At 44.0% G+C, this 288,358-nt stretch overlaps 1 protein-coding gene across 2 annotated transcripts; it reads left to right on the top strand.

The window, feature by feature from the left end:
- Nucleotides 1–147,349: 147,349 nt before the first annotated feature.
- LOC147672917 (fucolectin-4-like) lies at nt 147,350–273,551 on the top strand. 2 transcript variants are annotated; one of them, XM_086947923.1, is made up of 4 exons: nt 147,350–147,426; nt 149,367–149,434; nt 232,871–233,174; nt 273,069–273,551. In XM_086947923.1, the coding sequence occupies exons 2-4, from the start codon at nt 149,368–149,370 to the stop codon at nt 273,205–273,207; spliced, it is 510 nt and encodes a 169-aa protein (XP_086804049.1). In that variant the 5' UTR covers nt 147,350–147,426; nt 149,367; the 3' UTR covers nt 273,208–273,551. The 2 variants fall into 2 exon arrangements, with proteins under 2 accessions (XP_086804049.1, XP_086804050.1); XM_086947924.1 differs by having other exon boundaries at nt 147,378–147,426; nt 149,364–149,434.
- The last annotated feature ends 14,807 nt before the right edge of the window (nt 273,552–288,358 follow it).

Here is a 288,358-nt window from a genome sequence, read left to right as displayed (position 1 = left end):
AGGGGCAGGAATACCAGGTTGTCCAGCAACCGGTAATTGAACATTTGGTACAAGTGGAGCCGTAGCACCTTGTGCATACGGTGGAGGTGACCGTAACAGATAAGACAACAGAGGATCGTTTTCGGGGTCCTCTAGTATCTTAGCTGTTTTCGATGGCAAGGCAGGATAGCACTTGTCGATTGCTAAATTATGCTCTCTAATGGCCACCTCTATGGCCTTCTCACACTCGTTATCTTGCAGCTGCTTAGTTGCTTGTTCTAGAGTCAACTCTTCTTTCTCTTTCTGTTCTTTCTTTAATCTCTTCATTTCTCTCTGTTTGGATTCTTTTCGCCAGTAACGGAAAGAATCAAACATTGCCGGCCGGGCTTTCTTCCTAAACAATTTCGCTTCTAAATTATCAAGAATTTCGGGTTCAAAACTACCATGCAGTGGCCAACTAAGGACACCATCTTTCTCGGTGTAGCGGACCCACACCTCATTATAAGATATAGGACCCACACCATGTTTACAATATAAATCATATAGGGGAGTCCCAATCGGAGGAACCAGACATGAGTCCTCCAATCGTGAGTCACTGTTGCAACCAAAACAAGACAACATACAGTTTCTCCGACTTACAATTTTTCAGTCCGGAACACAAAACAAACAAAACACTAAACAGATATGTGCACCTGAACCAAGAACTTTTAGGCCTACCAAAACGAACTGATGTATCGATACCCAAACTGAACAAAATAGATTATCGTAACCAGAACAACCAATGATAATCTTACGGAACTAAACCAAACCAAGAACCAAAAAGGATTTTAACAACCCTCACGAAGTAACCAACTAGCAACCACTAAATACTTAACTGAGGCACTGAAGACGTCACCAAGGAGAAACCCGTCACGTTTCGCTGTACTAAGGACTGCACCTCGGGTCCAAGACAGGGCGACGGTCAAGGCAACGGCCCACTGCAGCCGTCCTGAACGGGAACCCTCGTGGAAGAGAACTTCGGGCCACTTTTGCGATATGCCGGGATCGATGAAGTGGGGCGCCTCCCTCAGGAATCTTCACACGAAGCTTCTCGAACTCTTCAGGCTTTTGGACCGGTACCGAATGACGTCGCCCCACGTTGGGCGCCAATTGGAGTTCTGGACTTTTTGGTTCCGTCCAGAGGTGTCAGGGAACAACACCCAAAGACCCCGGAGTTCCACCTGCCTTGGTGCACAAATGAACAGAAACACGGGCTTCTCGATGGTGGCGTCAAAGACCAAAGGTTTATTACTGCAGGGACACAGAAGTCACAGAAACTACGCATGGGCAGTAACTAGGAGCCTGTTCAAATTGTACAAAGAGGGTTGCTCCTTATATACAAAATTTTGGCCTTCAGGCGAATTCTTCACATGTTGGTACATTCCCAAAACCTTTGTGTCATAAACAATAAATATTTGGCGTACACAGGAACCGTTGATAAAATCTGATACAAAACATCTACGGAGAGGGGTTCCCACTAGTTCATCACAATCCCTTGTCAATATTGCATTCAAGAGCCGGACCGCCTCATCGTAAATTTCGTTACTTCCCCCTAATAAAGATTCAGAAAGAAAGGAACGGAGCCAGGTGTGGAAGATAGAAAAGCGGGATAAGAGATGTTTGTGGGTCGTAAATAGGCAAGGCTACCGGCTTCCGCCACCTAATCGTGATCAGGACAATGGACACGAAGACCAGTTTATCAGGACTGGCCTCGGGCAGGGCAGCCTTTGTCGAGTCATGCAGCTACAGCGTGATCTGGTTTAAGGTGTACGTGTCATGAAAGAGGTGAATTTCCGGCTAAGGCTACGTGTCCTTAATCGAAATGAAGTGATCAGAGGTTATTGCGTATGTGACACAAAATGGCGGCCATGATCTAAAATGGATGCCGTGGGTAGATCAGAAATGTGTTTATAAAAGGAGTGCTCTTGCTCGTAGCGTAGCGAAAACACCAGGATATGCTAAATGGATCATTTGCGGTTCGCTGATACCAATATTATGTATTTCCGACAATATTGAAAACACGGGTTCAAATCGTCACGGAACCTCAATTAGATGATGGATGCGGTGCTGAAAGGGACTGTGATTTCCCAAAAAAGTTGTGCTTGCATTAGACATGCAGACCCGGTGAGAGGTAATATTCGGAGAAGCTGTGACTGGGCAGTGGTTAGTAGGTAGACATTGTTAATAGTAATAATATGGTTCTTGTAACCGAAATAGAGAAACTTGATGATGATGACTAAACGTAGACTGCTTAATCTCACAACACTCTGCGAGTTGGAGGTCACCAGGCGGTTCTGATCATCTAGGGAGCTGCAGAGCACTAAACCGCATCCTAGTGTTCGAGCAGTATGATGGTCCTGTGCCTTTAAGTCCCTTGGGATATGGAAAGTAAGTTGGACAAGCTACGTGAGATGACAATGGAAGTTGCGGAGCAAAAAACCTATGGGGAGAAAAGGCTAAATCCAGCTGAAAGTGAGCTGCACGATGTTGAAAGCTAGAATATAAATTGCATTTATTAAACTGACTTTTGGGGGTTGGAAACCTTTGCCCACTAAACAACAGATTATCCCCATTAGTTACTGTTTAATTGTAAAAGCAGACGTGGTGTAGACGGGTCTTTCCTGCTGCCTTTTCATCTCGCATCTTCTTCCCAGTGCTGATAAAGTTGAGGAGCACATACATACACAGGCTGTGCACTGTGAACTGAATAGAAATACTTTGGGGAAATGTTTTTCACCCTTTCTTATTGGAGCCTTATAAGTAGAGATCACAGACCTTGAATTCTATTTCTATCTGCTTCGGAAACAAGTTTTGGTTTTAGGTTCTGCTGCCTTGCATCTGTTAACCTCCACTGTGGTCTTTGGGTTGTGCCAGAAAACCAGTAAGAAGCTCTTTTTGGTCGGGTGTTGGCCTGTGCATGGCTCTCATTCTGGCAGGGGCAGAGCTCTGGAGTGTCCATCACCTGCACAGTATGAGAAAAGTGCTCACTCCCAATTAAAGGAATGCATACCCTCCTAAATTAGAATGCAGGTTATAGCCGAATTACAACCTATGCTCTTCTCTCTCTTCCTACAGATTTTGGGGAAGCAGGGTATTTGTCTTAAATACATGCCTATCAGGATGAGAATGTCTCTTTTGTAAGACGTTTTAACTATCTTTACAGTTTGTCTGCCCAATGGTAGATGGTGAACTTGGATCCCACCAGTAAAGAGATAAGGGGTATATGTTAAATAATGTTGGAGCCAATAGATATCTTTGGGGAACACCAAAAGTAAATAATGAGTTGATCAAGGTGGTGTTGCTGGTCTTCAATAGTTGGTCATTATGAGAAAAAAAGAGAACCAGTTCAGTATTTCATAGTGATGACTCATTACATGATCAAGCACATTTAGCAATGTTATTTTTTCAATATTTCTATTTTGGTTGCTCTTTGGCAATCATTTTCTGTATCCAGCCATTTATTTGATTGCCAATATGATATCCATTGATTTATTTAGAATATTGATATGTGTTTCTTGTTTGTACCTCTTGCAATATTAAGAGCAGCTGTTTTGCTTTATATTCTCATAACAGTTACGCTGTTATATGTAGTATCTAGTAGCAAATGGATTGCCTATTTGATATATATAAGCACAGCCACTGCTTTTGTTCTTCATCTGTTTGGTTTTTATTTTGTCTCCATTTTTCTGTCATCACAGATGATCAATGCCCCCCTTCGGATAGCGTGGATGTGGTCAAGCTCTGGAGGCTGTTTAGTCTAAGTAATCAGCTTGTTAAGCATCCAATTATGGCTTTGAGTAAGGAATTATGGGTCCAATATAGTGCTTGGTGGGCAGGGTATTCTGCCACAAATGCCTGTCAAACTCCCAGTCTTCCTGCTCTACTATGAGTCGGGTGTACGACACGTTTCTAACGGCGGTACCCGCACTGGCTCTGACTTCGGGCACCTGCACCAGTGGCCGTACGAAGTAGGAACATTCTTGATAATAGAATATGACAGATACAGACATAATATTTTTATACACAACATTTGATTACCCTTGTGAGGTCACTGACATGCTGGCAGGAGAATGCAGTCTTGATTGATAGTCAGTGAGTAAGCTGTTATCAATGAAGTATATGATTAGTTATTTTGAGACCCATCATTTAATAGCTTTTCCCAGCCAGGTAAGTTGAAGATGGGTCTGAATTTAGAGAAATGACTAGGGCCAAGGGTTTACTATTTGAAGACGGGGGTGATCTCACCCATTTTAAATAACTGGGTAAAAACAAAGGCCCTGCGCAGTGAGGGTTGGGTGAAGAGTCTGACCACAGACCATCCGTCACTTCTCAGTTTACCCACACTTTAAATGTAGTTCTGGTTCAGTGAATAAAAAAGCAAAACATCTCTAACATTTGCCCATGATGGGATTCTCAGCTTTATGTGATTTGGTGTAAATCTGTGAAGCTGGTGTTCCGAAATGAGCGTTTAAAGAAGGGCTCGGGTTGGGCTAAAATGTAGGTCTATCTGCACTGTTGGTCTTCAGATAAACTCTGATTGGCCATTTTAAAGGAGACTAGTCAATCCTGATCGCCTGACCACAACATGGCCACATAGTAAGGCAGCAATGACAGGAGTCTGGGACATGGTTCTCAATTAAATGCATTGTAGTGAGTGCTATGTTGTGAGTTTCACAGAAATAACCACATGTCAAGAATTTAGTCACAATATAAATCTTTTGTTGATGTTATACTTATTTCAGGAATTCACATGAGTTCTCAAGTAGGTTTACCCTGTGCAGAATTGTGACCCTCAGCTGGGATTGGATGAACAAGGTTTGAGAGAAAACAGTTTTCCCAAAGAGGCTGGGGAAAGTGTTGCCAGAAGCTTAAAAGAGAGAATATTTTCAATATGTTTATGCGGCTGGAGGTACTGACTCCAGAGCGTGGAGATCCGGGTTCGATCCCAGGGGCCCGTGGCAGCTCAGCTCAGCATCATGTGACTCAGGGCAATAGCTCACTAAATCTCCTGGACGGCCCCCAGCGCCTTGAACACTCTAGGGGTTATATGTTCGCACTTTGCAAATATGGATAATAATAATATCCATGAGGAAAAATTCCGATATTTTGAGTAAAACGTACTTCAAACAGCAACAGCAGCAGTATGTCAGTTGACTCTCCAGTGTTGTACTTTAGCTTCCCACAGTGTTGTTGAGAAAAACTGAGAGCTGACATTCAGCAATTATGACAAAAGTGTGGCATACCTGAATGTCATCCTGATAATTTCAAAGCTGTAAAATGTAATTAATTTCATTTACAAATAAACAAAATTATGGAATTCATTTTGTCATGGAGGTGATGGTTAGTGCTGTAGCAGCTAAAATAAGGGGGCATTTCCTGTAGGTTCTAAAATATCTCCCTCTTGCATGTGACACATTCACACATGCTGACTGAAATATGTACTTCAACACCAGGAGCAGCCTGCCCTTTAACTCTGCAGTGGTCAGCTGCAGCTTCCCCATATAGTTCCAATGACCAACTACAGAGCTAACATTCGGTATTTATGAATAAAGTGTGACACGATTGGACAGCACCTCGAAAGAATCAAAGCTGTGAAAATGAATGGTTTTCAGAGAATACCCCCCAAAAACCTATATCACTAACATTTTATATTCAACCTTAAATTGAGTCACTCCTGAAAGACATTTTGTTGAAACAGGATCTATTGAATTTAAAGCCTTTCCTGAGGAGCAGGCTGAAGTAAATATGCACTGAAATTCTAATGCAGGCATGAAACTAAGGGGTTAAAACATGAAGGGAGGTATGGGTTTTTAGTAATGTGAAGCATAATGTATTTATAAAGAGGCTAAACATAATTAAAAGGGGAGATGCCGCATAAGAACAGCATCCCCATTCCACATCTGTTTTGCTTGTCTGGGATTCTAACCGGAAAGAACATATTTGCCCGGAATTGACTGGAGATTAGGAAAAGCTGACTCAGCAATTTAGGCAAATTGTAATATAAACATTGAATTTCAGGTACAATTAGAAAAAAAATCTATATTTTCAGACACAGATGTGAACTTGTAAATGATGTCCACATTACCAGAGTAGTCAGAGGCACAGATAACCAGCATCAGGAAGGTGAGGGTGGCCTGGAGTACGGCTTTCATCCTACCGACAGAAATACAACATGTTTGATAACCGCTATGACATGAAATAGTTAGACACGGAGCAGTATTTTGTTTTTGGGGAACCTGTGAAATATTGTCAAAACACAAAGCACCCATTGATCAAAAGAAACTAACAATATATTATGTTTGTCTTCATTTGACAAGGCTCACTGATGAAAATACCGCTAGTTTTTTTAAGGTCACTTCTTATACAGGCATTGGTTTAAAATACTGTGTCAAAGATAGCAAAAAAATCCAGAAAGACAAACAAAGACAGTCCTCCTTTATCTGAGGTGCTCACTTTGCCTTTCATCCGAGTCAGGGCTGATGCAGCGTCACCTGTTTTTCCTGAGCTTGAACTTATTTGCCAGAGCTAAGTTTGTTTGCCAGTCCGGCAGGGATGGCTGGGAGCAGCCCTTTTTGACAATTGTCTAGTCCCCTTCCTCCAGAAAGTCCTTTAAGTCCTCTAATGTCTGTTGGCCAGTTCTTTGGCGTTCCCATGGCGGTGCCTATGAAAAAGGACCCTCAATGGGAATGTCAAAATCAGAGGCTGCACGGCATGGACTGCTGCTCTCCATGCTGAGCAGGTACTGGGGTGCAAGCACACAGGGGGGCCCAACATGTGCCCCCTGCATGCACCCCATAGTGCAGGGACACCCCTTTCTTTCCTCACCACCACAATTTTAATGGTGTTTTACCCCCATGAAAAGTGTGGTGTGAGGAAACTCGAAATATGCTTGGTGGGCCGCAGCAGCCCGGCCAAGCATATTGCGGCCTTAAGACCACCGTGCCACTGCCATGTATCTCAGATCCCTGGCATTTGCTGTGGTCCCCAGGTGACCTGACTGCTCTGGTTCTAAAGGGGCTGTCTGGGTGTTGATTACCGCAGGGCCCTGAGGCTCCTGTAGCAGCGCTTGGGCCATACATATGTGTGTGAACCTGCAGCAGATACTGGGGATGCTGTCTATCGTGCTGAGCATGCACTGGGAGGGGAAGTTTATTGACGTGATACTGAAGGAGGTACATTTGCAGCTATGGTGGTTCATGTTGGAGAGTTTGGTGAGCCTCAGCCAGGGGTCGGCAGGGGACATACAGAAATAATGGCAAGGAGGAGGAATCTCTTCTGCTGAGGCTAACAGGTTGCATGACGGCAGCCCTTTGACGCTGTAGGTGATGTGATTGAAATCAGAGTGATGCTGGAGGGATGGAGTGCCTGCTGCAGATGCCTACATAGTGAGTTCTTTCTTTCCACCTCAGGGGGCACCTGGTCTGCACTGTGGGCCATTGAACTGTGGCACGTGCTGCAGTTGTGATAAGTGCTGTTTTAGAGCAATGTCAGTGTTTTGGGGCCTGCTGAAATATCACTCCAAAGCATGTGGGGATCAGGTACAAGTCCAGAAGCTGAACCCTGAACAGGAACAAGAGAGATTTGCTGATATATTGCATTGCATTTTATTTGTTTTGTTCCACGTGATTGAGGAGTCAGGTGTTGGGGTGCCAAATACACGTTTCAATATTGATACAGCAGGGCACCTTCATATGTTACTGAAAACAATCCAATAAAGCAAATGAGCCCTCTCGTTTCCCTACAAAAACCAAAGAAATCCACCATTGCGGTAATGCTTATAGTGGCATAAGGTTGGTAATTATACACATAGTGCCAGTGCTTGTTTTCATTCTTTACATGTACATTTCTAGTCTTTACACATATTTATTGTACCCTCATAGGTCAATTCATGTAAAGTGGTTCAGCATAAAGTGCTACAGAATTCTATAGTGAATAGAAATGTATAGCAATACAGAACATAAGTGGCATTTAAGACCCATCACATTTCTACTTCTGCATGCACAACCTCTTGTGAAGCAGGAATGATGTTACCTTTCCTTGCATGTCTTCTCCCCATTTAATGAGGTGTCTGGCTCTTGGGGTTTCTTGAATCAAACTTTGCTGTCACCCGACAGAGAGTGCGTGTCTACGTACCCTCAATTAGCCAATTAGCTGTCAGCTCCTATCCTATCAGCTCCTATACTCATATGCTTGTTATTTGGAAATTAATAAGGAAATGGTTGTCCTTATGTTCTTATCAACAGCCGGTTAAATGTTATAAAAACATGAGCTCCTTGTTAAGAACATAAGGATAACCATTTCCTTGTTAATTTCCAAATATTACTCGGTGAAAGACAGCATTTGGTGTGATCCCAACTTCCGCCGACAGCTATCTAATGTCATCAGTTGTGCTCTAGGAAATCTATAACTGCTCCCTTTATTGAAGCCAGATGATAAGGAAATCCTTTAAATGCTACTGAGAAGGAAATGTGCCCTGACCACAAAGAGAGTGCCAAGGCCGCAATAAGATAGCTGCCAAAATCCCACTTGGTTTCTGTGTGACATTTCCTTCTTTTCAGTGTGCTTTTGCGTGAGGAATCAATGCTGAAGTGTGGCCCACTAAAGTGACAAGTAAGAGATTCCCTAAACTGTTTTTTTATTAGATGTCAGTGCTGTGACTTAGTTCATTTAATTTAACTGAAGTGCACACCAAGGAAAATATGCAACTTTTATAAACAAAGGTACGACCCGAAAAAGACTGGTGTATTGCTTATTAAAGTGCTGCAAATGTTTCTTTTAATGAAAAACAAGTGATTAAGCAAACAGGTCTCTCAAGCTTCGCAGGGCATGATTTGTATAGTGCAGTGTTAGAATTAGGGGCCCTAGTTGGCAAAGGTAGGTACTTGTGACAAAGAGGGACCCTCTCCTCTAGTCAGAGTAAGGGGGATTACACTCCTAAAATAACCCCTGCTCACCCTCTAGGTAGTGTGGAGTGAGCAATCAAGCCTTATTTCTGAGGCGGTGTGAGTTAAGCATTTGTGACCACATACAGTAACCCAGTGACAACACTACGAATGGACACAACACAAGGTTTCATGTAAAAAATAAGTATAATTTATATAGAGTTACCACAAGACCCATAAACGACAAAAATAATGCACAGTACTATTAGATTTCAAGAGTTCTGTTAAAAAGGCTTAAATCAAGGTTCTGGGCGAGTCGGTAGCCTGGTTCGGCTACAGAGTTGTTGAAAATAACACAGAGTCTAGCAAATCTAGCGGCCCCCGTCGGTAAGGGCCCACTCAAATGCCGACAGACTCAGTCACAGTACCTTTTACTTGGGTGGCCGCCACGGATGTGCGAGCCTGTTCTGGTGATTGTCGCGGTGCAGAAAGAAAGCATTGCAGGACGTGCTGTCCATCGATGCAGTGCAGGCAGCGGCCCATTGACAGAGTGGGTGAATCCAAGGCTTGCGTTGCAGAGCGAGACTGTGCTTCGATGCGGTGCTTGCAGCTTGCGGTGGGGCAAACGTGCCGGTGTTTTTGGAGATGGCGTCGATTAGTCTGGACAGAGATGCAAGTTGGGCGGTACATCGCAAAGCGTGCGTGGTGGTGCCCAACTCCGGTGCGGTCACGGGACTCGAAGTCAGAGAGTGACCGCGTTGGTCGGACCAGTTCAATTTGGTGTAGCGAGGCATTGCACGTCGCAGTGTACTTCCAGTCGTGGTGCAGGCTAACACTCGGTGACAGCGTCAGGACGGAGTCAGTGAGCGCAGAGCTTGCATTGTTCTAGGTGGACGTTGCTAGATACGGTGCCTACAGGACACTGGGCTGGTCACACCTTCCTGCTGCAATTCACAAAGGCGATTCAGAAGAGGGGGTGGTGATGAACAGAGTGTCTGAATTAAGCAGACCACTCTAACCCAGTCCAAAGATCAGCGCTTGATCCATCACCGTTATTTATCTCACTGCACCATCCCAGCTCAGAACCTGGCTATATGCAAATCAGTCTGTCCCTGGCCCAGTGCATCATGGGAACAGGGCAGAGTAAACTACCAAGCCAATTCTTCACCAGAAAGGAGACAAGCTACCGGGGACCGGTTTCTGGCATTTCAGCCGTCTTCGGCCCGGCTTGCTTGAATCCTGATGGTGCAGTGAGAAAGGGACTCATGTCTGAGTATACCCTGCCACACCTATAGTGGCCAAAAACGATTCAGAAGAGGGGGTGGTGATGAACAGAGTGTCTGAATTAAGCAGACCACTCTAACCCAGTCCAAAGATCAGGGCTTGATCCATCCCCGTTATTTATCTCACTGCACCATCCCAGCTCAGAACCTGGCTATATGCAAATCAGTCTGTCCCTGGCCCAGTGCATCATGGGAACAGGGCAGAGTAAACTACCAAGCCAATTCTTCACCAGAAAGGAGACAAGCTACCGGGGACCGGTTTCTGGCATTTCAGCCGTCTTCGGCCCGGCTTGCTTGAATCCTGATGGTGCAGTGAGAAAGGGACTCATGTCTGAGTATACCCTGCCACACCTATAGTGGCCAAAAACGATTCAGAAGAGGGGGTGGTGATGAACAGAGTGTCTGAATTAAGCAGACCACTCTAACCCAGTCCAAAGATCAGGGCTTGATCCATCACCGTTATTTATCTCACTGCACCATCCCAGCTCAGAACCTGGCTATATGCAAATCAGTCTGTCCCTGGCCCAGTGCATCATGGGAACAGGGCAGAGTAAACTACCAAGCCAATTCTTCACCAGAAAGGAGACAAGCTACCGGGGACCGGTTTCTGGCATTTCAGCCGTCTTCGGCCCGGCTTGCTTGAATCCTGATGGTGCAGTGAGAAAGGGACTCATGTCTGAGTATACCCTGCCACACCTATAGTGGCCAAAAACGATTCAGAAGAGGGGGTGGTGATGAACAGAGTGTCTGAATTAAGCAGACCACTCTAACCCAGTCCAAAGATCAGGGCTTGATCCATCACCGTTATTTATCTCACTGCACCATCCCAGCTCAGAACCTGGCTATATGCAAATCAGTCTGTCCCTGGCCCAGTGCATCATGGGAACAGGGCAGAGTAAACTACCAAGCCAATTCTTCACCAGAAAGGAGACAAGCTACCGGGGACCGGTTTCTGGCATTTCAGCCGTCTTCGGCCCGGCTTGCTTGAATCCTGATGGCAATTCACAAAGGCTGGTTAAGTCCACTGGTCCCGGGACTTCGGTCAGGGGGCAAGCTTTCTTCCAAGCCCTTGAAGATCTTTCCACAAGTTGAAAGTAAAGTCCGCACAGTCCTTTCTCCTCTCTTTGGCAGTATTGAAACCACTGCAGGCCAATCCCCCAAGCAGAACTTCAGCTTGGGAATAGTTTCTCGTCAGTTTCTTCAGGTTCCTCTCCTCAGCAGAGGTTTCGTCTTGTAAGTCTTGAAGTGATCTAATTTCTTGGGATCAGGGACCCGATACTGATCCCCCAAAATCCTTTGTTCTCTGAGGGAAGAGGGGCCAGTTCTGAAGCACTCCGTTTCCCAGACTTCTCCTTTCCTATCACAGCGCAGGGCAGTCACATCAGACGCCCCACAGGAGGTGGAGCCAGCATTTGGAATAGTATATCAAAATATGATTACACAATTATATGATATTATAAGTAATGTATTTAAAATATGAAATTACAAAATATTAAAATCAATAAAAATAAAAAGCTTAAGTAACTAATGCAAATATATTTACACATATTATTTAAACACATAAAAAAATAGTTAAAGAATAGTCAAAATACATTAAATTAAACATATTAACAATAACTTAAAAGTAAAAATTAACAAAAATATATAAAACTGAATGAAATAATATCATTCAGATATAAAAAATAATGTAAAATAGTTGTGATTGATACAGAGCAGTTTACTCTGGGCAGTTCCCAAGTTTCTTTATCTTGTATAATTATATTTCCACCTTTGTTTACTAATTTACTACCTGGATAAGGAGTGTTTTGGGAATTATTATCGGAGGGGCTCTGCCGAATTCGTTACGCACCACCAAAGAGCGGCCAAAGACCGGAAAGCGGAGCCGTCTTTTGGATATATATATATATACATATATATATATATATATATATATATATATATATATATATATATATATATATATATATATATATATATATATATTACCTACTGGCGGTCGCCAGTAGGTAGTTATAGTTAGGATTTTTTTCAATGTTAAATCTCAAAATTCTATTTGGAATTACTTTGGCACCGGTTGACGAATCTGCCTGAAAGTTTCCTGAAAATGGCCTCGTCAAGCTCCGGTCCTTCCTTGAAAGTTTGGGGGGGATACGTCAAGCGGGGGCCGAGATAAAAGGGGGGTCCCAAAACACGTTTTCCCCATGTTAATTTCCATAGGGCGGTCGATTTCACTTTTAGCCCGAACGGCTGAATGGATTTCCAGCAAACTTGGCAAAATTGAAGGGACTGGTAGCCCGATGTGCCTTTGCTATGTCTCAAGATGTGTGCTGCAGTGGATTTTGAGTAATTTACGTTCAAAAAAATATATATATCTATAGGCGCTCTCCGGTGCGCGCACCGGAGTGCGCTCCTGGCGCGACACGCGACTTGTGCGCAGAAAGCTGATTGGCTCTTGGGTGTCTGTAAACATTCTAAACAGTCTGGAGAAGCCGCCATCTTGTGTCTCGGTAAAATCGAGACACAAGGGGTTTGAAAAAAAAAGGGGCAAATGACCATAAGGGGGAAGAGTAGACCCCCTCTGACCCCCTAGGTTTGATGTGGGGGCTAAAATAGGGTCCTGCGGGGCATTACATTTTTTATTTTTTTTTCGTTTTGCGCGGGGGAAGCGCATGGTACGCGCACCGGCGAAGCACGGGGAAAATCCAGGACCATATTTATGAAGGCCTTGCGCTGCCAGTTTTGCGCCGCCTGTGCGTCAATTTTTGTGACGCACCAGCGGTGTAAAAAAATGTGCATTGTTACGCAATATTTAAAAAGTGACGCATCTATCTAGATGCGTCACTTTTTAAATATAGTGCAACGAGGCACATTTTTTTACACTGCTGGTGCGATGCGTCACTTTTCTGTGCGCACTCCTTATGACATTCCAGATATGTCATATTTAATGTATGACGAATCATGTTGCAAGGAGTTACAGATACATCAGTATTTCTGACATATCTGTAAACATAAAAGTGACGCGAGGCAGGCGCAAGATTTTGACGCAACAGCATCCTAAAAGTGACGCAGAGAAATCTCATAGATTTCAGTACGTCGTTATTACCAAGCTTTTTGCGGGGGAATGCCCCCTCTGCATACATTATACCTGACGCAGATATAATGTGGGGCAGAGTTTTAAAAAGTGACCCATGTACCTAGATGCGTCACTTTTTAAAAATAGCGTCAGGTATAATGCATGCAGAGGGGGTGTTCTCCCGCAAAAAGCTTTGTAATAGCGACGCAGTGAAATCTTTGAGATTTCACTGCGTCACTTTTAGGATGCTGTTGCGTCAAAATCTTGCGCCTGCTTTACAGCAGGTGTTAGACTGACGCAAGACCTTTCACATGGTGCTTTTTCCATGTGAAAGGACACATTACTGGAGTTGCGTCACTGTTGTGACGCACTCCAGCAATGCGTTACTTGGAATGTCATAAGGAGTGCGCACAGAAAAGTGACGCATTGCACCAGTGGTGTAAAAAAATGCGCCTCGTTGCGTTATATTTAAAAAGTGACGTATCTAGGTAGATGGGTCACTTTTTAAAATCAAGCGCCACATTATATCTGCGTGAGGTATAATGCATGCAGAGGGGGTGTTCCCCCGCAAAAAGCTTTGTAATAGCGACGCAGTGAAATCTTTGAGATTTCACTGCGTCACTTTTAGGATGCTGTTGCGTCCTTTAAATATAGTGCAACGAGGCACATTTTTTTACACTGCTGGTGCGATGCGTCACTTTTCTGTGCGCACTCCTTATGACATTCCAGATGTGTCATATTTAATGTATGACGAATCATGTTGCAAGGAGTTACAGATACGTCAGTGACGCGAGGCAGGCGCAAGATTTTGACGCAACAGCATCCTAAATGTGACGCAGAGAAATCTCATAGATTTCAGTACGTCGTTATTACCAAGCTTTTTGCGAGGGATTGCCCCCTCTGCATACATTATACCTGATGCAGATATAATGTGGCGCAGAGTTTTAAAAAGTGACCCATGTACCTAGATGCGTCACTTTTTAAAAATAGCGTCAGGTATAATGCATGCAGAGGGGGTGTTCCCCCGCAAAAAGCTTGGTAATAACGACGCAGTGCGTCACTTTTAGGATGCTGTTGCGTCAAAATCTTGCGCCTGCTTCACAGCAGACCTTTCACATGGTGCTTTTTCCATGTGAAAGGACACATTACTGGAATTGCGTCACTTTTGTGACGCACTCCAGCAATGCGTTACTTTTGTGTTTACAGATACGTCAGAAATACTGACATATCTGTAACTCCTTGCGAATTGATTAGTCATATATTAAATATGACATATCTGGAATGTCATAAGGAGTGCGTCCAGAAAAGTGACGCATCGCTGTTTTCACGTAGCGATGCACACTTTTCAGAAATGAGGCCTCCAGTTTATTCACTGTGTCATAACTTTCTTTTCTAACACTCACCTTCTTTCATTCCTCCTACTTCACTTCCTTTCACCTCTCATACCTTTCTGTTCTTTCTTACTCATTCTCCTTTCAATTATCAATGCACTATATTTCACTTACTCTTCATTTTTTTAAGAATATAGCTCTTTGATGAGAATTGGAGGTAGTTCTGAAAAGAACTTTTGGTTTTCTTCTTTTAACTGAACAGGAACAAAAACAGGGAATGGAAACTGCTCAACAGGAGCAAAAAGAAAACAAAAAAATTAGGGGTGGGAAGGGCAGCGATGGTTCTCCAATGCTCAAACCATGAGCAGGACACTTTGCTCCCCATAGGTGAGGAGTTGATTGCAGTATCTGCATCTGACGACCCCATGGTTAAATGCAGGTTGTATGTTTGGCACCTGCTCCTGCGATTGCTCTCCCACCAGAAGAAGTTGCTCCTCCGGTTGATGTAGAGGCCCCATCTCTGGGAACCTCTTGTGCCAGAGCCCTGACACTTTCCCGGGCAAAACTCTGGGGGTGCCTCCTCTCCACATGTCGGATCATGGTAAAGTTCCCAAAAGAGTACTTTTTTGGGGGGTTACCCCGTGACAGGACCTGTTTGCAGATCCTGCACTCCACTTTTGGTGCATTCACCTTCTTCTGGTCTGCTGGAAACTTAAAAAATTTCCATATGAAATGTTCTTTCACCTTTGGGGTAGGAGGCTCTTCATTGATGAACTCAGGTTCATCCTCACTGCTGGATTCTCTGGCAGCCATGGTAATTCACAAAAGATCCAGGTGCAAAAACAGGTCTTTCAGTCACAAAAGTGAAAGAAGAAGTGAAGGAAATGGGTGGGGATTTCATTCATTGTAAAAAAAACTGTTAGCAACCAATGAAAAGTGTTATTTTAGGGTCACATGACCCGACGCGTTTACGCTGCGCGCTCCGGAGCACTTCCGGGTGCGTTTACGCAGCGCGATCGTAGGCGCTTCCGGGGCGCAAACGTGGCGTGATCGTAGGCGCTTTTGTTTGCGTTTACGCGGCGCGAACGTAGGCGCTTCCGAGGGCACTTACGTTGCGCGCCGAAGTGACGTCATCAAACTTTTACAGAAATGCATAATCATTTTCCTTATTAAAAAAAACTAATTTTATTTGTATGGTACGAAATGTTTTGCATTATTATTAACTTTTCATTCATATTTTTTTCACGAACGACAGTAGCGCTCTGGGTGCGCTTTCAGGTGAGCTCACGGAAAAGCTTACCGGAGAGCTTAGCTGAAAGCTTCCCGGAGCGCGCACCCAGAGCGCAAAAGAAAAAAATTATATAAAAAAATGAATACTTAAAAAAAAACAGCAAATTGTAAAAAAAAAAAAGGTTAGAAACTCGATATACAAAGGAATTAGCATTTAAAAAACCTATGAAATTCACTGAAAAAACCATAGGTTTCACACCAGTTATAGTTAGGAATTAGCATTTAAAAAACCTATCCAATTCACTGAAAAAACCATAGGTTTAACACCAGTTATAGTTAGCTGGAAATTTTACTGATATAAAACCATTGAAATTCCCACGTTATAGTTAGTTGGACTCACTATAACTTGCACGTGTAATGCACTGCTGATGACATCACTGTAGAACTGGGGGTCTCTAGTTGGCAGAGGTAGGTACCACTGTCCAAATAGGGACCCTTGCTTCTAGTCAGGACAAGGAGATAACCCTCTCAGATAACCCCTGCTCGCCCTCAAGGTAGCTTGGCCTGAGCAGTCTAGGCTAACCAGAGGCAATGCGTTAAGTGTTTGTACCAACACTCACAGTAACACAGTGAAAACACCACAAACTGATTCTACAACAGTTTAGGAAAATAAAGATATTTATTCTAAACTACACAAGACCAAAAACATCAAAAATCCAACATACACAATGCAAGGTTACGGTTTCAAATGAGTTCTTCAGGTTGTAATCAAAGTTCTTTAAGGTGTGATCAAATGATCCACAGATGAGTGAAAAGTTCACAGTTGCGTCACGTTTACTCACAGTACCTTTTGGATGCAACAAAGTTCCACAAGCAGGAAGCTGGTGCAGTGGAAACAAGCGATGCGTTACTCCTGAGACCCTGGGGAGGCGATGCGACAGCCCCGCTGCAGCAGCGGGCGTGCGGCGACGAATCCGGTCTGTAAGGGGAGGAAGGCAGCTTGCGTAGATTCCGGTGTGTAGGTTCCGTGGGAAGTCTGTTCTCGCAAAGGCACGATGCGCTGATCTCGTAGGGCTGCGACGATCTCCGGGGCGACGATGCGCAGGCCAGCGGAGACCCTCTCTCTCGCAGCTCCTCGATGTGATGTTTTCTGCGACGATGTTCGCAGCGACGTGATGCGGTCCGCAAGCAAGCGGGGCGGCGATCTCACCCAAGCGACAGGCTCTGCGACGACACTCGCAGCGATGGTCGATTCTCCCGCACCGGTCTGGTGCGTCCCGCAAACGAAGGGTGCGACGGATCCGGCAGCGATGTTAGGCGCTGCGCCGATCTCGACCTTCGTAGCGGCGGGAAACTTCTCGCACTGTCGGGGATGCGCTCCGCAAGCGAGCGATGCGACACTTCTCAGCTTCACAAGTTTCTCAGCTTAGTCTCAAGCTTCCCAGCTCAGGTTCAACTTCTAGAGGCCCCACAACTGGATCAAGCACTCTACGAAGGACAGAACTCTCTCAGCAGAGTTCAGGGAGACTGGGGGTGAAGTCCTTTTGTTCCTGGGACTTCGGAAACAGGGAGCCAGCTCTTCTCAGGCCCTTGGAGACTCCTTCAAGACAGGGGACACAGCTCACAGCAAAGTCCTTCCCCTCTCCTTGGCAGCAAAGCGACAGCAGGTCAGTCCAGCAGAGCAACAGCAGGACAGTCTTCCTTCTTCAACGACAGCTTTCTCCTTGGCAGAGGTTCCTTCTTGATTTCCAGGATGATCTAATTTTCTGTTGTCAGGGGTCCTGTACTTATACCCCTAAAGTCTTTGTTCTCTCAGTGCATGTGGGCCCTGAGCCCGGTCTGAACCAGTTCTGGGTGGATCCTGAGCACCTTGACGTGCTGGCTGCATCTTTCCTTTCAGAGTGAGGGGCAGAGTCCTCCGCCGCCCAGCAGGAGGTGGAGCCAGCATTGTGGCAGGCAGGCACAGCCCTATTCAGCCCAGGTGCTAACTCCTCCCACCACTCAGGTAGCAATTGCTCCACTCAGCCTAGTGCTGACTCATCCAGCCTCTGGGGGGATTCCCCAGCCCCTGTCACTCACAAACCAGACAGTCAATACACAAACCTTTCCAGGCACGCAGAAGGGTCAGACAGGAGAACAGCAACTTTCTAAAAGTGCTGTCCTCAAACACAGGATCTAAAAACCACCTTTCCTAAAAGATGCGTTATTAAATTCTGAGTTCAGGGATACTAAATACTTATGTCCTATCTTGCTCCTATGGGAAGAAATGCCGTTAACCACTGTAGCCAGCATCCCCCATGTTAACCTATGGAGCAAGATAGCCTTACAATAGTGAAAAACGAAAATGGCTGTAATTCACTACCAGAGCATGGCACCTGCATCAGTACATGCTCTACCTTTCATATACACGGCACCCTGCCCAGGGGGGTACCTTGGGCCTTCCATAGGGGTGACTGATGTGCACGAAAAGGGAAGGGTTAGGCCTGGTCAGCGGGGACGCGGACCAGGAGGACATGGCAGTTCTAAACTGCCCGTAGGCGCTGCAGTGGCAGGCCCGAGACACCATTTTAGAGCTACTCCTGTGGGTGGCACAATCAGTGCTGCAGGCCCACTAGTAGCATTTGTCATCACCGGCCCTGGCACACCACGTGCACTTTACTAGGGACTTCATGGTGATACAAATATGCCAAACATGTATATCCAATCAGAATAACAATTTACATAGAGAGCATATGCACTTTAGCACTGATCAGCAGTGGTAAAGTGCGCAGAGTCCTATTGCCAACAGCCACGGGTCAGGAAAAATAAGGGAGGATGAAGCAAAAAGTTTGGGGATGACCCTGCAAAAAGGGCCAGTTCCAACACAACTCCCTTCCAGCCTAAAGCCAGGGTAGACCAAACGATACCTCGATGGGATTCCCTGCTTAAGGCGATAGAACACGGAACCTGGCCCAAAAAGCAGGGCAGTCCTGTTCTACGCCGTCCTAAACCCAGTTGTATCACTCTATCCATACTCTCGGGGTCCACCATGCCAATCCATGTGGAACCTTTCACCTCACCTGTGGACACCACCTGTGCAGCACCTAACCTTAATTTCCACACAGGTGTGTCCCAACAGACCAACAGCAAGCCACAGTGACCACCAACAGTGATCAGGGATGAGACCCAGGCCTCATGCCTCTCATGGCTCTCAAACCCCTGTGGCATCGGAGGGTGGGGGGCAGTAGCCCCAGGTGCTTGGCACCCTTTGTCCACTCTCTCTCTTGGCAGTTCACGTCTGACACTCTGGCACTGACTCACCAGTCCCGGACCTTTATCCGGCGGCTGGACAGGAGGCTGAGGTGGGTTTCCCCACACCTGGTCCTCCTCTTCCTTGGGGCTCTGTACCCTCCCACCTGGAGCGGTACCCCCTTCTAGAATAGTCAGGGCACCTGTGGCAGGTACCCTGCACCATCCACCCACCAGTTCAGGGGTTCTATCCTGCAACTGGTATTCCAGGTCAGGTGGGACACCCCGGACCTGGCCCTCAAACCTAGGCTCCAACGCCCCCAGGTCAGACAACACCTGAACCTGGCTTCCCCACCCAGGGACCAGCCCCTGCGGTGGAACACTCGCCTGGTATGCCAGGACTTCTGTCTGGGGACTCACATAGTACCCCCTTGAGGGTGACACACAACTCATGTGTCCTGTGACAGTCTGCCTGGCGCAGATCTCCCGGCCCCTGTCCTCTTGACAGTGCGGGAAGATCCCCCAGGACAGAAGTGGTGTCACCATGGTCACTCCTGGGAGACTCAGCCCTTCTGACTGGTCCCTGACCCACTGGTTCTCCCACTGGGGACTCCTTCCCCCTCTCACCCCTCAGTCTGGACTTCTGCACCCTCCCAAATGGAGCGGCACTGCCAAACACCAGATCTGATGGAGGCCTGGTTACAGGCACTCCCCGTTCACCAGACACTAGGAGATCCTCCTCAAATGGCCTACAAGTACAGTCTAGGTCCCCATCCTGGTGTTCCCTTAAGGAACCCTCCAGGCCCTGAGACTGGGTTTCGGGCACCGTGGGACACACCGTCCCACACTCATTCCTTCTCCACTGAGACCGGACATGAGCCCCTACACCCCTCCCACTACACTGGGACCTAACCGGGCTACACGGAACCTCTTCCACCTCACAGGTCTGGAAGATATCTAAGCCACTCCTTTTGGGATCACTCCCCAATGCCTCCTCAGACTCTCTGGAATTTACCAAGAGGTCTGCCTCCAACGCAAGCTCTCTGGGGTCAGAGAACTCACACTCCACCTGGTGTTGGCATAGCTCTGGAAAACAGGGACTTAAAATATGCTCTCCATCAAATGAATCACACAGCCCCCCACAGTTGTTAACCACGCTACCCTTTGCCTCACCCTCCAGTGCCTCACACAAGTACCCCACACCACTCTCCTGAGACTGGCAAGACAGTATCTGACTGTCTCTGTCACACAACCCACACTCTTCTGGCTGGTCTTCACACTCACACACCAAGGTTTCTACCATTGGGGAACCCCTCTCCCTGTACCTCTCATCTAGAGTTAGTAGAGTGTCCCTCCCACCACTGGGAATATGGTCCCCTGTGCCAGTCCCCCAATCTGCTTCAGGGACACTGCACTCCACTGGAACTACATCATAAACCTGAACCCTCAGGTGTATGTCGACCCCCTCCCTCAAGTCAGGCGCCACATCTCTGGGTGCTTGTACCTTTCTTTCCACACTAGATATCAAAATCATGCTGCCACCATCTGAGCTGGACTCCACCTCCAACTCAGCAAAGCTCACCTCTTGAGCTACCCATGTTTCTTCTTCAGCTGAGGCCCTCATGGCCTCACGCCTCTTGAGCTCCAACTCAAGCTTCCTCATTCTTAATTCATGGGCTAAGTTCAATTTCAATTCCTCTAGGGCACGGGCATGTTTGCTCTCCTCCGCCGCCCTTTCCATTTGCTTCATCTTCATTTCGAGCCTCAACATTTCTAATTTATGATCTCTAGCCCTTTGGTTTTCCTCCAACTCCTCTGGGGAAACACTTTCAGCTGAATGGTTGCTGTCAGCCCTTGAGGCTGCTCTGGACACAGGCAGATCCTGTGGCCTGAAACCATCCCTTTTTGCATCCTCATCCACTTCGGCATCATCTGTCTCCCCAGCCTTTTTGGTCTCCCATCAGGCCCTTAAGGCCTCCTGTAGCTCCTCCTTCTTGGAGCGGCGCTTCATGGGGCATCCAAAGTTCCTGCAGTACTGCCTGAGTTGACCTACTTTGTAATCACTTAACATTTCAATATCAAACTCCCGTTCTGCAACATCACTTGCTGGTTTACCATTCTGAGGCATGATGCTTGGATTCTTTTCAGGGTTACGATCAAAAATAGAACAAAAAAAGCTTAATCGTAGTATGCGTGGCGTAGTGGTCTGCACTCACTAGTGATGTACACCAATTACTGTGGGTCGAGTACAAATACAAGTTCAAATCCCACCGCCTGACCACCAATGTTAGAACTGGGGGTCTCTAGTTGGCAGAGGTAGGTACCACTGTCCAAATAGGGACCCTTGCTTCTAGTCAGGACAAGGAGATAACCCTCTCAGATAACCCCTGCTCGCCCTCAAGGTAGCTTGGCCTGAGCAGTCTAGGCTAACCAGAGGCAATGCGTTAAGTGTTTGTACCAACACTCACAGTAACACAGTGAAAACACCACAAACTGATTCTACAACAGTTTAGGAAAATAAAGATATTTATTCTAAACTACACAAGACCAAAAACGTCAAAAATCCAACATACACAATGCAAGGTTACGGTTTCAAATGAGTTCTTCAGGTTGTAATCAAAGTTCTTTAAGGTGTGATCAAATGATCCACAGATGCGTGAAAAGTTCACAGTTGCGTCACGTTTACTCACAGTACCTTTTGGATGCAACAAAGTTCCACAAGCAGGAAGCTGGTGCGGTGGAAACAAGCGATGCGTTACTCCTGAGACCCTGGGGAGGCGATGCGACAGCCCCGCTGCAGCAGCGGGCGTGCGGCGACGAATCCGGTCTGTAAGGGGAGGAAGGCAGCTTGCGTAGATTCCGGTGCGTAGGTTCCGTGGGAAGTCTGTTCTCGCAAAGGCATGATGCGCTGATCTCGTAGGGCTGCGACGATCTCCGGGGCGACGATGCGCAGGCCAGCGGAGACCCTCTCTCTCGCAGCTCCTCGATGTGATGTTTTCTGCGACGATGTTCGCAGCGACGTGATGCGGTCCGCAAGCAAGCGGGGCGGCGATCTCACCCAAGCGACAGGCTCTGCGACGACACTCGCAGCGATGGTCGATTCTCCCGCACCGGTCTGGTGCGTCCCGCAAACGAAGGGTGCGACGGATCCGGCAGCGATGTTAGGCGCTGCGCCGATCTCGACCTTCGTAGCGGCGGGAAACTTCTCGCACTGTCGGGGATGCGCTCCGCAAGCGAGCGATGCGACACTTCTCAGCTTCACAAGTTTCTCAGCTTAGTCTCAAGCTTCCCAGCTCAGGTTCAACTTCTAGAGGCCCCACAACTGGATCAAGCACTCTACGAAGGACAGAACTCTCTCAGCAGAGTTCAGGGAGACTGAGGGTGAAGTCCTTTTGTTCCTGGGACTTCGGAAACAGGGAGCCAGCTCTTCTCAGGCCCTTGGAGACTCCTTCAAGACAGGGGACACAGCTCACAGCAAAGTCCTTCCCCTCTCCTTGGCAGCAAAGCGACAGCAGGTCAGTCCAGCAGAGCAACAGCAGGACAGTCTTCCTTCTTCAACGACAGCTTTCTCCTTGGCAGAGGTTCCTTCTTGATTTCCAGGATGATCTAATTTTCTGTTGTCAGGGGTCCTGTACTTATACCCCTAAAGTCTTTGTTCTCTCAGTGCATGTGGGCCCTGAGCCCGGTCTGAAACAGTTCTGGGTGGATCCTGAGCACCTTGAGGTGCTGGCTGCATCTTTCCTTTCAGAGTGAGGGGCAGAGTCCTCCGCTGCCCAGCAGGAGGTGGAGCCAGCATTGTGGCAGGCAGGCACAGCCCTATTCAGCCCAGGTGCTAACTCCTCCCACCACTCAGGTAGCAATTGCTCCACTCAGCCTAGTGCTGACTCATCCAGCCTCTGGGGGGATTCCCCAGCCCCTGTCACTCACAAACCAGACAGTCAATACACAAACCTTTCCAGGCACGCAGAAGGGTCAGACAGGAGAACAGCAACTTTCTAAAAGTGCTGTCCTCAAACACAGGATCTAAAAACCACCTTTCCTAAAAGATGCGTTATTAAATTCTGAGTTCAGGGATACTAAATACTTATGTCCTATCTTGCTCCTATGGGAAGAAATGCCGTTAACCACTGTAGCCAGCATCCCCCATGTTAACCTATGGAGCAAGATAGCCTTACAATAGTGAAAAACGAAAATGGCTGTAATTCACTACCAGAGCATGGCACCTGCATCAGTACATGCTCTACCTTTCATATACACGGCACCCTGCCCAGGGGGGTACCTTGGGCCTTCCATAGGGGTGACTGATGTGCACGAAAAGGGAAGGGTTAGGCCTGGTCAGCGGGGACGCGGACCAGGAGGACATGGCAGTTCTAAACTGCCCGTAGGCGCTGCAGTGGCAGGCCCGAGACACCATTTTAGAGCTACTCCTGTGGGTGGCACAATCAGTGCTGCAGGCCCACTAGTAGCATTTGTCATCACCGGCCCTGGCACACCACGTGCACTTTACTAGGGACTTCATGGTGATACAAATATGCCAAACATGTATATCCAATCAGAATAACAATTTACATAGAGAGCATATGCACTTTAGCACTGATCAGCAGTGGTAAAGTGCGCAGAGTCCTATTGCCAACAGCCACGGGTCAGGAAAAATAAGGGAGGATGAAGCAAAAAGTTTGGGGATGACCCTGCAAAAAGGGCCAGTTCCAACAATCACATATTACATCACTCATGACATGGTCAGTGACATCACTCATGACATCACTGATGACAGAGAGACTGACCTACTTTCACTCGCTAATATATGTATTTACTAAGATACACTTAATAAGGCAGATATCCAATTATTTTTTTTAAAAAAACATCCATTAAGACAATAATTTAAACAAATATTCTTCCATCGACCTTAACATACATATATAAAACATATTTATTTATCTGAAAGACACACATTCACTGGATGGTGTCATCAGTGCGTTACACGTGCAAGTTATAGTGAGTCCAACTAACTATAACGTGGGAATTTCAATAGTTTTATATCAGTAAAATTTCCAGCTAACTATAACTGGTGTTAAACCTATGGTTCTTTCAGTGAATATATATATATATATATATTACCTACTGGCGGTCGCCAGTAGGTATATATAGTTAGGATTTTTTCTCTATGGGAAAATTCTATGTCTAATAACTTTGGCGTTTGCGGACGGAATCGGCTGAAATGTTCAGGAAAATGGCACATTTTGTTTCTGAGCAGCCCCTGAAAATTTGGGGGGGTTTCGTTAAGGGGCGGCTGAGAAAAAAGGGGGGTCCCAAAACGCGTTTTTCCCGTTCATTTTTCCATAGGGCGTTTGGCCTCACTTTTAGCTGGAACGGCTGAATGGATTTGCACGAAACTTGGCAAAATTGTAGGAACTGTTAGCCCAATGTGCCTTTGCTGGGTCTCAATATATGTGCTCCAGTGGATTTTGAGAAATTAACGTTTTAAAAAACAGATATATCTGTGACAGCGTCCCGGGTAGCGATCCGGTTCGCGTACTTTTCGCGTTACGGAACTTTGCGAACCTGATTGGCTCTCCGGTGTCTGTCAACATTCTAAACAGTCTGGAACGGCCGCCGTCTTGTCTCTCGGTAGGATCAAGAGACAAGAGGAGGATAAAACCGAAGGAGGAATTTAATGAAAGGGGGCAAGGTAGACCCCTCTTGACCCCCTAGGAATGATGTTGGAGTTATTAAAGGGTCCCGTGGGGCAAATAAAAAAAATTAGATTTTTCGCGGTAGAAGCGCTTTCCGGTTTGCGAACCGGTAGCGAAACGGGAATTCGCCATTTTGTGTTTCGTTTTAATTAAATTACAAGATGGAGGAAAAACAATGTGAGAAATGGGTATAAGGGGGTACGGGAGACGTATCCTGACCCCCTATGTTTTCTGAGGGTGGCTGAGGATGCTCATATATGTTGATACATGTCTTCCAGCGGCTGCGCGTGAGCGGAATTTTTTTTTTGCTGCGTGACGTCTGTTAACGTTTGATTCGAAGGAAATCAGGAAGTGTTGACCGCCATTTTGTCACTGCGAGTAAATATATTGTTAAAAATAATTGTTATAAATTAATCCGGATTGATAAACATTGTTTGCGCCATTTTGCCTTTTTTCCAATGCCACACTTTTGTCGTGCACGGCAGCCATTTTAGATGCTTTGACCCGACCCACTCTCTGCACGCCGCCGATCCTCAGCATGGCTCCCCACCCTTGCAAGCATCTCCCCCATGCACTGGTCACCCCCGTTCTCTCTCTCATGCATGGGCCATAAACCTCCCCTCATCTGCGCTGCTATTCCCTATATGTATATATGTATGTATAGGCATTTATATAGCGCACTACTTACCCGTAGGGTCCCAAGGCGCTTCGACCGCTGCAAAACCCTTCCTGGCTTCCCTGAGAGATGGTCCCTTAATGGGTATCTCCAGGGTGAGACCAGGCATCCCCGGCGGTCTGGTGGGGCCGTTAGTGAAGATGAGGCAAGCTAATGCCCAGAGTTGCCGAGTGTGATCGCTGATCAGAGTGGGCACCGAGGCGAGAGAATTATCGAGTCCGCTGACCCTGGTCCAGAAACCTGCCACGCCGGGAATCGAACCCTGGTCCCGGGCCGTCCTCTACTCTCGGGTCTGCAGCCTCTAACCAGTGAATCACACCCTGTGCCCGCCCGACACCTCCCTTTCACCCTATTCACTACCGCACCCTCTGACACTCCTCTTCCTCTGTGTCTGATTGTCCAGGCCAGTCCCAGGCTATCACCTAGCCCTGCGGATGTAGTTTATGGCCCCAACTGTAAAGAATCACCCCTCTTCAAAGGAGTTACAGTAGATCAAGGCCCCCACCCCATGAGATCCGTCACACCACACGCTTTCCTACTATCTGATAACGATCCTGTATTGTGATTGGGGAGGGGATTCTCACTGTGAGGGTGTGTGGGATCGAGCCTGAAGTGGAAGATTCCAGGGATGCCTTTTTGTACATTAACGTCTTCACAATTATGTGTCACATTAAAAATATATAGCACTCCAACAAAGTAGTAGGATTATAACACTTTAATAACTTATAAATATATACAACGCTCCAACAAAGTAAACACGTTAAAAAAAAACATTTTAAACAAAGCAACAATGGGCTGCTGTGAGGTGGCGTCAGTAGCGGTCCTTTGTGCGAATAGGACGAAGGCAGCACAACCTGCCGAGATTCGGACGGCACCCAGGTGATGTCCAGTAAGTTGTCGCACTGGTCTTGGCATCCTACAATGCTGCGCCGAAAAACGGCATGGGGTGCCCCGGGGGGAGGGGGGGAGGCGGAACGAACGGGCCTCCCCAGCTGGAGGCTCCTCTGCTGCAGTGGGGGGCCCCTTTACCGTTTCAGTCGCCATTCAGCTGTTTACCGCCCGATTTTGCTGCACTGTGCCTCATCTGCCATTCAGCTGAGTTGCGCCCGCTTTTGCGGCTACAGCGTCTCGCCCACCATCCAGTTGAGTTGCGCCCGCTCTTGCGGCTACAGCGTCTCGCCCACCATCCAGTTGAATTGTGCCCACTCTTGCGGTGCAGCGATAGGCGGCTGCCACAGGACTCTTAAAATGGCGGCCGGCTCTTCGGATTTGGGCCTGGTCCACTAAAATGGCCCTGGGACACATTTGAACTCGGACATTTGCCTGCTAGGGCTTGGGCCCCATTCTCGAAAGCGTCCCCTCAGCCTTGAAGATTCTACAAAAGTCATCGGGGCCCCCGACTCCCGCAGGCTTCCGCTGGGGAGCGGCTGCCATGATTGCTTGCGGAATGGCCACGACGGAGCCACGAGATGGTGGTGCTCTCATGCTGACGCCAGCTTCAGTCTGAAACATCCAGAAACACTGTAGACTACCAATTCGATGACTTCCGGTGGAGCCCCAACGTGACCCGGTAGGGAAGAACTTGCCCTCCCCTCTTTTGACTGATGGTTCTTGTTGCCTGTCCCCTCTGTTGTTATCTAACGGAACCTTTTTGGATTGCCGAGTGAGAAAAAAAAAGGTGGGGCTTTCATCATTTGGGAAAAAAAAATGTTTCAATCCAATAAAAAGTGTTATTTTTAGATCATATGATCAAGCCTTCCATCATTAGGAAACCAAAAGTAAAATGAACCAATGAAAAGTTTTATAAACAAGTCACATGACCTGTTATGCGGCTTTGGGCTATAAAAAGCCTACAAAATCCGTTGGCCTCTGAGGCGGCGTCAGTAGCGGACCGATGCGCGAATAGGCCAAAGGCAGCACAACGCGCCGAGATCCGGATGGCACCGAGGTGGTGTCCAGCAAGTTGCACTGGTGTGGCCATCCTACAATGCTGCGCCGAAAGTCGGCGTGGGGTGCCCGGGGGGGGGGGGCGGGAGGCAGTGCGAACTGGCCTCTCCCGCCTCCCCAGGTGGAGGCACCTCATCTGCAGTGCGGCGCCTCTTACCGTTTCACTCGCCGTCCAGTTGAGTTGCGCCCGCACTTGCTGCTACAGTAGGCCGAAGGTAGCACAACGCGCCGAGATCCGGATGGCACCGAGGTGGTGTCCAGCAAGTTTCACTGGTGTGGCCATCCTACAATGCTGCAACAGGACTCTCAAAATGGCGGCCGGCTCTTTGGATTTGGGCCTGGTCCACTAAAATGGCCCTGGGACACCTTGGAACTCAGACGCTTGCCTGCTAGGGCATGGGCCCCATTCACGAAAGCGTCCCCTCTTTTGACTGATGGTTCTTGTTGCCTATCTCTTCTGTTGTCATTTAACAGAACCTTTTTGGACTGCTGAAAGGGGTTCTGGTCCGACCGCTGGTTGGTGGAGACATTTTGACTATATCCTGGACCTGCCCGGCCTCGCCCAAAATGGCGCCGGTATAAATGGGACTCGTAACTCCTTGTTGTGTACTGGTTGCCCAACCTTGATATCACGAGATACGTATGCAGTTTTGAAGCACATGGCGGGCGGGGACGAGTACTGATTGAACATTTGGACATCCCTATTGATATTAAGTTCTGATGTGTTATTGTTTGCTGTACTATTGAAAGTTCAAATTAACATCACCTATGGTACTTGCCCGCAAATGTATATCTAGATAATTTTATTGTAACTGGCCCTGTCGTATTTTAATTATAAAATGTACGTCCACCGATTCCGCAACTGTTAGACACCTTAGTTCTTGCAACCTAATGGCTCGCCCGTTAAGTTGTTCTACAGTGTAAATGTTCCCTCATCATTTACGATTCCAGTTTGCTCCGTGGCCGGCCCACGTGGTTATAGGCCCGTATTTGTATACTGACATTTTCACAATAAAAGTTTTTAAAACAAAACATGGTAGTAGTACCTAGATTGGTAAAGTTTTGAATAATAGCCACTGTTTTCGAATCAGTAAAAGGCAAGTGAAAAAAGACAGCCCGATTACATGACGGTTAAAAGGTATAATACGCAGGAACGCAGTAAAGATAAATGGTCAAGGGCTGTTGTGTTTTCTACTCCTGCAACATAAAGTGATCAATAAGAATTTGATATTCATGCCTATCAGCGACTAAGACAGCAGGCCGAGCCTCTTTTGTTCAACGGCTCTCTCATGGGACGAAGAAACGCCCTTTTTCTCGAAATAGGAATATTTTACTTGCAGGACAGTTGTAAATTTCCCGGGAAAATACATTAGCCTGGAACATTGTTAGTGGTAAGCTGTAGCTGGCATCAGCATGAGAGCAACACCATCTCGTGGCTCCGTCGTGGCCATTCCGCGAGCAATCATGGTAGCCGCTCCCCACCGGAAGCCTGCGGGAGTCGGGGGTCCCGGTGACTGTTGTAGAATCTTCAAGGCTGAGGGGACTCTTTTGGGAATGGGGCCCATGCCCTAGCAGTAAGCATGGGCGAATTTTGCGAATCTCGCGTTCGCGAATTTTGCGGATTTGCGAACTCGCAATCCGCAAAATCCGCGAATTCTCGCGAATTTGCGGATTTTTTTTTTTTTGTGTTTGCGCGGGTTTCTGCCAGTTCGCGAGGGTTTTTTACAATGTCGCAAATTGCGAACTTACCTGTCGGGTCGCAAGTTTCGCGAACTTGTTGTTTCTACGTGTCCAGCCTGTTTGGGACACTCTTCTTCATCACTGCCACTCTCTGTCACCACTGCCACTCTCTGACTACTCATGCCACCCTCTGGCCCACCCATGCCACCCTCTGTTTCATCACAGCACCCTCTGGTTGTCCAGTCAGTGTACATTATTGTGGCAACGCAAGCACACCTTCTCTGCCTCAAGTGACCTGAATTAATTTGGGGCTGATTAATGTGTCACAGAATATTTTTTTAGCTGGCACCTGCTTCCTTAGTGCTTCCTGATTAGTGATCTTTTGCACTTGCTAAGTGCTTTCATTGTTGCAAAATTAGTTACAACACCTGCCCTGCCCCAACTGACAATAATGCATTAGGGGCTGATTAATGGATTTGAACTTCCAGCCTGGCTCCTGCTTGTCTCCCTTAGCTGTAATTCAGGACCTTTGTGGCATATGTGTAACTATTCTGAGGTTCAGAGCAGGGTCACATAACAGTTTCAACTGGCAACTGAACTCTGGAGGGGCCCCTCAGGAAGCACTACAGGAAATGGCTACTAATGATGAGCCTGAACTTTTGAACCTGGTAAGTAGTTACTTTCAGTTTTGCTAAGATCGTATTTCTGCAATTTTGCACTTATTCGCGGGGGCGCGAACTCACGCGAACAGTGCGAACAGTGCGAGCAAAATCCGCCGCTCGCGGATTTGCGGATTTTGCGGGAGATTCGCGAATCTCGCGGATTGCGAATTTACCAAAAATCCGCAAAATCCGCGAGCGAAACGGATTTTCCGCCCATGGTTACCTAGCAGTCAAGCGTCCGAGTTCCACGGTTGCCCAGAGCCATCTTTGCAGGCCAGGCCAAAGTCTGTGGAGCCGACCGCCATTTCGTGAGCTCGGTAGCAGCCGCCTGTCGCTGTACCGCAAGATTGGGTGCAATTCCGTTGGATGGCGGGTGAGACATTGTAATAGCAAGAGCAGGCGCAATTCAGCTGGCCGAGTGAGGCACTGTGTCGCAAGAGCGGGCGCAAGTCAGCTGGTCGAGTGAAGCGCTGGGGTGTAGCTGAGAAACTTCCACCTGGGGAGGTGGGGGAGGCTCGTTCGCGCCGCCTCTCCCTTCTAGTGCACCCCACGCCGTTTCCTGACAAAGGTATATGTGATGGTCGGACTAGGGCACCGCAGGACGTGTCTTCAGGTCAAACGGATTGTGGGACAAGGTGTGGAGCAGGCGCAATTATCTCGGGGGCCTCCGTCAAGCGGTTCAGGGAGGCACTGCATCACATTGTTTTCGCATGCAGTCAGGTCCACAAACAGCCCCCACTTACTTTGAGAATAGTGAAGCTGCAGCAGGTGCAAATAAGCTTCAGACAGTGTTACAAGCGCTGCTCGGAACCCTCAACTATGGCACCCAACATCCAGGACTTATGCAATTTGTGCAAGGCAGCGACATCGAAGCATCTCAGGGACCAAGCAACATACCATATCCAGAGTCCTTCAAAAGTCTTGGGGGCCCCCGACTCCCGCAGGCTTCCGGTGGGGAGCGGCTGCCATGATTGCTCGCGGAATGACCATGATGGAGCCACGAGATGGTGGTGCTTTCATGCTGACGCCAGCTTCAGTCTGAAACATCCAGAAAGAAGGTGGGGCTTTCATCGTTTGGGAAAAAAAAATGTTTTAATCCAATAAAAAGTGTTATTTTTAGGTCATATGATCAAGCCTTCCATCTTTAGGAAACCAAAAGTAAAATGAACCAATGAAAAGTTTTAAAAACAAGTCACATGACCTGGTATGCGGCATAGGGCTATAAAAAGCGTAGAAAATCCGTTGGCACGTGAGGCGGCGTCAGTAGCGGACCGATGTGCGAATAGGCCGAAGGCAGCACAACGCGGCAAGATCCGGATGGCACCGAGGTGGTGTCCAGCAAGTTGCTGCACTGGTGTGGCCATCCTACAATGCTGCGCCGAAAATCGGTGTGGGGCGCCCCGTTGGCCTGTGAGGTTGCGTCAGTCAGTGGGGGCTGTTTGAGAATCTGACTGCATTGGAAAGCAATGTGATGCTGTGCGTCGCCCCCAAGATGGAGGCTCCTCGGCTGCAGTGGGGCGCCCCTTGGTGTTTCACTCGCTATCCAGTTGAGTTGCGTCCGCACTTGCGGCTACAGTAGGCCGAAGGCAGCACAACGCGCCGAGATCTGGATGGCACCGAGGTGGTGTCCAGCAAGTTGCTGGTCTGGTGTGGCCATCCTACAACGCTGCGCCGAAAGTCAGCGTGGGGTGCCCCGTTGGCCTGTGAGGTGGTGTCAGTAGCGGACCGATGTGTGAATAGGCCGGAACCAGCACAAGGCGCCAAGATCCGGATGGCACCGAGGTGGTGTCATAGTTGAGAGTTCTGAGCAGTGCTTGTAACACTGTCTGAAGCTTATTTGCACCTGCTGCAGCTTCACTATCGCCCTGGTGTGGCCAAAGATCGCCCATGACATAGGCGGCCGGCTCCCGGGGTCTGGCGGAACTTTTTTCCTTTTCCTTTCTGCATCTTGTCCCACAATCCGTTTGACCTGAAGACACGACCAGGTCCCTGAATGTGTGCAGGGGGACGCTATTGATTGAATCAAAATGGCGGCTTCACACAAAGCTGACTCAAGCGTTGCTGCTGATGCTATACAGACAAAAATTGGTTTTCAGTTTGTACATTCTTCAGGATTTTTCCATCCAAGGCTGGTTGAGAGTTTGTAGAACAATGGCTTCAGATTTTCAACATACTACTCTTCAACATTCTTCCTAAATGTAACAATGTGAGACTCACTAGGAGAACGGCTGTTTATCTTTCCTTTCAAAATGCTGCCAACAATATTTTCTGAATGGAAGACACCATCTTGTAGCATAAAGGGCTGCGTCAAGGGTGGTATTGCCCAAAATGGCGCCGGTATAAATGGGACTCGTAACTTCTTGTTGTGTACTGGTTGCACAACCTTGATATCACGAGATACGTATGCAGTTTTGAAGCACATGGCGGGCGGGGACGAGAATTGATTGAATATTTCGACATCCCTATTGATATTAAGTTCTGATGTGTTATTGACTACTGTACTATTGAAAGTTCGAATTAACGTCACCCATGGTACTTGCCCGCAAATGTATATCTAGATAATTTTATTGAAAGTGGCCCTGTCGTATTTTAATTACAAAATGTACGTCCACCGATTCCGCAACTGTTAGACACCTTAGTTCTTGCAACCTAATGGCCCGCTCGTTACGTTCCTCTACAATGTAAATGTCTCCTCATCATATACGATTCCAGTTTGCACCGTGGCCGGCCCACGTGGTTATAGGCCCGTATTTGTATACTGACATTTTCACAATAAAGGTTTTTAAAACAAAACATGGTAGTAGTATTTACATTGGTAAAGTTTTTAATTTTAGTCACTGTTTTCGAATCAGTAAAAGGCAAGTGAAATAAAGCAGTCCAATTACATGACGGATAAAAGTTAAAATACGCAGGAACGCAGTAAAGATAAATGGTCAAGGGCAGTTGTGTTTTACACTCCTGCAACATAAAGTGATCGATAAGAATCTGATATTCAGGCGTATCGGCGACTAAGACAGCAGGCCGAGCCTCTTTTACTCAAAGGGACAAAGAAACAGCCTTTTTCTCGAAAAAGGAATATATTTTACTTGCAGGACAGTTGTAAATTTTCCGGGAAAGTACATTAGCTTGAAACATTATAACATATATGTTTAAGAAAAAATAATGTTCGAAACCAATAAAAAGCGTAATTTTTAGGTCATATGACCAAGCCTTTCATCATTAAAATAACAAAAGTAAAATGAACCAATGAAAAGTTTTATTAACAAGTCACATGACCTGTTATGCTTACGTTACGCGCTGCGCGCCGCGCCCCGGATCGCTTCCGGGAAGCTGCGCTTCGCGCACCGGAGCACTTCCGGGTGCGCTAATGCGGCGTGTCATATAACGCATTACGCGACAACGTAGGTCCAGAATATAGTCAAAATGTCTCCACCAACCAGCGTTCGGAACACAACCCCTTTCAGCAGTCTAAAAAGTTCTGTTAAATGACAACAGAAGGGACAGGCAACAAGAACCATCAGTCAAAGAGGGGAGGGCAAGTTCTTCTCTACCGGGTCACGTTGGGGCGCTACCGGAACTGATCGAATTCGTAGTCTACAGTGTTTCTGGATGTTTCAGACTGAAGCTGGCGTCAGCATGAGAGCACCACCATCTCGTAGCTCAGTCGTGGCCATTCCACGAGCAATCATGGCAGCCGCTCCCCACCAGAAGCCTGCGGGAGTCGGGGGCCCCCAAGACTTTTGTAGAATCTTCAAGGCTGAGGGGACGCTTTTGAGAATGGGACCCAAGCCCTAGCAGACAAGCGTCCGAGTTCCAAGGTGTGCCAGGGCCATTTTAGTGGACCACACCCAAATCTGAAGAGCCGGCCGCCATTTTGAGAGTTCTGTGGCAGCCGCCTATCGCTGCATCGCAAGAGCGGGAGCAACTCAACTACATGGTGAGCGAGACGCTGTAGTCGCAAGAGCGGGCGGTAAACAGCTGAATGACGGAAGAGGCACAGTGTAGCAAAAGCGGGCGGAATGGCAACTGAAACGGTAAAGGGGCGCCCCACTACAGCGTGTCTTCAGGTCAAACGGATTGTGGGACAAGGTCATCAAAAGGCAAAAAGTTCCGCCGGACCCCGGGAGCCGGCCGCCTATGTTGGGGGCGATCTCAGGCCACACCAGGGCAACACGACTTGGGGAGGGGGCAGGAGCCAAGCGCCCCCTCCCAGTCCGCGCCATCTCACCGCCCCTCGGGGGCCTCCGTCAAGCGGTTTAGGGAGGCACCGCATCACATTGTTTTCCAATGTAGTCAGGTCCACAAACGGCCCTCACTTACTTTGAGAATAGTGAAGCTGCAGCAGGTGCAAATAAGCTTCAGACAGTGTTACAAGCGCTGCTCAGAACTCTGAACTATGGCACCCAACATCCAGGACTTATGCCATTTGAGCATGGCAGTGACATCGAAGCAACTCAGGGACCAAAACCATGAACGTACACTCACGTATGAAAATCTTACTTGGGGAGGGGGCAGGAGCCAAGCGCCCCCTCCCAGTCTGCGCCACCACACCGTATGTTGAAAATCTGAAGGACTCCTTGATCCAGGAAATGAACACGCACTCGTAAGGATCTCACTTCCCAATTTCTTTTATTTATCCAAAGTTCTCAAGATCGATTTAATTACCAACGCGTTTCGCCGCCAACTGACGGCTTGATCACGGTCAATGTTAGATCAATTCACTAACTTCCTTTAAGGAGTGGTTAAACAAAGCCACATGATGGTTACGTGACTTCCTGTCATTACAACTTTGAATTATGGGCATCGTAGTTCCTTTCATATGTAGACGCATTGTATTTACAAACACATTGTTTACTACTCATGCAAGCATTTTTAAACATCATTTTAACACAATATTGTTGAAGTCATTAGAGTGTTTTTACAGATCCTGGTTCTTTTTACCCTGATACATGTCCCAAATGCTCATACATTTGTTCATTCATTGCCCGAATACCGGGTTTACTATTGTAATTTATGTCGGGTAACGCCCTCTAGTGGGCCTATTTACCGGTAATCTTGATTTCTCCAAAATAACGCACTCCAGTGGGCATGAAGTACTACCATTCTAATCACAATCTTCAACTGTGTTAGCACGAATTTGAGTAGTTCTCATTTTACTAATAGTTCTATTGTGTTTGTCTGTTACCCATATGTTTGTGTGTCATATTACGGAAGAAAATACTTTTTTTATATATACAATTTATGAGTCCTTATTTCCTATATAATGGTTTCACAGTTAGGTATTTAGTCTGTTCATCTTAATATTTACAATTGTTTACAGGTGTACATAGAGTTCTTCGCTCTGATTCAGACCGTCCGGATGTAAAGTTCTGAAGTTCAATATTTGCCGTGACTCTCTGCATCGTAATTTCCGCTCTCTGTCCCCCCCTCTCTCATGCGGGACAATGGTTTCCAACACATAGAATTTCAGAAGTTTCCAGTCCCCATTATGTGCAGCCTCCATATGTTTTGCAATGGCGTTTCCTCTGTCTTTATTCGTCGTTGCCCCTATATGTTCTAGAATTCGCAATTTTAGTTCTTTCTTTGTGCTGCCAATATATTTTAATGCACAGGAACATTCTATTACGTAAACTACATATTCAGTTTTGCAGTTTATCAGTTGTTTAATTATCCACTATTTTTTGTTGGGCAGTGCTACTTCTGTTTTATTCACGGCTATTTGACATACTTTGCACTGTTGACATTTTATGAAGCCTTTACTTTTCAACCATTGAATTCCTTTTTTCTTTTTGTCCGGGTCTTGATGGAAACTATGTATCAACTTATCTTTCAGGCTTGTCGCCCGTCTGAATGTTATTTCAGGATGTTTACCCATTATTTTCCCGGCAATAGCATCTAGATGTAGAATTTTCCAATTCTTTCTTAAGATGTTTGCGATTTGTTTGGATTCTCTTGAATGATCCATGATCAGTCTCACCTTTTGATTTTCCGGTTCATCTTTCTTTTTTGGGGTGATTTGTAGGATTTCTTCCCTCTTTTTCTCATTTGCTCTTATCCAGCCTTTTGTGATGACTCCTTGTTTATACCCTCGTCTTTTGAATCTTTTTGCCATGTCGCAACTGTTAGTTAACCATTCTTTGTCTTGAGAACATATGCGACGTAACCTTAAGAATTCACCGTACGGTATGTTGTTTTTCACTGAGGCTTGATGGAAACTATTTGCATGAAGTGTGGCATTCGTTGATGTTTCTTTCCTGTATAGTGTGGTCTCCGCTTTGTTGTTATGAATGTATATTGTGGTGTCCAGAAAGGTTGCTTGATCACGACTGATGTTATATGTGAATCTGAGATTTGTATCCGTTGAGTTCAATACATTGAAATAGGTTTCGAATTCCTGAGCAGTTCCATCCCACACTATTAAGAGATCATCTATGTATCTCAGCCAATTCGCTATCTTGTTTACATGATAATCATTGTCCGGATGCAAAGCCACTTGTTGTTCCCACCATCCCATGGTGAGGCACGCAAAGGCTGGGCTGAAGGAGAAGCCCATTGCGCAGCCTTAGATTTGCTGGTAAATTTCTTCCCCAAAGAGGAAGATGTTTTGGGTGAGACACAGTTCAATCATATCCAGAAGCATCTGGTTATGTTTGTTGAATTGGATATTTCTTTCTTTTAAAAAAAACGCACAAGCTTTTGTGCCAATGCTGTGGTCAATGTTTGTGTATAAGGCAATTACATCCATTGTGATTAGCATGTAGTTAGGTTGCCATGGAAGTTCTTTTAGATTTTTTAACAAATCGGTTGTGTCACGCAAATATGAACTCAAGTTTAACACGAAGGGCATAAGAAAATAATCAATGTAATTGGCCACCGGTTCTATAAGTGAACCCTTTGCAGTAACAATTGGTCTCCATGGTGGTTTTAGTGGGTTCTTATGTACTTTCGGTAAGAAATAAATGGTGGCGGTTATCGGATGTTCCGTTGTCAAGAACTTGCATTCATCATTGTCGATCAAATTTTCATTGTGCCATTCCTTGATTTTTTTTGTCTAAGTTGGTTTTGAAAATTTTAGTTGGATTTTGATCCAATTTCCGGTAGTATTGTTTGTTCCTCAGTTGTGAATGGGCTTCAGTTACATAGTCTTTTTTGTCCACAATAACAATATTTCCGCCCTTATCGGCCATTTTGATTGTTATTGTTTGATCTTCCATGAGATTTTTTAAAGCTGATCTTTCTTCTGTCTTCAAGTTATCGCGATATTTGGTACCTTTGATTTTGTAGATATCCTGAATTACTGCCTCCTGAAATAAATCGATTTTGTTCCCTTGTGGTAATTGAGGGTAGAACTTGGATGGAGGTTTTTTACCGCTTAAGCCAGCTCCCTTTTGAGGGCAGGCCACTTCTTCTGTGATTGTGTCGCAATCTTCCATGACGTCTAGGTTTACAAGTGTCATTAGTGCTGGTAAGTTGGTTGTTGTTAATCCTTGTACTTCCGTATTCGATTCCATTAATTTTTTCTTTTTATTCTTTGTATAATTTGACATATCTTGATTCTCCTGAAATATTTTTGCCAATTTGATTTTCCGGATATATTTGTATATATCTATGCGTATTTGTGCCATATCCATTGATTCTGTTGGACAGAAGTTAATTCCATGTTTCAATAGGGAATTCTCATGAGGGTTCAGAGGACGTGATGATAGGTTCATAATTACCAATTCATCTGTTATTTCATCTTCTTGCCAGTTCATTTGGAGTTTTTCAGACGCATGCTCCTGGTTTTGGTTCCAATTTGTTCTGAGGAGCCACTTCCTCCTGCTGCCTCTTCTGATTTTTTTGATGCTCCGGGGCACCTGTTCTGGGTACCCATTTGCGACCTCTTCCTCTCGCTCTTCCTCCCTGGTTTTGATTTTGTTCCCAATTTCTTTGGCTGAGAACCAACCTCATGTCCCCTAAAAAATCCCGAGTTGTTTGATCCATAGTCTCTTCTGACCCATCTTCGCTGGTTCCTGTTGATGTTAATGATGTGCCACTCAGGGAACTTTGAGAATTGTTTTTGTTTGATTTATAATCTTGAAAAATGTCAAATTTCTTAGCATACGTGAATATGCGGCCTTGCCCATTATCGTCTTTGTCTCTTTGATATTTCATTTGTTTGCGATTCCTCACAATGTCCTCATGCTTTTCTACATATTTTTCCAAGTCCGTTTTTAATTTGGTCATTTCCTGATTCATTTCGGTTGCTGCCAGTTCTTTTTCCAATTCCAGTAGTTCCTCTTTCATTTTTGTCAGTGATATCTCTAGATGTTTTGCCAAGATGATCATTAATCCGAGTGAGGAGTCTAGTATGTGTTGGCCCCATTCCTTTAGCAGGTCATTTGACGCGTCCTGCTGGCTCGGCATTAGTGAAATTCGCAAGCCTCTTGGTACCGTTTTCACTTCCAGATATGTTTTTTAAAGTGATCAGCTCCCACAACTTATTTATTTCTTTTTTATTTAACTTTTCCCATAGTTTTAGTTTGCTTCTCGCGTCTGATTTCTGTGCACTTTGTTTACTTATTTCTTTATCTTGTACCACTGTGTTTTCATCAAAAAGGGAATTTAAGTGCTCACTCCGCTTTGCTTCTCTTTGTTCCATTTTATACAATTCAGGTTCTTAAATCATAAAGAACTTGTTTCGTTTCCGTGGCTGGATAAGGTATTGTAGTCCGTACTTATTTTTTGCCTGGACTTGTTTGAGATCCTCCCCGAGAGGCTGGGTAACTATGTTGCTACTGTTTGCAATTGCCGCCACATTCAATCGTCTCGGATTGTTTGTCAATTATGGCCACAATCCAGTGCAACTGATCCACCCCTTTCAACTCAGAATAAACCAAATGTCAGCGTTATAGCTTGTCTCGTGGGCGCTAGTGTTCGGTAGGATAACCCGAACTGCGACTGTGCTTACCTTCACCCTTCGATGCCGGTCCGCCGGTCCGTTCGTTTCTCCGCCCCGTTCACCTCTGCGCCTCTTCTGGCTTTGATTTGGCGTGCACCGGGTCCGCCTCGTATTTCACAACAACTTGGCTCGTATCTGGTTGACCCCTGGCGCGTCTCCTATCGGTGCGAGTTCCTCGGCAGAGCCCCGCCGAATTCAATCGTCCACTCCTCCTTGATCCAGGAAATGAACACACTCTCGTAAGGATCTCACTTCCCAATTTCTTTTATTTATCCAAAGTTCTCAAGATCGATTTAATTACCAACGCGTTTCGCCGCCAACTGACGGCTTGATCACGGTCAATGTTAGATCAATCCACTAACTTCCGTTAAGGAGTGGTTAAACAAAGCCACATGATTTTTACGTGACTTCCTGTCATTACAACTTTGAATTATGGGCATCGTAGTTCCTTTCATATGTTGGCGCATTGTATTTACAAACAGATTGTTTACTACTCATGCAAGCATTTTTAAACATCATTTTAACACAATATTGTTGAAGTCATTAGAGTGTTTTTACAGATCCTGGTTCTTTTTACCCTGATACATGTCCCAAATGCTCATACATTTGTTCATTCATTGCCGAATTCCGGGTTTACCATTGTAATTTATGTCGGGTTTTGTATGAGTGAAATGTCCAGCTAACTATAACATGTGTGAAACCTATGTTTCTTTCAATGAATTTGCAAGGTTTTTTAATTGCTAATTCCTTACTACAACGTGTGTGAAACCTATGGTTTTTGTCAGTACATATATATATATATATATATATATATATATATATTCCTGTTGCATGTTAATCCATTTCATCTTTACTATTTTGAACTATATGTATTTTTAAAAACAATATTTTTTACAAATGTTTAGATATTTGTGGTTTTAGCTACTTTCATCATTTCAATTAGAAGTATAGGACAACAATATTGTTGTGCTCGATATTTTTGACTCAATATTTCTTTCTGCGATAATTTGAGTGTTGATATTTTGTCAGGGAACCCCTGAAATGCTCCTCTGAGTCAAATGGCATACAACATTCATAAAGTGCTGACTACAGTCCATAGGTTCCATCCCAGAACATACAAATCAAGAATCTGATTTGAAATCACACTCATGGTAAAGAAAAATGAAGGCACAATTTGTTGCATGTCCTGGAACTCTAGTACAGGTCTTCAAGGTTTCTGTGACATGCCTACCCACAGGCTCCTGGACTGAATTCAGTGCACCATTGCTTAAGCAGGGGAGTCTAGGTTATTGAAGCCCCACACAACCCCCTGAGCATACTTGCTGGTTTTGTGGCTTTACTTTTTGTTTTACTAACAGTCCTGTAAAGGGTTCAAACCACATTTCTCTTTTTTAGAATAGCACACTAAATCACTGCACTGCAAAAATACACTGGTAAGTTCAAAGGCGTTTTATTTCTTCAGTCTTGTCCTTTTTCAAAGTACATGAGTAATAACCACACACAGTATATTTAAAACAGCACCTATGCATGTTGATAGCAGCAAGAATAAAATTAAAAGTTCTACTGTAATTAGAATATTATTAGAAGCCTATCACCCTATAACAACATCTATGCCCTACTCTATGAAACCATGGAGTAGGTAACTCACCTCTAGATTTTCTTGAGGATGAGAGCACTGCATACCTGTTCACAGCGGATCAGCTGTGAATATCTGACTTCAGCCGGGAGAGAGTGTTCCTTTGGAAGGAAAACACATGATAATCTAGACACAGCTCCTCTCCTTGCTGTATCAACTCTCAGCATAAAAGTGAAGGCTGCAGCACCCTGGTAAGACCTCTTGTGATAAGCTGTTGTGAAGGCCTCTTATATTCAGTGGTCAATTCATAGGAGTTAATGGAGGGTTGATCACTGAATTTTAGCCTACACTGAGGGACTTTCCAATAATCCGAGACATAATTAGACTAAACTAGCATGATAAAAATACATAAACTTTAGTAATAATAATAATAATAATAATAATAATAATAATAATAATAAGAGACATTTATAGAGCATGTAGCTACCTCAACTGAGGTGTCCTGGCGCTAACATGGATAATATCGTAGCCATGCCAGCCGAGAACAAGTGTCTGCAGGTAAACAGGCAGGTCTTCAAGGCCTTTCTAAACTTCTGCTCAGAGTGCACCATATGAAGTTGGAGGGGCAGGTCATTCCACCATATAGAGGTTCCAACCTCAAAAGTTCTGCCCTCCATTATCGCTTTGTCAAAACTGGGGACGAATAGGTAGCATTTCAAGTTGGACCACAGTGATCTGCCCTGATGGTAAGGGCGAAGTCTCAACCTAAGATACGTAGGGCCTCTTCCCTGGTAAGCCCGGAAGGCAAAGGTGAGGGCCTTGAATTCAACTCATTTGGCAATAGGGAGCCAATGAAGTTGCCTGAGGTGAGGGTACATATGATGCCGGAGAGGGACCTTTTGGACTGGCCTAGCAGCGCATTTTGTAATATCTGCAGCCTACAGATCAAGCCACAGGGCAGACCCAGCTAGAGTTCATTGTTGTGGTCAATATGGAAGGTGACTAACTCATGCACCACAGTCTTACGCACTCTGGCAAGAAGTTGATCAATTTCCTAATCATTTTCCTCTTACCAAAGCGGACTGCAGAAACATGCTGGATCTTCTTGGAAAGGGATAGGATGCTGTCCCAACAGACTCCGAGATTCTTGACCGAATCCTTTGGGGTGGGGGCTGTTCCCAATTCAACCGGCCATCACAAGGCCGTTGGAGGAGGGACTGCTTTGTTGAAAAACAGAACCTCCGTCTTGTCTGCACTGAGCTTTAAAAAATTGCTTTAAAAAAATACTGATATTGAAATAGTACTGTAGTCATCATTTTTTAAGCATTTACGGGGTGTAATAAGTGAGTCTATCACAGCAGACACAGCAGTTAACAAAAAACGAGTTACCATAATTAACATCTAACGGTACACAGGGGTACTGAGACATCTAGAATTCCCCAGATCATAGAACTAGCTAGAATCTACCCACAATGTTGTAATTAATACTGTCTCCTAATATAGCGATAACACGATGGTCTCCATTGGGACTCCTCATATGAATTCTCTTTTTTGTGTGCATAAAATATGCACCCTTTTCTTTGTTTTGTGTCTCAAATTGAGATTTACTGAGAGTGCTGAAGGTGTACCCCCATACGTGTTTGTGTGTTTCTTTCATTACAGGTATACATCACCTATCTAGAAACAGAGTGGTAATACAAAAAAAACACGTAGTACTTCACAAATTGTGTGAGTAAAGCATTTATATTGTGTATTGTTTGTCCTGATGAATGCCCCTTAGACCCGGCTGGCGAGACGAGGGCAGAAACATGTTGACTCTTGTTTTAAATAAAACAGCGATAATGTTAAGCATTCGCTGAAGACATACTATCATGTCTTCATCCTAGTTTTAACGCTCATACTTGAATGTACGGCCGCACTCCATCTTGTTTTCCGGCGTCCATCTTGTAGGCTACACTCCGTCATGTGCTTGCCACGAGGCAAGTCCTACTTCACTGACCATCACCCCTGGAGTTTGCCCAGCAACAGGCTATAAATAGTTCCAGCTCGCTTTGCGCATGCCCAGTACGTGTAACATCTGTTTCTGCTTTGAGGGGATTGGAATGTGCATTCGAGGGGCTTCATGAACCGTTAACTCCACCCATGTATCGATCATGTTTTAGAAATGTCCTTATATGGTCGCAAATCATGCTTTTGAGCTGTAACCGCCCATTTGTGAGCCCCTTCTTTTGTGGATAAAAGGGGACCGCATGTTCGAGTTCTTTGTGCTACCTTGTACAATACTGTAGAGTGTTGTGTGGGTTGCAATACCACCTTTAAAGGTTTATTAAACTATGTTTTTGTATTTCCAGTTTCCGTGCCAATTTCTTATGTAGTCGGAGGACTTTGTGTACAGAAGGGCGAACCCTTTCGCACTCACGGGCCTTGCTGAGGCCTGTACTCATCGATTGGCGCCTGTCACGTGGGGCTCATCGACGACTCGGATGCTCGAAGGACTGGTCGTGACGAAGGATGTGATCACTGCCAGTGGCGCCTTTTAGTCCTGGCATCCCGAGGTATTCTTCCTTCCCTTCCGATCTGACCATCTGGGTGGCGCCGGTCATCGACTGAGACCTCTTCTGTCGGTTTGCCGCATAGTGGCCGTTTGGGCGAATTCGGAACTTGGCAGTTGGAATCTGGACGCTCTTGATTGGTAAGAATCGTTGTACGATCCTTGCTCTGAGCCATTGATAGTCTTGTTTGGCAAGGCAGTTTTATACGCTTGCCCCAACTGAATTATTTGATTGTTTGGTAGTGACTAGTCATATTATTGATCCAGTGAATGTATATATGAGTTGCAACCCATATAGGCGGGCAATGTGGGGATATTTCTCCTGACCTGTGAATTTGGGCGGCGCATCGTTTTAAGTGCCATTTAATTATAATATTGTATATTCTGCATTATTTCTAGACATGCCTGTTTTTAGCGCACTTCGTAAGTGATGCTGCTGTTTTGGAAATGACCGGTTGGTACTTGAAGAATCACAGCCGGCTCCACCAGAGGGGACGCCGAATAGAGGTATGTACATCAAATTTGGTCTTTCCCTCATAGTGTACAGCACGTTGTGGAGGAAATATACAAAGAAGGATCCTGAATTCAAATGGCCTATGTATGGATCGTTTGATTTGAAGAAAATTGAGTATGTGGAGCAGTGTATGTGTAAGTGCGAGTGAGGCAAGATATGTTTGAATGTATACGAATGTGGGTGAAAGAAGTGAGAGAGAGTGAGAAGCGTGAGCAAGCACTGATTGAGAAAGAGCAGCGAAAGAGTGAGTGTGAGAAGGCGCATGAGGCGAAAAAACGCGAAGCGAAGGAATTAGAAGAGAAACAGGAGAAAGAGCGTTGGTTGCAAATATCTGGCCAGTACCCTGTTCATCAGCCTCTGTATCCTGTCCTTAATAAATCGGATGATGATTTTTTGTTATTAGATCGCTCACCGCCCCCGTATGCTGGTCCGTCCGCCCCGAGTGAAGGAGATCAAGATTCCAAACCGCCCGGACATAAAGTGGATACGCGGTCTATGTTGTCGACCAACCATATGACTGAGCTTCGTAAGATTGCTCATCGGGTTAACAAAGATTCTATTATTCTCACTGACTTGTTGACAGAACAAGAGTTATGGGAAGATAGGGAGAAGTTATATTTTACTGATTATCTTTCTAATGAAGTAGTGTCCGTTTTTCGAAAATACTCCGATGTTCTTGAACCAGATGATGTGATAGCTAATGCAAAAGGATTGCGTAAAGGTCTTTTTTCTCCTTCCCAGGTTCCTGCTGCGATTCGACTGCTATTTGCGTCACGGGATGACATGTTTCGGCTATGGGACGAAGTACGGAAACGGAAAGCCGGCGAGGAACAATTGAATCCAACTGGCGGCGGGAAGCATTCATTCATCTTTTATTCAGATAAGATCGATGCAGTGCATGCTAAACCAATGCGGGAGGCGGCGCCTTTGTATGTTCCTCCTAAAGGAGCGGGTACTAGTTCAGATAGAGGGTCAGCGGATGCTCAAGGGTATTTTTTCTATAATTGGGTTTATACTCCTTGGAATAGGGCAGACGTTATAGCATTGAAGGCAGCATTACCCGATCCGCGAAAGAATCCCGCAGCCTTTTATGAGGAAGTTGAGGGGGCTTTGAATTCTTGTACCATGACTCTGGCCGATATTGACTTATTTTTTGGGCTTCTATTACCCCCAGATATGTGGAGATCAATACGATAGGTTGATGATCTTCAGGCATTTAAAGCTCGATGGGCGGATCTTGAGGATGAGGACAGGGAGAGAAAACCAGCACAAAAGCCGCCCCAGTCGATCTTAGACCTTCCTGCTGCTATTGTAACTAAATTAAAAACACATATCCCCCCTAAAAACATTGATTGGACTATGTTAGCATCATGTAAACAGAAAGTAGATGAAACGGTTTCAGATTTCTTTACTCGATTTGAGGAAACTTTCCCTGATTTTAGTGGCCAGTCGCTTACGGATGACACGGGTCGACACCTTTTTGTTGATAAATATGTCTCAAATTTATTACCAAGTATAGCAGCTCGAATAAAAGCGAGCTGAAGTTCTTGGACGACTTCGACACCAGCATCCCTCCTGACGATGGCTCAGTATTAAGAGCGTCAGGAATTAGAAGCAAAGGGTAGTGAGGAAAAGAATTCTAAAGATTTGAAAACGAAGGTTATGTTAGTGCAAGTCTTTGAGCTGCCTCGTAGAGGTAATGATCGGGCGGCAGGAATTTTTCTAACTCTCCTTCGGGCCATACTGATTTGGCCCAGGATCAATGTGCGTATTGAAGGCAGAAAGGTCATTGGGCGAACGAGTGCCCGGTGTTGCATGCATAGCGCCAGGAGCGGGGGCAGGGGTCTATGAGGGGTAGAGGACATTTTTCAGGCCCTAGAAACAATACGAATGACCGAGCTAGATTTGAATCTAATGTGCGACCCTGAGATGGGTCCAATGTTTTTGATCGACGGAATCAGTACCAAATGTCTGACTATGCACCTCCCGAACAGCATGATTCACAGTATGCAGAGGATTGCGTAGGATGGGGTAAGGAACCAGTTGAAGTACCAGTAGATTAGAGGGGTCCTTATGTTACAGCACATGTTTTGGGCTCTACTGATAAGTTCCTGGTTGACACAGGAGCTACTCGTAGCGCTTTGTCCAAAAAATTGGTTCCGAGGGCTCCCCTGTCTGGCTCAACAATTACGTCAATAGGGTTCGATGGAACGCCTTCTGTTAGCCCACTGTCACAACCTCTTGCACTTTATGTAGATCAGTTTGCTGCACCATGCCCATTCCTACTCTCCCCAAAAACTCCTAATAATATCGTGGGCCTGGACATGCTCAAATATTTTCGGGCCACGATACGGTGCTCCCCTGATGGTGTACGTGTTATTCTGAATGATAATTATCCACCAATGGAGAGGGTGTACATGATAACCGTAGAGGCTGCACTGGCCTCTTTGCCTGAGTCTTTGTGGGCCACGTCCGATACCGACGTGGGACAGATGATTATCCCTCCGGTGCACATCAGTGTAAAGGAGGGAGCTGTGCTGCCACGCCTGCCTCAGTATCGGATTTCACAAGAGGGGGAGGAGGCGCTCATACAGATAGTGCAGGACTTGATTAAAGTAGGGGTGGTTGAAGAAGTTCCATTCAATGTGTGTAACAGTCCTATATTACCGATTTTGAAGAAAGACACTAACACCAGGATTTATCGATTTATTATCGATTTGAGGGAGGTCAATAAGATAGTGATACCTCAGTGGTTTCTGATATCACGACACTCCTTCGTTTAATCCGCCAACAGCAACGACGTTCTCTGGTATAGACTTGAAAAATCCTTTTTTTCGATCCCTATTCATCCTGACAGCCGATATCTTTTGGCCTTCACGTTGAATAAAAGGTCGTACAGATTCTGTAGAGTTCCTCAAGGCTATACTGAGAGCCCCAGCATTTACAGTCAGGCATTGAAAAGACAATTGGATTCTTTTGTGTGGCGCTTATACAATATGTCGATGACATCTTGTTGGCTGCCGACACCCCTGAGTAATGTGGAGAGTGCACTTTGTCCTTACTTACCTTTTTGGCATCCCACAATCACAAAGTATCGAAAAAGAAACTACAATATTGTAGACCAAAGGTAACCTACTTAGGTCACCTTTTGTCTAAGGAGGGACGTGCACTTACACCAGATCATATTCAAGCCATTTTAGACACACCAGAACCCTCCACGCAGAAAGAAGTTCGAGCCTTTTTGGGTCTTACCTCCTTTTGTAGTCAGTGGATATTAGGGTTTTCATACATAGTTAAACCACTGTTAGGCCTGTTGACAAAGGATACCCCAGTTCCCCTTCCGTGGACGGATGAATGTTTAAATGCTTTTCACCAACTACGTCAGGCCCTTTGTTCAGCACCAGTATTAGGCACCCCTGATTACATAAAGCCCTTTACATTGTATGTGCATGAGAGAGATGGATGCGCGTTATCAGTGTTAGTGCAGATTCACGGCAATAAGCAGCGCCCTTATGCATTCTTCTCAGCAGTACTTGATCCTGTTGCTCGAGCGTTGCCTGGGTGTTTTCGCTCAGTTGCGGTGACAGCTGTGTCAATATGTCAGAGGGAAGGGACAGTCTTATCTCATAAGCTGTTGGTGTTGGTCCCCCATGCTGTTGATGCCCTTTTGAATCAGACAAAGACGCAGCATTTAACTAGTGTTCGTCTGACAGGATACGAGCTGACATTGTTTGCTCCTCATATAACTTTGAAGAGATGTGCAACGTTGAATCCAGCTACGTTGTTGCCCTTCCCAGCGACTCAGCCTGATGTGCAAGAGACGCATGACTGTGTCTTTGTGACCGAGGAACAGACAAAGGGTCGTATTGATTTACAAGATACACCCTTTACAGATGTGGATGGAGAGCTGTGGGTGGATGGGTCCTGTTTAAAGTTACCAGATGGAACCACTTCCGCAGCATATGCAATTACCTCATTACACACAATAGTGGAGACAGCACGCATACCACAGAAATAAGCTCAGGCCGCAGAACTGATAGCGTTGATACGAGCTTGTGAGCTTAGTGCAGGATTATGTGTGAATGTCTACACAGACAGCCGCTATGCTTTCGGAGTAGCGCACAACTTTGGTCTGCTCTGGAAGGAAAGGGACTTTTTGACATCACATGGAACTCAGATAATGTATGTAGAATTAGTACAACAACTTTTGACTGCACTGACGCTCCCTAAGAGGATAGCTATAGTGAAATGTAGTGCACACAAGACAGTGACAGATAAAGTGGGACAAGGAAATGCGTTTGTAGATCGAGTGGCACGTGAAACTGCGATGCAGCCTGGCTCTACTTCAATGTATGTCATGAAGTCACAAGCTGAGCGGTGGCATGATGCTGGGGAAAAGGTACTAGAAATGCAAAAGACTGCTACTAAGAAAGAACGAGAGTCATGGTCCAAAGATGGAGAGTTGGACGATGAGGGTTGTTGGAGGCATAAGCAGATGGATAGGTGGAAGTTACCCACAGCCTTCGTACAACCTATGGTTCAGATGGCACATGGGCTAGCACATGTTGGAGCTTCAGCAATTGTGAAATTGCTTACGCAAGTTTGGGAGCATCTAGAAATTGCTAGGACAGCTAAGAGAGTAGCACAGACCTGCATGATTTGCCTTAAATATAATCAAGGAAAAGGGACACGAACTCCAGCAGGAGGATTTGCAACACCCACTGCACCTTTTGAAGTACTAAAAATGGATTATATTCAGCAGGAACGCTGCAATATTCTGAAGTACGTCCTGGTTGTGGTTTATGCATTCAGTAAATGGATTGAAGCTTACCCTACTAAGGACAATACTGCCATGACTACTGCTAAGGTGCTTCTGAAGGAATTCTTTCCTCGCATTCGGTGTTTGTAGATTGTTGTGGAGTGATAACGGGCCCCATTTTGTGGTGGACGTTATTAAGTATGTCCTGAAGGGATTAGGCATCGTGCAGAAGTTCCACGCAGTATTACACCCACAATCAGCAGGATTGGTGGAAAAATACAATGGCACCCTGAAATTAAAAATTGCGAAATTACAGGCTTCCACTTCTCTGACTTGGCCAGATGCTCTGCCTTTGGCGTTGTTGTCTATCAGATCGGTACCACACTCTCGGACGGGCTAAACGCCCTATGAGATAGTTTTCGGGCGCCCCATGAATATAATGGGGGTGCCCAAACCAAGTTCAGTGTATGATGTACCTTGTGTTTTAATGAATGACTATTTGGCACAATTAACTGATAGCTTGGTTTCCATTCATCAACAGGTTCAAGAAGCACTCCCTGATCGGTCCACAGGAGAAGGTCACAATCTCCGGCCTGGAGATTTCGTCCTTGTGAAGTCTTTTGAGAGGTCGAACAGTCTGGAGCCGAGATGGTGTGGCCCTGAACAAGTTCTCCTAGCCACAAGAACAGCAGTACGAGTGACGAATCGCAGGAACTGGATCCAATCTATCCATTGAAAGTGCAACCTGATCTGGTGGAAACTGCTGTGCTGACTAATCATCGATATATCTTGACTACGGAGGAAGGCCGTGCTGTGGTACCTGACGATTCTGAGGAGTTCTTCCCAGACCAGACAACGCCTGCATCGAGAAGATACAATCTACGACCAAGAAAAGAATCTGCAATTGTATGAGAAGTTGTCAGAACGGTCCCTAGGTTTGTGAAACGGAGAGCCAATGAGGCAAGGGGGGATCAGCCTTGCATTAGAGTAGTGCCACCCGTCTTGGCCCGATGGTGAAGAAAACAACGGCTACCTACGGGGTAAGAGTTCTGACAACACTTTAGTTTCAGGAAGATACTGTGTACATTTGCTCGAGATGGATAAAAGAAAGATTTTCGGTTCTGTAGGGTTCATTTTTGTTATAGCAGTCATTGCTACAGTTATGTGGTTTGTTGAGGAGAAAGCTCCTGCACGTGAACTGTATGCTGTTTCTACTCCAGTCCCTGATGAGCACTTTTTCTATACACTCCCATATCAAGAGTTGAAGCATCGACAGTCATATCTGAACAACACTTTCATTCAGATGTTGCATCACACCCACGTTGCTACCAATGCCACAGATTGCTGGATATGTGGGATGATGCCAGCACATCAAAAAAAAGGGGGAACACCGTTCATACCGCTTCCTTTTTCCCACAATGGCTCTTGCAGAGCATGGTACACTTTGCTTTTTGCTACAAGAAAGCCTACAGTTGGACGATTGATTTTCAAACTGAACAAAGAATGTCATCAAGATAAAGACGGCTATCCACAAGCTAACAGAACTATATGGGAGTGGGAAGAGTATCGATTGGACAATGAATCGACCTCTTATATTTTCACAAACACTAGAGACACTGTTGGACAAGAGAAGTTTGTGATTTCAGTGGCCCAAGCACAAGCTGATTTATGTGTACAGAGTGTAGGCCATATTCCCGTAGGTGTTAGTGACTGTATTGTTGTATTGAAAATTGATGGCCTGAATAACAGTACTTTCCTTGCTTCACATAACATCTATTTTGTATGTGGGAATAAGGGCTATTATCGATTACCAGCCAGATGGTCTGGAGTATGTTATGTGTTGTTTTTATTGCCACCTGTATTCTTGGCACCTGCATCCTATCATAAAGACTTGAAATTGTTGAATAATGTAACTGTGAACAGATTCAAACGGACCTTATCTATAGATGATGTTGATCAGACAGACACTAGTCTGCAACAGTATATAGACTTCAATTTAGGACTGTTTTTCTTTGTGGGAGCTGCTCTGAATAGCAGAAAGATAAGGCGATTAACAAGAGTAGTGGAAGCTGTTACCAATCAAACTGCTGCAGCTCTTGGAAACCTTACTGAAGAGCTACAAATTACTAGGATTGTTGCGTTGCAGAACCGAATGGTTCTCGACGTTATGTTAGCAGATAGAGGTGGAGCTTGTAGAATTATCGGAAGTAGCTGCTGTGTGTGGACAAGAATTCCTCCTCCCTACTTGGTGATTATTACTACTAAGCAGCGCACAATTGCGGGAGAACACTTTGACCACAATGGTGAGTGGCAAAGATATTGATCACAGTTCACAAGGAGTAGAAAGTATGGAAGATAATCGTGGATTAAGCTATACAGAGAACGATATTGAGGAGATCCTAGCAGCACAACCGCTACTACAAAATACTGACTTGACGCAAGTCCTTGCACAAACAGACGACTGGGAAACCCTGTCAGAAAAAAAGAGGGAACAAATCAGAAAAGCCATTCATGGAATAGTCATGACTGAATATCTTAGATCTAAGTCAGCCCCAAGAGGCCTATGGGTTAACAATGCCCCACAGATCTTTCTACATGATGTGGCTTTCCGACGAGACTGGTCGTCAATTTCCTGGAAATGTACACTGGGTCACCTAATATTAATAGTAAAAACAGCAAAGAAATTGTCTGAAGCACTGCTAGTGCAAGTTCAAGCATGTGAAAATGAACTAAAGAAAGGAATAAATCCTTCTATATATAAGAAAAAGTTAGAAGAGATTAATAAGGAGATGAATGAAACACAGGAATACATAATGCAGAACAAACTACAGAAACTAGGCAAAGACCTGAAGAGATTCAGTCAAGTGAAAATGCTCCCTTACTCTAAGGAGGAATACACAGCACCAGATCCAAGCTCCGACAATGAATCTGGAGGATGGAACTCTTCAGATACTTCAGAAGGAAGTTTAGAAGACCTGACCCTTAAGAGAGGGAGGAACAACTATCGCCATCAACACCCCAGAGAGCCAATAGATGGCAAAGACCAAATCACATAGGACAACAAATGCAGTTTTTCCAACCATACATGCCACAATATGCAGGCTGGTTGAATCCTTATATGCCTTAAATGCCCCAGATGATGAATCAGCACATGCCGGTAACATAAAATTTGCAACAACAGCCGCCTTTTTTAGGGAGAGGCCAGAACCAACAAAGAGGACGTCGAAAAAACCTGATGTGGCAAGATCAGCAACGGAACATGATGACCCGGAGCATGTCCTCAGAAAAACCAAGCACCAGCAAGACCAATCACTAATTGTGAATCTCACAGGCACTGTCCTGTCTGAAGACCAAACTAAAGTTCTAAATAGAGGACTTGGATTCGTTCCAACTCCCTCATTGGACCCATTCAAACTTAAGTGCGAGTTAGCTGAATTTTGTAGAACTTTAAAATTGAAAGCATACTTTGCAGGCACAGCATCCCAGGAAAATGACGGGGACACAAATTTGATAAGAAAGTCCACTTTTAACCCCCAAACAGCATGATTCCAATAGAAATTCAAACCTTTGAGCAAGCACTCCTAAAAGGAGTAGATGAATTGAGTCACAACACCAAACAACCCTTTCAAATTTAACCAAGAATGAACGGCGAGCCTTGGAGGAATTACAAAAAATGACAAAATATTCATAAAGCCAGCCGATAAGGGGAGGGCATAGTGATCCTAGAGAAAGAGGGATACAACCAACAATGCCTTGCCCTCCTCTCTGACACAAAATTCTACAAAAGAATTATGATTGACCCAACACCTAGACTACAAAAATCGATTGCCATGATGATTCATGAAGCTGAAACCAATGCCTGGATTTCTAAAAAAGAAGCTGATTATTTAACCGCAAGAGAACAGATCCCCACCTCCGGGACGCCCGATAGTCTCGAGAATTGGTTCAGTGTTAGAACCTTTGTCCAAATTCGCAGACCAGTTTCTAAAACCATTGGTACAAAAGACATCTACATATTTAAAGGACACTCGTGATCTTCTGAACAAATTGTCTGGAATGTGCTTTGACCCAAAGACCATGTTACTCATAGGTCTAGACGTTCAGTCTCTTTACACCAGTCTCCCCCAAGAGGAAACTCTACAAATGCTACAAAACATACTATTTATGGAAGATTGGAGTCATCGTACTCCTCTGCATTTTGTCCTACAATGTTGCCGACTAGCCCTGACGGAAAACTTTTTCGAATATGATGGGACCTTGTTTTTGCAAAGCAATGGCACTTCCATGGGGAGTGCTTTTGCTCCATCAGTAGCAGGTCTATATGTCAGTGAATTTGAAACTCGTTTTGTACTCACTGGCACAAATCCATTTGTATCCAGTATACTCGATTAGAAACGATATATAGATGACATTCTAATGATTTGGAAAATTGAAAAGGACCTAAACTTATTTATTGAATGGCTTAATGAGAGAGACAAATGGTTGAAATTCACCTTTACAGCTGATAATACCAACATAGATTTCTTGGACCTGACAATTTTCATTGAAAAGGGACGGATTGAAACAAAGACATACCATAAACCGACAGCTTAAAACAGTCTCCTGTCATACAACAGTTTCCATCCCAAACCACTGCGGGATAATCTACCGTAAAGCCAATTCCTGAGGCTCAAAAGGAATTGCAGCAAGGCAATTGACTACAAGATACAGGCACAAGAATTAAGTCAAAAATTGATAAACAGGGACTACACACCGATGACAATAGCGAAATGCCAGAAAAGAGCCAAATACCCACCAAAAGAATGTCTCTTACAAACAAATGTGAAAGAACCTTTCCCTGATCTTATGAAATGTGTCACAACGTACTGCCCAGCGACACATGCGGTGCAAAAAATAGTCAATAAAAACTGGTGACTCCTATCAACAGGTAAATTCAACTGGCCCAAGCCTAGATTCGCTAACAAAAGGACGCGATATCTGAAAGATATACTTGTGCATACACGACCTGTAAAATGCCGAAAAACAACACAAGTAAGAAACATTGAGATGGCCCCAGTCAAGGCCATTATCCATGTGGCACCTGTCTGGTGTGCAAATTAACAACAATGACAAAATCCTTACCACTTACGGGTTCACTGCACTGGATACAGAGACAGCACACCAACTGTAACTCTACGCATGTAATTTACATGATATGGTGCCCATGTGAAAAGAAATATATTGGCATGACCTGCAGGAAAATAAAAACAAGGATTGGGGAACATGAAAGTAACATTAAGCTAAAGAAAAACACAACTAAGCTGTGCTCTCATTTTATTGAATATGGTCACAAAGCAGAAGAACTAAGATGGACAGTGATAGAAATGCTCCATGACAAAACCTTGAATGCAGAAAACATTCTGTTCGAAAAGGAGCAAAGATGGGTAATTCGGCTTAAAACACACCTAGACGGACTGAATGACAATATACCTTGGCACCAATTTGCATAAAGTAGAAGAAACTACACAGAACAGTTTCCTTTGTCAAAATAATACTATATAGCACTACATTTGAAATTGATGTTGGATTTGTATAGTCCATCTTTAGTGTCCATGAAATGGGCACTATGAGACTGTGTTACAACTCATAGATACTCACTGAGTAGCTCTATAACAGTCCAGTAAAATTACGGACTATTTAAGACATTTGGAATTGACCTGAAGAATTGTGAAATCGTTATCCATTCTTGTAAAATTACACTGATCACTCTTCTAAAAATACACGTGTCCCTTTCCCCAAAAAATTATCACTAAAAACATCGATAATTGTAGAGATACTATTTTTTGCATCTCGATCTCGTAAATAAAATAGATAATTTTTTACGAACGAAACGCCTAAAAAAGCACTCATAGTCCCCTTTCTATTTCAAATACAGTAGAAGGAAGCAGGAAACGAGACCTCCGCATCCAGGGGCAGAGCCAGCACTAGACGCGGAGTAGTATCCACATGCGGGGGAGAATGGCGGCAACACCAAACTAACAGCGGTCTTGGCCACGAGTCCGGTAATGTAAACACCCGTATATTTCTTTTTTCAGCCTGGGACCAATGGGTCCGTCCCTCCTGTAGAAATACGACGGTAACCTTATCAAGGTAAAAATTCATATGATCGGTGTTACCATGTATGAAAGTGACTAAAAAAGAGTGAATAAGAGTAAAAAGGGCAACTAAAAACAACCCGCAAGCCTACTTTTAATATCGAGCGGATACAATAATGAACATACCGATATTGAAATAGTACTGTAGTCATCATTTGTTAAGCATTTACGGGGTGTAATGAGTGAGTCTATCAGCAGACACAGCAATGAACAAAAACCGAGTTACCATAATTAACATCTAACGGTACACAGGGGTACTGAGACATCTAGAATTCCCCAGATCATAGAACTAGCTAGAATCTACCCACAATGTTGTAATTAATACTGTCTCCTAATATAGCGATAACACGATGGTCTCCATAGGGAATGCTCTTATGAATTCTTTTTTTTGTGTGCATAAAATATGCACCCTTTTCTTCGTTTTGTGTCTCAAATTGAGATTTACTGAGAGTGCTGAAGGTTTACCCCCATACTTGTTTGTGTGTTTCTTTCATTACAGGTATACCTCACCTATTTAGAAACAGAGTGGTAATACAAAAAAAACACGTAGTACACTGTCACTGACCATGTCATGAATGATGTAATATGTGACATCATTAGCAGTGGATTGCGGGTGCGCGATATATAGTTAGTGCAACTAACTATATATGCGAATTTCAATGGTTTTGTGCGAGTAAAATAAGGTTTTGTAAATGCTAATCCCTAACTATATATGGTCTATAACCTATGGTTTTTTCAGTGAATTTTCAAGGTTTTGTAAATGCTAATTCCTAACTATATATGGTCTATAACCTATGGTTTTTTCAGTGAATTTCAATGGTTTTTTAATAGCAAATATCAAAAGCTGTAAAATGTATTCTTCTTTTAAATGACACTTTTTCCCCAAACTGCCTTGGTATATTCCAATATATGTCAAAGACAAAAATGTAAGTGGTCAAATCAATTTTTTCCACAATTTGAGAAAGCACAGAAACATGTGAATAAATCTGTTTCTGCTTACATGAGAGACTATGGAATGGGTTTTATTTACAACAATAACTTGCGTTCCAACATTCAACACATCTACAGAAGAGATGGTGTGCACTTCTCCGATGAAGGGAATAGAATATTCGTCCTTTATTTAAAAGTGTGCATTGGAACCTACTTGTAGGTACCTAAATTAGCCACAGAACACAATAGCTCTTTTCAGATCTACCCTACCTCTGATCATTCAAAACGTTTTTCTTTTTCTATTTTTTTTTTCTTCACCAAAGTACGCTCCCCAGTTCGCTTACCGGTGCGCGTACCGGGCGTCCCCCCCCCCCGAAATTTACAAAAAATTTTTATTTTTATTTTTGCATATATCAGCGTCCTAATCCCCCCTCAGAAAACCTAGAGGGTCACAAAGTGTCTACCGTGCCCCCTTCTACCCATTCCGTACATTGTTTGTCCTCCATCTTATGTCTCAATTCTATGATACACAAAATGGAGGACTCCCGTAACGCTGCCGGTTCGCGTACCGGGGAGCGCACTGGTAAGCGCTCGATAAAAAAAGGTGGGAAAGTAATTTACAGAAAAACTATTACAGACACTTTCATCAAATATAAAATAGGGCCTACTACATAGCAGTCCCTACCATTTACCCAAATTTGATGGAATTCCATTGAGAAAATTATGCTGTAAGCCTGACTAAATATCCTGAGGTAAATTACCTAACAAAAACACTTATGAAGTGTTAGAATTGACAACCAATCAAAATGCTACTTTCAATATTTTCTATTATTTCATGAAATTTGATTGGTTATGTACCTGAATGTATATAAAGAAAGAGAGAGAACCACAGCCATTTTGACTACTACTTCCTGAAGTACATATCAAGTGCATTTCAACTGAGAACTTAAACTTCTTTTTGATTGGTAAGATGATATATTAAAAACTAAAGTATGTTCTGCACTTTAAGTTAATTATGAAAAAAATTCTGATAGTTATATACTATCCCTCTGTAATAGTTATAGAATAAGATAGACTTCTCTGTTTTAGTTATGGATGGAGTTAGGCTTGTCTTGTATAATTAAGAATTAACTTAGGCTTTATCACATAAATTTTTTTAAATTTCTACTTCCAGTCTGATACCATACACTGCCCAAAGATAAAATCACTGTTTAAAAAAAAAAACTACCTGTCTGTACTTAAACCCAACAGTGCCCTATCTGTACTGATATATATTTTTAAAATTCGTTTTACAGCACAAAAATGGAAGGAGAGAACAAAACTAACTTGGAAATTGTTGCAGGAAGCAACACAGATACAGAAATTGACTCTGAATTCTATGATGAATCACAGGACTTTGAACTTCTGCAATGTGTGGAATCAGTAGATTTCCTAATTGAAAATGAAAAAAAATCTGACAATGAATTATTAGAAGTTCTTTTTAATTTTGAAAACGAATCAGAAAAATAAATTTTTATTTAATAATTCAAAAATTGTTTGAGACATTATTCATTTTTATATGTATTTTGTAAACTAGTAGCAAATTGATTATAATGTAAAATCAGACTTTAAATATACTGTGCAACTTTTTTGTGTTACATAGTAAGTTTGCTCATATTTACTTCCTTTCTTCCACTATATTATCTCCAAAGTGTATTTAACATCTCTTTATCATCTCCTGCCTCCATGGTGTTTCTGCTTTCCTGACAGACTACGCTATGAATTCCATATACCACAATAACTTCAGAAACAACATGCAAGATATTTACAAAGAAAACAGTGTATTTTTATTTTTAGACTCTGCATTGGTACCTACATCTTAGTACTTAAATAAAAACAAAAAACAAAAACAAAAAGAACAATCAAAAAACATACAATATTTGAACATTCTTTCATCCCATTTTCCCAATATTACGCTTCCCGCACCGCTTCCCGGTGCGCGTACCGATCGCTCCCCCCGAAAAAAAACAATAATACATTTTTTTTTTTTGGACCCACGGGGCCCTTTTAAAGCCCCCTCATCAAACCTAGGGGGTTAGGGAGGATGTACTCTGCCCCCTTATGCTCATTTCCCACTTTGTTTTTTCCACCTCTTGTATCTCGATCCTACCGAGACACAAGATGACAGACGCTCCGGACTGTTTAGAATGTTGACAGTCACCGGGGAGCTAATCCGCTTCTTCTCGCGAAGTTCCGTTACGCGTCAGGTACGCGAACCGGGTCGCTAGCCGGGACACTGTCACAGATATATCTGTTTTTTAAAATGTTAATTTCTCAAAATCCACTGGACCACATATATTGAGACATAGCAAAGGCACGTCGGGCAAACCAAATCTACAATTTTGCCAAGTTTCGTGTAAATCCATTACCCCTTTTTCTCACCCCCCTTGACGAAACCCCCCCAAATTTTCAGGGACTGCTCAAAAACAAAATGTGCCATTTTCCTGAAAATTTCAGCTAATTCCGTCCACAAACGCCAAAGTTATTAGACATAGAATTTTCAGAAATCCCATAGGAAAAAAATCCTAACTATATATACCTACTGGCGACCGCCAGTAGGTAATATATATATATATATATATAAACAATACGTATATATATTTTGTATATTATTACATTTAAAAATACATGTGTGCATTATAATATTAATTACAATTAATAATAACATATATCTGATATCTGTAAATCAACATACACACATGTTTGTTTTTAAAATAAGTATATATTTATGTATATTTTTATATTATTAAATAAATTAAATTTACATTATATTCCTGTTGCATGTTAATCCATTTCATGTTTACTATTTTGAACTATACGTGTTTTTAAAAACAATATTTTTGTACAAATGTTTAGATATTTGTGGTTTTAGCTACTTTTATCATTTCAATTATAAGTATAGGACAACAATATTGTTGTGCTCGATATTTTTGACTCAATATTTCTTTCTGCTATAATTTGAGTGTTGATATTTTGTCAGAGAACCCCTGAAATGCTCCTTTGAGTCAAAAGGCATAAAACATTCATAAAGTGCTGACTACAGTGCATAGGTTCCATCCCAGAACATACAAATCAAGAATCTGATTTGAAATCACACTCATAGTAAAGAAAATTGAAGGCACAATTTGTTGCATGTCCTGGAACTCTAGTACAGGTCTAGAAGATTTCTGTGGCATGCCTACCCACAGGCTCCTGGACTGAATTCAGTGCACCATTGCTTAAGCAGGGGAGTTTAGGTTATTGAAGCCCCACACAACCCCCTGAGCATACTTGCTCGTTTTGTGTCTTTACTTTTTGTGTTACTAACAGTCCTGTAAAGGGTTCAAACCACATTTCTCTTTTTTAGAATAGCACACTAAATCAATGCACTGCAAAAATACACTAGGTAAGTTCAAAGGCGTTTTATTTCATCAGTCTTGTCCTTTTTCTTAGTACATGAGTAATAACCACACACAGTATATTTAAAACAGCACCTATGCATGTTGATAGCAGCAAGAATAAAATGAAAAGTTTGACTGTAATTAGAATATTATTAGAAGCATATCACCCTATAACAACATCTATGCCCTACTCTATGAAAGCATGGAGTAGGTAACTCACCTCTGGATTTTCTTGAGGATGAGAGCACTGCATACCTGTTCACAGCGGATCAGCTGTGATTATCTGACTTCAGCCGGGAGAGAGTGTTCCTTTGGAAGGAAAACACATGATAATCTAGACTCAGCTCCTCTCCTAGCTGTATCAACTCTCAGCATAAAAGTGAAGGCTGCAGCACTCTGGTAGGACCTCTTGTGATAAGCTGTTTTGAAGGGCTCTTATATTCAGTGGTCAATTCATAGGAGTTTATGGAGGGTTGATCACTGACTTTTAGCCTACACTGACTTTTAGCCTACACTGGGGGACTTTCCAATAATCCCAGACATAATTATACTAAACTAGCATAAACTTTAGTAATAATAATAATAATAATGAAAAGAGACATTTATAGAGCATGTAGCTACCTCAACTGAGGTGTCCTTGCGCTAACATGGATAACATTGTAGCCATGCCGGCCGAGAACTAGTGTCTGCAGGTAAACAGACAGAAATTCAAGGAGTTTCTAAACTTCTGCTCGGAGTGCATCATATGAAGTTGGAGGGGTAGGTCATTACAGCATATAGAGGTTCCCACCTCAAAAGTTCTGCCCTCTATTCTCGCTTTGTCAAAACTGGGGACGAATAGGTAGCGTTTCAAGTTGGACCGCAGTGATCTGCCCTGATGGTAAGGGCGAAGTCTCAACCTAAGGTACGTAGGGCCTCTTCCCTGGTAAGCCCAGAAGGCAAAGGGGGGGGCCTTGAATTCATCTCTCTTGGCCATAGGGAGCCAATGAAGTTGACTGAGTTGAGGGGACATATAATGCCGGAGACAGACCTTTTGGACCGGCCTAGCAGCCGCATTTTGTAATATCTGCAGCCTACAGATCAAGCCACAGGGCAGACCCAGCTAGAGTCCATTGTTGTGGTCAAGATGGAAGGTGACTAACTCATGCACCACACTCTTATGCACTCTGGCAAGAAGTTGATCAATTTCCTAATCATTTTCCTCTTACCAAAGCAGACTGCAAAAACATGCTGGATCTTCTTGGAAAGGGATAGGATGCTGTCCCAACAGACACCGAGATTCTTGACTGAATCGTTTGGGGTGGGGGCTGTTCCCAATTCAACGGGCCATCACAAGGCCGCTGGGGGAGGTGATGAGTACAGGCCTCAGCAAGACCTGTGAATGCAAAGGGGTTCGCACTTCTGTGCACGGAGTCCTCAGACTACACAAAGAAATTGGCACGGAAACTGGAAATACAAATACATAGTTTAATAAACCTTTAAAGGTGGTACTACAGCCCACACAACACTCTACAGTATTGTACAAGGTAGCACAAAGAACTCAGACATGCGGTCCCCTTTTATACATAAAGAAGGGGCTCATAAGTAGGCGGTTACAGCTCAAAACATGATTTACAACCATATATGGACATTTCTTGAACATGATCGATACATGGGTGGAGTTAACGGTTCTTGAGACCCGCCGAAATGCACATTCCAATCTACGCTAATCAGAGACAGATGTGACTCCTACTGAGCATGCGCTAGACGCACAAGGAACTATTTATAGCTTGTTGCTGGGCAAACTCCAGGGGTGATAATCAGTGAGGTAGGACTCACCTCGTGGCGAGCACATGGCAATGTATAACACACAAGATGGACGCCAGAAAACAATAACTACACAAAGTCCAGTGAGAACTTTCCCACCCCGTTTAGAGATCAAGGTCCAGAACCAGGCTGCGAAGGTCCAGGACCCATTTTCAGCATGTATATCAGCTGCAATTTTATGTAATTTGTCAATGGCTTTATACACAGAAGGAGTATGGTCAGGGATAAAGACACAACAACTGCTTTCAATAATTCTACAGGCGCCGCCTCTATCCGCTAACATCACATCCAAAACCATTTGGTTCTGTAATGCAACAATCCTAGTAATTTGCAGCTCTTCAGTAAGATTTCCAAGGGCTGCAGCAGTTTGATTAGTAACAGCTTCCACTACACTCGTCAATCGTCGTATCTTTCTACTATTCAGAGCAGCTCCCACAAAGAAAAATAATCCTAGGTTGAAATCTATATACTGCTGCAGACCAGTATCAGTCTGGTCAACGTCATCTACAGACAAAGTTCGCTTATATCTATTTACAGTCACATTGTTCAGTAATTTCAAATCTTTATGATATGATGCAGGTGCCAAGAATACAGGTGGCAGTAAAAATGATACATAACATACTCCGGACCATCCGGCCGGTAATCGATAATAACCTTTGTTTCCACATACAAAATAAGTATTATGAGAGGCGAGAAATGTGCTATTGTTAAGGCCATCAATATTCAATACAACAATACAATCACTAACACCTACAGGAATATGGAATACACTTTTTACACATACATCTGCTTGAGCTTGGGCCACTGAAATCACAAACTTCTCTTTTCCAACAGTGTCTCTAGTGTTCGTAAAGATATAAGGCGTTGATTCATTGTCCGGTCGATATTCTTCCCACTCCCATATAGTTCCATTGGCTTGTGGATAGCCTTCCTTATCTTGATGGCATTCTTTATTCAGTCTGAAAATCAGTCTACCCACTGTGGGTTTTCTTGTAGCAAAAAGCAAAGTGTACCATGCTCTACAAGAGCCATTATGAGAGAAAGAGGGAGGTATGAACGGTGTTCCCCCTTTCTTTTGATGCACCGGCATCATCCCACATATCCAACAGTTCGTGGCATTCGTAGCAACGTGGGCGTGATGCAACATTTGGATGAAAGTGTTATTCAAATACGACTGTCGATGTTTCAACTCTTGATATGGAAGTATATAGAAGAAGTGCTAATCTGGGACTGGAATGGAAACAAGATATAGCTCACGGGCAGGAGCTTTATCCTCTACAAACCACGTGACTGTATCAACAACTGCTACAACGGCAATGAAACCTTCAGAACCAAAAATCTTATTCTTATCCATTCGAACAAATGTACACACAGTATCTTCCTGAAACTAAAGTGTTGTCAGAACTCTTACCCCTAGGTAGCCGTTGTTTTCTTCACCAGCGGGCCAAGACGGGTGTCACTACACTAATGCAGGGATGATCCACCCCCCTTGCCTCATCGGCTCTCCGTTTCACTGACCTAGGGACCGTTCTGACAACTTCTTTTCTTGGTCGCAGATTATATCGTCTTGATCCAGGAATTGTCGGGTCCGGGAAGAACTCCTCAGATTCATCAGGTACCACAGCATGGCCTCTTTCTGCAGTCAGGATATCTCGATGAACGGTCAATACAGCAGGCTCCACCAGGTCAGGTTGCACCTTCCGGCAATGGATGGAATATATCCAATTCTTCCGGTTGGTGACTCGAATAGCTGTTCAGGTGGCGAGAAGAACCTGCTCGAGACCACACCACCTTGGCTCCAGACTGCTCGACCTGTCAAAGGACTTCACGAGGACGAAGTCACCAGGCCGGAGATAATGGCCTTCTCCTGTGGACCGGTCCGGGAGTGCTTCTCGAACCTGTTGATAAATGGAAACCAAGCTATCAGTTAATTGTACCAAATAGTCATTCATTAAAACACAAGGTACATCGTACACTGAGCTCAGTTTGGGTACCCCCCATATGTTAATGGGGCGCCCGAAAACAATCTCACAGGGCGTTAGGCCCGTCCGAGAATGCAGTACTGATCTGATAGACAATAATGCCAAAGGCAGAGCATCTGGCCAAGTCAGAGAGGTAGAAGCCTGTATTTTCGCTATTTTGTGCTTCAACGTATCATTATACTTTTCCACCAATCCTGCTGACTGCGGGTGGAACACTGCATGGAACTTTTGCGTAACTCCTAATCCTTTCAAGACATACTTAACAACGTCCGCCACAAAATAGGGCCCATTGTCACTCCACAACAATCTGCAAACACCATAGCGAGGGAAAAATTCTTTCAACAGCACCTTAGCAGTAGTCATTGCAGTATTGTCGTTCGTAGGGTATGCTTCAATCCATTTGCTGAATGCACAAACCACAACCAAAACATACTTTAGATTATTGCAGTGTTCCAGCTGAATATAATCCATTTGCAGTACTTCAAAAGGTGCAGTAGGTGTTGCAAATCCTGCTGCTGGAGTTCGTGTCCCTTTTCCTGGATTGTATTTAAGACAAATCATGCAGGTCTGTACTACTCTTTTAGCCGTGCTAGCCCATGTGCCATCTGAACCATATGTTGTACAAAGGCTGTGGGTAGCTTCCACCTATCCATCTGCTTATTCCTCCAACAACCTTCATCGTCCAATACTCCATCTTTGGACCATTGCTCTCGTTATTTATCAGTAGCGGTCTTTTGTAACACCTCTTCCCTAGCATCATGCCACCGCTCAGCTTGTGACTTCACAAAATACATTGGAGTGGAGCCAGGCTGCAATGCAGTTTCACATGCTACTCGATGTACAAAAGCATTTCCTTGTCCCACTTTATCTGTCACCTTCTTGTGTGCACTACATTTCACTATAGCTATCTTCTTTGGATAGGTCAATGCAGTCAAGAGGTTATGTACTAATTCTCCATACATTATCTGTGCTCCATGTGATGTCAAAAAGCCCCTTTCCTTCCAGAGCAGGCCGAAATCGCGTGCTACTCCGAAAGCATAGCGGCTATCCTTATAGACATTCACGCATAACCCTGCACCAAGCTCACACGCTTGTGTCAACGCTATCAGTTTTGCTGCTTGTGCCAATTTCTGCGGTATGCGTGCTGTCTCCACTATTGTGTGTAGCGTAGTAAATGCATATGCTGCTGAGGTAGTTCCATCTGGTAACTTCAAACAAGACCCATCCACCCACAACTCTCCATCCACATCTGTAAAGGGCGTATCTTGCAAGTCAATACGACCCTTTGTCTGTTCCTCAGTCACAAAGACTAGGGGCCAGATGTAGGTGAAATAGATTTACCGATTTTTAATTACCGAATTTTACCGATTCGGTAATTAAAAATCAGTAAATCTATGGGGTGGACATGTAGGTATTCCAGATGTGCTGGAATTCATTCCTATGGGCTTAAAAGAAGACACCCCCGGTAGGAATGAATAGGAATGAATGGGCATTACCGATTCGGTATTTACCAAATCGGTAAATACCGATTTTCACAAGGGTGCAAGGGGTGTCACTTTGACACCCTCTGGCACCCCCAAAACAGGGGTGCCAGAGGGTGTCAAAAAATGCACACCGGAATCGGTATTTTACCATCAAATTGGATTTGATGGTAAAATACCGATTGGGTAAGGCCTCTGGGACTCTGAAGAGTCCCACCTACATCTGGGTGGCTCACATTCGGTAAATTTACTGATTTTTTATTTTACCGAATCGGTAAAATTACCGAATCGGTAATTTTACCAATTCGGGGAAATTATGCCCCCTACATACCTATCACCTATTTACCGATCTGTAACGGCCAAAAATACCGATTTTCGGCCGTTACCGACCGACCTACATCTGGCCCACAGTCATGTGTCTCTTGCTCCTCAGGCCGAGTCACTGGAAAGGGCAACAACGTGGCTGGATTCAGTGTTGCACATCTCTTCAATGTAATATGAGGAGCCAACAGTGTTAGCTTGTATCCTGTCAGACGAGCACTAGTTAGATGCTGCATCTTTGTTTGATTCAAAAGGGCATCGACAGCATGGGGGGCCAACACCAACAGCTTATGAGATAACACAATCCCGCACTCTGGCGTATTGACACAGCTATTGCTGCAACCGAGCGAAGACAACCAGGCAATGCTCGAGCAACAGGATCAAGCATTGCCAAGAAGTATGCACAAGGGCGCTGTTTGTCGCTGTGCATCTGCACTAACCCTGATAATGCGCATCCATCTCTCTCATGTACATACAATGTAAAGGGATTTGTGTAATCAGGGGTGCCTAACACTGGTGCTGAACAAAGAGCCTGACGTAATTGTTGAAAAGCATTCTCACATTCATCTGTCCATGGAAGGGGGACTGGAGTATTCTTTGTCAAAAGTGCTAACAGTGGTTTAACTATATATGAAAACCCTAATATCCACTGTCTACAAAAGGAAGTAAGACCCAGGAAAGCTCGAACATCTTTCTGCGTGGAGGGTGCTGGTGTATCCAAAATAGCTTGAATGCGATCTGGTGTAAGTGCACGTCCCTCCTTAGACAAAAGGTGACCTAAGTAGGTTACCTTTGGTCTACAATATTGCAATTTCTTTTTCGATACTTTGTGATTGTGCGATGCCAGGAAGGTAAGCAAAGACAATGTACACTCCTCACATTGTTCGGGGGTGTCGGCTGCCAACAAGATATCATCGACATATTGTATAAGCGCCACGCCTTCAGGTAAAATAAAAGAATCCAACTGTCGTTTCAATGCCTGACTATAAATGCTAGGACTCTCCGTATTCAAAAAACACACACAAGGGCCTTGACTCCTAACTCAGCGCGGCTGAGTCAAACCAGAACTATATAACAAAACAAGAACCACTGCTGAGAAGTTCCTTTGGCCAACAAAAGATTCATACAAGTAGCTGTTTCGAATCAAGCACAAACAGCCTGCTTAATCGTATAGCAACATACAAACTTTAATCTTTTTGATTTTTTCACTTGTTTATGACACTATGTTTTAGTGCATGGAAAAACAAACAATTTTATATACAATATATACATTAATAACGTGGATAACAAAAAAGACATTTGCACACTTCAAACATACTTGGCCGTTCAGTCATACAATACACATTCATACAAAATGGTCTAAACTGAAAAGACAATGGGTCCGCGTATCGGTCGTGAATGAATGGAAGCAATCCTTTTGTGATTTCACAATTTTTTAGAGTCTTTGCAGATCGCAATTCAGAAAGAGTGTCCGCATCTCTTGCTGATGGTGAAGGGACCGTTGTGACACAATAACTATGAGCCAGATACAGGACTAGGGTGGTCGACGCGTTTCGAACCCCTATTAGTGGCGGGGTTCTCCTCAGGACCTAAAGGGTTCTGTAACAATAACAAAAAACACTACTTAGGGAGGTGTTCTAGTAAGAGAAAGAGACATAGCCCCTGAATAAGACAACAGCCGCACCCTACCTTAAACCAATTGGTCAATGATCCAAACGTGAAAGGGTAGAATTCCAGGCATGAAGAACCAAGGTATTTCCAACAATGCAGTACACGCGGGGGCTGCAGAAGGGACAGACAGAAAAGCGCGCTGCATTTAGTCACAAACACTCTCAGTCAAACACTCTAACTAACCAGGTATTGGGGAGGTTTGTTTGGAACTTACCCGCTGGAGCAATGGCTTCTAACTCGCCAAAGATTCCATGTCTCTCCTTATTCCTGGGAGGGGGCTGGTCCGCCGCTGAAATGTAACAGACAAGAATCGTGAGTCTATCGATACCATGGGACTGATCTTCAGAACCGTGGCAGGTAAGGAGTTGACAGAAAACGTACCGGTGGAGAAAAGGCTTCCGTACTTCACTCAGGCGCACGGGATGATTCACCTATGCTTGCTATCGTGGCTGGGACTTCCTGGTTAAAAACCTCCCGAGCGGTTCTGGGACTTGTAGTATAATACAAGTTTGACGGTTGTTGACAAACAGAAAACGGTGGGGTGGAATGCTTGGAGGTGTCTCCACTGTTAGTTGCTGTAACCACAATGTTAAAGAGCAGTGACCTGAAGGGATCAGATGCTGGGTTTGTAAATTTCAGAAATTTCATTTAAGCCCCGTAGTGCTGTATTGAACTTCATTATCAACAGCGCTTCACGCTGGGTTAATTTTGCATCCAAATCGCCTCCCCGTGGGTCTCTTTCAATTTTGGAAAGGACTGTCCATCTTAGGTCAGTTTGCTCATGTTTCAAATTAGTCCAATGATTTACTAACGGGGCATTTTCGACCCCTCTCCGAATTCGAGATTTATGTTGCATAATCCGATTCCTGACCTCTTACGTGGTTTTACCGATGTAGACCAAAGGACACGGACAAACAATGGCATACACCACATTTTTGGTTTTGCAGTTCTTGAATGTATCATGCTTCCAGTGAATGTTTTCAAAAGTGAACACAGAGTCCTCAATGGTTTCATTACAGCAGGTACACGTCCCGCATTTGTGATGTCCTTTGGTGGGGGGTAGTCCAAATAGACTTTTCAGTGTTGGAGCTTTGACAATCGGGAGGGCGGCTCTCACGATGTGGTTGGCTACACTTTTCTCTTTTTTGTACGCAAATAATGGGGGTACGGTGAAATCTTCATGGAGGTTTTTCAGTAAATGCCAGTTGGACATTATGAGTTTCTTGTGTTGGTTTGCTGCTGGACAGAAAGTGGTGACACACACCATCCTTTCCAAGTCTGGTTTGATTTTCTTTTCAAGTAAGGTCTCACATGGGGTCCACCAAGCTCGTTTAAGGGAGATTTTTAACAGTTTTTTAGGATATCCTCTTTGAATGAGACGGTCTTTTAAGTGGCCAGCGTGTTTGAAATAATCATCTTTTCCTGAACAGTTTCGACGGATCCTAAGGAATTGTCCGTATGGTAAGTTTTGTTTCAGACTACGTGGGTGGTTGCTGGTGAAGTGCAACGCTTTATTCCTATCAGATGGCTTACGGAATAAGGTGGTACTTAGGCCCTCTTCATGGGGTTCTACTTTCACGTCCAGGAATGTGATGGATTCATTGGATGCTGTAACTGAGAACTTGATGTCGCTTGTTCTTGAGTTAAGCCAACCCACGAATTGGTTTAGTTCTTCATGACCTCCTGTCCAAATAAGGAACACGTCATATATGTAACGCATGCAGTTGGAAATACAGTTACTGTATGGATTGTCGTTGTATATACATTTTTCTTCGAATAGTCCCATGAACATTATAGCTAGCTCTGGAGCAAAGGGGCACCCCATCGCTACCCCCTTTATTTGGAAAAAGAACTCTGCATCAAAGGTGAAGACATTTTTCTGTAATGCAAAGCGGGCCAAGTCAAGGATGAAATCCGGGGGGACCCTCACTGGTCTTTCCCGATTTTCCAGGAAAACTGTCAAACTTTCGAGAGCTTGTTCTTGCGGAATTTGGGTGTAAAGAGACACCACGTCTAGTGTGACTAGAAGTTGTCTATTACTGTCAAAGTTGATAGTGGCTATTCGGTTCAGAAAAGCAGTGGTGTCTCGCAAATGAGCTGGGATGGTGTCAATGAAGGGTTTCAAAAAGAAATCGATGTATTTTGCTACCGGTTAAAAAAGTGACTCGCAGCCAGAGATTATAGGGCGACCTGGTGGATTGACCTCATCTTTGTGCATTTTAGGGAGCACATAGAACACTGGGGTTCTAGGATTTTTATTTTGTAAGAAAGCTAGTTCTTTGGGCCCAACAAATCCTTGGTCAAAACCTCTTTGGATCACTTCAAACATTTGATTTTTTATTTCTAAGGTGGGGTCCTTTCCAATGCGTCTGTAGCAATTATGGTCATTTAACTGGCGGTGGACTTCCTCTTTATATTTGGTAACGTCCCAGATCACAATAGCTCCGCCTTTGTCGGCCTGTTTGACCACAATGGTGTTGTCATTTTTTATGGTCAATAGAGCATCTTTCTCAACTTTTGGTAAATTGTATTTGACGAAAGTTTTCTTTTTTTCAATTGAAGATATTCCAGATAGTACGGTACGTTCGAACGTAGTAAATTCCTTGGGAATTTTGGGTCCTTTGGGACAGAAGGTTGATTTTCTTTTAAGACCTGTCACCTCCTCTTGTTGTTCTTCATCTGATTCATGGAAAAAAGTTTTTAAACGTATCTTGAGACAAAATTCCAATGTCTCTAATTTCATCTTTACGAAATCAGTGGGTCTAGACGGAACAAAATTGAGCCCTTTGGTTAAAATGGATGTTTCAGCTGGTGTGAGGATCCTGTCAGATAGGTAAAAATAGGTGATTTATTTAACTCTTGTAGAACTTCTGACGTGTTCTCATCTCCCATGGTTGGGAGAAGCGGGTTCGGCCCGAGGTTTCTGTTGGCCTCATCCTAAAAAAGGCGTTTGAATTTTGTTGTTGTTGCTGGTATTGACCCAGTCGGTTATCTATTCTATTTTGAGGTAGTCGATTGATGTTATCTGATTCGCTATCTGATGATGAAGTTGTGTCGGAGAAAGTCACGAATTTTCGGCGTGACCGTCCTTGGTTGTCTTGCAAAAATCGACGTGAATCTGTACGTGTATAAAAGTCCTTGTTCAAATAAGGATAGATGGACTCCAATGAGAAATTCTTTTTGTCTACTTCGAATTTGTTGTTTTTTTGAGTAACAGTAAAATCCTTAAATTCCAAAATTTCCTTGTCAATTTTTTCCAAAAGTGTTTTAGAATCCGTAATTAGTTGGTTATTCTCAATTTCCCTCTGTAAAGTTGCTATCTCTTCCAATTCTTTGAGAGATATCCTGTGTGCGGTCTCGATGGTTAGGACCATGAGGTCTCTGCTGCATTTCGTTTCGATCCCACTAAAGCCCTTTTTGTAGACCGGGTCGTCAGTAAAAACGACTGATATATTACGAATTACGAGTCCTGCTGGGATAGTTCCTGACCGGAGGTGCTGGATTAAAAAATGACCGTGGAGGTCCGTCCGGATCTGTTTTTTACATAAACGAGTTAGTTTGTCCGACTCGTTCTGAGTGTTGGCAGTAAGGCTGAGAGCTGCTGAAGCAAACACTGGAGGGTCTCTAATCAGATTCTGTATGTGTTCCTCACTAAAGGCAAGTGTGTCTTTTTCAGCCATTACATAAATAAGCGCCTCTTACAAAAGAAAAATAAAAGATACAAACAAATAACAGGTGAGTGAAGGGGGAAGAAAGGAAGAAAAAGAAATCACCCCAAAAGTTGTGACCATACACAATTGCCCCTACAATGGGCAGAGATCAAGTCAATAAAACAACCAAATACCCTGCGGCAGATCTTTACCTGCCTCACAGGACCTCGCGAGCAATTGCCCGCTCAAATGTAAAAAAACACACACAAGGGCCTTGACTCCTAACTCAGCGTGGCTGAGTCAAACCAGAACTATATAACAAAACAAGAACCACTGCTGAGAAGTTCCTTTGGCCAACAAAAGATTCATACAAGTAGCTGTTTCGAATCAAGCACAAACAGCCTGCTTAATCGTATAGCAACATACAAACTTTAATCTTTTTGATTTTTTCACTTGTTTATGACACTATGTTTTAGTGCATGGAAATACAAACAATTTTATATACAATATATACATTAATAACGTGGATAACAAAAAAGACATTTGCACACTTCAAACATACTTGGCCGTTCAGTCATACAATACACATTCATTTTGCATCCAAAACATTCATACAAAATGGTCTAAACTGAAAAGACAACTTTTCAGTTTAGACCATTTTGTATGAATGTGTATTGTATGACTGAACGGCCAAGTATGTTTGAAGTGTGCAAATGTCTTTTTTGTTATCCACGTTATTAATGTATATATTGTATATAAGATTTCTTTTTCTTCCTTTCTTCCCCCTTCACTCACCTGTTATTTGTTTGTATCTTTCATTTTTCTTTTGTAAGAGGCGCTTATTTATGTAATGGCTGAAAAAGACACACTTGCCTTTAGTGAGGAACACATACAGAATCTGATTAGAGACCCCCCCAGTGTTTGCTTCAGCAGCTCTCAGCCTTACTGCCAACACTCAGAACGAGTCGGACAAACTAACTCGTTTACGTAAAAAACAGATCCGGACAGACCTCCACGGTCATTGTTTACTCCAGCACCTCCGGTCAGGAACTATCCCAGCAGGACTCGTAATTCGTAATATACGCTTTTACTGACGACCCGGTCTACAAAAAGGGCTTTAGTGGGATCGAAACGAAATGCAGCAGAGACCTCATGGTCCTAACCATCGCGACCGCACACAGGATATCTCTCAAAGAATTGGAAGAGATAGAAACTTTACAGAGGGAAATTGAGAACAACCAACTAATTACGGATTCGAAAACACTTTTGGAAAAAATTGACAAGGAAATTTTGGAATTTAAGGATTTTACTGTTACTCAAAAAAACAACAAATTCGAAGTAGACAAAAAGAATTTCTCATTGGAGTCCATCTATCCTTATTTGAACAAGGACTTTTATACACGTACAGATTCACGTCGATTTTTGCAAGACAACCAAGGACGGTCACGCCGAAAATTCGTGACTTTCTCCGACACAACTTCATCATCAGATAGCGAATCAGATAACATCAATCGACTACCTCAAAATAGAACAGAAAACCGACCGGGTCAATACCAGCAACAACAACAAAATCAAACGCCTTTTTTAGGACGAGGCCAACAGAAACCTCGGGGCCGAATCCGCTTCTCCCAACCATGGGAGATGAGAACACGTCAGAAGTTCTACAAGAGTTAAATAAATCGCCGATTTTTAACCTATCTGACAGGATCCTCACACAAGCTGAAACATCCATTTTAACCAAAGGGCTCAATTTTGTTCCGTCTAGACCCACTGATTTCGTAAAGATGAAATTGGAGACATTGGAATTTTGTCGCAAGATCCGTTTAAAAACTTTTTTCCATGAATCAGATGAAGAACAACAAGAGGAGGTGACAGGTCTTAAAAGAAAATCGACCTTCTGTCCCAAAGGACCCAAAATTCCCAAGGAAGTTACTACGTTCGAACGTGCTGTACTATCTGGAATATCTTCAATTGAAAAAAAGAAAACCTTCGTCAAATACAATTTACCAAAAGTTGAGAAAGATGCTCTATTGACCATAAAAAATGACAACACCATTGTGGTCAAACAGGCCGAAAAAGGCGGAGCTATTGTGATCTGGGACGTTACCAAATATAAAGAGGAAGTCCACCGCCAGTTAAATTACCATAATTGCTACAGACGCATTGGAAAGGACCCCACCTTAGAAATAAAAAATCAAATGTTTGAAGTGATCCAAAGAGGTTTTGACCAAAGATTTGTTGGGCCCAAAGAACTAGCTTTCTTACAAAATAAAAATCCTAGAACCCCAGTGTTCTATGTGCTCCCTAAAATGCACAAAGATGAGGTCAATCCACCAGGTCGCCCTATAATCTCTGGCTGCAAGTCACTTTTTGAACCAGTAGCAAAATACATCGATTTCTTTTTGAAACCCTTCATTGACACCATCCCAGCTCATTTGCGAGACACCACTGCTTTTCTGAACCGAATAGCCACTATCAACTTTGACAGTAATAGACAACTACTAGTCACACTAGACGTGGTGTCTCTTTACACCCAAATTCCGCAAGAACAAGCTCTCGAAACTTTGACAGTTTTCCTGGAAAATCGGGAAAGACCAGTGAGGGTCCCCATGGATTTCATCCTTGACTTGGCCCGCTTTGCATTACAGAAAAATGTCTTCACCTTTGATGCAGAGTTCTTTTTCCAAATAAAGGGGGTAGCGATGGGGTGCCCCTTTGCTCCAGAGCTAGCTATAATGTTCATGGGACTATTCGAAGAAAAATGTATATAGAACGACAATCCATACAGTAACTGCATTTCCAATTACATGCGTTACATAGATGACGTGTTCCTTATTTGGACAGTAGGTCATGAAGAACTAAACCAATTCGTGGGTTGGCTTAACTCAAGAACAAGCGACATCAAGTTCTCAGTTACAGCATCCAATGAATCCATCACATTCCTGGACGTGAAATTAGAACCCCATGAAGAGGGCCTAAGTACCACCTTATTCCGTAAGCCATCTGATAGGAATAAAGCATTGCACTTCACCAGCAACCACCCACGTAGTCTGAAACAAAACTTACCATACGGACAATTCCTTAGGATACGTCGAAACTGTTCAGGAAAAGATGATTATTTCAAACACGCTGTCCACTTAAAAGACCGTCTCATTCAAAGAGGATATCCTAAAAAACTGTTAAAAAACTCCCTTAAACGAGCTTGGTGGACCCCACGGGAGACCTTACTTGAAAAGAAAATCAAACCAGACTTGGAAAGGATGGTGTGTGTCACCACTTTCTGTCCAGCAGCAAACCAACACAAGAAACTCATAATGTCCAACTGGCATTTACTGAAAAACCTCCATGAAGATTTCACCGTACCCCCATTATTTGCGTACAAAAAAGAGAAAAGTGTAGCCAACCACATCGTGAGAGCCGCCCTCCCGATTGTCAAAGCTCCAACACTGAAAAGTCTATTTGGACTACCCCCCACCAAAGGACATCACAAATGCGGGACGTGTACCTGCTGTAATGAAACCATTGAGGACTCTGTGTTCACTTTTGAAAACATTCACTGGAAGCATGATACATTCACGAACTGCAAAACCAAAAATGTGGTGTATGCAATTGTTTGTCCGTGTCCTTTGGTCTACATCGGTAAAACCACGCAAGAGGTCAGGAATCAGATTACGCAACATAAATCTCGAATTCGGAGAGGGGTCGAAAATGCCCGTTAGTAAATCATTGGACTAATTTGAAACATGAGCAAGCTGACCTAAGATGGACAGTCCTTTCCAAAATTGAAAGAGACCCACGGGGAGGCGATTTGGATGCAAAATTAACCCAGAATGAAGCGCTGTTGATAATGAAGTTCAATACAGCACTACGGGCTTAAATGAAATTTCTGAAATTTACAAACCCAGCATCTGATCCCTTCAGGTCACTGCTCTTTAACATTGTGGTTACAGCAACTAACAGTGGAGACACCTCCAAGCATTCCACCCCACCGTTTTCTGTTTGTCAACAACCGTCGAACTTGTATTATACTACAAGTCCCAGAACCGCTCGGGAGGTTTTTAACCAGGAAGTCCCAGCCACGATAGCAAGCAAAGGTGAATCATCCTGTGCGCCTGAGTGAAGTACGGAAGCCACCGGTACGTTTTCTGTCAACTCCTTACCTGCCACGGTTCTGCAGATCAGTCCCATGGTATCGATAGACTCACGATTCTTGTCTGTTACATTTCAGCGGCGGACCAGCCCCCTCCCAGGAATAAGGAGAGACATGGAATCTTTGGCGAGTTAGAAGCCATTGCTCCAGCGGGTAAGTTCCAAACAAACCTCTCCAATACCTGGTTAGTTAGAGTGTTTGACTGAGAGTGTTTGTGACTAAATGCAGCGCGCTTTTCTGTCTGTCCCTTCTGCAGCCCCGCGTGTACTTCATTGTTGGAAATACCTTGGTTCTTCATGCCTGGAATTCTACCTTTTCACGTTTGGATCATTGACCAATTGGTTTAAGGTAGGGTGCGGCTGTTGTCTTATTCAGGGGCTATGTCTCTTTCTCTTACTAGAACACCTCCCTAAGTAGTGTTTTTTGTTATTGTTACAGAACCCTTTTGGTCCTGAGGAGAACCCCGCCACTAATAGGGGTTCGAAACACGTCGCCAACCTAGTCCCGTATCTGGCTCATAGTTATTGTGTCACAACGGTCCCTTCACCATCAGCAAGAGATGCGGACACTCTTTCTGAATTGCGATCTGCAAAGACTCTAAAAAATTGTGAAATCACAAAAGGATTGCTTCCATTCATTCACGACCGATACGCGGACCCATTGTCTTTTCAGTTTAGACCATTTTGTATGAATGTGTATTGTATGACTGAACGGCCAAGTATGTTTGAAGTGTGCAAATGTCTTTTTTGTTATCCACGTTATTAATGTATATATTGTATATAAAATTGTTTGTATTTCCATGCACTAAAACATAGTGTCATAAACAAGTGAAAAAATCAAAAAGATTAAAGTTTGTATGTTGCTATACGATTAAGCAGGCTGTTTGTGCTTGATTCGAAACAGCTACTTGTATGAATCTTTTGTTGGCCAAAGGTACTTCTTAGCAGTGGTTCTTGTTTTGTTATATAGGACTCTCAGTATAGCCTTGAGGAAATCTACAAAATCTGTACGATCTATTATTCAAAGTGAATCCGAAAAGATATCAGCTGTCAGGATGAATAGGGATCGAAAAGAAAGCGTTTTTCAAGTCTATAACTGAGAACGTTGTTGCAGTTAGCGGGACCAGAGTAATAAGTGTCGTAATGTCAGAAACCACTGGGTATTGAGGTATCACTATTTTATTGACCTCCCTCAAATCGATAATAAATCGATAAATACTAGTGTCAGTGTCTTTTTTCAAAATCGGTAGTATAGGACTGTTACACACATTGTATGGAACTTCTTCAACAACCCCTACTTTAATCAGATCCTGCACTATCTGTATTAGCGCCTCCTCCCCCTCCTGTGAAATTCGATACTGAGGCAGGCGCGGCAACACAGCTCCCTCCTTTACACTAATGTCTACCGGGGGGAAGATCATCTGTCCCACATCGGTATCCTAAGTAGCCCACAAAGTATGAGGTAAAGAGGCCAATGCAGCATCTTCTTTAAGCGTACACACTCTCTCCATTGTCGGATAGTTGTCATTTAAGATAACACGTACTCCTTCAGGGGAGCATCGTATCGTAGCCCGAAAATGCTTGAGCATATCCAGGCCCACAATGTTATCAGGCGTGTTCGGGGAAAGCAAAAATGGACATGGTGCAACAAACTTATCTACATGAAGTGCAAGAGGTTGTGATAGTGGGCTAAGAGAGGGTGTTCCATTGAACCCTATAGACGTGAATGTTAAGCCAGACAGGGGAGCCCTCTGAACCAATTCTTTAGACAAAGCGCTACGAGTAGCTCCTGTATCAACCAGGAACCGATCAGTAGAACCCAAAACATGTGCTGTAACATAAGGACCCCTCTGATCTACTGGCACTTCGACTGATTCCTTACCCCATCCTACGCAATCCTATGCATACTGTGAATCGTGCTGTTCAGGAGGTACATACTCAGACATTTGGTATTGATTTCGTCAATCAAAGACATTGGACCCATCTTGCGGTTGCATACCATTGTCAAACCTAGCTCGATCATTCGTGTTGCCCCTAGGGCATGAAGAATCTCCCCTACTCCTCATCGGTCCCTGCCCACGCTCTTGCCGCTGTGCGCGCAACAATGGACACTCGTTCGCCCAATGGCCTCTCTGTCTGTAATATGCACATTGATCCCGGGCCAAATCAGTGCGCCCCGAGGAAGAACCAGGAAAATGCCGACCGCCCCTTTCATTACCTCTACGAGGCGGTCCATACACTTGTGCTAACATAACCTTCGTTTTTAAATCTTTAGATTTTTTCTCATCATTACCCTTCTCTTATAATTCCTGAAGCTCATAATACTGAGCCATCATCAGGAGGGATGCCGGCGACGAAGTCGTCCAAGAGCTTTCACTCGCTTTCAATCGAGCTGCTACTCCCGGCAACAAATTCGAAACATATTTATCAACGAAAAGATGTCGACCCGTGTCGTCCGTAAGCGACTGGCCGCTAAAATCATGGAAAGTTTCCTCAAATCGTGTAAAGAAATCTGAGACTGATTCATCTACCTTCTGTTTACATGATGCTAGCATAGTCAAATCAATCTTTTTAGGGGGGATAATCGTTTTTAATTTAATCAAAATAGCAGCAGGAAGATCACAAAAATTGACTGTGACGGTTTCTGTGCAGGTTTCCTTTCTCTATCCTCATCCTCAAGATCCGCCCATCTAGCCTTAAATGTTCAAGATCGTCTACCTTTCGTACAGATCTCCACATATCTGGGGGTAATATAAGCCCGAAAAATAGATCAATATCGGCCAGGGTCATAGTGCAAGAATTTAAGGTCCCCTCAACTTCCTCATAAAAGGCGGCAGGATTCTTTCGTGGATCAGGTAATGCAGCCTTTAATGCCATAACATCTGCTCTATTCCAAGGATTATAAACCCAGTTATAGATGAAATACCCTTAAGCATCAGAAGACCCTCTATCCGAACTAGTACCCGCTCCTTTAGGAGGAACGTACAAAGGCGCTGCCTACCGCATCGGTTTAACATGCACTGCATCGATCTTATCTGAATAAAAGATGGATGACTGCTTCCCGTCGCCATTCGGATTTGTTCTCTCCTCGCCAGCTTTCCTTTTCCGCGCTTCATCCCGTAGCCGAAACATCTCATCCCGCAACGCAAACAGTCGTCGAACTGCATCAGGCACCTGAGAAAGAAGAAGACCTTTACGCAATTCTTTAGAATCAGCTACCACATCATCTGGTTCAAGAACGTCGGAATATTTCCAAAAAGCTGTCACTACTTCATTAGAAGCAAACTCAGTAAAGTACAATTTCTCCCTATCCTCCCATACTTCAATCTCTTTCAATAACTCTGCAAGGGAGACAGTATCCTTGTTGACCCAATAAGCAATCTTTCGGAGATCAGCCATGCGGTCAGCCGATAACATAGACCGCGTATCCACTTTCTGCGCGGGTGGTCCAGAATCCTGATCTCCTCCTCTCGGAGCAGACGGGCCAGCGTATGGGGCGGAGAGCGATCTAATAACGAAAAATCATCATCATGTTTATTAAGGACAGGATAAAGAGGCTGTCGAACAAGATACTGGCCAGATACTTGCAACCAACGTTCTTTCTCCTCTTTCTCTTCTAATTCCTTTGCTTTGCGCTTTTTTGACTCTTGCGCTCTCTCACACTCACACTTTCGTTGCTCTTTCTCAATCAGTACCTGCTCACGCTTCTCATGCTCTCGTACCTCTTTCACCCACATTCGTATACACTCAAACATGTCTAGCCTCACTCGCCGCTTACACATACACTGCTCTACATACTCAATTTACCGCAAAACAAACGATCCATACAGAGGCCATCGTAACTCAGGATCCTTTTTGGTACATTATGGGAGAAAGATCAAACTTTACATACATATCCCTATTCGGCGTCCTTTCCGGGGGAGCCGGCTGTGATTCTTCAAGTATCAACCGGCCATTTCCAAAACAGCAGCACCACTTACGGAGTGCGCTAAAAACAGGCATGTCCAAAATAGTGCAAACTATGCAATATTATAATTAAAATGGCACTTAAAACGTTGCGCCGCTCAAATCCAAAGTTCAGGAGAAATATCTCCACATTGCCTGCCTATATGTTTTGCAACGCATATATGTACAAATTCAAACCAAACAATATGACTAGTCACCTCAAACAGGCAAACAAATTAGTCGCGGCAAGCCTATCCTAAAACTGCCTTGCCAATCAAGACTACCAAAGGCTCGCAGCAAGTACCGTACAACGATTCTTACCAATCAAGAGCGTCCAGATTCCAACTGCCAAGTTCCAAATTTGCTCAAACGGCCACTATGCGGCAAACCAACAGAAGAGGTCTCAGTCGAGGACCGGCGCCACCCAGATGGTCAGATCGGAAGGGAAGGAAGAATACCTCGGGATGCCAGGACTAAAAGGCGCCGCTGGCAGTGATCACGTCCCCGCAAGGTTCCAATCCTTCGTCACGACCAATCTTTCGAGCATTCAAGTCGTCTATGAGCCCCACATTGGGCGCCAATTAATGAGTACAGGCCTCAGCAAGGCCTGCAAATGCAAAGGGGTTCACCCTTCTGTGCATGGAGTCCTCAGACTACACAAAGAAATTGGCACGGAAACTGGAAATACAAAGACATATTTTAATAAACCTTTAAAGGTGGTACTACAGCCCACACAACACTCTACAGTATTGCTCAAGGTAGCACAAAGAACTCAGACATGCGGTCCCCTTTTATACATAAAGAAGGGGCTCATAAGTAGGCGGTTACAGCTTGAAACATGATTTAAAACCATATATGGAGATTTCTTGAACATGATCGATACATGGGTGGAGTTAACGGTTCTTGAGACCTGCCGAAATGCACATTCCAATCTACGCTAATCAGAGACAGATGTGACTCCTACTGAGCATGCGCTAGACGCTCAAGGAACTATTTATAGCTTGTTGCTGGGCAATCTCCAGGGGTGATAATCAGTGAGGTAGGACTCACCTCGTGGTGAGCACATGGCAATGTATAACACACAAGATGGACGCCAGAAAACAAAAATGGAGTCTGGCCGTATTTCAAGTATGAGCGGGAAAACTAGAACAAAGACACAATAGCATGTCTTCAGTGAATGCTTAATACTATCGCTGTTTTATTTACAACAGAGGGACTGCTTTGTTGAAAAACAGAACCTCCGTCTAGTCGGCACTGGGCTTTTAAAAATTGCTACTCATCCAGACAGAGATATTTTTAAGGCACTCTCTAAAAGAGTCAAAGGCAGATGCCGACACTTCACTAGAGGATAACATCAGTTGAGTGTCGTCCTCGTAGGATATCACCTTGATCTTAGGGTTGCCAATCAGTTCAGCCAGAGGAGCTAGATAGATATTACATTGGAGACGACTTAGTGCACAGCCCTGGGGCACCCCCATCTTAGAGGCTTGGCCTCAGAGGAGAAAGGGTGGAGAAAGACCAACTGGTCTCGCCCATGAAGGTAAGACGTGACCCAGTCCAGCGCTGTCCCATAGATGCCAATTTGCTTAAGCCGATCAAGCAGGATGGAATGGGACACTGTGTCAAACGCTTCCGGCAGGTCAAGCAGCACCAGCGTGTAAGCCGCACCCCCATCTATGGCCCTTGAATGGCATCAGCCATCTTCATCAGAGCCGACTCAGTACTGTAACCAGAGCGAAAGCCAGACTGAGAATCATGAAGAAGCCCATTAGATTCAACAATGGCAGCCAACTGCTGATGCTCTAATTTCTCTAAGATTTTAGCTGGGGCTGGGAGGAGAGAGCTGGGCCTGTCGTTTATAGGCGATTGCCAGATCGGCATTCAGTTTCTTCAATATGGGGAGGAGAAAAGCATGTTTCCTTTCCAGGGAGAAGGAAAGAACCATTGCCTGAATGAGGAATTACAGATGGCATTAAGGTAGCGATAAAGCCATTCAGACAGCCCGCTGTATTGTCTAGCTGGCCAGGGATCATTAGGTGACCCAGATTTGCATTTCTGCAATTCAACCAGGGAGGCCTCAACAGGAATTGTGGCAAACTCAGAAAATATTGGCTGGGTCTTGCTGTGGTCACCGATAAAGGTCTACAGGGAAATAGACATAGATCAGTGATATTGTCTCCTCAAAGAAATTAAAAAGATTGTTGCATATGTCTACAGAGGGAAACACAAGATTCTGAAGTGCTGTAGTGTTGGTGAAAGATTTCACTACCTTAAAAACTTCCCTGGAGGAATTCCTAGCCCTGGCAATCTGATCGGCCAAGAAGTCTCTTCTCTTAACAATGAGAAGTTTGTGATATTGTTTAAGAGCCATTCTACAGTCAATTGTATCCTCTGTGGTGTAGGATTTCCTCCACTTACGCTCCCATCCTTTACAGTCACTTTTTATTGCCCTAATGTCCTCGGTGAACCAAGGAGAGGAGGGGTAGCTCTAGATGAGTTTACAACTTCAGTGGCGCAACTTCATCCAGGGCCTGCGTAAACCAGCTATTCAAATTTGAAATGCTGTCCTCAAGATTATTAGTGAGGAGGGGCTCCGACACCTTAAGAAAAGGGGTTAAGGACTCCACAAGGACCTTACTCCAGTTCCTTCGAAATTTCTTCGAGCGATAGGTAACCGTGGCCTGGCTTTCAGGTGTAATTTTAAAGGGATCAGAAATTATCCAACCAAATCACCGGGGAGGGCGTATCCACAGTAACCTCCAGTAAATTAGAGCAAATAAGGTCCAATATATGGCCTGCTTTGTGCGTAGGAGAGGATACCAGTTGGGTTAGGTTAAAATCCGCCATTGACGATACAATGTTTGTGCTATGAGAGCAAGCAGGATCATCAACATGAAGGTTAAGATCACCTAAAACTGGGAAATTGGAGTATCAGCATGTACTGCATTTGCCATTTTACACGTGCTAAATTACATGTTGACCTCGATTCCATGCAATGCTCTGATCTTCCATTTTGTTGCATCGAACTTCCATTTTGTGCTACCTTGCCCTGTAGTAACACTTCAGCAGTAACATGAACATGTTTTTCACGTAAACCATTACAAGCTGGTGTGAGGCATCTCATGAGGATGCCTCGTGAGGTTATGTTGTACCTTCAGCCTATTTTCGTGCATTCTATGCTCATCTCTAGGACAGAGGGAGGATGGCCGTGCAAAGCTCCAAGGCCGGAGATAGGGAAAGGAATGTCTTTTGCCTCGGCACAGCCCAAAAAGAATCTGGCCAGGTCTGTCTGGGTGGGTCTGATACCGAGATGGGGCCAGCGCCTGTGAATACATGGGCAAGAGCGCCTGCTAGAGGCTTCTTGAACATGTTTATTTAAACTATAAAAAGCGGTGTCTGTGGGGTGGAGAGCAGGAACTCAGTCTTGGAGTGGACACACTTGTGGGACAACTTTGGTGCCCAAAGTGATTACTTCCTGAGCCCCGGTCTCTACAGGGTTCCCAACTTGGTGTTCAGTGCTTGGCCGGGGATGTTGAAGTCTCCACTGCAGACGCATCTGGTGAGGTGCGTTGTACATTAACTGTTTACATACCTGTGTTCACAGTTTTATATTTATATATATATATATATATATATATAGTGTGGTGTATTCATTGTTTATTGCCTTTCAATCGGTGCCTAAGAATTTACTAGCTTTAGTGACTTATTGCCTTTGCCTACAATATTAATAAAGCTAATTTTACCTCCACAGGAGTGTTGGAGTTTCTGTGTGAGTAAGTGGTGTGCGTAAGTTCAGATTACGCATGTGGGCAAAGCAATACACAGGTGCTAGCCTGGGCGATACAGTCTGCCAGGATGGGGGTAGAACTATGGCCACAGCCCAGGGGCCTGTAAAGAAGGAGCCCCACAAAGGATTCAGAGGTGGACAGATTTATGCAAAAGGGGAGTCCATCAATCCTGCCTATTTGACCAAAGTGGGTTGTTGACGTCACCCAGATGTCTTTGTGGATAATTGCCAGACCACCCCCTGGTTTGTTATCTTGCCTATTCGCCCAGACTATACGATAGCACCGAAGAATAGCTAAGGCTACAGCCGGGTTAGAGTCGTCACGCAACCATATCTCTGTCAGAAACAAAAGATCGCAATTGTTATCCACCAGGGATTGGTGAATGTCAAATGCATGTTTTGGCAACAACCTGCAATTAATGAGGCAGGCATTTAAGTGCCAGGATATGAGGGGTTTTTGGGGGAAAGGATGCGCCTCCTTATCCATCTGAGGGGTGCTGTCAGGGATAAGGGAGAAATTGCAGCAAGAGTAATAAAAGGGCCAGGCACGGACACTGAGCAGCGAGCATGTTTGACCTTTGCAGATGGGAGGTCTTAATGCTAAAAGCTCATCTCTGTCCCAACGGCTCGGGCATCCAAAGGGAATTTGGGCATCATGACTGGCCCTGGCCACTGTCCAGACGCAGACAGACGCAGACAGGCTTGCCTTTGGAGCAAATTCGACTACATGTTTATTTTACACGTCAACTGTCAAAACTAGATAATGAGAAATCTCCTCAGGCAGAAATTAAATGAAAGGGTCCACAGCAGGGTTGATGCAGAAGAAAGTAGATTATTCCAGCATAAGGAGAGAATTTCCATCCAGCTCCAAACAGTTGCCCAGGCCAACTGCTCCTCTCCACCCCACAAGATTCTAGTTTGACCTATATGTATATATATATATATATATATATATATATATATATATATATATATATATATATATATATATATATATATATATATATATATATATATATATATATATATATTCATTGAAAAAACCATAGGTTTCACACCAGTTATAGTTAGGAATTAGCATTTAAAAAACCTATTAAATTCACTGAAAAAACCATAGGTTTCACACCAGTTATAGTTAGGGATTAGCATTTAAAAAAAACTATTAAATTCACTGGAAAAACCATAGGTTTCACGCCAGTTTAAGTTAGCTGGAAATTTTACTGACATAAAACCATTGAAATTCCATGTTATAGTTAGTTTGACTCACTATAACTTGCGCGCCTGCAATGCACTGCTCATGACGTCACATATTACATCACTCATGACATGTCTTCTCAAAATGATACGACAATTTAAACACACAGTTTTAGATATACTTTTCTCTAATGAATCCAAATTTGTTTTCAAATTTTCTGACAAAACAATTGTTGCACCCATATGCTCTATTTTATCTATTGCTTCCATTTTCACAATCTCTTCATTTTCTAACTTTAACATTTTGTTGTTGAAGATAGAACATTCTTGCAGAGTTGGCATCAAACATATCCCAGATTTCTTCTCAGTAATTTTTTTTAAAATATTCTCTGGAAGAATGTTTTCATTTGGATACAAATTTGAAATTAATCGAGCATGTAAAGATTCTTTCCCAAGATCACTTACTTTTCCGATTCTTACATCTTCATCCTTTGCCTGTCGCATATTTTGAAGCAGTTCTGCATATTTAAAATTTAACCATATATTACCATTTCCAATGCTTCCAAGCGACTTCCTGGTATCTTCATGCGTGAGCATATTAAACAATGGTTGTCCTTTTACTGGAGTCAACTACAGTAGATCTCCAAAAACAATATTGTGTTTTCCTCCAAATAACACATCTTACTCTGTTCTAAGAATTTCTTGCATTCTCAAATGCACAAAAGCAAGCATTAGATTTGAGACCATGCTTACTTCATCAATGATAAGAAGTTTCATTTTCTTCAGGACTCTGGAAACTTCAGAACACGCATCTCCAGATAGCTTATTGTAATGCAATTTATTATCATGCTCAACAGGCAGCATCAGTAAACGATGTAGAGTAATCCCTTTAATGTTATGTGCTGCCAGTCCAGTTGGAGCGGTTACAACACAAGACAGCGGTGATTCGGTCCTTTTCTGCAAATAAGTTGCAATGGCTTTAATCAGAAAACTTTTTCCTGTTCCCGCTTCTCCACTTATGTACAGTCGGACAGGCTTAAATGATGTACATGAGCACTCTTTTTTCTCATGTCTGAATCCATGTTCTTTCTGTTCTGTGACTTCGTCATATATCATTTTCTGCTCAACGTTTAGTTGCTTTACCAAATCTTTTAAATTAACTACATCCTCTTGAGCTTGTTCCATAGCTCTTTCCACCTCATCCATGGCAGTTGCAGCTTCATTTTGGATAATTGGTCCTCCTAGTGGACCCTGACTCAATGAAGTAGAAATCTGACTGTCTTGAGAACTGTCTCTAGCAATCTCTTCAGCAATTGTGGTTTCTTGCTCTATTTCTTCGTTTAACATTTTCAGATAATTTGGAAAAACAGGACATTCTATGGTATCCTTGGTTGCATTAAAAGAGTCTTCATAACAGAGAAAATCTCCAAGTAGTTCCTCTTCTGTACGCCATGGCTTAAAGAGTTGCAAAAGAGCTAAATAGTAAAATTCTCTTTTGTCTGGAGATTCTCAACTCAATTTTCGATGATTAATCAAATGGTCTTTTCTCTGCTTCACTAGACATCCTTCATACCCAATGACAGCATATTTTCCATTATTGATATCTTCTGTGATGTTCCTCTTATAACTGTAGTTTTGCAGAACTTCATACAAACAAGTGTTCTCAAGGTGAGTACTTCTATTTGGATAGTATGTATCCTACATGTTTGTCTTCAAAATATCTGTACTGTAGCGCCGGGACACTCTTTTTGAGTAGCCGTGCGCTATAAAAGAACGCTGTAACATAACATAACATAACTGTTTGGTTCTTTCTCCGCCAAATATTCAATTTCTTGTACAGATTTCCAAACTCGGTTTCGTGTTACAGCAAGACCTAGACTCACCCAAATGATTGTTCTTGATTTGGCATAGAGACTTGCTGATGATAACTGATCAGAACATTCATATGCTCCAATTTCTCGATGCGACAACATCTTCAGACTAAAACTATAATTTTTTACTTATACTCTTTTCATGTGAAATGTCTTCCCACATTTCCTTCAGTTCAGTCTTTTCTTTTTTTGTGATGTAAGACGTCACATATCGAGCCACAGCAATAGAGTTGTGAGCAACGAACTGAATATCCATGTTAGCATTCCACATGGATAAAATCACTGGGTTGTAGTCGTTGATGTACTTGGACTCTTCGTTTCTTTTTAAATTGTATGTATTTTTTGGTGATTTCCTTCTCACAGTATGTCACAAAGAAGACATCAAATTATTTACTTTTCCTTTAGAAATCACTGGTCGTGGAAACACGAAACGAAATTTCGTGTAGAATTTCTCCTTGTTTTCAAATTTTCGACGACAGTACTTTCCACAACGATGAGATTGAAAACATAAAACTTGTTGCCTTAAACTGTTTTCTTCAGTAGTTTTCGGAACAGCACATGTTGAATATTCTTCAATGAAACTCATCACTGTGTCATCCGAATCAGTTCTAAATTTGGGTTCATCTTTAATCCATAACAACATATGTATGTGAGGAACACCTCTCGCTTGATACTCCTTCCTCCAAAAGAAATCCAAAACCTCTCCAAGGGGAGGATTTGTTTTGTTGGTAATGAAAGACATCATAGCTTCAAATCTATGATTAAAATATCTGCAAACATTTACTGGATCCAAAGAACACAGTTCTCAAAGTGTTTTCAATTCTATATTTTGTATGTTTCCATTTGCCTCTCGTAGAAATTGAAGTAAGTCGTCCCATGCATACTCAGCACAGCTAGGAGTGAGGAACCATGTAGGAGTTCCTAAGTTTCTTAGCATACATTTCAATTCCCCATGACGACGGAACCAATACTCGTTTGTTCCATGCTGACATGCCATGAGATTGATTAGCTGAGATTCCAAAATACTGTCTTGCAGATTGACTTTCTCCATAAAGTCCCTCACCGAAACATTTTGCAGATGAGCTCGACTTTTCAGTATATGATTAACTGCATAAGAAAGCCCAGACAAATCACTTTCATACAGTAGATGAAACAAATACAGAATGCATTGACGAAACCTTGGATCTTCAGCATATAATCTTAAAGTCCGGTATTCAGCTGCAGTAATTTGAACTGGTCTATCGTCCTATCGTCCACCTCGACCTGTTGGAAATAACTGTGGAAAACAACGAGCTTCCAAACTTTCTTCCCATACACTAATAGGACTTCCTTTTGCTGCTTTCATTTGAAACAAGTCAATTGCATTCCCCATTACTTCTTTGGAATGCAAAGGATGAACAGTATAATGTTCATATATTTCTTCACTTCTAGACACATCAACTTTTTCAATTTGGCCAACTGAACAATCACTGTCTTCTTCTGTAGCTGTTTCCTCTTCTCCAACACTTACATCTTTGTAGTACTCATTGTTTTTGACCAAATACAACGTTGCCTTTTTGACTTTCCTAACATCCACTAAATCTTGCCAGATTTTCTTACTCTTTGTCGGAACCCCATTAACTAGAATAACCAGAGGATCTTCTTCTACTCTTTCTACACCAATTGTATCATTATTTTTCTTGACATCTAGAGGCAAATAAACAACTCTTCCCTTTAATCCTCTTTGTAAATCTGTAGGAGGTAATTTCCCTATCTTAGGCTCCATGCGAACAATAGCTTGAAAAGGATGGACACATTAAATCAAAATTGATTCATATGTATTTAAATCCAACAATTCAGTAGGAATATCTATCAACTGAAGATTATTATGAACAGCTCTAGCAGGCATTCTATTTTCATTTAATTTTTTCAAACAATAAGTACAAATACGTTGATCAAAACTCAAATCGAAAGTATTGTCTACCAACAAATAACTTACAAAATCCTTCCATTCACTAATATTTTCCAATTCACATTTTGCATATAAATCAACTAACCTAGTCTGAATCTTATAATGAGTCCGGCGACAACACACACAAGTTAAATTAGGCCTTTCACTTGATTTCACCTTAAACTTGGTAATTTCCTGGTCAAACTTTTCTATACTTGAAATCTGTACATTGTCTTCCACATTACCATTCATTACTATATCCATTTCTACACTGTCCTCTTTGTTCCCAAAATAACAAAACTCAATTTCTTCACAAATAGTCTTCACATCTACTTCAGATACATGCAAAAGAGCACTGTTTAACTGTTTAAGCTTAAGTGCTGGACTTTTTGCATAATACAACCTTTTTGCTAATTTTCTCACCTTATTATGATGCACTGCTAACATCCTAAAATGGTGAAAAACACTCTGACATACTTTTCTAGAAAGACAAGCCAGTGAATGCCCATTCAAACCTGTCTTTTCTCTCACTCTGCAAGGATCTAACTCTTGCAAGAGCTTCACTTTCTGTTTTACACTTTTCTTACTATATGTACGTAAGAAATTTCGAAGCAAATCGATTGAATCCTGTCGCACACTACAAATACTACTGCACTTCCATGTATACACTGGACCCTTAGTACGTCTCCCTAAAACTTCATCAGCTAACACCTCTTCTGCATCTCTAGACACAAGTTTCTCTTTTTCCATCGGACAACCATCTTTCACCTCATATGCTCGGCCACTGGTGTCAACTGCATGCACCAAATAATTTTCCTGAAAGTAACTCTCCTCATTAAATAATGGCTCAGAACTTGAACTATGCATCCATTCTCCAGAAAATACTTCACAAAAATTAGTCCGATTAATTATTCTTTTCCATCTACTGTTCGATTTGAAAACATCAATTGCCTTGTTAAGTATCCTAATTCTATTGATTACTAAAATAAATAATTTTTTCTTAACTTCAAATTCCTGATCAACAATCTTCTCTACACTTTTCTTTTTCTTGTAAAAAGCAGCTCTATGTTTACCTTTCTTTTCATTTTTTAGCAAATTTAAAACTACCCTATTGCGAAACATTCGTCTACGAATGTCCCTAAATACATTTTGCCTTCTATTGCTATCCATACTCTTCTCTCCTGCTCCAGTAGAGACATTTTTTGAGGGCCTCTCCTTCCTTTTCAAATTTGCTCTCTCCTTCTGGATCTTCACATTACCGTTAACATTTGTTTTTGTTCTACATATGTTGCGAAAAAAAGACTTAGTTGTCTTAACAGGAGTTTTTTTGGTGTTTTTTGAAGTACTTGTTGTAGAGGATTCCTTTAATTCCGTTGCTGATTTTGTTCTATTCCGTATGGTATTTTTTCTTCTCCTTTGCCTTGACAGCATTTTTGCTTACTTTTCAAATGTTGATTTCAATCTGTGGTAAAGAAAAAAATAACACATTATAGACCACTATTAGCAAACAACAAAGCAATGACAATAAGCGTAATACAAAAACACAGAGAGACTCAGACAAAGAAACAGGTGGAGGGAGTAAAACATACAAAAGGACTAAGACAAAGAGAGTGTATAATATGTTGAAAGACAGAAAAAGGATGTAATAGGGAGAGGGAGTAAGTCAAAAAAGGGAGTAAGTCAGAAAAAGGATGTAACAGGGTGTTAAACAGAGAGAGGGTGTAACAGGAAGTAACACAGAGAGAGGGTGTTAGAAGAGAAAAGGTTGTAAAAGAGACTAAAACAGAGAAAGCCTGTAAAGGAAGAGACAGAGAGTAAGTTTGAGAGAGGGTGTAAGAGGAAGTAAATCAGAGACAGGATGTTACAAAAAGTAGGTCAGACTGAGGGTGTAACAGGAAGAGAGAAAAAAAGTCAGAAAGAGAAAGAGAGACTGTATAAAACAGAGAAAAGGTGTAAAAGGGAGTAACTCAAGGCTAGAATATTACAAAGAAAAAGGTTGATTAGATAGTATCTGCATGATTCAAAAAATATATTAGCACATTTCACAATCATGTCATCTATGTTTCCTCAGATTAGTCATATTTTTGGATAATGCTTGGTTTAAACATTTTGTTGCATAGAGAAATTGTCTTTTGTGAAATAGTGAAGTTTCAGTAGTGAAATTGAATGCTTGTACATAGGACTAGTGTTGTGTTTCTAAAATGTAATTTTAAAAACAACTTTGGGGTAATTGAATGGCTTTTATATTTTTCATAAGGAATTAATAGTGTCTTCCTCATTAAATAAATATATTTGAACCTTTTACAATGATGTCATCTGCATTACCTCAGATTAGATAACAGATTGAGCTTCTTTCTTGTTGGTTTGTGTCATGTTTTTTGATAATGCTTGGCAAAAAGATTTTGCTGCATAGAGGAATTGTATAATGTAAAATTGAGAAGTTTCACTAGTGACCTGGAATGCTTGTACATACGACCTGTGCTGTCTTTGCAAAATCCTCTATCTTGCAAATGTTGATAGCAAGCATTATCAAAAAGCAAGACACAAACCAACAGCAAAGAAACTCAGGGCCTTATTTATGAAGGCCTTGCGCCACCGGTGCGTCACTTTTTTCCCATGTTAAAAGTGACGCGCCGGCGGCACAAGGCAATCATAAATAAGGCCCAAAGGTAAATACCATTGATTTGCCCCTAAAATCGTTTTTTGAATAATATTTTAGAAACACAGCGCAGGTCCTATGTACAAGCATTCAATTTCACTACTGAAACCTCACTGTTTCATAAAATACAAATCTTCTATCTTGCAAATGTTGTTAGCAAGCATTATCAAAAAGCAAGACACAAACCAACAGCAAAGAAACTCAGGGCCTTATTTATGAAGGCCTTGTGCCACCGATGCGTCACTTTTTCCCAAGTTAAAAGTGACGCACCGGCGGCAATCATAAATAAGGCCCAAATGTAAATACCATTGATTTGCCCCCAAAATCGTTTTTTGAATAACATTTTAGAAACACAGCGCCGGTCCTATGTACAAGCATTCCATGTCACTAGAGAAACTTCTCAATTTAACATAATGCAATTCCCCTATGCTGAAAAACCTATTTACCAAGCATAATCCAAAAACATGACACAAACCAACCAGAAAGAAACTCACTCTGCATCCTAATCTGAGGTAGTGCAGGTGACATCATTGTAAAAGGTTCAAATATATTTATTTAATGAGGCAAACACTAATAATTCCTTCTCAAAAATATAAAAGGCATTCAATTACACCAAAATCGTTTTTAAAATAACATTTTAGAAACACAGCACAGGTCCTATGTACAAGCATTCCATGTCACTAGAGAAACTTCTTAATTTTACATAATGCAATTCCCCTATGCTGCAAAACCTATTAACCAAGCATTTTCCAAAAACATGACACAAACCAACCAGAAAGAAGCTCAATCTGCATCCTAATCTGAGGTAATGCAGGTGACATCATTGTAAAAGGTTCAAATATATTTATTTATTGAGGCAAGCACTAATAATTCATTCTCAAAAATATAAAAAGCATGCATTTACCCCCAAATCGTTTGTACTGAAAATTCACTATTTCACAAAATACAATTCCTCTATGCATTAAAATGTTTTACCAATCATTATTAAAAAACATGACACAAAACAACATTAAAAAAAATCTGCTTCCAAATCTTCTCCATAGAGCATACAAATCTCTATCTAAATTAAATGAATAATTTCTTACCTTTTACAAATACTTTGGGAGATAGAGAACAATGTCAGACACACACACACCAATTTTTCTTTAGCAGAGCAAAAGGTATGCATTCCGCACACTGCAACCATGACTGGCACAGAAAACCTCTAATTCTACACAGATATGCCTCATTTCAATCAATCAAAACTCTTCCCTCACTATTTTCAAACCAACACCCTTCCCCCCTCAGCCCTTTCTATCTGTTACCATAGCAACTCCCTCCTTACTAAACTCTCAGGTTCAAAAGTTTATTCTACAATGTTGCAAATGAACTAAGCAATGATGTTTTACCTCTCAATACACCAGCTTATCCGATGAAATGTTTCTTTAATTGACTTTTTCTTAACCATTCAAATTGCTTCTTTCACAAAACACAACCATGCACCCTAACTTTTAGTTTTCAACTATCTGAACCCACCAATCATTGCTTGTGATTCAAGAGCAGTGAAACTCCACAATTATTTTTGGGTAAACTCCTACTGTTCCAACTGCCATTTCATTCCCACACTTCATCTGACTGCACCAGAACCATCTCTTATCATTTATTCTGTGTGGATTATTGGACATAGCTACATCCACTGGGCTCAAAGGTATGCAGCTAGCACAATTTTTCACAACCTTGATTTATCAAATGTGGAAATCAAGTGGATTGGCCAGAGAGGATTGAGATGTCACCAATTGATACCATTGGTGAAAACCTTTTTGCATCTGCCAAACCCTGACCTCTTAATAGTGCACTGTGGTGGAAATGACTTGGACACTATGACTGGGGTTGGTCTGGAAATGCTATTAACGGACACCTTTGATCAATTGATGACACTTTTTCCACAAACTGCCTTGGTATATTCCAATATATGCCCAAGACAGAAATGGAACCGGTCCAACCAATTTTGTCCACAATTTGAGAAAGCACGGAAACATGTGTATAAATCTGTTTCTGCTTACATGAGAGAATATGGAATGGGTTCAATATACAACAATAACTTGTGTTACAACATGCAAGACATCTACAGAGAAGATGGTGTGCACTTCTCAGATGAGGGGAATAGAATATTCCTCCTGAATTTAAGGCTGTGCATTGGAACCTACTTGTAGGTACTTAAATCAGCCACAGATCCCAAAAGCTCTTTTCAGGGCTACCCTACCTCTGATCACTCATAATGATTTTCTTTTTCTAACTTTTTTCACTATTTTTCACCAAAGTACGCTCCCTGGTACGCTCCCCGGTACGCTTCCCGGTGCGCGTACCGGGCGCTCCCCCGTGAAAAATTTAAAAATGTTTTTTTGGGGGGGGACATAAATGGGCCTCCTGAACCCCCCTCAGAAAACCTAGAGGTTCAAGAAGTGTCTACCTTGCCCCCTTCTACCCATTCTCAACGTTGTTTGTCCACCATCTTGTGTCTCAATTCTACCGAAACACAAAATGGAGGACTCCCGTAACGCTGCCGGTGCGCGTACCGGGGTGCGTACCGGTAAGCGCATCCAAAAAAAATGTGGGAAAGTAATTTACATAAAAACCACTGGAGACACTCACACCAAATATAGAATAGGCCCTGCTAAATAGCAGTCCCTACCATTTACACAAATTTGGTGGTATTCCATTGAGCCATTTGGGCTGTAGCCCTGTCTAAATATCCTGAGGTAAATTACATGACAAAAACACATATGAAACTGTTTGAATTTTCAACCAATTAAAATGTTACTTACATTTTGTACTTTTATGTGCTGATATCTGATTGGTTAAGTACATGAATATATATGAAAAATGAGAGGGAAACACAGCCATTTTGACTAACACTACCTAAGGTACATTTGGAAAGAATTTTGACAGAAAACTTCAACTACTTTGAAATAGGTAAGTTGTTAATTTGAAAAGAGAACTATGTTATGCACTTTAAGTTAATTTGGGAAAAAGTTTTCAGATAGTTATATACTGTCCCTCTGTAAGAGTTAGAGATTGAGATAGACTTCTCTGTTATAATTATGGATTGAGTTAGGCTTCTCTGGTACAATTATGCATTTACTTAGGCTTCATCACAGGCACTTTTTAATAGTTCTACTTCCTGCCTGAAACCACACACTGCCCAAATATAACTTAACTGTTAAAAACTCACAAGTACCTGTCTGAACTTAAACCCAACAGTGCCCTATCTCTACTGATATATTTATTTTTTATGCAATTTATAGCAAAAAAATGGAAGGAGAACAGAATATTTCTTTCGAGATAGTTTTGGACAACAACCCAGAAGAAAAAATTGCTCAGAATGATACCTTTGATTTTATGGATGACTCTTTGGACCATCAATTAGTTCAGTGTTTGGAATCAATAGAATCACAGAATGAAAATAAGGACATTCCAGATGATCTAATGTTAAAGTTCTTTTACATTTTGAAAAATCAGAACAATAAATGTATATTTAATAATTAAAAATTGTTTGAGACATTATTCATTTTTATATGTAATTCATCAAGTAGTTTTAAAATGTTTATAATATAAAATAAGATTTATAGTATACTGTGCAACTTTTTTATGTTACATAGTAAGTTTGCTCATAGTTACTTCCTTTCTCCCACTATATTATCTCCAATGTGTATTTAACATCTCTATATCATCTCCTGCCTCCATGTTGTTTCTGCTTTCCTGACAGACTATGGTATGTATTCCATATACCACAATAACTTCTGTAACAACATGCAAGATATCTACAAAGGAGACGGTGTATATTAAATTTTAGACTCTGCATTGGTACCTACATGTAGGTACTTAATAAAAAAAAACAACAAAAAGAACAATTAATAAACATACAGTTTTTGAAAAGTCTGTCATTCTTATTTCCCCGTGGTACGCTCCCTGGTGCGCTCCGCAGTGCGCGTACCGGGCGCTCCCCCGCAAAAATAAAAAAATATATATTTTTTTGGGCCTCGTGGGGCCCTTTTATGGCCCCCACATCAAACCTAGGAGGTCAGGGGGGTCTACCCTGCCCCCTTATGGTCCATTCCCCCCTTTGTTTTTGCCACCTCTTGTGTCTCGATTTTACAGAGAGACAAGATGGCGGCCACTCCGGACTGTTTCGAATGTTTACTGACACCCGAGAGCCAATCAGCTTTCTGTGCGCAAGTCGCGTAGCGCGCCCGGTACGCTCCCCGGTGCGCGTACCGGGGCGCTGCCATAGTTATATATATTTTTTTGAACCTAAATTACTCAAAATCTACTGGAGCACATATCTTGAGACATAGCAAAGGCACATCAGGCTACCAGTCCCTACAATTTTGCCAAGTTTGGTGGAAATCCATTCAGCCGTTTGGGCTAAAAGTGAAGTCGACCGCCCTATGGAAATTAACATGGGGAAAACACATTTTGGGAACCCCCTTTTATCTTGGCCCCCGCTTGACGAATCCCCCCAAACTTTCAGGGAAGGACCGGAGCGGAGCGGGCCATTTTCTTGGAGAAATTTGCGAAGATTCGTCCACCGGCACCAAAGTTATTCCCAATAGAATGTTGCAGATTTCCTATGGAAAGTAGATCTTAACTATAACTACCTACTGGCGACCGCCAGTAGGTAATATAATATATATATATATATATATATATATATATATATATATATATATATATATATATATATATATTCAAAACGATTCCCACCACTTCCAGACGAGCCCCTGGCGAAGAAGGAAACTCAGGCCTCTGCAGCAAATTTGTTCAGGCAAGAAATCTTTATTTGTCACCCCTCACGATGTCGCGTTTCGGGCAGCCCTTGATCACATTCAGCTTAAACTGCGCCATTTTTTTCTTTATATACATGTTGTGAACTTGCACACCTGGGTTGCATTACAATAACATTCACAAGGTTAAAAGGCAGTGAAAAAAGACTACGGTAGCATAAAATGCCTAGTATTTCTTCTATACCTGACATCAATACATGCTGTAATCGCTATTAAAAATATTTATAAAATATTTCTAAATGTTTGTTTGTTGCACACACATTATTAATTTTATAAATTATAGCGTTTTCTGCAAAAAATCAATTACTTGGATACAACATATTTCTATCTGGATAAATCCATATTGTATCAATGTTACAATGTAACATTACTAAACTGTCCTGCCCTTGTGCAAAAAATATATACCAATTCCACGACAAGGTGTCCCATGAATTAAGAGAACTATATCTCAAGCGTAATGATTTCCCAAATAAGCGGAGATATCGAGACTTTGAATACCACCAACTCATAAAGAAACTAAAGAACAATACAAAGGTGGTAATAAGACAATCAGACAAATGCGGTAATGTGGTTTTGTGGCCCCTTCAAATGTATTTGGATGAAGCAATGGGCCAACTGAACCACCGGACATGTTACCTCAGGGTAGATGCCAATGATGTCATTGTGGCCAAAAATCAGGTTTATTCTAAACTCATGGCATGGAGAAGCGCTGGAGTGAATAACCATGGATGAATACAGATTCATGATAATGACAACCCTATCACTCCGGTTATCTATTTCATACCCAAAATTCACAAAAATAATCAGGTGCCTCCCGGTCGTCCAATTATCTCTGCAAGCAACAGTCTACTTGAAAATACCAGTAAATATGTAGACTTTTTCCTTCAAGATTTTGTGAAATCATTACCATCCTTTGTGTTAAATACTGGTGATTTCCTCAAAAAGGTGTATGATGTTAAATGACAACCTAGGTATTTGTTGATTTCCTTGGATGTATCTGCACTATACACCAGTATACCCCACAGGGATGGCTTGAGAGCAGCTCAGCACTACTTCAATTCCAGACAAGAGAGTTGTAGAGATCATACGCGCATGATTATAGATATGATCAGCCTATGCCTGGAAAATAACTTCTTTCTGTTTGGGAAACAATATTTCCAACAGATAAGAGGAGTTGCGATGGGGGCCTGCTTCTCTCCCAGTTATGCCTGTTTGCATATGGGTTACTGGGAGGAGCAGGTCCTATTGCTTAATTTTGCTGACACAATGGGCACCAAAGTTGTGACATGGTTAAGGTATATAGATGACCTTCTTGTGATCTGGGATGGTTCCACACAAGAAGCTGAGGAATTCATTGTTAAATTGAATGTCAACAATATGAATCTTCAATTCACTAGCCACATCAGTGATAGATCAGTCTGCTTCCTGGATGTGGAGATATATGTGAGTGGGGGTAAGCTGGAAACCAGGTTATTTAGAAAAGCGACAGCTGGCAACAGCATCCTCCACTCCGGTAGCCACCATCCTGCCCATACAATCAGGAGTATACCTTACGGAGAAATGCTCCGCATTAGACGGATCTGTAGCACACAGGCTAGTTGCATATCTGCACAGCTTGAGTGTGGGGAGAGATTCAGACAGAGAGGCTACAGTAGAGCAGTGATGGAAAGAGCCATGCATCGTGCAAACGCACACAACAGGACATCTTTGTTAGCAATCACACCCACTGAGTCTCCTAGCACCTCCAATGATACAGTGCAGTCCAGTGACCGTTTGGTGGAAAGTGAAACTCACATGATTTTCACTTTTAGTAACCAGCACCGTACAATAGGAAACATTGTTAAGCGGAACTGGGCACTAATCACAAGCGATCCGGTATTAGGCAATCAATTTAAGGGGGCCCCCAAGATTGCCTACAAAAGAGCCAGGACACTAGGCAATTGTCTTGTATCAAGCAGCCCTGAAATACGTATTACTACTCCATGGCTTGCGACCAGCAAAGGGTTTTTGCGCTGTGCAACATGCAAAGCCTGTAAAAATGGAGTAAGTAAGAAAGAGTATGTCACGCCTTTCAATAATATACCTACCATCATCAGATACAAGCTGACCTGCTGCACCGAGTACGCGGTGTACGTGCTGGAGTGTCCCTGTGGCCTACGCTATGTTGGTAGCACAAGGCCACAGGTGTACAAACGTGTACTCCAGCACCTATGGGCCATTACCAAAGGCGACACTGCGTACCCGGTATCCAGGCACTTTGGTCTTGTACATGAGAAAAAGGCCTCTGAACTGCGTTACTTTGTAATAGACACAGTGCCACCACAGAGAAGGGGTGGAGATCGCAATCTGTTACTACGCAGATTGGAGACATGGCATATTATTCTGCTTGACACAAAGAATCGCAATGGATTAAACGCAGGTGAAGATTGTCACACTTACCTTTAATCCCTGACAAAATGAAAAATTATATAATAAAAATATTGCAATTTCAGTAACATAGTTTGTCGCCTCTGCCAAATATCACATTTTAAATCACACATTTTTAACATTTTTTAACTTTTACAGATTTTACTATCACTGGGTTGCACTTATATTGCTCTTGGCCACTTTTTGATTAGCTTACAGTTGAGCCGCTTGTCCATCCGGCAAGTATATAGCTCATTAAGTGCTTTACACAATGGACAACCATATGTTTTTTGTAGGAATGTCAATAATTCTTTTCGGGCACAAGGGGTGTCCAGACTGAACTAGTCAATTCAAACCATGACTTAGTATTCAGAGGTAGACCAATATCCAAATTTGATGACGCCTATTTTATACTCAAATGCACATATTTATATATTTATATGTTTATATGCAATATTTTATACAATTTTATGAGTATTTATTGAGAGCGTACCTTGTTGCACTTTATATATTCTCCCAACATTGCAAAGTTTTGCACAATGGTTTTTACTTTACCTATTGCTGCTGTGTTGTAAATAGATGAATTTCAATGAGTATTTATACTTTTGTATTTATTTATTTATGCATCTATATTTATTGTATAATAAGGTTCTCCGAAATGGGTCATCAAGGAGTGTATCTACAAATGTATTTTCAAATGTATTTCCAATTGTACATTCCTGCACATTGAATTGTCATCATTCATTATTTAAGCATTTATGCAGTTAGTTGAACACCCCAGTATGTTGTCTATATTCTTTACATCTGGCATGCAATAATTGGCTAAGAGCCCTTTAAAATAAGCACACCGACCATGTACCTGTGTCATGTGATCAAGGTGCTTCGAGCACCGAAACGCGTCGTGGTGGAGTGATGGTGAGCGAATAAAAACCACTATTCACTATACCTGGGTTTGCCTCATCTTCTTTTGCTGCCAGACCGCTGCAGGACGTCTTTATGCCGATATATATATATATATATATATATATATATATATATATATATATATATATATATATATATATATATATATATATATATATATATATATATATATATATATATATATATATATATATATATATATATATATATATATATATATATATATATATATATATATATATATATATATCTGCGCAAACTCCAAAAGCAGCCACTACTGGTTCTTGTGAAAATCAGAACCCTCAAGGCAAATAGGAGACGGACCACAAACTGGATACACAGATGGTTTATTTCAAGGGTTGAAAACAGCGAGGGCAAGACGCGTTTCGGGCTTCCAAGCCCTTGTTCACATGCATCGATTCAACATCATTTTTTCATTTTTATAATGCAGTGCAAGCCCGCCTCCCCGCCACTTCACACTCCGGTCACATGATCATAGAAATAAACAAAAGAATTTGTATTATACATGATCAAATTATTATACATAGTAATATGAAGGTGCATTGGCAACAAAATATAAATGAATAATATTCACTAATGGCTAATTGTTCACACATTTTTTTAGGTGTAAAAGTTGCATTAATTTCATTTACCTTTCTGGGATGAATCCCAAAACAGGCAGTGGCCAATGTGCAAAATTACGCAATGGACATAGAACATTATAAACAGATATAATTTCCTTTCCTTGATGGTTTGGGATAAATCCCTGTGCAAATAAAAGCAAATGCTTATGAGAGCAATAGCACATGTGCAAAATCACGCAATAGGAATGGAACATTTGGGATAAATCCCTGTGCAAATAATGGCAAATGCCTGTGCAAATATAGCAAATGTACAAAATTACGCAATTTATATGGAACAATTAAATTAATGCCATTTTCCTTTGTTTGTGCAAATATTAAAAATGTGTAAAATTTCGCGACCTGTAAACGATGGGGAAACGGGATAAGTGGTGAAAGTGCAGTTACTAAAGTGTCATTGAATCGCAGTCTGCAATTCATGGAGTTAATAAAGTGCATAAATGCGGGTAGAGGGAAAATAAAACAGAAAAGGGGAAACAAAGTGCTGTGAGTGTATGATGATAAAAATATGTGTATACGATGCATGTATGCTAATCTAGACATTAAGGGAAATTTGAATTTTTCTCCTTTTTTTTGGTCTGATTAAAAGCATACATAAAACCTATTAATACCAGTATAAATATATCATCATTTAAAAAGATATAGAAAAAGACACCAAATATATAAAGAAGTGCTAAAAATTCTCACATCTAAGGTACATGAATAAATACCTAAAACAAAGTGAAAATATGTACATTGTGAAAGAAGTAGAGCAATATATAGGAAAGTGGCTGACAAGGAACTTGACCAGCCACTTTGATTATGTTATACGAACAAGATGTTTCCAAGGTGATAAATATCGAAACACATTACCACCCTAGATCACAGGGAACCTGACTTATCTAGGGGGCTATTGAGGTGCTGACAGGGAGCCTAATTTCGTTATGTTTATTACAGCTAGCAGATATTTAGAGCGAGTGATTATAGAAAGTGGCGTAGATCCTCGGTGTTGTTAAGACCGTTCGGCCATTTGCTGTCGAATTCGAGGATCAGGCTCGACTCTAATCGCCTCAACTTGAGCTCCCTGTTGCCTCCTCTTCTTGGTTTTGGGACAGAAGCTATCACATAGTAAGAGAGACAATTAAGGTCTTTATTATGTATACTCTCAAAATGGCGAGCCACCGGATATGCCTGGTCGCTATGGAGGATAGCTCTAATGTGCTGCAGTATCCTGACGTGCACTTGCTGTTTTGTACTGCCAATATAGTTAAGGCCACAAGTGCACGTCAGGACGTACACGGCATATTCAGTTTTACAAGTATGGCTACCCTTGATTGGAACATCAGCAGTAGAGAAGGGAGTTCTGTAATGGGTCTTATTTACTCCGAACTTGCAAGCCCTGCAAGAAGTACATTTTCGAAAACCTGCTGATATTAACCAATTGGGCTTTTGTTGCAATTCAGGGCTGCTTTGATCTAGAATTGCGCCCATATTTTGTGCCCGTCTAAAAGTGACCAGGGGTTTATCAGGTAGCATGCATCCCAAAACAGTGTCTGTTTGAATAGTAGACCAGTGTTTGTTGATAATCTGTTTAATTTTATTTTCCTGGCTACTGTAGTCTGTGATGAATCTTGGACAATCTATGTCGTCTGTTTCGATCTCATTTGTGGACATACTATTTTTGTTTGCCAGTAGGCTTGCTCTAGACAATTTCTCAGCCTTGACTAGAGCTTGTTTAAAAATCTGGTCTGAATAGCCTCGAGCCCTTATCCGTACTCTCAATTCATCAGTGCATTTTTTTTAAATCCTCAGCAGTACTACAAATTCTTTTTAACCTTAGGATTTCTCCGTAAGGTATGCTGTGGATATTATGCCTAGGATGTAGGCTTGTGGCATGGAGCGTGGTGTTACCTGCCGTGGCTTTCCTATGTAGAGTAGTTTGGATGCGATTGTTAACATCTATATATATCTTGACATCTAAAAATTCTGCTTGCCTGGCACTGATGTTAGAAGTGAACCTTAAATTAAAGGGATTGTTGTTGATTTCAGCAATAAATAATTGTACTTCTTGTTCATCCCCTTGCCAAACGATAAAAATGTCATCGATATATCTAAGATATTTTACAATCTTCTCTCGTACCCAAGTCTGGTGTAAGACCTTGAGGACCTGCTCCTCCCACCAGCCGACGTGTAAACACGCGTAGCTGGGGGAGAAACAGGCCCCCATGGCTACACCCCTTAGTTGTTTCCAGATTTCTTTACCAAATGTAAAATAGTTGTTGTTTAAACACCAATCAATCAAACTTAGGATCACCTTATTGTGTTCATACATTTCAACAGGTCGTTGGCCAAGATAGTAAGTTATTGCATTTAAGCCATCCACATGAGAGATTCTGGTGTATAATTGTTCGACATCAAGAGTGATGAGTAGCATATCATTCTGCCATTCCAAATCCTCTATTTTAGCCAAAAAGTCAGTAGTATCGCGGACATATATATATATATATATTTTTTTTAAATATTTTATTTATTGGCATGTCAATAGATTACAATCATTTGGCAAAAACGCTGACACCGTATCAGAAGATCTTTCCCCTGCTTCCAGATACTGCAAGAAGGCTCCTCATACAGGGTCTAATCCTGGCAAGATTAGACTACTGTAACGCGGTATACTTGGGAGCACCCGAAGCCACCCTGAACTCACTGCAGAAAGCCCAAAATGCCGCAGCCCGGTTACTTACGGGCACTCCTGGAAGATCCTCCGCCAGGCCGGCCCTCAACTCTCTGCACTGGCTCCCAATCAGAGAAAGAGTCCTGTTCAAATCCCTCTGCCTGGCCCATAAAACAATCAACAACAATGGCCCCCCCCTTCTGAAAGAACTTTTAACACCCTACAAAGCAGAGAGGGATCTTCGATCCAACACAGAAAATCTTATTGCCGTCCCTAGAGTGAGAAAAGCTAAGACCGGTGGCCGTCGCTTCTCGGTCCACACGGCAAAACAATGGAACCAGTTACCTCGAAAACTTAGGACCGAGCCGAACTATCTTCAGTTTAGAAAGAACCTGAAAACTTTCCTCTTCCCGCTAATATAATCCCCCAGTTGGCTAAAACCCCTAGAGAAGCAGTTTCAGCGCCGGGATGCTCCTCGGAGTTACTGTGCGCTTTACAAAACCATTAAATAATAATAATAATAATAAGAAGAATAATATTGTACCATTGTAGCATGTACGCATTACTTGTAGCAACATCGTTATCCTCTGTCTGTCAATCCCCCACACATCAAGTCCCCACAGTGAAGGTAACATAAATATTATCAGTACATATCCCTCCCGCATCTCCGCCCACATCCAACCCTTCAGCCTGTTGTCACATAAAATGCAACCAGTAACATGTATAGTAGCATAACAATCAATAGTTTTAAGCATTGAATATTGTCGGTACCCAAACACACACATACATCTTTTGTGTCAGTCAATTTAGTATGTCAATTATGTCACCGCCCCATCGCGCTGTGGTGTGTGTTCCCGCGCACTCCCCGTCACCAATTCTGAACGTTTGTCTCCAGAGTCACCAGCGGCCTCTACAGACCTCCACAGTCCCCCTCTACAGATACAGTGCCCAGTAGTTCTTTGGTCGATTACGAGGGGGCAATAACTCACTGTATAATCCTGTTTGTGTACAATAGTATAAAATGTCCGAGACCATCTGGCCAGTGTCGGGACGGGCCCTCTCATCCAGGTGAGCGCTGCGCAGCGCTTGGCCACAAGGAAGGCAATATCCACCAGTCTGCGAAGTTTGGGCGCAATATCTTTGGAGTATCCTAGCAGCTGTGAGGGGGACATCAACAGGTCCGTGACCCTGTTCATCTCCGTGTAACCCGCATACCAAAAATCTGCGATCTTCGGGCAGAGCCAGGCGAGGTGTAAAAAATCTGCAGATTGCACTGTGCACCTTTCACATTTGGGAGAATCACGCAGTCCATATCGGTACAAACGCTCGGGGGAATAGTACACCCTATTAAGGAATTTAAAATGCAATAGCTGCTGTCTGCCGTTAAGGGATACCCTCCTAACATTAGCGCAACAATATCTCCACTTGTCCTCGGGGAGATCAATCTCTAGATCCACCTGCCACGCTAATCTGGGTTTTACGTAATGTGTGGTTTTCTCTGCCAGTGAGTGTCGATAGAGTCACGATATTAGATGAGCTGGAGAATTAGCCGTGTCTACATATTCGTATGCCAGTATCGTTGGAGGTTCTTCCATATCCTCCCCAAGAAAGTCCCTAAGTGCGAGCCTCACCATATGGTACTGGAACCGAGCTGGAGGCGAAGCACTTGGTCCATCTCTTATGTCCACCTCTTCCCATTTGCGAACAGTGCCACTAAGGAATAGATCTCCCATGGTGGTTAAGTTTAGTTTTTGCGAGCTATGATAGGACACCCCTATCTCTACATGGACCTAGCCATGAGTACCATTCCCGTCTGGCCCCCGGGGCATACAGAAGTGAGCAAGCCTGTGCATCCATAAGATGGTGCCAGGCGTGCGTCACAGCGTTTAACGAATCTAATAATCCTGTATGTTAATCTTGGGGTTGAGCCATGAGTGCCGGCAACGGAGTTGGATCAGCTACTATTCCTTCAATAAGTATGTGGGGGGCGATAGCAGGACCATGCATCCAGCCATATGCGTGGGTGCCCTGTGCAGCACGATAATAGATCAGGAGCTTGCAGTCCCCCGTCCTCATAAGGACGTATAAGGATATCCCACGCCACTCTGGGTTGCTTACCAGCCAGAACCAGTCGCAATACCAGAGTATGCGATTTTTTAAAAAACACACCAGACAATACCATGGGGATATTGCTAAAAAGAAATAGGAAACAGGGGAGTACGATCATTTTCAGCAGTGCTATGTGGCCCATTAATGAGAGAGGAAGATTAATCAATTTTTCTACATTGTCTTCCAATTTGGAGAGAGCTACACCATAATTTTCTCGTAGGACCACCTCCGCGTCCGTGTGGAGCCGCATGCCCAGGTATCTGACCGAGTCAGTGGTCCATTGTATAGTGTAGTCCGAGTCTACCCCTCTTGTGGCTGGGGTGAGTGGGAACATTACGGTTTTGTCCCAGTTCATGTGTATCCCAGAGAGTGATCTGAACAAGACCACTTCTCTCAGCACTCGCGAAAGGTTAGTCTCCGGATCCCGCACGTAAAGCAAGGTGTCGTCAGCATAAGTGGACACTATCACATTGTACCCGGGAAAACGAATACCACGGTGTCCATGGTACTCACGCAAAGCGCACGCAAGGGGCTCCGCAACCAAGGCGTAAAGGAGGGGAGAGAGGGGGCAATCCTGTCTAGTGCTGCGTCCTATATCAAAGGGTTCCATCGTAAACGCACCTATATGGACACGCGCTATTGGAGACGCATAGAGCGTGTTCAGTAATTGTATGAAAAGTTCCCCAACATCCATGCGTTGTAACACCGCACGAAGAAAAGGACATTCGACAGAATCAAAGGGCTTTTCCATATCCAGGAAGACCGCAACCGCTGGCACTTCCTCTCATCTGTGCTGAAATGCTGCAAACACTGTACGCAAATTATAGGTCACAGTGCGGTTGGGGACAAATCCCACCTGTTCGGGGGCAACAAGCATCGGTATCAGTGGGCTGATACGATTAGCAATGATTTTTGCGAAGATCTTCGCGTCTACATTAATAAGAGAAAGCGGCCGATAGGAGGCGCAGTCTTCCGGAAGCTTACCAGGTTTCAGGAGAGTTATGATAACTGCTTCTCACATTGTTGGGGGCATCTCTCCATCCTCTGCAATCTGCTCAACAAGCCTCAATAACTTAGGGATAAGCAGTTCGGAAAACATCTTGTAAAATGAGGCTGGAAAACCATCACTACCCGGTGCACTGCCTGCCCTCATGAATGACAACGCCCAAACAATCTCCTCCCTCTCAAACGGACGCGCAAGAAACTCACAGTGAGTGTTAGTGAGCCAAGGTAATTGTATATGTGTTAGATAATCTATGATACGTTCTTCCGATATCGGTCCTCTAGAGACGTATAGTGCAGCATAATACACACGAAAACGGGCCGCCGCCTGAGTTTCATCCAATTCTTCTCCAGTGAGTGGAGACCTCAGAGCGGGCATAGCCGCATTTTGCCTGCGTTGCACCTGGGCGCTCACTCTCTCTATACGATCTGGCAATAGCATACTTCCCAAGATGCTTTACCTCAGCGTCTGCCTCATCGTGGTATTCACGAATCGTCTGCGCTAGTTCCTGCGTCAGATCTTCACTCGGATCCCGCATACGACGCGTCTCTATGTCCTTCAGCCGGTTCTCTAAGAGCGACAGGCGATCACGAAGGGATTTGAGGACTCCAGCGTGTTTCGAAATAATGACTCCAGGCATGTACGCTTTAAAGGTCTCCCACACCGTAAGGAAGGAGTCCACCGTACCTTCGTTTCTGCTAAAAAAGTTGTCTATGGCAGTGGCTAACTCTTCGCGAAAAGTGTCATCCAACAGCGCATATGGAGGTAGTCGCCACAAAAATGGAGGAGGACGATGCGTCGGAGCGCGGAGGGTAATGAGCACCGGGGAGTGGTCCGAATAAGTACGCAGCAGCGTCACACATGCCTGTACCATGGAGAGGAGACGCACAGAGAGGAGCCAATAATCAATACGAGTGTGAATTTCATATCGTGATAGTGTCTGTACCCCCCTTATGATGGGTGTTTAGTCCTGCAGACGTCCTGTAATCCCAGTCGGGTCATCTCAGCATCCAGGACGCGAGATGAGGCTGAAGGGCGTATGTTAGGCCCATCCGATCGATCCAAGGTCGGGTGTCGCATCAAGTTTAAGTCACCGCCCCACAGGACCTGTCCCTCACCCAAATCTCTAATTTTGCTAGCAAGAGTCAAATAAAATGAAGGGCAGTCAAAGTTAGGGCCATATGTGTTGATCACATGGAATGTATACCATTACCAGTACATTTCATGATCACATAACGTCCTTCAGAATCAGTGTCAATTAGTGTAAATGGTAAAGGAGACCTCGGATTCACCCAAGTCAGCACTCCCCTGGCGCTCGAGGTGAAGCCAGCAGCGTGAGCACGATTATGCAGCCCCCTATAGCGTAGCGTAGGACTGTCCGTATGTAAATGGGTCCCCTGTAATAATGCAATGTCAATCGCGTGTCGCGAAAGGTATTGAAGTACCCGCCTGACCTTCCTGTGGTCGTTAAGACCCCTAACGTTCCAGGTCAACAAAGTGATAATATCATTGTCCTGCAGTTGTTGTGTCATGATAGGGGATGGGGGGCATGGAGGGTTTACGTCATCGCTGAGCCTGTGTTGTGCTATTGTGGGGGCAACGTGGGTATGTGTCATCAAGCACATCGCTACTTGTCAGGAAGCAACGCGCACATCTGTCAACGTCTCTGACAATAGAAGTCCTCAGCACATCCTCAACAAAAATACAGTCAACCATTTGCATAAACAACAACAAAATGAAATCATGCAGCTGTGCCCCACCCCCCACCCATGCATGCCCAACCCCAACATGGCCGCGCCCCTAATCCCGGTCTCCCTCACCCACCCCAACATGTCCGCACCCCATCTCACCCTACTTCCCGCTGCCCCCTACCCTTCTCGAATGAACACTATTCACCCCCTCCCGCCCCCTCCCCTCCCGCCCTCCCCATCACCCAAAGAAGAAAAAACGCATAACTAAAACAAATCACCCAAAGGTGGAAGCTAAATAGGGAAATGTAGTTCACACACCGGGGCGTAGGTAGCATGCTCATGACTAGTCTATGTCAATATCCCTTCAATGCTCCTGCCACATCGCCCCGCCCCTCTGCCTCTGTAAAGAAAAAGAAAATCAATAGCCAGTGTGCCCCTGAGACATTAAACAATCTGCTATGACAGAATGGAGCCTCCGCGTCTGGTTCAAGGCATGTCCATCTCACTTCCTCCGTCACTGTATTATTACTCTTCTACTTCTCACCCAGCACAGGCTATATGACAAGTATGCAGTAACATATCATCCCCAAGGTGAAAAATATTAACCCTGTGTGATCTCTGATTACCAGACATCGTGCATCATGAGCGTTCCACGCCCGAAGGGCTGCAAAGCAACTTCGTAAGTGTATCACTAATGGGAGAGCACTCCCTCCCACAGCACCATCATGTGTCATAGTATCCCTGTAGTAGCCCACCAGGCTTCAGCAAAGTACAATCCCGTCAGAAACCTCCGCTCATACCTGGGTCGGCTCCATCAGCATCTCCACAATATACAAACCGCTGAAGCACAAATACCTTACTTGGTTGACAAGTACAGTCTTAGTCCTGTTCTTCCATGGAACCGCCAGCTGCTCAATTTCGCAGTTCACGCTTCATGGGGATAAATTAGCGCCTCGCTTCTTGCACTTTGGCAGTGAAGTCCGGGAACAAAGATAGCGTGCTACCCTCGTAGTTTAGAGGTTGCTTCTCTCGAGCCAGGGGAAGCGCGGTGTTGCGGTCCCTGTAATCAAGAAGATTGGCCACGATGGGATGCGGTGGAGCTCCCGGCTTCGGTCTCGGGCCAAGGGTGCGGTGGGCGCGTTCTATGACAAACATTCCTGAGAAGGCAGTGCCCCCCAACAATTTTTGGAGTAATGATTCTACAAACCTTTCCATGTTGCCTGTTTGGGTGTTTTCCGGAAGTCCCGTAATGCGTATGTTGCATCTACGCGAACGCGCCTCCAAATCTTCGGCCTTATCTTGTAAGAGTTGGATCACCTTACCCAGCTGCTTATGTTCCGAGTCCAGAGTCGTTTGCGCCTCCTCCACCTCACCTATTCTGCGCTGTGACATATCTAGTCGCCGGGCATGTTTGTCTAGTCGTTCGGCCATATGATCCATGCGGTACGTGAGGGCGTCCATTTTGGTTCCAAGAGAGGTGATGCCGCCCTGCAAGTTTTCCTCCATGGCCAATAATAATCAGCGGATATCTGGTTCAGGTGCATCTCCTTCGCCTGAGTTCCCGGCTCCATCAGTCGCTCCACCGGGTGGGGTGCCCGTGGTTTTGGATTTTTTGCTGCTATCAAACGACAGTTTAAGCTGCGTGCGGTCAGGGTGGCCCATGGCGACTCCATTCCCACCACAGCCGGCTCGACCCACCAGGCTCTCTTATGGGCCTTTCAACTTCAGACTGGGGTAGGTAGTGTATGCGCGGCCAAAGCAGCTCTCAAAACCAGGCAGAGAGTGGCAACCTCCAGGTGCACTTTCAGGCCCTGCGGTGCACGTCGCTTTTCTTCTGATCCCTCAGCCATAGGGCACACGCCAGTGCCGGTCCTGCAACTGGTGTATGATCGTGCCTGGACAACGCACTCCGTCAGTTCAGCATAGTCAATGAGGGCCTAAGCACAAGGGGCCTAGGTCGGTCGCAATCTCCCTTTCAGAGCGCCTATGCGTTCTGCCCCGCCAGTAGGGGTGATATTAGGATGAAGGAGAGGGTACCTGCCAAAGCAAACAGCTTGTCTTTCAGCGTGGCTCCCATCCGTTGGTCTTAGCAGTCTGATTGCACAAGCCTCCAGGGCCCACACTGCACCCCAGGGCAATCGCCACTAGAGAAGCATATCAGCACTGTAGCTGGAACGTGGCGAGGGGGGTGTATAGGGCCTCTCAAACATCTCTTTGGCCGTTGCCACAGCTCCCAGTGGTAATGTTTGAGACCTCCAAGGGGGAGGAAATGTGGCAACGTTGAGACCCTAACTATGGCGCTGTTTCAACTGCCCCAGACAGGGGGGACAGACTCCAGGCCTCCCGCCATGAGGCGCAAGGCAGTAGGCAGTTCAAAAATGTCGGCAGTGACCCAGGCAGCCCCAGGGCCAAGGCTCAGCCCAGGTTGTGAGTCAGCAATGGGGCTCCGACGCCGCTGCAGCGTTTCCAGGCACCGCAGTGCTCCCCTTGCAGTTCCCTCCTCCACTGGATGTTTTCAGGGCCATGTCCGCCCACCCTCCCTCTAGCTCCAATATAGCGCCGACAGGCCCAGGCGCTAATATCCCTGTGTCTCTAGGTCATAGCAGGCAACTGGGTCTCGCATGTGTGGGGTGAGGCAGTATGCAAACACAGTCTCGCAATCTTCACTCACTGGTACATTCTGGGGCGGGAGGTCTGGAGGCCCATCCGGAGCCGGGGACTCAGTTAGGGCGCCACGCTCGTCTTATTTCTCCAGGCCGGGACCGCACATACAGTGTGGCTCTTTGCTCGTTGCACCGCCCAGTGGACGCCTGCAGACCTCCACGTGGCTCCGGAGCAACGGCCCCCTCACTCAGGGACTCCGGTTTGGTGTTAGGGCAGAGTTTGCTTGCCGCTGAGGGGTCATGAAGTCCGCGTTACTCCCTATCTTGGCTTCAGGCAGGATCAGCAAGCTTTGGCTCAAAATCCGCGTCCGTCACGAGCAATAATCACACGGTGCGTGCCCCCTCAGTTCTGACGCTGTTTGTCGGCATTCTGGAGTTCATAGGACACGGCTATCTCAGGATACTCTGCAGGATAGTGTTTTCTGTGAAGGAGCCGATGGCTTAAGCGGCCATCTTCACAGCAGGCTAGCTCCGCACCTCAGTCTGACATATATATCATTCCAAGGCATGACATCCCTATCCACGACTCAGATACCTCATACCTCCCTCCTTTAACACCTAAAACGCCATAGACAGAAAATCATGAAAACCTAAACAAGTAAGTAGATATTAGATTATCGAAGACAGTGGGGTCAATGAAAATAGAAAGAATGTGAAGCACAGAAAAGAATACAATTTGAAAATTACCTAAACAAAATTCTTCAAATATTCAGCTGTTCTCATTTCTGTACAAGACTTTCTTGGCCCAACTTTCTCTTGAGGGTCAATAACATGTCCTCCTTTTGCCACAGTCCTTTCCAAGAACCCTTTGCATGAAAAGGAAATCAGAGGAGCATTGTAAACCACCACTCTTCCAAGGTTCCAAATGCGATGATCTGTGTCTTCACAGCATTCCCGAAAACTTTGATGACTTTGATGGGTTATGAATACTTTGATTCTTCACCATCTCTCCCAGGACATTTGATCATTATCAAATCACCCACAGCAACCACAGTTTTCTTGTCAGCTTTTCTTTTATCAAAATTCAATTTTCTTTCTAACACCTTTCTTTCTTCCTTATCACCACAGTGTTGTCCCGCTCCCCCTCCCTTTATTTCAAATTTAAAATTCCACACCCAAGAAGGCTTGATCAAGATAATAGGATGTCTCCCTCTAAAAAGTTCAAATGGAGTCTTCCACATTGTGCTATGGGGTCAACATATGCAGCTCAATTTTCTTTTTCACCTCCCAGTTCAATGAATTTGACTTTGTAAGCGTAATAGTTTCCTTGAGAACCCTGTTGAATCGTTCCACCATCCCATTTGTCTCAGGATGTCAGAGTGCACACTTCTTGTGTGCTATCCGACATGCCTTTAAAAATTCCTCCATCTTTTTTGAGACCAACTTAGCCCCATTGTCAGTAAGAAGTGTTTTGGGAATACCTTCTTTAGCTATGAGACTACATGAAACTCACAACTTTTTTGGTCTCAACTCTCATAGCCAGACATAATTCAGGCCACCGTGAGTACATATCCACCACAAATGTAAATGTAATGTAAATGTATTTGAGCTTATATAGCGCACAGCTACCCACAAAGGGTTTCCCGGCGCTTGCTTAGGGAACCCGTCCTGGTATTCCCCTGTGAGATAACCCCGGCAGGGTATCCACAAGGTGAAAGCCAGGCATCCCGCCGCGAGGGGCCGTTGTGGAGATTAAGCAAGCTATTGCCCAGAGTCGCAGAGTGTGAACCCGTGAGTCGAGAAGGCACCGAAGCGAGAATTATCGAGTCCGTGGAATTTTTGAGCCCAAGACCCGCCGAGGCGGGGAATTGAACCCTGGTCCAGGGCTGATCTCAGCTTCCGGGTCTGCCGCCTCTAACCCCTGAGCCACACTTCTCCACAACTAACACATAGGTTTATTATTTTTAAATCTTTTTATAAACATTGCTCATAGACTCGCAAAAAACATTGCAGTGATCACTTAACTTGAAATACTTAGCAATTCATAGTACATTCAAGGGCAAATCATACAGTGTCAGAGCACCCCCTCCAATGTCACTCCTCCTCCACTCCCCCCCTGTTTTTCGGTAACTAGCACATAGGTTTGATGACCCTCGCTATGAATTGGACCAAGAATGTCTAAAGCAATTTCGTTCCTCGGTCCAGAGGCGCGTTGCCTCATCAACATTGGCAGTACACCAGGTTTCTTAGACTTCTCACTCAAAGAGCATGGCAAACAGTCACGTATCTTTCTTTCAATCTGTATATCCATACCTGGCCACCAATACATCTGATGCAACCTTTCTTTTGTTTTGGATATGCCCAGATGGGATTCATGAACCAAGTCCATCAGTTGTTCACGTAAATCAACCGGAGGCACCAGCCGAGTTCCCCAACACAAAATAATAATAATAATAATAATAATAATATTAATAATAATAATAAAATCATTTGTAGAGTGCCTGGTTACATTATATCAGTATGCACCCACTCTATGGATGCAGTCCACCAGGAGGGCAGAACTTCAAAAGATCGGCAACATATGGAGGTGGGAAAACACCGCTCCGAGGTTAATCCTTCGAGAAGAGGTGCGTTTTGAGTTTGAGGCGGAACTTTGCTTCCGACTGCTCCATTCGGAGTTCAATGGGGAGTTCATAACATCATTTGCAGGCTAGGTATCTAAAAGAGTGACCTCCCATTTGCGCTTTGTGGATGCGGGGGACCTGGAACTGCATGCTTTCAAGCGATCTCAAATTTCTTTTAGGGCAGTGAATGGTCAACAGCTTTTGGAGATAGATAGGGCCTTGTCCTTGTGCAACGCGGTGGGTAATGCACATCGTTTTGAACAAAATGCTGATGTCCTTCTAGGTAGGTTCAGGACAAGTCGGCCGCCGCCTTTTGGACACATTGGAGTTGTTGTATCTCTTTCATGTTCAGACCAATGAGCAAGGAATTCCCATAGTCCAGATGGGGAGTGACTATGGCATGCATCAGCGTTTTCCTTGTTTTGATGGGAAGAAGATCTAGAACTTTGCGTTTGGTTTTCAGGATGCCATAGCATTTGCCTGACAGCCTACCAATGTGCTGTCCAAAAGAGAGACTAGTGTCCAGGAGGACTTCTAAGTTCTTCACCAGCGCCGAGGGGGTCGGTGTAGGCCCAAGCTCAGAAGGCCACCAAACCGGTGACCAGATAGAAGGTGCCCTCCCGATCACCAATAACTCGGTTTTATTCACGTTAAGGCTAAGCCAATTATTATTCATCCAACCAGCTAAAGCCATGAGGCAGGTGGAGAAATTGGCTGCCCCCTCAGCCTGGCTTTGGGATAAGGTAATCACCAATTGTGTATCATCAGCGTATGAGACAATATCCACCCTGTATGATTCCACAATCCGTGCAAGGGGCTCCATGTAAAGATTGAATAATGTAGGGTTCAGACTCGAGCCTTGTGGAACACCTTGCCTTAGCCACCGAGGTATAGATTTGAACAGGGGCAGTGCACTTGAACATAGCCACTTATGAGCCGGTCCGAACACTACGATTTCAGTGAGGTGAGTCAACAGCGTGGTGTGTGAAACAGTATCAAAAGCCACACTCAGGTCTAGTAATACCAAGGCCGCTGTCTGTCCCTCATCTACTTTTTGTCGGAGAATCTCCGTAGAAAAGAGGAGGGCGGTTTCTGTTGAGTGTCTGGCTCTTAAGCCATATTGGGACAGATGGAGAAGATGGCCTTCTTCCATAAACTTCATGAGCTGGATATTGGCTATTTTTTCCACTACCTTCATGTAGAATGGAAGGAGCGAGATGGGTCGGAGATTCTCTAATTGAGATATGTTAAGGTTTGCTTTCTTTTTTAAAGGGATAACCTGGTCCCCTTTCCAGTCATCAGGCACATTGCTTTCCTGAAAGGAGAGAGAGGCCATATGAAATATATGGTTAATCAAAACTTCCAGCTGGCTCTTAAAACTCTTGGGCGGGGCAGAATCAATGGGGGATCCTGATTGAATGCTGCGCGCGATTCTCAGCATTTCCCATCTAGGAGGGACTTCGAAGCAGTTCATGTATTTGTCCTCTGTGTGCCTCGTGCAGCCCTCAGGGTCAGATGCGTCCTTACCCACCCCAGCCGAGAAGGAAGCATATATCTTCTCCACCTTCCTCACGAAGTGGTCCGCAATAGACTCACAGACCTCTTCGGAAAAGGTGTCTTGTGCCACTATCCTAGTGGGGACCGTAAGCTCCTTATATAAAGCGAATAATTCCTTAGAGGAATTCTCAGATGACTCAATTCTCTCCTTAAGGAATTCTCTTTTCGCTAACCTTATCAATTTGTGATAGTTCCTAAAACTGTCCTTATATTGCAGCTTATGGGTTAAGCCATAACCTTTACGCCAGTAACATTCCAGGTTTTTGCAGGCTGATTTGGCTGCCATTAACTCCTTGTTAAACCATGGGGCACTTTTGGTGTGCCTTACAGGGGCCTTATTCGTCCATGGTGCCACTTTATCTAGTGCCTTAGTCATTCATTCTTCATATACTCTCCAAGCCTCGCTAAGGGTATCACTTTACGGGGGGGACTCGAGCTTCAAGGCTAGCTCAAAAGATCCATGGCTAAATGTTTCCAGTTCCTACGTTTGGGGAATGAGGGTTTCCTCTCTGTGTATTCTATAGAGCTGTATAACACAGAGAACGGTACTAGGCAGAGATCGGACAAGGGGACCCTGATGGGGGACTGTACTTCCACTCCTTCCCAATTAGCAAAGATAGGGTCCAAAAGATGGCCCAATTGATGAGTGGGGGTCAGTGATTGGAGATCAAGCATCAGGGACTTCATAGAGGTCATAACACCTTGAGCCTCTTTACAAGTTGCATCCTCAAAATGAATGTTTAGATCGCCCAGAATTAGAAGCCTGCTACATCGTAGTGCTGGTTGAGTTACCACCTCCACCAAGCTATCTATAAATTGAGTAGCCGTCCCGAGGGGACGATAAATAAGATAGCCATTGATAGTGTTATTCGGGGATTCTTTGATAGAGAAGAAGAGCACCACATGTGTTCAACTCATCTTTCACACCCCAAAACATGTCGCACCCATCAGAATCTTGTTTCCTGGAATGCCAACCCTCCCTTGCCAGAGACAATACTTCCATTAGTAATGGATCCGAGTCTAAGATTTCATGCCAACGCTCCTCAGAAATGACGTTACTCTCCAACACACACACAAATTCAAACTCCTCATCAAACATATCAGCATCTCTTTTGCCATAGTTCTCCTTTGAGACTAACCTTGATAACACGTCGCCAATCCCATTTTCCGACCAGGGGTGTTCCTCCTGTGAAAATCGAACTCTTGCAAAGCCCTGACCCACTTGGCTATTCTCCCCAATACTGAGTCAATCCCCTTCTTCATAGAAATTTCACATAGAAGTTTGTGGTCAGTTCTAACCTTAAACCTCACACCCCACAGAAATGTCTTCAATCTCTTGATGGTCCAATTTACTACAAGAGCCTCATGCTCAATTACCGAACATCTTGGTTCAGCCTCTTTCAATCCATGAGAAACAAACATGATGGTATCCATGCTCCCATCACACTTTTCCTGCTGTAAAACTGTGCCTAAACCTTTAAGGCTAGCATTGGTGGTGATGACTGACCTCCTCCTAGGGTCAAAGTTCTTCAATTTGGTTGCTGAACTGAGTTTTTCTTTCAAAAGCAAAATTGTGCTCTCACAAGCTTAATTCCACAAAAACATCATAGCTTTCTTCAACAATTGTCTCATGTTGACATTCAATTCTGCAAAATGTTGTACAAATTTGTTATAGTACTCAACCATCCCAAAAACTTAATCAGTTCTTCCCTCGAAGACGGCGAGGACTTGCGCTCAATGGTATTAACCAACTCAGCTTCGGGAGCTATGCCATCACCAGTGATGTTGTGTCCCAAATAATCAATGTTAGTAGTGTAAATTTGCATTTCTCAGATTTGATGATAAGATTGGAACTATCCAACCTTTGCAATACTTCCCTAAGGTGAGCATTGTGTTCTTTCAAATCTTTGCCAAAGACGAGAAAATCATCTTGATATACATAGACACCCACAACCCCTTTGAGTACTCTCTCCATGGCACGTTGAAAAACGGAGGCCGCCGATACCAAACAATATGGCCAGCAAATGTATCTGAAAGTACCAAAAGGGGTGAAAAATGCCATGCAATCTCTAGAAGAGTCCTCCAGCTCAACCTGGTGATAGGCTGAAGTGAGATCGATGGCACTAAATACCTTTACACCTCCAATCAACAACAACAACTCAGAAATGTTCAGGAGAGAATAACTATCAACAATGACATTTCGGTTGTGCTGCCTCACATCAACCCAAAGTCGTAAACTGCCATTCGCTTTGTGTGCTGCAACCACGGCTGCAAACCACTCTGTCCGTTCTACCGCCTCTATTATACCTCCAACTTTGAGTTTCTCAATCTCTTTCTGCATCTCATCTCTGAGGGCTATAGGGACATTCCTAACCTTAGGATGTACAGGTTGGGCCCTAAACACCAATCTCATCTCATGCTGATACCCTTTCAAGCAACCCTGATCTTCTCTGAACACATTGTGGAACTCATTCTTATTTCACCAGCAATAGTGCCCTTAAACAAGCCATTTTCAAGAACAACATTCACCCTTTCCCTAAGGCAAATGGGGTATCAGAATTGGGATCCAACATGACACCAAGTTCACCTTGATGTATCCAACTTATGATACTATCCCCTTTTTCAGAGACATAAACCTTACCCGAGACATAAGGCTCCTTATATTCATTTAGAGCATTAAAATACCCTCATAGGCGTATAGGTTCACCTCCAAATGCGTATGGAACAATCTCAGGTTTTAACAATTTGATTTTTCCTTGAAGTTTCTCCTTGAAAAATGTTTTAGAGACAATCGTGATCTTTGCACCAGAATCAAAGAGTACCTTGAATGGTTCCCCCTCAACTGAAATGGTATCAACTCGACTAGCCTTGGCTTTCTTGTTATTACAACCTATCTGTAAAAGAATCTGCCCAAATTCAAAATAAGGAGGATCATTTTCTAGATCACCCCCTTGTGGATCATCACCTACTGTCACCCGTTTGACAAATGTACTGACGCTTCTTGCCTTGCACACTGACACAAAGTGTCCCTTTTTATCACACTTGGTATACTTTGCTCTCAAGGCAGGTCTTGTCATTAGCAAGAAGCCCTATTTTATCACACCTATAACACTGGCAAGGGTTTACCCTCCATTTCACCGCACACTCTTCAGTCTTCACATTAGGTTTCTTCACTCTTTCTTTCACCACTGGTACACTCCGGTCTTCTTCCTTCTTTATTGTCGCCACACATTTCATAGAGTGTTCAACTCTTTTCGCAACTTGCAAAACCTCGTCCAACAAAGGCTCGCCCCTCATACACAACTCCTCCCTCACATTTTCTATGTCACATCCCAACATGAATTGATCTATTATTCTTTCATCAACCAGACCCTTGAATTTACAAGAGGAAGCTATTTTCCTTAATTTGGTGACATAACTTTCAACAGATTCACCTTCCTTTAGAAGTCTCCAAGCAAAATGATACCTCTCTAGTACTCTACTCACTTTAGGTAGAAAATGTTTCTCCAATTTTTTTATGCATATATCATGCTTGTTTAAATTCTCAGCCTCTGTAGTGGCAAGATCTGGGAGATGATCAAAAATATCTTGCCCCTCAGAGCCTAAACAATGAAGCTGCAAAGGAGACATTCTTTCAGCATTCAAAGATGCCCCACATACTTTTGCATATCTTTCAAAAACCTTCTTCCAATGTTGCCACTTCATTGAAGGATCACCAGGACTATTGCCGCTGCCCGCGTCCCCCACAAATGACATCAGCAGGGCAGCCCCCTTAGTGGCCATTAGTCAAAGCACCCACCCATCCTCCAGCCCTCGTAGAGGTGGAGGTCCGGACAGTGCACCAGCCCCTCCACCGGCCGGGTGCACCAGTGACGTACATTAAAAAGAGTGTAAATCACTGTTGTTCTTTTTAACTGGAAAATTCTAAGAGAATACATGCACACAAAAAAATGTGTATAAAGCTTTAATTCTAAGTAAGAATTTACCTGTCACTGAACAAGCAGTCAACACAAAAGCAGCTCCTGAAAGTGTGTCTGTCACTGAACAGGCAAATGAGAAGGCAAGGAATGTATAAGTGTGCCTATCAATGAGCACGCAAGATCCAACCAAAATGTATCCCAGCATAATAAAATTGAGCAGAGGTGAGGTATAAGTGTGTCACTGTGCAGGCAGGCAATACATGGTGGAAGTGTGCCCATCACTGTGCAGGCAAGTCAGCAGACTAGTCGTTTTTTTTAGATCTCGCTAGCGTTGTAGCACGAATGTGCTGCCATCGCTTTGCGAGGCATGCAGTATACACTATAGTGTGGAAGGTTTGTGGAAGCTCTGCCCACTCTCTGGCCCATCTTCTTCATTGGCTTAGGTTATAAATGCTGTCTTACGATTGTTTTTAAGCATGTAAGTCCCTCCCCATGACAGCCATGTCAGTCATTTGCATCCTTCCATGTCTACTGGCCCCTTCACTGCACAGACTACTTTCTTCCTGTGCCCCCCACCCCCGCAGTACGATGTCTTCCCGCAGCCGCCCCCCTCCTAGTTTTGTGAGGGTGAAGCGTCTCTGCCATGTGTATGTGCTGTGATTGCAGCAGTTTACCTTCGCTTTCTTAAAATTTATAGATCTCTATGGAAATTTAGCCAGACGATTTGCGCTGGTAAAAACCGAGGTTTTTGCATTTCTGTGCATCACAAGGCACTGCTGAATGGACATTGCCCGTACCTTCCTGACTCGGCCGGTACAGCGCTCTGTTGTTGCACGGCTGACACAGAGCCCTGCCTTTTCCACTGCATCAGCTGATTGTTGCAGCTGCAGCGCCAGGACCTCTCATCCGTACGGCGAACACAACGCTGTACATCACTCTGGAAGGCAGCCACCAGAATCGCTCTCTGGATGACTGAAGTCACTGCCTGGGGCCATGTCAGCTGGCCCGAGGTCCAGCAAGTTGAACCTTTCTGGGGAGCGCCCCCGTCTCCCTTACACCGCCACGTCCCAGCCCAGCCTCTGAGAGCCCTACCTGCCACGTTGCCCCTGTGCACTAATGCATTACATTTTAACCAGGACAATGACCTGCAGGTGTTCAGCAAGGTTCGGGGTGAAAGTAGGGATGCTGAATCTCTCTGGGGATGCTAACGGTCCGAGATTGCGCTCAGGCAGCAACTTGCCTTGTTTCCTGCCCATCTGAAGCTTCTCGGCGTTGCGCCAGGAGCCGCCTGGAAAGGGTTGCACCGTAAATCAGGGAGTCCCCTGGAGCAGCGAGGGCACACAAACACCAGCCTCCTCCCTGTGAGGATGTATTGCACAAGGGCTAGCATGTGGAAAACAACTAAAGTCTTCAGATAACAGGGTTGGTCCTTTAAAAGAGGAGATTCGCTGACTGGCATTGCTTGTAACCACCGCCCTGTGCTTTTTTTTCTGTTCAACTGCCTCTATTTAACGGTCTTGATAGAAAACGACCAGCAGAGGTCAGTAAAATACCAGGATCACTCTAGCATTCTCTAGATTCCAGTCCATAGAAATTGTCTTCCACAAACACACGTAGGCAATAATATTTTTTTCCAATCTTGTATTTTCAGTGACATGGCCACTGAAGGCCCTGATTTTATATTAAAAACAGAGCTTTGGACTATATAATTTCCCGCTGAAAGGCAACATTTTTCTCCATGTGCTCCCATACCTGGCGTGTCACAGAGTTTGGTGCTTATTTTCTCTCCATGTTAAAGAACAATAGATATTTCAGCACCCAGACTAATGGCTGCACAGCTAAATACATATGAGGTCCCAAAGGCGAGACTGATTGCATTGCAAAAGCTTGTTTTAAATTCGTGAGCGTGTCACACTAAGGGAGCCTGCACGAAGGAGAGCGGTGCCGGGAATGCATCTGGCTGCTCTGGAAGCCAATCAAAGCGCTGTAGCCTGCTCAGTCTCTCTGTAGGCGGCAGTGGAACCAGCTGCTTAAATTAGAGACACCGCGGGGCATATTACCAAGCAATAGCGATAATTATCGCTATTGCTTGGTTAGCGGGAAAAAAATATCGCCGATGACCGAGGATTTTTACCGCTAAGATACCTTGATATTATCAAGGTTTATCTCAAAAGTGGTAAAAATCCTGCGAAATGCATGAATAATGCTGAAAAATCAGCGATATTCATACATTATCGTGACAATGCTCTTAGCCATGTTATCCACCTTCCATTGGATAACATGGCTAAGAACTGCTTTTAGCAGGCGTTAGCTTTTGGAGATATTCGCGCTTAGCGTGAATATTTCCATAAGTTGTTAATAGGAGTTAGAGATGTTAGCGACTGTTTTCAGTCGCTAACATCTTGGCACACCCACTTTGCATGTCATTAGCGATAATTATCGCTGACATGCAAAGTGGGCCCCTAAATGCCCGCTATCGCCTACAAGCTGTCGCTAACTGGTGTTAGCGACAGCATGGTAATAGGGCGATAAAATTATCGCTGCATTAGCGGGAAAAAGTCCCGCTAATGCGGCGATAATGCCCTTGGTAATATGCCCCCAGAAGTCTGAAATGGAGATAAGCACCGGGCGGTATGCCGACAAAGAAACGCCCGGTCGTTCTCGACCCCGTTGTCTTTTTTCCTCTCACAGCTTCGTCTGCGGACTTTCCCGGGGGTCCAGACTTGTGCTGGGTGCCCCTTGGGTTTATACACCCCTCCGTGTCCCCGTTGTCTCGTTTCTTGCGTTTTTTCCTTCCCAGCGCGCCGTTCGTTTGACTTGGGGGTCGGGAGCTCCGGACTTAGGTCTGCTGCCTCCTTGCCATCCAAGCCACGCTCCGGGAAGGAAGGCGGAAGCGCAAGATGGCGGAGTGATCCTAGAGAGAGCGAAATCCAAACGCAAGACCATCATCGCCACCCAAGTAAGAGCTCCCATAGGCGGAATAACGCGAACACCCTAAGCAAGAGAAATCCCCGCCGGCAAAACATCAGCCGCTTTTGTATAGGAGGGAATCTGAATCTGAATGAACAAAACAAAACAAAAGGCATCCATCTTGGAAAAGGTGTAGAAGCCAGGGGCAGCCATCTTGGAAAAACAATAGCAAGCGAGCGGCGGGATCGTCACGAACAAAGCGCGCGCAGCAACAAACCCGCTCGATGCAGAGTAACAAAGGCCACAAAACCCGCTATCCCCAAGGATAACCCCAAATCACCCCTAAGGTTAGCGAAGCGAGGACTGGGCTCAGAACGACAATCGGGCCGTATAACCCTGCTAAACGGCGACCATCTTGTATAGGGGAAAGTAGCAAAGAGCAGCCACCCTGCGAGAGCTCGAGCCGACAGCAGCAGAGGCAGCAGAGGCGGTGTCAGGATTCATCGTGTAGCCACTGTAGCTTCCTCAAGACAGTTATCCAAATCCTTGTCATGGCCCCGTTTTGCAAGATCTAATGTGTGGTTCCCTTGCTCCTCTGGCAGACTGAGAAATTCCAGAGGTAATCAGGGTCCTTGAGCTAGAGAACTGATAAGATTGTATATAGTACCCCTCCCTAAGATGGCCGCTCAATGTTCCATTTAGAGAATCCAATAGCTGCGCCCTCTAGTGGGCTTCTGGAAGGCGCGCGCTCCTAACTGCGCACTTCAACAAAGATTCCGTTCGAGAAGCTTGTTTTGCCGCTGCTCCGCGTCAACTATTCATGACGGGAGAACAACAGCAGTTATAGTAGACATTCGGAGTATCATAGAAAAAGGGTATTCAGAGACGTTTATTGAGAAAACCCTGTCGTGCGCTCTCACACCTCAGAGAGGCACCTCAGTCCAGACGAAGTTCCCGGTCGCTGTCCAAACGGCGACAACTGTCAACCAGCGAATCTCGACAACTGTCAACCAGCGAACCAAGCTGCTCTTCTTGAGAGGACATGTGTCGTGGAAAATTAGTCCTGACTTGACGAAGCGGAGTATCCAAGTGAGGAGATTCCTGAACTCTACAAGTAAGGTGTTACATCTTCTCGTCAGGTCAGCGAGTACCAGAACTGAATTGTCAACCTTGGCATTATTTCCCCCCGGACATTCCCCCTTGCGTTTTCCTTTCCTTTCCTCCCCCTTGTACCTCCCTGATTCCTTTTTGTGTGCTACGGAAATTCTGTTGAACTCTTTCTGGTATAATCGTCAAGAAGTTCAGCTCTTCATAGAACCCCCAAGACCAAGTCTGACCAAGAGCCTCACAGGTACTATTTCAGTCAGAGAGAGGGTGAGAGAGTGTGGAGAAGTATTCTAGGAATAGACCTTAATGTCCGTATATGTCTTTACTGCAGGAAGCTCAGTCAGATAACAATCCACAAAAATAGAAGAGAGGCAAATACCTGGGCAGAAACTGGTAGGACAAGTTTCATTTACCATTTAAGAACAGTCTGCTGAGTGAAGGAAGGTTTGTGGTATATTCTCTGCTTCTTTCCCTTGTGTGTATTAGGCACCTTCAGAATTGACGGCGAGATATAGAGCAGTCACTAGAAGTCAGGGGTGCCAGTCGAAGTACAGGTATTCTCTTCTCTGTCCACTTCCCCTTTCCCTGCTGCTGGTGGTCTTGCTCTTGAAGCGAGGGTACCGGTGGAAGGGTGATCGGGACATTCATCAGTACTGCCCCTGCGAAGCGTTGGAGCACCAGGACATCGTGACAGGCGGCAGGAAGCAAAGCGCAAAGCCCCAGAACCAGACTCTGGCACAGGAGATAACCAACCTGCCACCACCATAGCAAAGCGAAAGGGTACAAAAGGCTCCCTCGTCACAGTAACTTCGGGGCAACAAGGTGGACGCCAGGGGTGAAGCGCAGGTCAGCTGCGAGCACAAAGCGGGCGAAAGCAGACCCGCTCGAGGCAAAGTAGCAGAGACTTCAGGAACCCGCCAACCTCAAAAATCACATGCTAAACGGCAGGCCGTGCAACCCGGCAGCCATCTCAATAAGGTGAATAGGGGGACGAAGCGAAGGGCAGCCATCTTGCGAGAGCCCTAACAGACAACAGCAGAGGCGACAGGAAGCAAGGCGGGTCCCTCCAAACAAAGCCCAACAACGAAGCGAACACGCCAGATCGAACCCACCTAAATCGGGGGAGCTTCCGAGCAACGGACAGTAACCACTGCGAATGCCCCGCAACAAGCAAGAGGCAGCCTGCCAGGACCACACCGCGAACGGCAAACAGAGAAGGCAGGACGCCAGAAGGGGAGAGCATATAAGCAGGGGAGCTGTCGCGGAAGGGGGCTACGCCACGAAGCACCAAAGGCGAGTAGAGGCAAGAGACCTCAAGAGGCTGGGGGAGTCTAAGACAAGAACCCACATCGTCAAGTGGCCGTGCAGGTTCAGGGATAACACCCTGACCTCACTAAACAACCAAAGCGCCAAAGAGGTGAAGGGGCCAAAAGCCGACTTTGCCAAACACCAACAAAAAGAAGGGAGGCCTCAAACACACCAGGTTAGAAGAGGCTTTGACGCCATGACGGGGAAAGACGAAAAAAAGTCACAAATGACCCCAAAAAAAGCAAGAACGACATCCCTGATTCGCCAGCAAAGAAACAAGACGGCCATGGCAACGAAACTATAACGCTAGACACACTACTGAGGAAGATAATGGAAGGAAACGATCTAACAAAGGCCACAAAAAAGACAGTAGATAATATCCAGATGGAACTGATAGCAATCAGAGCCGAGCAAAGCAAGGCCAACGGCATGATCGATGAGGCGGAGAAAATAATAAGACAGCTGGAAGACCGCGCTAGCGTGACACACAAGGACCTAGGCTTGGTGATAAAGAGGACCACAACATTACAGAGAACTATGGCGGAGCAAGAGGACAGAAGCCGCAAAAGGGAATGTCAGACTTTTGGGTGTGCCTGAAGAGGAAGAAGAAACACCGGGGGCATGCCCCCCAATGCTAGAGACCATAATCCCCAAGCTGACCGGCCTCAGCTTTGATAGGCCATTCAAAATCGTCAAAGCCTACCGCATACCAGCGAAGAAACAAGCGAACAGCAACACTCCCAGACCAATATTATGCAAGCCGCTACGAGATAACCACACAGATGCAATTTTTGCTGTGGCCAGGAAAGGACGTCCAATGTTGATCAACGGGAAGATGGTAACAATGACCCAAGACTTCTCTAGGATCACAGTAGAAGTGAGGAAAGGTTTCCTAGCCCTGCGAGAACAACTGTGCAAAAAAAACATTACCTTCGCAGGCCCGTCCAAAATGAGAATAACAGACAGGCACGGAAGTAGAATTTTCGACAACCCCAACGACCTACATAGATACCTACAAGGCCCTGCACCAGAGTAAATGGAGCTACAAAGCCCAGGAGCAAAGTGAAGAGCATCCTCAGACGGTGCCGACGGAGAGGAAGAATGAAAAATGAGCAAATGCAACACAATTGGAACTTAAACGAGCATAACTACCTCAGACAAACGCACATAAACTCAACCGTGTCTACCTCCAGGGGAGCCACCTACAACGACGGGGAGAAAGAAGAAGGAAGAACCTAGAACCTACAACAGCGTATCCTTTTTTTTTCCATTCCTTTTCTCTCTTGAATTGCTGCTTGCTTCCCCCCTTATGCACCGAATCACCAATACTGACTATGCAATGACTTAAAGGCCTAAAGACAGAGACTTGGGGGGGGGGGTGGGAGGACCCTTGCTGTCACACACCCCTTTTTCTACAGGCGGGGGGTGGGAGGGAGGGGGGAGGGGGGTGGACAGGGGCGGTGGAAGGGACAGGTGGACAGGAGGGCAAATGATACAGTACGCATTTGTGTAACAAAACTATATCTTTCTTTCTGTATCTTTTCCCCAACTATCATCCCACAGCGCACATTCCAATACCCGGGGGGGGGGCTCATAAGGAGTGCCACGGAAAATGGACGTATAGGTCAGCACTAAGACAAAAGAGAAACAAAGATCCCAGCGATAGCACTAGACCACCGTATCAAGAGCTAACTTAACCACAAACCTAAAGGTGGTGTCCATGAACGTTAAAGGCCTAAACCACCCAATCAAATGCAGGAAAATACTCGACCACCTTGCCAAACTAAAAGGCGACATTTACACGCTGCAAGAAACTAAACTTTCACAAGAAGAAGCTAAGTTGCTTAAAGCAAAGTGGATAGGGGACGTACTCTGCTCGCCGGCGAAAGGCAAGAAACGAGGAGTAATAACCATACTGAGCAGGAGGGCCAACCTAACCATACAAATGACAAACGCGGACGAAGACGGACGTATACTAGTAACAAGCTTGCAGAAAGGAAACGACCGAATACATATAGCCAACATCTACGGACCAAACTCTGAAGACAAAAAGTTCTGGCAGGAGGTAGACAGCAAGCTATCCGACATACCGCAGAATGACCTCGTGCTAGTAGCAGGGGACATGAACAAGGCGATGGACCAGGCTACAGACCGGCACCCAAACAGACCAAGCCTTGAGTCTCACAACAACAACACCCTGAAAGACTTGTGCACCAAACAACACCTTGCAGACCCGTGGAGGCTACAACACCCAAGCGCACGCGAGTACACTTTCTACTCGCACCCACACAACTCCTACAGTAGGATAGACTACATACTGATGCCTAACACTCACACACACCTAATAGAGGAAACGGAAATCGCACCGATAACCATCTCGGACCACGCGCATGTCTCACTCACACTGAGCGGTAGACACAATGAAACTCTAACGAGAAGATGGAGACTGAACGACGACATCCTGCAGAACAAAGAAAACGTGAAGGAACTCGAAGACGCACTAAAGGACTACCTCAAACACAACGATAATGACGAAGTAGGGAAGAGCACCATCTGGGAAGCTCTCAAATCAACCTTAAGAGGGAAACTGATCAACATCAAATCGAGGATGAACAGAGGGAGGAACAAAAAAATCACCGAAATAGAGGAGGAGATAAAAAGACTGGAGAGAGGACACTGCGCCAACATAACAGACAAGAACACACTCATCACGCTCACAAAGAAGAAATATGAGCTGAACAAGATCTTAAGTGAAAGAGCAGGCTCATGGCTGACAAAATTCAAATCTGTGAACTTGTGTGCCGCCAACAAAGCGGGGAAACAACTGGCATCCTACCTAAAAGCAAAACAAAGGCAACACACAATCGCAGCAATAACTGACAGAACCAACAAATCTCAAGCAACAAACAAAGGAATACTAGAAGTCTTCAGACAGTTCTACCAGGAACTATACACCGAAGACAAGAACCTAAGTAGAGACGGCGGTGCCACTCTACTCAAAGAAACAAATCTGCCAGAACTAAATGAAGACGAAAGAGACTCGCTGGAAGCTGACATAACAGAAGCAGAAATTGAAGCAGCAATCAGCCAGCTAAAACAGAACAAAGCACCTGGCCCGGATGGATACACTGCATTGTTCTATAAAACCTTCGTCCAGCAAGTAAAAACGCTACTTGCAGAAACATACACTGCCTGCATACAGAACGGCAAGATGACAGAGTCCATGAGCGAAGCAAACATCACAATAATCCCCAAGGAGGGGAAAGACCCACAACACCCGCAGAACTACAGACCAATCTAGCTAATAAATGTTGACTGTAAAATCTATGCGAAGATACTGGTCAACAGACTGAACAAGGTCCTGCCAAACATCATCCACAGCTCGCAGGTGGGGTCTATCAAGAACAGGCTATCGCAAGACAACACAAGGCTATTGTGCCATCTAATCAACCACACGACACAGAGCGGCGAACAGGCAGTCATGATAGCGCTAGACGCTGAGAAGGCTTTCGATAGAGTTTCGTGGCCGTTCCTGAGTAACTGCATAAGCAGATTTGGCCTGGGGGCAAAATACATATCCATGGTGATGGCCCTTTATAACGGACCGAAAGCTAAAGTGGTAGTGAACGGCAGTACATCGGAAACGCTCACACTAGGCAGAGGCACCAGGCAAGGATGCCCCCTCTCACCAGGCCTTTTCCTGCTGGCACTAGAACCCCTACTAGCCAGAATCAGAGACAACACTGAAATAACGGGCGTCAAAGTCAAAGAGAAGACAGTCAAACTCGCAGCATAGGCTGATGACATCCTCATTACAACCACAAACCCATCAACTTCAATAGCTGCACTCATGGACACAATAGGAGAATATGCGGAAGCCTCAGGATACAAGCTAAACAGAGACAAATTGGAGTGTAAGCCGATGAACATCCACACCACAAGAGAGGTTCTTGGGGACTCTGGACTGACATGCCAGACAAAACCACTCAAGTACCTAGGTCTGCTGTTTGGGAAAGACCTAACATCCACGCTACAACACAACGAAGACTCAACCCTGAAAATAATAAAGGAAAGACTAGAGCTATGGTCTCCAAAATACATAAGCTGGTGGGGCAGGATAGAAACTATCAAGATGATGATAACGCCAGCAATCAACTACACGCTAAGCATGCTGCCACTCCCGATGACAGAAGCCTTCCACAGGAAACTAGACAAACTCATCAACATCTTCATATGGAAAAACAAAAAGCCCAGAATCAGCCTACAGAAACTGAGACTAACTAAAGACCTTGAAGGTCTCAACCTAGCCAATTTCAAAACCTACCAAACGGCCTGCCTGGCAAGGCAAGGAATCTCCTGGCTAGATGACACCCAAACCTACAAACCAGTCTGGCTAGAGGTGGAAAAGGACACTCTGGGAGGCCTAAACCCAATAGCTCTTCTAACAGCAAACAGACACCGCCAAAGAACCAACCCAATACTGAAATACACCACAGAAGCCCTGATGAAAATAGATAGACGCATGGCACAGAAACTAAAAGGCACGTCCTGGGAATCGATCTGGTTCAACACAAAGGTAACCTATCAAGGGGCAACAATGCACAATGACACATGGATCGAGAAAGGAATCAGCCTTCCCAACCAACTGGAAACTACGCAAACACCGTTAACCTTTCAAAACCTGCAGCAACTACACGGACTCCCAAACCGAGAGCTCTACAACTTTCTTAAAATTAAGACAGCCATAACCAAAGCAAACCTACACAGAGAAGAACCCAGCATTATCAAATACATGCAAATGCTCAACTCAGCAGGCCATCAAACAGCAAAGATATACAGGCTCCTGAGCCCCTCCACGTCGTCACTGAACAAGAAAATAACTAATACATGGGAACAACTCCTAGGCAGGCAGCTAAATGAAAAAGAAAAAGAACTGTGCAAAATGTGGGGCTCAGCAACAACAAACAAAATAACCCCACAATTAGCACAGACAAAATTCTGGCTCCTCCACAGGGCCTACTGGACTCCATCTAGGCTCCACAAGATCGGTATCATAGAGTCTGGCAATTGCTGGAACTGCCAGAAAGAGGAAGGCACCCTGGAGAACCTCATCTTCAAATGCGCGAAAGTCAAGAAGTTCTGGATGCAGATCAACACATTCCTGAACGACATGTTCAACGCAGACCTAACAATAAGCTTTGTAAGCCTAGCAACAGAACACGTGACTGCAAGCCTTAACAGCAGAGAAGAAAGAGACCTACTAGACCTGCTTCTCACAGCGGCCCTAAAAATAATCCTGACGAACTGGAAAAACACAGCCAAAGCAAATTTTAAAAGATGGATTAACTGGGTCACCTTCCTAAGAGGGGCAGATAACATCACAAGGAAATTCTCAAAGGAGCATAACTCAAAAGAAGGCATGTGGGAGCCACTCGACGCGCAGCTGAAGAGAGCCCAGTAAAAAAACAGACTCGGGACAAACGCGCCCCCCCCACCCCAGCCCGGCCCCCCTCTCTTTTTCTTCTCTCTCTCTCTCCCTCTCCCTCACTTGGGAAAGATTAAAGAGAAGCGTGTATCACATTGTACTGTATACAAGATCTGCCAAATGTATAGTCCACTTATATTTTTTTCAATAAAAACTTTATTAAATAAAAAAAGAGGAAACGCCCGGTCAGGGTGCTGCCAAAGTGCCGAGCCTGAGCTGGGAAGCCTCTATACAGGCGGCAGAAGGAACGAGCAGCCCAAATGAGGGACTAGGAAGCTGCAATGGAAATCAGCTCTGGGCGGTGCGCTGGTAAATGAACAGCCAGAAAGGAATCATGCGCCCAACAGGTCAGTGTCCGCGTGAAGGTGACTCGCGATATGAGCACCATTAGCTAAGCAGTTCTATGAGCAAACAACAGAATTACAATGTCCCGTAAAGACATCACCCAGCGCATCCACTAAAGAATAGTTTAAAAGAGATTTCTCACCAGATTGTGGACATGACCTCCAAAGTCCAAACCTCTCATGAGGATAATAGGAATTATTCAGGAGTGTTGGGATTCTCTCCTGTGGCTGCCAACTACGCCAGAGTAGGAATCTCCCCAGGCAGAAATAAAATGAAAGGCTCCACAGCAGCATTGATGGAAGAGAAAGTAGTTTATCTCAGCATAAGGAGAGAATACCCAGCCAGCTCCCAACAGCTGCACTGGCCAACTGCTCCGCTCCACCCCACAAGATTCTAGTCTGACATATACATCATTCCAAGGTCTCCCCGGGCATGATATCCTTATCTACGATGAGGATACCACAGTATGCTTTCAAGGTGCTACGGGGCATATTTACAAGCCCCTTGCGCCACTTTAGCGTCACTTTTCCAATGTTAAAAGTGACGCAAAAGTGGCGCATGGGGCTTGTAAATCTGCCCCTACATGTTTGAAGATTGCTCATTGGCCTCAATAGTCCCAGGAAACAGATGAAAGATGAACTTGTTCTTCAAAGATCTAAAGGCAGTAAAACGCTAAAAAAGGAGTCTTTAAAGATAAAATAAAAAACTGAACAGCAAGAATGAGAAGATTTATTTCTACTACAACATGTATAAATCTACTATTAAGAAAGCAAATAAACATACCTTCATCTCATAAGCAATACACCCATTAAGAGAACTCCAAGAAATCATTTTTGATTTTGCAAGTCGCCTCGTATGCGGGAGATTTAGAGAAATACATCAGCGACAATAAGGGTTGTTGATCTTTGAAAGTGGTGTGCATTAATTGTAAAATGCGTCTCGAATTATGGCGAGAAAATGCAGAGTCCATCATCTTCTATAAGAGTTCAGGAGGAATCCTTGTAAATATGGCGGTGCTCGAATTTTGCCTTTGATGGTGTCCACATACCATGGGTATGTCAGAATTTACCTCTTGCACATCAGAGCGAGCATTTAGTCATGGTTTCTCCCATTCCATGTTCTATGATCGTCCTTCCTTATGCCAAGAAGCAACCCCAATGTGCCAGCACCAGCATTTTGCCACTACTGCCCCATATGCCAAGAATTACTAGTGCCATTTGCCACAAATTACCTCTGATAATCCAGTGCTAGGATTTTGTCACAAGTGCCAGTAATACTAATAATCACCTACGGTATGCCAGTGTCAACTTTATACCACGTATACCTCTACGAAATCAATATTTACCTTCAGTATGCAAGGGCCAATGGCAGACTGACAGCACAACACCACATTGACAGTCATACTCACATTCACTCACTCATACTTATTCTCATTCACGCATTCTCGTTTATTGTCACTAACTCTTCTCACTCATTCTCACTCATGTGCACTCACTCTAACTCAGTCTCACTTATTTTCATTCATTCACACTCACTCACTTTCAATCACTTACACTTACTCATTTTTACTCACTTTCACTTATTCTCACTCACTCTGGCCTATTTCTACCTAACATTATACTCACTGTCACTCTTGCTGTCTCTCACTCACATTCATTTCATTCACTGCTACACTCGCTGTCACGTCTCATTACCACTTCTCTTCTTTAACACCTCACACTCATTTTCACTCATTCATTCTGTCACTCACATTTACTCTCAGCCACTCATCTATTCTTTTTCTCTGCTCTCACTCAGTGTTACTCTGACTCACTCAACCTTACTCATTCTGACTCACTCCTGCTCACTCACTTTGACACCAACTAAACTTACACAGACATACGTTCACACACTCTCCTATTCACAGGCACCCCATACAACATTTTAATGAATATCTTAATTATCTTGCTGCATGTACAGGTATGTTGTAATATCCTGGTGGTCCATGGACTTTTGGCGCAGGTACACAGCTCCCTCTAGCCTCAAGCAGCACTGAAGGATGAACCTGAAAACTGCAGCATGCACAGTCACACATTCCAGCTTTCAGCCTCTTGTTTTTTCACCTCAGACTTTCCTGACTCTCAGACGAGTTGTTTGATGATGGGGTGACAGAGTGCCCCGGGCTCTGCAGGACTCAAGCCTGAAGCAATCAGAGCTGCCTTTGATAGTGATGCTGTCGCTCATTACAAATGAGGAGGCGCTGAGATGCGGCCGGTGTCTGAAGTCAAGGGACAGTGGGGCATATTACCAAGCAATAGCGATAATTATCGCTATTGCTTGGTTAGAGACAAAAATGTATCGCCGACCTGAGGCGATTTTTATCGCAGATAAACCTTGGTATTACTTGGTATCAATGTTTTTAATTTTGTTTGATGTAATTTGTATTTATGTTTTATTTACTATATTAATTGTATTTTATATTTATGTGATGTATGTGTTAATAATATATGTTTGTTAAGTGTTAGTGTCGTTTTTTATGTTTAAATATTGTTTAATGCATGTGTCAGGGGAGCAACCAGTAGAAGTCAAGGACCAAGCTATACCTCTTTGATAAGCTCTAACAAACTCAGAGCTCAGGGGATTATTTTATTATTTCTAGGTTGACTTGGGTGGTATTTTACCAATCCAAAGTTGCAATACTGTGATATTTTTCAGCTCTGCGTGGATGGCTCCTGCTAATCCTATGCTTAAGAACATTGCTCTAGGGGGCATGGCTACGGCGGTAATGGAGTTGGTGGTGCTCACATAGAGCTCTGCCACAGACTTTCCTTCCCCGCCTTAAACATCTGTCAAACACAGTGAAGCTAGGTCGGAGACTTGTCCCACAGAGGTGGGGACCTAACTGACCAGTGCGGGACAGAATCCAACAGTATTGAGAGCCAAGACTTGCCTCCGGGTCTCAACCAAAGTGTACACTCCATGCAGGCGAGCCGGCAGATCGGCCGCTGTTGCAGTGCGAGACCGGGGATGAACCCCGCCCACCGGGCCGCAATAGGTGACAACGGATTAGGACTTGAAGAGACGTCACTACTGCCCGGGAACCACGACTTGAAGCATCTGCTGATTGCTGCCCCGGGCATTATCTTGCACCCACAACCCTAGTAAGCGCCTCCCATGGTCGCAGGCACTATCGTGGGTCCAGCCGATACTGTGGGATGAGGCGCAGCTGCGCTGCAAGCAGCTCCGGCCCAGACAGGGAAGGAGAGATGGCGCACAAACTCAGTGGACACTGGGGATAAATCCTACATCTGAGGACCGCTGTGGCTGCTGGTGGAATCTGTTACATGCAGTGAGCTTGCGATTTCTCCGGATTATGATGCTATTATCCAAGTAGGGCGACCAACTGGCATTGGTGCAAATTCAGAACGGTGAGTGTAAAAATTCAGGACAAAGGGTCAAAATTCAGGACAGGAGGTCAAAATTCAGGACAAAACTTCAGGACAATTGGATAAGTTTTACAGACACATCAGAGGTCGCGCAATTGTATATAAGTAAGCCCAGCCATATCTTGACATATTCAGTCATTTGAAAACCTATCCATCATGTATCCTTCCATCTTTCATTTCACTCATCCATCCTTTCATCCATCCTTTCACTCATCCATCCATTATCCATCCATCCGCCCTTTCACCCTATCCATCTGTACAATCAGCCATTCACTCTTCTACCCATCCATCCATTCACTCTTCCATCCAGCGATTTACCCTTTCACCTTTCCAGCCATCCTTTCACCTACTCATCCATCCACCCAGTCACTGATCCTTCCACCCATCCACCGTTTCAGTCATCCATCATCATCCCTTTCTCTCCCCATCGACTCTTTCACTTAGCAATCCTTCCATCCATCCATCCATCCACCCACCCTTCCTTCCATCTATCCATCCACCCGCCCATCCATCCATCTACTCATCCGCTCAAGAATCCATCCATTGACCCTATCACTCATTCATTCTTTCTCTCATCCATTTATCCTTTCACTCTTTCACTGGTCTATTCATCATTTTGTCCATCTACCTTCCCTTTCACTCACTCATCCATCCTTACATCCACCCTTTCACTCACCCGTCCATCCATTCACCCTTGCACCTATCAATTTATCAATCCATCCATCATGTCACTCATCCATCCACCCACTCACTCATCATCCACCTTTTCACTCATCCATCCTTTCACTCATCCATCCACCCTTTTACCCATCCAGCTACCCTTCCACCCATACATCCAGCTATTTCCGTTTTCTCTCTTCCATCCTTCCACTCACTCATCAATCCATCCATCCCCTCCCATTATCCATCTATTCAACCTTTCATTTATCCATTCCCACTTTCACTAATTCATCCAGCCATCCCTTCACTTACTCACTCGCCCATCTTTTTATATTAATTTTGAGCTGAGCCTTTTTGAGAAGAGGCCCATCAAGAACGTCACCCTCGCTGCAGGAGACATTCCAGGACTGGGACAGAAGCCACCCAGGGCAGAGACAGGATCCACTACAGGAGGGGACAGGAGCTATCACAGGCGGGGGGGCAGGAGCCACCACATGGGTAGACAAGAGCCATCACTGGAGGGGGAACAGTATCCCCCAGGGTGGACACACTGGTGGGTATGCAGTATTCTAGTATCATCTTGGTCTCTTCCAGGGTGGGGGAGGGCTCCTTACCCCCTCCTGGATAAGACAACGAGAAGACAGGCTCTGTTTCCAAAATGTTAGTTTTGCCCCCTCCCCCCACACTGATGTACAGTACTGAAAGGAGATACTCCAAGAGAACTGATTGAACTGATTGTCCTCCATACTTTGTTAATCGGTGTGAGTGTGATTGTGCCATTTCTCTATTTTATTACAATATAGACTGCATGTTTGAAGAATCGAGGTTTGTTTACAATTTAGTGACAGTAATTAAGCTCTGTGAAGTGAACCACGTGCTGCCTTGGTGTAATCAGGGCCGGTTCTAGGATGTTTGGAACCCTGGGCAGAAAGGGAATGTCTTACACCAATTGAAAATACAAGACCCATTCAGTGCTGTTTGCATCTGAATAGATGCCCCTGCCCGTAGGTGCCGCCCCTCCCTCTGTCACCTTCAAGCACCTCTTAACAGCTCATCAAGGGCTGAAGGTGTGAGGGTTGCCATCCCGCTGTGCCTCACCAATGCTGATGGGTATCTGAGCTTTTGTACTGCCTCGGAGTCTGTTACATCCAACCTCAGCAGCATCGCAGTCAAGAAGGAAGGTGGGGGCCAGCTGTGTCGGTTGTGCGACCAGTTAACATTACGGACAAATGGCGTCCGTTAAACAATCCTTCACGGACAACGGACATGCGGCCGATATTACGGACTGTTCTTGAAATTTACGGACGGTTGGTCACCCTACATCCAAGTAGACTGTGCACGTGACCACGCTGTTAATTAACCTGCGAAGTGCCACAGTGTGTGTAGGGACTAGACTCTGGAGCCCCAGCAAGCAGCCGCCGGGCAGTGGGGGACACCGGAAATGCTCATAGAGAGGCCAGTTACTGGTGCAGACCCGAGAGGCAGGCACAGGCCAATTTGGGTGGTGCTACCCCTTTGGGAGCTAAAAAAAAAACATGATAGATCCAGCCCCATTACTGGAAGGGACTGTTGATCTATAGAGTGCCCGTACACAGGCACTTGGTGCCCACTATAGTTGCAGGATTACCTGCTGTAGGAGAGTTACAGGGCGGTTTGCACAGAGCACACTGGACACAGGTTCTGGGCCTATTGAAGTCAACCCGAGCACACTTGCACCTCGACTGCGACTAAGTCCTTGGCTGATAGCTACAGGCACCCACTCCTTAACCTCTTAAGTGCTGCGCCTATACCAACTGCCGACGGCACCACTACCTCGGGAGTGCTGCCGTCGGCCGTTGGACGTTCCAGCTGCACCTGCGCAATGGAACGTTCAGCACTGGAGCTGGACGTTCCAAAGCAGCTAAGGTGTTAATAGGGACTCGTGGACGAGATTGGGGTGTACACTCCAGAAGTGAATCCGCTTGCATGGAAGGCCACTGAGCACAAAACGTGAGGAGTCGTTCTCCCCGCACTTCCTAGTGGAACGTGCACACAGAGTACCGGCCAGAACTCCGCCTCCGTGATCCAATTCTAGACCACTTCTGATAAGACTGCAGAACTGCAGAGACAGAGATACTATACTTCAGGAAACTAGGAAGCTGCAAGAAGTACAAATTGGCAAACATAAAGTCTTGTTTTTCCCAGACTTTACGACACAAGTACAGAGGAAGCGCTAATCATATATGTCAGTGAAGAGAAGACTCCGACAACAAGACTTGAAATATTACCTGCTGTTTCCTGCCTGATTGAGAATGGTAACTGGAGGCAGGGCATTGGTTGGGTGCATATGGAAAGACAGACAGGACCACCGCGCAGGTGGAATAATCGGACGCCAGCGCTGGCAGCTCCCACAGATGCCGGTAGAGGGGGAGGAATTGTCGAACATCTCGGATCCAACCCAGAACAGATGCTGCAGGATCAGCATAGGGCCCTTCAAGCAGTTGTGGACTTAGGTGGTACACACGAAGAGGCAGCTTCAGTATCCATCCTACAGGAACAGGATAGTGAGGAAGAACTGTTGGACGAAGCCTTAAACTCACAGGAGTCATGCGAACTGTCAGTATGTATGTATGTATGTATGTGGTCTTGTAAAGCGCACTGCTGCCCTGAGGAGTCGTGGCGCTGTAGACCGCTGGGGAACCCGTCCTGGATATCCCTGTGAGATGGTCCCTACTGGGTATCTCCAAGGTGAAACCAGGCATCCCCGGCGAATGTGGGGGGCCGTTGTAGAGATGAGGCAAGCTAATGCCCAGAGTTGCCGAGTGTGATCCCTGGTTAGAGTAGGCACAGAGGCGAGAATTATCGAGTCCGCTGACCCTGGTCCACGACCCTGCCGCGTCGGGAATTGAACCCTGGTCCAGGGCCGTTCTTTGCTTCCGGGTCTGCCGCATCTAACCAGTGAGCCACACCACTCAGTGGTCACCCCGCAGCCAGCACATGAGCTTGCTTAACAGCCACTATGAACTACACAATGGACTGCAATGAACATGTGTTGATATATACGCAAGTAGAATATGATGTTGGTTTTGTTGCCTCACAGCACTACTATGCTATGCAGTTGAGAGATGATACTCATTGCAGTGCATAGAAAATGTTTAGTGATGGGGATGGGCCACCTGTGCGAATTCATGCTGTGGGGAGGTGGGAGGTTCTTCCCCGTGTCACCGGTATTTAACTGCCTTTCACCCACAATTGTAGAAGTACAGCTACCTGATTTTTGGGTGGGGAGGGGGAGTCTCTACCATACAGAACTTAGTATTTTGTAACAGCACCCTATCTGCGTGGGAACCCCCCCTTGTCTTTGACAAAATTTTGTTTTCTTGTACTGTACGATTGCATGTTGCATTTTTACCCTTTTGGCATTGTATGTTTTAGTTAAGTGTTTTCTCATCTGTCTAGCGCTAGGTGGACGCCCATTAGGGTCCTGCCACTTAATTAGCCGCAATTATCCATCTCCCCTGACATGAGTCACATCTGTACTCAATGACCCCTGGTCCATGTATGGACCACACTTCCATTTCTTCTTGTTGCCATAGCCCCTGTCAAGATAGGTACATGAAATGTGAGCGGTATACACAGCCCTTCCTGTAGATATCTCATCTATTCATATCTAAAGCCTGGATAGAACACCAGTAATCGTTGCATCACTCTATGCACCTAACGTAGAACAGGCCTCCTTTTTTAATACCCTATCAAATAAGTCAGCTACCAGGCACAGGATCCCAATGATTCTGGGGGTTGACTATAACAGTGTCCTGTATTTATCTCTAGACCGACCCTTCCCTCATCTGTCTGGTGCATTCACGACAGCCGCCATGAAGGCATTACATTTTTGGGTGGCACAATGGCATTTGGTTGATAAATGGAGGCACCGGAATCTGCTTGACAGAATATACTCTTTTTATTCTGGAGTTCATGGTCTCCAGATCGAATAATGGTATCTGATGATCTCCTATCGGTAGTCGAGGAACCGTAGTATCTTGGAAGGACTCACTCATGCCACAATCCCCACACCCTAAAAATTGACTGGGATAGTGGCACACCTCTGAAACCAAGATGGCACCTACAGTCGGACATGCTACTAGATGGGATGTTTCAGGAGGCATTGGGCACTACCATAGCACAATACCTTGAGGACAATGCAGGCACTGCCTCGTTGCCACTGGTAGAGTGGGATGCTTTTAAGCTAGTGACCCGGGGACACTGCCAGGATATGCAAGCTGGTATGCGTAGGCAACTAGAAAGGGACCTTACTGCTTTGGAGGGAATGTTGGCATCTCACAAGAGAAGGGCAGCTGAGGGCTCATGTGGGTGACTAGTGCATAATAGGGAGGAACACACTAAATTATTGGAAAGACTGGTGCCTGAATTATGGCACGTACACATCACTCAGGTGATAGGGCGGGCAGACTCTTAGCCTGGCTGATCCGAAAAGATGATGCCGCCTCACCCGTCACTTCACTTCGCTCTGCACAGAACAATATTATATATTCCCAGCAGGACATACACAGAGAATCTGCTTCCCACTATACTACTTTATACAAGTCACACATTTTAGTCACAATCGAGGACATTGGCAGATATGTCGAAGACATTATCCTACCGCAAATCACACCCAAGCAAAAAGCCGAATTAAATGACCCCATTCTGCTAGAAGAAATCCGAGCAGGTGTATGTTCACTAGAGTTGGGAAAAACTCCGGGTCCAGACGGCTTACTGGTGGAATTTTATAAAACTAATGCGGACACCCTAGCGCCCCAATTAATGAAAACATATAATGCAGTGATTGAGGATTCTACTCTTTCTGACTAACAAAATGAGGCGCTGTTAGTCTCCCTCCTTAAACCTGGCAGGATCTAGACCTGGGTGGAAAACTTTGCTACTTTGGCAGAATTTGCAGAGTTTTCTGAACTCCGCACTCCGTGGAGCTCGCGGAGTGCAGAAAACTCCGCTTCGCGATGTGCACCAGAGTTTTTTTTCCGCTCTCAATCATGAACAGTAAGTTTGCAATCACTAGCAGTAAGTTTGCAAGCACAAGCTGCTGCTCAGGTAGAATTTCTACCTGAGCGGCAGGAATACCAGCACAGCACTCTGCCACTTTTTTGTACATTTGCGGAGTTCCACGTAGGAAAACTCCACAAACTACCCCCAGGCCTACCAGGAACCTGGAAATGCTAGGCTGATTTAGGTTGCTGGCTTTACTTAATACAGACTATAAGAGCCTAGCGACCATTATATCGGTCTGACTAGCTCCATTAGTTCAGAAGTTGTACATGTTGACTAAGATGGCTTTGTCCCCACCAGAAGCACAGCACTCAATATCTGTAGGCTCTTCCAGGTGCAACATTATGCAACAGATGTTTTGTCCTGACCATGCAGCCTGGTCTTAGATTTAGAAAAGGCCTTTGACTCCCTCTACTGGCCGTACATTTTTGAGGTGTTGCAGAGATATGGTCAGGGCGATTCATTTCTGCACATGGTCCATCTGCTATACATGCAGCCATCTATCAGAGTCCGAACCGGCCGACTGATATCAGAAAATATCCAGATACACAGAGGCACCAGGCAGAGAGTAGACTGGGGCATTCAGTTGGGGAATAATTTACATGCGGTGTCTCTGTACGGCGATGATCTACTATTATATTTGAGGGAATTGCATGACATCCCCACTACTATTGTGGACACTCTCCGTAACTTTGCAGAGGTCTCGGGGCTCCATGTGAACTGGGTGTAGTCGGGACTGTACCCTTTTCGAGACGGAATCTCTGTTCCCAATGTTTGCATGGACTGTTCCTGTCTCCACTGGCACCCATCCACTTTCCGCTACCTTAGTTTTTTTATATACAGAGATCCCACTGATATCCTGGAGGGTAATCTGATTAGGGCGATATCTGCCATTAGGGCTCAAATCCAGTTCTGGAAGACACTCCCATTGAATGTGATGGGCCGAGTAGCACTCTCTAAAATGGTAGTGTTGCAGAAGCTGCTATACTACTTTACCAACTTTACAGTTTATGTTCTGGCCACTATCTTTCGCGACTTAAAACAACTGATCCGTGATCTCATTTGGAGCGCGAGTCGGCCGCAGATGGCGTTCTGGAAGCTTCATGCACCTATCAGCAGGGGTGGCCTGGTGGTCCCCAACTTGGAGTTGCATTATCTGGCAGCGCAACTACAGTGGGTGGCGAAATGGCTGGCGGGTCTTGGCTAGATGACATGGACACCACACAACCGCCATGATCCCAATCCCAGATATACCACCTGTGCCATCCTATCGCTCGGCCCTCACGCCCCTTGCAGACATGCCTTGCTCTGGTGCATCATTTTTACAGGAGGAGCCTAGACCTTACTAGGAACACAATCCCTTATGCTCCTTTGTTGCCTTTTCTAGGAATGCCCAGGGGCACAACAAGCATCACAAATGGGGCACTGGTGTGCTGGCATGAGGCAGACCTACATACGTGGGTCAAACTTTACACCGAGGGCACCTTGATGCCTTTTGAAGAACGAGCAGAGGACTATAATATGCCCACAGGTCAATTCTTACTATATAATTCCATCTTGCGATCACTGACTGCAGCATGGGGCGACATTAACACTGAACCAGAGACACACCTCCTATTGCAATATTTACATGTCATGGGTAATGGGTCCTACATCATCCACTGGCTGGCGGATTATGCATACCACACATCCCCTGATGTCCCTCCACTCTAAATGGGAAGAAGACAGAGGAAGCACATGGACAGACCACGAATGGGCCATGATATTGGCCACCCCCACATATATACTATGGAATTCCAGATTCAGGCTTATACAGACATATATTGTAAATAGAGCATGTCTTTCTGCAGACAAAATAAAACATACTTTCATATGACTACATCAGCATGCCCCCACTGTCGGCAGGTAAATGCAGACTTTGTTCACATGTTGTGGACCTGTGCCTCCCTGCATACATACTGAAGGGAGGTCGGTGTGTTACTTACAGCATGCACAGAAAGGGAATTGCCACAAACATGGGAGTTGTGTGTACTGAGTTTTTACCCCAGACCAAAGAAAGACAGGTTTACATCTAGGTTCATTGACCTGAGACTTATTGTAGCTAAAAGGCTAATCACTAATAGATGAAAGCATGATACCCTCCAGCAACAGCCAGTTGAAGAGATTCACTTCTAGTATGGGCACGTGCGGAAAGTATGTCATTACATAGGGAGGAAAAAGCAGGACTACGTAAATACCCTATCGCTCAGTTATGGGACACTATACTTGCAGATTTGACACGTATGGATGGAGAAGCGGAACTAGCTCTACACAAGAGGCTGGTGGACGGGACACGGTTGCTGGATCCCAGACATGTGGTTCCCCTAGATTACGCAACACTGAGCACTGACAGGATAGTGGTGGTCATGGTTGTGCCACACACAAGTCAGGGAGGGGAAGGCATAACTACTAATTTCCCTAATCAATAAGAGGGCAGGATCACACATCTAACACAGGGCGATTGTGATGGTGTCACATTTCCCATACGTATCCTAGCCAAGATGTGACGCTACGACAACAGTTTTTTTTGTTTGTTTTTATGTTTGATTGTTAAATTATAAATTGTATCTGATTTTGCCTCAATTTGATATCGCACTATGTAACCAGGTATAGACATTGATGTGTACAGCGGAGAACCGTTGTACGTTTTACTTATACCGTCTATGCACACAAGGATGGTTCGTTTACCAGTTGACACATATGTAACATGACAAGAATGTAATCTGTGTTCAATCACCTGCTGTACGACCTAATTTGTTCTCAAAGTTCATGAATATTCAGGAAATATCGGGATAACCCTTTATTGTACCTGGAATGACAATATGTTCCTTATTTCATCCAAGCTCTCTTCCCTGTTTGTCCTCTCCCCTTCCGCCTTTCCCATTCCCTTGCTCTCTTAATTGTAACCTGTATGGCTGACAAAATGCAAATAAAGATATTTAAAAAAATAATAATTAAATACATTGCTGTAATAACAACAAAAATCTTTGTCATTTTTTTAACTTGACTTGGATGGCCCTGCGCTAATAATACACAGATTTATCTAGATAAAAAGACATTTGAGGTGAGCAATTTTGTGGTGTAGGTGGTGTTGTAGTATTCTATATAAAGGGAATGCTCTCCATCTGAAACTTAGGAACTACCCAGAGTTAACTGCTCTGTTTTAATTAAAACTATTTTACATTATTTTTTATATTTGAATAATATTATGAATTTGTTGTGGTTTTATATATGTTTGTTAATATTTACTTTTAAGTTATTGTTAATATGTTCAATTTAATGTATTTTGACAATTCTTAAATTATTGGTTTTATATTTTTAAATAATATGTGTAAATATATTTACATTAGTTACTTAAGCTTTTCATTTGTAATGATGTTAATATTTCGTAATTTAATATTTTAAATAAATTACTTATAACATTATATATCTAAGTAATAACATTTTGATATACTATTCCATGATATATATTGTTTTAATTTTTTTTATTAAACAAAAGATTCATACAACACACATCACGGAGTTAGGGCCCGATTACGACTTTGGGGGTGTGGCATTGGGCCGTCACTCCCCCGCCCCGCTCCAACTCCGCCATTGCCTACTGCTGCCACCCTACCAGATTACGCGTTTCCTCATAGTCTGGCTGGCGGTCCTTTGGCATTCCTACAGCGGTGCCTTTCAAAAAGGCAGCGCAATTGCAACGTCAATGCCCGTTCCTGCACGACATGGACTGTTAAGTCCATGCTGTGCAGGAAATGGAATGCATGCACATCGGGGGGCACACCATGTGCCCCCCTGCTTGCATCCCATGGACATGAGAAAAGAGGGTCCCTGTAGGGCCATATTTGGTTCCTTACCGCCACCCTTTCTATGGCAGGCTCATTTCTGTGGTTAGGTTTGCATTGAGGAAACTCATAATATGTTTGGCGGTGCCACAGCTGCACCGCCAAACATATGGTGGCTTCAAGACTGCCTCGCCAGCACCAGGGGTCTCGGATCCCTAGCAGCTGTGGCGGTCCCGTGGAGGTTCGAGTACTGAAGTCGTAATTCAGTGGTCGAACCTTTGGTACGGTGGTTTCCGACGAACAACCACCGCGAGTTTGCCAGTCCTATGTAACGGCAAACTCGTAATTAGGCCCTAAGTCAATTAAAATTATTTAAATTTTTGACCCAATATTTTGGTATTTTACATACAGAGTATGTAAACTTGATATTTTTTTTTCTTTCTTTTTTTGTCCTCATTTGCCTTACCCCCTACTTAGGAAATGCCAACCACCTTATGTGTCCCTGACCAAGAGAGGGAACCAAATATGTGATACCCATCTCTGGAACTGGAATCCGAGATGTTTTACTGGTGGCAGAGAAGTCCCAAGAAGAAAAGGGGATTTTAAGTTCTTACGCTGACTCCATCTAGGTATGTCTCAACCTGAATGACCAAAAACCGTATCGAGGACAGACCCGGTCCAAGGAGTGTTAGTGGCATAATCATAGGACCCGGGGAAAAACAAAAAAAAAATAAAAATAAAAAAAAAACCCGGAACACTATCTCCACTGTATCAACAGATCCCAAAAGGCCAAGTTACAATTATTGCAAGCTCTAGCCATGTCCACCTTTGATGTTTCATATAAAGACGTGAGCCAGTCCGAATATATTGGAGCAGTTTTTTCACCCACCGTATGCAAATCTGCCTTCTAGCCAACAAAATGGCATAAAACAGAAAAGATCTCGCTTTACCAGAAATAAAGTCCTCTAATCCAAAGATGATAAGTGGCAATTAAATTACTAATGATGTATTCGAAATGGAATTTAAGGTAGACACCACTTCCTCCCAGAACTGTCCGATGTTAGGACATTCCATGAACATGTGAATATCTGAAGCTTCTGGTAAATTACATTTATTACATTTCTTGTCTGGGAGAAATTTGGAAAGTATCAGCGGTGTTATATAGGCCCGATGTGCTGTGAACAGATGGTTACGCCTCAGCCATGATGGCTTCACCACTTTATAGAGGAGCGCAAAAGATCTTAACCATATCTCCTCACATTGAAAGCCAGTTGTCTCTCCCCACAAATCATCTGGAAGGGTGAAATCCCCATCGGTTTCCTCCAGAAGCTGCCAATACCAGAAGGCCACCTCCTTACCACCCCTAGGTCGTTCTAGTAGCAGCTGCTCCAGGGAGCTTGATTTCCCAAATAGTACATCTAGGCACAGCTGGGCTCTCCCCCAGATTTCCAGCTGGATGATTTTAAATCTAGAGAATGCTGGACCTATACGCTCATGTAATTCACACCAAGAAAGTATTGATCCGTCCACCAATAGCTCTCCCTATCTAGCAATCCCAGCCTCCTCTAATGGAGAAGATAAGCTGTCCCTTAGGCACTCCGGTAAACCCGGGGAGTGCCATATGGGAGTAGTAAGACAGCCCCAATCTTCTTCTAATCGCTAGCCAGACCTTAGCCCATGACTGTATAATTTTTAGCCTTATTTTCTTGAAACATTTCTGGCTCCCAAATTTATATAGAAATCCATCAGCTGGCAGATTTGCTCCGGTTAACATGGCTTTATACATTGTCCCCTCCAGAAGACTAGATGGTGTTTTTAATAACATCCTGGAGTAGGACAACTGAAAGGCCCATGCGTAGTACACTAAGTCCAGTAGGGCAAGACCCCCCTTCTCCCTTCTCCTCCTCAACTTCTTCCACGCGATTCTAGTAGACTTATAATTCCAAATAAAGGAGTTAAGCTCTAGCTGACATCTGTTCAACATCTTCACATCAAGCACCAAAGGAATGGCACCAAAAATGAATATGAACTTAGGAAGGATAGACATTTTTATTAGGTTGACCCTACCCAATATAGAAAGTGGCAAGTGAGTCCAAGATTTCAATAGGCCCTTACATTCCCTGGAGACTCGATCTAAGTTAGTTTGGGCAATGGTTCCGATGTCTTGGTTGATTCGGATCCCGAGATAGCGCATAGAGGTGGTAGTGTTTATGCCTAACCGTGGGTCTGGAATATTCCACACCATGACCTCGGTCTTACTTGAATTGATATTATAGCCCGAGATCTTGCCGAACTCTATGGCCTTCTGAATCACAGCAGGGAAGGACGACACCGGATCTGAGATAAAGATTAAGATATCATCAGCATATAATGCTGTCCACCTCTCCCAATCCTTAAACTTGAATGATCGTATATTTTCGTCTGCTTTCAAAACCTGGGCAAACGGCTCAATATATAAATTAAAAAGGAGGGGAGAGAGCAGACAGCCCTGCCTCGTACCTCTAGTAATCTTAAAGGGTTCTGTCAAGATCCCATTAATCAGCAGCCTAGCCGAAGGGGCTCCATAAAGCAAGGCAATAGTTCTGCAAAAGCCCTCCCCTAAGTTAAACCTTTTTAACACATCGTTTAGGTAGGGCCAATTGACCCTATCAAAGGCCTTAGCTGCGTCAAGGGTTAAGGTGGCCAATGGAAGGGAAAAAGCAGAGGCAATATCTATTGCCCCTGCCAAGTCATGTGTGAGATCTGAAAGATTGCGCCCCTTAATAAAACCTTTCTGGTCATGATGAATAATGGTGCCTATTACATTACCCAGTCTTGCTGAAAGTATGGCGGCAAAGATCTTATAGCCGCTGTTCAGCAAAGATATTGGTCTATAAGACCCACAATCTGATACATCCTTCCCTGGTTTGGGTATTAGAACAATTGTGGCCTCACCCCATGATTTTGGCGGTGGCTTTCCTTCCCTGAGGATACCATTAAAAAGGGTTGTCAATACTTGAACGATATTCTCCCCCAAGACTTTATAAATCTCCCCAGGAAGACCGTCTGGGCCAGATGCTTTCCCTTTTTTTACCTGTCGTATTGCTTCCTTTACTTCTACCTCCGTTATTGCATTCTCTAAGCTGTTGCTCTGTATTGTTGATAAGGTTGGGAGCAATATTCCTTCCAGCCACGTATTTCGTGCCTTCTGGTCATCTGGTAACTCTTCCCTATAGATTGCCTCACAGAATTAACAAAAGGCTTTACCTATCTCCTGACTAGATATCCTTGGTGCCGCCTCCCCTTCCACCTTGATTTCTCTGATATGTTTCAGAGCTTAGTCAGATTTAATTTTCCACACCAATACTCTACCCGCGGCCTCTCCAAACTCGAAATGGGAAATCTTGCTTGCTTTCCATCTTTTATTAACCCTCTCTTGTAGGATATTTTCTATTTGGAGCTTTAACTTAGCCATTTTTGACTGCTCCTCAGGAGAACCTAAAGACTGACCTAGATTGATCTCAATGCCCTTCATTTCCTGTTCCAAACTATCTATCATATCGTTATATTTTTTACTCCGAAATGAGGACCTACTTGTGATGCAACCCCTTATAAAGGCCTTAAAGGCCTCCCAGACCACTTCTGGAGAGGAGGACTCAATATTAATCTTTAAAAAAATCAGTTGTCTCTGTGGCCAGGAAGTTCACTTCACCTTCTTCAAGTAGGAGTGTCCGGTCAAAAGACCAAGAAGGATGTTCCCTCCTACTGTCGGTTCTAAGTGAGAAAACAAGAGCCGAATGGTCTGACAGGTGAGATGGGGGATAATCTATCGCTATTAAAGTGTCTTTCAAATTGTAAGTAAACAGAGCATAGTCGTTTCTGGATGAATGCTTGAAACGACTATTCCGATAGGAAACCCCCAATTTACTGCCTGCTCTTTCCCGCCATGGGTCCGCCAGGCCTAGCTGAGTCATGATAGCTATAAGAGTTTGCCTAGACTTTGGTGAACTACAGGCCCCCCAATTTGCTGGCTTATCCAACTTAGGATTCAGCACAATAATAAAATCGCCCATCCAAATCACCGGATCCTGAAAAAGTAGCAGGTGATTTCTGACGGCGTCCAAATGCGATGGAATAGCCTACCAAGGTGTATCGTTGACCCACCACTGAACTCTCAATATCAGCCATCTCCCTGTGTGGTCCTCTATAAACTCCAAGATTTGGGCTTTAGCAGCTCTTTTAAAAATAAATATAACCCCCCTAATATTGGCATTATGATCAGTAGAGCAGAATTTATCAACCCATTTCTGTTTTTTGAGTATATCCACTGTCTCTGTTTTAAGAAGATGTGACTCTTGAATTGCAATGATTTGCGCAGGGGAGTCCCTCAGATACTGCATTATGCGCTCCCGCCTTCTTCTCACTCGCAAGTCATTGACATTCCAGGACATATAGTGGAGGGCTGTCATGGTACCACCACTACCCCCCTCGCATCAACATTTCCCAACTACTCCTGCGGGAATCCTAAGATTTGCCAGGTGAGGTGTTTGCACGCTGTACTGCGCTCTGCGCTTTAACGCTCGCGCTGCTATTTTAACCTACCTATTTGTCATTTTAGCCCTATGCTGGTTTCGATCTTTTCTTGCTGATAGGTCATTCCAGGTTGCGATTCCACCCGGTAAGTCTAAAATCTATCCGCTAGATCTTGGGGTCCCACAGGGTTCATCGCTGAGTCCCACTCTATTTAATCTTTATGTGAGGCCGCTGGCTGTGGTCGTCAAGCATTGGGGCCTGACAATGGTCTCATATGCAGATGACACACAGCTGGCGGTCACGCTGAGTGGGGACTCAGACACGGAGGCCCTCAGGTTCTGTGACGACTTACGGGCGGTGGCTAACTAGATGAATTCCAACTGTCTCCAGTTAAACACCAAGAAGACTGCGATTATGGTAGTTGGCAAGCAGGCGGCACTGTGGGATGACAAGTGGTGGCCTTCTGAACTAGGTGTGACTCCTTCTCCAGCATCGGAGATAAAAAATCTGGGGGTATGGCGCGATCCGTCCCTCGGTTTCATCTGCCATACCAAGAAGGTGGCGGCTTCTTGCTATGGCATTATTAGAGGACTCAGACCAATGCTTAAATTCTTTGATGCTTCCACTAGGCAGCTGGTGGTTCAAGCATCAGTGTTGTCTCGGCTGGACTATGCCAACTCACTTCTGGCTGGGATCAATCAATCAGAACTCTCCCGGCTGCAGTGAGTTCAAAACGCGGCAGCCAGAGTAGTGATAGGTCTGCCAAGACGATGCTCGGTTGCTAAATCTCTGCTTTCTCATCACTGGCTTCCCGTACACCAGAGGATTAAATTCAAGGTTCTATGCCTTGCGTTTAAAATTCTCAAGAGTACGTCTCCCCAAATCTTGGAGAATTTGCTGACACCGTATGTTCCTTCGCGAACCCTCGGATCCCTGGGTCAGAATCTGGCTGTGGTTCCGCGTTTCAGACTAAGTAGAGCTGGTGGCCGCTCCTTTCGAGTCCTAGCGGCAAATTGGTGGAATTCTCTCCCTCTACATATTCGGGTTATTGATAATCTTCTTCAGTTCAGACGGGCCATCAAGACCATTTTATTTGTTTAGCTTCCATGTTGTGTTCTATCGTCCCATTGACAACCTGTGGTGTTGTGTTGTGTTGACCTTGTCAAAGCGCCAGGACGCCCCTTTGCTGGGGCAGCTGTGCGCGGTATAAGTAAAAATAACATAACATAACATAACATTCACATTTTTGATGTTGGACGGATGTCAGAGATAACCATTCTGCAAAATAAGAGGCAGACTTATGAGGATTTTTTGCTTCCCCCACCCCCTGCTCCCACCCTCCCCAGGAAAACCCTCCCCTACTTAATCTGACCTGGTGGATGGCCAGATTTACACCCACAACAGCTCTCCAACCTCACCTCCACCCTGTTAGTATAGTCTGTCGACAGTCTCCAAACCAGTATGGCTTTTAAGAGGGAACTTAATTTGTGATATCAGAGGACCCTTATAAGGTGCAGGGAATACAGAGAGTGGATTTTTCTTGCTATTTTTATTATTGCCACTCCTCTATACCTGCACCTTTGGTTATACACAGATTCATAAATATATGTATATATACACACACATACACATACATACATTATTAGATTTTAGTTTAACTTGTGTTTCCCCTACACCCTCTCTTGTGATATAATAAATTAGGAGAAATAGAGAAAGACTTTACTTTTATATTTTTAGTGATTGCAGGTGTAGCTTCATCTTCATATTTTTGTAGATTATATTTTTATATGAAAGTCTGGTGAGTTGATTCTGTTTTTCTGTCATACAAATTCTCAGCATTCCATGGGGAGGTAAATAAAAAGCCACTAGCTCTAAGTTGCAGTGTCATATGAAATGGGGTCACTTCCTAGCTATGAGTGTCAATGGAGCTGAGCAAGCACTTAAGACACATTTACAAAATACCGTTCACCACTTCCCTGTACTAAGCATAATAGAAAAGACTTCTAGAAAACAGATGCACTTTGCTGGTTTTCTCTGTTCTTGGGGAGGATTCAGCACATGGACTGTTTCCATCAAAGCAAAATCCATACACAGAACAGAAAATGAAGGTGAGTTATCTGCATACCTTAGGAAAGTCTCTTCTCATCTCCAGCTGCCTGTATACCCTCACGGTTGATAAGCTGCACTATACAAATCATGCCCTGAGAAGCTTGAGAGACCTGTTCGCTTAATCACTTAACAGAAACATTTGCAGCACTTTAATAAGCAATACACCAATCTTTTTGGGGTCGTACCTTCGATTATAAAAGTTGCATATTTTCCTTGGTGTACACTTCAGTTAAATTAAATGAACTAAGTCACAGCACTGACATCTAATAAAAAAACAGTTTAGGGATTCTCTTACTTGTCACTTTAGTGGGCCACACTTCAGCATTGATTCCTCACACAAAAGCACACTTAAAACAAGGAAATGTCACACACAAACCAAGTGGGATTTTGGCAGCTATCTTATTGCGGCCTTGGCACTCTCTTTGTGGTCAGGGCACATTTCCTTCTCAGTAGCGTTTAAAGGATTTCCTTATCATCTGGCTTCAATAAAGGGAGCAGTTATAGATTTCCTCGAGCACAACTGATGACATTAGATAGCTGTAGGCTGAAGTTGGGATCACACCAATTGCTGTCTTTCACCGAGAAATATTTGGAAATTAATAAGGAAATGGTTGTCCTTATGTTCTTAACAACATCCGGTTAACTGTTATAAAAACATCAGCATAGGAGCTGACAGCTCATTGGCTGATTGAGGGTACTTAGACCCACGAGCTCTGTCGGGTGACAGCAAAGTTCGATTCAATAAACCCCAGGAGCCAGACACCTCAAAGGCAGGTAAGAGACTGGACCTACCAGCAATTGATGAAATGGGGAGAAGAGATGCAAAGAAAGGTAACATCAGTCCTGCTTCACAAGAGGTTGTGCATGCCGAAGTAGAAATTTGATAGGTCTTAAATGCCACTTATGTTCTGTATTGCTATACATTTCTATTCACTATAGACTTCTGTAGCACTTTATGCTGAACCACTTGGCATGAATTGACCTATGAGGGTACAATAAATATGTGTAAAGACTAGAAATGTACATGTAAAGAATGAAAACAAGCACTGGCAATGCCAATAGGTGTTGTACTATATGTGTATAATGACCAACATTATGCCACTGTAAGCATTACAGCAATGGTGAATTTCTTTGGTTTTCGTAGGGAAACGAGAGAGCTTATTTGCTTTATTAAATTGTGTTCTGTAACATATGAAGGTGCCCTGCTGTATCAATATTGAAACGTGTATTTGGCACCCCAACACCTGACTCCTCAATCACGCGAAACAAAACAAATAAAATGCATTGCAATATATCAGCAAATCTCTCTTGTTCCTGTTCAGGGGGCAGCTTCTGGGCTTGTACCTGATCCCCACATGCTTTGGAGTGATATTTCAGCAGGCCCCAAAACACTGACATCGCTCCAAAACAACACTTACCACAACTGCAGCACGTGCCACAGTCCAATGACCCACAGTGCACAGCAGGTGCCCCCTGAGGTGGAAAGAAAGCACTCACTATGTAGGCATCTGCAGCAGGCACTCCATCCCTGCAGCATCACTCGGATTTCAATCACATCACCTACAGCGTCAAAGGGCTGCCGTCATGCAACCTGTTAGCCTCAGCAGAAGAGATTCCTCCTCTCTGCCATTATTTCTGTGTGTCCCCTGCCGACCCCTGGCTGAGGCTCACCAAACTCTCCAACATGAACCACCATAGCTGCAAATGTACCTCCTTCGGTATCAGGTCAATAAACTTCCCCTCCCAGTGCATGCTCAGCACGATAGGCAGCATCCACAGTATCTGCTGCAGGTTCACACACATATGAATGGCCCAAGCGCTGCTACCTGAGCCCCAGGGCCCTGCGGTAATAAACACCCAGACAGCCCTATTAGAACCAGAGCGGTCAGGTCACCTGGGGACCACAGCAAACGCCAGGGATCTGAGATACATGGCAGTGGCACGGTGGTCTTGAGGCCGCAATATGCTTGGCCAGGCTGCTGCGTCCCCGCCAAGCATGTTTTGAGTTTCTTCTCACCACACTTTTCATGGCGGTACAACACCATTAAAAGTGTGGTGGTGAGGAAAGAAAGGGCTGCCTCTGCACCATTGGGTGCATGCAGGGGGCGCATGTTGGGCCCCCCTGTGTGCTTGCCCCCCAGTACCTGCATAGCATGCCGTGCAGCCACTGATTTTGACATTCCCATTGAGGTCCCTTTTTCATAGGCACCGCCATGGGAACGCTAAAGAACTGCCCACCAGACAGTAGAGGACTTAAAGGACTTTCTGGAGGAAGGGGACTAGACCATTGTCAAAAAGGGCTGCTCCCAGCCATCCCTGCCGGACTGGCAAACAAGCTCAGCTCTGGCAAAAAAGTTCAGGCTCAGGGAAAACAGGTGACGCTGCATCAGCCCTGACTCGGATGAAAGGCACAGTGAGCACCTCAGATAAAGGAGGACTGTCTTTGTTCGTCTTTCTGGAATTGTTTGCTATCTTTGACACAGTATTTTAAACAAATGCCTGGATAAGAAGTGACCTTAAAAAAACTAGTGGTATTTTCATCAGTGAGCCTTGTCAAATGAAGACAAACATAATATATTGTTAGTTTCTTTTGATCAATGGGTGCTTTGTGTTTTGACAATATTTCACCGGTCCCCCCCCCAAAAAAATACTGCTCCGTTTCTAACTATTTCATGTCATAGCGGTTATCAAACATGTTGTATTTCTGTCAGTAGGATGAAAGCCGTACTCCAGGCCGCCATTACCTTCCTGATGCTGGTTATCTGTGCCTCTGCCTACTCAGGTAATATGGACATTATTTACAAGATCACATCTGTGTTTGAATATATAGAATATATATTTTTTCCCTAATTTGATCTGAAATTCAATGTATATATTACCATTTGCTAAAATTGCTGAGCCAGCCTTTCTTAATCTCCAGTCAATTCCGGGCAAATATGTTCTTTCCGGTTAGAATCCCAGACAAGCAAAACAGATGTGGAATTGGGATGCTGTTCTTATGCGGCATCTCCCCTTTTAATTATGTTTAGCCTCTTTATAAATACATTATGCTTCACATTACTAAAAACCCATACCTCCCTTCATGTTTTAACCCCTTAGTTTCATGCCTGCATTAGAATTTCAGTGCATATTTACTTCAGCCTGCTCCTCAGGAAAGGCTTTAAATTCAATAGATCCTGTTTCAACAAAATGTCTTTCAGGAGTGACTCAATTTAAGGTTGAATATAAAATGTTAGTGATATAGGTTTTTTGAGGGGTATTCTCTGAAAACCATTCATTTTCACAGCTTTGATTCTTTCGAGGTGCTGTCCAATCGTGTCACACTTTATTCATAAATGCCGAATGTTAGCTCTGTAGTTGGTCATTAGAACTATATGGGGAAGCTGCAGTTGACCACTGCAGAGTTAAAGGGCAGGCTGCTCCTGGTGTTGAAGTATATATTTCAGTCAGCATGTGTGAATGTGTCACATGCAAGAGGAAGATATTTTAGAACCTACAGGAAAAGCCCCCTTATTTTAGCTGCTACAGCACTAACCATCATGGGATCTCTGTGCTCTGGAGTCAGTAGCTCCAGCCGCATAAACATATAGAAAATATGCTCTCTTTTATGCTTCTGGTAACACTTTCCCCAGCCCCTTTGAGAAAACTGTTTTCTCTCAAACCTTGTTCATCCAATCCCAGCTGAGGGTCACAATTCTGCACAGGGTAAACCTACTTGAGAACTCATGAGAATTCCTGAAATAAGTATAACATCGTCAACAAAAGATTTATATTGTGACTAAATTCTTGACATGTGGTTATTTCTGTGAAACTCACAACAGAGCGCTCACTACAATGCATTTCAGTGGGGACCATGTCCCAGACTCCTGTCATTTCTGCCTTACTATATTGTCCATTGTGTGGTCAGGCGATCAGGATTGACTAGTCTCCTTTAAAATGGCCAATCAGAGTTTATCTGAAGACCAACAGTGCGGAAAGACCCACATTTTAGCCCAACCCGAGCCCTTCTTTAAACGCTCATAACTCAAACCAGCTTCACAGATTTACACCAAATCACAAAAAGTTGAGAATCCCATCATGGGCAAATGTTAGAGATGTTTTGCTTTTGTATTCACTGAACCAGAACTACATTTAAAGTGTGGGCAAACTGAGAAGTGAAAGTTGGTCTGCTGCCAGACTCTGCACCCAACCTGCAAAGGTCATCACCCCCACTGCGCAGGGCCTTTGTTTTTACCCAGTTCTCTAAAATGGGGGAGATCAGCCCCGTCTTCAAAAAGTAATTCCTTGGCCCTAGCCTTTTATCTAAATTCAGACCCATCTTCATCTTACCTGGCTGGGGAAAGCTATTAAATGCTGTGTCTCAAAATAACTAATCATATACTTCATTGATAACAGCTTACTCACTGACTATCAATCAAGACTGCATTCTCCTGCCAGCATGTCAGTGGTCATGCTAAGGGCTCTCAGTGGCATGCTTCACATATTAATGTGGTGACCCATACTTACTTTTACTGCTTGACTTACCTGTGGTGTTCGACACTGGCAAGGACTACAGGTTACTGTGTTGTCCGTAATCTCCCCAGCTAAATGAAACCAACCCATATAGCATATTTGTTAAATGTGCTTTACAACTTTGCAACTTTTGGAAATGTATGTTATTAGTTATCAGGTAGGTTTGGCAAATTAAAATGTGCAGATTATTAATTGCCAATTCCTAAAGAGACTACAAGGTTAAATATCACTGTGGGGCAGAACAGTCTCACAAGAAGAACTACTAACCAAATGTTGTTTATAAGAATATTAGGTATGTATCTGTCTTATTCTATTATCAAGAATGTTCCTACTTCGTGCGGCCACTGGTGCAGGTGCCCGAAGTCAGAGCCAGTGCGGGTACCGCCGTTAGAAACGTGTCGTACACCCTACTCATAGTAGAGCAGGCAGACTGGGGGTTTGACAGGCATTTGTGGCAGAGTACCCTGCCCACCAAGCACTATATTGGACCCATAATTCCTTACTCAAAGCCATAATTGGATGCTTAACAAGCTGATTACTTAGACTAAACATCCTCCAGAGCTTGACCACATCCACGCTATCTGTAGCATTGATCATCTGTGATGACAGAAAAATGGAGACAAAAAAAATTCAAACAGATGAAGAACAAAAGCAGTGGCTGTGCTTATGTATATCAAATAGGCAATCCATTTGCTACTAGATACTAAATATAACAGCATAACAAGTATGAGAATATAAAGCAAAACCGCTGCTCTTAATATTGCAAGGGGTACAAACAAGAAACACATATCAATATTCTAAACAAATCAATGGATATCATATTGGAAATAAAATAAATGGCTGGATACAGAAAATGATTGCCAAAGAGCAACCAAAATAGAAATATTGAATAAATAACATTGCTAAATGTGCTTGATCATGTAATGAGTCATCACTATGAAATACTGAACTGGTTCTCTTTTTTTCTCATAATGACCAGCTATTGAAGACCAGCAACACCACCTTGATCAACTCATTATTTATTTTTGGTGTTCCCCAAAGATATCTATTGGCTCCAACATTATTTAACATATACCCCTTATCTCTTTACTGGTGGGATCCAAGTTCACCATCTACCATTCTGCAGACAAACTGTAAAGATAGTTAAAACGTAATGCAGCAAAAAATTGGAATTCTCTCCCCAACTGGATCCGTGCAGAACCTTGTCATCTGAAGTTTCGAAAGGCACTTAAAACTTTTCTTTTTCCCAAGGACCCTTAATTACTGGTTTCCTCCTCAGTCTGCTGTTCGTTCTATTTTTTGTTAGCGCTGGGACGCTTTCGGGCAGCCATGCGCTTTATAAATATAATTTCATTTCATTTCATTTCATTTCAACGTCTTACAAAAGAGACATTCTCATCCTCAAATTCTCAAATGCTGTCTCTTGATATTGCAACAAAGGATGGCAAACAACTTTCTCATTTTAAATCCCTAAAGGTCATTCTCATCAACCCAAGCTCTAGCACAGGAAAATCACCTACTTCTTGACCCCCAGTGAACTGAGAGTAGCTGCCCACACATTTCGATTATTTCTCAACTAAACAGTAGTGCCACTATTTGGGCTTATGTTCGCCAATCCTATCTCGCGCCGACCAAGGCTGTTATCCATACTGTGACCAGACAGAAGCCTGAGAAAAGAAATTTAAAAACATTTTCACACCAGTCGCCACTGAAGGAGACTAATTAGATCAGCGCCATGTTTGCCCATCAACGTCTGAAAGCAGCCACTGAGCCTGCACCCTACTACAATATGCCAGCGTTGTAAAATGCGAAATGCAGGCCTGGTCAGATTTATCCTAAACAAGGGTCAGTTTGAATGCATCACCCCACTTTCAAGTGCCTTGTACCAGATTTACTTTGAAGCCAGAATTCAATTTACAATCTGAAACACAATTTTTTCTAACTGAGAAATCAAATTATCTGGTAAACTGCTGACTATCTCTGGGTCTTGACTGACCCTCAGGATCAAAGACAAGGTAAAGCTAGAAACTCAAACCCAGTTCTTCACTGGTGCAGCAAACAGCCTCTGAAAGTCCTTGCCTCCTCAGCTAAGAACCCAATCAAACCTTCTTTCCTTCTGGGAATTTCTAAAACAGTATATTCTCATCTGCACATGAACACATTTTGATGGCATAAGGCATGCATTTCCTATCCCAGACTCTGAAGCAATCCATGTTTCTGTACTCATTACCTGTAACGTTTTCAATTGCTAACTTTATACTTCAAATGTTAGCATTTTTCCTTTTCTGTGCCAAGCGCTCTACCGCCTTTTAGCGCTCTCCTGACTTTCAGTAGTGATTTAGTAAAAATAGTGAAATATCTATAATGACATAGATAACTGACCGTAGTGCACTGTGGCAGCTTTAAATGGGTGATGTTGCTGCAGTAGCACACATACCACTGCAGGGCACTGCTGTCAGGCAGCCTCTCCAGCAGCATCTGATAGGCATGTATTTAAGACAAATGCCTTGCTTCCCCAAAAGCTGTAGGAAGAAAGCGAAGAGTGTAGGTTGTAATTTAGCTGAAAAAGCGATAACCCGCATCCTAATTTAGGAGGGTATGCATTCCTTTAATTGGGAGTGGGCACTTATCTCATACTGTTCAGGTAATAGATACTCCAGAGCTCTGCCCCTACCAGAATGAGACCCCCGACCAAAAAGAGCTTCTTTCAGGTTTTCTGGCACAACCCAAAGACCACAGTGCAGGTTAACAAATGCAAGACAGCAGAACCTAAAACCAAAACTTGTTTCTGAAGCAGATAGAAATAGAATTCAAGGTCTGTGATCTCTACTTATAAGACAGAGTTTGCGACCCCCTATTGGAATAATGCTGCCACATTTTACTTGCTGTTGCTGGCTTTTTATGAATATGACTTTTTAAATGGAAATTTCATTTGTTATCATCTATACATACTGACTTTTAATGAATGTAATATTCCAAATGCAACCTTGAACCTTTTAAATGTTTTGTACTTGCAATGGTTTATTTTTAAATCACGCAATAAAGATTATTATTATTATACTTATAAGACTCCAATAAGAAAGGGTGAAAAACATTTCCCCAAAGTATTTATATTCAGTTCACAGTGCACAGCCTGTCTCGGTATGTGTGTGTTCCTCAACTTTATCAGCACTGGGAAGAAGATGCGAGATGAAAAGGCAGCAGGAAAGACCCGTTTACATCATGTCTGCTTTTACAATTAAACAGTAACTAATGGGGATAATCTGTTGTTTAGTGGGCAAAGGTTTTCAACCCCCAAAAGTCAGTTTAATATATGCAATTTATATTCTAGCTTTCAACATTGTGAAGCTCACTTTCAGCTGGATTTAGCCTTTTCACCCCGTAGGTTTTTTGCTCTGCAACTTCCATTGTCATCTCACGTAGCTTGTCCAACTTACTTTCCATATCCCAAGGGATTTACAGGTACAGGACCATACTGCTCGAAGACTAGGATGTGGTTTAGTGCTCCGCAGCTCCTTAGATGATCAGAACCTCCTGTTTGGCCTCCAACTCTCAGAGGGTTGTGAGATTAAGCAACTCTCAGAGGGGTGTGAGATTAAGCAACTCTCAGAGGGTTGTGAGATTAAGCAACTCCCAGAGGGTTGTGAGATTAAGCAACTCTCAGAGGGTTGTGAGATCATAACTCTCAGAGGGTTGTGAGATCACAACTCTCAGAGGGATGCGAGATCACAACTTTCAGAGGGTTGTGAGATTAATCAACTCTCAGAGGGTTGTGAGATTAAGCAACTCTCAGAGGGTTGTGAGATTAAGCAACTCTCGGAGGGTTATGAGATTAAAGCAGTCGACGTTTATTCATAAATGGGCATGCAGAATTAGAATCTTGCACTTAGTCAGCCCATGAGTACATGGTACAGGACCATACTGCTCGAAGACTAGGATGTGGTTTAGTGCTCCGCAGCTCCTTAGATGATCAGAACCTCCTGTTTGGCCTCCAACTCTCAGAGGGTTGTGAGATTAAGCAACTCTCAGAGGGGTGTGAGATTAAGCAACTCTCAGAGGGTTGTGAGATTAAGCAACTCCCAGAGGGTTGTGAGATTAAGCAACTCTCAAAGGGTTGTGAGATCATAACTCTCAGAGGGTTGTGAGATCACAACTCTCAGAGGGATGCGAGATCACAACTTTCAGAGGGTTGTGAGATTAATCAACTCTCAGAGGGTTGTGAGATTAAGCAACTCTCAGAGGGTTGTGAGATTAAGCAACTCTCGGAGGGTTATGAGATTAAAGCAGTCGACGTTTATTCATAAATGGGCATGCAGAATTAGAATCTTGCACTTAGTCAGCCCATGAGTACATGGTACAGGACCATACTGCTCGAAGACTAGGATGTGGTTTAGTGCTCCGCAGCTCCTTAGATGATCAGAACCTCCTGTTTGGCCTCCAACTCTCAGAGGGTTGTGAGATTAAGCAACTCTCAGAGGGGTGTGAGATTAAGCAACTCTCAGAGGGTTGTGAGATTAAGCAACTCCCAGAGGGTTGTGAGATTAAGCAACTCTCAGAGGGTTGTGAGATCATAACTCTCAGAGGGTTGTGAGATCACAACTCTCAGAGGGTTGTGAGATCACAACTTTCAGAGGGTTGTGAGATTAAGCAACTCTCAGAGGGTTGTGAGATTAAGCAACTCTCAGAGGGTTGTGAGATCTCAACTCTCAGAGAGTTGTGAGATCACAACTCTCTGAGGGTTGTGAGATCACAACTCTCAGAGGGTTGTGAGATTAAGCAACTCTCGGAGGGTTATGAGATTAAAGCAGTCGATGTTTATTCATAAATGGGCATGCAGAATTAGAATCTTGCACTTAGTCAGCCCATGAGTACACAAGTGTGTGCTGGGCACAACAATGCATCAGTGAAGAAATGGTACTTTCAGTACATAAGGTTTGAAAAGAATAGTTAAATGGAATGATACCAAACCAAAGCCTCCTGGACTGTGATATGATCTCTCGGTAGGAACCTACCACTATTAACAATGTCTACCTACTAGCCACTGCCCAGTCTCAGCTTCTCCGAATATTAACTCTCACCGGGTCTGCATGTCTAACGCAAGCACAACTTTTTGGGGAAACCACAGACACTTTCAGAACCACATCCATCATCTAATCCAGCAAACTCATGTTTTAGACTTCAAACGCTGAAGCAATTCTTCTTCCAAGGCTTTGAATGACTGTCCGTCCTAAAAAAAGCTGACATCACCTCCATCCTGTACCTAGTCTAATTCATAGCGAAATCCAACAAAGGTACGTACATTCCCCAAAGATATTTGCTATTCAACCAACGCTTTCCACATCCTGATGTGCCTAAGAGCATACAGGACAGGCAAATAGGAGAGTGGGTAAAAAGATGAGGATGGTAAAATAAAACAGAACAGAAACAAATAACATAATTAGCAAAAGGGAAGGGAAAGGGGAAACATGAAAGAAAGTATAAGGCAGAAGGGAGAAATGAATAGGAAAAGACGAAGGAGTGCATAGCAAGGGTCAGAGATCAAGAGTGAGAAGGAACAGGAGAGAATGAAAATATGTAGAAGAGACAAAGAAGGAGTGTGAGTACTGATGCTTGAACTAGTTTGGGGATGTTTAAATGTTTAAATCTAGACTCAAGGGACAGAGAGCTAGAGAACATGGGGATGGACAAGCTTGAAATATAGAGGTTAAGAAACCGAGAAATGCAGGAATGCAATAAAAAATGAATGGACACTGAGGCAACATGATAATTATAATTGGGGTTGAATTTCAGGCCATATGCTGATTTTTTCCAGCTCTTTAGACCTACTAGCATTACAGTGGCCATGGTGCACGTTCACCCTCCATGTTCTAGTGTGTTCATACTAATGGTATCAAGACCTGGGCACATTTTAGCCCTTAATAGGATATTATGAGCATTTAAGGCATGTGGCGGGGAAGGTATAAATCGGATCACTGACAGAATATCGACAGTCAAAATATCGACTTGCCAAAATATCGAGGTTAAAACATCGAATGCCAGAATATCGACTTCCTATCTACAAACAGGTTAGTACAAAAATATCGACTCCAAAATATTGATAGGAAAAAATATTGACAGCCAAAATATCGAATTTTTTAAATATCTTAAAAGTAATGTAAAACTAATATAATAATCAACATAGTTAATTTAAACATACTTAAAATACTTAAATAAACTTAAAATTAATAAATAATTAATGTAACTTAAAAAAATGTAATTTTAAAACATATATACATAATATTAACAAAACATATACAATATGTTTCCCATACGATAGCGACAGGGTTAAACTTACTATTCCCACTCCAGAGAGTGCAACAGTAGAGAAAGCGTTGGATAGCGTAGGGGTAAAAAATACCATTCCCACTCCAGAGAGCGTCACAGTAGGGAAAGTGTTGGATAGTGTAGGGGTAAAAATTACGATTCCCACTACAGTGAGCGCAACAGTAGGGAAAGCTTTTGATAGCGTAGGGGTAAAAATTACTATTCCCACTCCAGTGAGTGCAACAGTAGGGAAAGCGTTGGATAGCGTAGGGGTAAAAAATTACTATTCCAACTCCAGAGAGTGCAACAGTAGGGCAAGCGTTGGATAGTGGGAGGGTAAAAATTACTATTACCATTCTCCAGAGAGAGCAACAGTAGGGAAAGCGGTGGATAGCGTAGGGGTAAAAATTACTATTCCCATTCCAGAGAGGGCAACAGTAGGAAAAGCATTGGATAGAGTAGGGGTAAAAAATAACTATTCCCACTCCAGAGAGTGCAACAGTAAGGAAAGTGTTGGATAGCGCAGGGGTAAAAATTACTATTCCCACTCCAGTGAGTGCAACAGTAGAAAAAGCGTTGGATAGCATAGGGATACAAATTACTATTCCAACTCTGGAGAGTGCAACAGTAGGGCAAGCGTTGGATAGTGGGAGGGTAAAAATTACTATTCCTACTCCAGAGAGTGCAACAGTAGGGAAATCGTTGGATAGCGTAGGGGTAAAAATTACTATTCCAACTCCGGAGAGCGTAACAGTGGGGAAAGCGTTGGATAGCGTAGGGATAAAAATTACTATTTCCACTCAAGTGAGTGCAACAGTAGGGAAAGGGTTGGATAGCGTAGGGGTAAACATTACTATTCCCACTCCAGCGAGTGCAACAGTAGGGAAAGCATTGGATAGCGTAGGGGTAAAAATTAATATTCCTACTCCAGAGAGTGCAACAGTAGGGAAAGCGTTGGATAGCGTAGGGTTAAAAACTTACTATTCCCACTCTAGTGAGTGCAATAGTAGGGAAAGTAAATACTTCATATACAAATATAAATAACATAAAAATTATTACCAATTACAAATTAATTAAAATATTTTACAATTTTATAAAATATATTAATTAATCAATTAAAATTACAAATAAAAATTAACTAATAATAAAAATTACCTACTAATACTAATTATTTACCAATTACCAATAAATTAATTTACAATATAAAAATAATTAAAAATTACACACAATAAAAAAAAATGTAATTACTTACAATTAAATTACTTCCCAAGCTACTCCCCTATAAAAACACAACCCACTACAGAAAAAAATGTAATAAAAGTAACATATTTATCAATTAATCAATTACAATACATTACAAATTATATTTTAATTAATTACCAATTACTAATTAATTAACAATTAATTCTAAATAAATACCAAAAAATAAAATAACATATTTAATTAATTATAATTAAATTACTTCCCACCCTATTCCCCTATAAACCCACAAGCCGCTACAGAAAATAAATTACTAAAATTAACATATTTATCAATGAATGAATGTATGAATGTAAGTATTTTATTGTTGATTAATTAAAATCATTACAAATAAGAATAGATAAAAGCAACCTACATAAACAAACATATACTATGCACAAAGTTATTATCATCTTAAAATGATCATCTAAAATTGCATTAATACAGTCATTTCCATAATAATATTTAAATGTTTACACACTGATTAAATTACAGGTATTAACTAGAGTACAATATATTAGCAGCAATCACTGTTATAGCAGCATTTAATTAAAGTGCCAAGTGTTAGCAGTAGGAAACATTTTTTGCTGTTTTCCATTTGAAAGCTATAGTAAAGTTCAATGTGCATAACTATAGTAAATTATACTAATAGACCCTTCAACTGGCATACATTTTGATTTAAACAATTCTTAAAATAAGTTTCTCAAATTATTTTGGATCACGATAAATAGTTATTTACTTGTTATTTGTCTTTGAGTTTCTTCTCAGCAATAATAATAAACTTAACAAAGCGATAAATAAGTTTTATATTGGCCCCACTCAAACAGGTAATAATTGCTTGCCTGCATGTTCTAATTCCAAGATCATTAAAAATTGGTTTTAGGATCAACTTCCGAGCCTCTGCCAAAGCTGGACATAAGGTTACAATGTGTGTTAGTGTTTCCTCTCTTTGACTACAAAGCCTGCAAATGCTCGATACCCATTGATTTTCCCATTTTGGTATACCATCCTTTGTCAGATATCTTCCCAGCCTTAAATACATAAATGTATTCTTGAGCCTAGGTTTTAAATGATAAGACAAGTAAGATTTAGGTGACAGCCTACCGAAAGAGTTAGCAACTGTCCAGAAATGACTTCTTTTCCTTAATTCCTCCTTGTCCGCTATAGTCGTTAATAATGCGGCCATTTGATTCATTTCTTTTTTAAAAACTGTCCTGCTCCTCATTTCATCAGCCAAATTAGAGCAGTCAAAATTACTTATGCATTCATTCAAATACAGCTGCCAATTTTTTGAATATTCCCCTTCTGAGACTTCAAGCCAGCATAACTTTGCCAGTGAACCTTCCTCTGAACGCACTCATGTTAAAAGAGACTTCAAGAATGTAGATTGACGCACCAGAGATTGGTTTTTCAAACCAAATTCCACTCTTATGTTTGCTCAACTAATATATTTGGGGATTTCAAAAACAGTTTTATATATTCTAATCTCTATATCGTCGAGCACTTTCGCGTCTTTGCCCCTAAAGATGAATGAGCAATATTCCAAAGACGGCATTAATTTTGCTTGCATCACCTTTATTGTAATAAGGTAATTGGGGCATAATAGTTTTGTCTCTTAATTTTCTAAAAGCAAATGCAAGTGAGCAACCCCTGGCTTCAAGATTGTTAAAATGCTGTCTAAAAATCAAACCATCGTCAAACGTGATTCCAAGGTATTTATATAATTTCTCATTTTCAATTACCATACCATTAATATTCCACTCTTTAATCCTAGGCTTCCCTTTTCCCATAGTCATTATCTTTGTCTTTTTTATATTAATTGTCAGACCATTTTGTGTAACATAACATTTAAAAGAGTTAATTAACCTTTTTAATCCTATTTCTGTTTGGCTCATTAAAATCGTGTCATCTGCATATTGCATATATTTGATTTCCTGACTATGAATAAAAGGCGAATGTGAATTTATATTTTTAAAATGGGCTGGTAAATCAGCCATAAAAAGATTAAAAAGGCAAGGAGCCAAAACACACCCCTGTTTTAGTCCCACATTTGTAGCTAAACGTTGGGTCATATGTTTACCATCGCCTAGTTTGATTTGCACCCAGGTGTTGAAGTATAACAGTATAATCATTTTTAATAGAGACTCTGGAATACCCCAATACCGTAGCTTCCTCCAAAGAATATTTCGTGGTACTGAATCGAAAGCGGCTTTTAAAACAATAAAACAAACATATAATCTCTGCTTCCTACTTTTGGCTCTCTCACCTAATAACGTTAATAAAATCAAATTTGTATGAGTTGATTCGCCCCTTCTAAACCCAGTTTGAAATTTAGGAATCAGCTCCTCCTGTGAGGCCCAAGTCTTTAACTCATCCAGCAAGCAACTAGCAAATATTTTTTCCTCTACATCAGTGAGTGTAATTAAACGGTAATTAGCCGGATTATCCTGCGCGCCACATTTGTAAATCGGCTGTATAATACTCCTGTGCCAGGATAACGCAAGAAGACCTGATTTAAGAATTTCATTAAATAAAAGCATTAATAACTCTGGCCAATTACTCACTTCAGCCTTAAATATTGCATTCGGGATACCGTTTGGACCCGGTGGATTTGATCCTTTTTATCGCCTTTTTTACTTTGTTGAGCGACCAAGGTTCCATATCCACTCTACAATGAGGAGGAGAGATGCCACCCCCACTCCCCCTATCTTTTACTTTATGCATGTCAACTAAACTATTATTACTATATTTACCATTTTCTAAATATTCTGTATCAATTTTTTCATTAAAAAAGCTCACCCAACTCACTTCATCAACATTAGCACTGCTACCTCTATTATTACCATTCTCAATGTCATTAATGATGCTCCAGAATAACCGAAGGTCTTTGGATTTACATGCGTGATGGACTTTTGCCCAAGTTGATTTATAATAGGCTTGTTTTGCTATCCATATTTCCTTCTTGTATCTCCGTTTTAACTCTCTAATTTTACATGATATATTGAGACGCGGTAGCCTGTTATTATTCCTGTGAAGTAATCTTATTTTTTTATTAAGTTTTCTTTTTTGATAAACTAAGTGGAAAGAATACCATCCTGGTCTCCTAGGGTTTAGTGTTATACCCTTACAGGGCTCGTCTCTCTGAAATTTAGCTACTAATTTATCACACAAATGGGACCAAAGCTCAACCATAGACTGCCCTTCAGCATAAGCAGCATGCGTATCCTGAACTAAACAGCCAAGAACGCCCAAGATTTTATCCTCAGTTTTTCCATTCCAAATTAACCTTTTAAGATTAAAGGCTGTTGGAGCTTTTATCATAGTCCTAGTTTCTGGCAGATACTCCGGATCAATGTCAAGGAGAATGAATTGTGGATTGTGATCGCTTTCAATCCTTGGGACAATCTCGTAATGTTTTACTAAATTATATAATTTCTCAGACAGTATAGTAAAGTCTATTACAGATGAACATTCAGCTTTGTTAAATGTGGGAATATTATCTGAATCATGCAAAATCTTTAGGTTGTATTTTTTAAACTCATATTCTGTCCATTGAGCTAACCGTTTTAAGTGAAGAGTCTGCCAATTAAAAGGATCAAAGTGCATATTAAAATCACCTGAAATAATAAATACTGAATCCAAATGCTCATAATATAAAGTTTTTACCATTCCCCATAGCAGGATTATTTGAGAAGATCTAACTTTCTTTTTACAATTTAAATGCACATTTAATAAGATAATTGAGTGACTGGCTATTAGTTTAATTTATCAATTAATTATTTAAAATGAACTACCAATTATATTTTAATTAATAATGAATTAACAATTAATTCTAAATAAATACCAATAAATAAAATACCATATTTAATTAATTATAATTAAATTACTTCCCACCCTATTCCCCTATAAACCCACAACCCGTTACAGAATTATATTACACAAAAATTAAAAATTAATATTAACTTGCCTTATATTCGATATTTTTATTGTCTATATTCTGTCTAGTCGATATTATGTCCATTCTATATTTTTGATTCAATATTATGTCCATTCTATTCAATATTAAAAAATTGTAGTCAATATTTTGGTAGTCTATATTCTGTCTAGTCGATATTATGTCTATTCTATATTTTTTACTCGATATTATGTCTAGTCGATAATAAAAAATCGATATTTTGACTATACCGCATAAATCATATCATATGTATCAAAGTGTTGCTTGTTCAGTAGGTAATGTTGCATATTTTGACCTTCACCAGTCCTTTACCGGTATGTGTGCAAAAAAGTTGTATATCTACATGTGCTTTGATATGTGTATAATAAATAACTCTATTGCTATGTTAGCCAATGGAAGGTGGTCATTTCATGTTTTTAAAAACTTAATTTCACATAAGAGCCACACAAATATAATACAAGGAATGAACAGGCAATGTCTTTTATTAATTTTCAGGAGTGATAATCCAACATATTTCATCAAACCAAAGTCACCAGCAAGAGTTAATGTATTCATTCTGGTGTAAATTAGTATGTCCGAAAAGACTATGGCAATGTAGGCATGAACTAGCAAAAGTAATTCTTCCAGTGTCATATGTAAGCTTTTGCATTTTCTTAAAATTTGTATCTTGTTTAACTACACCCACCATTCTTGAGGCGTGAGCAACAGAATAGAAACTGTCACACACTCCCTCCTTTGAGAAAGAATTTGACGTGACCTGTTCAACAATGTGCAATCAATAGGTAGTTGTACTGTGCCTTAAACATGTAGCATTAACCACTATAAGCAAATATACAGTAAAATAAACAGTGAATCAATTTAGGGCCATATTATCAAGAACGGGAGAAAACATTATTGCCGCTTTAGCGGCCGAAAACTGCCACTAAAGCTGCAATAAGCGGCTTGATAATATGCCCTATAGAATTCCAATAAAAGCCCAGGTTTGATGTCCATCAAACCAGAACCTGTGCTTCTATTGGAATTCTATAGGGCATATTCTCAAGCCCCTTATTGCAGCTTTAGCGACAGTTTCCTGCCGCTAAAACAGCGATAATGTTAGCCCGTTCTTGATAATATGGCCCTTTAACTCTATAGCATTCATACTACCTCTGTGTGCCCTTATCAAAATTTAGACGGGCGGCAGAGCATCGAAATATCACAAAAGAATCATTCATATATTTGATTTAAACCTATAATTTCTGTGGCGCAGGTATAACATGCCTACACTGTTGACAGGGGCACATTAGCGACCAAAGCAATTTTATTTCCCATTAGACTGAACCTGTGCGATTGCATAGAAGGGAATCTTTAAACAGATTTAGGGTTAGTACTTATGTCAACTACTAAGGTATGTTCTTCTTTAGACACTATCACAGTTTTTTATGGCTTCTATACATTTGCTGTTACTGTCAATGCAGTCATTCACATTGACATGCACTGAAATAATTGTTTCTGGATGTTTATGTTACAGTTTACTTATTTTGTGCATAATTTGGGAAAAAACATCACTACGTTTACCAGTTTGCATCAACTTATTCAAAGTTGTCACTATGAGAGTTCATGTGGTCTTTTTTCATTGTGACTGTATGTCTGTGCATTAATGATTTATTGACTCCATCAAGAGAAGCTCCTTGTCAGTATTTTGCATTCATTTGTCTTGACTCTCTAAAATATTAACTACATTAAGCCCATTTGATCCTCTATTCACTTTCCAATCCAATGATTCATTCCAAACAGTTGACTCTTCCTACCTGTTCTTCCCAGTTCACCAGTGCCACCCATTGCACCAGTCAGATTTCTTTACCCCTTTCTACCCTTTGAAATACTTGGATACCTAAGCTTCTTCACATCCTTTCACCTTTCTGACTTATTTTACTAATTTCTTCCACTTAACCTTGTAAATCATCTACAGTTTGAACAATGTCTTTAGTTTCAGAAATATCAACATTCATATTAAGGGAATGTATCTTGCACTATCTGCAGTTCTCTAGTGTCAGCACTCTGGCAGGAACATTTCATTCTCAAAGTCTACAACATTTTGTACATTCCCATGAACTGTAGGACTTGTTAAAATATTCTGCTGGGTCTCTCACTTTCAACATCATCTTTTTGTAAACACATTTTATTAACTTTTCAGCTAAGCAATACAATAATATAACAGTGTGACATCACCAGATTCTGACTATTCCCAGGGAAAACGTGTCTTTGCAACCTACTCCCATACCCCCACTGCTAGCTCAGTTGTGTCTCACATATTATCAGTATCCTCTGTAACATTACTTACTGCAAATCTTACCACTCTTAGGCATTTTTTAAAACTCACCCCAACTGCATCCCCCAAGGTGTGTCCCTTTAGCCTTTTACCTGCCCAGTCAATCGCAAGGGTATCACCTTTTGACTTTGCGAGTCGCTAAAAGATACTCAGGGGTCTTCCTCCCACCCCGTGGGGGCTTTATCTAACATGGGGACAATGCACTTAGTAGGCCAAGCACAGGGGAATCAGACATCCTCATCTTGGTCTTCACCCTCCTGGTCACTTTCTCAAACAGTGTCGGGGTTTTTTTAATAAATCAAGCAAAGCTGTCCATGCTCTAGCCACCTCCAGAGACTTCTCACTTCTGGTTCATTTAGCTATTTGCAATCTAACAGTATTTTCACATTCAGCCCATTTATTGAAAGCTTTTTTCCACCTAGATAGACTAGGGCCAGTTCTCGATTTCCAATGGCTGGTAATGTCTCTCTTAGCCAATACTAATCCAAGATCTTGGAACTTACTTGTTATCTTGTTTTTAGCGGTATGGGGGAATCAATGCAACAAACAATAATCCAGAGTGTTCACTATTTCTTTCCCAGTTACTTCCGCCAATATTACGGTTACCCCCTCCCAGATGGCCCCTATGTTCGTGCAACTCCAGAACATATGCAAGAAATCAGCTCCTATTGTATGACATCATGGACATGCTCCTGTTTGCATATTGAAATATTTATTGAGCTTATCTGGGGTGAGGTAGGCCCTGTGTAGTACATAAAAGTTTATCAATTGAAACTGTGCATTTCTAGTACTCTTCCACGCTCTTTCCACCAGCGCCTCCCAATCCTTATCCGCTATGGGCTTGTCTAGGTCTGTTTCCCATTCTCTATGAATCCTAGTCAGGGGAGGGAGCGTTGTGTATGTATGTCACCTGTACAGACATGTGACTGCCTTAAAGGTGCCCGCCGCTGTGACCATATATTGGCAACCAATCGAGATTCCAGTCTCAGTGAGACCCTCCCTCCAGGGTTTCCTTATGGCTGCCATAAGTGCTGTGTGCAAAAGAAGGTATCCTCCCGGTATATTGTGGCATTCCCTGAGGTCATTGAATGGGATCGTAGATATCCCCATGATCCGCCCATGTTCCTAAGCTACGTCAGTCGCATCCATGGGAGACTGTCTCACACATGATCAATGGGATTTCTGTCGCGTAGGAATGCTTAATCTTGGCCCTTTTCAGGCTTCTATTCCAGCAATTATGTACTGTTCTTAGGTCCGTGCTGAGGTGCCTGTCTCAGCAAGGAAGTCTCTAAATTATTTTGGACAGGAGTCGTAAGTCTGGGGCCTCTCCTCTCCTTTCTTCTGGACCACTAAGTTTATCCGCCACTATTTAGTGAGCCATTGCATTTGCGCAGCTATTTAATAATATTCAAAGTCAGGTGCTGCTAACCCTCCCTCTGTTCTCGACCTCATAAGTGTCATGAGTGCTACCCTCCGTCTGCCGGGTCACCATATGAACGCCGTCATCAGTGAATTGAGTTGGGCGAACATTCGGGTTGGTATCTAAACTGGTAGTGGTCCGTAATAATATAGCAGCAATATAGTAGCCTCGGGAGCTCCACCATCTTTAGAAGAGCAAATCCCCATCCGCTACCGACAAGGGCAGAATCCCCTAAAAGTCAATGCTGCTTTTAACTCCCATAGGGCCCATCCTATATTCCCTTCTAATAATTCTCCAGGAGAGGTATATATCTGGGTGCCCAGGTAGGCCAAGCAGTGGGATTTCCGTTGTACCCCCTCTGTTACTAATGGGCCAGCCATACCCGCCCTGCCCAGAAACAGAGACGACTTTGCCCAGTTCACTTTTAGGCCCGCTACTTGCCCTAAACCGTGGCAGAAGACCCTTCGCCCCTCTAAGTGCTTCTTGCGCATCTGCCAGAAACAACAGAAGATCATCTGCATAGAGTGCAATGTGGTGAAATTGACCCGTTACCTCTAACCCCTGAAAATATTGCCCCGTATGGGCTCTGGCTGCCAGCAACTGCGTGGCCAAGGCAATCAGTAGAGGTGACAAAGGACACCCTTGCCGCATGCCCCTTTCTATTCTACAACTTCCAGAAATAAGTCTGCCTGTCTTGACCCGGGTAGTAGGCTCCGTGTATGGCAAGGCCTTCCACTTAATGAATCCTGGCCCAAGTTCACATTTCTTCATCACCTCGAATAGGTAAGCCTAATTCAAGACTGTTGAAGGCCTTTTCAATATCCACTGCAAAGATGGTCTCACAACCCTCGCAGTTGGATCTCGCTTCTAGGATCCGAAGAAGATGTCTAATGTTTAATGCATTGTTTCTGGTGGGGATGAAGCCTGCCTGGTCCTGATGGATTAAACCTTATATTCCAGGTTTAGCATGGATGATGGCTGGTAAGCTGCAGTGTCCCAAGCTGTTTTCCCGGGTTTTAGTAACAGAATAATTACTGATTCTCTCATTGTACAGGGGAGGTGACCTTCAAGTAGCGCTTGGCTATAGAGTTCTACCAGCTAAGGAGTGAGTAAATCAATATAGGTCAAATAGAACTCCACCGGGAGTCCATCTGTCCCTGGTGTCTTGTTTCTGGCCATGGTTTCTATAGCCCCTCTCACCTCACCTAACCCTATGTCACCCCTCAGATCTTTTGCTACTTCCTCCGACACAACCAGTAGTTCCAGGACATTGACAAAGTTAGCCAATTCATTGGGTGTTGGCAACTTCTTGCTCTTATATAAATTCTGATAAAATTTGAAGAATCTATTATTGATATCCTGCTGGCGGTACAGAGATTCTTCACCTCATCCCCTTAGTTCTAATATCATCGACCCCCTTCGAGCCAGATTGACCAGCCAGGCCATGAGGGCTCTAGATTTGTCCATTTCAGCATGGGCCCTAGTTATATAGTTTTTATAGTCAAAACAACAAAGTTGATTCACTTGGGCAGCCACTGCTTTCCTAGCTTCTAGCAGTTCCTCATGCCTGACTCTCTGTTCTGGCTGTTCTCTCTTTAATTCCAGAAGTCTCTACTATGCTGACATTGGGTCTTGCAGTAGAGTCCTACTGCACTCCCACAGACTCAGAGATTTACTGCCCCCGATAACTGACTTAAATGCGTTCACTCAATTAACTTAGATGTTGCTGTGTTGGATTTTCCACAAAATATTGCTGCATAGTGTTAGCCACTGCCGTTCTGAAAACCTGACCCTCCAATGCTTCTGGTTTCAAGCACCAGGTCGGGATTCTAGGTCATTCGCAAGACCATATTATTCCCAGTAGTAATGGGTTATGGTCTGAAATTGTTCTAGTGAGGTACTCGGTAGTCGGTACACTTTCATGAATGTCTGGGGAGCATAGTATAGAGGCAATTCTGATCTGTAGTTCATGTAAGGCAGAGAAAAAAGATTAGCCCCTGTCAACTGGATGTTGTGCTTTCCAGGAGGCTACCAAACCCCACTTCAATTACCAGGTGAGGCGTGCTTCTGCTATTTTATGTGTAGACGCCTCCTGGAGCGGCGGATGCAAACGGTCCACCCCAACATCAGTAACACAGTCAAAATCCCCACCTAGGATTACTGGGCCCATCAGCATGGAGGCCAGCGCTCTGGAAAGCTGGGCCAAGAATGCTGGCTGTTCCGTAATTGGCCCATAAAGGCTACCCAGGGCTACGTCTCTACCATCTAATTTACCCGAAACCACAATGTACTTAACCTCGGGGTCTATCTTTTGGTTTGTACATTGGAAGGGCACTTTTACCCAAATCAGAACCCCCCGTGCGGGATCCGAGTAATTAGTATAAAGCACCTGACCTCTCTATCTGCGCTGTAGTGCAGCCCCCTCTTAGGCAATTACAAGACTTTCTTGGAGCAACACAATTTATAATCCCCTCCTGACTAGAAAAGCATGTATCCTATGATGCCTTAACAATGTATGCATCCCCGGTACATTCCAAGAGATATATTTTAGATCGATGTGGGGGTACCATTGCATTGGTTGAAACATCATTTTTGCAACTTCTTTTTTTGATTATGACACGCCTGGCTCCACCAGTTCCCCAACCCCTAAATAATGCAATAATAAACCCCAAACCCCCCTTCCCCAGGACAGGTGCAACGAAACAATTTCCCATCCAAACTTGGAGTAGTCTCCAAAAACAGTGTTCTTCCTACTGATGGGGCTGTGAAGCGTAATCAGCAGATCTCGGAGCTCCCCCCACATCCATAAATGTTCTAATGTAGTATCTTCCCCAGGACACAGGAAGATTGCAGAAACTCTGCGTTCGGAAGGCCAACCCCATCTTCTCCTCCTAGTTAAGTTTGGGCCCAGCAGTAGAACTATTAAACATCTCCATCACCCATCCAATCTGTTCTATTCAGGCAATGTCGTCTGCTGTTTGAGGAGTGACCTTCAACAATTCCTCATCTGAGTTGCCATTACAACTAGCAGCCACCAATCAATCCAACTTATCTGTATTCTGTCCAGTCTTGCTCGAACCAGAGATGGATTACCCGCTGATGAGTTCCACCGCCGCCTACAGCGCCTTACGCCTCTCATTCTTGACTTCTCTAGATAATGGAGGACATGCCGCTAGTGCGTTCTTCCCTGCATGCTGTTGCCAGCGTTCCAGTGACGTAGTCCCTTCTGTCTGGCTCTGCCAGCTTTCCAGCCAGTCCCATGCTTCCTGCGGGGTGGTAAAAAACTGTGCCCAGCTTGGTCCCCTACTCGCAGCAGAGCTGGAAATTAAATTGCATAGGGAATCTGAAGCTGCCTCAGTTTCTTCTTAACTGCTAAGAATGAGGCCCTTTGATGCTGTACATCCTTCGTAAAGTCTGGGAAGATCATAATTTTACTGTTGGCCACCTGTAGTTCCTGTTTTTGATGGTCCTTAAAGAGCACATGATCACGATCCCAAAAATGAAGCAATCTCGTCACTATGAGTCGGGGAGGGGCCCCTGGACAGGGCAGCCTGGCTGGGACCCTGTGCGCATTTTCGAGCAGGTAGAAGGGGAGAGTCCTACTGTGGCCCCTTAAGTTTTGATCCAGCCTTCAAGGAAGTCCACCATATCTGTACCCTCGTGCTTTCAGTACTTTGACTCAGCCCCCGATTGTGCTAAGCGACTTTTAGAGCATATCCACTTTCTCTGGTAGATCAGAGAGTTCCTTTTCCGAGGCTATCACTCGCTCTTTGAGTTTATGGTGGTCATCTTTTAGTAAGTTCAAATCTCTCCCTGGAGGCCATGTTAGCCTGCATAATATATACTAGGGTGGGGTTGTGCTACCCATCTTTTTCCCCGATTATACACATTCCTCTTCATCATCTGTTTGGCTTCCTGTGCCCCGTGCTCATTGCGCCAAATCCTCTTCTCTTTGATGGTTTTCCATCTCTCCCAGTGGGCTCCCACTTGCGTGCTACTGTAAAGTTCTCAGCGCACAGATCCCCAGTGCAGGTTGGGCGCGTACTTCACCGAGGCAAAGGCCCCTACCCAGATCACACCCTGCCAGTTGTACTGATCACCTTCACAGAGGTCCTGCTGGTTTGGCCAGGTCTTGTTCACCCTAGTAAACCAATTCACAGAGATTATCATGCTAAATGGATATAGTCATAATCCCAGTAGCCATCGGGGTTAAGCACATCGATTATATTGTCCAGGGATCTCCTGTGCGTATGAAGCTCTGCCTCAGCCGAGTAGAGCCCTTAACTCACTGGGATTACAATTGACGCCTTCGGTGTCCCGTTTTCATTTTCCCTGATCTCTCTTCTGCTAAACAGCATGTCAAGGCAGATGCCTGGGCTGGCTGTACACCCGGCGATTGCAAAGCCTCTCCGCAAATGTTCCTGTCCTCTCAAGACAGCATCCGGGACCGCCCTGTGGCCCCCCGTTGGATGGTCTGTATTTTAGGGCTACCGGAGCCCAGGCCGTGTTTGCCGGTCCGCCACCTGTATGTTCCAGTCTGCTTCAGGGACTACCCCAGTAACCCAGTCTCTCTGGGTGCAGTCGTCCCCTCAGATGCGCACTCCGCCAATATGGTGATGTCAAGGGGAGAGGGGCGCTGTTTGCCCTCCTCCGATCTTGCTAGTGTCCTCCTTTGCAATTCAAGCAGGGCAGTCTGAGAGTGTCCGCTTTTCTGGTCGTGGGCACCGCCGCCCCGTGTTCGCAGGTCGTGACTTACCAGTCCATGAAAGGGACAAGCAGGTCAACAGTTCTACATCGCTTGCCCGGGGCTCTCCTCCACCGTAACTGCATCGGCGCGAGCAGCAGTGTTTCCAGCTCTCCCGCTGTCACCTTACTGAACGCGCTGTCTCCACTTGTAATATCTTTGGCAACGGGCACAGCTAGTTTCTTCCGGCCCCCACCGGCTCGTGCTGCCTTACCGTCGTTGTGGGCTAAGTGCTCCGTCCCTCCTCAGCCGCCATCTTACTCCTCACCAGCGTTATGGCCGTCAGCCCAGGTCTCAGTGATTCTGCCAGCAAATCCTCCTGCTGAGCAACAGTGGGTAGATCAGCACCCTCCTGGGCCAATTCTCTGATCGGTTGTCCCAAAATAAATGTGCCCGGAACTCAGGATATTTGTTTACTGGGGGAAAGTTGGCCAGAACGCCGCAGGTCACGTCTTCTTACATCGGCTTCAGGCCACGCCCCCTCCGTCACTTTCAACATTATAACTTCATTTTTGTCCCAAAAAAATTCAGATTTACTACTCTGTTCAGGATCATATGAAAAATATGCTGGAATCAAAGCTTTGAAACTGAAAGTATTTCTTACAGAGGAAACTGCAGTAAAGCAAGACAACTAGGGGGGTTCTTTTATCATAGAAATTATGGTTGGTGCTCTAGAAAGCCAAAATGAGGTTACACTGTATACAAATTCTCAAATATATTCCTTTTTCATGTCAGTAAAGAAACATAGTCTTCCAACACCAACAGCAGTCTGTCGATCAACTCTATAGAGGTCAACTACAACTTTGCCACAGAGTTCTAATGAACAACTAGTGTCATGTGGCCCGTAGGGACATTGTCATCTTCACCAAGTTAGGATGTGCACGATGCGGCCTGCCTGCTTCTTTACGCACGTTACTAAACATCTTTGTTTTTGCAATATTTTATATAGCTGCTTTCACATGAGAACTCATCGCTGTGTTCATTATATGCATATTCCTTGGATTTTGACTGAACATCATATGCAAGGTCGAACAAACAAATTCCCCTTCTTATTTTGTTCTGGCAAGCCCTTAGACAAATGCAGTTGCGGTTTGGACCGATGTACGTCATTACAACGCATGCTTTTACCAGGCATGCCTTTACAACGCAGGTTTTTCAATGCAAGTCGTTACAACGACTTGCGTTGGGCGGTGCTGGTGAATAGTTTAATTTACTATTTCAACTCCAGTCCCCGTGGATAGTAGGGAAGGTGTTGGATAGTAAATTAAACTATTACCTATCCTAGAGCGCCCCCCAGCGCAAGTCGTTGCAATGACTTGCGTTGAAAAACCTGCGCTGTAAACGTACTGCGTGGTAAAAGTTGTGTCGTAAAGGATGTTTCCCGGTTTGGACAAATGTACTTGGGTTTTATTAGAGTACAAAAATAGGTAGCACACACTTGGAGAAGGACCTTTCCAGGGAGAAGAGAGAGACAGCACCTATGATGTAGATCTACCATCCATAGGTTAAGGTATGGGGTCTGCTGACAAAGCCCAGAGATCTTCTAACATATAATAATACTGCTCCGTCGCAAGGGGAGGGAGGTTAGGCTCTATTGTCTTTCCATGATGACATCTCCCTTCATGATTTATGGACTAGCTGTTATGCTGACTATATTTGTATTATGCATTTTCCAGCTTGTTGTGGCACGAACACTGCATGTTTGGGCATGTTAGTTAAAAAAATATTTTAAACTGTTTTGTACCTCTGTCAGACCTTATTGTGGACAAGTACAAGAGTGCGGGCTAAAGTGTATGTGTTGTTACTGCGATTCCTGAGAGATCTGGGAGTGTTGTGTTCTGGGGAGTCTAATCATGTGTTTCTCTGTGAGTGAGTAGGAGAGCAAGTGAGAAACTATAGCTAGTCAGTCCTGGGCTTGTGGGTATTAAGGTGGTAGGAAGACCCAGTCCCTATACACAAAGGTCCTATAATCCTGCGCATAGTTATGTGTTTGTGCAGAATCCCTGCAACAATAGAGCCCTAACATTCTGAATTTGTGACACAAGTGTGGTACACCGGTATGCCAACTTGATGGAATTAAAGCTGTACATCTTGAATGAGTTTCCTATAGAGGAGAAGTGAAAAAAATGAGGGGTTTCTGTTTGTCATAGAACTCATGATTAGTGCAATAGAAAGCTAGACATTAGGACACATTGCCTTAAAGTATCTTCCTCATTCATTTCAGTAAAACATTCTAACATATAGAGTGAAACATGCACTTGTAACACCAGCAGCTGTCTGGCATTTAACTCCGTAATAATCAACCACAGCACTAATGAACAACTGCAGTACTAACATTTTGTATTCAACAGAAAACGGAGGACATCCTGGACATCATTTTATTGCAAAAGGATCTGCTGAATGTATAGCAAGCTGAAGTTATGACACTAGGGGGCTAAAAATGTGAGGGGCAAATTGAGGTTTTTGCAATTTGAGGAACATTTTTAAAGGGGATAAAAACAGTTAAAGAGAGAAAGGTCTGAATAAGTCCAGCATCCCCTTCCCATATCTGTTTACTCAGCATAAATGTATATATATCTATATCTATATATATATTCACAGAAAAAACCATAGGTTTCACACCAGTTTTAGTTAGGAATTAGCATTTAAAAAACCTATTACATTCACTGAAAAAACCATAGGTTTCACACCAGTTATATTTAGCTGGAAATGTTACTGACATATAACCATTGAAATTCCCACGTTATAGTTAGTTGGACTCACTATAACTTGAGCGCCTGCAATGCACTGCTGATGACGTCACATATTACATCACTCATGACATGGTCAGTGACATCACTCATGACATCACTGATGACACCATCCTTGTGACAGAGTGACAGACCTCCTTTCAGTGTAATGTAACCCTTGAAACACATATTCAAAAATAGAAACTTACATTTTCAAAAAAATGGAGAAACCCATACCAGTTACAACAACCAATTCAGTAATGCCACCATCTATATACACATCCACTCATTCAGCAACAGTTCTATATAGTTACTCATACATATACTCACTCATCATATGTAGTGATACATATATACATCCTGTTACACACCGACAGTCTTCCAAACGTTACTCACACACATACACACACATGCAAATAAACTATTGAATATCCATTTATTAGCATATACAACTATACACACACTACCACCTTACTTCTAAGGAAACTTACACATACTTACTCTCTTAAACAATCACTTATAGAAACACATACTTATTTAAACAGGAACTCTTACAAGCTCTCACTCTCACATATACTCAATTATATACATCAATACTCACATATACTAGATTAAAACATATGTCGTTATTGATAAAGACACTAGTGAGACAGTCATTCACTCACTAACACACACATATACACACTCATCCATCCATACAGTCCTGCACATATGCCGTCTTCCAAACACATACAAACAGTGAGTCAGAGTGAAGGGATGAAAGGAATGAGGCTAATATAGAACGATAGAGGAAAAAGGCGTGAGAAAGTAAGTACACAGAAAGACAAAGGGAAGGAATGAGTGAAGAAAGGAAAAAGAGTAAAGGAGCAAAAGAAGTAAAGAGAGGGGAAGAGATCTAAAGCAGTGGTACTGAGAGAATGTGAGAAAGCTGAAAAGTGGTGCAAGGGAGAAAAGAAATGCAGACAGTGGAAATTGGATTGAGGAGTTGTGAAAGAAGAGTAGTAAAGGAACAGCGATATATCAAAGTGAAAGAAAGGCAGTGTAAGTGAGTAAAGAGAGCTAAATAAGGGTGGAAAAAGGAATATGAGTGTGAGACAATGGGAATACAATATAAATTACACAATGCAAACTATAGAATGACATACAATAGTTTACATTGTTTATTTTTGCTGTTCTCAGAATATATTGAATTTCACTTAAATTAGTGAGTTCAAACTCTTCATCATATAACAGCGGGAAAAAATAACATGATCTAAAAGATTGTGTTTAAAAAAAAACATAAAAACTTACAAATCATATATGTACACTAATCTTTGATTCACTTACTTTTCGTTGAGGACAAATAGTAGATAGTGAAGGTCCTTTTGGTGGAAAAAAAAGTCTGCTGTTCTCTATAACTTCCATTTCATCGACTTCCTATGAAAAAAGATCTAAGAACATCATACCTTACACTTTCCTTATGGCCAAATAGTGTCAGATATATGAGTATTTTTTTAAATTTCTCTAATTAAACTCTGAAATTACAGTTTACCTGAAGTTTTCAAAGAAAAGCTCATATAACATTTTCACAATCTTTAAATATTCATATTCCCTTTTTTGATCACTCATGTTTAACATTACCTATAAAACTGATATCACTTACTATGAGATACACTTACAGTACCTATATGAGATAAATAATTTTAAACATTAGACTAATTAACTTACTAACTTTTATTAACTACTCCCGTCTTCAAAGGCCAATTACCTTTACTAAAACTTTGGTTTTAAAAACACTAGGTAAGAATTTTTAAAGTCATAAGGCAAACGTTGTTTATAAGTCAAATGAGAATCATTGCAGTAACTCCAACCTTTTTGACATTTTAAGTAGCATGTATAATGTCCTGATGTTGTCGAAGGACCGTCATGATAAATAATAGCTACAGTTGTAAAGGTTCTTCCTGAAATTGATAACTGAGAAGACACACAATTTTTGATACAAGTTGTCAATTTAGTTCCATCAGATCTACATCGTTGGAAAATTAAAATAATATACTAACCATAACTTTGTATAAATAATGTGGACAGCATTGGACACTTACATTGGGTACACACCATATTATGATCTGCTGCTTTAACTAGATTATTAAATGACACTGATTTACAGTCTGGTAAAGTCAAATATATACATCTTTCAGTGTCTATTCTAGTATTACCTGATGAACTACAATTGTCGCAGTCATACTGCCATTGATAAGAAAGGCTAAAAAGATTTTCTACATCTACACCTTCATCTTCCAAAACACCAAACATATACATTAAAAATTCCTGACAATCCTGCTGAATGTTCTGTGAAAATTTATCTTGACCAGAACACATGTCTAAAATATTTCGAATTTCTGTTACACTTTCTATTTTTGTTCTATCACTGCTACATTTCTCAAACACAGAATTCAATAAAAAAACAATCTTTGATCCCAATTTTCAACAATCTGTTCTTGTAAAGTTTGAAGAAAAAAAACAACATTAACCACTACATTAGCATAGAAGTTGACACCAGAACTGTTTTCAAACTGAAATCCAACAACATTTTCATCAGAATCCTTTTTCTTTCTGTTTTGAATTACATTTTCATCTACTTTTTGTCTTTTTGCTACTGCCTCACTGCAATTATTCTCATTTCTTCTTTTTCGGCCTACCACACGTTTTTCAAACAGAGGATATTGAGGCAAATGTGGAGCATACTCTCTTCTTAACCTATTGTATGCTTTAACACAATCTAGACCTGCACAAATCTTTGTCTCATCACACTCAATCAAGTACAATCCTGAGTTCTGACTCGTGATAATGCCACATATGCCATACCCTCTTTAAACAGAGATCTTCCAATGTTCACCAAAGCACTATCTACACTTAAACCTTGAGATTTATGAATTGTCACCGCATATGCCAAACAAACAGGAAACTGTTTTCGGCGAACATATAAGTCTTTTAATAGCAAAAATCTAGCAGAACAATGACTGATTTGTTGTACTTGCTCAATGCCATCAAATTTTATTTTTAAAAATTCAATTCCATCTCTATTTCTATAATTCACAAAATCAACAACATAACCCATTGCTCCATTTACCAGACCTCTTTCAACATTTAAATTCCTTCCCAAAATGATACAACAATTTAAACACACATTCAGAGTCTTTTCAAAACCAGCTGTTTTAGATATACTTTTCTCTAATGAAACCAATTGTGTTTTCAAATTTTCAGACAAAACAATTGTTGCACCCATATGCTCTATTTTATCTATTGCTTCCATTTTCACAATCTCTTCATTTTCTAACTTTAACATTTTGTTGTTGAAGATAGAACATTCTTGCAGAGTTGGCATCAAACATATCCCAGATTTCTTCTCACTCATTTTTTAAAAAATATTCTCTGGAAGAATGTTTTCATTTGGATACAAATTTGAAATTAATCGAGCATGTAAAGCTTCTTTCCCAAGCTCACTTACTTTTCCGATTCTTACATCTTGTAGAATTTTTTATAATATTCATCCTTTGCCTGTCACATATTTTGAAGCAGTTCCGTATATTTAAACTGTAACCATATATTAACGTTTCCAATGCTTCCAAGGAACTTACTGGTATCTTCATGAGTGAGCATTTTAAACACTGGTTGTCCTTTTACTGGAGTCAACTGCAGTAGATCTCCAAAAACAATAATGTGTTTTCCTCCAAATAACACATCATACTCTGTTCTAAGAATTTCTTGCATTCTCAAATGCACAAAAGCAAGCATTAGATTTGAGACCATGCTAACTTCATCAATGATAGGAAGTTTCATTTTCTTCAGGACTCTGGAAACTTCAGAACACGCATCTCCAGATAGCTTGTTGTAATGCAATTTATTATCATGCTCAACTGGCAGCATCAGTAAACGATGTAGAGTAATCCCTTTAATGTTATGTGCTGCCAGTCCAGTTGGAGCGGTTACAACACAAGACAGCGGTGATTCAGTCCTTTTCTGCAAATAAGTTGCAATGGCTTTAATCAGAAAACTTTTTCCTGTTCCCGCTTCCCCACTTACGTACAGTCGAACAGGCTTAAATGATGTACATGAGCACACTTTTTTCTCATGTCTGAATCCATGTTCAATCTGTTCTATGACTTTGTCATATATCTTTTTTTGCTCAACGTTTAGTTGCTTTACCAAATCTTTTAAGTTAACTACATCCTCTTGAGCTTGTTCCATAGCTCTTTCCACCTCATCCATGGCAGTTGCAGCTTCATTTTGGATAATTGGTCCTCCTAGTGGATCCTGACTCAATGAAGTAGAACTCTGACTGTCTTGAGAACTGTCTCTAGCAATCTCTTCAGCAATTGTGGTCTCTTGCTCTATTTCTTCGTTCAACATTTGCAGATAATTTGGAAAAACAGGACATTCTATGGTATCCTTAGTTGCATTAAAAGAGTCTTCATAACAGAGAAAATCTCCAAGTAGTTCCTCTTCTGTACGCCATGGCTTAAAGAGTTGCAAAAGAGCTAAATAGTAAAATTCTCTTTTGTCCGGAGCTTCGCAACTCAATTTTCGATGATTAATCAAATGGCCTTTTCTCTGCTTCACTAGACATCCTTCATACCCAATGACAGCATATTTTCCATTATTGATATCTTCTGTGATGTTCCTCTTATAACTGTAGTTTTGCAGAACTTCATACAAGTGTTTTCAATGTGAGTACTTCTATTTGGATAGTATGTATCCAACATGTTTGTCTTCAAAATATCTGTACTGTTTGGCTCTTTCTCCGCCAAATATTCAAATTCTTGTACAGATTTCTAAACTCGGTTTCGTGTTGCAGCAAGACCTAAACTCACCCAAATGATTGTTCTTGATTTGGCATAGAGACTTGCTGATGATAACCGATCAGAACATTCATATGCTCCAATTTCTCGATGCGACAACATCTTCAGACTGAAACTGTATAATTTCTTACTTAGACTCTTTTCATGTGAAATGTCCTCCCACATTTCCTTCAGTTCTATCTTTTCTTTTTTTGTGATGTAAGATGTCACATATTGAGCCACAGCAATCGAGTTGTCAGCAACGAACTGAATATCCATGTTAGCATTCCACATGGACAAAATCACTGGGTTGTAGTTGTTGATGTACTTGGACTCTTCGTTTCTTTTTAAATTATATGTACTTTTGGGTGATTTCCTCGTCACATTATGTCGTAGAGATGACATCAAATTATTTACTCTTCCCTTAGAAATCACTGGTCGTGGAAACGCAAAACAACATTTTGTGTAGTACTTTTCCTTGTTTTTGAACTTTCGACGACAGTACTTTCCACAATGATGAGATTGAAAACGTAAAACTTGTTGCCTTAAACTGTTTTCTTCAGTAGTTTTCGGAACAGCACATGTTGAATACTCTTCAATTAAACTCATCACTGTTTCATCCGAATCTGATCCAAATTTGGGTGCATCTTTAATCCATAACAACATATGTATATGAGGAGCACCTCTCGCTTGATATTCCTTCCTCCAAAAGAAATCCAAAACCTCTCCAAGGGGAGGATTTTTTTTTGTTGGTAATAAAAGACATCATAGCTTCAAATCTATAATTAAAATATCTGCAAACATTCACTGGATCCAAAGAACACAGTTCTCCAGGTGTTTTAAATTCTATATTTTGTATGTTTCCATTTGCCTCTCGTACAAATTGAAGTAAGTCGTCCCATGCATACTCAGCACAGCTAAGAGTGAGGAACCATGTAGGAGTTCCTAAGTTTCTTAGCATACATTTCAATTCCCCATGACGACGGAACCAATACTCATTTGTTCCACGCTGACATGCCATGAGATTGATTAGCTGAGATTCCAAAATACTGTCTTGCAGATTGACTATCTCCATAAAGTCCCTCGCCGAAACATTTTGCAGATGAGCTCCACTTTTCAGTATATGATTAACTGCATAAGAAAGCCCAGACAAATCACTTTCATACAGTAGATGAAAGACATACGGAATGCATTGACGAAACCTTGGATCTTCAGCATATAATCTTAAAGTCCGGTATTCAGCTGCAGGAATTTGAACTGGTTGATCGTCATATCGTCCACCTCAACCTGTAGGAAATAACTGTGGAAAACAACGAGCTTCCAAACTTTCTTCCCATACACTAATAGGACTTCCTTTTACTGATTTCATTTGAAACAAGTCAATTGCATTCCCCATTACTTCTTTGGAATGCAAAGGATGAACAGTATAATGTTCATATATTTCTTCACTTCTAGACACATCAACTTTTTCAATATGGCCAACTGAACAATCACTGTCTTCTTCTGTAGCTGTTTCCTCTGCTCCAACACTTACAACTTTATAGTACTCATTGTTTTTGACCAAATACAACGTTACCTTTTTGACTCTCCTAACATCCACTAAATCTTGCCAGATTTTCTTACTCTTTGTCGGAACCCCATCAACTAGAATAACCAGAGGATCCTCTTCTTCTCTTTCTACACCAATTGTATCAATATTTTTCTTAACATCTAGAGGCAAATAAACAACTCTTCCCTTTAATTCTCTTTGTAAATCTGTAGGAGGTAATTTCCCTATCTTAGGCTCCATGCGAACAATAGCTTGAAAAGGATGGACTCATTGAATCAAAATTGATTCATAAGTATTTAAATCCATCAATTCAGAAGGAATATCTATCAACTGAAGATTATTATGAGCAGCTCTAGCAGGCATTCTATTTTCATTTAATTTTTTCAAACAATAATTACAAATACGCTGATCAAAACTCAAATCAAAAGAATTCTCCACCAACAAATAACTTACAAAATCCTTCCATTCACTATTATTTTCCAATTCACATTTTGCATATAAATCAACTAACCTAGTCTGAATCTTTTGAGTCCCTCGACAACACAACCAAGTTAAATTAGGCTATTTCACTTGATTTCACCTTAAACTTAATTTCCTCGTTAAACTTGTCTGTACTTTAATCTGTACATTGTCTTCCACATTACCATCCATTACTATATCCATTTCTACACTGTCCTCTTTGTTCCCAAAATAACAAAACTCAATTTCTTCACAAATAGTCTTCACATCTACTTCAGATCCATGCAAAAGAGCACTGTTTAACTGTTTAAGCTTAAGTGCTGGACTTTTTTCATAATACAACCTTCTCACTAATTTCCTCACCTTATTATGATGCACTGCTAACATCCTAAAATGATGAAAAACATTCTGACATACTTTTCTAGAAAGACAAGCCAGTGAATGCCCATGCAAACCTGTGTTTTCTCTCACTCTGCAAGGATCTAACTCTTGCAAGATCTTCATTTTTTGTTTTAGACTTTTCTTACTATATGGACGTAAGAAATTTCGAAGCAAATCGATTGAATCCTGTCGCACACTACAAATACTACTGCACTTCCATGTGTACACTGGACCCTTAGTACGTCTCCCTAAAACGTCATCGGCTAACACCTCTTCTGCATCTCTAGACACAAGTTTCTCTTTTTCCATCAGACAACCATCTTTCACCTCATATGCTCGACCACTGGTGTCAACTGCATGCACCAAATCATTTTCCTGAAAGTAACTCTCCTTATTAAAAAATGGCTCAGAACTTGAACTAGGCATCCATTCTCCAGAAAATACTTCACAAAAATCAGTCCGATTAATTATTCTTTTCCATATACTGTTCGATTCGAAAACATCAATTGCCTTATTAAGTATCCTAATTCTATTGATTACTAAAATAAATAATTTTTTCTTAACTTCAAAAGCCTGATCAACAATCTTCTCTACACTTTTCTTTTTCTTGTAAAAAGCAGCTCTCTGTTTACCTTTCTTTTAATTTTTTAGCAAATTTAAAACTACCCTATTGAGAAACATTCGTCTACGAATGTCCCTAAATTGATTTAACCTTCTATTGCTATCCATATTCTTCTCTCCTGCTCCAATAGAAACATTTTTTGAGGGCCTCTCCTTCCTTTTCATATTTGCTCTCTCCTTATGGATCTTCACATTACCGTTAACATTTGTTTTTGTTTTACATATGTTGCGAAAATAAGACTTAGTTGTCTTACTAGGACCTTTTTGGGTGTTTTTTGAAGTACTTGTTGTAGAGGATTCCTTTACTTCCGTTGCTAATTTTGTAATTTTCCGTATGTTATCTTTTCTTCTCCTTTGCCTTGACGGCATTTTTGCTTACTTTTTAAATGTTGATTTCAATCTGTGGTAAAGAAAAAAATAACACATTATAGACCACTATTAGCAAACAACAAAGCAATTACAATAAGCAAACAATATAAACACTAATTTGCAACATATCTAAGTTTATACCACAGCGACTATATAACTAGGAGTAAGAAAAAGAAAAACAGCTAGAGGGAGTAACACAAAAACACAGAGAGACTCAGACAAAGAAACAGGTAGAGGGAGTAAAACATACAAAAGGACTAAGACAAAGAGAGTGTATAATATGTTGAAAGACAGAAAAAGGATGTGATAGGGAAAGGAAGTAAGTCAAAAAAAGGGAGTAAATCAGAAAAAGGATGTAACAGGGTATAAAACAGAGAAAGGGTGTAACAGGAGAGAGGGTGTTAGAAGAGAAAAGGTTGTAAAAGAGACTAAAACAGAGAGAGCCTGTAAAGGAAGAGACAGAGAGTAAGTTTCAGAGAGGGTGTAAGAGGAAGTAAATCAGAGACAGGATGTTACAAGAAATAGGTCAGACAGAGGGTGTAACAGGAAGAGAGAAAAAAGTCAGAAAGAGAGAGAGAAACGGTATAAAACAGACAAAAGGTGTAATAGAGAGTAACTCAAGACTAGAATATTACAAAGAAAAAGGTTGATTAGATAGTATCTGCATGATTCAAGAAATATATTAACACATTTCACAATCATGTCATCTATGTTTCCTCATATTACTCATATTTTTGCATAATGCTTGGTTAAAACATTTTGCTGCATAGAGAAATTATCTTTTTAGAAACACAGCACAAGACCTATGTACAAGCATTCAATTTAACTACTAAAACCTCACTGTTTCACAAAATACAAATCCCCTATCTTGCAAATAAACATAGCAAGCTTTATCAAAAAGCAAGACAGAAACCAACAGCAAAGAAACTCAGGGCCTTATTCATGAAGGCCTTGCGCCACCGGTGCGTCACTTTTTTCCCATGTTAAAAGTGACGCACCGGCACCACAAGGCAATCATAAATAAGGCCCAAATGTAAATACCATTGATTTGCCCCCAAAATCGTTTTTTGAATAACATTTTAGAAACACAGCGCAGGACCTATGTACAAGCATTCAATTTCACTACTGAAACCTCACTGTTTCACAAAAGACAAATCCTCTATCTTGCAAATGTTCATAACAAGCATTATTAAAAAGCAAGACAGAAACCAACAGCAAAGAAACTCAGGGCCCTATTTATGAAGGCCTTCCGCCACCGGTGCGTCACTTTTTTCCCATGTTAAAAGTGACGCACCGGCGCCACAAGGCAATCATAAATAAGGCCCAAATGTAAATACCATTAATTGGCCACCAAAATCGTTTTTGGAATAACATTTAAAAAACACAGCGCAGGACCTATGTACAAGCATTCAATTTCACTACTGAAACATTACTGTTTCACAAAATACAAATCCCCTATCTTACAAATGTTCATAGCAAGCATTATCAAAAAGCAAGACACAAACCAACAGCAAAGAAACTCAGGGCCTTATTTATGGAGGCCTTGCGTCACTTTTGTCCCATGTTAAAAGTGACGCACCAGCGCCACAAGGCAATCATAAAGAACACCCAAATGTAAATACCATTGATTTGCCCCCCAAATCGTTTTTTGAATAACATTTTAGAAACACAGCCCAGGACCTATGTACAAGCATTCAATTTCACTACTGAAACCTCACTGTTTCACAAAATACAAATCCCCTATCTTGCAAATATACATAGCAAGCATTATCAAAAAGCAAGACAGAAACCAACAGCAAAGAAACTCGGGCCTTATTTATGAAGGCCTTGCGCCACCGGTGCGTCACTTTTTTCCTATGTTAAAAGTGACGCACTGGCGCCACAAGGCAATAATAAATAAGGCCCAAATGTAAATACCATTGATTTGCCCCCAAAATCGTTTTTTGAATAACATTTTAGAAACACAGCGCAGGACCTATGTACAAGCATTTAATTTCCCTACTGAAACTTAACTGTTTCACAAAATACAAATCCTCTATCTTGCAAATGTTCATACCAAGCATTATCAAAAAGCAAGACTGAAATCAACAGCAAAGAAACTCAGGACCTTATTTATGGATACGATTCTCCCTTTTCAGAGAGCTACATCAAAGAGGATGCATAAATCAGCACCCTGGTTCTCAGACACCTTAAGAGAAAAAAAACGCCTATGTAGGAAACGAGAGAGAGCATGCGTCTAGATTTCCTAACTGAAAAAAAGTCCCAATATAGAGAGGCTATCAAGGCCTACAGAGATGGGGTCAGGACGGCCAAGGCCACTTACTTCGCGGACAAAATTATGGAAGCCAAATCTAAATCCAAGGAAATTTTTCACTTGGTAAAAAAATGCACCAAAGTGAACACAGCTCCGCCCCTGGCAAAAACGCAAGAACAATGCAATGAGCTAGCGGAATTCTTCCATAATAAAGTTACACAGATCTACTCCTCCTTCCCGATAGCAGCCACTAATCCAGAAACAATCAACCAAACATCTTCGAGACACCCCACTCCCCCAGACCAGCCAAATCTGGAACATTTCCCCTCATTAGACCTTGACACCCTTAATCAATTGGCACGCCAAGTCAAATCTGGCTCCCCTCGTGACCCAGCTCCCCCGGAGATTTTGCTCCAGGCCAGCCAGGCCACCCTTCCCGTAATTCTGGATCTATTAAACTCCTCCATTTCCTCCTGTACAGTGCCCACGGTACGGAAGAGAGCCATGGTACGTGCACTATTAAAGAAACCAAATCTTGATCCAGAAGATCACTCCAGTTACCGTCCTATTTCACCACTCCCCTCGGTAAGCAAGGTCCTGGAGAAGCATATAAACACCCAGTTAGTCCAATTCCTTGAAAATAACGTGCTATTGGACAGGACCCAGACAGGCTTCAGACCTAAGCACGGTACTGAAACCGCCTTGTTAGCGGTTACTGAAGAATCACGCAGGATACTAGATCAAGGAGGATCAGTGGCAGTGATCCTCCTTGCCCTTTGTGCAGCCTTTGATACGGTCAGCTATGCCACCTTGCTGAACCGTCTACGTAACATCAGAGTAACAGGCGATGCACTGAGGTGGCTTGACTCTTTCCTGACCAACAGATCCTTTCAGATCTTTGACGGGGAAATAGTGTCAGCCAGCAAGCCACTGAGCTGTGGGGTGCCACAGGGCTCTTCTTTAAGCCCTGCGTTGTTCAACATATACATGAAACCACTGGCTGGGGTCGTCGAACCGTACGGTATTAAAATCATATCGTATGCCGACGATACCCAGCTAGTGGTTTCCCTGGCCCAAAAGGGCAACAGGCAAACCCCGGAAGGCCTCATGAAATGTTTAGAATATGTCAAGGAGTGGATGACATCCTCCTCCCTAAAACTCAACGGAGACAAAACTGAGCTCATGCTCCTCGGCCCAGTATCACCAGTGCCACTCATCTCCCTATGGCCTTCCTGTCTAGGCACCCCTCCCACCCCTAAGGAAAGTGTAAAAAGCCTTGGAGTATGGCTGGACAAAAGACTCTCTTTCACCACCCAGGCCACTAAGCTATCTGCCACATGTTTCAGCCTACTCAGAACACTGAGGAAGGTTCTGCCCCTTCTGCCACTGGAAGCCAAAAAAATGGCAGTACAAGGCCTAGACTCAAACAACGCCCTATACGTGGGAGCCCCAGAGACGACCTTACGAAAGCTGCAGGTGGTACAAAACTGTGCAGCCCGTACCCTGCTACAGATCCCACGCACTCTGTCAGTCCGATCCAGATTAAAAAGCTTGCACTAGCTGCCAGTGAGGCAGAGAGTGGCATTCAAGGCACTCTGCATCGCCCACCGGGCCTTCTGGAAGACAGGCCCAGCAATCAATGACAACTTAGTCACCCACTACCACCCAAGTAGAAATCTTCGCTCTGCGGAGGCTTTCTTGGCTGTGGTACCTAAAGTTAGGAGAGCTAGGACCGGAGGCAGGATGTTCTCTCTAAACGCCTCGAAGTTGTGGAACTCACTTCCTTCACAACTCCGGTCCAACTCGAGCCTACTCTCCTTTCGCAAGCAACTGAAGACCCTTCTGTTTACAAGGTCTACCGAGTTCTAACCTCTTCGGCACTGCCCAGCTCTGTCTACATGCCCAGCACTTGGACGCCCATTGGGCAGCAATCGCGCTATATAAATCAATATTCAATTCAATTCAATTCAATATTCAATTCAATGAAGACCTTCCACCACCGGTGCATCACTTTTTTCCCATGTTAAAAGTGACGCTCCAGCGCCACAACACAATCATAAATAAGGCCCAAATGTAAATACCATTGATTTGCCACCAAAATCGTTTTTCGAATAACATTTAAAAAAACACAGCACAGGACCTATGTACAAGCATTCAATTTCACTACTGAAATCTCACTGTTTCACAAAATACAAATCCCCTATCTTACAAATGTTCATAGCAAGCATTATCAAAAAGCAAGACACAAACCAACAGCAAAGAAACTCAGGGCCTTATTTATGAAGGCCTTGCACCACCGGTGCGTCACTTTTTTCCCATATTAAAAGTGACGCACCGGCGCCACAAGGCAATCATAAATAACACCCAAATGTAAATACCATTGATTTGCCCCCAAAATCGTTTTTTGAATAACATTTTACAAACACAGCGCAAGTCCTATGTACAAGCATTTCATTTCACTACTGAAACCTCACTGTTTCACAAAAGACAATTCCTCTATCTTGCATATTTTAATATCAAGCATTTCCAAAAAACATTCCACAAACCAACAAGAAAAAATCTCAATCTGCTTCCTAATTTGAGGTAACGCAGGTGACATAATTCTAAAACATTCAAATATATTTCTTCACAGAGGCAGACACTATTAATTGCTTCTAAAAAAATAAAAGCCATTCTTATACCCCAAAATCGTTTTTTAAAAAGCTTTTTACAAACACAGCACAAGTCCTATGCACAAGCATTCAATTTTACTACTGAAACTTCACTATCTGCTTCCAAATCTTCTCCCTAGAGCAAATAAGTCTCTATCTAAATTAAATAAATCATTACTTACCTTTACAAATGCTTTGGGAGATTAAGAACAGTGTCAGACACACACACCAATTTTTCTTCAGCAGAGCAAAAGGTGTGCACTCAATACACTGAAACCAAGACTGGCAGAGAAAACCTCTAATCCTACACACATATGCCTCATTTCAACCAATCAAAACTCTTCCCTCACTTTTTTCAAACCAACACCCTTCCCCCTCACAGACCTTTCTATCTGTTAGCATAGCAACTCCCTCCTAACTGAACTCTTAGGTTCAAAAGTTTATTCTACAATGTTGCAAATTAAGTCAGCAAGGATGTTTGACCTCTCAATACACCAGCTTATCTAGGGCATTATTGCTTTTAGTACCTTTTTCTTAACCATTCAAATTGCTTCTTACAAACAACACAACCATGCACCCTAACTTTAAGTTTTCAACTATCTGAATCCACCAATCATTGCTTGTGATTCAAGAGCAGAGAAACTCCACAATTATTTTTTTGCAAACTCCTACTGTTCCAACTGCCATTTCATTCCCACGCTTCATCTGACTGCACCAGAACCTTCTCTCATCATGTATTCTGTGTGGATTCTTGGACATAGCTACATCCCCTGGGCTCAAAGGTATGCAGCTAGCACAAATTTTCACAACCTTGATTTATCAAATGTGGAAATCAAATGGATTGGCCAGAGAGGATTGAGATGTCACCAATTGATACCATTGGTGAAAACCTTTTTGCATCTGCCAAACCCTGACCTCCTAATAGTGCACTGTGGTGGAAATGACTTGGGCACTATGACTGGGGTTGGTGTGGAAATGCTTTTTCCACAAACTGCCTTGGTATATTCTAATATATGCCAAAGACAGAAATGGAACTGGTCCAACCAATTTTGTCCACAGTTTGAGAAAGCACGGAAACATGTAAATAAATCTGTTTCTGCTTATATGAGAGACTATGGAATGGGTTCAATATACAACAATAACTTGCATTACAACATGCAAGACATCTACAGAGGAGATGGTGTGCACTTCTCAGATGAGGGGAATAGAATATTCCTCCTGAATTTAAGACTGTGCATTGGAACCTACTTGTAGGTACTTAAATCAGCCACAGAACCCAAAAGCTCTTTTCAGGGCTACCCTACCTCTGATCACTCATAATGATTTTCTTTTTCTAACTTTTTTCACTATTTTTCATCAAAGTACGCTCCCGGTACTCTTCCCGGTGCGCGTACCGGGTGCTCCCCCGCGAAATTTAAAAAAAATATATTTTTTGGGCCTATATGAGCCTCCTAAGCCCCCCTCAGAAAACCTAGGGGGTCAGGGGCTGTCTACTGTGACCCCTTCTACCCATTCCCAACGTTGTTTGTCCTCCATCTTGTGTCTCGATTGTACCGAAACACAAAATGGAGGACTCCCGTTGTGGTAAATATAATTTACCGGTCAATTTTTACCGTATAATTACTGACAAGAAAAGAATAGCTCAATCAAATGAGAGGCAGAGTCTGGGGTGTCTGAGTCATACGGGCTTTAATTCAGGATGGCTCGAGCCATGGAAATCAATTCCATCAATACAAGGGTTCGGGGGTATATGCAATGATGGCAAAAAGATGTCCCCGATTTATTAACAGTACATGACATATATAGTATAACTGTGCAATAGCAATGAATACAGTAGGCGTGACAAGTGAATTTGCGTAGCAAAAAGGCGTGTACAGAGGCGTGCACGGGGGTGTGTGCTGGAAACGTCACAGAAAAGTGTCATAAGTGGGTGGATACATAGAAGATTCTGCAGAGTCAGCTGGAACCTATAACCTGGGTGCGCGCGCAGCTGGTATGACGTGTGATTGACGTGTATCTGGAGAAAGCTGAGGGTCTGACTTTTAGCACTAGTAGAAGAGACAGACGTCTGGCATGTCAGACCGACCTGTTCCTATAACATGTCTGATATCTGGTATTTTGGGGTAGGTGTAATCTGAAGTAAAAGGTCTCTCGGGCAGAGGCTATTCTATACTGAATGCATATGTGTCTAAGTGTGTGTGTTGTATTTGTATAGCGCGAACAGTCACCCGTAAGTATCCCGGCGCTTGTACTCCTACCACAAGGGAACCCCTCCTGGCTTTTCCTTGTGAGGTGTCCACTCCTGGGCATCCCATGGTGAAACCAGGCATCCCTTGTGTATCGGGGGCCGTTGTGGAGACTAAGCAAGCTATTGCCCAGAGTTGCAGCGTGGGGCCCATGCTTAGATTCAGCACTGAGGCGAGAATATCCAGTCAGAGGAATTTAAGCCCGATCCCGCCGAGGCGGGAATCGAACCCTGGTCCCTGGCCAGCACTCTGCATCAAGGTCTGCCGCTCTAACCATTGAGCCACACTTCTCCACAAGTGCAATGCGCGGGCCATGGGCCTACCATGGTAACGGGAGCTATGAATTACATGAGGGAGACAGGGAGGCTTGGCCCTTTGCTCTGCAGCCGGGGAGCTGTTTACCTATTTCACTAGACAGGAATGTGTTTTCGAGGAGGCTGAGCCGGCTATACTGATAACTTGAAGGCAAAATACTGTTTTGGCAGGCAGGCCAGGCCGAGCCAGGCACCGCTTCGCTTGGCAGGAAGTAAGGCAGAGGTCAGGGAAGCATCTTCACGCTGCAGCTTTCGGAGACAGAGACAGAAAGTGGATCGATGGCCGAAATCAGGGCCTAGCTCTGCAGAGCCAGAAAAACGTGAAAGTGCACCATGTAAAGACGTTGGCAAGGCATAGTTAGGAACGGAATTATCAATCCATTCATGGTGGATCTGATAGAGGACATGTTAACGTTAGGGGACATACTTGACCATAAAAATTTCAATTACCTCATTCCCTTCTTGTCCCCTACGGACCCATTAGGATATATCTATTTTCATGAGACCATCTATCTGTTCATATAACATCATCTGTTCTTCTTTCTTTCTTCGGGAATGGGAACGTGAACTTGAGCGGGGAATACAAGCTGTGGCGCACAAGCCGCAAATCGCTGGCCCACATTGAAGACATAAACAACAACTGAATACTATGGCCAATATAATCCCTAGGAATGACAATAGCTTCCAACCCCAGGCTGTTATTACACTCCAGAGCCAACCAGACCAAGTCCAGGAGCCTGGATTCTGATGTATCTGATGGGCAATTTCGTGAAGTCTGGTGATGGCCTTATAGACTGATGGCGCGTTATTAGGAATAAACACGCAACAACTGGATCCCATGACTCTACAAGCTCCGCCCCTATCAGCCAGGATGACGTCAAGGACAAGGCGGTTCTGAAGAACAACAAGTCTCATAGCAGACTGCTCCTCTGTTAAGTTGCCCAAAGCTGAAGTAGTCTCATTCACTACTGCTTCGAGAATTCTGGTTAATTTGCGTATCAGTTTACTATTGGAGACAGTGCCTAAATAAGGAAAGAATCCTTTATTGAAGTCTGTATATTGTTCCCATGCGGTTTCAGTCTGATCAACTATGGGGAGATCTCTCTTGTGTCTAACAAGATTGAGGCGGGAATTCCTGTGATAGTCAGATGGGGCTAGAAAAACTGGTTGCAATAGGAATGCAATGAAACAAGTACCATCCCAGTCTAGAGGTAAACGTACATAAGCTGTATGGCCACAAATGAAATAGGAATGTCGGGAAGCTTTGAATGTAGACTTGCCTTCATCACTGAATTCGACCACAGTAGTACAGTCACTATGGCCTAGATGTACTGCATAATACACCTTTTGCTGGCAAAACTGATATAGATGGCAAGTCTGGACTAGTTTCTGACTGAACATTTAGAATCATGAGGTTGAGTGTAAAATTGCCTAATCCATACACTTCATTTTCTAGATCGGTCCCTGTCATTTGTGGAAGACCTTCTTCATCTGGGATACATGCTTTGTTCATGACTGTGTTCAGGTTCCCCCATATCCATTTGCCTTAGGAAACTCAGGATTCAGTGTCTAAAGAGGATATTAAACTGAACCATGCACCACGGGAACCATTATGTGTAAACGGGTAAGGAAAGAGGGGCAGAGCACCCTTGTAGTTCTGATAGGGAGGGAGTCGGCCACATATCCAACAATTAGTAGCATTGTTGATCTGGTGAGAATGGTGTAACATACGAATGAATGTATTGTTGCGCAGCGCAAGTCGATAAGACAATTCGTGTGGGGGTAGTTCACTAAACGTGTGCTCTGCAGTTTCATTAGAAAAAGAATGTGCAATCGGAAAATACATATATAACATCCAACTGATGCAAATTAACGTAAGACTCAGAAAAAACATAATAATCAGTGTGCAGATACATCGACTACGGAGATTTTTGCAATAATGATTTCTTTTCTGGATCTCCTGTCTATCTCTCTCTCTATTGGGGTCTAACTTGTACATGTCAAGAAACTGTCTAACCGCTTCACCCAGGAGGGGACTTAAACAATTAAACTGTCTGACTTACTAGACCTCAACTTCATACGGAACTCCTGCTGAGGAGTTTTCTCTACCAGGGGGAGTTTAGTATCAGTCTCTGGAATGTGACAAGGCTGTGAATCAGTCTTTTGGCGGAAGTCCATAAAATCGTTTCACATGACTCGAGTGGAGCCAATTTTTTCTTCCTTCCAACTTCACTGCAGTCCTGGTTGTTAATAAGACGATCTTCGGCTCCTTCCAGCGGGGCTCCAGAGGACTTGACCGGTCGAAGTTGCGCACAACGACTACATCTCCGGGGACCAGCTCATGCGGTTTCACCTCGGTGTTGTCTGGAAAGGCTGCTGCAACCTGTGAATGACATGTTTGTAGTGCAGACATCAAGGAAGCAAGGTAATCTGTCAGCATAGTACTATCAACATCAGTAATCTTTCTCGGCATAGGCGTCCCCCACATATTAGGAGGTCTACCGAAGACCACCTCATACGGGGATAGCCCTGTCCTAGAATGGGCTACCATTCTCATGTAAAAGAGGGCAACTGGCAAAGCTACTATCCAATCTACTCCTTTCTCTTTACACACTTTGGCAAGACGAGTTTTCAGAGTCTGATTATGTCGCTCCACGAGACCTGCTGCCTCGGGATGTCGGACACAGTGGAATTTCCACTGATAACCTAACAGAAGGGAAACCTGCTTCATGAGTTCGGACGAGAATGGCTGACCATTGTCCGAATATACGACACGGGGCAAACCGTACCGTGGGAAGAATTCATGAACCAACTGCTTGGCAGTGGTCGGAGCAGTGTAATCTGGGACTGGATATGCTTCTGTCCATCGGGATAGGGCACATACAACTACAAGGACATATTTAAAACCTCTGCATCTGTCCATCTGGATATAATCCATCTGGAGGACTTCAAAAGGATGGTCGGGAGGATGAAATCCACCTTGTTCCACGGGAATACCTTTTCCTGGATTGAACTGACAACAGATCATGCAGGTACGCACTTTCTGTTTTGCTGCTGCTCGTAAATGTTTGTTAAACCAGAGGTTCTGTAAACTGTCTAACATGGCTTTCTCTCCTAAATGTGCTGGACTGTGTGCAGTGTTGATAATTACTTGAACCATAGAGTCGGGGAGAAACCATGTGGTCTTTCCCCTCGTCATCCATCCCTGTTCAGTCTGGACCCCTCCTTGTTCAGCCCATTTCTTGATTTCGTCTGGAGTAGCATGTGTCTGTATGTCAATGACATCTTGTGTGGGGTCCCTAACTGTCATGCAATGTGTCAGTGATGATACGTCAGTCTTTGTCATATCAGTCGTATGAGTATGAGTCTGTGCTGTATGTTTTGCTGTTCGGTCTGCAAAGTCGTTACCCTGGGAAATTGTGTCTGTGACTCTTGGATGTGCCTTGCACATCATGATGGCTATGGCTGTAGGCAGATGTATTGCTTCTAACAGAGCTTGAATGAGGGGACCATGCTGGATTTTGGCTCCGTGAGAGGTCAGAAAACCTCTTTCTTGCCAGAGGACACTGAAGTCGTGTACGACTCCAAATGCATAACGTGAATCTGTGTATATGTTTACTTTAAGGTTCTTGGCTCGTATACAGGCTTGGGTCAGAGCAATGAGCTCTGCTGCTTGGGCTGACAGGGTATCAATGCGATGTGTTTCTAAAACTTCAGTTTCAGTGGTCACTGCATATGCGGCCACTAGCTCTCCTGTACTTGTTCTCATACATGAACCATCCACATAAAGTGTCAGGTCTGGATCGGGTAATGCAACATCTGTCAAGTCTTGTCTGGGCTTCGTGATTGTATCAATGACCTCCACGCAGTCATGTGGAGTAGGATCTGTTGTGCTCGATGGTAAAAGTGTAGCAGGATTCAGTGTATTGCAACGTCGGATTTCTATGTGTGGTTGGAACAATGTCAATTCATAACCTGTCAGTCGTGCTATGGTCAAGTGCTGAGTCTGTGTTCTGTTTAGGAGAACCTCCACAGAGTGTGGAACCTGTACTGTCAATTGGTGTCCCAATACAATGGAATCACTTTGTCTGATTGCTAGAGCTGTCGCTGCAACTGATTTTAAGCATGCAGGCAAGGCCTGGGCTACTGGATCTAATGTGCTCGAAAAATAAGCACACGGTCTGTATTTGTCTGCTTGAACTTGAGTGAGAACCGACAACGCTGTGCCATCGCGTTCTGTGACAAAAAGCGTAAAAGGTTTGCTGTAACATGGTGTCGCTAAAACAGGTGCTTGACATAAGGCTTTCTTTAATTCGTCAAAAGCTTGTGTATGTTCCTGAGTCCATGGGAGGACAGACGAAGACGCTGCCTCTTGTGTTGTCAACTGTTTAAGTGGTTTAGCTAGAAATGCGTATTGGGGAATCCATTGTCTGCAATAGGAAGTGAGTCCAATAAAGGCTCGTACTTCCTTCTGTGTCTTGGGTTGTGGAAGATGTGCGATTAACTGTATACGATCTGGTGTCAGCTGTCTCCCCTCTTTGGACAGCAAGTGCCCAAGGTACACCACTTGCTGGGCGCAGAATTGCAGCTTCGAAGGAGACACCTTGTGTCCCTTGTCCGCCAGGAAAAACAAAACTGTCAGTGATGCTTGTTCACATTCTGGTTCACTTCGGGCGGTGATCAATAGATCATCGACGTATTGGAGCAGGGCAGTGTTAGGAGGCATGTGAATATTGTCAAGTTGTCGTTTCAATGCTTGGCTGTAGATGCTGGGGCTTTCTGTGAATCCTTGAGGGGCGCGTGCAAATTTGAAGCTACGGCCATTTAAACAGAATCCGAAAAGATACTGGCTTTCCGGATCAATGGGGACTCTAAAGAAGGCGTTCTTGAGATCGATTACAGTAAAGAACATCGCCTCTGAATCAATAGCTGTCAATAATGAAGAGATGTCAGGGACCACAGGATACTGTGGTACAATGCATTTATTCAATTCTCGTAAATCAATCACCAGTCGATAAACTGGAGGTGCATTTGGATCAGGGCGTTTAAGAATCGGGATGATAGGGGAATTACAAATATTGGAGTCGGTTTCTACAACCACTCCTTGGGCAATGAGCTTGTCAATGATTTTCAGTAAAGCCACTACAGCATCAGGTGGTAACCTGTATTGTCGGATTCGGGGCAGTACAACTCCTGGCTTGAGTGTGACACGGTATGGTGTAATGTGCATACAACCTACATCAGTGGGGCCCTGTGCCCATAAATGTGCAGGAACAGTCTGTAACCTGGGATCAAAGTCTCTCAACACATAATGGCACTTGAAATCACGAAGAAACAGCCTTACTCCTTCCGGAGAACAACAAATTACAGCTCCTAGAGCTTTCAGAGTCTTTATACCAAGCAAGTTTTCTGGACATGATTTCGTAAGCAATAAATCAGTAGTACGAGATAACGGACCAACTGCAAGGGGAACAGGTTTTGATACTTCGTTAACAATAGGCTTTCCTGAAAATCCAAGGGAAACATTTTGTGAGCCTGAGAGGGGTGCCCCTGGAACCTCGTCATGACTGATGGTAGTTCTGCTTGCCCCTGTGTCAATCAAAAACTTTCTATCCTTTCCTAATACCTGACTATGTACATAAGGACCCTCTTGATCTACAGGAACTTCAATAAGAGGCAAGCCAACCTCCCTCTCTAGGCTGTTTCATGTGTACTGCTGATAATCGGGGTAATCAGATTGTGCATACTGGTACATCTGTTGTGTGACATGCTGTGTTGCGGCAATAGGTTGGGGCTGTGGTACCGCTACGGTCTGCTGTGGAACATGCATAGGCTGTACATTCTGTGGAACATGTTGCTGGACCTGGTGTTGAACCTGGTCCTGTCTGGGTACACGTGGTCTCTCTTTAGTTTTACCGGTGGATATATTGTGTTTCAGAACTGCACACTCGTTTACATAATGACCTGGCTGTTTACAATAGTTGCATGTCCCTTTAACGGGAGCAGCCGAATTATTGGACTGTGTCGTACCCTTTTTCTGACCATCAGCTGGAACTGACTGACCAACTAGCATTTTCATTTTCGTGTCTTTCATTCGTCTTTGTTCGTGATCATGTTCCTCTCTAATTCTGTTCTGGTGGTACTGTAACATTTGTAACATTTGGGATGGCGTATTTGCTTGCCATGTGCTCTCGACTTTCAATACACGGTTCTTAACCTGGGGTAGGGAATTCTCGACCAATTTGGTTACAAATAGGTGTGGGTATGACTCGCTACTTGTTTTCAGGCCACTATTAATGATAAAACATTTCTCGAATCTAGAATAAAAATCACTAGTGTCTTCATCGTGTTTCTGTTTGCAGGCTGAGATTGCATCCCAGTCCTCCTTTTTAGTTGTCAACAATCTTGGCAAAACCTGGACTAATAATCCTGGTAACGCTTTAGTCTTATCCCCAAGACCTAAACCTGGGGTTCAACCCTTGTCTTCGTCTTCCAATTCAGTCCAGTTAATCTTTTTGTCTCCCACCTCCCATTCTTTTTCTTTGAGTTTCTCGTAAATACCGGCAGGCAATAACACTTTCAGTATTTTCATGATATCGGAATATGTGTAATCTCCCATGAGTAACATGTCTTTTATTTCACGGTGAAACTCTGCTGGGTCTTTATCATGACTAGGCACTATTTTCTTCATTTCCAATAATTCCATTTTAGTTATGGGCGTATATACAAATACGCGTTCTAGTGTATCATCTGGTTTCCGGATGGGATGTACTTCTCGCAAAGGGTTCTGTCTGTCTAGGTGAAAAGGATTGCTTACTGGGGGTGGAACAGGCACAAAACGTGGGGTCAAAAATGTTCTGTATTTATGGCGTTGTTCGAGAATTACATTAATCAAATCAGTACCTAGGCCTCTCCATCTATTCAGGAGTAAGTCTTGCAATAGATTATACAACGGACCTGGATCAGATTGTTGATTCTCGTACTGTACAATAAGATGTTGGGTCATGTATATACCAGCTAGTCGTTGTTCTTCTGGAGTAAGACTTAAAAATGTTTGCACTACTAAGTCATCTTTATATATACTGTCATCCCCGGCCCATTGGACTGCGGACCGGGCTAGTTCCTGATCACGCAAGGTAGTGAGTTCCTGATAACCAACTCTTTCTTTCAGGATTCTATCAGTAACTTGGAAAACATGTTCAAGGGAACATTGCTCTGGAATCGGGGAAAGGTAACGTTTCTTGTTTTCTAGGCGAATGGGTCTGTCAAAAGGCCTATCAATAGAATACTGTTTAGGGAGTTTCGCCCTACCTACGTAAGCTATCGTGCCAGGAGCCACTTGAGTCGCTGCTGAATCTTCTGGTTCGTCCTCCTCTGAGGTGTCTTTATCGTCTGACTCGAGAGGCCTGTCAGTCTCTCGTCTGGCATGTATTGCTACTATTTCTTTACGGATCTTTCTAGTCATGGCCGCTATACATTTCTCTTTATCATGCTTACAATCTGCAATATTCTGACTCCACCTCGTCAATCCCTCCATCTCTTCTTGCGAAAAGCCTGGCTGGTCTTGTACCCTTATCAAACAATTAATCAGAAATCGCAATATCATACTTTGTGTCTCAACTTTCTCGTGTGCCATGGCTTCGTGAACACATTTTGGCCTTTCTCCTGTTCTAACAAAATGATATATGTTATCTAGATGTTCTGGCATGTCTGGTAATAACAGCAGATAGTCCGTAACACGGCGTAGACGTAGTGAGGCTAACATCATGGGTCTTGTCTTGCCAGGTACTGGATCGTATCTACAGTCTGTAAGGTACTCTTTAAGTTTTTCGGCTGGGCTTGCTTTAGGTGTACGCGACATTGCTATTTCTCTCATTGTCACTCGGTGTAATGGTGGCGGAGTGTGATGGGAACCTCCTGAAGCACCTCCTGAAGCACCTCCTGAGGCAGAACCGTGAGCATTACTCAATGTCAATGGGTGTGGGTAAGGTATATTTATCGGGGACGACTGACTCTGAGTCGCATCTGTACCAAAAGGGTTATTAGGACCAAGAGTAAGGGGACCAGCAGGGGAAGTGACAACAGGTGCAGGAATTTGATGACGAGGAGGGGTCGTGGCTAGGTCAGCAGGAAGATGCTGTGGCTGATCATGTGGCTGATCATTATTAGCGGGTTGTTGAGGTACATTGGTATATGCGGGAGCTACATCATCTAAATAGGAAGAAAGGAAAATATCTGCTGAGGTCTGTTTATGACGTACTTTGGTCGGAACTAATGGAGGGGGCAGATCATTTGGTATTTCCAGGGTTGCCTTGGGCCCTCGGCCCTCGGCCAGAACTGGATACAGTCCTGTTATAAGGGCATTACTCTGTCTTTCATGTTGTTCGATTCTGACTCGCTGTCCTTCTTCTAGTAGTTCTTTTTCTTTAGCTTTTTCAGAATCTTCTCTACTCTTCTCTGCTTTTCTGAGTGCTTTCTCTGTCCGCCTATGTGATTCTCTGCGCCACAATTCAATGGCATCTTTCTGTGATTGTCTGGCTTTCTTTTTCCATAACGCTTCTTCTACTCTCATGATGCACTCGGCATCCCATGTCCCTGTAACGGGCCATCTCTGATTCTCTGCCAGGTCTTTTGTATAATCCACCCATAAGTCTAAGTACAGTATGGCATCTAAGCCATGTTTATGGTACATAAAATGTCCTGGAGTGTCCCTAGGTGGGATGGGAACAGCTTCTTCAAGTATCCCTTTCCTAGTTCCTATCTGTCGTAATTTCGAGAACAAAGGCATCGCTACCTCTATTTGAACGCAAACACAATGAACACAGTAAAAATGCAAACAATCACTCATACCACGACATTAAACACATTGAAACATTTCGAACAGATACTGACTATTAACGAAAACAAAACTGAACCGCTGAATAACTGAATTACTAGATGTACTGCTAAACAGCACAGATACACTGCTAAAACAGTGCAGACCGGATCTGTGTACCCAAACCCATCTTGACCGGATACAAATTAATGCACCCGTCTTGATGCGTCCCCAGCAACGGTACTCACCGGGAAGCACGGAACGGAAGGCCTCGGAAACTAGACTGGACTGGACCGCTACGACGTCACTGCTGCTGCGCACTACGCATGCGCCTCGATGCTTCGGACAGGTGGGCCTCTGGACACCTCGGACACTGTTCTCTCGGCTGGGCTCTGGTCGGGATCCTCCGTACTCCTCACCGCCTCGTCTGGATGTCGATCGCAGTCTCCGTCACCTCCGTAGGCCTGAGGGAGATACAGGAAAACCTGCAGATGCGCATAGAAGTCCGTCACGGCTGTGGCAGGGGGCAAGGCCTGCGACGCATCGCCGGCGCGTGGGGTGGGGAGGGGTCCCTATTCGGGCGCCAAATTATGTGGTAAATATAATTTACCGGTCAATTTTTACCGTATAATTACTGACAAGAAAAGAATAGCTCAATCAAATGAGAGGCAGAGTCCGGGGTGTCTGAGTCCTACGGGCTTTAATTCAGGATGGCTCGAGCCATGGAAATCAATTCCATCAATACAAGGGTTCGGGGGTATATGCAATGATGGCAAAAAGATGTCCCCGATTTATTAACAGTACATGACATATATAGTATAACTGTGCAATAGCAATGAATACAGTAGGCGTGACAAGTGAATGTGCGTAGCAAAAAGGCGTGTACAGAGGCGTGCACGGGGGTGTGAGCTGGAAACGTCACAGAAAAGTGTCATAAGTGGGTGGATACATAGAAGATTCTGCAGAGTCAGCTGGAACCTATAACCTGGGTGCGCGCGCAGCTGGTATGACGTGTGATTGACGTGTATCTGGAGAAAGCTGAGGGTCTGACTTTTAGCACTAGTAGAAGAGACAGACGTCTGGCATGTCAGACCGACTTGTTCCTATAACATGTCTGATATCTGGTATTTTGGGGTAGGTGTAATCTGAAGTAAAAGGTCTCTCGGGCAGAGGCTATTCTATACTGAATGCATATGTGTCTAAGTGCAATCCGCGGGGCCATGGGCCTACCATGGTAACGGGAGCTATGAATTACATGAGGGAGACAGGGAGGCTTGGCCCTTTGCTCTGCAGCCGGGGAGCTGTTTACCTATTTCACTAGACAGGAATGTGTTTTCGAGGAGGCTGAGCCGGCTATACTGATAACTTGAAGGCAAAATACTGTTTTGGCAGGCAGGCCAGGCCGAGCCAGGCAGCGCTCCGCTTGGCAGGAAGTAAGGCAGAGGTCAGGGATGCATCTTCACGCTGCAGCTTTCGGAGACAGAGACAGAAAGTAGTTCGATGGCAGAAATCAGGGCCTAGCTCTGCAGAGCCAGAAAAACGTGAAAGTGCACCATGTAAAGACGTTGGCAAGGCATAGTTAGGAACGGAATTATCAATCCATTAATGGTGGATCTGATAGAGGACATGTTAACGTTGGACGCAAATTTGCGTCTTCAGATTCGGTTGCGGAGGGAAGTTACATGCACTTTAAACTCGTACATGGAGACGATGGGGTACACGTTAGGGGACATACTTGACCATAAAAATTTCAATTACCTCACCGTAATGCTGCCGGGGCACGCACCGGTAAGCGCTCCCTAAAAAAAGGTGGGAAATTAATTTACAGAAAAACCACTGGAGACACTTTTACCAAATATAGAATAGGCCCTAATACATAGTAATACATAGTAGTCCCTACCATTTACCCAAATTTGGTGGAATTCCATTGAGACATTTAGGCTGTAGGCCTGTCTAAATATCCTGAGGTAAATTACATGACAAAAACACATATGAAGTGTTAGAATTTACAACCAATTAAAAAGTTACTTTCATTTTCTACGATTATTTCCTGACATTTGATTGGTTATGTATATGAATATATATAAAAAAAACAGAGGGAAACACAGCCATTTTGACTACTACTTCCTGAAGTACATTTGAAAAGGAATTACACTGAGAACTTCAACTGCTTTCTCAAAGGTAAGTTGTTATTTTGGAAAGTGAAGTATGTTGTGCACTTTAAGTTAATTTGAGAAAAAATATTCTAATAGTTATATACTATCCCTCTGTAATAGTTATACATTGAGATAAGCTTCTCTGTTATAGTTATGGATTGAGTTAGGCTTTATCACATACACTTTTTTATATTTCTAATTCCAGCCTGATACCATACACAGCCTAAAGATAACTTCACTGTTAAAAAATCAAAACTACCTGTCTGAACTTAAACCCAACAGTGCCCTATCTCTACTGATATATTTATTTTTTATGCAATTTACAGAAACAAAATGGAAGGAGAACAGAATATTTCTTTCGAAATTGTTTTGGACAACAACCCTGAAGAAAAAATTGCTGAGAATGATAACTTTGATTTTATGGATGTGTCTCTGGACCATGAATTAGTTCAGTGTGTGGAATCAATAGAATCACAGAATGAAAATGAGGACATTCCAGACAATATAATGTTAGAAGTTTTATTAAATTATGAAAAAGAATCAGAAGAATAAATTTATATTTAATAATCCAAAATTGTTCGAGACATTATTCATTTTTATATGTAATTCATCAAGTAGTTCCAAAATGTTTATAAGATAAAGTGAGACTTATAGTATACTGTGCAACTTTTTTGTGTTACAGTAAGTTTGCTCATAGTTACTTCCTTTCTCCCACTATATTATCTCCAATGTGTATTTAACATCTCTTTATCATCTCCTGCCTCCATGTTGTTTCTGCTTTCCTGACAGACTATGGTATGAATTCCATACACCACAATAACTTCTGTAACAACAAGCAATATATCTACAAAGGAGACGGTGTATATTAAATTTTAGACTCTGCATTGGTACCTACATGTTGGTACTTAAATAAAAAAAATTAAAAAAAACAACAAAAAGAACAAATAATAAACATACAATTTTTGAAAAGTCTGTCATTCTTTTTTCCCCATGGTACGCTCCCTGGTGCGCTCCCCGGTGCACGTACCGGGCGCTCCCCCCGCGCAAAATGAAAAAAGAAAAAAGATTTTTTGCCCCGCGGGGCCCTTTTATAGCCCCCACATCAAACCTAGGGGGTCAGGGGGGTCTACCCTGCCCCCTTATGGTCATTTCCCCCTTTGTTTTGGCCACCTCTTGTGTCTCGATCCTACCGAGACACAAGATGGCGGCCGCTCCGGACTGTTTGGAATGTTTACAGACACCTGAGAGCCAATCAGCTTTCTGCTCGCGAACTCGCGTAGCGCGCTGGTACGCGCCCCGGTGCGCGTACCGGGGCGTGCTTACAGATATATATATATTTTTGAACCTAAATTACTCAAAATCCACTGGAACACATATCTTGAGATATAGCAAAGGCACATCGGGCTACCAGTCCCTACAATTTTGCCAAGTTTGGTGGAAATCCATTCAGCCGTTCGGGCTGAAAGTGAGTTCAACCGCCCTATGGAAATTAACATGGGGAAAACACGTTTTGGGACCCCCCTTTTATCTCGGACCCCGCTTGACGAATCCCCTCCAAACTTTCCGGGAAGGACCGGAGCTCGACGAGGAAAATTTGAGGAAATTTTCAGGCAGATTTGTCAACCGGCGCCAAAGTTATTCCAAATAGAATTTTGAGATTTTGCATTGAAAAACATCCTAACTATAACTACCTACTGGCGACCGCCAGTAGGTAATTACCTACTGGCGGTCGCCAGTAGGTAGTTATAGTTAGAACCTAGTTTCCATAGGAAAAGCATTTTCTGATTTGCTAATAACATTCGCGTTGGTTGACGAATCTTCGTGAAATTCTCCCCAAAAACAGTCTATTCAGGTCAGCTCCTATTCTCAAAGTTTGGGGGTGATTCGTCAAGTGGGGGCTGAGAAAAAAGGGGGGTCCCAAAAAGTGTTTTCTCCATGTTCATTTCCATAGGAAACTTTAGCCAGGGCTACAGCCTGAACTGCCAAACGTAAGTATACCAACTTTGGCAAAAAGGTACTGCTTGTCTCAGAAAGCGCCCTCTTTAAAAATGGTTTAAATCTGTTAAGTAGTTGCTGAGAAATTCAAAAAATTCAAATATTGATATCTACAAGTGCCCACCCTCCTGACCACAAGCTTTATTCTAATTGGCTGTCAACACTCCAAACCAGGAAGTGTTGGCAGCCATCTTGTGACTCAGTAGAACCGAGTCACAAGAAAACAGAAAAACAAAGGAGAAAAAATGAAAAGGGGGCAGGGTAGAAACACCCTGAACACGTAAGCTTTTAAATCGTCTGAATACGCGCAGGATGTGCGAATTCGGCCGAAAAATAACATTTTAAAAATCTTGCTTCATCTACATTACGCCTCCGGGTGGGCCAGGTCCCGGGGACATTGCCCAAACCTTAGTGGGGGGGCTTGAGTCCCCCCCCACATCCCTGAGGACCGCCATGTCCCCAGGGCACTAAAACGGAAATGTGGGGGTCTGTTACAGACCCCCAAGCCCCCGGGACCACCACCTACCTGGGGTATTCTAATTGAAGGGAGGGGGGCCACGTGGCACCCCTCCTGGAGCCTGTGATGGCCCTGCGGACCGCCACCCCCCAGGGTCGACTCCTGCGGCGTCCTGGGGTGCACATCCCCGGGACACTGTTGTTTGCTATGGTTGGGTAGGAGCACGGCTCCCCCCCTGTCATAGCAAACTCTGCTTTGGATTTTGGAAGCGAGAGCAGAGAAGCATGCTCTCGCTTCCATAATCCAAAGTAGATTGCTTTTCTACATGGGGAACTGCATGTCAGCAGGTCTCCCTGTGGAAAAGCAATGCCAGCTCCCGCAGGAGGCGGGGAGCCGGCAGGGACCGTGGGGGCATTGGGGCTCCTCTACGGTCCTCAATGGTTGAAAAGAAGTGAACATGCCTCGGGGGTGGCATTTAGAAAAAAAACTGAGTTGCGACCCTAGTGCGGGTCTTAACCCGGCCCCCAGTGTGAACATGAAGGGTGCGCGGCCCTCAGTGTGGCCACCTTTGTGAACGTGCTGGGTGCACGGCTCTCAGCGTGGCCCCATGTGTGAACACGCTGGGTGCACTGCTCTCAGCACTGTTCCCCTGTGTGAATGCGCTGGGTGTGCAGCTCTCAGTGTGACCCTATGTGTGAACATGCTGGGTGCACAGCTCTCAGCGCGGCCCCCTGTGTAAACGAAATGGGTGCATGGCTTTAACCCCTTCACTGCTCATGACGAGCACAGCTTGTCATGCTGTACACTGGTCGTGTACTTATGACGAGCTGAGCTCGTCATGAACAATGGGGATCATGCATATGCAGCACAGGAGGGGAAAACCTCTAGCAGCCATGGTGTTAAGTCACGCTGGGTGCGCGACTCCAATCAAGAAATAAAATATATTTTTTTGTTTAAGCTAAATTGTATGTTGGGGTATTAGGTGGCTCTAAAAAGAGCCCTTGTGTGTATTGGCAGATTTTTGTACCTACATGTAAGTGCTGATGCAGAGCCATAGGTTTTTGAGAAAGACTCTGTTTCCCTTATCTGTGAAATGTACACCATCGCTCCTGTAGATGCCATCCATATTGAAATGCAGATTGCTGTTGTATATGGAGCCCATTCTATGGTCTCTGAGGTAAGCAGAAACAGCTTTATTGATATTTTTTCTAGCTATCTCAATCTGAGGACAAATTTGATTGGACCAGTTCCATTTCTGTCTTTGACATAGGTTAGAGTATACAAAGGCAGTTTGGGGTAAAAGCAACAACAATTCTGCAAAGGTGTCCTTCATTAGCAGTTCCAGACCTACCCCAGTCAATGTGCCTAGGTCATTGCCACCGCAGTGCACAATCATGAGATCAGGGGGTTGGAGATGTAAAAAGGTTTAAACCAAAGGCATCAATTGGTGCCACTTTAATCCTCTTTGTCCAATCCATTTAATGCCCACATTTTGCAAAGCTAGATCTTTGTCAATACGCTGTGTTCAGCATACCTTTTGCACCAGAAAAAATAGCTGTGTCCCACAATCCACACTCTAAGCATCTTAATGGGAAGTCTGGATGTACTGAAAAGATGTCTGTAGCTGAAGTGGGCAGTTGGTAGAATAAGAGGTATCTAAAATGGTGGATAAGATGCAGTTTTTGAAAAAGAACATTATAGACTGAAGAAATAGGGTGCATGTCTTTAAAAAGCATGTTTCTTATTGGTTAGTAAAAACTGTGTGAAAGATACATTAGATAGGGTAAGCTGATATTTTGGAAAGTCAAGCACACTTGCTGTTTGTATTTGCAACATTGTGTGCTGAACTTGTAACCTGGGAGTTCAGTTGAGTGCTCCATGAACTGTTACTATGGAAACAGGCATTAAGCAGAATGGGGGTAGGGTTGATAGTTATATGTGGCATTAAAATGTGCATTTATTATAAATATTAAAGTAATATGCTATTGCAGTGGGATTTTCCAAGTCAATACTATGGTTAGAAGTGATGTGTTATTAAAATAAAGTGCTAAAACTATTTGTAATATACTTTTGAACTCTCGTATGGATCTGCGGTTCAATCGCTTATGGTGCACGATCCAGGCACGACCCCAGAAAATTCCAGAAGCAATTTCGGTTCTCCTAGAAGTAACCAATAGAAATGTGTTTTAGAATTTGAATAAAGCCGGGATGCAATGTGATGTGTTATTTACATGTATGTGTGAAGAAAGAGAGGGTAACTTTGCGATTTTTTGGTTTTGCTAAGAGCAGTGCATTATATTAATTGTGTACATAAGAAAATATGTTGTCTGATACTTCATAATCTACAAATCAATTTGAAATGTGAGTTATCAATTTGTGAGGTGTACTATGTGGTGTCTTTGTTTGTAAAGATACAATATAAATTGATAAATGAGATATATTTGTGAAGAAGAATTTTTTAATGCAGTTTTTTTGTAATGTTGTTTAATATACATTTTGTATACTATTATGTGTGTTTTGGAATAGGGATTACTGATTATGGCAGTTTGTTTTAGGGTGTGCATATGTACATTAGTAGTATATTGCATAATTGTAGGTGTTATTTTCAAATAGGAAATGTATATGTAGAGTTATTGTATTAGTGATGAGACTAGTTGTTATAAGTCTCTAAAGAGGTACAGTTGAGATATGCGACATCATTGTTGGCGTTTGGTTTAAATTTGAAGTTTGTTCTGTGAATTTATGAGGTGTTGTGGTAGAGAGACACCCATTTATGTTTTTCAGTGATATGGTGAGGCTTATAGCAGAGACATGTGAATGGTTCCTGCTTTGTACTTGGCTGGGTGTAATATTAAAAGTAGTTGTAGAAAGGTAAAGTAGCAGCAGAGATTCATGCAGTACGTTAATCCTATAAGCACTGTCCTTGTAAAGCAGGTATTACCCTGTTAGTACTGAGATAGTCCTCCAATCACCCATTGAGACCATACACTTATTCATTCAGTGCAATAATACATATTCACCATATACTCTGTTTGCAGCACTGTAATTATTCTAGTTACTAGATATGTACTTATAGAATTCCCTAGCCAGTAACACTAGTACAGGTATGATATTCTATGCACTATGCATGCAGACCTCTAACCAGCTGCATACTATGGTTACACTCTTCTAAATACCCAGTTAGCAACTATGCAGTCTAGGAATCCTCCTGTCTGTGGCATGCACTTCTCCAATCACCCATTCAGCACTATCTACTTATCCTATCACTCCGCCAAATACCTAAGCACTTATAAATTCACTATGCACTCTGTTTGCAGCACTGTAATTATTGCAGTTTCTTGTCATGTACTTATGGAATGGCCTAGCCACTCACACAACTACAGCTGCAATATTGTGTGCACTATCCATGCAGACCTCTAACCAGCTACATACTATTGATAGATTCTTCTAAATACCCAGTTAGTGCTCATGCAGTCCAGGAATCCTCCTGTTAGTCCTATGCACTTCTCTAATCACCCATTCAGCACTATCTACTTATCCTATCACTCCGCCAAATACCTAAGCACTTATAAATTCACTATGCACTCTGTTTGCAGCACTGTAATTATTGCAGTTTCGTGTCATGTACTTATGGAAGGGCCTAGCTACTCACACAACTACAGCTACAATATTGCGTGTACTATCCTTGGAGACCTCGAACCAGCTCCATACTATTGGTACCCTCCTGTAAATACCACGGTAGTACCCATGCAGCCTAGGAATCTTCTTGCCAGTCCCATGCACTTCTCCAATCACCTGTCCACCACTTTCTACTCATCCTATCACTACACCAATACCTAAGCACTTATAAATTCACCATGCACTCAGTTTGCAGCACTGTAATTATTTCAGTAACTAGTCATCTACTTATGAAATGGCCTAGCCTCTAACACAAGTACAGCTACAATTATTATTATTACTATTACATTTCTTATATAGCGCCAGAATCGACCCCCGAAGGGGTATCTCCGCGCTTGCCTTGGGAACCCGTCCTGGTTTTTCCCTGTGAGATAGCCCCTACAGGGCATCCCCAAGGTGAAATTCAGGCATCCCGCCGCGGGGGGCCGTTGTGGAGATTAAGCAAGCTTAATGCCCAGAGTTGCAGAGTGTGAACCCATGATTAGGTCAGGCACCGAAGCGAGAATTATCGAGTCCGTGGACATTTGAGCTCAACATCCTGCCGCGTCGGGAATCGAACCCTGGTCCCGGGTCTGACCTCTGCTTCAGGGTCTGCCTGCTCTAACCAGTGAGCCACACTTCTCTACAATATTCTCTACAATATTCTGTGCACTATCCATGCAGACCTCAAAACAACTATATACTACTGATTAACTCCTCTAAATACTCTGGTAGTACTCATGCAGTCTAGCAATTCTCCTGTCAGTCTCCATGCACCTCTCCAATCACCCATCTAGCAGTATCTACCTACCCAATCACTTTGCCAATACCCAAGCACTTATAAATACAACATGCACTCTCTTTACAGCACTCTAATCATTCAGCTACTAGTCACGTACTTATGCAATGGTGCAGACACTAACAAGCACTGCGACAATTCACTGTGCACTATCCATACAGATCTCTAACTAGCTACACACTACTGATTCACTCCTCTAATTACCCATGTACTACCTATGCAGTCTAGCAAATACACTGTCACTCCCCATGCACTTCTCCAATCACCCATCTAGCATGAGGTACTTATCCTATCACTCTGCCAATACCCAAGCACTTATAAATGATCCATGCACTCTCTTTACAGCACTGTAATCATCTAGTCACTGCTTACGTACCCATACAATGGACCAGGCACTAACTCAAAAACTGCTACAATCCTCTGTGCACTATCCATGCAGACCTCTAACCAGCTACATACTACTGATTCACTCTTGCAATTACCCTGGTAGTACCCATGCAGTCTAGCAATCTCCTTGTCAGTCCCCATGCACTTCTTCAATCACCCATCTAGCAGTATGTACTTATGCATCATTCCACCAAAACCCAAAGCAGTTATAAATTCACCATGCACCATGCACTCTACTTGCAGTACTGTAATCATTGAGTTAAATATGCGCTAATCATACAGTCATATAATCATTCATGCACTACCCATGTACTGTTTGAATCAATCAATGTCTACAGATATACCCATGCAATCACTCATGCATTTTTAACCAGATAAGGTAGTTCTAAAAATAACTTTTTTTTCTTCTTTTTTTAATTTTATAATTTTTGGTGTTTTTTAGCTCCTTGGACGCTCATGACGAGCTCAGCTCGTCATGGTGTACACCTCCATACACTCATGACGAGCTGAGCTCGTCATGAACAATGGGGAAACCAAAAGCTCAGCACAGGAGGAAAATAACACTAGCATCGATGTGGTTAAACAGTTCCGTACATTTATTTGGTGTTTTCTTTAAAAACAGGAAAAACAAAAGAAGTAAGTTGCAATTAACCAGTCATTGTAACAATAAAAGAAAAAAAAATAACAATGGTGGTTTCTTGCCACAGAAACCACATCATCAATGGATTGCTCCCCACAGCAAACAAGAGTGTTGCACTTGATGCAAACTTACTTAAGATTTCCAAACTCAGGACCAATGTCTGGGCCTCGTGATGAGGAGGTTGAGGCTCCAGATGTGCTTTGACCAGCTCCCTGGTAAACGTACTGCATTTGTTCTTGTGCACGTCGCATTTGTTCCTGTACAAATGGACGAGGGTGAATGGTCTGCATGTGTTTATACATGCTGGACGTTCCGCTGGAGTATTTTTTGTCACTCCCCCTTGAGAGAACTCTTGAACATAGAATGCAAGTGACCTTTCTTGTATTCACTTTCTTTTCTCCAGGTGGAATTGTAAATAATTGCCACACAATGCTTTCTTTTTTTTGTCGTAGTGGAAGGTCCTCTTCCTCTTCTTCCAAAGAAATATCCACCACAGGAGTACAAGAAGCCATATTTAAAAAAGAAGAAAACACCAAAGAAATCTACAACCTAGCTCAAAAAACACAGTAGGTGTGTCTCCAGGGATGCTGTAGAAAGAATGAGAAAAATGGGTGGGGTCCTCCAACTTCTAGAATGGGAAACTTTATGAACCAATTAAATGCTTTATTTTAAAGTCCCATGGGAGTCGCGCACCCAGCACGCACGACAGCGTGCACCCGATTCGACTTCGCGAAAGTATATTTAACAGTAATATAACTTTATTCCAATTAAACATATATCATTTTAATAATTAGTTGCAATTAGACATATATCATTTTAATAATTAGATTACATAATCTCTTGGTCTAATATATATATTCAACTAGTATACATATAGTATTCAACATTAAAAAAATCTCACGGGAGTCGCACACCCAGCGCTACCGCATACATTCACTATGCTAGACTGGGTGGGGAACCGTGCTATTGTCGCATACCAAACATGCAAATGACGAGATCCCATACATATATGATGTTATGCAGGGGTCAGGCAACACACACCCGTTTCAAACCAAATGCACATCCTTCACAAATTTGCCAACATGGTGACTTGAATCCGCGCATCCATCAAGTTAGGTACACGATGTGTGCGCGGCTCCACATTAAAAAAAAACACATAATTAATATGTAATAAAACAGAAGAAATTATATACTGTTAGTAACAAAAAAATAAACTTACAAAATATAAAAGGTTTCAGGTACGTTATAGTTAGAAATTATCATTTAAAAAAACATAGACATTCACTAAAAAAAACATAGGTTTTAGGCACATTATAGTTAGAAATTAGCATTTGAAAAACCTTTGAAATTCACTGAAAAAAACCACAGGTTTCAGGGTTGTTATAGTTAGTTGGACATTTCACTCGCACAAAACCAGAGAGATTCGGCTGTTATAGTTAATTGAGCTAACTAAAAGTCCAGCATCCCCTTTCCAGATCTGTTTACTCAGCATACATGTATCTATATATATATCTATATCTATATCTATATCTATATCTATATCTATATCCAGTAGGTAGTTATGGTTAGGACCTAGTTTCCATAGGAAATCCGCAACATTCTATTTGGAATAACTTTGGCGCGGTTGATGAATGTTCGCGAAATTCTCCAAGAAGATGGCCTGCTCTGCTCCACTACTTCTCTGAAAGTTTGGGGGTGATTCGTCAAAAGGGGGCCAAGAAAAAAGGGGGGTCCCAAAATGTGTTTTCCCCATGCAATTTTCCATAGGGACTGTAGACACGGCTACAGCCAGAACTGCTGAACGGAATTACACCAAATTCGGCAAAAAGGTAGAGTTTGGTTTGTAGATTGTGCTTTTTGTTAAATGGTATAAATCCATTCAGTAGTTCCTGACAAAATCAAAAGAAAAAATCATATATATATCTATAGACGAAGTACCGTACGCGTACAGTACGGGTACCTTCCTGGGCACAAGCTTTATGCTAATTGGCTGTCAACACTCCAAACAAGGAAGTATTGGCAGCCATCTTGTGCCTAGGTAGAAAAGGGGGCAAGGTAGAAAGACCCTGACCCCCTAGGCCTGCTTAGGGGGTCCCGCAAGGACCCCAAGGCCTAAAAAATGTTTTTTTTTAAAGAATCGCGGGATACGGGTTGAGTACGCGTACCCTGATGATAAAAAAAAGAAAATTGTATATTTTGAATATTTTTTTAGCCCGGGGGGCAATTGACTTTTTGTAAGGGGGGCCCAGAGGGGCCCGCCAGCCCCAGTGACTGCCACCACTGGGGCTCATTATAATAGGGTGGGATGCTCTGAGGCCCCCCTGCCCCGGGAACCGCCATCCCTGGGGATTCTTTTATTTGTAATTATGGGGGCCCAGAAGGGCCCCCCCAGCCCCGGGGACTGCCACCCCCGGTGCTTCCATGAAATGTATGCGGGGGGTTCACAACTCCCCACCGCAACCCCTCGGGGCTTCTTTTTTTTTTAAAAAACCTATGTGGGGGCTCAAGCCCCCCACACACCCCAGGGACCGCCACCTCTCCAGGGTACTAATATTAAAAATAGGGGGTCCGTGACAGCCCCGGGTACCACCACCCTGAGGCTTTTAACTGTTGGGTGGGGGGCAACGTGGCCCCCCTCCTGGAGCCCTTGATGGCCCTGGGGGGTGGTGGCTCCTGCATTGTCCTGGGGTGCTTACCCCCGGGACACTACTGTTTGCTATGGTAGGGTGGGAGCCGTGGCTATGGTAGGGCGGGAGCCTCACGGCTCCCTCCCTACCATAGCAAACTGCTTTGGTTTTTGAAAGAGAGAGCTGGAAACCTGCTCTCTCTTTCAAAAATCAAAGCGGATTGCTTTTCTGCAATGGGAGCAGCATGTAAGCTGCTCCCCAAGCAGAAAAGCAATGCGGGCTCCCTCCCCCCCCAAAAAATGGCCGACCCCGGGGGATGGAATCCTCGGGGCCAAAAGAGGCCACAGGAGGGGCAAAGCAGACCCGTCCTAATTAAACAAATGTTTTTAAAAAAGGCCCATGACCCGGGGGATGGGGTCCCCGGGGCAGAGTATGGCCTTGGGAGGGGGGCCACGGGACCCCCTTTGCGATTTCTGCGATTTCTTTTTTTTTTATTTATTAAAAATTGGGGGCAGGCCCTGGGGGATGGGGTCCGCAGGGCCAAAAAAAATGAAAAATAAGGGGGGCTACAAAGCCCTCCTTCTTAAAAGTAAATTTTGAAAAAATAGGCGATCGGGAGGAGGCCACAACCCCTCCCTGCACCTCTCTGCAAACGCACCCCCTGGCAAGTTTGCAGAGGGGGAACTAATTTCCCTTGCATACTGCGGGTACCTGGGGACCAACTAGCCCACCAGGAGCCTCCAGTATGGGCCAGGGGGCTGCATTGCCGAGACGTGTAAAAAGGGGCATGGTCTCATTACACCTCTCTGCAATGCAGCCCCCTGTCACATACTGGAGGTTCCTGGTGGGCGAGTTCACCCCCAGGGACCCCCAGTATGCAAGGGGAATTAGTTCCTCCTCTGCAAACGCGCCGGGACGCTGCATTGCCGAAAGGTGTCAAAAGGGGCGTGGCCTCATTACACCTCTCTGCAACGCAGCCCCCTGGCGCATACTGGAGGTTCCTGGTTGGCTAGTTGGCCCCCAGGGGCCCCCAGTATGCAAGGGGAATTAGTTCCTCCTCTGCAAACGCTCCGGGACGCTGCATGGCAGAAAAGTGTCAAAAGGGGCATGGCCTCATTACACCTCTCTGCAATGCAGCCCCCTGGCGCATACTAGAGGTTCCTGGTGGGCTAGTTGGCCCCCAGGGACCTTTACAACAATAAATACTCCAAAGGAGACCTACTACGAGGCCCACTGGATCAATGTAGGTAACGCAACTGGGAATAGGGAGCTTGTGAATGGGGTGAGATTAAACATCAACTCACTAGGGATGTGTATGATATGCTAATCATATCTATGTGATGGAAGGAGGGCAACACTAGTTGTTTTAGTTACCCTCACACACCCTAGTGGTGTCATACTTCATCATCGGGTCACCCAGACTCCTATAGGTCAGGGTGGGCTCAACCACATTGTTGAGAAGCTCTTCTGATAGTGAAGGCAAGTGGATATAAATAAAATACCTCAATCAGACCCCAGGTTTCCCTTTATTCATGGGTCTTGCAAGGATTTTTATGGTCCTATGACCCTAGTGAGGAGCCAACATGTTTCAGTCCTTAGGTGGCCATAAAGGTCCTGGACTTTCTTCAGGGCAAAAACAAGTTAACCCCCTTTATGTGTGGGGATAATTAAGTGGGGAATACCCTACTCTATCAATGTTGCGAGGGAAGAGTAGCTTCTCCTCGTGTTAATGTGTTGATAGTGTTGTGAGATGCCAGGCTCCATCTGCGGAAAAATTATGGCAAAAAACACATTATCAAATACAGACATTCTCCATATTATTGTGCATAATCCCACGCGTGGAACACTGACTTCACAGTGAACATGCCAGTCTAGTGGAGAGCAAGAGTGCTCTCATTCTATGTCACTCAATCTTATTTGTAGTGGCATTCTCATTATGTGACACCCAATGTTGAGTGTCAAATATCACACACTATTATTATCAAAGGATGTGACATTGTGAAGTGAAATACCAACACAGTGGTCGCAGTCTCAATTGCAGTACACACCGAGGGAGTCCTTATTCGAAACCAATGAAAGAACTGAATCACAACAACTAATATGTGTAACCACATTTAATTCTTCATCAAATCAGATCAAAAAGATCATAAATAAAAAATGGAACATCTTGACATCAAACAATTTGGAATATGAAAAACTGATGTTTTCATTTAAAAGAAATAAGAGTCTAAAAGATTCACTTGTACACACCAACAGCTTCAAACCAACAATAAACACACAAACGACCCTTTGGAATACCACTCCAGTGATGGGACATTATCCATGCGGGTCATGTGTGGCATGCGAATTTACTGAACACACTACACAATTGGATCTTGGCCTAAATACACCATGGGAACAAAGATGCCACACAAATTGTAACTCGGAGGCAGTAGTTTACCTGATCAAATGTCCATGTCAATTGTCCTATGTGGGAATGACCTCCTGAAAGGTAAAGACACGTATCAGTGAGCACCGTAGCACAATAAGGAGGGCAATCACTGCTACCAAACTTACAGCTCATTATGTTGAGAAACATCATAAGGACACAGATATAAAATGGACGGTGATAGAGAAAATTAAACCAGGCAATAACCTGAAAAAAATACTACTAGAGAAAGAACAGCGGTGGGTCTATCGTCTCAAAACTCACATTATGGGCCTTAATGATTCCATACCGTGGGAACAATTGAGAAAATGATACCAGAGTTAGATATACCCCAGACTCCCGGTCTATTAATACAGTAACAGACTAGCAACTAAAGACATTATGGGAGCCCCTGCTGGCAACATTGAATGGAACAATCGTATATTGAATAATACAGACTGATCTTAGTTAGCCTGTAAATAAATGCCTCCTGAGTGGATTACCCCCACTTCCTGTGCTACCTAATTTTGTTTGACCCCAGTACTGCAGGAAATGGAGTCATCAATCGAATAAGACCTAGCCATCGAGATCCATCAGATCTAAGACTGGTTACCAATCAAGCCTAGCACTAACAATTGTGATAAAAGCGATAAGTGCGATTTTCACATGGCATACATTTTTATACATTATGCCACTATCTTTCATTTATTAATTAAGCTCAGCATAAACGGCCATTACAAATGCATAAAGTGTGGTTTTTATTTCTTGGCATATAGTTATATATATTGCACTACCAACGTTAGTGCATCAAGAATAGATCACACTTAACCACCATACAAATATGTTCTTGCTATATGGTTCCAAGCTATAAGAATAATTCCATAATTCAATGACAAATATGCTTTATATTGGCATGCTTCATGGTTACCATCTACCATCTAGTATTATTGCTGTACAAGTATAGCATGGGTGCCCCGACCTACTTAAATAAAAGATATTTGTCCAACAAATAATAACATTCTCACCGTTTTTTGTAGTTATTCAGCCCGACTCCGGGGCTTTTAACTAAATTTCCCGGCATCCATTCAGCCGGAACAAGGGACCATTTCCGGTCGTGACGTCAGACGCGTCACACTCAATACAGAAATAAACATTGCTCTCCCCCGGCTCCGGCAAGAACAGCAACAGGAGGGAGGAGAGACCGTAGGTTTTCCGGTAGGGAGCGTCCTCAAAATATGTAAGTAGCACGCCCGCCCTCATCCCGCATTATCCGTGGACCATTTATAATTGGTCATTCATACGCTGGATGCTCTTTTTAAACCTAATGCTTATTACAACATTCCTGATACTAATACTTACCTAACTTACACCCTTTGGTTAGGAGAGTATGCCCCGTTGTCTTGCTGACTGAGAAGCCTACGCCCAACACAATTTGGGTAAGTGCTACTATGGATGATGTGATAGTTGCATGACATACATGTATGTGCTGGTATGAAAAACGGTGAACACGTTTTCTGAACTTGTTTGGGTGTGTTTTTATGGAGATTTGTTACTGCAATTGAGACTGCGACCACTGTGTTGGTATTTCACTTCACAATGTCACATCCTTTGATAATAATAGTGTGTGATATTTGACACTCAACATTGGGTGTCACATAATGAGAATGCCACTACAAATAAGATTGAGTGACATAGAATGAGAGCACTCTTGCTCTCCACTAGACTGGCATGTTCACTGTGAAGTCAGTGTTCCACACGTGGGATTATGCACAATAATATGGAGAATGTCTGTATTTGATAATGTGTTTTTTGCCATAATTTTTTTTCCGCAGATGGAGCCTGGCATCTCACAACACTATCAACACATTAACACGAGGAAAAGCTACTCTTCCCCCGCTACATTGATAGAGTAGGGTATTCCCCCACTTAATTATCCCCACACATAAAGGGGGTTAACTTGTTTTTGCCCTGAAGAAAGTCCGGGACCTTTATGGCCACCTAAGGACTGAAACATGTCGGCACCTCACTAGGGTCATAGGACCATAAAAATCCTTGCAAGACCCATTTTACTTTATTTTTAACAACCCAACCAGACCCATGAATAAAGGGAAACCTGGGGTCTGATTGAGGTATTTTATTTATATCCACTTGCCTTCACTATCAGAAGAGCTTCCCAACACTGTGGTTGAGCCCACCCTGACCTATAGGAGTCTGGGTGACCCGATGATGAAGCATGACACCACTAGGGTGTATGAGGGTAACTAAAAACAACTAGTGTTGCCCCCCTTCCATCACATAGATATGATTAGCATATCATACACATCCCTAGTGAGTTGATGTTTAATCTCACCCCATTCACAAGCTCCCTATTCCCAGTTGCGTTACCTACATTGATCCAGTGGGTCTCGTAGTAGGTCTCCTTTGGAGTATTTATTGTTGTAGAGTATTTGTAAGGGAGGACGTACTCTATATACCCTCTCATACCCCTTAAGACCTCTGAATTGAGGTTACAGAGGCCTGTTTTTGTTCGGCCCCCAGGGACCCTCAGTATGCAAGAGGAATAAGTTCCCTCTCTGCAAACAAGCCAGGGAGCTGCGTTGCAGAGAGGTGTAATGAGGCCACACCCCTTTTACACCTCTCTGCAACGCAGACCCCTTGCGCATACTGGAGGTTCCTGGTGGGCTAATGGCCCCCAGGGACCCCCAGTATGCAAGGGGACTTAATCCCCCAACTTAGAACGCGCTATGGGGCTCGTTTGCACAGTGGTAAAGGTAGGGGGCGGGGCTTGAGGTGATATGTGTGCAAACATGCCCTGTGGCACATTTTAAGTTGGGGAATTAATTCCTCTTTAATCCAGAGGTCCCCTAGGGGCCAAATAGTCCAACAGGTACCTCCAGTAAGCAAAACAGAGCTGCGTTGCAGAGTGTTGTAAAAAGGGGGCATGCCCTCGAAAACCTCTCTGCAACGTAGCTACCTGGAGCATACTGGAGGTACCTGGTGGGCTAGTTGGCTCACAGGGGACCTCAGGATTGAAGAGGAATTAATTCCCCAACCTAAAACGTGCCACAGGGCGTGTTTGCACACATGCCACCTTAGGCCCCTTCCTTCCTTCACTATTGAGCAAAATATTCCTCTAAAATCAGCCAAACTGCGAATTCCGATTTACTCACCTGTTATCATGAGAGACATCAGTGCTGCATCTTTGAGCCGTAAAGACCCTGAAAAGTCATTCTTGTTTTATAAATTTTATTTTTGTAGCAACATTCAGTCAAACAATATAGTAATACATAATTATCAGATGTATTTAATATATTTCAAAAATATTAAGAATCAGAACAGAGTAATTATGCGTATTAATATCTAAATCAGCTGTTAGAAAAATAAAAAAAAGACAAACAAACAGGAAAAATCAACCTATCCAGCATTATATACTTAGTACAGTACTTTAAACAATATAATCTCAACAAATCAAGATATAGTAATCAGAGTATGACTTCACATTGGAGTACCAGTTAGAAATTGGGGCCCAGATCTGGTTCCCAAGAAGTCTAGTTTTTTTACCCCTAGTGCTATAAATTGAAATCTCCTGTTTATATGTGGCCAGGAAACGACCAAGCCACATCTGAAATGTGGGTGGCTCCAGATCTTTCCATCGAGCAGCAAGAATGATACGTAAAATTGCAGTAGCTAAGAATATGGATCTTTGCTCCTCGATGCTATGCCCCAGAGAATCGTCATGGCCCATCACATAAAGGGTTATATTCCGTCCAAAAACCTGGGCCCAGAATCTCATTATCATCCTTTTTAATAGGTCTAATTTGGGGCATTCGGCAAACATATGGATTAAGTTTGCTTGAGGTTGTTTACATCTTGGGCAGTTGTCATCAGCCCACAAGCCCCATGAAAATAATTTTGCTGGTGTATAATACAGGTCATATATAACTCTATAATATTGAGCTTTAAGGTTGGAAGCAATAAACAACTTTGATGATAGAGCTAAAGAAAGATCAATGTCTATATTTGGGTTAGTCAACCTTAAAGCCCAAGCTTGCTCTACTCGCTCCAAATCATCCTTAGCATTTTCCAGAAACAATTGATACAGGATACTTATACTGGTAGATTGTTTCCCAATAATTGAAAAAAAATGAATGTGGTTTAATTCAATTCTGGGAGTACAATTACGAATATATGTAGATATTTGAAAATATTTAAGAAAATCAGTGGCAGGAATGGTATATTTCTGTTGAAGCCATTCAAAGGTGGTAATACCACCTGGATTTAGAAAATCTGCCACTGTCTGAATACCTATATTCGCCCATCTACGGGAGGTACTATCATTAAGGCAAGCCGGAATAATTGAACTATTCCACAAAGGAGTGTATTTAGTGAACTTAGGGATCTTTAGTTGTTTTGATGTAAGTTTCCAAACCTTCCAGGCATCAACAATAACTTTGAACTTAATTTTTTTTAAATAGGATGGTTCAACCTGCCTCAAGAATAGCCCCTGACATTTGGTCCCCAGGCTAAGCTCATAGATAGAAGGGATATATTAATGTTCACTATTACGTACAGTAAATGCATTTAACAGAGGGCCCATGTGTTGGATAAGTGTTGCCCATAAGTATAAGGTTAAATTAGGGACAGCTAAGCCCCCCCTTCCTAATGTTAGAGTTAAATATGGTAGAGCCCTTCTAATTTTACCGTAACTCCAAATAAATGTAGACATGGAGGAGTCAAGAGTCTTTATATAACTACCCCCGGCCAAGAGCGGTATTGTTCGAAATAGATAGAGTATTTTTGGGAAGATGTTCATTTTTAAGTAGTTGGCCCTTCCAATAATAGACAAATGTAAATTTTCCACTCTTCTAAGATCTTATTTTATCTTCTTAATCAAGGGGGTATAGTTAAGGTGGTTAATTTCACTCGCGTTGGAGGATATACTGACCCCTAAATATGTAGCTTGTTTAACTTTATAAGGGCTTTCAAATATCATATTATTTGTGCATAGGACCATTGTTTTATCCCTGTTAAGGGAATAGCATGAGTAAATACCAAAAGTATAAGTAATTAGTTCAATTTCGCTAATTGCCTCAGTTGGGTTTGTTGTTAATACGGCCACGTCATCGGCATAAGCCAAAATTTTTGTTGAGAATCGATCCCCCGTAACAGGTTTAATAAGAGGTGAGGAAAGAAATTTTAAAATAAGGGGATTTATATAAAGGGCAAATAATAACGGGGAACAGGGACAACCCTGTCTTGTGCCTCTTTGTATCTCGATAAACTCCGACTAAGAGCCACAGATGTTAAGTTTAGCCTGTGGACCAACATATAGGGCCTTTATAGCATTGATAAATTTATACCCGATGTTATTTAGCGCCAGTATGTTCCACAGAAATTGCCAGGAAACACGGTCAAATGCCTTTTCGGCATCGAGTAGGATCATCGACATCCTACCCCCCGTGGTGCCCATGATGTCAAAAAGGGCAATGGCTCTGCGGGTATGATCTGTGGTACCCTTCCCCGGGATGAAGCCATGTTGCCACGGGGAGACAAGACGCTCGATGACCCGACTCAACCGATTAGCTAGGACCGAAAAGTATCTCTAAGCGTACTTACCAGTAACTTGTATTTCCTTCCATCGGAATCTATTGTGTGGTTTTCACCAGAAAAGTTTCTAAGTGTCTATTTTTGAAACTTACAAATATTCCTCTGAAATCAGCCGAACTACGAATTCCGATTTACTCCCCTGTTATCAGGAGAGACCTCAGTGCTGCATCTTTCAGCCCACTACTGATCCTGAAAAGTAATTCTAACCATACTTACAGTAACTTGAATTTCCTTCCATAGGCTAACATTGACTGGTTTCACTTGGAAATTCTTCTAAGTGTGGAGTTTTGGAACTTTGAAAAATTCCTCTAAAATCAGTCGACCTTCGAATTGCAATTTACTCACCTGTTATCAAGAGAGACCTCAGTGCTACATCTTTCAGCTCACTACTGATCCGGAAAACTAATTCTAACCATACTTACAGTAACTTGAATTTCCTTCCATAGGCTAATATTGACTAGTTTCAATTGGAAATTCTTCGAAGTGTGTAGTTTTGGAACTTTAAAAAATTCTTCAAAAATCAGCCGAACTACGAATTCCTATTTACTCCCCTGTTATCAGGAGAGACCTCAGTGCTGCATCTTTCAGCCCACTACTGATCCTGAAAAGTAATTCTAACCATACTTACAGTAACTTGAATTTCCTTCCATAGGCTAACATTGACTGGTTTCACTTGGAAATTCTTTCAGCCCACTACTGATCCTGAAAAGTAATTCTAATCATAGTTAAAGTAACTTGAATTTCCTTCATAGCCTAACATTGACTGGTTTCAATTGGAAATTCTTCAAAGTGTGGATTTTTGGAACTTTATAAAATTCCTCTAAAATGAGCCGAACTACGAATTCTGATTTACTCACCTGTTATCAGGAGAGACCTCAGAGCTGCATCTTTCAGCGCACTACTGTTCCTGAAAAGTAATTTTACCCATACTTACCAGTAACTTAAATTTCCTTTCATAGGATATCATTGCCTGCTATATAAAATATATATAAATTAAAAAAATACAAAATAAAAAAATAAATATTACAATTTCAATATTTTTAAAAACATTTTTTAAAATATATATTAACAATATGTAATGTAATTTAAAACATATAAAAATAAATACTTTAAAACAATGTAGTAAATCAGTCAAAAAAATAGAACAATTAATACATTTAAAAATTATCATTTACAAAACCTTGGAAATTCACTGAAAAAACCATAGGTTTCAGCCACATTATAGTTAGGAATTAGCATTTAAAAAACCTTAGAAATTCACTGAAAAAAACAGGTTTCACACATGTTATAGTTAGCTAGACATTTCACTCATACAAAACCATTGAAATACCCCCGTTATAGTTAGTTCAGCTAATTATAACGTGCGCGCCCGCAATTCCTAACTATAACGTGGCTGAAACCTATGGTTTTTTCAGTGAATATATATACCTGTATGTATATATATAAACACACACAAACCCACACATATATATATATCATATATATTACCTACTGGCGGTCGCCAGTAGGTAGTTATAGTTTGGACCTAGTTTCCAAAAGAAATCCACAAATTTCTATTTGGAATAACTTTGGCGCCGGTGGACGAATCTTCGTGAATTGTTCCAAGAAAATGGCCTGCTTGGTTCAGCTCCTTCCCTGAAAGTTTTGGGGTGTTTCGTCAAGTGGGGGCCAAGAAAAAATGGGGGTCCCAATGCAAATTTTCCGTAGTCGAGTATGCTGCTACGAGGGCCTGAATTACTGTCTTTCTTGTATTTGTTGAGATCCATCTGTACATCTTGCGGAGCATGTGGAGGGTGTTGAAGCAGGAGGAGGAGACGGCGTTGACTAAGCATGGGCTGAAAATTTGTTCCGCTCGCAGAATTTGAGGATTTTCCGCGATTTCGCAAAACGCGAATCTTGTGAAATCGCGGTAAAATATGCAAATCAGCGAGGACGAATTTTCAGCCAAGCACTTACAGGGTTACAGCAGCAGGTGCAAAAGTTGAAGCTAATTTTTTGTAACCTTTTACAAAAGGGTTACAAAGAAATTAACTTCAACTTGGGCACCTGCTCCTGTAAGCCTGTAAGTGCTTCCTGGCGCCTTGTTGCCTATTTGCAACTATTCTCTGACCCTGCTCTGACCCTTGAAGCAGGGTCAGAGAATAGTTACAAGTAGGCAATGAGGCGCCTGTCACGAAAATTAAACCTCAACAGGAAGCACTGACAGATATAAAAACAAGCATTTGCAATGCAGTAGGTCTCGCATTAGGAAAGTTTGAGCTATTGGTCGTGTAAATGACAATTTTTTTTATTTATGTGTTGGTTTTGAAAATAGCTAAAATATGATCTTTGTCATTTACAATGCCAATAGTTATAACTTTCGCAAATGTGACACCTATAGCATTTGTAATGCAACATGTTTTGTATTTACGTGACTTAGCTATATTGAAATTACAAATTACCATGGCTTTTGATTTTTTTAAATAATTAATACTTAAATAAAAGTGATTTTAATTTATAATGGCAATAGCTTAAACTTTTGTAAATAACTTTTGTGAAGATTACGTTCAGTGCATTTTATTGTGACGAAAATCCAAGAACAGAAGTGAAATATTAACATCTTTTTGTGACGTTTGTAATAAAGTTCGAAACATTGAGAGAACATATTTGAACCAGTTGTTGTTGAATGGTTGTGCAGATTGATGCTGGGGTGGTGCTGAGTGGTGCTGTTGTGGTGCTGAGTGGTGCTGTTGTGATGCTGAGTGGTGCTGTGGTGGTGCTTAGTGATACTGGGATGGTGCTGAGTGATGCTGGGTGAAGCTGAGTGGTGCTGTGGTGGCGCTGAGTGGTGCTGTGGTGGTGCTGAGTGATAATGTGGTGGTGCTGAGTGATGCTGTGATGGGGCTGAGTGATGCTGTGGTGGCGCTGAGTGGTGCTGTGGTCGTGCTGATTGGTGCAGTTGTGGTGCTGAGTGATGCTGCGGTGGTGCTGAGTGATGCTGTGGTGGTGCTAAGTGGTGCTGTGGTGGTGCTGAATGATAATGTGGTGGCACTGAGTGATGCGGTGGTGGCGCTGAGTGGTGCTGTGGTGGTGCTGAGTGGTGTTGTGGTGTTGCTGAGTGATGCTGTGGTGGTGCTGAGTGGGGCTGTGGTGGTGCTGAGTGATGCTGTGGTGGTGCTAAGTGATGTTGTGGTGGTGCTGAGGGGTGCTGTGGTGGTGCTGAGTGATAATGTGGCAGTTCTGAGTGATGCTGTGGTGGTGCTGTGGTGGTGCTGTGGTGGTGCTGAGTGATGCTGTGGTGGCGCTGAGTGATGCTGTGGTGGTGCTGAGTGGTGCTGTGGTGGTGCTGATTGACAATGTGGTGGTGCTGAGTGAATATGTTGTGGTGCTGAGTGATGCTGGTTAGCGCTGAGGGATGATGTGGTGATGCAGAGGGCAGAAAGGCACAAAAAGCAGTCTGACAAAGGGCAGAAGGACAGAAAACCAAGGAAAAAACGAGTCTAACAGAGGGCAGAAGGGCACAAAAAACAGTCTAATGGAGGACAGCAGGGCAGAAAAACAAGGGAAAAATGAGTCTAACAGAGGGCAGAAGGGCACAAAAAACGAGTCTAACAGGGCAGAAAGGCACAAAAACGAGTCTAATAGAGGGCAGAAGGGCACAAAGAACGAGTCTAACAGGGGGCAGAAGGGCACAAAAAACTAGTCTAACAGGGGGCAGAAGGACAGAAAAACAAGGGAAAAACTAGTCTAACAGAGGGCAGAAGGGCAGAAAAACAAGGGAAAAACGAGTCTAACAGAGGGCAGAAGGGCACAAAAACAAGGGAAAAACGAGTCTAACAGAGGGCAGAAGGGCACAAAAACGAGTCTAACAGGGGGCAGAATGAATCCCGCCCTGCGTGTTTGTCCACGAAGATGCCACCTTTTTGTGCAATACCTCTACTCAACTGGAGTACTTTCTACTGTCTAATCAGTAAGTGCTCCCTCGTTGGCTAAATGTATAGGGGCAGATTTACAATAACTGGTGCATCCCCAGTGATGCGCCAGTTATTGTGCGCCGCAGCTCATCCACCCATGGTGCGCCGCATTTACAATGCGGCACACCATGTGGCAAAAACGGCACAGATGCGTCACGCATCTGTGCCGTAAAAGCAGCGCATTGCTGGAGCTACGTCGCGCTTGTGACGCAGCTTCAGCAATGCTCTGGGGGGCCCTATCTCCCCAATGCTGCATCAAGCCTTGCGCCTGCTTCAAGATGGTGCAGGGTTTTGACGCAGCATTGGCCTAAAAGTGACTGCCACTTTTAGGAGGCGTTCCTGCACAGGAACGCCCTCCCCTGCGCCGGAACACCTCCTGATGGCGCAGGGCTTTACAACGTGACGCATCTCTCAGAATAGTCACGTTGTTAATACCCAGCACCATGACGCATCTTTTGTGCTGCTGCTGCGTCACAAAAGGTATTGGTAGAGGGTGCACTGGTGAACCAGAGGGTGACAGTGATGAACCAGAGGGTGGCAGGGGTGAACCAGAGGGTGACAGTGCTGAACCAGAGGGTGGCAGTGCTGAACCAGAGGGTGGCAGGGGTAAACTAGAGGATGGCAGGGGTGAACCAGAGGGTGGCAGTGATGAACCAGATGGTGGCATGGGTGAACCAGAGGGTGGCAGTGGTGAACCAGAGAGTGGCAGTGGGGACCAGAGGGTGGCAGTGCTGAACCAGAGGGAGACAGTGGTTAACCAGAGGGTGGCAGTGGTGAACCAGAGGTGCTGTGATGAACCAGAGGGTGGCAGTCGTGAACCAGAGGGCAGCAGTGGTGAACCAGAGGGTGACAGTGCTGAACCAGAGGGTGGCAGTGGTGAACCAGAGGGTGGCAGGGGTGAACCAGAGGGTGGCAGTGGTGAACCAGAGGGTGGCAGTGCTGAACCAGAGGGTGACAGTGGTTAACCAGAGGGTGGCAGTGGTGAACCAGAGGTGCTGTGATGAATCAGATGGTGGCAGTCGTGAACCAGAGGGTGGCGGTGGTGAACCAGAGGGTGGCAGGGGTGAACCAGAGAGTGGCAGTGCTGAACCAGAGTTGGCAGTAGTGAACCAGAGGGTGGCAGGGGTGAACCAGAGGGTGTCAGTGGTGAACTAGAGGGTGGCAGTGATGAACCAGAGGGTGGCAGTGGTGAACCAGAGGGTGCTGTGCCCATACATGATCGCATGAGTAACTTCGCCATGCAAGCGGCCCGCGAACACGCAAAAAGCCCCGCGAACACGCAATAAAGCCCGCGAACACGCAAAAAACCCCGCGAACACGCAAAAAAACAAAAATCCGCAAATTCTCACGAATTCGCCGATTTTGCGGATTGCAAATTCGATTTCGCGTAGATTCGCAGAACGCAAATTTGCAAATTTCGCCCATACTTAGCGTTGACTTGCTTGGTCATTGAGAGCGTTGAGTCGGGGATGATTCCCAGGTTGGCTGCGTGGTTTATAGGTGACGGGGCCGCCCCCAGTGCCTTCGGCCACCAGGAGTCGTCCCAGACTTAAGGGTTGGAGCCGAGGATGAGGACCGCCGTTTTGTCCGAGTTCAGCTTCAGACGGCTGGTCTTCATCCAGTTGGTGACGGACTTCATTCCTTTGTGGAGGTTGGCTTTGGCGGTGATGGGGTCCTTGGTGAGGGAGAGGACCAGCTGAGTGTTGTTGGCATAGGAGATTATGTTGAGGTAAGGCTGTCGGGCTACGTGTGCGAGCGGGGCCATGTAAATATTGAACAGCATCGGGCTGAGGGAGGATCCCTGTGGTACGCCGCAGATGATCTCGGAGGCTTTGGAATGGAATGGGGGGAGGCAGACAATCTGGGTTCTGCCGGAGAGGAAGGAGGTGGTCCAGTCTATAGTCTTGTCTTGGATCCCTGCGGCGTGGAGGTGTGCGCGTAGTGTGCGGTCTCAGATGGTGTCGAAGGCGGCATAGAGGTCTAGGAGGATGAGTGGTGCGGTCTCGCCATTGTCCAGCAGGGTCCTTCTGTCATCGGTGACGGTGATGAGGGCAGTCCCGGTGCTGTGGTTGCTGCGGAATCCTAACTGGGAAGGGTCCAGGATTTTGTTTTCTTCGAGGTATCGGGTTAGCTGTCTGTTGACAGTTTTCTCGATGACCTTGACCAGGAAGGGGAGCAAAGAGATGGGCCGGAAGTTCTTGAGGTCTCTTGGTTCTGCCTTAGGTTTTTTGAGAAGGGCGTTGATCTCAGCGTGTTTCCAGATCTCTGGGAAGGACGCGGTCTCAAGGGAGAGATTGATGACATTGCGCAAGTGGGGTGCGACAGAGCTGCTTGCTCTGTTGAAGATGAGGTGCGGGAATGGGTCTGACGGCGAGCCGGTGTGGATTGTGCGCATGTTCTTGATGGTTAATAAACAACAATAATCCACCTGTTAGGGTGATGTGTTCCCTACTGTGGTGGGGAGCACATAGTGTTTTTAAAATACCCCTCAAACACCAGCGGAGCCGTGGATGGGGGAGCAAGGATATTCCTATCGCTGCAACTCGACCAATTGGGCCAGAGTAACCCCCAACGTTTGGAGGCTCATAAGGCATTAAACCAAGAAGAAAAAGTTGTTTGCATATTAGCAGAGAACTCTATTTGAATTGTAGGCACATTGCAGTACTACATTTCCACTCTTTTGTATATACACTTTTTTACTTAGAAAAACGTGAGTAAGGTGGGGTGTGGTGCACCCCGTCCTGAAGAAGGAGTTGATCTCCGAAACATGTCGACGCACCCACGAGGTGTTGTGCTTAATATCACATAATCACCTCAACCTGCCCCCTTTTAATAGTACCAGTACGGGGGCTCATTAAAATTTTATTTGACCTACCCCACAAGCCAGGCACTTTTTAACCATTCACTCACTTAAATTGCTCCACCACATACTCACACACAACCCTCACACGCACCATGCATAGTCCTTGTGATCAGTGCTCCCGCGTAGTCATAGGTCATAGCACGCCGCATCCCGTAGAGGGGTGTGAAGACCCCAATGATATAGCATGACACCAAGGGTCCTTTTGGTGTTTGAGGGGTATTTTAAAAACACTATGTGCTCCCCACTACAGTAGGGAACACATCGCCCTAATAGGTGGATTCTTGTTGTTTATTCATAGTGTCTGGGAGAACGAATCCACCCTCTCACTCCCCCCTTTGTTATTTATCATGGTCTTGATGGTGTCATCGATGCTCACGCTGGCCCAGGTGGGCAGGGAGTCATGGCCGATGGTGTACGGAGGGTCCGTTGTGTTGCTGTCTGTTGGGGCTGTCTGGGTGTTGAAGCTGTCATGTATGTCTGATATCTTGCGGTGGAAGAAGGTGGCGAGGGAGTCGCGCAGGGCTTGTGATGGCGGGATGTCATTGGTGTTGGGGCTAGGGTAGGAGAGTTCCTTCATGATGTTGAAAAGCGCCTTGCTACTCTGTGCTTTGTTTTTTAGGTGGTCTTTGAAGGAGGTCCTCTTGGCCTCCCTGAAGAGGTGGGGGTGGTTGCAGATGGCGTCCTTGTGTGCTACTTGGCTGTCCGGAGTTTGTTCACGGTGCCATTTCTTCTCTAGTTTCCGACAGGCTTGCTTGTAGGCTAGGAGTTCTGGGATTAACCAGCTGGCCCTCTTGATGGTGTCTCTCTGGGGGGGTTTTCTTCAGCATGGCGAGGGTGTTGGCGCAGTCCTTGAGCCAGCATCTGAGGCTGTGGGCAGCGATGTGTTGGAAGGTTTGGTGGATCGGCTAAGAGTGAGGTTTGTTTATAGTTGGTCTTCGGGGATTTTGCTCCAGCAGCAGCGGGGGATCTGTTTGGTGCGGTGGTGTGTGGTGGGTTTCTGGAAGGTGAAGTGGATGCAACGGTGGTCGGTCCAGAAGAGTTCGGTGGTGTGGCTGGCGGAGACGTGCGGGCTTGAGGAGAAGACGGGTTCGAGCGTGTGGCTAGCAGAGTGGGTGGGCATTGTGACGAGTTGCTTCAGTCCGAGGTTATCAATCAGAGTTGTGGAGTTATTGTCCAAGTGCTTCTCAAGGTGAAAGTTCAGGTCTCCAAAGAGTATGTAGTCGGTGGAGGTCAGGGCGTGCGTGCTGATCAAGTCGGTGATGGAGTCGCTGAACTGGGGGCGGGGTCTGGGGAGTCGGTAGGCGAGGGTGCCTCTGAGGGTGGAGTTAGGGTCTGTGTGGATCTGTAAATGCATGTGTTCGGTGGGGCTGAGCGTGTCTTCGGCGCTAGTCGAGATTCTGATGCTGTTCTTGTGGAAGATGGTGATTCATCCTCCGGCTCCGTTAATGCGGTCTCTGCGTCTGATATTGTAGCTGTCTGGGATGGCTATGGCGGTGTCGGGTGCAGAGGAGTTGGTAAACCAGGTCTCTGTCAGGAAGGCGAGGTCCGGGGATGTTGTGAAGAGCAGGTCCCAGAGCTCGACTGCATGCTTGCGTGCGGAGCAGGTGTTCAGTAGTATGCATCAGAGTTGGTTGGGGTTTTTCTTGGCGGGTGGTTCGTTGGCTCTGAGGCTGGTGTAGCTGCAGTTCCGGCATGTGAAGGGGCTGTGTGTACATTTTGGGGCAGGTGTGGCTCCGTCTGGAGTTGAGAGCGTGCAGAGTGCTGGCGTCGTAGTGGCGGCGGTCGTCGTGACAGGTGCGGGAGCCAGGGGTTCTGGTACTGGGTGCGGTCTAGGCGCGGACGGGCGCAGACGGGCTTGTCTTAGGTGAGCCTTTGGCACACCAGCAGCTCGCTCGCTGCACGAGGCCGCTGGGCGGCAGCGCCGCAGCCGGCATATATAGGGAGGTGGGAGGGAGGAGCAGCTGGGAGGCGGGGGCAGAGAATGGACAGTGGGCAGTCAGGGGGGCTGGACCGCAGAGGACGCAGCGGCGAGGGCGGTGAAGGACAACTAAGGTAACAGAAGGAAAAAGGGGCACAAAATCGAGGGAAAAACGAGTGGAACAGAAGGCAAAAGAGGCACAGAAACGAGGGGAAAACTAGTGGCACATAGGCAGAAGGTCACAAAAAACGAGTGGAACAGAGGGCATAAGGGCACAAAAAACAAGTGGGTTAAACTACCAAACAGTACCATTAGCCTCAGGGTAATATAAAGCACATTTCCTGTGAACAATCCCACAACTGATACGAAATTCTTCCATGTCCTTAAAGACAAGTTCTACTCCATTATCTGTCAATAAAGTTTCAGGTATTCCTTCTCTAGATATTAATTTTTTAAGAAAATCAAGAATAGCTTTTGTGTTCACATTTCTTACAAAAGCTATTTCAAGCTACCTGGAGTAAAGATCTAACACAACATTTACATAAGTATCAGACCCACCACCGTACACAGGTTCAAAATTTCAAAAGCTAAGTCTTTGCATGGTTCAGTGGGGCGAGACCTCATTTCCATAGGTTGAGTCCTGATCTTTAGTCTTTTTTCACTAAGAGAACATTGGACACAATCTCTAAGAATACGCTCAACCTGTAAATACAAACCAGGCCACCAGTAAGTAGAGCGCAATCTCTCCTTAGTTTTAGAGATGCCTAAATGTGCTTCATGTGCCAAATCAAGTTAATATTTTCTTAATGACAGTGGTGGAACCAGCCTGAGACCCCTCCACTGTTGTGATGGCAGGGCCTTATTTGCGCACATTGCTATGTTAGCATAGGCTTATTACAAGTTTAAACGCCATTTTACCTTTTGCTGCTTTTGCACACAACACTGCATATAGCTGTTGTTGTAAGTTAGGCTGCGTGAATTACTTCACATGAGAATGGCTTGTTTTTGGCAGCCCTAGACTTACGTCGCAACCTTAGTTTGCACAGTAAATGATAAGGCCTCCAAGGTTATCATAAGAATGTAGCTGGTGTTCAGGCTGATCGGCTCACATTTTAGACATAACATACTGGCTATCTGCAGATATCTAAGATTCTGGCTCCTTTAATATTGCACTGTAGGCATGATTTCAGGCGCTTGGAGAAAATCCGATTCCCGGAGAGAAAGAGCTTTGGCAGATCCTGATGTGATTCACTCCTGCTGATCTTGGAGGTATGGGGTCCCCTATTCAAGCCTAAGAGACCTTCTATATTTTATAAAACATAGCTCCTAGCTAGGGAGGGTGGCATACAAGGCACTGTAGAACTTGTTTCCATCATCATTATAATATGATTTCTCCTTTTGTGTTTTATGGAATTGTAACAATGCTGATCATATTATTTCTAATCATATGTCTGCTTGTGTTAGGAAAAATACTGCATCTTAGAGCATGTCATTAAAATAAATATTTTAAACTTTCCTGTGTCTCTTTTTACTCTTGTTGTGGACTGGTATGAGAATAACAAACGAAAGAGTGTTCTTGATTCCCACCATGCCTGAGAGTAACCTAAGTCGCATGTTCTGGGTTGTCTAATCACTGATTACTTTGCTATAGGCCAAAAAGCTAATGTGACACTTATGCTAGTCGGTTAGGGGTTCTAGGTACCGAGGTGTGTTTTTTGGTCCACCACAATTCACTGAGGTCCTGGGTCTCTGTGCACAGTTCTGTGTATGAGCAGAATCCCTGCAACACCAAATCCCTTCACAACAAGAAAGCTGATCTTTCACAAGCCAAAAGTCCTTTACAGACAATCCTCCCTGTTCTTATAATGCCAACCATCACAAATGAGTTTCATGAAATTTTGAATAATCTCATCCTCTGGACAAGCAGCACACCAACGTTCTTGAGAAATTATCTTATAATCAATCCCACAAACAAAATCATAAGAATGACTGAAAGATGGATCAGCTTGATCATCAAATTGAGAAACCAGAACTAATCTGGAAAGTGTGTAAGCAATAACATTTTCAGAACCAGAAATATGTTTGAGAGAAAAATCATAGCCCCGTAACACAACAATCCACTTGGAGATTCTTGGTGGAATTGAATCAATGCCTTACTTGAAAATACCTCACACAGTGGCTTGTGATCAGTTCTGATTGTGAAGGAGGTACCCCAAATATTTTTATTGTACTTTTTAACGGCCCAATAAACAGCAAGGGCCTCTCTCTCTATGACTGAGTACCTTAACTCATCACCTTTGAGACTTTTTTTAAACAAACATGATGGTGTTTTCAGGACTTGTGCCACCTTGATACAACACAGCACCAAGAACCTTCAGGCTAGCATCAGTAGAGATGATAGAGCATTTGGAGGAATCAAAATTGCGAAGTTTAAGGGCATTGTGTAATTTACATTTTATCTCATCAACTCTTTATCACATAACTTGTTCCACTCAAACTTCACCCCCTTTTTTAGTAATTCTCTCATGTTGAAAGTAGCTTCTGCAAAATTCTTAATAACCTTATTATAATATTCTGCCATCCCCAGAAAGCGCTTGAGTTCCGCTTTGCATGAGGGAGCAGTTAAATTCCTAATGGTATTGACTAACTCTGCCTTGGGAATTACCCCATCAGACGTAATAGAATGACCCAAGTAGTCTATTTTATCAAGACCAAACGTACACTTTTCACGTTTAATGGTGAGATTTTGCGAAGAAAGTCTATCCAACACCTGTCGGACTCTCCTGCCATGTTCAGATTCGTCACACCCATTGACCAAAATGTCATCCTGATATACGCATACTCCAGGGAGATTAGCTAAAACCTTCTCGATGACACGTTGGAAAACTGAAGCAGCGGAGACAAGACCAAAAGGGAGTCTGACAAATCTAAAAGTCCCAAACGGCATGACAAAAGCAGTTAAGTTTCTAGAGGATTGATCAAGCAAAATCTGATGGTATGCAGACGTCAAGTCGATGGTGCTGAACATTTTAGCACCAAGCACCATACTCAGGAAGTCTGATATGTTTGGAAGAGGGTATTTATCCGCAAGCACAAATTTGTTGAGCTGTCTGAGATGTACACATAATCTCAACGAGCCATCAGCCTTCCTGGCAGCTACAACCGGGGCTAACCAAGACGTGCCTTCAACATCTTCAAAGATACCTTGTGATTTAAGCCTTCTAACTCACTCTGCATTTCATCTTTAACAGTGAAAGAAATATTACGTACTTTGCTTGAAACAGGATGGACCCAGGAGACAATTTTATTTTGTGACAGTATCCCTTCCGACACCCAAGTTTGTCACCAAAAACCTGAGGATATTCATCCATAAGCTGAGCTTGTAGAGCTCGAGATGATCGAAGCACGAGCAGGTAATTTTAAATAAAAACGGGAGATCCACTCGAACAATATAACAAAGAAAAAGTCATTATTTAAAAGCTTTGTTGATGGGAAGAATAAAATCTGCTGCTTAGAAAACACAAACGCACCAAAGTAAAAGAAAAACAAAATAGCCCTTTTAATAGGGAAAATGTTATGCGCTTAAACAAGAAAGTTCTTACTTGGTGGTCAGCCGTTTAATACCAGTAGCGCTTCAACGCATTCTTACAGCAGCAGACTTTTCTCGAAGGCGTTATACGGCAGCAGGCTTTAAATAGTTCAGAGTAAGAAAAACAATGCTTTCCAAGTGGAAAATTTTGCGCTCTAAAATAAGAAAGTTCTTACTTGTAGGTCGGTCGTTTTTACAGCAGCAGCACTTCAAGACATTTTTACAGCACAAGACTTTCCTTGAAGGCGTTTTACAGCAGCAGGCTTCAAGTGGTTCAAAACGGATACGGTCTTGCTTGTAGAGTATAACCCAAGGTATCCTTGAACACACAGGCATGACACTTTCCTTCAGAATTATTTGGAATGAGCTGCTTTTTTCCCAGTCGTCGCCAGTGTTAAATAGATGAATGTTTTAATGAAGACAGGAGATGAGGTATTCTGTCTTAAAGTTTATTCTTTAGTTCATGAGTTTAACAGCTCAGCCACCCAACCGCCTCTGGCTCAAGTTCAGTCATCTGTCCGTCTAGATTCCACTCTAGAGCCAGGACAAGACTACGCTTTTTGAATTCATCGATGTCAGCACAGAGAGACAGAGAGATAAATAAGATGAAGTAACATTACAACACAAGGGTTTTGGCAAGCAGGCCTGGAGTGGGGTCAGAATAATAAAGACTTCATATATTTCTGTAACACAGATCTGGTTGAGCAAAGTTCCCTGCAGGCATCTGCCGTAGAAGAGCATAATGCACAGGGCCCTGGTTTACAATGTGGGTTTGAACATGCTGAGAGAGCTGGATACATTTTGATGCATAGGAAGCCCATGCAAAGCTACAGAAAGCACAGTGACATCCCTGACCTTTTAATGAACACTGGCTGTGCTCCCCCACTGGAAGAAGGGATGGATGGCTCAATGGCAGAAGTAGGACTGTATCCCTGAGGAAGCAGAGGTGAAACCCTCAGGTGCCAGCCTTAAAGTGCCCCAGCTGAAGGTGACATCCATGTAGAATGGCTGTGCTAATGAACCAGTCCCACAGCATGCCCAATATGAATGGAGCTCACTGTGCTTTTACTTGAGACGACTTGAAGGTGGTGCAGGTAAAAGTAATGCGTTGTGTGCAAAGTCACTGAAGTGGGACAAAGAAGTAAATGTTCTCTTTGTGAATGGTCACGTTGGTGCATTCTGGATATCAGCATAGATATGAATGTGCTAACTCAATATAATTATAAAATACCCTAAATGCGTCCTCTATCAAAATGCTTTGTTACAATCAACCCCTAGGCATGAAGGTTAATTGTTCACTGCATTCATGATTACAATATATATTTGACATAGGACCACTGAGTTTCATTACCTTGTGTACTGTTCTAAGAAATAAGCAGTAAAAATGTCAAGGCATACATATGTTTTAGGAATGAAGATTGCCCTATAGAAGCAACCACTGCTGGGTCTAACCTCATGCTCTGTCTACTTTCAGGTGAGAATGTGGCTCTGGGTGGTCGAGCCACCCAGTCAACTATTCTTGCTGGAAATTCTGCTCACATAGGTTTCCTGTCAGATGCAATCAACGCAATAGATGGAAATCAGGATCCCAATTTTGATCATGGATCCTGCTCGCATACAGATTATGAATATAATCCCTGGTGGAGGGTGGATTTACTGAAACCACAGAAAATTTATTCCATTTCCATCACCAACAGAGATGCTGTTCCTGAAAGGCTGAATGGAGCAGAAATTCTTATAGGAAATTCCCTATCAAACTATGGAAATAACAATCCAAGGTAAGGTGTAAACTTTGTTCACTTTTATTTGCGATTTACAGATGGCAGGGGCTTGGTTCTTCTGTTCAGCTGTAGCATATATTGTATTACAAGACTTACAATTCCAGTCCTGAGTGTGATTAGAGTAATGGATCCCCCATCTTTATATGAAGAGTGCAATTTGCTAAATACATAATTTAAACAAATATTATGGAAAATAAGTTAGAGTAAGTACAATCCTGTTACATGATTTACACTCTGATCACATGTAAGATATATTTCAAGGCGAGTGTACAAGTTTATGAGCTATACTTTACTTTTAAAGAGCTTAATTTAATAATTGTTTGGTCACAATCAATGTTACTTATTTGGAAATAAGGACAGTACCTCAATTTACTTTCAGTTTGTTTTAGGTATTTCCTACCACCAGTTCCTCATTTCCTTAATTTCCTTGTGATTACCTTTACTTCCTCCTTACTTTGTCCTCCTCTTCCTTGCGGAACTCTACTCAGGCTTCAAACTTGTATCTAAATAAAGCTTCAACTCCTCTCCTGATATTCACTAGCTGATTGTTGCAGCAAGTTTTTGATGAGGTCACTGATTGTACATACAGCGGACGCTTGACGTGGGCTAGTCAATGGCAAGTGTGTTTGTACTGTCCTTGCCCAATAGTGCCAAAGGCACAGAGAGTAGACCGTTGTAGGTATCATGGAGAACTATGCTCTCTCATTAGATGTGACCTGGCATGCTTCCTGCAGCTCAGTTCATGGTGTATGTTGTACATATTTAGTACTTATGAGTTGTGTGCTCTTAGACCTGATGAAAATGAGGGAACTGACTCATATTTTGAACGTATGATTTCTTCTCAAACATACTTTTGGACAAGAACCACTTGCTGTATTAATTTCCCCCAAGCTGTCACAGTTTACACTGCAGTTCTCACTTCTCGCCTGTGGGTTTCCATTCTCTACCACAAAACCTGTGGTTGGGCAGAGTGCAACATTCTGGGCAGAGACTTCCAAGTCTTAGGTATTAGTTTACAGGGGCAAGGCAAGGCATTCACGGAGATGAGATAATGATTCTTATTCTATTGCTTCCTGGCCTTATCTCAGTTTCTAGCAGTAATCGGTGGAGCACATGCATAGTGGGATATGTGCTCTATGGACACAGAAGCATGTGTGCACTTCCACTGAATCCCCGTCAGGTTGCAGCTCTCCAGACCTGCCTTAGAGGAGATGCACACATTACAAACCAGCAAGAATAGATACTCTCCCCAGGGTGGCAGTAATATAATCATCCTTTACCAGTTTGGTCAGCACAAAAAAACTTTAAAATGTATGTCCTCTTGCAACTAATGCTCCAGAACAGTTCACCTTGTCTTGGAGGCTGGAGTTTCTCTACTTTAGTTAGTTTGCTGTTGGTACTTTCCTTGGACCCTTCCTCAGGACCTCCAGGACTATGCATTTCTTGGTTGGGCACAGAGAGCAGAGCCCGGGGGCCAAATAAAGTTTTTTATTACCCCACGAGCCAGGCACTTTTTAGACTTCACTCACTATAAAACCCCACCACAGCACTCACTTATAAATTCTCTCACCCACACCACACATAGCCACTGTAAGTGCTCCCAAGTAACCGTAGGTCGCAGCACGCCACATCCCATAGAGGGGTGCAAGGACCCCAATGATGAAGCATTACACCAAGGGGCTGTTGGTGTATGAGGGGTACCAAAAACAACCAGTGTGTTCCCAACCATCGTAGGGACACCCCCTTCCCCCTTCCTAATGGATTCCTTTTGTTTATAAAACTAACCCAGGGAGAACGAATCCATTTAAGATAATTCTCTCCCTCCCCCTTTTGTTAACATTTGTATACAGGCAGCGCACAGCTGCGGGAGCTTCCCTATCCCAATCTAGACACATACTATCAACACATTACACACATAGAACACACGCTCAACTACACCAAGATGGAATCAGAACACGGACTCACGTTCGGCGAAGAAGTCATTGACAAGATCCTGGCGGCCCTCAACCCGTTTGAAGGGCTTAGCAGCACTGAACCAGGACCCAGTGTTGTAGGCATTCCATTGCTATGGTGTGTGGGGTAGCTAAATATTTGGGTAGTGCGTGGCAGACACGTACAAGGAGGTCCAAGCTCACCCCCCACCCCACCCAACCATCAGTTGGCACCATGGCAGGATATGTATTTTAATGATTCTCATGACAACGATTTATTGTATATTTTAGTAATTGTATAAATTGAGTAGTAAGTGATGTTGTATGTTTATATTGGATTGGTGGGTCTTTGCATTTTTAGCGTTTTAATGTGCTGGACATTTATATTTCAGTAATTTTAAACAAAATCGAGTAGTATGGGATGATGTTTGTCTATATAAGATTGGTGGGCCCCTGCTCTTTCATTTTTTTTAATGTACTGTATAAATTGTACACTTTTATGATGAAACTTTTTATCCAATAAAGTATAGCCGACTGGGATGAACTGATGAATCTGAGGAAATCACAAATAAGGGCAGCACTTCATGGCCTGCTAATGACCGCGTGCCTGAGGAACAAGATAGCACCACAGGGTCTCTTGGTCAAAAATGAGCACTTCATCTTCCAGAATGACAAAGTTTTCAAAAAAGAATGGTCACTGTTTTCGTGGCATTGTACACGGGATTGGTTGGTACTCATAGTAAAGACCGCCACAAGGATCACACAAGAATTGAAATTGGACATACAGAAAATTGAGGTACAACTAAAAACGTATATAAAACCTGCAGAGCTCAAAAGAAGGCTAGATGAACTAAACCAACAAATGGCTGATTTTGAAGCCACACTGAAGCAAAGCAAATTTAAAAAACTGGGCAAAGACAAAGATCGATTCACTCCAGAGACAGCATATCCATATACTAAGGATGACTACATCTCAAGGAATGTGAACAGTGACAATGAAAGTGATGGTTCCGACAGTGGTTCCTCCGGATCAAGCACCCACAGCAACCAACGACAGAGGGGCTATCAGAGGCGACAGGGCCAACAATACCCAAGACAACGAGGATGGCGAGGATACCAACCTCAACCATACTTTCCACATTTCACAGGACCAACACCTTTCACACCATTTAACTTTGGACAAGGACCAACGGGACCTATGTACCAGCCATGGGGCTCAGAGTTCGATCCGAACGTCTACTACAACCAGCCTTTTTAGGGACACGCCAAGAAACACGCAGAGGACGGAACAGAAAAGGCAACACAGTGATGTGGCAAGACCCCAACCAGGGAGACCCCAGGGTGAACACCAGAAGCATGACAGGGGCTCTGCAGAGCAACCCATCAAATAGCCGCAAGGGGACCTAGTGGTGAACATCACACCATGGGAACTTACGCCTACTTAGAGGGCCGTACTAAATAAAGGCCTGAGTTTTGTTCCAACTAAAAAATTGGACTCCTTCAAACTCCACACAGAGATGCAGGAATTTTTAAGAAAGATCAAGCTACAGGACTTCTTTAAGGATAAGGAGAGTGTCCCAGAGACAGACACAGGATTGAGACTGCAGTCGACCTTCACACCACCGGATGCCTTACTACCCATCGAGGTTTTGGCTTTCGAGAAGGCAGTAATGACTGATCTTGAGGATTTAGACCCGTCTGAACGCACGGTCTTTCACAACACAAGCAAGATGGAACAAGAGGCCATCCGTGAACTAACCAACAACTGTGACATTACCATAAAACCCGCCGACAAAGGCGGAGCCACAGTTGTACAAACAACAACAGCATACAACTAGGAATGCCTAAGATTGTTGTCAGATAGATGAAACTACACAATATTGACTGTTGACCCGACAGAATCCCTGAGAATAACCATAGGGGGGATGGTAGACGAAGCTTTGGCACAAAATTGGCTCTCCAAAAAAGAGTCTGAGTTCCTAATACAGAAAAGCCCGAGAACACCATACTTCTACTGTATCCCGAAGATACACAAAAACCTGGACAACCCCCCAGGGAGCCCTATCGTCTCCGGTATAGGTTCCATCCTAGAACCTCTCTTGAAGTTTTCAGATGCTTTTCTCCGCCCACTCATCCAAGGAACAGACATGTATCTAAAGGACACAAAATCAGTTTTACAAATGCTAAAAGATCTCACCTTTGATCCAGAGAACCAACTTCTGCTCAGTCTGGATGTCGAGAGCTTATACGCAAGCCTCCCACACGACAAAACACTAGCAATAATCGAAGAAGTCCTGTACAGCACCCACTGGCAATACCAGACTCTAAGGGGATTAGTAATGGAATGTTTTGCTTTGACAAAAAACTTTTTTGAATTTGATGAGACGATCTACCTACAGAGTCCTTGCACAAGCATGGGGAGTACATTTGGGCCGAGCCTAGCCGGACTGTATGTACACCACATGGAAACAAATAAAATCCTCAATCAGAACAATCCCTACAGACAACACATACTAACTTGGAAAAGATACATTGACAATATCTTTGTGATCTGGCAGGGGAACCACGAGATGGTCATTCAGTTCATGGATTGGCTTAATACCCTAGACCGCTTCCTCAAATTTACAGACTCAGTTTCGAATGAGACACTTGTCTTTTTGGATCTCAACATATACCACCAAAATGGGAAACTAGAAACTACTACACATTTCAAACCGACAGCAAGGAACTGTCTACTCAGATACAACAGTTTTCAACCACGCCATCTACGGATGAACCTCCCATACGGGCAATTCCTCCGACTGAGGAGAAACTGCACGCAATTGGACAACTATAAATCACAGGCCCAGGATCTCAAAGTCAAACTGCAAGCAGGACATTATCCAGACAGGATCATTAATGCAGCCATGAAAAGGGCTAGGAACAATAATAGGGATGCCCTTCTGGAGGACAGAAGCGGACCGATCACCAAACAAACAAGACCAATATGCGTCACAACATACAGCTCCCATTCAAATGAAGTGTCAAAAATCGTGAATAAACATTGGCGCATCTTGACATGTGGATCACTGGAGATTGAGAAACCAATGTATTCCCACAGACGTGGGAAGAACCTTAAAGACATACTAGTCCACACCCGCATAAAACCACAGCAACAACTTCCAATACAAGGAATACAAGGACATTTTCCTTGTGGTAACTGCGCAAGCTGCCACTTAACCAGGAAAAGTAAGCAGCTGACCTTTGCCAATGGAACAAGATGGGATCAACGTAAATTTACGAACTGCAACATCAAGAACGTAATCTACATGATTGTATGTCTCTGCAACCTCGAGTACATTGGCATGACCACCAGAGCCGTAAAAACACGACTCAGTTATGGTATATGTTATGTTATATGGGTATTTATTACCCGCACAACTACTCTTGAGTATCCTGGCGCGGAACATAACCACAAAGAAGTCGCGAGAGAAAAAAACCCAGCATTTTTAGTAAGCTTGATTGAAGAGGGGAGTTTTAAGGAGCTTTTTAAAGCTGCTAAGGTCTCTGGTATCCCTGAGAGTGAATGGGAGGGAATTCCAGAGGGTAGCCGCTTTGACCGAGAATGATTGACCGCCCAATCTTGTTCGCCGGAAGCGGGGAATTACCAGCCGGCGTTGGAAAGCCGACCTGAGGTGTCGACTGGGGACATGGAAAGTCACTCTTTTCCTGAGATAGGCGGGGCCAGTATCATGTAGGGCTCGATGAGTGAGAACCAGAGCCTTAAATTGAACTCTTTGGGCCACCGGCAACCAGTGGAGTGTGGCCATTTGCGATCTTATGCTAATGCGTCTGGGAATGCCTAGCAGAAGTCTCGCGGCCACATTTTGGATGAGCTGCAACTTGTTTACCAGAAAGGAGGGGGAGCCCAAATAAAGAGCGTTGGCATAATCCAGGCGGGACAATATGAGGGCTCTAGGGACCGCTTCTTTGGCCAGCTGGGGTAATAGAGGGAAGAATCTGCCCAGAGATTTAAGGGTCCCAAAGCAGGCACCCGTCAGTCTTTTAATCTGCTCTGAGGACCTCAAATCTTCATTGAGCCAGATGCCCAAATTCTTGGCTGGGCCACCTTCAGAGAGGGCACGGGGGAAATCAGGAGGCCAAACTAGTTCAGTGAATTGGTTTGGAAATTGGCCATATAGTATGATCTCCGATTTTCCCTCGTTGCATTTAAGTTTGGCACAGGCCTACCAGGTAAATACGGCCGCCAGGCACTTTTGCGCTGCAGCCGTTTCTAATGTCGAGTTACCCCAGGTGAAAAGGAGCTGGGTGTCGTCGGCGTAGGCCATAATTTTTGCACCCAGCTCCTCGGCCAGGTAGATCAGCGGGGTCATATAAATGTTGAAAAGAAGTGGGCTCAATATTGAGCCCTGTGGGACCCCGGTCTGAACAAGCCTGGCCGAGCAGGAGTACGGGGGCATCCAGACTTGCTGGTAACGGGAGTGCAGGAAATACTCCAGCCAAGACCACACAGCCCCAGTGAGGCCGATATCAGTGAGGCGGGCCAGGAGGAGTTGATGAGGGACCGTATCAAAGGCGGCAGAGAGGTCCAATAAGATTAGTGCCGCTCTGCCACCCTTGTCCGTACACTCCCTAATGGCTTCCACCACCTCCACCAAGGCTGTCTCCGTGCTGAAGGATGCCCTGAAACCCGACTGGGCTAGGTGAAGTGTCACAGACTCTACAACAAAGGCGTTCAACTGCCGAAAGACAACCTTTTCGCAGACTTTAGCCAGTGCCGGAAGCAGGGAGATGGGGCGGTAGTTGGCTGCGATAAGGGGGTCTGCTGATGGCTTTTTCAGGAGAGGCAGAAGTTTAGCTTGCTTCCACTGCCTAGGTACCACTGCCAATTGTAGTGACCAGTTTACCATAGCTGTAACCTCTGACCCTACACAATCTGCTACTCCTGCCAAAACTCTTGCCGGGCAAGGGTCCGAAGGGGAGCCTGATTTAAGAGATTTCAGCAGAGCAAGAATGTCCGATTGATCAACCATAGTAAATTTGGCGAGACTCAGTGAACATAAGAGTAACATCCGCTGCAAAAAGAGTACGACTAAGATGGCGGCTCACTTCCTAGAGATGGAGCACTGCGTCAATGAAATCAAATGGACAGTAATTGAGTAATTACCCATGGAACGGGGTCTATTTGAGAAAGAACAACGCTGGGTTTTCCGCCTGAGTACCCACATATCTAGGCTGAACGATGCCATTCCCTCAGGCCAACTAAAACCTTGAGCTACCCGCATGAGAAAAACATATCCGTATGTATCGGCCTGGATTCAAAGCCATTGTTTTACTTACCATACCTTTTACTTATTTCCCACTGACCTGACTAAGTATGTCACAACCTTATAGAAATCGGGCTAACCCGTTTTTTTCAGGCAATCTGTTTTTGTCAAAATATAATATCCACAGCACAGCAGACACGAACCCTATTCCACTTCGAAAAGAATTATTGCAAGTACAAGCTTGTCTGGGCATGCGCGGCGAAAATCAGGACCTCGGAACCCAATGCGCATGCGCTTCTCTTAGTAAAAAAATGACTGCGCATGCGCGGTCGCGACAAGAGCAGATAGAAAGCCTCAATTACCGTCAAACCAAATACGGGCATACCCGGTTCCCCAGATTGCCAATAATTCAATTAGGGGCGAGTCACAAACAGTATAAAAAGGGCTCTTTGCAAACACCACGGCACAACCAACCGAGCCGGCGTAAGGGGCAGCGAAGAGGGATTCTCCTCATAGACTCGTGAGTAATACAAACCCAACAGAACCATCTTACCACCCCTACGAATATGTAAGTACCGGGCAAAGCAGTATTTTTGTCTATTCCTTAAAGGAGCAAGGAAGCACGAGTAACCCCTATGTTAATACGGTTTCATGGAGTAGTAAACTCCTAACAAAACAGTATGTTATGCCCACTGTGAGCTTCACAGAATTTTCTTTTTCTTTTTCCCACAATGAGTTTATGACTCAGCGAAAATCCCAGGGGCTGACCACAACCCAGAATTCGCCTAAAAATAGAGTGTGTGTTTTATGTTACATGTGTGTCTGTCTAGTATTTGTCTTTTTTATATATATATTTTCGCTACAGGCACGTTCTCCATGTGTAGAATGACACTAACGTGTCTAGAAATTCGAACCGCACCTTTTTATGACTGTATCCACGAGTCAACACGCCTATGGTTTTTTAAGAAACGGACAACCTGAAAAAAAAATGTTGTCCTTCTCCTTACAGGTTAGCTAAATAGCGGTTATCCAGTAGGTACATTATATTACCTGCACTTGTAAATTTCACTTTTTTAGCATTTAAAAATTCTGAAAAAGTAGAGAAACGTGAGTAAGGTGGGGATTTGTGTACCCCAGTCCTGAAGAAGGTGTTTTTACACCGAAACATTTTGACACACACATAGGAGGTGGTGCACATAGGTTACGCCAATACCTCCTCTCTCACCTTTTTATTAGTACCAGCCCGGGGGCCAAATAAAGTTTTTGGTTACCCCACGAGCCAGGCACTTTTTAAACTTCACTCACTATAAAACCCCACCACAGCACTCACTTATAAATTCCCTCACCCACACCACACATAGCCACTGTAAGTGCTCCCACGCAACCGTAGGTCGCAGCACACCGCATCCCGTAGAGGGGTGCGAGGACCCCAATGATGAAGCATGACACCAAGGGGCCTGTTGGTGTGTGAGGGGTACCAAAAAACAACCAGTGTGTTCCCAATCATCATAGGGACACCCCCTTCCCCCTTCCTAATGGATTCCTTTTGTTTATAAAACTAACCCAGGGAGAATGAATCCATTTAAGATGATTCTCCCCCTCCCCCTTTTGTTAACATTTGTTAGCAGAGCATCTTAGTCACATATGGAATACTTGCAATTCAGGATAGCCTCATGCTTAAAATATTTGCTGGTAATATGAATTAAAATGAGAGAGTAGTGCTCAGAGTAATGCCATTACTGATATGTAATTTAAGCATTGCTGTTTCTCCCCTCCATATCATGAATGCATACCAAATGAGATTTAGCAAGCGAATAAAACATGGACAACCGGCAGTGCATGCTGAACAGAAATAGTTTTGTTTATAGAAAACAGAAATTCTACATTCCCCTATTGCTTCATAGGGGATAGAACCCTGTATCCAATAAATAATTTTTACTTCTGAGAGCCTATAATGCTTTGAAAAGTTAGCTAAATCAGATCATGCAGCTGCCCTGCAAATCTCAGAAATCAAAGCACCTTTCAACTTTGCTACTGTAGAAGGCGTACTATGGGTCGATCTTTCTTGAGTTGCCAATAGACAGAATTGACGCTCAACTTCATAGGCCTTTGTATTAAGGGACTTGAACCACCTACTCAAAGTTGCAGTTGCAGGTTTTTCTCCTCTTCTTCCTGTGTGCTCATAGTCCAATAAAGGAGTGAAGAGAGAGGAAGAGAGAGGACTGTGGGGCAGTGGGCAGCCAAGGTCACATTCAAAGGACAGGCGTGGACTCGAGGGGCAGGCCTACTTCTTCTACTCCCTCTACTTTCTTCCTGAGTCGATTGAGGTGACCTCGCCTTTCCCTGTCAACTTCAGCAAAAGGTGCGGTAGTCTCTATGGCAAGATCTTTCGGAGCATGCGCAGGGTGTTGAAGCACGATGATGAGACGGCGTTGACTTGTCTGGTCATCGAGAGGGAGGAGTCCAGGATGAAGCCTAGATTACGTGCGTTGTCCGTTGGCTTGGGAGTGGTGCCCAGGGCAGGGGGCCACCAGGAGTCGTCCCAGGCGGAGGGCGATGACCCCAGGATGAGGACTTCCGTCTTGTCTGAGTTTAGTTTCAGGCGGCTGTTCTTCATCCACTCGGCAATGTCTTTCATCCCTTCGTGTAGGCTGGTTCTGGCGGTGGCGGGGTCGTTGGTGAGGGAGAGGATCAGCTGGGTGTCGTCCGCGTAGGAGATGATGTTGAGGTTGTGTTGGCGTGCGATGGCTGTGAGGGGGCTCATGTAGACATTGAAGAGGGTTGGGCTGAGTGATGATCGTTGTGGTACACCGCAGATGACTTCGGTGGCCTTGGATCTGAATGGGGGGAGGCGGACTCTCTGGGTTCTTCCGGTGAGGAACGAGATGATCCACTCCAGGGCCGCTCCTTGGATTCCGATGCTGCTGAGGTGCTGCACTAGGGTGCGGTGACAGACAGTGGTGAATGCTGCGGAGTGGTCCAGGAAGATGAGGGCCGCTGTTTCCCCGTTGTCGAGCAGGGATCTGAAGTAATCAGTGGCTGCGATGAGGGCGGTCTCGGTGCTGTGGTTGGCCCGGAAAACGGACTGCGAGTGGTCGAGGGATCCATTTGTCTCGAGGAAGGCGGCAAGCTGTCTGTTGACGGTCTTCTTGATGACTTTGGCAGAAAAAGGGAGGAGCGAGATGGGGCGAAAGTTTTTGAGGTCGGTGGGGTCCGCTGTTGGTTTCTTCAGGAGGGCGCTGAGCTCGGCGTGCTTCCAGCCCTCCGGGAAGGTGGCGGTGTTGAAGGAGGTGTTGATGATATCCTGGAGATGGGGTGCGATGATGGAATCGGCCTTGTTGAAGACGTGGTGGGGAAAGGGTCGGTTGGTGATCTGGAGTGGATGGTGTTCATCGTGCGGGTGGTGTCTTCGGTGCTGACCGGGGTCCAGGTGCAGAGAGTGGTGGCGGGGGCGTTGGTTTGGAGGGTGGGTGAGGCATAAGCGGAAAATTAGGGAATCTTAACACATTAATAACACAAGCCCAACTGGAAGCAACCTTGATCTGCGGCTGCGGGCCAATTGTTGAGAAACTATCTTCCCTCCCTTCCATGCTAACCAACCTCATTGAAGACCTGAAAAAGGATATGACAGCTGCAATGATCCACCAAACATAGAATCAGATGTCTTCAAATACAAAGCCCGGAGAGAGCAGTTGTCAACAACCCACACACAGGAAACATGAGAAGCTCATCCGAGGAAGTCTCCGTCACCTGATCAACACCTCCCCAAGCTGGAGGCATGCTGGCTCTAAACGCTAAACAAAGGAGGAAAGGCTTAAAAAAAGACAGGACAGACCCAACTAACCACCAATCTACTTTTCTACCTCAAAAAACGAAATTCACCTGGAATCTACTTAAGTCCAACCCCCCAAACAGCAAGCAACCGAAAACCCCCCAGCCAGGAGGCAGACTGAATTAGTAGAGACTTAAAGGAGGCCACTAGGCAGCGCAATGCAAACGCAGAAGCCAAAAGTGTAAATGCAGATATCCAACAAGGAGGCCTAACCCTTCCCCCCCTCCTGGGGAGAAAGCTTGACCCTCCGAACCCTACATTTTTCATCTAGCGCACTATCAAACATGCAGACTCATCCCAAACAGGGAGACTCCACTGCAGACCCAGAGGACCCCAGAGTCTACACAAAAAACAACCACAGGGAAAGTACAGCCTTAAAAACAGAACAGACAAATTACAGGAGCTGGGTTACAAGGACCACAGACACCTACAAGCCCAATGCGGACATTCCAATTTGGCAAGACAACACAGGGGGTAAAGTGCCAAGAGCAGACGGCACAGAAAGGCCATTTGGTCAGTGGTGAATAGGAACCAGCCCTATCGCAGCACCCATCACCCAATTTCGACGGTGCAAATAATCTATGGTGACGGGACACCCAACCAGTGCTCATCAGGACTGCAACCGAGTGGGTGAGATTTCTCAATGGACAATTCCACCGGTCTCCAAAAAACCAAGGCACCAACCTCCTGAAACTTAAATTCAAGTCTAAGGGAAACTGTGACACCCTGAATACCAGCAACATTTTGCAGTTCATATCAACTGTTCCAGCTCTAAAAGTTACAAAAACAACCAAACTACTTTCAATAGAATTTATCAGTTCAGACAAGCATTCAGAAAGAGAGACTACGAAGACCACATGGGGTTCACCATCGCTGGCAAATAAAGGTCTTGATGAACATGAAATGTTCAAGTCATGGTACATAACCATATCGTGATACCACAGTGCAGGATATCCTTCCCCACTACTCTCCAACATAGAGATCAAAAGCTGCAATAATAGGAAAACTCAAAGTTTTTGTACTTAGGGGGAAGTGGTCCCCATAGCCAAACCCAGCACTCATCTCAGTAAATGCCTGTGACCCGTGAAACTCAGCGTATCACTAGGACCATTAACTGGTCTGGGGGATCCCAATGACAAAACACGAAAAAAGAAGAGACACCTCGACATATTAACACAGTTGTTTGCCTTTGCTCATGGAATGTCATTGGTTTAAAAAGCAAAATAGCCGACTCTAATCTGTACGTCAACTCATTTTACATAATTTTGTTGCAGGCAACATGGATGACCGAACCATTCCAAATGCAGGGTTTCACATGCTACTATACACCAGCAACTAAGAAATCACAATACGGCCACCTATCAGGCAAGCTGGCCAATTATGTATCAACAACTAGAACAACCACTATAAAAGAACTCCCCTCCTCCTCAACAATTGTCAATGCAACCACGATCACTCTCAGTTCCAAGGTGAAAAAGGAGGAGGTTCTAATCTTCAACGTCTACATAAACCCTCCAAAAATCCAAAGATTCAAGGCATCTTGTGGATAGTCTACTGATATCCATGAAGAAACACGACACTCCCAATCTCGTACTTTCATGGGAATTAAACTTTCATCGCTAGGTTCCTCAACAGACAAAGAGACATGGGCCCAGACCTCGGCCTGGAACAAAACAAAAACCCCCAGTGCAGAGGAAGCACAACAGCTTGACACCTGCTGGAGGACATGGAGCACATTAACCTCAGGGCACTCAGTGGCAGATTTCCTAAAAACTCCCCATCAGCAGCCTCCTACTACTCTAAAACATATGCTCAACATTAGACTACACCCTGGTCTCCCTCCCATTGTTTAATAGTGTAGCCACTTTTTGGCTTGGAGACAAGGTGGACAGTGACCACCGACCTTTGTGGCAACTGTTGATCTTTTTTCAGGGCGCCCACTCTCCAATAACACAATCAACGTTAAAATAATTAAATCCTCTCTAGCAAACACTGGGGAGGTGCTTCAAGTGGCGAAAGCATAATTGCAGAACTAAAACAACCATATATCCAGCACATAAGCAAATGGTAAAAATTCACCACAAATCTATCAAGTATCTTTTCAACAACAGTCAAATACAGGCCGCCACACAACCTAATGGAAAAACAAAATGGCTTACCAGAGCCCTATAGAATCCACTAAAGGACAGAAAATAAACAAGAAACAAAAACCCTGAGACTCCTGAGGCATAAACGTAAAGATCAGTATCTCATATTATTAGTACAACAACAGAGGAAAATGCTCAAAAAGCTGAAATGGGAACACAAAATATCCAGGGAGGAGGGCCTCTGGGCAAAACTCTTACAATACACCAAAACCAAAAACAGAGCACACATATGGGAAACGGTGAATAAAATAATGCGCCCATCACATGGAGGAGCAACAGCTTACATCACCAAAGAGACATGGTCAGACTTTCTGTTAACCCATTTCAACCAACAAAGGGGGATCGGGCTGGGAACTGCATCACGTGGCCTAACACTGAAGAGGAACACCAGAAAAATCTCACCTGCGAAATTACCACAAACTATCAGCAAGTGGACGAATTGTCTCAGATCGCAACTATTAAACGTCAGGTTGCTAAGGCAAGAGAGAAGGAGCACCAGGTCCAAATAGGATCCCTCCTGCCCTCTTCAAGCAAGACTCTAACTTCTGGGCAGCATCCTTAGATTCCCTATTTCATGAAGCCAGACAACTAGGATAACTACCGGCCTCCTGGAAAGGCTCCATTATTGCTCCCATCTATTAAAGCAGAGAACAATCTGCTCCAAAGAACTATCACTTAGTGGCCTTACTTGACAATGAATCCAACCTTGTTACAGATTATGGACAAGGTGAAGTCATCAAAATAGACACTCCACCTATGCTTTAGAGACTTCAAGGCAGCATTCGACAAATTAGATAGAGCTAGACTCTGGAAGAAGCTGGCACATTGGAAAATCCAGCAAGCACTGCTTGACATGCTAATATGCTTACGCAAAGACTTTTAGGTGCTGGTAAAACTGGGCGATGGTACACATATGTCAAGGTGCATCCCAACCACCAAAGGGCTCAAACAAGGATGTGTGCTACCCCAAATCTGTTCAATCTCTATATGGCAGACCTGACACTGACCCTTGACTTTTGCAATGCGCACGCTTCGAAGATCGGTGGTAAGTCTTTATCTAGCATCTTATATGCTGATGATGTCGTTCTAGTCAGCCACACGCAAGTGGGAATGCAATGCCTCCCACATGCTCTGCATGAATAATCAAAAGACAATTTCCTGGAAGTAAACCTTAAGAAAACTAAACCAATGTATTTGCTAGCTAGCTGGAGACGATAAAAAGGAAAGGGATGGCCCTTGCGATAACTTTGAGGCACTTAAAATCCAAGCTGACAGGCCCAAGGCTCACCCCTCTCCTCCAGATCGCACATGCCAAAATTCTGCCCACCATTACATATGGCACTGAAGCACTAAGAACCAGAGACTCAAAAACACTGTACAGCACACTAAATAGGGCTTACAGAATCATGTTCGACATTCCATCATATGCCTCCGCAGCACAAAAAACAGGTATTTGACAAACCTTTAGGAGCCTCGCAACGAAACACTCCTTTTCTGCGAAATTCTTCCACCCCCCAGTCAATTCCAACTGTGATCCTTCCTGCATGAATTCTATGATCATGATCAAACTCACAGATGTGGGATCTAAGCTTTCCTCTCACACCAATGTGAAAAATAACACCAGTATCTATTATGTGATCTGCAAATTGACCACTTCCTGGAATACAGCAACGTAACCACAAGCTCCTCTGGAACTCCCTGGCTTATTATGGTGGCGTTTCCTCCCTACTATCACAAAAATGACCAGAATACAAAGACACTTAGAAATTCATTATTTTCATGTTGTACCAATTGTTACAAAGCTTTTGCAACTGACTCCTCTATTTTAATTATTGAGGTAGAAGGTACAACATTGTTGTGCCATCTTAAAAATTGCCCAAGCCCTAAATATAAAACAATTGTGAGACGACGAATATCACACACCTTAGTGTCAAACTCAGACAAACATAAGAAAAAGTGTGTGAGAGAAAGATGGCGCCTCACGGGTGCACCACCAACGGGAACCTGGCAGGTACTCCCCAGGATTGCCCTGATCTCATCATTGGCACCATCAAGCTCAAAGGAAAAATGTGTCCAGATAACAAACAATACAATGTGTTTGTGAAAAGTGTGCAGTGTGAATAAACCACAGACAACACAAATAGTGTCAAAACAACATACAACCCACAAACAACCACGATATATGCCTTTATTCTGTCTCCTTCGTGTTGGTTGTGGAATCTAAAAAAGTGGGTATGGCTACTCCTAATCCAACCATACTCTATTTGCCGACATGTTTCATTGCCATATAAATTTTTGGCAATTTTTGGCAATTTCTTCAGGGCTTAACACATTTTTAAGCCACTGCACTGGACAAACGTAGTCTTCACAACTGTAAATAAACACACATATATACACCCGCTTTATAAAGAGCAATAAAAAGGTTTTTATTTTATTTTATTGAGTGATCCCAAATGTACACAATTCCATACTATTTACCCTCAATCGGCCAACTGGACTCATACCAGCAGACAGGGCGAAACCCTCCTGTGTTTCTAGACGACTCCAACTGTGAGTCCCCTTATGCTCCCTTCGATAAATTTGGTGCAGGGGATAAAATAGCATAAACCTTAAAATATCATGGGCAGTTCCTGCAAATGCTTTATAAATGACCACTACTCTGAACCTCATTTATAAAGTAGGCAGATGGCATCTCAGTTAGGATGGAATAATTCACTCTGTAGTCCAAGTTTACTTTAGGCATTTGGAAATATTTTCTGCACTCGGTCAGAGGCTTCCATTACAAGCATGATTGTTGGTATACAGCACAGGCGTCACAGGCGTCATTGAAGGGCATGGCATGGCATGCGCTCACAGCATTCACTTGTCTTCTGCATGTGCTTGTACGGGCGTGGCAGGGGTGGGTTCACATCGGGAGCATCTTAAGCCCCTCCACTGGAGTGAATGCGGCTCTCGCCTTGGATGGTGACCTTGATTGGCAAACTTGCAGTTGGAGTGGTGTCTCTTCACCCAGTCACAGAGATCCACATTGCACTATCAATCATGCCATATTTGGCTCAAGGACTGTGGGAGCCAACATGAGTGTATGAGTCCAGAGTCCATATTAATTCGACTATTTTCTTCTTTCAAAAGGCAGCCTGCGGCAGGGCTTTTTAACTGCAACTGCTGCAATGGTTTTATGGGGACTAGAGGAGCGTTAGGGCTGGAGGCAGTAATAAAGTCAGCCTTGCAGCACTGGGATATGTTTGCTTGTTGGAGTCAGGATAATGACCATACAGGGAAGCTCAGTGAAATAAGATGTAAAAAATAAAGCCATTTCATAGTCCTGGGAGGCTTGAATACAACCTCAAGCGTGTTGCATGCTCATTGCTTCATTTTAAAATCTTGTTTGTGCAACATGGGACCTAAAAAAAATGCAACTGCATTGGATGATGTTTTATAAGTTTGATTCAAGTCATTTAATTGTACAATGTAAATGTAACAGACACCTTCAATCAATCAATCAGTGACACTTATAGAGCGCGCTCCATACCCGTAGGGTCTCAAGGCGCTGGGGGTGGGGGTGCCGCTACTGCTCGAACAGCCAGGTCTTCAGCTTCTTCCTGAAGGAGAGGTGGTCTTGGGTCAGGCGTAGGTCGGTCGGGAGGGAGTTCCAGGTCTTGGCGGCCAGGTAGGAGAAGGACCTTCCTCCTGTAGTCGCTCTTCGGATGCGGGGGACGGCGGCGAGGGCGTGGTTGGCTGATCGGAGGTGGCGTTTGGGAGCGTAGAAGTTGATCCGGCTGTTGAGGTAGCTCGGGCCTTGGTCGTGTAGGGCTTTGTGTGCGTGGGTGAGGAGGCGGAAGGTGATTCTTTTGTTGACGGGGAGCCAGTGAAGGTCTCTCAGGTGTCCGGTGATGTGGCTGGTTCGTGGGATGTCGAGGATGAGTCTGGCTGAGGCGTTCTGGATCCGCTGGAGTCTCTTCTGGAGCTTGGCGGTGGTACCGGCGTAGAGGGCGTTGCCGTAGTCCAGTCGGCTGGTGACGAGGGCCTGGGTGACGGTCTTCCTGGTCTCGGTGGGGATCCACCGGAAGATCTTCCGTAGCATGCGTAGGATGTTGAAGCACGCCGAGGAGACGTTGTTGACTTGCTTGGTCATGGAGAGGGAGGAGTCCAGGATGAAGCCCAGGTTGCGTGCATGGTCTGTTGGTTTGGGTGCGGTGCCCAGGGCTGGGGGCCACCAGGAGTCGTCCCAGGCGGAGGGGGAAGAGCCCAGGATGAGGACCTCCGTCTTGTCAGAGTTCAGTTTCAGGCGGCTGGTCGTCATCCACTCGGCTACCTCTTTCATCCCTTCGTGCAGGTTGGCTCTGGCGGAGGCGGGGTCGTTGGTCAGGGAGAGGATCAGCTGGGTGTCGTCGGCGTAGGAGATAATGCTGAGGTTGTGTTTGCGTACGATGGCCGCGAGGGGGCTCATGTAGACGTTGAAGAGGGTGGGGCTCAGAGATGATCCTTGAGGGACGCCGCAGATGACTTCGGAGGCTTCTGATTTGTATGGTGGTAGGCGGACTCTCTGTGTCCTTCCGTCGAGGAAGGAGATGATCCATTCCAGTGCCTTGTCCTGGATTCCGATGTTACTGAGGCGCTGTACTAGGGTGCGGTGGCAGACCGTGTCGAATGCCGCGGAGAGGTCTAGGAGGATGACCTTCTTGTACATAAACAAACCATGGCATTTTGCTTTTTCCATGTAAGCTGCACAAGGCAGCACACACGGACAAAAGCAAAAACAATGAGAAACAATGCATTTCTCCTCGTTTTGCCAAGTTAAGACCAGGATTTACCTGGTCTTAATTTTGGAGCTACCTCCTTTGTACGCCACCCTTGTACATAGAGGGCAGCGTCAAAATGAATTGGTGTTGCGTTGAAACATCCACCGCAACACCCACTGCCCACCCTTTTCATGCTAACCACAGCATGAAAGGGGGCCTTGAGTACAAGGCAGCGTTAAGCCAAGTTATGTGGCTTAACGCTGCCTTGTACATAAGGTGCAGCCACTATCGCCACCACAAAGTCTGTAAAAGTTCGGCTTGTACATATGCCCCTCAGTTTCCTGTATTTATTTAAAAGGTTTTATATAGCGCTGAATAGAGCCGAAGGTATCAGAGCGCTTTACATGAAAATCAACAAAGTAGCAGAAAAAGATCAACAATAACAAAATACGGCAGAGGAGGAGAGACAGGGAGGATAGGTGGAGAGACGCAAGGAAGTTTGTCTAAAGACCGACTGGGTAGGTGACGACCAAGGAGGGAATCCAGGGCTTATCTCCCCTATAGCTAAACCAGGTAGCTCCATCGGGCATCAGTCAAAATTGTTCAGTCTCAGTAATTTGAGAGTGGATGGAGGAAGAGACATAGATAGAGGGAAGATGTGGGAAGAGACGACAGGAGAGACGCAAGGAAGTCTGTCTAAAGACCGACTGGGTAGGTGACGTCCAAGGAGGGAGATCCCCGACCTGTCTCAACAATAGACAGAGTGGGGGCTAAGGGTCAGGACAAGAGGCAGCAGAGGTCAGTAGCAGGGAAGTGGAGAAGAGTAGACCATGGAGGGATAGGGTGTAGGGGGAGGAGGGAGTGTACATAACAGGTCAGGAGATAGCATTAGTCCTAAAACCAGCGAGAGTATGCTGTGTATATGGTTCTGTGCATGACCAAACGAGTTTGTGCTGCGTAATCAAATACCAGAGTGGAGCTGTAGCAGTGGAGCAGCGGGAGCTGCGAGAGCTGAGAGCCGATAAGCCGATAAGCCAAGAAAGCTAGGTGCTGGCCAGGTGGAGGCGAAGCAAGCAGCCAGCAGCGGAGCAGCGGGAGCCGGGAGAACCGGGAGCCGGGGGAACCGGGAAACAACGAGTTAGCTGTGAGCTGCATTTTGCCGTGAACCTGTGCCGCAAACCCGTGCCGCTGATAGTGACAGCAGCAAGACATCGCATCAGGTCTAAACGAGCGCTCCCTGGGGCGTGATTCAGCTTCGTTGGAGCGTTGAAGCAGTTTTTCCCCTGAGCCGTGAGCAAGGCGAGACTTGAGCGTGATAGAGCCCCACGGGCGCCACCGTGAGCAGGTAGGCACCGTGTAGGCATTACTTAACCGCATGTGAGTGAGAGCGGACGTAAGCCATAGAGCCATAGAGCTGCGGAGCATTGTGGAACACTGAGCCATTGAGCCATAGTACCGTTGTTGCCGCTGGTGCAGAGGGTGTTCGGTGACTGCGTGCGCTCCGTGAGGGCTCTGAGAGTGCAGAAGCACCTCGCACGCCGCAAGTGCTCTACAAGTGTTGTATGTGGGGTAAGAACCACAAGTGGACTGTCATCTGATCTATTTAATTGGATGAGAACGACCTCACTCTGAACCTATTCAAGCAAGAAGGTGTTAGAGAGATTCCGTGAATCTCCCTGAGACTCTGAGATTCTGCGCAGCTGTGAGGAAGCAGGGTGGCAGGAGCCGGGAGTCGGGAGTCGGGAGATATGAGCCGAGGAGTGACTGTAGTGACTATGGAGAGAACCTCTGAATGACAATCTTCAGAGAAGAAGGCCCCCTGAGGTTTTGGGGGTGTTAGGACTCGAGCTGGTGATATTGGTGGCCAGTAACAAGTCGCATATTAGCAACGAGTGCAGCAATAAGTGTACGTTTTGTTGTTGTTTTCCGTTCAGTCAAACAAGAAGTGTGTGTTCACTTGATATTCTTTATCCTTTATCTGCTATCTGTTATCTCTAACCTTTTTATCGTTTCTGCCGGTTCACCTGCACCGCCACAGCCACTATAGCCCCGGCTGCGAGACGGGGGTCGGCGTGCGGCTCTTGTTGAATCGCTGCTGAATCGCCGATGCCCTGGGTGGGGAGGCGTAAGGGGCGAAGCAGTTGTGAACTGTACACTACAGGGCTGTGACATTTATTTCTTCTTAATAATCCTTTTATTGTCTAATTATTTTTTATCTTTGTATACTCTTTACGACTACTTGATTGGTTGTTTGTTTTTTACCGTAGCCACGCTTGTCCTACTATCTGGAGTCTGTTGTATAAATAATCTTTAAATAGAATGACAGCGAAAAAACTAAGGTCTGGGTGGTTACTGGTAGGTAGGACTTGTTCAAAGACCAAATAAACCCTCTAAGAAACAATGATGTTGCAGGTATGCTGTCAAAAGGAAAATGTGAACTGTATAGTCTATGGGAAAAGGGAAAGGATAGAGCCCCCCAAGCAGCAACAATTAATGTAACCGCTAATAGAGATGGAGGAGCATTTGTGAGTGCGGGTAGCCATTACGTTGAAACCGTTGGTCCCTCTCTGGTTGAGGAGGCTCATAATATTGATTTCACGCTTGCGGATCTAGATCCCGAGCTTTGTAGGAGACATATCGCCAGCGACTCTAGCAAGGTTATAGAATTAGTAAATACACCAGTACCAACAGCCCCTATAGGATTTCAATTATTTAGTAGTACTCCATCTAATAAGTCTAATAAGTCTAATTACTCTTCATCACAGTTCCATACTTCCGCTAGTCCTGACCTAAATATTACTTTTATCCGACCCAGTCAATTCACTAGGAAGGATGTATTAGTCTCAGATTCCTTATTATCCCTAGAACATCTACTATCCTCCATTTTAAGGGTACTTGAAAAATTCGTAGGAGGTTCAGACTGTGTGTTGGAAACTGTAACCCAAATATTAATGGTGCTATTAAACAGTAAACAGGAGAAGGAACTTACAGCCTTATTCATGAAGGCTAAATCGGCTCGCAAAGGGCCGGATTCTGAGAATCCGGCCCTTTGCGAGTGCGATTTTTGCATTTGGGATTCAGCATCCCAAATGCAAAAATCGCTAATTGCGATGTCGCAAATGTGCGAGGAATTACATTTAAGGAATCTCTATTAGAGATTCCTTAAATGCAATTCAACATCCAATTTAAATTTGCGAATTCGCAATTTCTTGCCGCAATTTACCGCGAGGTCAGACCTCGCGGTAAATTGCGAAAACTCAGAAAAATGCATTTAAATGCATTTTCTGAGTTGCATGTTACACACACACATGTCCTTTGGACATGTGTGTGTGCAACACCTGTGTGAAATGTCATTTGAGGGGTGCTACAGGGTGTCCTGTGGACACCCCTGGCACCCTTCAAATCGCAATCTTATTTGCGATTAGCTAATTGCTAATCGCAAATAAGGAATACTCCCCATTCATTCCTATGGGCCTTTTGGCCCATAGGAATGAATGGCGAGTTATTCCTTATTTGCGATTAGCAATTTGCTAATCGCAAATAAGGAATCGCATTTTATTATGCGATTCCTACATGATTACCTTTTTGCGAGTCCTTAATAGCGAATCGCTATGATTCGCTATTAGGGGCTCGCAAAACGGCTCCTTCATGAATAAGGCTGTTAGTTTAAAAACTGACTCTAAACATACCGAGATGGCGGTAAAGAAAGAAAAGGTGGTGGAGAACTTGTCTGAGAACGCTAACTGTGATTTAACTCTTATTGACCTTGATGGTAATCCCCCATCTTTTGTGCAAAAGGAAACAGTGGTCACAATAGAGAAGATCCTTGATTCCTCACCAAAAATTCCAATAGCTGATAGTATTCACGAGCTTGCTCAAGAAGTAAAAAATCCGGCGGACTCTGGAAAAGGGATAGATAAAGAGCTGTTTCCTATTTCTAAGACCCATGTAAACGATGAGAAAGAGGATGTCCTGGATTCATCGTGTTTAGGAAATAAGGAAAAAAATGGGAAAAATAAAAAGCAAATAAGGAAAAAGGCGAAATCAATACGAAGATTCGCAAAAAAGAGGCAGAGGAAAACCTGTTTTAAAGAAAACTTAGAGACCTTAGTTGAATAGGATTCCTCCCAGGGGTCGTTGCACAATGTATCACAAGCTATGAGCCAATGTGACAAAGCCGATCAGGTGATCCCAGAGTCTAAAGATCCTGTGATATGGACATTGTTGACTTGCAAAGCTCCCCCCTCATCTACGACACATTCCATATCTGCTCCTCACAATATCAAATTTGAGGGGTTACCATGTGTTAATATCGAGGTGCAGCAGAGGCCTGCTACCCTAGTTTCGTCCGCACTCAATCCCTTGGCTATGCCATTCCCGGACATGGAAAGAAGTAAAAGTGAATCTAAAATACTCAAGGATGTCCGTGTGAGTGAAAGCTTTGACACATTCTACTTAGACTTTTTTCCTTTGTTTGATATGGATCTAATATTAAATAGGTCTCTTCTCCTTAAATGTCTATTGGAGATCGAAAGCTTGAAACTTATCCAAAGCAGCGATATGAGTCTAGTCTTGATCTTCAAAACAGACGTTGGGTATAGAACGAAGGTAAGGTTTAATTCTAAAATTATCGTAAACCTTATACTTCAATGGTCAGAAGGTCTGCAAAGTAGGGGGATTGATGTCATCCCGTTTTTAGAGAAACCACAAAGCAGAGTTCTAGATAATAAGCCTCAGACAATTCTGCCAGATTCAGACAGTAGAGATCGCCCTCTTGAAATGGAGGACTTAAAAATCTGTATTTCGAAAAATGGCAGACAAGTGAAACTCATAGACCCTATCTCCCTCTCCTCTCAACGGAACTCCATAGAGGAGAGCCTACATTGGAACTGGCTACCTGGAGTCCCGTCGAGCAGTTCTAATAATAAACTCCCCCTGCATCCACTCTTTTAGCAACAAATTAAAAATAATATCCTGGCATGCGGCAGGAATAAAGAATAGTAGGGAAAAGTTGCAATTTTTACTTATATTAGATGCAAACATGATCTGTATCCAAGAGACTTGGTGCACAGAGAAATTACTACTAGGTAAGGATTACTTTGCGCTAGATGGCATAGCAATTCCATCCAGGAGAGGACATGCAAGGGGCGGGGTGGCATGCCTGTTGTCTTATAAGATCAAATGGAATTATAATTATTATATAGATCCTAGCAACCTTTTTCAGGCAATAACATTTTTTAACTTTGACAACGTTGGAAAATGTGAACTCTTGATTCTGATAAATGCCTATATTCCACCTGACACCTGCCACAATGCACTTTTAAAGAAGGTCCTCTTATATATAAAGAAAGCCCTCGAAGCAGAACCTCCCCCACATATAGTTCTGTTAGGGGATCTAAACTGTAGATTCTCCAATTTTAATCTTGATATATTCAGAAATAAGGTTATAGAAGAATCCTTGCAGTTCCCTCAAGCGCTCTTTCCACAAAACATTAGGACAAATAAGAGAGGGAAACTGCTTCTGGATGAATTGACAAAAGTCGATGGTATTATAGTAAATGGAAGGCTACCCTCAAATATACCGGCAAACTTTACCTGCAAATCGAATAACTGTGAATCCATCCTAGACTATGTGATACTGGGAAGTACCTCTTATTTTCTTCTGAAAGATCTTAAGGTCTCTAATGCTCCTCATAGTGACCATAAAGTACTAACTCTCACTGCAGATTTAAATCTTATTCGGTCCGATCCTTGGTCGTTAAACAGTGAATTTGTTAGTTTTGATAAGAAATCAGGGAGATGACACTGGGATATCAGGGCAATTAGGGGTTTGAAAAGTATATTAGAGGCCGCTGTGGAAAACTTGGCTAACGTGGAGTGGTGTGGCTCACTGGTTAGAGGCAGCAGACCCGGGAGCAGAAGTCGGCCGGGACCAGGGTTCAATTCCCGACGCGGCAGGGTCATGGACTTGGGTCAGTGGACTCGATAATTCTCGCTTCGGTGCCTACTCTAATCAGGGGTCCCACTTGGCAACTCTGGGCATTAGCTTGCCTAATCTCCACAACAGCCCCATCAACGCTAGGGATGCCTGGCTCCACCTTGGGGACTCCCAGCAGGGACCATCCCACAGGGAAAGCCAGGATGGGTTCCCCAGCGTTATACAGCGCCAGGAAACCTACGGGTAGCAGTGCGCTTTACAAGCTCAAACATTAACATTAACTGGAATGGTTCGGAAATATCATGTTTTGCTGATCTTATGAATACGGTGATTGCCTCTGCAAAGAAGTCGAACCAAAAAAGTTATATCAAAGTAACCCCAAGATCCCTACGTTTGGTTAATATTGAAATAAATAAATTAATTAGAGAACAGTATCGATTGAAGGCTTTATTAAAAGCATGATACAATGGGTTAAAATCAATATTCACATGCACATTCAATTTACACAATAAAACATTGTATAAGTAGTTAAGACAAGTATTAAATTGACAGGGCAAGCCTTTTTGAACAAATTATCCAAGACAATTTCAGGAACTTGGATACACCACAAACAAACAAAGTGCAAGTGTCAGACATTAGAATACGGAGGGCCACTTTATGTTGCAGAGTGCCCAAGTGGCTACATAGTGGTTTGAGCCAACGCCGCCTAGGGGCTAGATAGGCCGGACATTCAAAAAAAAGGTGGGCAACAGACTCAACACACATTGGACATGACGCACAAAAAGGAGAACGCTGGTAGGGAGTTTTCCACCATGCTAACAATTCGTTTACAGGAAGCGTCCCTATTCTGAATTTAAAATACAGGGCTCGATCTAGGGGGATGGATAGAATATCTAGATACAGTTCATAAACCACCACATCATTAATATTCATAAAATCTAAAGTCGATTTCAGTGTTTAGAGTCTGTAGAGTTTTTACAAGAGATCCAAGTCCAGTACAGTTTCTTTAGGACGGCTTTGGGGGGGGGCAGTCCTGGTCCCCCACGCTTCACCGAGACCGATGACTCCAAGCAAGCATTTCACGTCCCTCAACCACTAGATCTTGGACCACCCCTCCATTTGCATCACCTCTAACAGAGCTTCTGCATATGAGGCCAACTCGGGCACACGCCACAGGCGAGCCCAGAGTAGCAAGGGACGGAGTTGGGCTTGGTCCTTAATCGATCTACAACCCAGATCCATTAAAACGGGTACGGAAGGGGTGCTCTGGGGAAGGGCCATCAGTTCCTTCAAAAATTTGCACTCTGATCTAGCTAGGGCTTCAAGGTTGCACGTACCCCACAGCTCCGCCCCATACAAAGCAGCACCAACCCCTCTTGCTTTGTAGATCTCCACTACTGGGGCGATGGGCTTGGTTAAGGAGGAGCGTTGCTCCTGTAGGAGTGCACCACCCACCCTTTCATGGCCAAGTATCATTTTTTGGATGTGCAAATTCCAGTGCATTGAATCAGTTAAGCGGATTCCTAGGTAGTCGAATTCGGCCACCCTCTCCAAAGGCACGGAATTCAGAACCGGGGGATGTCCGATTTTTTGGGGGGGATTCAAAACCAGATATTTAGTTTTATTGGTGTTGATAATCAAGCCACTAAGTGAGCAGAACTCCTGGAAACTGTTAAGGAGGCTCTGCAGGCCCATAGGAGTCTTTGAGATAAGGAGGGTGCCGTCAGCAAAGAGTAAAGTGGGGATACGCTTGCCCGCCAGGGACGGTGCATATGCAGGAGTTCTAAGCAGATGCTCGACCACCCCGTTCACATAAAGAGAGAACAGAGTGGGAGCGAGCACACATCCCTGACGGACACCTCTCCCCACAGGGATCCTGTCCGTTTTTTCACAGCGCGTGCCCCACCGCACCTGAGCAAAGACAGGATATACGGTGGCAGCCCCATCTCCGACAAAACCCTCCATAGCCCCTCCCTGGGTACTAGGTCAAAGGCAGTCTTCAGGTCTATGAAGGCCAAGTAAAGACTGCCTTTTCCCAGAACCACCACCTTCCAGTAGAGAAGAACCAATCTAAAAGCTTGTTCTATGGTCCCCGTTCCGGAGCGAAAGCCAGCTTGGTAGTCCGACAGAATGTTATTGTCGTCTACCCACTGAAGCACCCTCCCCAAAATCACTTTGCCCGCCACCTTTTGGGTTGAATCAATAAGGCTTATACGCCTATAGTTTGTGGGGTCGTCCCGACACCCCTTTTTGAATATCGGGACGACCTCCGCCCCTTTCCACGATTCAGGGACAGGAGCGCCATTATTGATAGCGTTAAGCAAGGAAGAAACCACCTTCCCCCACTCTTTGTGGTTGGCGCACAACAGATCACCTGGTAGCCCATCAGGACCAGGGGCTTTGAGGGGCACCAGAGATTTTATTACGCTCTCCACTTCTCTAGGGGTGAATAAATCTCCTATTGCTTCCCCCTGAGGTTCAGCTGTATAGAGACTACTATTATCGATTAGCTGAGGGTTCGTACCATCAGAGGTGTAAAGGGAGAGAAAGTGGTTGTACCAAGTTAGTGCTGGGATGTTGCATGTAATAAGGGTGCTATCTGGTCTGTTCCTGAGTCTGATTAAATTCCAGAACCCTCTAGAATCTCTGCCAGCACTCGCTTCCATGACATCGGACCAGTACCTATCCTCCCACTCTTTCTTTGCTGCTTTCGTACTCTGGGTATACTTTTTCCTAGCAAGCCTGATCTTTGCCGGGGATTTAGTTTTAGCAGCAGTGATCAAGGCAGATTTGTCCTCCCTGCATTTTTCAGTTTACCAGCCTGGTTGGTTCTTAGGTCTCTTGTTATTCCCGGCTGGAGGATCTCTAACTGGGAGACGGAAGAAATTACCCATAGCGTTAATTAGATTGCAGAAACGAGCTTTTGGACTGTGCAGTTGCTAGGAGCGCCCCTATAGCTAGCAGGTAGCCCTCGTCCATAGCAACATTGCACCACTTCAGGCGCCTCCCACAATTAGTGGGGCGTACTGCTGCGGTGAAGGCTGGTTTAGAGGGCGTGTGCATGCTAAGTTCCCCAGGCCACAAAGGGTGAAGAGTCAAGGAGAGGGGGTTGTGGTCACTATCGGCTGTGGGTGAGACCACCATATCCCGCACAAAGCTCCACAAGTTAACGTCGTGGAGAATATAATCTATCCTCGATGTATGATGCGCCCTGTTGTAGGTGTGGGCTCCCAGAGGATCCGAGAGCGTCCTCCCGTTCACGGCCCTCAGGCCGTACTCCAGGGTCAGAGAATTAAGTTGTATGGCCCTTGGGGACCACCTCCTGATAGGTGGAATAGTTAAGGTGGGAATTCCTCTCATGGCATCTTCTTCGGTAAGGCCCAAAATGCCCTCCGCAACAAGGGGCTCAAAATTGCAGTTGAAGTCCCCCGCAACCAGGACATGAGATCTAGCCGGGCACTGTCTAAGAACGTCCTCCAGGCCTGTAACAGTGGGTGACTGTAAGCCTCCCTTCGGCCCCCTGGCATAGATGTTAATAATGTGGAGAGTAAGCCCTCTCTGTGGCCCCTTGAGTGAAATTCTGAGTAGATCGGGGGAGTTGGACGCATGCTGCGTAACTTTGCATCCCAATGAAACGTCTACCCATATGAGAAGGCCGCCTGAGGGGCGACCCTTCCCTGTAGGGGAGGGCACAGCAGGTATGAAGAACGATGAGTACCCCACCTTATGGCAGGGTTCCCTGCTCCATGTTTCTTGGAAGATACAAATTGAATGGGCCTCCACGAGGGTATTCCAGTCGGGAAGGTCCAGCTTCCTAGAGATGCCTGCAACGTTCCAGCTGAGAATCCTGAGAAGTGGATCCACCACAGCCTCTTCCATGCGGGACACAGGCCCAAGTATGGCCGCCCGCCCCGAAATAGTTGGTGGTAAGCCCTCTCTCATGGGCCTCACAATGTAGGTAGTAGCAAGACCAGATGACGAGTCTGAAGGCCGACTAAGGCGTGGGGGAATAGAGTCAGAGGGACTGCCTTGAGCAGGATGTGATTGGAGATTGTCAGTAGATGATTCCGGGACATAGAACGTACTCAGACAAAAAGGTGTGTCCCGGGAGCAAGTGTCACTTCAGTACCCAAAAGGCCTCGAGTGGTTCGTTGACCAAGGGTGAGGTAGGTAAGGAAGGGAGTAATGGTGGTACTCAGGGGGGATAGAACCATGCCTCCCACCCCACCCTTGATAACCAACATTTGAAAAGCTTGGCGGCCTAGCATAAAAATAGCTCAAATCTACTAAACCAATACCCTCTCCTCCATAGCCTTGCTGCTGGTTGCAGATGAATGGGGCAACCCTAGCATCCTTGAAATTCACCACCACGCAACCCCCCTGGAGATGCTTGTGTCCGTATCCTACCCACCCTACCCTTCTAACATTTTAAATCTGGCCATCCAGCTCGCTAGGCAATGGTCTGTTTGCTCTTAACCTGTGCATGGCTTTATTTGTAAGCGCCTGGTAAGAATCATGCTGGTCAGCCTTCAGTGGTGGAACATTAGTAAGGACAGCAACATAGGGCTGACAGTCAGGTGGGAGGTTTACAGGGAGGGATCTAGCATCCTCAGTGAGAGAATGGACAGGCTGCTGAGAGGCAGGTGCGGGCTTAAGACTATTTATGCTAGGTTGTTTTGGGGGGCTTTGGGGTCTTTCCTTGAGAGTGGTGCTTTTGCCCTCGTTGTAGTGAGTCCTTTCAGGTTTGTGACTGAGGGAGCAGAGCCGACAAAATGTTGACCCTGATCCGTCGAGGCACTAGTATCGGAAGGGAATATGATAGGTGGAGTAGAAACTGGTACAGCCTGTACAGCATCCTGGTGCGCAGACCCCTGAGGACAGGCCGTTTTTTGGGTGGGATGAGGCAATGCGACCTCTGGAGCTAAAACGTCTCCATGAGATCTAACCTGCTCACTCTCACTCAGGTTGTTTTTAGCCTGCAATTTTATCAAGGAATTGAGAGAGAAAAAATTATCTAGAGATGACTGCTGAAATCTGTCTAAACGGACTGCGATATCCTTAACCCTTTGCAGTACGGGGAGAATCAAGGGCCTTACTAGCTTCTCGATCTGCTCTATAGGGGAAGAGGGCAGGGGCAGATCGGATGTAGGAGAGCTCTCTGCTAAACTCTCCGGATGAGGGGCTAGATTGGGCTGCACAGGGGATAGTATTTTTAAGGGCAGGCAGTGGTCCCAGGGACCACTCACTGCCTACCCTTGAAAAATTAAGCAAAAATGTTCATATTTTGTTTAAATGCCGCCCGTTTTCTTTAAAGGAAAACGGGCTCCATTTAAAATAGAAAAGTGCTTTATTTAAAATCAGTCCCAGACAGGCCACCGTACTGGGAGGGCCTACCATTCCTAATGGGGTCGCAGTGGGGTTGTGAGTGGCTCATTAATATTCATGAGCCTCGCATTTTGCGACCCCATTGGGAATCGCTAACAGTGTCTCTGACGTTGTACATTCGCTTTTGTGACTCACAAATTGCAACTCACAATTTTTTGTAATTTACGAGTAGCAAAAGCAAATGGTCATACAGCTGGCCCCTAATCCTCTGAACGAAAAGTCATTCATAGTGTTTACTAGACATATTATAGCAGTTTTTGTATTAAAATACAGGATGTATCTGAAACAGACAATAATTTGTGCAGTAACTGCTATTAATTGTGTATTTACTATGGGGTCAAAGGTCATATGACATTATTTCTTGTGATGTCATTAATGTTAAAGTAGGCGTGATTTCATTTCCGCTTGCTCTGGCATTTGGTGAATCCATTTTCATGAGTAGAGTTGTGTAGATGGGGTGAACGGGAATTTACTGATTGGATGGCGATGGAGTTTTTGATAGTTTGTTGCCTTCCAGGCTTTAGTGACCAGCTGGGCGAGCGAACAGACAATCAGAATTTGCCACGTGATGCAATACACTAGTCATGGAGACCTCAGGTAGCCAAAGTAAATGTTTTTATTAATGTAGGTTTTGGCTCTTAATTGCCATTAATCCAGCATTTACCCTCTTCTGATTCACTTTTAACCAGTTTCAGTGTCAAGAAGATTGCATTTTACTCTTTTTTTTAGACGGGTAACTGATTGCATGGAGATGCAACAGCTTATAGGTGCATATTCCTGGTAAAAAAATTATCTGGGCCACCTGATACTTTCTTAGTAGTTTTGTGTAGAGATTGAAAATGTACATGAAGAGAGTTGACATACGCACAAGTATCACAGTAGTGAACTGGAGGTTAATGTCCACATTCACCTATGGTCGGATATGTTTTATCAGTTGGGCTCCGAAAGAGGGAAGACCAGTTGACTAATTCTCTGGAGGCCATGACAGGCAGGAGCATCTAGTTGTCGTTGATGTGGAAGCCTACACCCAGATGAAGTTGGAGTTGGTAAGGAGATTTGAGAGAGGAATGAGATTCTGCAATTTCGTGTGAACAATGGCAACATGTGTGTAAACAAAACATTGTTTTGAGAAGGCTCCGTTTAGTAGGTGTGTGATCCCGATATCAACATCAACGTTGGCATACAATGTTGAAGCACAAGTGTATAAACTCAGAATCAGCGGCGAGACATTGACCTATCTTTTTGGTAATGCCAACATTTCAGACAGCAGCCAATCAAGCCAAGATAAATGTACCACTTTATGAATCACTGAAAAAGACATATGCTTTAAAGGACGTTTCTTTTTGGTTCCACAAAATTGTTGATCCATTTTTTATAATTGTGCTTTTAATTCAACTGTGACTTCTGTAATTAATATTCTGCACTCTGTCAACCTCTGGCAAGGATCGTGCTATTTGAGAATAAAAACAAATTAAAATGATTCTTACCTGTTGTGTGATACAACAGTCACATTTAGGGTTAGGATTAAGAATGACATTGGTAAACCAAAGCCCAATGTTGCAATGGGTGGAGGTGAGATTACTAGTTTTATGGCTGATGACAGGTCAGTGTCATGCTGCAGAAATACATGCTTGCCTCTAAGGTATCCCTTCTTGCACAAAAGCAATCCTGACCACAACACAGGCACCTTTGTGCGCTTCTTGAAAGATTTGTAAATCTGGGACCCTCAGCCTCCACTGCCTGTCACCTAGTGCTCTGTTGATGCACCTCACTATCTGTCTTGGCTGCACAGAGTTTTGTAGGGTTGCAGCTTTAGATACAGCTATTGGTCTATGCGCATTTCCCCTCTGTCATGTACTTGCTTAAGCGAATGTGTACATGTATGTCTGATGAACTTAAGAAAATGATTGTATGTATTTTGCTCTATGAAATATGTGTACCTCCTGTATGTGTGCAGGCATGTCATGGGTCTCTGCATCAAGGCCGGACTGGTCGGACTGGGCACCAGGTGTTTTCCAGGGAGGCTCATTTTGCTACTGAGGGACTTTTTTGTAGCAGTGTAGCAGTTTTAAAAGCACCTGCTGCAGAGTTCCTTGTATAGTCAGAAGATTTCCGGCAACAATAAACGTGTTGAGATAACTCTGGTGATTAATGTACCTGCTGGGATTTTGTCTAGTGGTAATTTTGGATCATCCAAGGTAGCTCAGGGGGTTAATCCGCCTGCTGCACAGGACTTGTTCCATGCAGATCACTAAACAGTATTTTATTTGCAATGCTTAGTGCAGTGGTTCCCAAACTGTGTGCAGTGCCACCCCGGTGCACAACCAAAACCAGCCAGGGGCTCCATAGTCGCATTTGCTGAGAAGAATCAATTAGGAATTGCGTAAGCCGTTGGTATGTAGGCCGTGTGCCTGGCGCCCACTAGGTGATGCACATGCTGCCTCTTAGCCCCATAGATCAGCAGATTTGTAACTCTGCTCAGCAGCTGTAGTTCTGTCTTTTTTCCGCTCTCTCTCTCTCTCTCTACTACTACTGCAGTCTTGGGCTCTGTAGACACAGGGAGAGAGAGGGAGGAAGGAAGTCAGCAAGAGTTGGGAAGCACAGGGCGAGCGAGAGAGTAACATTATCGCCTGGTAAGGTGTCCTTGTTAATTTTGTTTCAACCAACTAGTCTTATTTGCAATAAGGCATGCTCACATATTACACCTAATATTACACTGCTTGTTTTTTTATTCACTTTGAAACTGTCAGCTGAATAATTACAGAACATCTCTCACTCTCATGTGAATGCCTAACTGCCCACGAGCCCTGATCGGAGGCGGCGCAGCAGCATGTTGTTGTAAATAGAAGCCGGGAGCCTGGTATCATTTATGTTGCTTTATTCATTATAGTCAAGTCTTCAAGATGTTAACAATAAGATGTAGAGAAGACCCACCAGGAGTGACCAGCTTGCCACTCAGCCTGCCTGGTTCCAACTGCCAGTTGTCACCAGGCTAAGCCCCAAACACTCCATGATGTCACCAAAGGTTCTAGTGGTGACATCATGTGAATGACAGTGAAATCCCCAGGCAGAAAAGAGACAGGCTAAATACAACACATGTCTTCTGTTAGTTCATGAGGAGAGCAGTGCATGGGTCGCGTAGTGCGAGAACTGAGCAGCTGGAAACTTGTACACAAACTCTCATAGTCGCACCTGGACATTTAGAATGCAGTCATTTTGTTTTGAAATTATATATGTTTATTATATTTGTTTCTGAACTCCGGTTCGAAAAATAACCCATAAATAGAAATATTACGGGCCCTGAACTTCCAATATGCATCAAATACACACTATTAGCTAACTAGCCTCAAACTGAAACTCATATAGTACACGCAGACGTGCAACTCGCCCCACATTCTCTCCCTGCAATGCTCAAGAACAGAGATTAGAGCCAGTTCGTGGGTTACACAATGTAGCCTTTTTATTCATATTGACATTTAAAATTGCTGGTAAGCCAAGCCCGTGAAAGTACAGCTATACATAAATAAAACAATAATTTCATAGATACCCAGAGGAAGATGGAAGATGAATACACAAGTCAAATATCATATTCCACATTCCTAGAAAGTCCGGCACACATTGTCGTGAGATACGCGGTGCGCAGTGTGCCAGCATGCCTCACCCAGCAACCACCCCCCAGGTACCACCCGAGGCATCCATGCACCCTTCCTAAAGGGAATTACAGGAAAATCATTGGATCAACTTCATCACATCTCCATCTCCTCCAATCCCAGAGAAGAACCAAAACATAAAAAACAGGGCACTGCATAGTGCATCGGCCTACAGGGGTACCTGAACCTAGGTGTATTCCCCTAAATTCTAAAACCTGGCATCGTGGAGTAGGGCAGGAGAGTCCAGGGACCACCAGCAGGTCAGCCTGCCCCTCCCGCCTGTCCGGTGCCCACACTAATCATAGCCCGCTAAGGGGGCCGTCCAGTTCCAGAATCAGAACTCTTGTGGTATTATCTGCCAGGGACACCGCCACAGGGTGAGGAGATTACTGGCGCTCTCACCCTCCACCCAAACCACCTGTCTCAAGTCTACCATAAACCCCAGAAACATCTGGTAGTATCCCTTTCCCCTTTGGTCATCAAGAAGCGGCGTCATCAGGAGTCATCTTAAAGTCATGTGAAAAATTACCTGGGCCAAGAATGTTGCAATATAAATACATCTTGGCAGACACTAGCAATCCAGGGCCTCCAGCAATGCATCGGCCCGCTACTTATGTCCAGTGAAACTTCTCAAGAACTATTTTTATTGTTAGCGTTGTAAAAGAGACCACATAAAGCAAGATTACATTGGTGGCCACCGTATGCAAGATCAATTGGAGTGATCACCTCAGTGCCTCAGGAATGGTTGCAAGCAGAAATATGAAAAAGGTTTGTCAGAATGGGATGCTTCTACATGGGAAATACATAACAGCCATAGCTAAAAATCATCCGGCCCTGAGGTAATAACATTTGCAAAACACCTCTACAATGCTACATGATTTATCAATCAAATGTTATTGTAAGTAGATTTGGAAATTCATATTTATTTCTACTGATATCGGTTTACAAGTTCCGAGAATAAACCATCTTCCTATTGAATATACAATCTCAATTTTGGTATATGTGTATTAATACAACCAAGCAAAGCATGTCATTTAGTGGGCTTGGGCTGCTCACAGGAGAGCTATTTACAGGTAGATGGAGAATTACCCGTAGCCCATGAGCGAACCGTTAAGGAAGCCTGGCCTAAACACAGGTGCAACTCACAAAGATATTGCACCACAAATCTGGAAACATTAAGGGCTGTCAGCCATAGGCTCCTTATCGATGTCTCCCAGGAACCAGGCAACACACCATCTGCTGGGGTGCCTGCATTGTGACCAACCTCCAGGCAAATCTCATCTAAAATCAACTCCAGGTGACTACTGAAGGGCTGAAAGGGACACGACCCCCAGCAGGTCAATCCCCTTTCCTTCCAGCCATGCCTGTGCCCCCACTAACATTTCTGGCTGACGTCAGCCACAGTCCCCTTACAAAAGTAACCCAAACCATGGCACCTCCCTGTGCCCTGAACCGATTCAGCTATGTTGCATATTCCATTACCATCAATGGACCCCCATCAGCAGTAGCCCGGGGCTAATGCCGGATCTTTAGTGCCATATAGTCTGCACTGATGGCACCCTCTAATGAAAACTAGCCCTTGGTTGTAGATATGCTTATCCCCCTATCAAGACTGCTACCCGGTATACGTAGTGACACACCCATAGGACATGTGGCACACCTTTTGCTGGATTTACCATTGGATCGGGAATAATTATAATCGGGAAAAATCTGGTGCAGTCGCCCCTCCCTTGGCTCACTATGCAAGCCAAAAATGGCATGCTGCTTTTCGGATGAATGTTGCAGACCAACTCTTGCTCACGCCTTGCCAGCCTGTACTGTGCCTGAGCTGAAGATATTGCCAATGAGCTACCGCTCACCCTGCTGACTAAGGATACTCTCTCTGTGTCCTTTTGGCTAAAGACCTCCTCAAGGGTATACATGGCTGGCTATACTCAGAGAGTAGAAAACATGCTGGCCAATTACGCAGCAACTGAGATGAAGCCTTTGAATTGTACCTCATCCCCACCTCTAGAGATGCTGGGCCCTTTTCCTAATCTAAATCATACGCCATATCCTGTTATCATGTCCCCAACTAGGAGGCTCATCTTAGGTCCAGATAAATCCTTCACTATGTCTTCTATGTGATAGTTTATCTTGTTGAACTGCAAACGCTCATACAGACTCCTAAGTCTATTATTCCTCACTCAACCTTTGTGCCCCAAAAACTAAGTAACGGTTGTGGTGGCCAAGCTCAAGGCAAGCAATGGTTAGAGAATTCATTTTCATTTAATATTGCCTGGAGACCCAACCATGTAACCCACTTAACAGTATTCAGCAGTCGGGCCAAACATAACCTAATGCCCTGATCTTCATCATGCCCTCAGCAAACAGTCATAGCCATCCTAGAAGAAAGTAATATGTTCTGATCCTCATTGACAAAGACTGATGGTTTCAAACTGTGGGTGAGAGGGGGTCCTATAGAAACAAGAGCCTTAGCAAGATCTGGCACCAACTCTTTAGACTCAGTCGGACCAGTGGAACTCAATGAAAAACTCCCTTCACCATGACAGAATCAATTCCCCCCCCCTTGCTAGCCCCCACACTGTAGATGTAAACATTGCTATAAAAGTGGTACAAAGTAAATGTTCCCAAAACTGAACTGACCAGGACGGCTGACAAATAACTGAAATAAGACAAAAGTTTCAAACGGTTTCCAGAAGTGAAATTATCGCTCGAGCACCAGACTCTGAGCGGTAGAGATATGACTTGCTGCCCTAACCGGACCTTTGTACTCAAAGGAAAAGTTTGCTACCATTCGCGACCAATTGTTGATCGCATTATTGGCAGGGCGCTCAGCACTGCCCAACTTCGCGTCAAGGATTGATGCCAAAAACTCCGCCATTGCATATGGGAAGAACTTACATTGAGAACTTAGATCCTCTGAGTTCTGATCACACGTTACATTGCACAGGGTCCTTGCCACTTCAATCGTCCCCAGTGGTGTCACTGTTGTCTACCTGAGGTCAGTATATACTACGTGTAATTGATGGCTCAGGTGAGATTTTGAGCAACTAACTGCACCGATGGTGACTACAGGTCTAGAATGAAGAAAAATGGATTCAGCACCAGGGATGAAGTCGCATTAACCAATATAATCTAGTCAAATGTATTTATTCTTCTTTAGGCTAAAACAACTGGACAACAGCCAAAGCATTTCGTTCCTTTTATAGGAAATTTATCGGGGCTGATAAGTGTCTGCACAATATTCAGAATTATGTCTGTTAGCTATAATAGCTCCCTCACAGGTATCTGACGGACTACTACGTAATTAAATGATCAAACGGGTCCGGCCACGCAGATCTGAAATAAAAGTAGTTCTTAGAAAACCGAAAGCAGAAGTGTGTAGCTACCGGCGAAACCCCAAAACAAATGGACTCATAATCCACTCCAGTTGTTACAATCAGATGAGGCTCGTATTGTGGCAGCCATAAATAAGCCCGAGCCAGCAGTAAAAAAGAGCTGCTCTTTTTTACTGCTGGCTCGGAATGGGAAGACATTCTCAATTTGGTATTTGCAATTATACAATTGCAAATTGAGAATGCAATTTCAAGGCTGCCAAGGTATCAAAAGGACACCTTGTTGCACCCCTGAAATATGTATGTGTATGTAGCAGCCCTCAGCAAAGACCATATTCTAATTGACCTTCCTGTTGCTACGCCCCCATAAAATACTTTGCTGCTGGTTATCTTTCTATTGGCTTTACTAATGCTTTTTGTACTCCGCATAGATAGTGCAGATCCACCAAACAGAACTGCTATATCGATGAACTTGCAACGTTTCAGTGAGCAGAGTGAGAAACAGACTGAAAAATGTACCATAGTTCGGAAACATGGCCAACAAAGCAACAGCCCTCTGAAATGAGCAAGATCATGCCCTATCAACAATTAAGAAATACAAACTATAAATGCATGGAAGTCCAAAGGGCTGGGATGAACAAATCACTGCATGAACACTTTCTAGGAGGACCGGGATGCCCGACGTTGCAATGCACATTGGAAGACGATAAACCAATGAAGCTAAAAACAGCATCAATCAGCATTTACCCATTTCAATATTAGATTTAGGCATTTCATCCAAAGATGAACACAGCACACTTTGTGTACACAGCACCCAAAGCCTACTTTTGAAAGATTTTTGACCAGGAACACACATTGTGTTTATAAGCAGCGGATCAGGATTAGAGCCTCAGTACTGTAAATCCTACATCCAGTAGTTTTTCCGGGGATTACTACCCCCTACACCCATACCAGTGAAAACGGACACCATGCATACCAAACAAGGCCAGAAACTAAGCAGCAACATGCATCGAACAGTTCCGCAGTGTGGCCCCCGCCCACTCCTGATCCCTGCCAAGGACAACCACAATAATTAGCCTGATGTGAAAGTGAAGTCCACGAGCACAATGACGATGCCCTAGAAGTGTGTTTTCTGATCCTAGTCCACAGCCGAAGTGAAGCAGAGGGACACCCAGAACCCACCTGCCGACTCCACCGATCCCAACACCGTCGCCCGCAACCTCAGACAATGGATCATCGACTGCGCCAACATTCTCACCCCGCTCAAGTCCCCCTCCAACAGCCACACCAGCAAGAAAGCTACCGGGTTCACCGAAGACCTCCAGGCCTCCAAACGAACATGCCGAAAATTGGTGAAGAACTGGCTCCGGAAACGATCCCCGGACAGCTACACAGCCCACAAGAACGCTACCCGCAATCACCATCAACTCATCAGAGCCACCAAGAATGCCGCCTTAAAGGACCACCTAGATAACAATGCACACAACATCAAAGAGCTCTTCAACATCATAAAGGAACTCTCCAACCCCAGCTCCAACACCAACGACATGCCGCCTTCGCAAGACCTGTGCGACTCACTGGCCACCTTCTTCCACTGCAAGATCGCCAACATCTACGACAGCATCGGCGCCACAACCACCCCGACAACCACCACACCCACGACCACCACCAACACCAACCACCTGCTCTCCTGGACCAGCGTCAATGACGAGGACACCTGCAAGATCATGAACACCATCCACTCCGGATCACCATTAGACCAATGCCCTAACCACATCTTCAACAAAGCCAGCACAGCCATCTCACCCCATCTCCGGAGAGTAATCAACATCTCCTTCGAGACAGCAACCTTCCCGGAGAGCTGAAAGCACGCCAAGATCAACTCCTTACTCAAGAAACCTCAGGCGGATCATCGTCAACAAACAACTGACTGCTACCTCGAGCAGGACAACATCCTGGACCCATCCCAGTACGGTGTCCGCAGCGACCACAGCACCGAAACCGCCCTCATCGCCGCCACTGATGACAATAGGACCCTGCTTGACAACTGAGAAACAGCGGCCCTCATCCTCCTGGACCTGTCAGCCGCCTTCAACATAGTCTGCCAAAACAGACTACGAACACGCTTACACGACGCCGGAATCCAAGAGAAGTCCCTGGACTGGACCACATCCTTCCTCTCCGGCAGAACTCAGAGTGTCCGCCTCCCCCCTTCTGCTCCAAGGCCACCGAGATCATCTGCGGTGTACCCCAGGGCTAATCCTTCACTGAATCGCTGTTCAACATCTACATGGCACCCCTCGCCCACGTCGACCGATAGCACGACCTCAACATCATCTTCTAGGCCGATGACACCCAGCTGATCATCTCCCTCACTAAAGACCCTCATACCGCCAAAACCAACCTCCACGAAGGAATGAAGGACGTCGCCGAATGGATGAAAAACAGCTGACTGAACCTGAACTCAGCCAAAATAGAGATCCTCATCCTCGGCCCCACCACCTCAGCCTGGGAAGACTCCTGGTGGCCGACAACACTGGGAACAGCACTGTCTCCTCATCCTGCTTCAACACCCTCCGAATGCTCTGCAGGATCTTCAAGTGGATCTCCACCGAAATGAGAAAAACAGTCACCCAGGCACTCGTCATTACCAGTCTGGACTATGGAAACGCCTATCTACGCGGGAACATCGGTCAAGCTCCTGGGACGGCTGCAACGCATCAAGAACGCCTCAGCACGCCTGATCCTCGACATCCCCCGCCGCAGCCACATCACACCCCACCTAAGAGACCTGCACTGGCTCCCCGTCAACAAGAGGGTAACCTTCAAGCTCCTCCACGCGCTTAAGGCTCTTCACAACACCGGCCCAGCATACCTCAACGGACGACTCAGCTTCTACACCCCACACGCCTGCTCCGCTCCACTGGCCTCGCCCTCGCCACAGCCCCTCGCATCCGATGCACGACCACCAGTGGCAGATCCCTCTCCCACCTCGCTGCCAAGACCTGGAACACCCTCCCCACCAACCTACAGCAGATCCAAGACCTACTGGCCTTCAGAAGACTCCTCAAGACCTGGCTCTTCGATCAGTAACAACATCCCCCTCCCCCCCAGCGCCTTGAGACCCTAACGTGTATGTTGTGCACTTTATAAATGTCGTGATTGATTGAGTGATTGATCTTTTGGAGGCTAATAGTGAACAAAATCATTGAAAGGCTCCAATAAAGAATGTTGTATCATGGTGCACTGTGAGGTCATCATTTACTATGCTTTAGAAGCTAATATATTGAATATAGAATGAACACTGTGTTGTAGAATGTGCCATTTTTGCCCAATTTTTTATAAAGTGGCGATCCCCGCCCCTCCTCCGCCCCCCCCCCCCAACCTCCCAACCCTCCTTGTAGTGGTCGGGCTCGCTCGCTGCACTCACTGGGCACCATACGGGGATCTCGTCTGACAACACTTGCAAGGGCTGCTTTGGGTCCGGTGAACGGCCCCGCTGCTGTGCATGAACAATTAAAATATCTAACGTCGTCCTTCCCTTTGGCAATAGTTGCTCTGAAATGGTCTTGAATGATTGATACATAAACAGAGCACAGGAAGCGGATTGTTTCAAACTTTAATTAGTTATTTAATCTCTGTCTGTTTATTGCTTCCCCAGGTGCGCCTACATTTCCAGTATCGCAGCCGGCACCACCCAGACCTTCTACTGCAATGGAATGGTCGGTCGCTATGTGAACGTCATTATTCGAGGCCGACAGGAATGCCTCACGCTTTGTGAAGTGCAGGTCTTTGCTTAACCGGAATCACAAAATCATGGCAAATAAGAACATTTAATCAAGATTCTATTATTAGCCATATTCAACATATTTAGAAGACTAATTGATTATTGAAGCGCTCCTGAATCAATTTATTGAATACACATCAAGTGTACTGTAGTTGTTATAGCCTGAATTGCTAGTTCAAATTGCCACAATGAATTCTTGCTATTATTCCATTTCTTTCATTCGTTTCATTTTATTCAATTCCTTTTCGTTCATTTCATTCTGTTCATTTTTATATTCTGGGTTTATCTTTGTTAATTTGATCCAAAATATTTTCAAATGTTTCTTTCAGTCTAATTCAATAAATATATAATTGCAAATGGTTTGTCATACTGTTAGACATATTCTGTAATGTGACCACAAACTATTAGGGCACTTGTTAAAAAACTGACACAACACAACACATCCTTTTTCTTGGCTTTGTAGAATGATATCAATACGTAACAATCTATTTGTGTTGTTCTGGTGTGTGTGTGTGGGGTGTGTGTGTGTGTGTGTGTGTGTGTGTGTGTGTGTGTGTGTGTGTGTGTGTTCTCCTCCAACCAAGCATCACATATCACCATAAACTGCAGCTTCCTGTAGCCCTGCTCTGCCTGCAATTCATGCATTGGCCTGACATCAGTAATGCTGCACAGACCCTCGCCACCTGGCTGCCCTTCTATTGTCTTCATACCAGACTAAGCCCACACCAGGCCCCTCTGGAGACCCTGAGGCACTGACTCAAAGTCTGACTGAGAACCCATTTGTACAACTGCTCTTTCCTCAGCCTTTGCTTACATCTTCCTCACAGTAGTGTGTCTTCAGAGGAACTCAGCATAAAATTCAGATTTCACCCTAATAAGTGAGTATTTCAGAAGGAATACAAGAAGCAGTTGTCTCTTTCTGTACCCGGTCCCCCCACCTCATGGCTCAATGTATTCCTCAAAGACTGATCAAAAGGAAGACACGTGTTCTTATGGCCGTTGAGAATTGCTCATGGGGATTGCATACATTGCATACTATTTTGTGGCTTGCACAACATGCATAAAACCTATAAACCATGTCAGATTAATGGCATTTTAAACAAAAAAAGTTCACAGCTTTGCATGGGTGAGTGATCGGCCGTCCTCCCTGCCGTAAGCAGCTGCAGACAGACTGTCACACATCAAATAGCAGAGTCAGCCCAAAACTCAATGAGTAAATAAAGTAGGTGGACGGACACAATGTTGACATATTCACTGGAAAGCGAACATAGTTATCTTATTTGGACAAATATGAAATATGCATTTGACTCTTTGATAAAACAATCCAATGCACTATACACTTTAATTTAAATATTGACCAATAATAATGTTACTGTTTAAAACAGATGGCAGTCTGGTAAAAATGCCCATTTCACATCTCATGCTCATGATTGAGCTGTAATGACCATATAAACTGGCCTTCTTCACCTGGTCAGATCTTCCCAGAGCCTGTATCGGAGGCCTGCGGTCAAGGACCACAGACAGGGATAGAGAAGTTTCATCTCAGTAGGATCGGGAATGTACTGGAGGGAGGAAGAAGAGGTGGAAAGACCAATGCACAAGAACCACTACATGGGAACTTACCCACGAATGAAGGTTTTGAAATATTTATACAGAATGAGGTAGAAATGTGTGCAGCACCTTAGCACTCTCCTATGTTCACAGGGGGTTTGATGAACTTGTTTTCATTGATGGACTCGCAAGCCTGGGAGAGGATATTAAGCTCCTATTAGGCAACTTAAAAGATGACTCTATATGCTGCTTGGTTGACAAAATAAAATATAGGGTGCAAATATGCACTTTTGCACACATTATGCATGTTTGTTTTATGGTAAATAGGGTGGACACGAGAGCTGGGACCCACACACCATTAAATGCTGAACTATTTGAGGAGCTCATATAATGACATTCCCCTTCACGCAACACACCTGCATCGTGACGACGTAAGGTCCTCACAAAGAGCAAAACCTAAAAAAGCTGAGATTCAAGGATTGGTTGCCTTATTGGATCACTAATTTAGGCCGGCAGACACTACCAGAACAACAGAGAGCAACACCAATGTCAATTAGTCAGCAAAACATCCACTCCGACAGTAAGCTGGGGAGACGAAGACCTGCTGGGACTCCCACTACTGCTGCTGAATCAGACTCCAGTGGGCTGCCATGGCAGAAAAACACATACAGCAAGTAGACCACAACACGGCTGCAGCCTTGCCTGTCTCATAGGAGACCATACTGCATAGTCTTCAACTGAAGCTCCTCCTGTGCAGGGAAATAATGACTTGGCAACTGTAACGGTCGGATTCTCGGACCAGATAGGATCAGCTCCTCAGAGCACCTCCAACCCAGCCGTAACGCAATCACCTCCCTCCTTAGGACATATTTACAATAGGTATGTATATGCCCTGTGCCTAAGGATGGGGAATTAGCAATATACATGCATAGGTTTTCTACAATGTCTCACTCATACCAGTTAGTCTCACGGCAACTTAGGCCCAGACTAGTCTACCCTAGGGCAGTTCCGATTAGGTACCATTACACACTGACCACAGTCAGTGCCCACTCGACAAGCCGCAATCCTGCGTGTCTAAGCACTAGTATCCTCCCTAGTGTTCTCTCCCTCACATTCCGATCCACAATCCGGCGGATCTAAGCACTAGTATCCTCCATAGTGTTCTCTCCCTCACATTCCGATCCACAATCCGGTGGATCTAAGCACCAGTATCCTGCCTGGTGTTCTCATTAACGCCGCTGACCAACGACGATCACTTTCCTATGAATACCGTTGGAAGGAATCTTGCATTGGCTACTCGGGATAGGATACTACAATATTATGAATTACACAACAGTCCACCAAATAAGATGATGTACAATCTATTCTTTGCATCAAGGGGCTCCTCTCTCCCTCATTGCTCAGTCACTACGTACCTGACCGGGAATTACATCCGTTCATGAAAACAATGCCTGACTAGAAGAACAGGTTACCCTGATTGAACAAGAATACGAGGCACATGCTGGTTCACTAAGAACTGGGGTACTTTATTACAATGATCATAAAAACACAATACTATACTATGACATATATCCTGCAAAGGAAAGTGAAAGGTTAGAATGTGCACACTATAGAGAAAAGGTCGACGTCACCTGATTAATGTGAAGTCTGGATTCAGCAGTCATCTAGGTTCCCTTCTCGTCTGTGCCTTGGCTCGTCTTAAAGTCACACTTCGGCAGTCACGGGTACACGTCTGCACCGCTTTGCTCTGTCTTCTCTGCTTCCCTCCAAGTCACTGGAACCTTCCTTTCATTAGCTGCTTTCTCTCTGGCTGTTCTGCGCTACTCCTCTCTCCTCTCAATCACATACCATCTTCACTTCTCAGCTTCGATCTTATAACTCAGTTTCAGCCACTCTGGTATTCGTTCTCCTGACTAACTGCTTCATTCGGAATGCTCTGATCTAATAGGTCAAAGCTCGCCAGCTGCTCCAACTAAAATAACTTCAATCTTTCGAAGAGAGTATAAGCTTCTTGGTCTTTCTCGGACTTCAAAATGGCGACTGTCTTCCTGGAAATAATTAATGGCATTGATGCTAACGGCTAGCTGCCACCTACAGACTGACTAACTCACTGCCTCATGCTTTCGCTAATATGGAAGCTTGTCCGTTCATGGAAAGTTAAGGCCAGTAACCCGCCGCCCACCAAATTCTTGTACCTCCCCGTACCAAGGACACATTCTCAGTCGGCCGATCTGATGTTGTGTCTTCGGAGTGGAGAAAAATACAGTCTTTCGATAAGGGCCAGCTTGAGCCAGTTCTCTCCAAGCGAACAACACTTTGAAACTAAAACATTACATTTGACCTAAAAGCATCTCGAGCTGCCGGGGCAGAAAGCAAGATGGAGTCTCTCCCGTTTGAGGCCTACAAGGCCCGAAATAAGCATAACTCCATAGAAGGTATACTAACACTCTTGCAAAAGGACGGATTATTACTAATACTGATGAATCTATCCCCTAACATAAGTTTATAAGCCCTGATCTAAAGAAAAGGGTATGAAAGTGCATAACTGTGCCCTATGAATAGGCCCTGTCTATGGTTCTAATCCTTGCACTAGAATGATAATAGACTGGAGTTACTTCCAATCATCCTCCCTCAAAGGAGGGCCGAAAAAGTCGGTCAGAACAGCGACCCATAACAAATGTTAAACAGGCAAAGATCATCTATGGAACCATACTGAAAAATGGCAACCTGAAAATCATGTCCATGAAACCTCTATAAAAGTTGGAATCCTGACTATGAGGAACTTGGGCAATTTATAGGAGTGACTGCACTTTCCTGGTTTTCCCTCCTTGTGCATCAGCACCATACTTTCCCCAATGAAACATCCACTGCGAGGTGGTGGTACGCATGAATTCACATGGGCAATCTTTGTGCAATGCATAAGTACAAGAAGTGCCCTCCGGTTTGAGCAAGGACCCGGACGCACTACGGTGAAGAAGCATACTCACAACAAGATCTCACTGACGGGCCTTGTGTGCAATTCCAGGCACAATTTTACATTGGAAAGGAGTTTACTCGGTTCTGCCACACTCGGCTCACAATCCAAAAGATGGTTGAGTGGCATCACTCCTTTGTTATACAAGACCTTTGCCGGCCCATTGCAGCCCTTAGATCCCGCAAGTTTTAATTAAAATACAGGACAAATTTATATGCAGCGTACTCGGCTGGCATTCTAATTTTGGAAGGACATACCCCATTAATGGGTTACTGACCCTGAAATAAGTGTCACGCCACACAATGACACAGAGTCAATTTTGATTACGTTATTTGGATTATTTATGACTAACTGGGTTGGAATTATCACTGTTTTTTTGGTCTATGATACCACTTGCTGCATTACAGCCCTGAAGAAGTCAAGGGTTTAACACCCAATTGACGAAACACGTGTTGGCTCGTCTGCTGAGCAAAATGCTATTAAAGACAAACCCTCCAAAAGGACATCATTTCTTTGCATCTTTAATCAACAAATTGTTGTACTGTATTTAACATGTATGAGTGTGCATAGGACCTGTTTTTGTGCATATTCTGACCCTAATGTCCTTATTTGGAGGGTTTAGGGGTTTCCCCTCGCCTAAAACACCGCATCCACTAACATCATTCAAATTCACTTCACGCTATTTGGCAAGCACCATTTTGCATAATCCGTAAGAATCAAAACCTCCCTTTTTTTATCTACAAGTACAAGAATTGTATCAATGCTCCTGTGTCACATGCACCTTCAGTACACAAGAAAAGCCTCTTAATCGAGGAAGATTGGGTCCCCTGCCTTCTAAAGTAATCTTTGTTTTGGATGGAATCTAAAGCATTGGCGATTAATGGGAATGTAACTTCATTCAGGAAAAGAAAACGTTCAAAGGTGGAGTTTATTTTGCCTAAACTGGGTGAAGTTAATACCACAAGTTCACAAGCCAAACTGGAAACATTCCAAGTACTTCAAGTGGGAATACACAGGTGAAATGACTTAAGTGACTTCCGATATAACAAACTATATTCCTCCACAACAAGAAGGGGGTGCAGATATCCAATAATTACAAACATGATGGCAGTGAAGAATGTCAAGCGTAGCACCTGAGGTCTACTAAATCATCACCTGAGAGACCTTCATATAATTCTATGCAAAACACAGAGGTCTGCCAACACCATTTTCAGGCAGAATCGAAGCTAGTCATTGGCAGGATCAAATAATACCTCAAAACATCTCCAGGAGCTCTAAAAGTATGTAGGTGTTCAAGGAATGAGCATCAATGACGGATAGAATGATGGATGACTAAACTGAGGAGCAGCATGCCATAAGTAAGTAACCAGCTCCTAGAGCTGGAAGACATATCCAATGAGCTCCTCTTAAACCAAATAGCCCTAGAGAATAGACCTTGCCACAACAAAAGTCATATATGGGGTCTGCCCAACAGCACTGAGGGGCAGGACATCCAAATATTCTACAGAAATCTTGTCTCTTGTAACACATTACAAACTGACCAGAAAGACCCCCAATCTACTGGGCCCTAATACATGACTATAATCTCCTTCTGAAACCTTAGATTATTATTAACATCTTAATACTCAGATGAACAAGAAGAGGTCAAAAATGTGGCTAGGACCAATGATGCTATTATATTTAATGGGCATACACTTAATTATTCCATGTTCTGACTGCCGGCCAATTAAGTAAGATGAGAGACTTTAAAAGAGGGACTGAGTTCCTACCTAGCCACAAAACTCCATAACAAATAGGTAACCTGTTTCAGCTGATATTCTTTTGGGAGGGAGTAAAACATTATGTTGAGACCCTCTTAGAAGTGCAGAAAATTGCACAACTTGGAGACAGAAATATCAGAGTCCTGGAAACCCCCACATTACTCAGACTGAAAGAGACATGTCCCATCCTTCAAAAGGCCCAAAAGGCCCAAAAAAAAGAAGCACAAGCCAACTGTCAGTCCGAGAAAAAGAGAGGGCCAAGATGGAAGCTTTACAAGAAGTTCAGAGAATCCGAGGCAGACAGAATAACAAAAGCAGAAGGGATGCAGCAGACACTGGTACCATGGACAGTTGAGTGACGAGTCCATGACTACCTCACTGGCGAGTTCTAGGCAAACTGGTTGAATAAATGTGAAGGTGGGGAGGAGGAGGACACTATTCAAGATACAGAATCCTACAACCTTATCAATATACAACAGGTTGCATTATTTCAACTGGGGTGGAAAGAAGTTATAAATGTGTTCCAGTTTTTCCTGGTTCAGTTTTACTTTTGGTATTGGGGATAAGGAAGCAAAGGATGTATTACCTGGCCGGGATGCGGGGGAGCAGTCAAACATTCTGTACCTTCTGTGGCAAGGATTACCCAGTCTAGAAGCTGTGAGATATCCAAACCTACAACATTGGCTGACTTTTCTGGCTGACTCTAGATGCCCACTCATAAAATGTTTAAGAGTTTAGGAATGAATGCTTTAGCTAAAAGACGTTGTTTTGATCAATCTTTTAAGGGAAATGGGAGAGGACATCTTCTATTTTTGGGAGGCACACCTGATCATAGGTGATTGGCCTAAACTAAAATCAAAATAGCTTCCACAAGAGTACGTCTCCACAGGCATTCAAAGACGGCAACAGTTGCTCCATTATTCTTTGTACATTTCTATAATAATGATTACGTTGAACCCAGCAGGCCAATATCTAAGCCAAGTGATTGCTGTTAACCCCACTGTGCATACATTACCATCCGTATATGGACCTTTATGAGGCATAGGGGTGCTTTCTTCAGGCTACAATTCGTGATGTAATTGGGAGGATTATTTATGTCTGTGGTGGCATGTTAAAAAGCTTCTAGATATTAGGTCCCAACTAGACCAGCAATTGGCAATGGTGAAGTAAAGTACACAAGGACACTGTTGAAAAAAGTATGGCACAAGTTTGTGGTGTTAAGGGCCCAAGTGAAAGCAAAGTACACAGTGCTGTGGACAAGGATAAAATATTAATGATCTGCCAATGGAGTGGGTGGGCTTATAGCAGTGTCGTCTAAGGGAGGACAACAAAATTGTTGAATTCTTCCAAATATTCTATAAAAAGGTTTATAATGATGAGCGAGTGGATGCTGATATAAGTGATGATTATTTAGGATTCCATCTGGGTTTCAAACTCAAAATTGAAGCATTAGAAGCTCCAATTTCAATTAAGGAAGTGATTGGGTCCATACACTGATTAAAGCTACATAAAGCTCCTTGTTCCGATGGCGATAAGGTGGCTTTCTACAAGATATTCTGCAGGCCACTAGCCCCATGACAGGCCAGAATGTTCAGCTACTTTGGATAATCCAAGACCCTGCCGGACTCCATGCTGAATGTGGTGGTGACAGTAATATCAAAGTCAGATACGGACCCAACTCATTGTGACGCCTACAGTCCTGTTTCCTTATTGAACCTAGATATCAAATTATTCAGAAATAGTAGGTCTGTGGCAGGGACCGTAGGAGCAACATATATTGTATCCTGAGTTTTTGGGATATATTCTCCGGCATCAATGAGGGAACATCACAAATATACATCTTCCATGATAAAGAACCAAGCGAGTAGGCAAAACATTTAAATATCCCTCACTTGAACAAACTACCAATCACAACAAGCATGTGAGGTGAGCAAACTGAACCCTCTTTAAAAGAGTTCTTCACCCTTTTATCCTACTTCCACCCATTTATCCAGCTATCCATTCACTCTTCTATCAATTCATCCATTACCCCCTCTGTCAATCCCTTCCCGTTTCCATCCACCCTTTGATATTTACAAGTATTTATTCAAACATCCAACCATGACCATATTCATTTATTTATCTAGCCATTCTTTCACCCACCCCTACTTTCACTGTCCCCCATCTGTCCATCTCCAGCTTCATCCTTTCATCCATCCACTCTTTAACCGATTGATCCCTTGACTCTTCCGTACATCCTTTCAACCTTCCATCTATCCATCCTTTCACTCACTCATTCTTTCACCCTACCTTTCACCCTTCCATCTTACCTTTCGCCGTTTCTTTCTTATTTCCTTCCTCATCCCTTCCTTCCTTTCACCCTTCTTTTTGCCTATCATTCTCTCTTCTCTTTCTATCTACCCAGCTTTTGTCTCTCGTCATTACTTTTTCCTTCTTACTTTTCTCATGCTCACTTTTTCTGTTTAACTATCTCTCTATGTTTTAATAATTTTTATAATGTCATGTTCTTTTTTTCCTTTGAAGTGCATGTCAATCCATCTCCCACACCCCTCTATCATGGTATTGCCTAACAATATTATTTATGATCACTTTGTCTGCGGGAAAGCTTGCCTTTACCAACATAAGAAGCTATTTCTAGATTACTTAACTGTGTTTTCTAATTGAATTGGGAAATATTTAGACAATTAAGGCCCCGATGTAGGTAAACGCGATTTTCCGATTTCAAAATACCGAGGCGGGCCGAATCGGTATTCTGAAATCGGAAAACGAGATGTAGGGAAAAAAAAACGAATGAATACCGAATCGGTTGGCATCGGTAATGAGAATCGGTACGTTCCGATTCGGCTCGGTCCAAATCGGAAAGTACCGAATCGGCCAACAACGAATCGGAAATCACCGAATCGGCTACCACCGAATCGGATATTCCCGAATCGGTGAATACCGATTCGGTAAAAGCCGATTCGGTAAAATCCGATTCGGCAATCATAGATTCGTAGCCATGAAAACACACCCATGGCGAAAAAGCCCATAGGAATGCATTGAATGAACCGATTCGGCTTTTACCGATTCGGATAATACCGATTCGGATTTCACCGAATCGGATATTACCGAATCGGTAAAAGCCGATTCTGCAATAGGCGATTCAGCCAATGAGGTGGCTCCCCCTCCCCCACCCAAACAGGGAGTGGCAACCCTGGCAGGTGCAGCTAATTAAGAAGTTTCTGGAAAGCCAGCCTGAGCTCAACACTCACAGTTAGCAGCAGTGGGAGAAGGAGGTTGCCAACTGAACTGGAGAACATGGCAGAGCAGTCAGAAAGCCAGAAGTCCTCCCAGAAGAGGAAGCCCAAGTTCACCACCACCGAACTTCAGGTGCTGGTCGAGGAGGTGGTGAGGGTGCACCGCCAGCTGTTTGGCAAGCTGTCCCTCAACGTGCCAGACAGCACCAAGAGGAGAATCTGGGCCGACATCGCCCAGAAGGTGAATGCTGCGGGTGTCACCCCCAGGTCCATAGAAGAACTGAAAAAGAGGTTTTATGACATCCGCAGCCTCACTAAAAGGAAGATGGGTGAGTTCCAGAGGCAGGCTGGACACACTGGAGGAGGCACGAACCCGGCGCCACCCCTCACCGAGCTGGAGGAACTGGTCTCCAGCACCATTGAGAGGGAGAGTGTCGTTGGTATCGGGACCCTGGACAGCTCTGCGAGAGCTACAGCTACAGGTAAGAAGCATGCGCATCATGACACACCCTACCAGACACCTCCCCATTAGACACAATGCATAGGCAAACCCCAGCACTGTACTGTCACCAACATACAAGAGACAAGCATCATGGTACATGTAGTCAGCAGAAGTTAGCTAAATATGTCAGTGCAGAATCACAAGACAGGAAACAGTGTGACACAGTGTAAGGAGATGCAAGGACATGTGGAATGCCATAATTGTACTGACTGTAATACATCGGCACTCAGTTTACAAATGCTTCTTTGTACCTAGGGGCCCCATCAGGCGGAACAACTGTGACAGCAGAGGGAGCAGCACCGTCCAACACTGCAGTCGCAGGGCCGAGCACCAGCCAGGCTGGCCAGGAGGAGGATGAGGAAGGAGACACCCCAGGGCTAGGTATGGAGGGAGTCCTGGTCATTGACTTCCATGCAGTGCACTCCCCAGTACTGCCCAGCACACCCCCCTTGCAATTCTCCCCAGAAAACTCCCCTACAAGGCACACCATTCCGCCTACACCAGCTCCTGCCACAACCGTGGCCTTGCCACCTGTTCAACCTGTCCTGGGAGCAGGGGCTCAGGGACCGGCCAGCTTCACACCCCCACCAGTGGCACCCCAGCCCACTCAGCAGGCCGGAAGCAGCAGTGCCCGGCGCCGTGCCATCACCACCACTGCTGCACCAGCACGGGAGGGCAGTGTATTCCTGGGCCTGGAGGGACAGATGGTTAAAATCCAGAGGCAACAGGCAAGATCCACCATGGCCTGCCAACGCCAGCTCCTGCAGCACAACATGCAGATGGGAGAGTTGGTCAAGGGATTCCAGGCCGTCGTGGAATCCAACAAGGAGGTGGCAGCAGGGTTAGGCAGGCTGACCACTGCCATCACCCACTCATCTGCCAGACAGGAGGAGCATGAGCTGGTGCGCAGGCGGGATGCCCGGCTGCTGAACCGGGCCATGGGCCGCCTTGCAGCGGCGACGGCACAACTGTGCCATCGCAGCTCCAACCAGGAATCTGTCCTTAGTCAGCATACGGCTGAGCTCACTAGGGGGATGGCCAGGATCACCACAGCTATGGAGGCCATGATAATTTCAAACACCGCCTCCAATCCTGCCCTGGACCTGGGTGATGCTGGAGACAGCAGCAGCCGCAGCAGCCCGGCCAGCGCTGCGTCTGAGCCACGGAGGAGCACCAGGCGATCCGCTGATGCTGCTGGGCATTCAGAGGGGGCTGAGGGACACCCCAGTGGGTCTGGCAAGCGGGCAAAAAAATAGCCTGGCAAGGGCGGATGAGGCAACCAGAACCCTGGACTTTATTTGATTTTACATACTCCATTTTTTGATGCACATCAGTGCTGTAACTGTGGTGCAACACTATTAAAATTTGTTTTTTGCAAGCAACATTTAGCTGTCTTTGCATCTGTACTCAGTCAGAAATAGTTCTCAGTGATCTCCTCACGTCTGTATCTGCCATCACTTGGCGTACACACCCCAGCTGGCTGTGTCAGTGGCACAGCTTCGTCGTTGTCATGGTCCTCGTAGTCAGACAACTCCACCTCAGTGCCCTTCTTGACCGCAAGGTTGTGTAACATTGCACATACAGCTATGATCTTGCAGCAGGTGATGGGGGTATACTGCCTTGCACCTCCACTCTTGTGCAGGCATCTGAATCTACTTTTCCAGATGCCAAAGGTCCGTTCAACAACATTCCTTGTGCGTATGTGGGCCCGGTTATACCTCCTTTGGCTGGGTGTGGAGGGGTTGAGGTAGGGGGTGAGTATGAATGAGCGGAGGGCATATGCACTGTCGCCTGGAAGAGAAAGGGGTCACATTAGACACATGCATACATGTATTCCACCTACCTACTATGTGTTATGGGGGTCTGATGATGTGTCTCACCTAGGAGGTATCCTTCTCCAAATTCGCCAGCCATCAGCCGTGCATATATGCCGCTCTGTTGGAATATATAGGAGTCATGGGTACTCCCTGGAAATTTTGCTACCAGGTCTGTGATGGTGCACTTGGCATTGCAGATCACCTGCACGTTGATGGTGTGTGTAGATTTCCGATTGCGGTATATGTATTCGGTGTCCGCTGGTGGGCAAATCGGAATGTGCGTGCCATCTATGCAACCGATGATTTGGGGAAATTGTGCCATCTGGTAGAAGTCAGCTTTAGTTTGTAGCAGTTCTGCGTGGGTTGCAGGGAAAGAGATGTATTGGTCCATCCTGTCTATCATGGCGTCAAGGAATATGTGGAAGAACCTTGACAGGCTGCTCTGGCTCACCCCTCCTGCTGCTGCTACTCCACTTTGATAGCTGCCAGACGCTAGCAGGTGTAGGCTGCATAGCACCTATACGTGCGCAGGGATGGCGTGTGCCCTTGGGGTGTGGTGGTCCAAGAATGGCTTAAGGTCCCTGATGAGCTCAAGTATGGTGTCAGAGTCCAGCCTGTATCTCTGTAGGATCTCAGCCTCAGTGAGCATGAACAGGGTTATCCTCTGTCTGTAGACCTGTTCATTTCCTAGCCATTCCCTCTGTCCTTCCTGCTGTAGCCGTAGCCGCCTCGCAATGACATAGAAAGCTGCCATCCTGCAAGTTGCAATGCATTTTGGGACTGTTTATATGGGTTGGAGTTGGTTACCACCTGATTGCAATCCATGGTAAATACCGAGTGAATTCTACCGATTTTGAGCCGATTTCGGTGTTTCTGTGCCTCCCTACATCTCCCCAACTGTCGGAATCGGGGAATTTCCCGATCGGAGATTCATACGAATCGGCATGTTTTCCGATTCGGATCATGTCCGAATCGGTATTTGTACCGATTCGGTACATGGACCGAATCGGTGATTTTCCGAATCGGTGTCACTAACGATTCGGTACATGGACCGAATCGGTGATTTTCCGAATCGGTGTCACTAACGAATCGGTACATGGACCGAATCAGTGATTTTCCGATTCGGTGTCACTAACGATTCGGTACATGGACCGATTCGGTCTTTGCATCCGATTCGGTGTTTTTCCGATTCGTTACATATCCGATTTTCGGTATGTACGTATCGGATTCTTTCCCATTCGGTACTCATTCCGAATCGGTTTTCTATCCGATTCTTTCTGTTTTTGGTTCCCTACATCTCGATGGCTGTTTACCGATCGGTAAGGGCCAAAAATCGGTATTTTCGGCCGTTACCGATCGGTAACGCCCTACCTACATCGGGCCCTTAGGGCCATATGTATGAACACATTTTCCTAAAGACAGAGAATAGGTAAAACCCTTTGATGCATATGTCTTAGTGTTTTATTAATCCCTTAACTGTGGAATCCTCCCTCTTAACAATGAAATAGTGGGTAAGCGAGATGCACTAAGAGTGATGCTCCTCCTGGTGCCAAGGAAAACACTGGATCTTTGAGAAAAACTATGAAAAGAAGGAATTACCTCAGAAGAAAGATGGCTGCCATGAGAGATGGCCAGGAGCCGCTCTTTGTCCTGCCAGACCAGGACCTGTGTTACTGTTGAGTATGTTGCACATGGGAGTGTTTGCTTGGTGAAAGTGAGATGGCATAGCGACAAGAAGATGGCTGCTGTGGTATGCGATGTGTGAGAACATCGTTGTCACACTGTGACTCCTTATGCTTTCAGTAAGTGGCCTGGTCAGTAACCCCAGGGAACATTAGGCCAAAGATCACCAGCACGAGCACTAGAGCAGCTAAAAGGACAGAGGAGCAGTGAGCTCAGCGAATCCGGGTGGTGAGGGAACCAGCTGAAGTGCCGGTACAGGAGGGGGACAGCAGAGCGGGAGTTCCCGGTAGGTGACACAGTCCGGAAAAATAGACCTAACAGATAAGAAGGAGAAAGCCGACTCGGCCAGATACTCTTTGCCCAGGCCCCCCGACCACAAATCACAAATATCCTGTTAAAGCCAGCTCAGGAGGTGGCAGATGACCGAGGGGAGAGCTGTTAGTTTGTTCCAGGGGACAGAGCAATTGACCCGAAGTGGAGGAGGTCATATCGCCAGCGAGATCACTCACCAGGCAGAGGCTCATCGTCTGTGCTGACCTAAAACAAACTTAGAGGACATTTGTACCTACATTTCCTTGGTACCCGAAACTGGACATCAGGGGGCAGATTTATGATAACTGGCGCATCCCCAGTTATTTTGTGCCGCTGCTCCGCCACCCATGGTGCGCCGCATTTACACTGCGGCGCACCATGGGGCAAAAACGGCACAGATGCGTGACTCATCTGTGCCGTAAAGGTGGCGCATTGCTGGAGTTGTGCCCCATCCTTACAATGCTGTGCCAAGACCTACACCTGCTTCAAGCAGGCGCAGGGTTTTGACTCAGCATTGGCCTGTAAGTGACTGAGTGAAATCTTATAGATTTCACTCAGCCACTTTTGCGAGGCGCACCTGCCCAAGTACGCCCACCCTGCGCCAGAACGCCCACAAGTGGCTCAGGGCTTTACAACTTGACGCATCTGCCTAGATGCGTCAAGTTGTAAATGGGGCGTAGGGATGTGCCATGTTTACGCCACAGTTGCTGACGCAAATGTGGCGCATTACCAACATAAATCTGCCCCCAGCAGTTTAATGGGGATGAAAAGCAGGTCAGTGAAAATCCTGCAGGAGCAATAGGAGGGTCAGTGGTGGTGGTGGTTCAAAAAAGGCCCTGACGCAGGGAGGGCAGAGTAGCAGGCATCAGATGCTCCATACGAAGATCGGTCTCTGGGCCTTGGACTAGCTGGTCGAATAAAGGAGGGAAAGAAATCACTGAAACAAAATAGGCATCACAAGCAGGCCCGGTTCCAGGATTTAGGATCTGGGACGGCCATAAAGAAGCATGGGTGGGCCATAAAGATGAGTGGGGTTGCCCAGAGACTTTCAAGTGTCTGAGAGCTCGGTCTAGGCATTCTGGGTGGTCTTATGCATGTGTGAGCATATAATACCAACTTATGGGTTATGTACACTAGTTTAGACTGCATATTTCTAGTGGTTCTCAAGGTTTAAATCTATGGGCTTCATCTTTTCTACTCTTTCCACCTCACCCTCCTTCTCTGTCTCACCTTCCTTGCTCCCGTCTTCACCCTCCTTTCTCTCTACTTCACCTTGCTATCTTGCTCAACTCATCCTCTCCTTTTATTCCACCCCACTATTCACGTCAT

The sequence above is a fragment of the Lissotriton vulgaris genome, unplaced genomic scaffold (assembly GCF_964263255.1).
Source record: "Lissotriton vulgaris unplaced genomic scaffold, aLisVul1.2 SCAFFOLD_618, whole genome shotgun sequence".
NCBI classification, from domain to species: Eukaryota; Metazoa; Chordata; class Amphibia; order Caudata; family Salamandridae; genus Lissotriton; species Lissotriton vulgaris.
The sequence above is the reverse complement of the archived record's forward strand: the minus strand, read 5'-3'. Positions and strand labels throughout refer to the sequence as shown.

Coding starts and splice junctions, on each gene's coding strand:
- LOC147672917 (XM_086947923.1), top strand. CDS start 149,368: ATGAAAGCCGTACTCCAGGCCGCCATTACCTTCCTGATGCTGGTTATC. Junction 149,435..232,870: donor CTGTGCCTCTGCCTACTCAG/GTAATATGGACA, acceptor GTCTACTTTCAG/GTGAGAATGTGGCTCTGGGT. Junction 233,175..273,068: donor TATGGAAATAACAATCCAAG/GTAAGGTGTAAA, acceptor TTGCTTCCCCAG/GTGCGCCTACATTTCCAGTA.